Genomic DNA, 216,203 nt, shown 5'->3' with positions numbered 1-216,203 from the left:
AGCAATACAGTTATAGCAATACAGTTGTTAAGTGAATCTACAATGACTTGGCTTGTCAGTGAAAAAAATAATCATATGACCCCATGATACCTCAATCATCATAAATATGAGCTGACTGCCAAGCATCTAAATTTTGAGTATGTGACCATGGAGATGTTGCAAACGTGTGAAAAATTGTCATAAGTCATTTTTTTCAGTGCTGTTGTAACTTCGATCAGTCACGAAATGAATTGTAATAAGTGGAGGACTATGTGATATAGATAATGCCAACCTACTTTGCAAGTCTGTAGTAATTCTCAGATAATCTAAGCTTTGGGTAGCAAGTGCTATCAATGAACACAGAAGCAGTAAGTAAAAATTTAAGCTGCCATTAAAGAAATAGGTATATACTCCTTTCTTTGCAACTTGAATTTAATTGCCTCCTGATTCTATGCAGATTTAAGACTTTTAATTACATTTGATGTACTTTTTAGGAAGAATAACTTAAATTCTGTAATCTAGCATCATAGGTCTAATCTACTGAATTTCAAAACATTTATGTTTCATTCAATGCGCCGCCCCCCTGCTGCCTCTTAGTGCCCCTCTGCTGGCCCCCTTGGGGACGCTAAGGGGGGCATTCGAGTGCCGGTCCTGCAGGTTCATCCATTGACTGTAGCACTGCTCCGGAGCCGGCTTCTCCAATGCGGAAGCGGTGGCACGTTATGTGCCGCTGCAGCAGTGTTCAATGCACCGTCCCCTGCCACCTCTTAGTGTCCCCAAGGGGGTCGGCAGAGGGGCGCTAAGAGGCGGCAGGGAGGCGGCACGTTGAACGTGGTGGCCGTGGCGGCATGTAATGTGCCACCGCTTCCACAATGGAGGCACCGGCTCCGGAGCAGTGCTAGTCAATGGGTGAATCTGCAGGGCCGGCTGGTGCCTCAAACACCCCCCTGCTGCCTCTTAGCCCCCCCTCTGCCAGCCCCCTTGGGGACGCTAAGAGGAGGCGGGGGGGGTGTTTGAGGCACCGGCCCTGTAGGTTCACCCATTGACTGTAGTAATGCTCCAGAACCAGTGCCTCAAATGCAGCAACACATTGGGAAAAGCCACTGCCACTGCTTTCCCAAAGTGCCGCCACTGTTGCATTCTGTCTGTCTGTCTGTCCATCTGTCCATCCAAAAGGTCTGTCTGTTTGCCTGCCTGCCTGCCTGCCTGCCTGTCTGTCTCTCTCTCTCTCTCTCTCCCTCTCTCTCTCTCTCTCTCTCTCTCCATCCATCCATCCATCCATGTTCGAAGCGCCGGCCCTGCAGGCACATCGGGAAAGTAGAGCAAAGCCAGTCTGAGAGGGAGGGAGGGAAGGGGGGAGGGAGGGAGGGGGGAGGGAGAGAGAGAGGGAGGGGGAGAGAAAGAGAAAGAGAGAGACCTGATGCATCAGATTGAATGAGGCCTAGTTTAGACTGAGGCCCATTTCCACATTGAAACATTTTGGCTTCTATTAATTAAAGGTTTTGTGGATCAAACATGGTCAAAACTATCAGGAAGCTCTCACATTTTGTTGAGTCTTTAAACAGGATCCGTTGGACCAGATCTCCACCTCAGGGACCACCAAACTCATAATTTTAAATCCCAGAGACCACTAATATGAATTTTGACTGATGGTGGCTTTCTGGGGTTGGTGGGAGATAGAGAGAGAGAGATCTGATCCAACCTCTCTCTCTCCCTCTCTCTCACACACAGAGGCAGGGGTGGGATTTAGACCCCTGATCTAAAGCTGTCAAAACTCCAAAAACTGGTCAAGTAGCTCTGGGGAGGCCAGTCATAAATTAGAACACTTGCTAAACAACCGGTCATTAAGTGAGGACCACTTGTATTTGGTTTGCCAGTCACCTGGCCATGCCCACCCAGTCACATGACCAGCAAGCCATGCCCAACCAGTCATGTGACCAGCAAACCACACCATCAAATTAGGCCACACCCACAGAAATTTGAATCCCACCCCTGCGTGGGGGGCACCAAGGATGAGTTTGTAGCACCAAGGGGGCAGTGGCCCGAAAATGTTTGGGAACCACTGGTATAAGGGACAGTGAATAATGTTTAGAAACAGTTCTATTTCCTTTAAAATAGTATTATTTAACGTCCATCTAGATCTTCTTTTTTGTCCTTTCCATTTAATTGTCATTGGATTGTGATCTGCCCCAGTACTTGTTTCAATGTTTATTTCTTGAATGTTAGTTATTAACTCTGTTGACATCCATATCATATCTATTCTGGACCATGATAAGTGTCTATTTGAATAGAAGGTGTATTGTTTAGTTTTAGCATTTCTTTCTCTCCATGTATCTTTTAAATTTATTTCATCTACCATTTTAAAAAAAGATTTAGGGAGAGTCTTTCTGTTTTGTTTTATAGTTTTCTGTGCTGTATAGTCCAATTTATTGTCTACAATTCCATTAAAATCTCCCATCATAACTATATTAGCATAGTCCAGTTTGATTATTTTCATATGTAATTTTTTGTAGAATTCTTCTTGTTTATCATTCGGAGCATAAATTGCAATCAGGAGTGTTTTTATATTATTGTCCATTATTTCCACCATTAGTATTCTTCCATCATCATCGCTATAGATCAACTTTGCTGGGGTGGTCTCTTTAATATATAAAACCACTCCTCTTTTCTTACATTGTGTCAAGGAAGTAAATATTTTCCCTAATTTTGGCTGTACCAACAATTGCTCATATTGTTTTTTAATATGTACTTCTTGTAGACAAATATATCAAATTTAAATTTCTCTAATTTATGAAATGTTTTCCTTCTTTTAATGGCTGGATTAAGTCCATTTATATTAATTGTAATCATTTTTTTCTCTTCCATGGTTATATTTTATAGTTAGGTTAGCAGCTCTCGTAGATTTTAGTTCACGTTATTCTTTGGCTTCCACCTTTCCACCGACTGCTCCTTCTTCTTTTTCAGTCACCATTTGGCAGTCCTCTTGGAATTCAATTAGTGAGATCTCTTTTTCCACCTCTTCCTCTTTCCTTCCAAAAAATTCTGTATAAAATAATTCCACTTTCTCAATTGAGTGAATTCTATGTCTCTGTTCTTGTCATGTGAACATTAAACCTTCTGGAATCAGCCATCTATAATTCACCTCTTTTTTAAGTAGCATTTTAGTCAGGAATCGGTATTCTCTTCTCATCTCTCTCACTTTTCTGGGTATTTGTTTCAAGACCACAATCTCCTTGTCTTTGTATTTCAATGTTTTCTCTTTTGCCACTTACAATATTTGCATTTTAATGGCTTTCTTTGTAAATCTAATGTGAACTTCTCTTGGTAAGCTATTTCTCATCACATATCTTGTGAAAACTTGATAAACCTCATCTATTCCATCCATCTTCTTCTCTTGAGTTATTTCCAAAGCTTCAGCCAGTATTTCTATCATTATCTCAGCTAGGTTTTGTCCTTTTTTGTCCTCTACATTTTGGAATCTAAGATAGAATTCTGATCTATTCATCTCCCATCTCAACATACCATTTTTATCTTGTTCAACCACCGTTAATCTATTATCAATATCTCCAATCTTCTTGTCTCTTTGTTTATCTTCTTCAATTTTTTGGAATCTCTCATCATACTTCAACATCATTTGTTGGATGTTCTCCACTTTTTCATCGGTTTTCCCTGTTCTTTGTTCAATGTTCTCTGTTCTTTGTTCAATATTCTCTGTTCTTTGTTCAATGTTCTCTGTTCTTTGTTCGATGTTCTCTATTCTCTTTTCAATATTCTCTGATCTTGCTTGAATATTTTGAATTCCTTGCATAATCATCTGCAGAGTCACTTTTTCTTGTTCTTTTTCTTGCTTCAACATTGTCTGTATTGAGCGTTGTCCTCCAGATGGTGGAGAGGAAGAAGTAGAAGTTGAAGAACCAGGAGCTGTAAATTTCCTACTCATTTTAAGCAATTCAAAATCTTCAGGTTCTTCTAAACCTTAATCCAATTATGAAGTCTTGTATACCTTAATCCAATCAATAGTTAGATGAAGAAAAGGACTTAAGAGAAAAAGAAAAAAAGGAAAAGGAAAAATTCTTCAGGTTCTTCAACACCTTAATCCAATTGAAAGGTCTCAAATAGAAAAAAGTGCATAAGAATAAACCAGAAAGGTAGATGAAAAAACAAAAATACCAGGAAAGGAACAAAAAAGGCTTTTAAGGCTTTCCCTTTAAAATAAAAGGCAAACATAGAGATTGGACTTCCAAAGAAAAAAAGAAAAACAAAGACAAGCTCCAACAAAGCCAAAAACCCATATAGTTATTACAAAAAAAGATAAAAAGAAATACAATAAAGCTGGTGAGGAGGGATAGCACAACTTAGAAAAAGTAAAAAGGGCACACTGCACTTTAATTATCCAAGGCTCTTATTATAACTCTCTTCTCCAAAAACTTATCACTCTTTTCCCCCCTACGTTTCAACACCATACTCCAGCTGTTGATAGAAACCCAGAAGAGCACCTGCAATAATACTCTCCCATGCTCTTTCCTCTATCTTATCAAATAACAATGTCCTTGAAAAAGAGTCTCAGTTCTTTCTTTCTCAGCTTTGTCTGGTCACAGGGAAATAGAATATTTTCAAGTCTCTAATTGGCAGTGTTACAAAGTTTCTTTGCTCTCACTTTCCCCCTCCTTTTCCGAGCAGGATATAATAAGAATTAATAAAAAAGAAAGAAAAAGATATTTTTTTAAAATGAAATAACTAAAGGGAGCCTCTAGCCTAAAATATTACAAAATCAAAAAGGAGAAGAAAAAAATAGATATAAATGAAAAAACCAGTCCAGTTTCAAAATACAACATCATATATAGAAAATCCAGCAATGAAAAAAAAAAACATTACTTTCACATTCCTGTTTAAAATCACCACTTAATCACTTCTGTCAAAACTTTTACAAATTATTTCTTTTCCTTAGGGTGTCCTTTCAGATCTTAGAATAAAAAAATGTTCTCACCAAACTGGCACACTCTCTCTTTCTGCTCTCTTCCGTTTCGGAGCTGTCTCAACTTCAGCAGCTTTAATGGCTGCTTCTTTGCCCCTGGCAAGAAGAGCTTCTCCTGGATCTACCAGGGACTTTGCAGTATCCCTGGGATTGACAGGATGCGCTCTTCACTTTCGCCGTCTCTTCAGGACAGTTTAGATCCAATAGGACTGTCCAGGAGCAAAGATATTGGCAGCGATCTCAGGCCTCCAAGATCGCATGCTGTATCGTCACAACGCCAGCTCCGCCCCCAAAGATTTCACACAGTGGATGGAGAAAATTTGGCTTTTTTCTTTAGAGAAAACAAAAAAGAAGATACAGCAATTCAGAATGTATGGGATACAATGAAGGCATATGTTAGAGGCTTGATAATAGACTATACAAGGAAAAGGAATACTATGAAAAGACTAGCCTCCAAGGTCCTAGAGGATGAGCATAAAAGACTTGAAAAAGAGATACAGAAAATGCCACAGAAAAAGGACATCAAGCTAAAAATAGATATAATTAAACACAAAATGGGTCAAATAGAAAAAAAAGAATTAGCATAGAAAATTAGAGGTGCTAAACAGAACTACTTTGAAAACGCAAACAAACCAGGTAGATGGTTAGCATACAAATTGAGAAAGGAGAAAGAATCAAGGAAAATATTGCAATTAATAGATGACCAAGGCCAAGTTTGCCATGGTAGCAAAGAGAAGAAGGAAATCATTCGAGACTTCTAAGGGAAATCATTTTTCCAAGAGAATATTGATGAGGAAAGAGTTAAACAGTACTTACAGAATGCTAATTTACCTCAGATACCTAAAGAGACTGAAAAAATGTTAGAAAGCAATATAACAATGATGGAGTTAACTGAAGCACTCAAGAAGCAAAATAATGGAAAGGCACCAGGCCCAGATGAACTTCCGGCAGAATTTTATAAAACATTACAAGAATCGTTGAATCTCCCATTGCTAGAAGTTATGAATGAAGTTATGCTAAAGAAGAAGATACCGAAATCATGGTCAGAAGCCGATATTACACTTATTCCAAAAGAGGAGGCCGACCCATTACAAATTAAGAACTATAAACCCATTTCTCTACTAAATGCAGATTATAAAATCTTTGCTTCAATATTGGCAGAAAGACTTAAAAAATATTTAAATAATTTTATCCATCCTGATCAAAATGGATTTCTGCCAAAGAGACAAATTAAAGACAATATAAGAGTAATCTTGGACACCTTGGAATACTACGAGGCACATCCTGAAAAACAAATGACTCTAATATTTCTAGATGCACAGAAGGCATTTGATAATGTGAATTGGCGATTCATGTTATTACTGTTGGAACAGATGGGTTTTGCTAGAAAATGTATTCAAGCAATAGAAGCTATATACTATAAGCAAACAGCAAAAGTAATGATAGAGGGAGAACTGACAGACTCTATCAATATAAGAAAAGGAACAAGACAAGGGTGCCCACTATCACCTTTGTTGTTTGTGTTAACTTTGGAAGTGCTAAACAGAAATATTAGAGATGAAAATAATATAAAAGGAATGAAGATCAAAAAGGAAGAATTTAAGCTGCAAGCATTTGCGGATGATCTGGTTTTCATCTTAGAAGACCCTTTAGAAACAGCATCAAAATTGATAGGAAAGATAGAGACATATGGAAAGGTGGCTGGTTTGAAAATAAATAAAGATAAGACAAAGATCTTGACAAAGAATATGCTATTAAGACAAAAGGAGAACTGGCAGACCTATTGAAAATTCAGGTCACGAATAAGATTAAGTACTTGGAGATATATCTGATAGCAAGATGTAGTACATTAAAAGAGAATAATTATATTAAACTTAAACAGCAGATAGTGCTAGATTTGGCGAAATGGGAAAATTTACAACTGTCATTAACAACCAGGATGAATATATTACCCAGAATTTTATATTTGTTTCAAACAATTCCAATTAGGCTTGGAAAAGACTACTTTGAAGATTTAAATAAAATTGTGTTGAAATACATATGGCAAGGTAAGAAAGCAAGAATAAAGTTAAAACTTTTTACCATGCTAGAATTAGAGGAGGATTTGGTTTGCCTAATTGGGAGTTGTACTACCAATCTACAAATCTGATGTGGGTTAAGGAATGGATAACACTAAGAAATACTAGATTGTTGACATTAGAAGGACATGATTTGTTGTTGGGGTGGCATGCTTTTTTATGGTATAAAGGAACTAAAACACAGGGGTATTTTAGAAAACATTATATATGGGAGTCTCTGTGGTTAAACTGGGAGAAGATTAAAAGACAATGTTATTTGAAAATTCCAGTCTGGCTATCGACTATTGAAGCATTTTCTTATCCCATAATATACAAAAAAGAACAAACAGTTAGATATGGTGAAATATTGAATGAAAAGGGTGAACTTAAATCTATGCAAAAACTAGAGGAACAAGGTATAAAGATGAATTGGTTTTCATATGCGCAAATACATTCAAGGTATGATAAAGATTCTAAAACAAGGTTTCTATGATAAATTGACTGACTTAGATAAGATTTTGACAGGTACTGATGAAAAGGTGATTAAAAAATTATATGGATATTTATTAGAAATTAAACTAGAAGAAGAACAAGTTAAAGAAACTATGATTGCTTGGGGGAAGAATTTTGGATATGGGATTGATTTAGAGAAATGGCAAAAATTGTGGTCTCAAAATTATAAAATGACAATGTCAACAGTATATAAAGAAAATTTGTATAAGATGTTTTACAGGTGGCATTCCCCCCTCCCCCCAAGAATAGCAAGAATGTTCAAGAATAAATCCGAAAAATGTTGGAAATGTCATCAGACACCTGGCTCATATTACCATATGTGGTGGACTTGTGCGGATGCTAAAAAATACTGGACTAAAATCCACATGTGGTTGGAAAAAATGACAAAAGAACATATAGACTTGAAACCAGAGATATTTTTATTGGGAATTTTACCTGAAATATATAGTAAAGACTTGAAATACCTGTTTGTAAATGTATTAACAGCGCCTAAGATTGTATTTGCTAAAAACTGGAAAAATGAGAAAATGCCATCACAGGAGGAAATCATTAAGAAAATATTGGAATGTGCTGAAATGAGTAGATTGACATTTGAAATTAGAGAACAAGAGGATAAACAATTTTATAAAATTTGGGATCTTTTCTATCAATGGTTAGACAATAAAATACAGTAATGAAATATGTAGACTTTTAGAAAATAATATATAAAGATGTACTTCTTTCTTATTATATCTACAAAATGATTTTAGGATAGATTTGGGATGATAATATGAACTGTTACAAAATAAACTAAGTAAATTATGATTATCTTATAAAACATGAATGAATAAAAGTATAGTCAAATGATTAATAATGATACTAAGGTGTTTAATTTTTGATTGACAATATGAGATTATATGCAAGGGAATTGTAATTGAAGACTACGAAATGGAAGCACAAAACAATTTGTAAACCAACCAGCACGCTGTATGTACAGCTATGGAAGAAAGCTTGATGTTTTTATGTTTTGTTTGTTTATGTTTGTTTTTAAAAACCAATAAAATTTATTTTTAAAAAAAGAAACCGTTCTATTTGAAACCAGAGTCTGGTGATAACCGTTATAAAATGGGCAAACATCTAAATCAATTTCAGTCAATTGCAGGTGTATTTGTTTGTACCTAACAATGGACGTATTCTGCGGTGTTGAGTTAGCGAAGAAGAGCGTAGACAGCTTAACGGGTCCTTCCTCGCTTCACTTGGTTTCCTTGTAGCAACAACTCACTCGCTTGATTCCTACGGTGTTCATAAAACACTACATCTCCCAGCAAACACTGCTTCTTGGTGGGTAATCATAGAGTTATATTACAGATTGACGCAGCAAAGTCGAAGGGGAGGAAGTGAGACAAGCAGTTTCCAGTGGAAATAAGGCCCTGTGATTCCGGCCGGCGTGAGTGAGCGGGTTTGGATTTTAAGATGGCGGCTGCGGCGGGATTGGAGTTCCAGCGCGCCCAGTCTTTACTGAGCACCGACCGCGAGGCCTCCATCGGCATTCTGCACTCCATAGGTGAGTTGGGCCGGCCGAAAAGGGGAAAACCGGCAGGTAAATCTGGCTGCCGATGGTGGAAAGGGATAGATGATGGGCCTGGACGGGTTAGGCTGGAACCGCTGCTGACTCACTGTGTGCAACTCCGAAGGAAATCGGCAGCACCGGGGAAGGAGGAATTCGGAAATGGGAACGCTTAGTAGGAAAGGCCTCTATATTCAGCATCGCTTCTGTAGGGAAACGGAGAAAGCAAGTGGGGATTGGAAAACGGGAAACGCGGGGGATTGAGCCGAGGCAAAGGTTGAGGCTGGCAGGTGGCTTCAGAGCACCAGGCGGACTCTCTGACTTGTCGCCTTGGCTTTTATTCAGAAGAGGCGACTTAAAAGTTAGAAGGTAAACCTGGCGGATTTGCCCTCCAGGAATGGGTTCTGCTGCCGCTTTTCAAATACTTTGTAGCCCTTGCCCTGACTGCTTTGTAACTTCCTAAGAGGGCAGTCGGACCTGCTTCATTCATCCCATGTCACTTTTTCGGATCTCCGTTCGAAGGCCTTTTTCTCTGGCGCTAAAAGGTAAATGAGTGGGTGACAGTATACAGAGCCACTTGGAAAGAAACATGTACGAGCTTCTGAAATATAGGTTGATTTTCTGATATGAGTGGAAAGTGGATACTTGGTCACAGTTAATACCTAAAGGGCTACATTGCACTTGCTTTACTAGTGGTTTAATATGTTCATCATTCAATATTTATATCACTAGTTTTGACAAGCAGATGGAGTACATGATAATACATTTTATACGCTGTGAAAAATTTCACTTGTTGGTTGTAGAAAGTCAAGACACTATTGGTAAGTGTAAAATAATATACTCTGAATGTTTTATTGATTCACTTTTAGTTGGGATTTTCTTGTTAGGTAAATAGTTTGCTTAATAGGATTGTCCTGTTACAGAAAGGAAAAGGGGAAGCATGCTCTTAAGTGAAACTGAAGTGACTTTTTAAGGAGATGGGATGTTATATGGTCCAGGGATGGCATTAAGAAGGGTAATGTGAAGAGTAAGAATGACGGGTCTAAAAAGGGCTAAATTGGATATATATATAAAAAAAGACAAAGCAACATGAGTAAAGCTTTTGGTGTAGTACATTTTAAATGTTACTGATTTTCCTGTAAAGGTATTTCCAGTTACAGTTTGTCATGTTCCAGAAGTCCACATGGATAAATACAGGTAGTCCTCAACTTACAGCCACAAAAGAGCTGTAATTTTTGTTGCTAAAGTGAGAAATTTGTTAAGTGAATCCTTGCAGTTGTTAGTAACATGGTTAAGTGAATCTGGTTTCCCCATTGACTTTGCTTGTCAGAAGATCGGAAAAGGGGATTACCTGGGATACTGCTAGGTAATAAATATGAGTCAGTTGTGAAGCATCCAAATGTAAATCATGTGACCATGGGGATGCTACAACAGTCTTAAGTGAGAAAAATGGTCATAAGTTCCTTTTTTCTGTGCCATTGTAACTTTGAATGGTCACTAAATAAGCTGTTGTAAGTTGAGGATTATCTGTATATGGTGTGAAAATATCAGCTGCTGTTATTAGGCAAGATAGCAACTATCCTTATGTCCATTGAAGGCTTTGTAAGAGTGGTTAACTACTAAATTATATTAGTTTTTCTGATTTTAGAAGATTGTCCTAATTATTACCTTTATTGTCAGAGTACAACATGTGTACAGTGAGATTGGCTAAGCTTCTCTTCATGCACTCCCCCCAACACAACTCACAGTGAGGACAGAGGTCCCTAACCCAGTCCCAATCTTATTACGCTATGTGACCTTGTTTCAAAAGGCGCCAGCCCTGAAAGTCTATCATACTATGTTGACATGAAGTTATTTTCCATTCAGAAGTCTGACAGCCCACGGGTAGAAACTGTTATTCACCCTGTGGCGTGGCTGGCTATGCTTCTGTATCTCCTCCTAGTGCTGACCAGAGTGTGAGTCGTTCCTGAGAATTTTCCTCATTCTTCTAAGGCAGCGAGCCCTAGCGATGTCATCTAGTGATATCAGGGAACAGCCCATGATGCTTTGTGCTGTGCTCACTACCTTCTGTAATGTCTTTCTATCCCCGGCTATCAAGCCAGCATACCACACCATAATGCAATATGTGAGGACGCTTTATTGTGGACTGGTAAAAGGAAGTAATCAGTCATTCCACTTTATTCTTTCGCAAGACCCTAAGGAATGGAGTCTCTGTTGGGCCTTTCTGGCCACCTGGGTTGTGTTGATTTTCCAGGTAAGATCTTCGCTGAGGTAAATTCCCAGGAATTTAAAGGAGGAAACTCTCTCCACACAGCCCCCCCTCAATGTAAAGAGGGGTGGGTTTCTCTTCTTCTGGAAGTCTAACACCATCTCCTTTGTCTTGCTGATGTTTAGGTGCAGGTTGTTTTCTAACTCAAGATTTAAATCATAATTTTCCTTATAACATTCTTATGTAAAAAGAATTTGGTGAATTAATTATATAATTCTAAACACATTTCAGAAAGATCTGTGACAATTGACCATTGACTAAGTCAAGTTGCCATAGAGAACTTGCCTCAGCCAGTGCGCTGCAGGACAACTCACTGCAGGACAAGAGTTACACTAATGTTAAAGATAGTAGAATAGAATAATTAAAGGATGCAAAAGGAAGGGCGGAATGAAATTTGAATGGAAAAATTAAAATATTTTATTTATTTTAAATAATTAAATAGAATTGTTAAATTGTTCTGCAGTGAGTTTTCCCACTGTGTGTTGGCCATGGTGAGTTGTCCAGCAGCAAGGTGACCATGGCAAGTTGTTCCATTTTGTTCCAGAAAAGATAGGTTTTCGAAATCTGATAGTAGGAGAAAATCCAATTTGCTGTAACAAAGGTTATCTATGAGAATTACCCTTTTTTCTTCAGTGCAGATTCTTTTATACGTCTATCTGAATACTCTAGTGATCTTCAACCTGTGGTCTGCGGACCACTGGGAGGCCGCAGTGTTATCACGGGGGGATCTGCGAAGGCTTGAAGAAATGTTATGATTTAAATCTTGAGTTAAGTCTTGTGGGGGGAAGTCTGTGCCCATGGTCTATAGCCACAAAAGGTATTTAAAGAAGGTCCGTAGTGAAGAAATGTCCTGCTGTACTCCATTTTATTTCACATTTAAGTTGATTTTCTGTAGAACATGTTTCTTGGTAACACAGACAGCATTACTTCCTCTCTCAGACAAAATAAATTTGAGTGAGGACACCTGCTGTAGAGGATTTTTACTTTTATGACCTTGCCTGCAGAGAAGAGATGAGGGAGATGAGTACATCCAGAGGGCAAACTGCTGCCATCTTTGTTGTACACCAAAGGTTCCTGGTCTTGTAGTGCTTACTGAATCCTGGTAGTAAGTCACTGGAACTTATAAAGAGAAGGCTGATTTAAGGAATTGTTTCCTATGCATTTTCACTGTGCTTGACAATGAATATTTAGCCTAGGACAAAATAAATTTTATGAGATTCTGATTTTTCTGGGGAAAAAATTCTCAAAAATTGGTATTAATTTGGCTATAACTTTGCTATTGGGAACTGTTGTGTCCTGAGAACAGCTCCTGTTGTCAGTAAGTTTATTTTAAGTCACCTTCACAGCATTTTTTTTTCTATAGTGTCATAATTTTAAGTGCAATTCATTATAGGTGCCAGTACTGCTATTCTTTCCATTTCCAGTTGTCCTAGGGTGAAAAGAAGATAAATTGAAATGGGATGACTAATTTTGTCAATGAACCTTTGTAAGCAATAGTAGATTATAGCGGAGAGATGTGTTCTTTTGTTTGTGTGTTTGTTTCAAGACTATGTCATTCACTATCAGTATTGCTAAAGAGGATGATTTCTCAAGCAAGAAGTTTGTATGCCTTCATACATAAATATTGTCTTCATCCCTTAAATATTGGATGTTGCACTGTGCAGGTACTCTAAGAAACAAGCCTACTGTATTGGCTTCTCTGAATAATAATGGTTTTGTGTCTATTCATTCATGCAAATATATTAGCGCTGGTGACATGTTTTTCATGTTGAATATCTTTGCGTGCATTTTCAATATCTAGTAACACATTCAAGAGTGTCGGGGATTCATTTCATAGTTGTGGCCATATTTATGCTGATTCAAGTGTTAATATCAAATGGGGTGACATCAAGTCCTGTATATTCTATGTTATGAGCTGTTTCATTGTGCAAATCTTTCTGCTCCTTTCCAAGACTGAACAATTTGTCAGGCATATGTTTTTGGCTTATAAGAAGCAAATTTAAAATAGAAGTTTGGGATACTTGTAAACTCTCCTTGATTTGACATATACCACTTCTTTCATCAAAACATTTTATTTTCCCAGTGAAACGTGATGTTCAAGAGAATGATGACGAAGCGGTCCAGGTCAAAGAACAGAGCATTCTGGAACTTGGGAGTCTCTTGGCCAAGACAGGACAAGCAGAAGGTGAATCCTATGTTTAAAGCAATTTAATGGTCACATTACCAGCAGTTTTTCTAAAATTAACATAAATGCTAGAATAGGAGATTTTTCTCCTTTCCTTTCCTTGGTTTTCATCAAAACATCATACAGTTTAAAGATTCTTTCTTTCTTATCACCATTTCTCTATGTTAAATTATGATTTAATCATGGCTAGTTTCACACATTTCATAAAGCCATAAACTAAAAAGACTGCCTAGGTGCAAATAACAATTATGCAAAGTGACATTTCAATTACAGATGGAGAAAGACCCCATAGTAAAACTGAAATAGAAATCAGAAGTAGTTTAAATGAATATGCCTTTTCTGTCTGAGATAATTGACTGCTAAAATTTAGGTGTGGTCACTTTTTTCTAGAATATGAACATAAACCTTTTATAATGTATTCTGATACAATTTTAGATCCTGAGCTATATTGCTACTTGATTATTTTATTGTTAATATAGAGCTTGGAGGACTTCTGAAGTATGTGCGTCCTTTCTTGAACTCCATTAGTAAGGCAAAGGCAGCCCGTTTGGTTCGGTCCCTGTTAGATCTATTCCTAGATATGGAAGCTGCAACAGGACAAGAGGTGAGACAATTGAAATTCAGGCACATCTCTGCAAATGTTCAGAGACAGTTTATGTAGAAAATGATATCATGACAGCAGTGATGGTGCAAATAGTGGAAAAATAATTGAATAAATGTATTTATTTTAGGTTGACCTATGTCTTGAATGCATTGAATGGGCCAAATCGGAGAAGAGGACATTCCTGCGCCAAGCTCTGGAGGTAGGATGGAACATATGCCCATTGTAATTAATGCACAGTATTCTTTCCCTTGCTATTTGGGTATGGAACCTTACATCATATATGCCAATATATTATACTCAAACATTTGTCATTATTTTTTTCTCTAGGTTATTGACGGCATATCCTCAAGTAGTAATTTGGAGCATGATAAGCTTCCAAACTGACTCGCATATATTACAGGCAATTTTTCCTGCAGCTTATAATTGCAAATGTATTTTGCTTCTTAAAAAGCTTTCTCAGATATAATTGACTTATTTATTTAAAATCTTCATAAGATTTTATTTATGTAAATGCATTAATAACATGGTGTTCCTACCTGAAAGTGTTAATACATTCAATTCCACATAGGCCTTTAGTCCAAGTTTCTATCCTTGAAACAGTCGTTTCAAAAGCATTACGTCTGCTGATTTCTTTCACATTACTGTGGTTGTGCTTCATGGTATGGATTTCTTTCTGTATTTTCTTGCCACTTCTGAAACATTTTTCCAAGAGCCTTGTCTGGTTCATATTTTACACATTTTAGCTCTTAGATCAGTATCTGATCACCATAAGTTTTCACAATAATTATTTATTTTTCTCTCTCTAGGCAAGGTTGGTTTCTTTGTATTTTGACACAAAAAGGTATCAAGAAGCATTGCAGTTAGGTAAGTTGACTTCTGTAATCATCCCTAGACTGACCCCAACAATTAATTATAATTATTCTAGGAATGTATACAATGGTGAATGTATGGAACAGCTAGTTTTAGTTTCTACATGAACTGAGAAAATGTTTGGCCTCTACAAGGAATGAAGCAGCACTGTTTTTGATCTGGAAGCAGTTTGAAACATTTGCTACAAGCTGAAGTGTTTTCAGATAGGATGTAAGAAAGAAGAAAGTAAAAATCAATTGGGAATGGTAGAGGTTATGGGGAGAAGGGACGATGCGGATGAGCAGGAGAGAGGGATACATTGCACTGGAAGTTGCTTAGGGAAGAAAAAAGGTGATCTGCTCCTGCTTTGCCCTACTTATCCCATAAAATCACCCCTACAGAATATCGTACTAGCTAAAACCCAGAACAAAGTATTCCTCTTTACTTTTTCTGCTGAACTATAGCCAATCAAAGATGGTTTGGTAAAATGTCCAGAACCCAGTGTGTTTGTTTTGAAACAAAATCTATGTTCTTAATTTTTTTTTAGTTAAGCAACTGTCAACTGCTGGGTTCTCCATGTTATCAAGAATAGTAAAATATCTTATTAATGGCTACCATTAATTAGGCAGCATAATGTATTTGGAGGCTTTGGGAATGTCATACTGATATTGAGAAAGAGAAATGTTGGGTTTTGCATTTAGTGTATTAGCTTTGTATGTGCTGTTTTCACTTTTCTTATATTTTGATCAGAATAATGTTTTACATTTTTATTTTTCTGATCAAATTAAAGAATTCGGAAGAAGGTCTTTAATATGGTATAAATGCCACCATCCACATTGTTTTTATCAGGCTCACAGCTTTTGCGGGAGTTGAAGAAGATGGATGACAAGGCCTTGTTGGTGGAAGTGCAACTATTAGAGAGCAAAACTTACCATGCTTTGAGCAACCTGCCAAAAGCCAGAGCAGCATTAACCTCTGCCCGAACCACAGCCAATGCAATCTATTGTCCGCCCAAGTTGCAGGCGGCACTGGATATGCAATCAGGTAGGGCCTTACACTTTTTTGTATTGTGAATGTCTTGATCTTGGGTCATCAGTACTTGCAAATCTGAGAAATAAAATCCAGCGTTTTCAAGTCTTGAATGACCAGATTATTTTAATCTGCAATATATCCCCAGCCACCTTTCCTAGCTGAACAGAACCATAAGAATTCTTGCATTCTTATAACAACCAGAACACAAAATGGCTTATAATGTCATGCAGAACAAACTAGGTCCTAGGAAAAAGAAAGAGAACCAGTTTGGTATAGTGGTTAAGGTGCTGGCCTAGAAACCATGAGGGAGGGAGTTCTCTAAGCATGAAAGTTGGCTGGATAACTTTGGGCTAGTCACTCTGCCTCAGTGTTTTACCCACCTGTTAGGCATGTTCGCCACCTTGAGTTATATATAAAAACAGGATAAAAATATAATAACAATATTGCAAAAATGTTTATAAGACAGAATCACACTAAAGCAGTCTGTCTGGGAAAATTATCTTCCAAAGATTATTGTATGAAGTATGAATAGATCATTTTCAAAGTTTATTGTAGGCTGAGAATATCTGCTTTGCATGGTGCAGTTAGTCCTCAAGTTACAATGGCAGTTGAGACAGAGATTGCCATTGCCAAGTAGCATGATATTGTATGATTGTATTGCTAAGTGACAGCAGCCATTACTAAGTAAGGAACTCATGTGACTATGAATTTTGTGAAGATTAGAAATTTTTTAGCTATATGCATAAACTGAATTTTCCTTGCTCTACCTCACAACGGGGTAGATAAGAAAGTTCAGGAATTTTCTGGCTTGGAGAAATAAATAGGATTTGGTAGCAATGTTTTCCCTTATCTTTTCTCCAGGTAACCTCTGTTATATTCAGAGCTCTTTTTTATTTCCCTTTTGTTAGGTATTATCCATGCAGCAGAAGAAAAGGACTGGAAGACAGCATATTCTTACTTCTATGAGGCATTCGAAGGTTACGATTCTATTGACAGCCCCAAAGCTATCACTGCATTGAAGTATATGCTGCTGTGCAAGATCATGTTAAACTCGTATGTGATTTTATTGCATCACATAGGGAATGCAACGTGTACTTGTTTCCTTTTTTACATCTGCACAGAGGACAGTTGATCTTATCATACTACAGGCTGCAGTTTGTTAAAGTCTTGTATGAATAAATTTATTTTCAAATCCTGATGGTGACTGAAAAGATATGAACACTAAGGAGGAAAACAGAAAAAAATAAAAGCTAGGAAAGGGCAGAATGTTTGCCTTTGTATCCCACTGGCAGAATATTACCTTTTTCAGCTCTTCTCTAAGAAACCTAGGCTGTGTTAGAATAGAAGCAAACCCTTAAGAGTGAAAAGGCCACTATATTTGAGTTCCTTGCCATATAACAGAATTGAGTGTCTTATAGCAAGCTTTCCTAGTCGAAATATGATTTGGTCTGAGGAGGCTCATTTGACTATTGGGATAGCTGGAGATTCTTGAAATATAACTGTTTACTTTTCATTTCTGACTGCTAAGAGAAAGCAAAGGTTCTTTTGGTTTTTCTTCCACGTGATGAATGGCATTTGAAAAAGGAAACTCTAGAAACATTTTGTCTAATCCCTTATATCAATGCTGTTATTTTGTTCTTGATGTCAGAACATCTGGTTTGTAGCCTCGTGTATATTTCTTGATCTTTTTATTATAACTCTGGCATTTCCAGTGGCTACAAGCAAAAGTTATTCTTTATATCTGGAGCCAAAATATTCAAATACCGTGTTTCTCATAAAATAAGGCTGGGTCTTATATTTTTTTGAGCCCCGAAAAAACGGCTAGGCTGTCTTTTTGGGGGTGACTTAATTCCCCCCCCCCTTGCATCCTCATCTAGAGTGCCCCGCGGGCAGCCTCACCACCAGCCGCTCCTAACGGGTAATCATGGCGAAGCGCAGAGAGCTCCCTACTCCCACCGAACACCTTTGCTGCAGACCCAAGACCTTTGGCACCCGCCGCTGTTGCTTTCCCTTCTGCCCATTCCGCCACCACGTTTGGAGCTGCCGCTTCCGTGTTTGGAGTGCCACTGCCATTTGGAGTGCTGCCGCCATTTGGAGCACCGCCGTCACGTTTGGAGCTGCCATTTCCGTGTTTGGAGTGGCGGCGGTGCTCCAAATGGCAGTGGTGCTCCAAACAGCGGCAGTGCTCCAAATGCGGAAGCGGCAGCTGCAGATGTGGACATGGCAACTCCAAACAGCAGCAGTGCTCCAAACAGCGGCAGTGCTCCAAGCAGCGGTGGTCCAAACACAGAAGCAGCAGCTCCAAACGCAACAGCAGCTCCAAATGCAGAAGTGGCAGCTCCAAATGGCAGCGGTGTTCCAAATGTGGATGTGGCAGCTCCAAACACGGCGGTGGCATGGGCAGAAGAGAAATCAACAGCGGCGGGCGCTGAAGGTCTGCTGCAAAGGTACTTGGCAGGAGTAGGGAGCTCTCCGCGCTCTGCCATGATCGCCCATTAGGAGCAGCTGGTTGTGAGGAATTGCTGCCCGCGGGGCGCTCCTAATGGCAAGTCCCTTCCCTCCATTTTGCATGTTTAAAATATGCCTAAATTTGGGGGGAGGGGCTTAATTTCATTTTATGCCTAGAAAACATGCTGGGTCTTCCTATTGGGGGAGGTTGTATTGTTGGAGAAACACGGTAGATGGTTTCATTTTCTCTTGACTATCCATAAAACATTTTAAATATATTAACATAAAATCGATAGTAGAATGCAGGTTTTCTGGAAAGCAATTATTATATGGTGAGGTACTTCTGTAGTCTGAATTCAGGGACTCAATAAATCAATATCTCTGCTTTTTTTTACAGACCTGAGGATGTGCAGGCACTGGTGAGTGGGAAGCTTGCATTGCGATATGCAGGCAGACAGGTATAAAAATCCTGAACTATTTTTTGTTCCTGAAAAGTTTTCCAATCCTATCTGATTCCTGTTTAAAAAGTTTCTAAATACTGCTCAAAACAGCTAGCTACTAATTTCTACTCCCAGCAGTTTTTTATGATATGTCTTTTACGCATCCTGATTGATTTGGGAGCCAGTCAGTTGGCATGTGTTCGCACCTGAATGCCGAAAGATGGTCCAGCAGCATTAATGATGTGATTCATTGAAATGGGGTTTGTTAACAAGCAGCATCCCTGATCTTATGTCATTGGATTACTTTCTTTGAGTCCAATTGAACTGATAGGCCAGGGCCCTTGACTATATGTGGTGTTTTGATGCATCAGTTTCCTTTTGTCCCCTTTCCTGGTCTGAGTCAGATAAATCAAGAAGGATCAGATCTCTGGCATGTAGAGATTGGAAAGATTAAGGCAAACTAGCCTGCTTTGGACTTGCTAAAGTGTGAAGTATTTCTCTGCTTTGATGAGGGAGTTAAATTGTAGGGCTCTTAAGATTTATAAAGGCTTTTTGCGTTGTTAAATTCAAGGATATCAAGTCAGTGTTTTGGCTGCTGCACACATTATTTCTACCTTTTAAATTCATTGTATTCTCAGTATTCTTGCTCACAATTGGTCCAAAAGGTTAATTGTTATACTTTCTATGGCCTCATCTGTAAAATGTGTTTTTGGCATTATTTTAGGAGTATTATTTCAATTTTGCCTTAACAAGAATGCTGGTTGCCATAATTTTTATAATTTGGCATGTTAGCCTTGGCATTGGGCAAGACAATTTCTGTTCAGGGTAATGGATTGAATGCACTCACTTTTTCATCCTGAAAAACACATAGTGAATATATTTGAAAAATGCCCCTCAAAGTGCCCAAAACATTGTAATTGGTTAAATGACAAAAAAATTTTTTGATATCCTGCCACAGTTAGATACTTTGAACAGCAAACAGCACTTTGAAAGACAGTGGCTAAATGCTACAATTCATTAATATATTTTCTAGTAAACTAGCACCTATTGTTAACTAAGTGTAACTTAAATAGCTTGTTTCATTTGAATTGTACAAAACTGTGTTTAGATTTCTTTTTTTGTGTAATGTTATGCTATATGATCTTGCTTTATTTGACTACTATTATTAGTCTTAACTTGGCTTCTCCAAATGTTTCCTTTAATGACTAGTTATGAGCTGTCCACTGCTAAGGGGCAGTCTTTTAGGCTTCTGTGAAAAATGCTAAATTATCTGCAAGTTTTGCAGAGTTTCAAAAGCTGTTTTTTAAGGAGTCCACATTCTTGTTTATAGATGGTTAATATTCGAAGATAGAAATTACTGTTTGTGCAGTCAGTCGGCATCATCTGGCAACAAGGTCTGTTCCAATTCCTTGGAAGGTTGTTTAACTTTCTCCTCCCTCATTGTGGATGTATGAATTGTTGCTTCAAGATGAAAGCTAAGGAAGCATTCTGATCACCTGTTTCCTTGTTTATAAGAGGAAAATAGCTCTAGAAATGCTTGTCTTTCGAGTTCTATTTCCAAATCCCAATTCAGATGGTCATATATATTTGAGGTGTGAATAAAGTAAGTAGATTTGTTTGAGAGCTTGTTTACAGTTTTCTTGTCCATCATAATAATTTTGTCTTCTTGGTGATTTAGGTAAAATCTGGACTTGTTCTGTTGCATAGGGGAAGGGATTTTGTCTTTTATATTGAGAGGTTAAACTGGATTAAGTTCAGTATTTCAGGATATTACCGTTATCTATCTTCAAGGGATAGTTAACATTGAATAGCAGAAAAAATAGGGATAATACAGATAAAATGAAAAAAAGCACCAAGCAAATAGATTGTCCTGTCAGCTCGCTAGAGCTAGTTTCCTACTTCCAGTCCTAGTTTGCACTTCTGTATGTTATTGAGTTTAGTTCCACATGGATGGATTTGAGTTGCATTGACTACTTGGATGCTTTCAAGAACTTCATTATAACTGCCTAAATCTCTGCTTTCATGTTTGTAGTTATTTTGTCTGAATAGTGTTTTTCGAAAATATACCTGAATGCTTCTGTGATTTAGCAACTGTGTGAGTTAAATGAGAGTAGAAGAATTAAAGCAGTCTTAGTATTTTGATCAAGTAATCTTCCTGAATTACATTCTATCCAATTAAATCAATTATCTCATGTGAGAACAATACAAGCACTATTACTGTCTAATGGTTCAGAAGAATGTTACCATTGGCTCTACTATGTTTTACAGACCGAAGCACTGAAATGTGTAGCTCAAGCCAGTAAGAATCGATCGCTGGATGATTTCAAAAAGGTAAGCAGCTATAATAAGGAAAACAGGTTGAATATCTTTGGATTAGGTTAATTCTTAGAAAAGGGGCTTCTACACTGAAAAGAAAAAAAGGAGGAGAAATATCTTCACTATAATCACCCTTTGGGTCTTCAAGATACACTTGCTGAAGTAACTTGAGAATAACCTTAGATAAGATCAGGGATGTCAAACTTAAGGCCCACGGGCCAGATGCAGCCTAGAAATATCAAGGGACTGGCCCGCGGTGCCTTTGGCAGCTAAAAAAGGCCACATGCACCCCCCCCCATCTCATTTTTACCCTCCATGGCCTCCTACAGCACTCTGCCAGCTGAAGCCAGGCTGAAAAACGGGTTCAAACAGGCCAAAAAATGGGCTGAAAACAGACCAAAAAATCAGGCTGAAAATGGACCTCGCAGCCCGTTTTCAGCTGGCAGTGCTGCAGGAGGCATGATATCTTGGGAGAACACTGAATAACTTGATTTGTACAACTAATCAGAATGAGAACTTATCTACAAAATTAAGTTTTAGTTTGATTAAGGCTACTTCTGTATGAGAAGCTATTTGGATCCAAAGTGGCAATGATGCTTTTAAGAAAAATGTGGGAATGCTTGTTATCCCTCTTGAATCTCGATAAAGAGGCAGCAACAGATTCAGTGAGCATACCTACGCTCCCTCCAAAGCACTATTTTTGCTTCATATCTGAACAAAATTGCATCACTAGGAATACCATATGGTTGCTGCAAGAAACCAAAAGACCACGTGCCTAATGGATGCTCATAGGACTGTGTATTTTTAGTGAATGTTATTTTCATTAGTCAGATAATAATTTTGGTCCTATATGTAATTATTTTAATGAACTTTTTAAATCATATCAGATATTATTCTAAAAATAGCCATGAATGATATGCAGGATCCAATCTGGGCCAGTCACTGGGACCAGAGGTTTAGTCTTCCTGTCTTTTGGACTCTGGGTCAGTTACTGGGGCCAGAAGTTTAATCTTCTGAGCTTTTAGACTTGTCTTGGAAGCCATCCTCAGGGAACTTCTCTCTACCAGGAGAAAACAATACATTCCAGTAGAAAGAAGTTCCCTGAGGATGAGCTCCAGGACAAGTCCAAAAGCTCAGAAGATTAAACTTCTGGCCCCAGTGACTGACCCATATTGGATTTGCAACATTATCCATATCCATATCCACTATTTGCCCTTGTTCATGAATGGTCTGCAATAACGTCAGGTAACCTAGTCAGAATGGTAGTGAGATAGCCCCCTGCATTCAGTAATGATTGAACTTGATCTGCTACAGGCACTGAAAGATTATAAAATGGAACTCAGGGATGACCCTATCATCAGCACGCATTTGGGCAAACTGTACGATAACTTATTGGAACAAAACCTCATCCGGGTTATTGAGCCTTTCTCCAGAGTGCAGGTAAAATGTTTCTGCAGAGCTACTTGTGCCATTTTTGTGTGTCTATTAAATCATGGTTTTGTCTTAAATTTCCCATCAAATTGGGTATGAAGAGCTTATTTTAAAACATTGGCATTTTCACATAAAAGTAATCCAAGATTTCTTTAAATCTTTTAAACCTCTTTAAATTTCTGTCTTGCTGAACAAGTTTGAGTCTCTGTGTCTTATTTTGCCAATTCTGATTTGCCTTTCTTTTGCTTCTTTTGGAAGAGTACAAAACCAAACTGGGACTAAACTATTATTATTATGGCCTCAAACATAATGGCAAGCCCTGTTTAAAACAAGGAAGGATTTATAAACTTAAGAGCATTATATTGTGATTTATTGTATTGAAAAAAAAATCAGTCATGGTTTTTTTTCTTATATTGTATTTGTATTTATTTGATTGATTTGATCATCATACTAAACATAGGTATGACATTGTATTTTAGTATAAAATCTATATATGCACAAATAAAATAAATAATAAAATAATGTTGTCTAAACCAGGACATTTTGAAATTTTCTGTACATAATTTAGGACAAGAGTAGTACAGAAGGAATTACAGGGTAGATTGAATTGAAGTGAGATTGTTTCAAATGTTGAACAGAAGCTTTGAATGTCAGATCAATGCATGGATTTAGTTTTTTGTTGTGCATCTCTGGACTTGCTCAATCTTATCAAAATCTTTTTTTAAGTGAAGTTTCCAGAACTGGATACAGTATTTCAAGTGGATAATTGATCACACAGCTGATAATATTATTTCAAGATAGGGAGGTGGTGTTTTTTTTAGAGAATTGTGGTATGGGTGGAAAGTCTTAATATTTTTCTATTAAATTAATAAAAATGTAATTGCCAAAATGACCTTGTGTTTCATTATGGAGAAAAAATTATGTCAAGTATGAATCAAAGAATTGGAAGAGCAAACATCAAAGTTAAAATTATACAGAGCGTAAGGAAGGTAAACTTGACAGATCCATTGTAATATCTATCAGCAAAGTGACAAGGGGAAAACATTAAATCTAACAACTTGCAGAAATTATGCGGAAGAAATTCAAATATCTCCCTAATTCACATGAATATAAAAAGGCAAGGAGGTATAGCACAATCAAATGTGTAGGATTCTGTTATTATAGCCACACTCAACAAAAGTTGTTGTAGCCATCCTGTAGAGTAGATTCTTGGCCCGGTCTGTCCGGTAAGGCTGATAATTTCACACAATCAGTCATGTGAATGCAGTGATAGAGGCAAATAGTGTGAAGATTAACAGATAATTATTCCAAATTGACAGTTTCTTTCAGAAAAATAGCACTTCCTCATTGTGGCCCCATCTTATTTTCTTTTGCAGATCGACCACATATCTAGCCTTATCAAGTTATCAAAGGTAAGAGCTTAAATGTAGTTGCCTCCATAATGCTATTTTCGGTCTTCTTTTTTTGTTACAATGTCAATTACAGTTGTGAAAAAAAATCGCATTTTCTTCAGCAACAGAAGTGATCTAGTAAGAAATTCCAAATTCAATTTCAACTCTTTTAAAAAGACATAAGTAATTCTCATAGAATTTAAATGAAAATAAAATATAAGAAATAAACTGTATTGCTAAGCAGATATCCATGCGTTGAACTGGCAGCTGTTTCTTTGAAATAAATAAGTAGTGGAAGATAGTTTTTCAAGGGTAAATGGGAAACATTGTGCAAGGAGCATTCTCTCATTTGAATGTTTCCTGGTTCAATTTTAGGCAGATGTGGAAAGAAAGCTCTCTCAGATGATCCTGGACAAAAAATTCCATGGTGAGTCAATTCTGAACCCTTTCTAATATTTGATGGTATTTCTTTCTGAACAAAAGTGATGTACCTCAACAAGTATTAACAAAATAATATAGATTGAATTATATTGAGGAATTCCCACAACTTGTAGGGTTTTTCCTTTAACTTTATATTTAAAAGTTCTGCATTTGGAATCTATATAATTGGGGTATAATTTTTATTTATTAATACATAATCCAAGTTATTCTACTTGCTTTTCTACTTTGAAGTCTTTCAAAATTAAAGTGGAACATTCCGTATTGGAAATATAAGTTATCCAACAATCTTAATTGAAACTTTTCTCTCATTAGGGATTCTTGACCAAGGTGAAGGTGTCCTGATTATTTTTGATGAACCACCTGTAGACAAAACATACGAAGCTGCTCTGGAGACCATTCAGAATATGAGTAAAGTAGTGGATTCATTATACAACAAAGCCAAGAAGCTAACATAGGTGAGGGGGTTCTTACAGCCCATGGTTAAAGCTGTAATAGATTTTACAGAAGGATTGTACTGTTGAGTGATATGCCTCCATCTTTTTTGTTCCCCTTGCAGAGTTGAAAACTGTTGGCTGTTTGGAGCATTGGTGCGTGAAACCTTTGGGGGGGGGGTGGAACAAAAGGCTTAGAAAATGGTGGGGGTTTTTTGGGTTCCCCACGCCCCTTTTGCTCTCCTTCTCACTCAAGAACTTTAAGACAGCCTTTCCCAACCAGGTAGCCTCCAGATGTGTTGGAGCTAGAGATCTTTGAATTTCGAAATCAACATGGCCAGGGATTCTAGGATTTATAGTCCCAATATATCTAGAGGCCACCAGGATAGGGAAGGCTATTTTAAGACTTCCTCATCTGATCCATCTTGTCTATACAATTGTGTGTTCCAGTTTCCACGTAACCTTTTATCTGCTGAACTTTTTACTGGGATGGGGAAATAATGTTTTAAAAAGGAAAAAAAGAAATGTTTGGGGGTGGGGGGGAAAGGAAGCAATGGCAGCATTCTAAATAAAAGGACTGAGGCATATGCTACCTTTAAAAATGAATAAACTTGCTTTTCATTTTCTTGAAGGTGGCAAAGGGATAAGCCAAGATGTCTTGTAAGTTACAAGAACCCAGCCACACAAAATTCCTGCATAGAAGTTATTTCTTGTGTGCATTGCGTCCAACATGATTGTCCACAGGTGTACAAGAACTGGGTAATCAAGGTTGATTACTGCTTCTAAGCATGTGCCCAGGTAGCAAATGTCCATGAGTGCATGTTGGTTTCCCACAAACTCCCTCCATAGCATTGTGTTCTATGTAGGAATTTTGTCATCTGTAAAGGGTAAATTAGAAATTGAGAGCTATATTGTGTTCAGAATTCAGGGGTCAGAGTGGCTAAGCCACATCAATCTTCACATTTACTGAATAATTAGTAAAAGAATATTACAGGCTTCTGTCATCCTTAAGTGCCCCATCTACAATTCTAAGGACTTATCACATGGGGCCTGCTTAAAATACGGTTTTCCATAACAGTAAAAATGCAGAAAATAGCCACTCTTGAACAGTGGTACTCAAGGTTTCCTGGTTCTGTACTGCATGCTTTTTTTTTTCTTTTAAAGGCTAGAATGTACTTGCCTTTTAATTTTGCAAGATATGCCATTGAAAGTACAATTGAGCTTCTGTCCCTAATTGTTGATTTCTTTTAAAAATGGTAGATGGGTTTCTGTTGACGGAAGGCGGGTTTGGGCCATCCAGAGGTATTTTTAACCTTTGTTCCATTCCCTGAGCATCAAGAATAAAGCCGCTCTTTGAGGGTGAGGACATGGCTGCATATTACACTACCCATGTGGCTGCTATCTGAAACTGCATTCTTCTGTTACTGTGCCAGATTTACCTAAGGGGATTTACTGCAGAATAGATTTCCTAAAGTTTACTATGCTGTCATTTTCAGCAGTGAATTTCTTCATACTCTATGTTAAGGATCAAGCAACTAGTTGCTCCAATACCAAATTAATCTACTAGATATAATGGTGGAGCAAGTAACAATTATTTAATTTTCTGACAGCCTGTCTTTTGCAGTGGTAGGAGGGATCCCTGCCTGATCCATTATTACTTTCAGAAAACAATTATTGGCCGTAAACATTTCATCAGGGAGAGGGGAGAACTTTTCAGAGGCAACCCTGCAGCAAAAGTAAAGCAGCCTTCCAACTCCTGGTGCCCACAGATTATCTTGGATTTCAGCTCCAGTAATTCCAAGTTGGGATGGTCTGAGGAGCCTTTGGGGGGAGGGGAGGGGGATCGTAGAATGAAGGAGACTGCTGTAAATGATTGCCTCTTAAAACTGTCTTTGTTCAAATCTAAAAGAACTTTAGAGTGGTGGTTTTGTGTAGGAGAGACAGCACTCTTCACCCTGGTGTTGTTATTGAATAATGGAATTATATTTAAAGTATTGCTTGACATATGAGTAGTGTAACCTTTCACATCATTGCCCTCATCTTCCACTTTCTTTATCTGCTTTCTCATAATTATTTTGTAAACTTGCTTCTCCTACGCCACAAAACATTTTTGCATACGCATGACATCTCTTAACTGGCTGTATCTACCCCTTTTTTTCCCATGCTGCATTTCTCTTCTTTGTTTTGTGTACTTAGCATTTTTAAAGTTTCTCTCTATGTCAGCCAGTTCAAATGTTCTGGGGAGAGATGGTTTTAGGGTTTTGTTTTTGTTTTTTGGTCTTGGGGGAGGGTTTGGCACCATGAATTTCAAAATGTACAAATGGTTCACGCTAACACACACCAGGTATATCTGATGTTCAGATGGCATACAAATAAAAAATATTCTTTTTCAAAAAGAACTTGTTTGTTGTCATTGCCTACAGAGGCATAAATGTAATCTCTTGGGAATATCAGTGGCATGGTCGCTCAGTCTCTATAATTGTTAATTTCTAATACAAGTCTCTACAATAGTCATTGCTAAAATCAGTCAATCAGATTGATGCCATCCTACTTCATGTGATCTCACTGGCTTTTGTTGTCTGAACATGGAAGCATTTTATTGCACCTTGTCAACAATAGGACAATCTTCTGGAGAAAACTTACCAAGTATCTGACTACATTAACAAGTGAGCTTTTTGAGCTATAAAGTCTTAATCAGCAACACCAGTCATGTACTTGGCAAGTAGCCACTTTGGACCTCTAATCTTATACAAATTCAGTAGATAGACATAGGTTAGCATTTGTCCTTACATTCTACCTCCCTCTGTATAGTATCTGTAAATAATTGTTGATTGCATATAAAGTGCAATATAATTGAAGGAACTGTATCAGAACTAAGCATTAATTCCATAACATTGTTTAGCTGAAGATAGCTAAAGGGAGGATGCTATCGATGTTGTGGAAAACTTAAATGGCTTCTCTGGAATTCATCAAATGTGTAGCCTGTGGGGCTGATCCAAGTGCAGAGTTGAATCAGGGATTATTTTTTTAAAAAAGGAAAGCCCTCTGTGAAATTCTTTAGGTTATAGAAATATAGTTTTACTTACATGCTTTGTCTTTATATGTTTTATTTCAGAAGAAAGCTTTAACATCAATCTGTAATTCTTAAAAGTGACTTATTTACATTTTGAGATTTTTATTATCTCTGTGATTTCATGTTGAGGTACTTCAGAAATGAGCTAGCTATAATTCAAATATTTATAATTATAAATAATTAAATGTATATATAGCATCATAGCCTGTGCTTGCTGTCTTAATATCAGTGCCAGTTGTACATATCAACTATGTATTAAGCTATGACAGTTGTATCTACATTCTACTACTCCACCTGAAAATACGCATCTTCTTATCCTACTGCTATATAAATAGGAATGATCAATGTATATAATAGGCATGTATATAAAAATAGAAGGGGAATTGCAAAAAAGCAGCTTTACTCGGAACAGCTTATGACCAGCGGCGATGACTCTAACACCATCAAATATCCAATCTGTCTATCCCAGGTCCTTGGGAAAGACTCAATAGGTGGACAGAAATGCCAAATCCAGCCTGAACATTTGGCTGACTGTGCAACGAACCATAATAGAAGGGATATCTACATTGATAGGCTTATATCAGTTATTGTAGGTTTATCAGATAATGACCTATATTGAGCTAAATACACTGCTTAAAAAAATAAAGGGAACACTTAAATAACACAATGTAACTCCAAGTCAATCACACTTCTGTGAAATCAAACTGTCCACTTAGGTAGCAACACTGATTGACAATCAGTTTCACATGCTGTTGTGCAAATGGAATAGACAACAGGTGGAAAGCCTAGGCAGTTAGCAAGACATCCCCAATAAAGGAGTGGTTCTGCAGGTGGTGACCACAGACTACTTCTCAGTTCTTATGCTTTCTGGCTGATGGTTTGGTCACTTTTGAATGCTGCTGGTGCTTTCACTCTAGTGGTAGCATAAGACAGAGTCTACAACCCACACAAATGACTCAGTAGTGCAGCTCATCCAGGATGGCACATCAACGCAAGCTGTGGCAAGAAGGTTTGCTGTGTCTGTCTGTAGTGTCCAGAGCATGGAGGCGCTACCAGGAGATAGGCCAGTACATCAGGAGATGTGGAGGAGGCTGTAGGAGGGCAACAACCCACCATCAGGACCGCTACCTCTGCCTTTGTGCAAGGAGGGACAGGAGGAGCACTGCCAGAACCCTGCGAAATGGCCTCCAGCGGGCCACAAATGTGCATGTGGCTGCTCAAATGGTCAGAAACAGACTCCATGAGGGTGGTATGAGGGCCCGACATCCACAGGTGGGGGTTGTGCTTACAGCCCAACACCATGCAGGACATTTGGCATTTGCCAGAGAACACCAAGATTGGCAAATTCGCCACTGGCACCCTGTGTTCTTCACAGATGAAAGCAGGTTCACACTGAGCACATGTGACAGACGTGACAGGGTCTGGAGACGCCGTGGAGAACGTTCTGCTGCCTGCAACATCCTCCAGCATGACCGGTTTGGCAGTGGGTCAGTAATGGTGTGGGGTGGAATTTCTTTAGGGGGCTGCACAGCCCTCCATGTGCTTGCCAGAGGTAGCTTGACTGCCATTAGGTACCGAGATGAGATCCTCAGACCCCTTGTGAGACCATATGCTGGTGTGGTTGGCCCTGGGTTCCTCCTAATGCAAGACAATGCTAGACCTCATGTGGCTGGAGTGTGTCAGCAGTTCCTGCAAGACGAAGGCATTGATGCTATGGACTGGCCCGCCCGTTCCCCAGACCTGAATCCAATTGAGCACATCTGGGATATCATATCTCACTCCATCTACCAATGCCACGTTGCACCACAGACTGTCCAGGAGTTGGGGGATGCTTTAGTCCAGGTGTGGGAGGAGATCCCTCAGGAGACCATCCACCACCTCATCAGGAGAATGCCTAGGCGTTGTAGGGAGGTCATACAGGCACGTGGAGGCCACACACACTACTGAGCCTCATTTTGACTTGTTTTAAGGACATTACATCGAAGTTGGATCAGCCTGTAGTGATTTTTTCTACTTTAATTTTGAGTGTAACTCCAAATCCAGACCTCCATGGGTTGCTAAATTTGATTTCCATTGATAATTTTTTTGTGATTTTGTTGTCAGCACATTCATCTATGTAATGAACAAAGTATTTAATAAGGATATTTCATTCATTCAGATCTAGGATGTCTTATTTTTGTGTTCCCTTTATTTTTTTTGAGCAGTGTATATTTCATTTGCTGGTTACTTATAAGTCATCTGGAATTTACCATCTGGTAAGCTTCACATTTGCTTTTGAAGAACAAGTCTATGTGTATGGTACGTGTCTCCTTCAACACAAATGCAGAAATTAATAGAGAAAAAAGATGGTTGTACTGTGGGGTCCTTGGTGCTCTCTGAACATGTTTCCTAGCAGACGGTTCATTGTTAAACTAGATAACATCTTTAGCCTGAAAATAATTCAACCCTTAGCTACAAATACTCTCTTCTATTGATGCTTGTATTTGAAGTACAACTGAGGTGTATATAGAAAGAGGGCTAAATTTAATATTGGCTCTTTTTCAGGAAATCTTGCCCAACTTCCCCATTTTTCCTATATCACCTGTTTTATTTTTTCCTGTTTCCATAAATAACTATAATGAGCCCTTTCCCCAGATTTAAATCCTGTATTTAAAAGTCTTGATTCAGTAGTTAAGACATCAGATTATTTTGTTAAAAGTTCAGAAAAAGTAATGTAGAATATTATTTATGCAACGTAAGCAAACTTGTTTACAGCCTTTGTGGGGCTCAGTTGTGTATTATTGGCTGCAATATCTGAAGATTTTTATCTATTTACATCCCATCTTAATTTATGAATAACTCAAGGTGCCGGACATATCCAACACACCTTCCTCCTATTTTAACTAAAGCAGCAGGCCCTATATCATGGTAGTTTCCATGGCTGAGGCAGGACTAGAACTCAGAGTATCCCGCTTTCTAGGCTAGTGCCTTAACCACTAGATCAAAGTGGTTCCCATATATTTTGTGAGGAAGGATGAATTATTTGGGCTTCTAGTTTATCAAGATTAGAGCAAAGGTGAAGAGTATCTTATTGAAAATAACCATTTTCATGATAGGAAAAAATTCTTCCACTACTATTGGAATCTATGTCAATTTCATATTATAAAGATTTTGTTACAGCTTGCTTCTTTTAAATGTTAGCAGTGTTCAGAAATCCCCCAAGACAATTCTGTGAAGAATTCTGCAGATAAAAATGCCTGGGTCTGTTCTAATGTGGGTTAGGCTCAATGGTGGTTCTGGAGAACACTGTGCTTTGTCTTGGTAGTCTATGTTGAATATCTTTCATTTTGTATGTACTGATAATTGGACAGGATTCATGGAGAAACACATTTTCAGGAGCTCTGAACTGAGAGAAGTTCTTTCACATGGATCTTTCCTAGCCTTAGGAAGTATTGACCAAAAAAAAAAAGACTGAAAAGACTTGCTTAAGTTTTGAATAGTGTAGCTACTGAAATACATGCATTTTTCAAAAGTGTATTTTTACAAATACACATCCATATATGGTACTTTATAAAATTAAGAGATAAAAGTCCTTGTCCTAGGGGGTTCACAAGCATTGGGATGAAGCAGGGAGAGAAGTGAAATAAAACGAAACATACCAGAATAAACACAATGAGTTGTTTTACAACTGGACAGACTTGTCCATCAATTTTGTTAAGAGTGGCTTCCTGAAACTGAAAGAAAAGTCATTTTCCTATTTTCTGCCAGCTGATGCTTGCCATTAAGAATATTAAGTAACTCCACGAACCTTTCATGTTCTGTTTTATCATAAGCTACCACAGTACAAGATAGGCGTAAAAGCAGTTCAGCATTCATAAGTTTAATTAGGGTTGGAATATAATACTCTTAATATAGGAAAACTATATTGCAGGATGGAATTGGGAAGGAGTACTGGCCAGATTTTTTTAAGGAAGTTTCCTCAAAGGGTTAGTTTAAGAACAATTGGAGAATAAGAAACCTTACCCATTGTGGACAATACGGTAGTAAATCACAGTTCTGCAGTATGGCTATTGATTTTTACTGCTGTATATGGTGTTTAACATTAGAATCTCAATGGCAGCTGCTTTTGACCAATAATGGGAGTATGATCGTACTATTGAGCTTTTCAAAGATTGACTATTATGAGAGCAAAAGATTACGTTAGAAGAGTTCTAATTTAATGGTAATTGCTCAGATTTTAAGAAGCAAAACCAGAATCACAAGTACTATGAATCTTGCCAAGTTTGTTTAGCAGTAGCCTCTCCCATTTTTGCTTGCCTTCCTTGGGCTATTGTGATTTTGTTACTGCATCTTGATAATTCATGAGCTAAATCTGCTCTGGCAGAATGTTGTAGTGGAAGTAAAAATTGTAATAAAAATCTAGAAAACTTAACTCTGCCTTTGCCTGTTTTAGTGCCCTCCACTTCTTTCCTGTTAGGAATCTAAGCAGGTCTAATCAATAGTCAGGCTAATTAGGGCTTACTCTATCAGAAGGCTACTGGGATCTTTTAACACCCGACAGTTTTTGGATGTGAAGGAAGATATCAGTTGGCTCCCATTAAAAGTTTGCTGAGGAGAGTCATTTTAACCATCTGCCGCTAGAGGGAGAATTTTCGGGTGTACTTTGATGGAACGCGTCTCTACCATGGCTGCTTCGAAAGAGACTGGAGGATGCTGATGTCCTTTAATGCAAATTGGTTTAGCGACGTGGGTTTATAGAAATTATAATGCATGTTGTTCGTCCGGCGTTGCACCTTTCTGCCTCCATTGTTGGGAAGATTAACTGGGCCGTGTGAGACGAGGTTATCCAGCAATTTTGCGGGATGTGTCTTGAAAGGATGATGGCGCGGGCGCAGGATGCGTGCACTTAGCGTCAAAATGACGTCTATTTCCTCCCTTCAAAAGGTGGCGAAGATTTGAGGAACCTAAAGCCCCTCCATCCTTGGCACGTGATTCCTCCGCCCTCCTCTCCCTTTTCTAATGTTATATGTATAGATGTACCCTACATCCTAAAATAGATATTGATGGATGTGATATATCCTACTTCGGGCCACCACTGCCCATTTCCTCTTCTCTTGTCCCAGGGTAGGGCTCAATTTTGTCTTCCCACTCTCAGAGACAGCCTTCCTCCACCTGTGCGCCCCCCACCCTCACTTTTGCCGACTGAGGATAATAGGAGTTGTAGTCCAGCACATCTGGAAGGCGCCGACTAGGGTAAAGAGCCTGGCTTTCAAAACCTGCAGTCCTAACAAAAATTCTGAATCTTGTCCTACCCAATTTGAAAAGGAATTAAGAAGAAGCTAATAATACTCTCCGAACGGGAATCCATGGGCTTTGAGACCCAGGGAGCTCTCCTCCCGTCCCTTGTCTCGATTGCTATTGCTGCCGGAGACCCTCATTCCACTAGCAGGTGACTCTGCTATTTCGTCACCGTCCTTTTTCTCCCAGGCGTCTCCTTTTCCCTTCCAGGCCAAGGCTCCTGCCTGGGGGGGAATGGGCAAGCTGCGTCGACCCTCTCGGCTCTCTTCCCTTGCTTTCCCCATCTACCCATCCCTGTCTTTGCAAAATCCGCGCGCTCCCTCTGCGGCTGCTTTCTGCCTTTCAGCCCAACGCGGACCTTCAGTGCCAATGGACGAAGCCACCGGAGGAGAGATTTAACGTTTTCGCCTGCGACCTCTAGAGAAGAGGACCTGCAGCGCAGCGGTGTAGAAAAAGTTGCCGCTAGCTTATTCTCGGTGCACTATTATTCCAAGCCAAACACCTGCACTGTGACTTCCTGTGCTCTCGTTTTCGGTCCTTCCTCTTTTGGGGGTGGAGGCGAGGGGGAAGTTAAGCTCGTCACTTCTCGCCTTCTCAAGAGCGACCACGCGCTGTCTCTCTCCGCCGCTTGCAGCGGATCAGAGGATGCACCTCCTTTTTCTGAAAAAAGTTGCATTGCTACCTTCGCGTGGAAATTGAACCCATCAGTTTGAATGTAGGAAAGCGCGAGGCAGCGCTCTCCTGCCTGGTGGTGGCCCCAAAGGAGCAGAGCTCAGCGGTCACCTCGTTGGGCGACGTTGCCTCTAATCCGCCGCGGCCGTTATTTCTCCTGTTTCCGGTAACTCCAAACGCCAGAGCAAAGTCATGGACAACCATCACGGCTCCTTTTTGCCTTTGAAGATTTTTTAAGCACGTGTAGGGAGTTTCTGGAACACCGGCCACCTTTTTCCCGCCTGTTTTTTATGGGTGTGATTTTTCTTATAGGAAATTCTTCCTCCCCTTGAACTGTTTTCTGCTTCAGGGGAAAACCGGGGGAATTTTCAACTCGCAAGCTTTTTCCAAATTGTATTTTGTAACCTTAAAAATCTGAGAATGGGCAATGCAGCCAGCAGCATGGAAATGTCTCCAGCGAAGGAGATTAAAACCCAACCTACTGCTTCTTCGCCTCTACCTCCCAAACAGCCTGCACCCCCCAAACTACCTATGCCCAACGCTGAGGAATTGGAAGAACGATTCGGACTTGTTCTGGTAAGTCTCTCGGAAGCCCGGCTCAACCTTCTACCGAGGCAAAAGCCAATTTTTAACTTCACCTTCCTTTCCCCTTCATCATTGTGTTAGATTGGACGGGGGTCTTTAACATCAAACGGATATCGACGGCGAGGTAGCCTAACAAGGGGAAAAGGTATTTTGTGCAGAACAGGGAGATAGTCGATGTAGACCGCTTTGAAGTATCCATGACTTGTAATGTGATAATGTTTGAGACTTCTGTGGGTGGGTTATATGTTATCATTAACACTTCTTGTGCCACATTTCTCTCTGATTAAAACGACATGAAATGCTGTTCTCGTGCTGAAAATCTGTGACGGGAATAAAATAGTCGAATGAATAGGAACAGAATTCAACAGACCCATATTCTGTCTTGTTAGAATCCCTATCTAAGTTAGAGGGAGGATGTGACTATGAAGGGAGGAGAGAGAAGTGAGAACAGCTCCCGTAGTTCATTTATCTGGAGAGGTGTGTGTTCTTACGTTGCCTCCAGTTCCCCATGGAGCTTAAATCTTTCCTAATGTTTCCAGAAATATATGTCTGTTGTAGACCACAGACCCGCTTCATGAAAAGATAGCTCTTCCCTTTTTTCCTGTTTTCTTAATTGATGTTAGTGTAAAACAGCCGGTTCCCCACTGCCCTTTTGTAACCTTGAGTGCCTAAATGAAGTTGAACTACATTACCCATTGTCACCACCACCCAGTTCTGGGAATAATGTCCTCCCCCCTCCCTCCCTCCCCCAAGAGGTTACCCTGTCCAAATTCTACAGAGCAGCGCTTCATCTCGGATGCTGCTGTCACAGCTATGTTCCTAAAGCAGCCTTCTTGGCTCATCTGGCTGTCTTGAGACTGCATAGTCGTTCTCTGCCTTCATCATGGTGGCTGAGATTTCAAGGGAATTGTAATCCCAACACAATGGAGAAAACTGGATTGAAAAAGCCTGGCCATATTTGAAAGGGGTGGTGGTGTCTGGATTTGGTATTTTCAGGTTCTTGTTGGATTTTGTCTCTAAGGAGACAGCATTCTGAGCACTTAAGTTTAGATGTGACAAAACAAATCCTTGGCAAGCCACATTAAAAACATAGAAAATAAACTCCTTTGAGAACCACAACTGAACTTTGTACCGGATAGCTTCACGGTTTTTTTTTAATCAACTACTAACTTACTCTTATCCTATTAGTTTGCTCCAAAGCTTTACAATAATCATGTGCCTGCCACCAGAAAGAAGTTTGCTTTATTTTAAGTATCCTGAAATGAATGATCAGCTCTCTAGTATAGAAGATGGTGGCAGAGCAATGTATGATCTATAGTTCTCTATTTGAAGCTGGAGAATAGCTCCTGCTCTTTTGTGTGTCATTTTGTGTAAATTCATAGATATGTGGGTATTACCTTTTTAGGATCAACCAGAAATGGTACTTGCTCTATTATAATCAATAATTTAAATACTTATTGTGCCAGTTTGCTTGAACATTATTTTGAATAACAAAAGATATCTTTGGAGAGATGATGCCTGGATTGTAAAAAAGGATTAATTTGAAAAGCAGGAGATATGGGTATTGTCAGCAAAGAGCATAGAGTTGAATGAGCTTTTTTTTTTCATTTGTAGATGTTGAGAAATGTATGTTCATAAATCACTAAAAGCAGATTATTCTCCCTTATTTTAATAATTCTTGTAGAATCATTAAAAAGTCAATGTTCATTTTCATATCCATAATTACAGGCAGTCCTCGACTTACAACAGTTCATTTAGTTATGATTCAAAGTTACAGGAGCGCTGAAAAAAAGACTTACGACTGTTTTTCACACTTATGACCATTGCAGCACCCCCATGGTCACGTGACTTGGATGCTTGACAACCAATTCACATTTATGATGGTTGCAATGTCCTGGAGTCATGTGACCCCATTGTGCAACCTTCTGACAAGCAAAGTCAATGACAAACCAGATTCACTTAACAACAAACCAGATTCATTTAACCATTATTAATTTAAGAATTGCAACTTAACAAATGTGGCAAAAAAGGCCTAACATGGGGCAAAACTCAACATATTTCTCACTTTACAACAAAAATTCATCATAAGTTGAGGACAACCCTATATTAACAAAATCTTCTTGTAAAACCAAAAACTGGGTTTGTGTATAATAGCATAAGTTAGGCTGCAACAATTAGGAATGCAACTTTCAATCTGTTTTCTATACATAGTGAACATTAGTTCAACTCTCCTGAATTCTTTCAAAAGCTATTATCCAAGTTCTGAGAATGATTGAACTTTTGGTTGAAATTGCTGCATAGCAATTTCATGTTCATGTTCCTGGAATATGTTCCTTTAAAAAATGTGCATTGACTAAGCAAGGAAGCTTTGAAATTTGCAGTTCACAGACCCTCAATTCTCAATGGGGTTTTATGCAGAGCAAAAGATTGGTTGTAAATTATCCTTTCCTGAATGTGTAAAACTGATTGTCAGAAATTTGAAGAAGAAAAGAATAACTGTTTTTCTGAAAAATTGATTGTTGAGCCAATCAGCAAGTTATCAGAATCTGTGTAATTGACACAGTTGCTCAGAAACAATCAGGTGTAAAGGATAGTTAAATTCAACTTTTCTGGCCCAAGGTCATGTCACTTTTCTCAAAGTGGGACAATTGAGGTAATCAGCAATCATAAGCCAAACCTGTTATTACTTTGCTGCAGCGCTCCCTCTCAATCTCCCTCACCTGCCCATTTCAACATATTATTTTACACAGAACAAAAAGTTTTCAACTTTGCCCCCCCCTTTTTTTTTTTAACATGAATGCCACAACACTGCCACTTACAGCATTTAAGAAAAACAGACTGGGACTATAGTTCTATGGAGATGCCCTTATATATGGTCCAGCGATTCCCATTTTTAGCTGCCATGAATGAAAACAAAGCACTTCTCCCTCTACATCATTCAAAGGCATTTTTTTTCCTCCGAGGCAAAAATCTGTGTGATGAATATGGAGTAACTTAATTTGCTGTCCTGCTAGCAATAGAGCAGCCCTCTGAATAATCACATCCCTACAACTTGGGATTGCAACTTTCAGCATTTTCAGCCAATATGCTAATAGAATTTCTGGGAATTATAGTCTAATACTTCTGCAAAGCAAAAGGATAGAGGATAGAAATGCTAAATTAGAAAATAGTATCTGTAATTAAAATATAGGGGAAATTACTTTTTAACTGCTTGGGATGGGAACCCAATAATGTGATGTACTCTCTCCAAATACAGATCTACCTAAGCAATGATAGTCAAACATCCTGGTTAATACTTCTTTTCACATTCGTTGCCAATCCATGGAGAGGGAAAGATTGTTTTGCTGTTGAACTTGTCAGCAATCTGATTTTGAGATAGGAGTATTTCAATTTCTCAGAACAAAATAGCCTTTGGGAAAACTAGTAGTTGACTTGATTGTAGAGGGTCCTTTTATAAGTGTTGAAATTCATATTAAAACCTGTTGTCACTGAAAAAGAATGCTTGGTGCTACATTTTGTTTAAACTCCTGGAATTCAGAAAAGAATAGTTAGTGGGCTTTATAGGGTATTTCCACCAACAAAATAAATCTTCACCCATAACATATTATGGAAGAACAGGTATGACATCTGGATAGCTCTAAACAATTGAGTGATAATTACAGCACTGAGATAAGACAAACCTGATTCCTAAGATTCAGAAAGCACTCTCAGTTCATCTGTTAATGCAAAAAAAAAAAAACACAGCAGGAAACCAAGTTATGGAAAAACTACAGGGAAGCTGCATATGTTTGGAACAAAGGGGGCTGTATTTTTATACTATCTGAATGGATGGTGTATGCAAACCAAACTATAAGTGTAATCCAGAAAGCACTGGATAAGGAGATGGCTACTTTCCCAAAGTGGCCAATTAGCTAGGAATCACCCAAGAATGAGAGCAACCATCTTTTCTCCTAGAACAGTGATGGCTAACCTTTTTGGTACTGAATGCTCAAAGCGTGCACAGACGTGCCTTCCCAAAATGCAATATGCTCGCATCCCCCGTGCATGTGCCCCATCCCCTGTGCATTAATGTCAGAGACCCAAAGACCAGCTGGCTGGTGGGATCCACGTGCGCATGCATGGCAGCTAGGGCGATGGCTCGCGTACCATCTCTGGCCCAGGTGTCATAGGTCGCCATCACAGTCCTAGAAGTTGTTATTCAAAGATTCCCTGCTTATGTTCTTAGAAAAACCATATAGATGTTCACATAATTTTAACCCTGGCTAAAAGCTCCTGGGGTTCAAATCTGATACCCATGTCTCTTCCTTCTATGGAGCGTTAACAGTAATTGGAGGGGCCTGAGAACGTTTGCTGGGGACTCTTCAATCCTAGCATATTACCCCCAATTAGTTTATAATCTTGGTATTTGTGAATCTGCCTAGTTTGCTGTTAAGGATATCCAAGCTGGTAGCCATTATTATATATTAATTAAATGAATTCTAACTCGAATCATGTGTTCTGTGCTACTTTTGTTTGACTTGCCATTCATGTTCATTAAATGTTACTATTCTAGTATTATTAGAGATGAGGGGAAAGATCCATTTTCTTGACTCCATGTGTAATTTTATGTACATTTATCATCCTTCCTGCTATTTATCCTCAAGGATCCATCATTTTCCAGCCGGGGTCATGGGATGCCTCCAGAAGTTAAGTAAACAGGGCATTTTTCTCTGTAGTTTCTATCCAGGACCAGGAATCAAATGGGTTGAATATAGAATTCCTTTGACTCTCATAGAATGGTTGTGCATGACTCTAATAGTAATTCTTTCATAAGAACCACTCTAGACCAGAGAACAACTTGATTGAATTTTTGGAGATAATTTATACAAGCACATTTTAATTTTTTAAGAAAAAAACACTTTATAAACAATATTATTTAGTAAATTAAGTGCAATTGGAGGCTTACTTTTGTTCCAGAAATACATACACACTTGAAAAAGTTTGGGTATTATAAATAAATGAAATTGATCGCTTGCTCCACCCTTAGACTACTTCACTGATTCCACTGGTCTGCAAAGTAATATGTGAGGATCAATGTCATGGCTGTCATTCAGGATCAAAGGTTTATGCGCACTATTAATATTAAAGGAGAAAAAGTAACAAAAAATATATTTCTGTGCCACTTTTTATTTCCATTGCTGCAGGGATTTCTTCAACTAGCCAGATCACACAGGATAGATGAGAACAGAGTTGTCTTGAGATACTTTAATGCAGGGGTGTCCAACCTTGGCAACTTTAAAACTTGTGAAGTTGCCAAGGTTGGACACCCCTGCTTTAATGCCTCAGAGGGGAAAAAAAAAGCCCAAGTTTGGGGGAAATTGAAGTGCCCCCATTTTTCCTTGCTGTGTTTTCCTTATCTTATTTTACAGAATTGCAATTAGGGCTATAAAACGCTTTGGGTCTGATTCCAGAAAGATACTTTGGAGTGTGCAGAATTGTTGATTTGTAGCATTGGTCTCAAATTTGTAAAATTAACTGTAACTTTTCTCAAAATCTCAGGCTGCCCTCTAAAGCTGCCATACCATCATTGCCAGACAAGTGCTGCTATAGGTAATCCTGGCTTACGACCACAGTTGGACCCAAAATTTATGTTGCTAAGTTGTTAAGTGAGTTTTCCCCCATGATTTTTCTGGCCACAGTTGTTAATCACTGCAGCTGTTAAGTTAGCACTATGGTTAAGTGAATCTGATTTCCCCATAGAGAGTCACAAAAGGTGATCACATGACCTTGGGAACTATAACAGTCATAAATCTGAGTCAATTTCCAAGGGTCTGAATTTTGATCATATAACCATGGGGGTGCAGCAACAATTGTAAGACATAAGATACAATTCATTATTGGCCAAGTGTGATTGGATACACAAGGAATTTGTCTTGGTGCAAATGCTCTCAGTGTACATAAAAGAAAATATACACTTGTCAAGAATCATAAGGTACAATACTTAATAATAGTCATAGGTTACAATAAGCAATCAAATCATACTAGGAAACAGTCAATATAAATCGTAAGGATACAAGCGACAAAGTTACAGCCATACCGTCACATGTGAAAAACTGTGAAAAGCAGTGATTTGTTCACTTTGTTCAGTGCCGTTGTAACTTTGAACTATCACTAAATGAACTGTTGCAAATTGAGGATTGCACTCACACATGAAATAAAATATCATTTCGAAATTTAAAGAATTGCTAAGCATTAATAACATCAATATATTTAATAATCAAAAGCTGATTATTTTCTTTGTCACCTCTTTCCTTCCTCTTTGTATTTGCACCAAGGGAAGATTTATAGAGATAGTAAGACTCTTGAACCTGTTTCCAGGAATGAATGGATAGATACTCCATTAACACTGTGTGCCTTTTACTCTGAAGCCCAATTAATAGATTCTCCCGTTGTAATCTCCTGGATAATAATGTGACCTAGCAGGATTGTTATAAGATTACAGTTTGATAATGCAAGTGAAACACTGAACACTTGAAAACTCTATGCAAATATATTTTATGTAAGAAATGCAAATACTTGTTTGCAAAAAAAAGAATTCATGCAAAATCTAAGGACTTTTTAAAGGAATTCAGGGTATTCGTCAGACACAATTAGGAAAGGTTGCTTAACATTAGGCAATAGTTTATTTTGAAGAGTGTGCTTTATGATTTATTTATTTTATTAGGTTTATATGCTGCTTCAATCAATACCATTTCTAAGTGGCCTACCTATCTAAATATATAATAAGATATTATGGTTTGTTCCCTTACAAACATTACAGCTTTCTAGAATATAAATGTAATATCGTTCAGACACTCTGCCTCCCACTGACAGTCTACTGAAGTCCAGCATGAATCCTATCAGACTACATCAACTTCAATCAGGTTTGCATTGAAGTTTTTATTGGTGTTTAATACTCTTTACAATGTCATAACTAGCTTACCTGGAAATCAAACACTGTTACTGGCATATCTAGGTAAATGAACAAAGGCTTGCCTGGATTAATAGGAATTCCATAGGAAGACAATACATGGAAGATGCTGACTTGAAAGATACCTTAACTTTTCCGTTCTGGTTGCTGAAATTCCCTTGTGTACAGGTGTCATCTTAATTATTGACGGAAATCTCTAATTGCTGCCGAGAGTGCTTAGAACAACTTTTCTCATCTTCAGAACATAGCCATCATCTCTAGTGGGGTATTCTAACCTATATAGAAAGCATTAGTTGGAAAAGCTGGCACAGATCTCTGGATAAATTGCTGCTGGCAAACTAAAGCAATTACTGGTACAAAGATGGGAATCCTTGCACCTCATATGGCTTTGAAACCATTTTATATAATTTCTGTAGTCCTCAAAAGTTTGCCCTGTTAACATTTGTGGGCAAATTACCCCAAAATTGGAAAAAAGATTTCCAATTGCTCCCCATGGAAAATGAACTAAATAAAAATCTGCTAATTTTAGTTTATTTAAATCAGGGGGAAAAATAACACTTCCAACTCTAAACACTGTCAAGTAATTATTTTGGAAAAATGATTCTCCCTGCTTAATTGCAGGAATGCTAATACCATTGCTACTACAACTATTAATAATAATAAATATAATGGGCCACCATATCTATCTCTTTGCTATAACTGTATACCTGCTAGTCCTGTAGAGCTATCTAAGATAAAACATGACTACAGTTCAACTACTCTCTATGTTTTTCTTCAGCCACATTGTTACTCAAGAGGAAGATTGGTCTTGTTACTGCATGCAAATCATAACTTATTAGAAATTTTGATTTTTAATTAAAATAGAAATGATATTAATATTAATAACAATATCTCCCGTTGGAGTCATCCTGGTTTCTGAAAAGCTATGAAAAATAATTTTCAATAGCTGTAAAATGTTCTTTTTGATGAAAAACTAAAATTTTAAAATGTAAGGTGAATACCTTCAGTTTGATGCTAAGAAAAAAAAGGATAGTTATGTGATGGGCTCTAGAAAGCCTGTGTATCTCTGTGTAGCTACTAATTGTAAGAAAAGGTCAAGAATCTAGGGGCTATCAGAATTTTATTGAGTTATTTAATCAACTTATATGGTCACCTGTTTCACAAATTGCAACTTGGTGGCCTTATGTACATATTATCAAAGCAGAAGATAGCTTAAAAAACCAAAAACAAGACACAGGTAAGGCAAACCAAGCTCATATAATCCACCATTACAAAATGATGGAAAGCTAATGCCCAAGAGAAACCATTCGCTTTCCATCAGGTGGAACCTTTGTCCCAATAGACCATTAAAATACATATTTGAGACCAAGTCATCCTTTTCGTTTTGTATAAGGCTGGTTAGGAATTGCCCTTTGCATAGGAAAGCTGCAGAAGAACTCTGGCTTTCTGGAACATTTCTCTTTTGCCAGGTGTTCACAAACATCCCATTTGTGGCTGCAGCTTTTCATCAAAATCCCTGGGGATTTCTCTATTATTTACTTTCTCAACTGCATGTGAAATTGTCCCACCTTTTATTTCTCATGATTTATTTCTCGTGAGTTTATCAAGGGCAAAACCAACACTGCTTGGTCTACACAACAGTAGCTTTTTTCTGCCTATCCTTGAAGTTGCTTTGATTTTCCCGAGGTAACGTTATCAGACAGCTGTCTTGTCGTCCCTTCTCTCAATATTTTGTCTCTGAAAAGAGGAGGAAAACTGCAGGTGGGGAAGAAACCTGCTAGCCACTGATTCTTAAAGGTGGAGAAGCTCAAACCTATTATCCAGGTAAAGAGGTTTTCAAGTTATAAATCTCTCACCAAGCTATTAGTACAATCCTATATATTTTTACTCCAAAGTAAACCTTACTGTTAAATGGAGCTTGTTCCTCCATAAACATTAGCACTGAAATCCATTATTTATGTATTTTAAAAGGCTGCATCTTTAATCGAAAAGTTTACCTGCTGCCATTCAGTAGAGCTTCTAGGCCATTCCATAAAAAAACAAGGTAGAATTTATAAATAAAATATATTAAGTTGAAGGAAAAATACACACAGTATGGTATCCTCGGAATTCCCAATGGGACCCTGGCTGGGAATTCCAAGAGTTGTATTTCCAATACATTAGGGCAGGGGTCTTCAAACTTGACAGCTTTAAGACTTATGGACTTGAACTCCCAGAATTCCTCCTCCAGTCATGTTAGCTAAGGAATTCTGGGAGTTCAAGTCCATAAGTCTTAACTTGCCAAGTTTGAAGACCCTTGCATTAGGGGGATGCCAAACTGGGGAAGATCCATTGAATCCATTGAAAAGTCTAGCAGAGAAAAACAATCTTTCCTGTGCCAGAAGATACTGATTACGTACCACTGTGTTGGTGTCTTGGCAACCACATAGATAGATTTTCTGCATGCCAGTCTATTCCTAACTTGCTCTTTCAGATCTTCCAACCTCTAATTGCCACTTTAACTGGGTCCAGCCTCTCCTCTTCTACTTATAGAAGGAAATATAAGACCCCCATTATAAACTTTGATCTTTACATAATGTGTTCCAAAGAATCTGAGAATCTGAGCTTGGTCATTTGTGAGAACTCTGTGCCAAAAGATAGCAATAGTGTTAATAGGTAGGTTTCTCTGGATGGTTTTCTCTTTTTCTGCTGTTTTACTTTGAATGGTGGGAGCTGCCTGGAGGAAAGACCTCTCCTCACTTAAACAAGTGAGCCAGTTGGTATGGGAGTACAGTCAGTCCTCAGTTTAAAACCACAATTGAACCCAAAATTTTTGTTGCTAAGTGAGACATTTGTTAAGTGAGTTTTGCCCCATTTTATGGCCTTTGTGATAGGAAGTTGTTAAGTGAATCATTGCAGTTGTTAAATTAGTAATGTAATGTGAATCTGGCTTCCCCATTGACTTAGCTTGTCATAAAGTCATAAAAGCTGATCACATAACCCCAGGACACTGCAACCATCAGAAATATGAACCCGTTGCCAAGCATCCAAATTTTGGTCATGTGACCATAGTTAGGCTGAAATGGTCATAATTGTGAAAAATGGTTATAAGTCACTTTGTTCAGTACTGTTGTAACTATGAACAGTCACAAACAAACTGTTGTATGTTGAGGACTACCTGTAGATGGTTTTTCCAATATCTGCATCCTTAGCCATGTAGAATTTTAAACTGACTTTGAACCAGTTTGGGAAATACTTGTTTAATACCTTTAAATATATTCTCATTTAACGGCTAAGGAACTCTATTTTATATTAAATTTTCTAAACAAAGTCATCTCCAGATTGTACACCTAATGGTAGTCAATCTTAACATTACTGCAATATTGTAGTCCACATATTAACCAGCCCAACTGTTACAGTTTGTTACAGACACTATTGGAATCTCCAGAGACCGGACATTATTGGGATCAAGGTTCAGAATAATCTGAGTATGAAAAATTGATTCTTTAGAGACAGAGATGACCACTGAGATTTTGATGAAATTCTATCATTCTCCAGATTTACTGTTCTCATCGGGATTGTTGGGAACTATACATATAGTACGTAAGAGCTGAAGGTTCTCAGTCTCCCTATTCCTGCCGTTATAATCTGGAACAGGTCGATTGCTCATTCAGCAAGAGGTGAAAGAAATTGAAACCTGTCCTTTCCTTTGCCACGTGACTTGGATGTCAGTGTGCTACAAGTTCAGGTACCTGATGAATGAACAAGCTTGGGCAACTGAGCCAAATCCTACAAAATTAGAAAACTTAAAAAGAACCAGACTCCCCAAGAGATTCTTATTCATCTGTCTTTGAGCCAGTTTAGTAACTGATTAAATTTAAACGTATCACTAAAAATGGAAGACCACTGCCTTTTTGTGATAATGAAGGAAGTGTGAAAGAATGCCTAGTTTTAAGAGATTATTACTGTCCATTATTAAGGAAAAGGTATTTTATATTTTGTATTATATTCCCACAGCAATAATATAAGCAATGTAGCTTAAAAAACGAAGTTGCCTTTAAGCCACATTTTCTGATTTAAAGTTGGTGCTTTAATCATTTCAAGCTTCAGAAATAAAACAGCCCTCAAAACAAGAAGTTCATTAAACTAGGTCAAATCTGAAAAGGTCCCTGCAGGTTATATTTTTAAAAAACCCACCCTGATAATAAAACACTCAAAATTAGGTGTGAAATAGGCGCCTGCACACTCGTATTGGATAAACTGCTTTCTTGGGTTCTGTTTACAGTTTCAAACCTGCACTGAGATTGCAAAGGAATTATTTTTGCAATGATTAAATTATTGCATGTCATAAAGGAACAGAGCAAACAAAAGGACTGCTTCTAAACACACAGCTTTTAGTAGGCAGGCAGGAATGAAGGAAAAGGAAAAGAAAGGAGAAAGTTATTCTGGGATTTCTTTTCAGTGGTAAAGAAAAGACACAGAAAGTGATGGAAAATATGGGTGGGCTACAAGTGTCTTCTCCCCTTCCCCAAATTTTGAATCAGAAAGGTGCTACAGAGTGAAGCACTTCAGACAAGAGCCCTTAGCTATGGAGGTGCTAATGTGCCCATCTGGAATTTTGAGAACAGGTCATGGATATTCCCATACATTGGTTGCCACAGTAACCATGGCCATCAACAAGACATTCATGCAAGCAGGTAGTCCTTGACTTACAACCATTAATTGAGTGACTGTTAAAAGTTACAACAGCACTGAAAAAAATGATTTATGGCCATTTTTTAGACAACCATTCCAACATCCCCATGTTCACATGATTAAAATTGAGGCATTGGCAACTGGCATGTATTTATAAAGGTTGCAGTGTCCCAGGGTCATGGGATCACCTTTTACAACCTTCTGACAAGCAAAGTCAATGGGGGAAGCCAGATGTGTTACTACTTAACAACTGCAGTGAATCACTTAACAACTGTGGTTGGAAAGGTTATACAATGGAGCAAAACTCACTGAATGGTCTCGCATACCAACATAAACTTTGGACTCAGTTGTGGTCATAGGTTGAGGACTACTTGTTCCAGGAGGCAAGCAAAATACTTGGCTTCAGTCATTCTCTCATTTCTGAACTGCATCAGGGATCTAAACGGCATCAGTTGAGGCTCAGAAGCCTTGCTACACATATAGGATATTCTTGAGGCTGATGCACTGAAACATATTCTGTCAACTAATCATTTTCTAATTATAAGAATCTTATTATAATTTATCACTTTGATGGCTTAAGTCCTATGTCTTCTGTCACATCCTGTGAAAGGGCGAGATATTGGGAACAACATAAGTAAAGAATGATAGGAGGAATAACAACATAATTTCTTCCCTTACTGAGATCAGAGCCAATATGAGTTGAAGCCAAGAAGCTGTTTAACCTGGGTCTCTCCCTGGAAGACAGGTCCTGAAGAAGAGCAGGAGATGAATAAGAGTGAAGTGAAAGAACAGTATGTCAGCTTGGAGTAACAATGTAATGCTAGATGTAGCTAGGGTTCCATCTAATAAGTTTTCAAACTTCAGTTGCTTATGTTAACCCACATACTCTTCGTGAACAGGAAGTGGATTTGTGCAAGACATTTCCGTCTTTTGAGAGCTCAGCTCTTGCAAAAGCATATGGACCGTTTGTCAATAACTTTAAGGAAATGTGGTGAAGAGTAAACGGTTAAGATGAAACTGATCACTGCCAAAGACAAATGTAGTATGCCAGCAGCTGTCCAAATTTTTTGAAAGAACTACAGAGGAATTTTATATGGTTTTTATAATCTAATTTTGTAGTTCAAATCAGCATGTTTATATAAATAAAAGCTTTCTTTCCCTTTTTGGTTGTGATGCTGGTCCACTTTTTATGCAACAACAGTAACTATGGGCAAGTCCCCAGGTGCAAAGATGCAACTTGGATATAATGATATTGATTAGAAATGTGAATGGATTCTCTTCAGTAGCACTGTGCATGACTTGAACTGGGGAGAAGGTAGTTGCCAAGTACAATCTCTACAATGCCAAAGTTCCCATGCTCAATCCCTGCCATATCTGGAATAGAAAATTGGAGAGCTAGGATAGAAAACAAACCATGAAGAGATTCTGGCAATCAAAGTAGCTAATGCAGAACTGGATAATCCAATGATCTGATCTGACATAAAGCATTTCAACTATGCAGGCTAATTTGCAAAGCTATTAACTAGGAATGTTTGTATGTTATGTGTCACATATAACACCAGATGATTACTGCATCAGTATGTTCAAAACAGAAATCTTCTAGTGGTGTATGTAGGTATAAGCTGTGCTTTAAGCAATCAATGCCTTATGTGCTAGATCTGGCTTCCAGGCTTTTAAAAACTAGTCTGTTAACCATATCCAATCTTCTTATGAAGAGAGAATTATGAAGTTGGAGCTTTCTAGTTGGTTGATTGGTTGGGAGCTATCAATGTGCTGTTAACATCCACATAAATGGACCCTTTTTAGAACTATCTGTTCGGAACTTAGTTTTTCAGGGTTTCAAATGTATAATCACTACAACAATCGAGTTAATCAACCTTGTGGCTTTCCCCCTTTTTAAAATTTCCTTCTGCGTTTTCTAGATTATGACTCCCCAAAGGAGTTGGATATTTGCACAATATTTCTAAAATGGGATAATTTGAGGTTAATCATTTACACCTAAGTGAGAACTCTGGATTGATTTGTTCTATAATCCTATTTTCTTTGCTTTCTTGGCTACCCATAGTATTCTCAGGAATCTTCTCCAATGCTAACATTCAAAAAGCAACAAAACTCTTCCTAATTTGCTTCTTCAAAGTCTAACTTACACTTCCATAGACCGTCACAGGAAAACCACTTCCTGCAATGTTCTAATCCTCGTCATATACAGACACCAATATGATAGCTGAATATCTGTCCCACGCCCTCTGTTGTTCCTTTACCAAATGCTAGGCTGCAGTGTGTTTTTCCTAAATTGCTGGTTCCTTTCTCATTAAAGGTCAACCTTAAAAATCAAAAATTACCCATCACTTCAATATCTCCATTGTCAATTCTGGTTGCCATGTCTATTTGGCTTTATTTATAGTTAATTACAGTCCTGCTTCCTCATTATGCTACTTGACTTTTGTGATTGGAGAATATATATCACTTGCATTTTCAGCTAATGGAGCCGGTGGTTTCCTTAATAGTTCTAAAAGCCAAGACATTAAGCAAAAAAGGTACTATTCTGCTCATTTCATTTTAAGAGCCTCTTTCCCATTACCTCTTTCTTATATTTTTGCTAATGAAAGAAGGCACAGCAGAAGAAATAGTCTGATTTTTTTTTTTCACAATAAGATATAGTATTTTTTTAAACAATATTTTATTATTGCTCTGCGAGGAAAAAATCAGAATCTGGTCATGTATTTTAAATAAAACAAAAGAACAAAGGCAAGAATTTGCAATATTTCTGGCTGTTGAACTTTTTAGTGATATTTTTCTGACTATTGAAACATAAAAATAATCCTGCCAATGTACGCAGGTGAAGTCCACCATTATTATATACACATTGCAGGAGGCTGAAAACTATTGTGCTGACATCGCAAGATTGCCCAGTTTGCTGTGCCTGTTTTTTTAAGGAAGGGAATGAGACTTGTGAATGGGAACCGTTCAATATAGTTCAATACTGCTGACTGTTCTCCAGGTGATTTTGTTTTGGGAGATTCAGGGGAATGCTCTGAAGATGCATTTGAAGTTAATTTAATTAATATTACTGGTACTATTTGTAATATTATATTATTGTAATATTGAATATAAGGCAGAGTAACCAATATCAGTTTCTTGTTCCATATGGTTTGAGTTGCTTCTATTCTCTTGAGGAAGAGAAATCTTTAAATCTTTTCACGTGAAATCTTTAAAAACAGAGGCAACCAGAGAATAGATCTGTGGATCTGCTAGATATATCTAACAACTAAGTACCAGTGTAGTAAGTCTATCAGGATATATATCACCTTATGCCGGGTATTATCTCTTGTTTCCAGGACTAGCTCTTGCTCTTAACTTGTATACCTGTTGAATGGAGGGATCACAAATAGTACAGGAGCAAGTATGTAGTCCATAATAGGATGACTTTATATGCATAAAATGTTATGGGGGGCAGGTTGCACCTCTGTCCCATTTTAATTAAGATTTGGTATATGGTCTAATAACAATATTTAACTTCCTCACTTTAACTGAAACACAGTTGAAAAGATCCCAGTGATGGACTGTAGTATTGTAATATAGTAGAGTATAACAATATGTGCTATATAATATATAAACTAGAAATATATATTACAGTACAGTACAATATATGTAATGGCAATATTTATAGGTATAGGTATAGTAGTATTAATACTTAAAATCATAGTTTTGTATAGTAATAGTAATACTTTATACTATAGTATAATATAACAATTTCTCTAAGTTCCTATCTAGCTTGATAGATAAAATCAGTGCATTTTTGTCCAAATTGTCTACTACTAGTAGTACTATTACTACTATTACTATTACTACTTTTCATCAGAAATGTACTATTACTACAGTTCATCAGAAATGGCAGAAATTGTACGCCTTTTCTCTAATACTGCTGTTAGTTTAAAATTATTATTAAACATGCAATTAAGCACAAATTATGTAGTTCCAGAAGCAAAAAGGCCAAAAGTGGTAAGTTAGCTGCTGGATATAGTGGGTGATTAGCACTACAAAAGTAAAGCAGATCCAAGCCCCTGCTAAGGTCACCCATTTCTTCCTATATTAAATCATTAAATCACTTTTACAATATTTTCTCGGAATGATTTTCAAAACATTTCTTATCCACAGTTAGTGAGTCTGGAGTATTATGGAGTAGGTGGTTGCCTGTTTGAACTCTAATGTCCTAGACCTAGAGCACTGTAGCCTCTTCATTTTCTATTACAGGTAGTCCTCAACTTACAACCATTATTGAGCCAAGAAGTAAGTTATTACAATTGTACATTGAGGAATCCATATGACTGGACATAATTTTCCAGCCTTTTTCAGGGTGATTGTTAAGTGAATGTCACTGTTGTTAAGGGAATGGTTTTGTGTGAATGGGTGTTCTTCCCTGGAAACTCGGAAAAACATCATGAATCAAAGTCATGGGACCATGGAGTGCCCCAATGAGTTGTAAAGCTGGTTCATCTGACATGCAGTCACATGACAGTTAGGGGGAGGCAGCATGGCAATTTACAGCAACCAGGGATGCTTTACAGCTCATAAAGCACCTGTTACATGGCTGTCCTAAGTTTGAAAGGTTGTAAGATGATTGGTTGTTGCCTACAGACAAATGCAGATATTCCAACGTATCATTTCTGGTACCTTGGCCTGCCGTTGCTTTGTAGACATTCTGTGCAATCTTCTTGTAGGAGCTAACTTCAAAGACGGCATTTGCTAACTGTTGTCACATTCTCAATTTTGGCCTAATAGGCATTTGTGCAGCCAGAATTTAGCCCTTTCTTTAATTTCTTTCTCTTCCTCCTCTTCATCATCATCATCATAATTATTACATGTTAGCCACATGTTCACACTGTGTTTGGCATTTTTGTCTACCTATTGAGTCCTTACCAAGGATCTCGGATAGGCAAATCTGGATTTTTGACTGTTACGGATATCATTGTCTTCTACTACTGCTACTGCTACTATTATTAATTTAATCTTCAATTTGATTCACAGTCTGGGACTGGTAAAAACTTAACAGTTCAAGTCCTAAGAGCTGTTCAAATAATGTCTGAGTATATAGGCAATTCCAAGTGAGGTAGTTTTTTGTTGTTATGTCTCTTATTCTTTAAACATGACACTCACTTAACTGAACATTTTAAAATGCACCCCAGATATCATTGACTGGTTTAATGGTTAATACGGGTTGCTGCCAGCATCCTAGATATCGACCTATTATTATTGTTATTGTTCACACAGTCAGCCAGATGTTCAGACTGGGTTGGGCATTTTTGTCTAACTATTGAATCCTTACCAAAGACCCGGGATAGGCAAATTTGGATGTTTGGTGGTATTACAGATATTGCCAGAGGATGGAAGCTGTTCCAAGTAAAGCTGCCTTCTGCAATTGACTGATGGCAAATTTGTCAATGCCTATGGTGTTCAAGTGGTGCTCTAGCTGTTTTGGGACTGCATCCAAGGTGCCTATTACTATTGGTACTACCCTTGCTTGCCATTGCCATAGTTGCTCTATTTCTATTTGTAGATCTTTGTATTTTGTTATCTTCTCCAGTTCTTTCTTCTTCTTCTTCTTCTTCTTCTTCTTCTTCTTCTTCTTCTTCTTCTTCTTCTTCTTCTTCTTCTTCTTCTTCTTCTTCTTCTTCTTCTTCTTCTTCTTCTTCTTCTTCTTCTTCTTCTTCTTCTTCTTCTTCTTCTTATTATTATTATTATTATTATTATCATCATCATCATCATCATTATCATTATACATGTTGGTTAAACCTGTTTGTAGTTCGTATACTAGTTTGATATGGATAAAAACATTCCTAGAAAATCAGTTCATTAACAATAATTTGTCGTATTTGTAAAGTGGAAATAATGAGTTCAGAGGCAAATGTACCTCTTAATTTTACAATTTGGGGGCTGTAGGCTAGGAAGCCACATTTTTTTTTTCAAAACAGTACCCACTTCCTGTTGATGTCTTCTCACACTGCCCAAGTGCTACATACAATATATGCCCACACCCAAAACTCTATTTTCATTTCAGTGTAGTGCAGAAAGGAAGTACTTCTTACAGAAGGCCTCAAGATCCAGCAACTTTTTTGTATGAAGTGCCCAGCAGGGCTGTCCTATTCAACAGGTAGTCTTTTGTTCTATCAAATCCATCAATTGTAATCTGAGTACAAAAGGCAGAAACTGAGAACTAAGGAATTGAGTGCCTCAAAACATTTTTGGAGACAATATATTTCACCTGCGCCTTTGGTGAAGGAGAGTGAGATCCCTCACTTCCTTGTACTTAGCATCTTTTATCTTTACTTTTTATTGATTTTATTGACATTTCTTTGATTGTCTTGAACTTATCAGAGACCTTAATAATAGGTTAAGGTGTAATAAATAATATACATGTGGAAAGGGAACTTCACGAAGACAGTGGTGTCACACAAACAGGAAAATCCCAAGGGGAACATCAGGCCAGCCATAAAACAAACTTACATAGGAAAAGGAATCAAATAAAAAAGGTATTAAAGAATCCCTATAGACCAAAGCCTAAGTAATTAAGAAAACTAGACAAATAAGAAAAGGAAACCCTTACAAACACAGGACATACCAAATAAGTGAAACAAACAGACAAAAGACACAAAATATAAATTAAAAAAGGGACAGACAGGAGATTGCCACAGAACAAATATGAAAAAACCATCATAAAGCTAAAAGAGATTAGATAAAACCAATAATACAATCTAGCCACCCTGCGAGGAAGAGCCCGAAAGCACCAGCTGAGGCTTCCGTGCAGGGAGGGGGCGCTGGGGAAGACCTGGAGGGGAGGTGGGGGGGGAGAGGAAAGAGAGAAAGGGGGGGTGTTAGTTGAGGTCAGGTCAGGGAGCTGATTGGATGCTTAGTGGGTGCTTAGGCAACCCCTGCACCCCTGGCTACTTTTCAGATTTTTTTTTCAGAGGGGAATATCATGCCTGTTTCAACGAGAAAGCGCTTCCGGGTGAGCTTTTCTGGTTGGAAAGCGGCGTTTGGTTCCTGAAGGATTCCTCGCGCCTTAGTTTCATCGAAGGCGGTGGTGGGTTCGAACGAAGAGCTGTCCTGATGGCGGAGGAGATTAAGAAAGCACAAAAAAGCACAAAAAAGGTACAAAGGAGGAATTGAAGGTGGCGGGGAGAAGCGGGGGACAGCTGGCTGGCTGGTCGCTTGGCTCGCCTTGCCTTGTCATCTGTGCTGATGCTGGTACCAGGCCGCGGATCATTTTGTGATGCCGGTACCGGGCCGTGGCACAAAAAAGGTTGGGGGCCATTGGCCTAACCCATCAACTATAATCACCAAAGTGCCAGCCTCAGCCACCTATTTTTCTGTCATAGATTTGTGCTTTGCTTTTTTTAGCATTCCGGTGACCCAACATCCCAATATCTATTTGCCTTTACTTGGCAAGACCAACGATATACCTGGACTCGATTGCCACAAGGCTACACTGAGTCCCCTACCCTCTTCTCACAAATATTAAGGGCAGACCTCTCCTCCATTTCCCTACCACAGCAGTCTACTTTGATCTAATATGTTGATGATTTACTGCTAGCATCTCAGACCAAGCTAGCATGTAAAACAGACACCCTATACTTACTCGAAACCCCAGCAGAAAGAGGGCACAAAGCCCCCCCTTCCAAATTACAATATTTAGAACAAGAAATAACATGTCTGGGCTACATTATTGCACCAGGAATTAGAAAATTGGCACCTAGCCGAGTAGAGACCATTTTAGCCATGAAACCACCCCAGACAAAACGACAAGTAAGAGCCTTACTGGGAGTACTGGGCTTCTGCTGCCCATGGATCCCCTCGTTTGGGGATTTAGCCTGACCATTCATTCAATTAACAGGCAAAAACATGCCTGACCCCATTGAATGGACCAGACCTTTGGACAAAACATTTCAGACCATGAAACAAACCCTGGCATCAGCCCCAGCACTTGGGCTACCTGACTATAGGAAATCTTTCACCTTATTCATCCATGAAAAATTAGGTGTTGCTTCTGGCGTTCTGACACAGCCTTTTAGACACACACATCGACCAGTCGCTTACTACTCTGTAACCCTATATCCAGTAGCTCAAGGGGCTGTCCCCTGCTTAAGAGCCGTGGCGGCTACAGTCGAACTTGTGAAACGATCTAAGGATTTAGTCCTAGGACATCCACTATTGCTGAAAGTTTCCCATGAAGTTTTTGCGATTTTCTTAAAGAGCCAGACACAAGCCTTCACTCAGCAGCATTTGGCTCAATATGAAGCTGAACTTTTTGCCTCTGATCACATTACGTTTGAGAGATGTAATACTCTAAACCCAGCTACCTTGCTCCCCACAGAACAGGAGGAAGGTAATCCCCATGATTGCCTCCATGCAGTGCTTGACGCTGAACTACCCCACTCCGATTTAACAGATACCCCGCTACAAAACCCCGATATTGAACTCTTCACAGATGGTTCCTCCTACATGCATCAGAACAAAAGAGTAAGAGGAGCAGCTGTAGTCTCCCTACAAGAAATCAACTGGGCTTCCCCCCTTCCCTCCTCCCACAGTGCCCAAGCAGCTGAACTTATAGCTTTAACTAAAGCTTGCAAAGCTGCAAGGAACCAATCTACTAACATCTATACAGATTCGAAATATGCTTTTGGTGTCTGCCATGCAACAGGAGCTCTATGGAAACAATGGGGTTTTTTAACTTCAGCGGGACAACAGATACTACATGCACCATTAGTAGTCAAACTATTAGAAGCCATCCAATTACCACAAGTGCTAGCAGTCCTCCATTGTAAAGCCCACCAAACAGATGACTCTACAATAACAAAAGGAAACCAATATGCAGATGCAACAGCCAAATGGGTGGCAACCAAACCTCTACCTCACACCATCATGACACCAGCCTTAACAACGAAACCAGGACTACCATACAAACAATTTCTAGATAAAGGGGAATCTGAACAATGGGGGAAAAATTTTTCAGCAGTTTTTGAGCAAGGATTTTGGAGAGTCCCAGATGGCAGACCCATAGCCCCATGATGTCTCCTTAGGTTAATTTGCCAAAGACTACATACAAAGGGACATTATGGCACACAAGCTATGGTAGATGCCATCAGGAGGGTATGGTATGCACCTGGAGCCTATAGTGTGGCTACAAGAATAGCCACGACATGCCAAACCTGCCAAGCAAATGATACCACCTCCAGAAAAACAATTCATGAAGGAGGAAGACCCTGGATGCAGAAACCATTTGAAAAGATCAAAATGGATTATATACAGCTACCTAAGGCAAATGGGTATCAGTATGCTCTTGTCTGCAAGGACCAACTAACCCACTGGGTAGAGGCCTTCCCATGCCGCCATGCTACTGCCCTAGAAACAGCCAAGGACATTGTGCCTAGGTTTGGGGTCCCCACCATTCTGAACATGGATAGGGGAAAACACTTCATAGCACAAGTCCTCACACATATATTTCAGGCCCAGGGCATTACCCAAAACCTCCATGTGACCTATTTTCCGACATCATCAGGAGCTGTGGAGAGAGCAAACAAAGAGGTGAAGACCTTACTGGGCAAACTCTGTCAGGAGACACACCTCTCCTGGCCACAAGTGCTCCCAATTGCCCTCTTTTATATCAGAACTAGACCAAGACAAGATATAGGTATTTCCCACTTTGAGATCCTTTTTGGTTGGCCCCCCGATACCCTACAAGGCCTAGATCCTCATTCCCTTTGCTTAGATAGGGGGGATATGGTTCTCTCTTCTTATCTTACAGCCCTGCAAAAGAGACTACAGACCCTCTGGACCCAGAGTGCGCTGACACAGACCTTACCCCTGCATCCAGATGAGCTGGGAGAGTGGGTGTGGATCAAGTTCTTCACCAGAACCTCAACAACCCAGGACCTTTACAACCCAGGTGGAAAGGACCCTACCAAGTCTTACTAACTACACACACCGCCATAAAGGTTGCAGAACAAGACTCTTGGATACATTGGACACATGCAAAGCCAGCAGTCATAGACCATAGCCAAACTCCACCACAATCAATCCCATCCATCAAACTCAAGAAAAATCTGGACACAGATCAATGGACGCTTGCAGCATTCTTCAACACCACTGAACCACACAACTGTGAGGAACCAAGTGCAAACGTTGAATTACACAAAACTGGACTCCCAGGTGCTGAGTTATAAAACTCTATTTTTATTTTTTTTAAATTGTTTTATTTTTTTAATTTTTCTCTCACCTTCTCCATTTTTTTTCTTTTTTTCCCTTTTTTAACAAGGAAGAGACTTTAGCCATACCTCTTAGTAATTTTTGAGACTTGATCTATACCTTTTTTTACATTTTATTTTGTACAAAAAAAGAGGGGGGAGGGAAGAAAAGGAATCTAGCAATGGGAAACCTGAAATGCAATATATACTATGTATTATTATCTGTAACAATTGTAACACTTGTAACACAAGTAAACTGGGTTCCTGGAACCAAAGCTTTTCCCAGAGAAAGGAAACGTATGGGAATATTTAGCAAGGGAAATACTCAACACCACTAACTTTTGCTTAGCAGGAGGGAAATCAGTCAAGGACATCTTAACCACATGCCTAATGGGAGTGGCAACTAGGCCACATAACATAATTAACTACACCACATTTAGAAACCTTCCTGACTCCTACCAAAGCATTTTTAGCTGGGCCCACAGTACAAAAACCAAAGACCACACCATGTACACCCTACACATTGCTGCAGTAACCACCTTTGAGGGATGCTTTAATGTCACTGGGTGCAGCACACCTAGGGTCACAGAATGCACCAGCCTTAACAACACAGAATTAAAATGCAACTACACAAAGACCATATCGTTCTCATATAGTTACCTGAAGCTCCCACCAGGGTGGTTTTTCCTTTGTGGCTTAAAAGCCTACTCATATCTTCCTGAAAATGCCACCAATGGCCCCTGCACCTTGGGAAGGTTAACCATGCTTATGCCATCCTTACAGAGACGGCACAGGAGAGCCTTCCAAACCCTAGACTCAGACTGTGACTCCAAAGTCTCCCTTCTCACCAAAACAGAATATGTCTCATTGGCAATATCCTTAGTAGGGGTACCTGGATTGGCAGTGTGAAATTCTAGAAATTTGAATAGCCTAGCAAAAGGCTTGAATTCAACCTCCCATGCCCTGGATGCCCTTAACAGAGAACTAAGGGAGGTCAGAGAAGCCACCCTGGAGAATAGGGCAGCAATAGACTTCCTCCTTTTAAAGCATAATTATGGCTGCGAAACATTCCATGGGATGTGTTGCTTCAATCTAGACTAAACCTCAGGACTCGTAGGGAGGGACATCCACCACCTGAAAGAGCTAGCTCAAAATATTGGTCATGAGCAATCTTTCCTAGACTTTTCATGGCTCTTCTCATGGATACCAGATTTCCATTGGCTCAAAATCCTTACAACAACCATAGTCACTATTTGTGTCTTTGGAGCCTTCATGTGTTGCCTCTGTTGATGCATACCACCCTGCCTTAGCTGCCTAAAGGCCTGTATCCCCTCTCAGAAGAGAAAATTGAACAGGAGACAGGCGGCCATGATGATGATCCAGATTGATCATGAATACCAAGTATACCCAGACACTCAATCAGAGACCGCCCTCTTAAAAAAAAAATGAAGGATTGTAGAAAGGGAACTACACAAAGACAGTAGTGTCACACAAACAGGAAAAGCCCAAGGGGAACATCAGGCCAGTCATAAAACAAACTTACATAGGAAAAGGAATCAAATAAAAGGTATTAAAGAATCCCTATAGACAAAAGCCTAAGTAATTAAGAAAACTAGATAAATAAGAAAAGGAAACCCTTACAAACACAGGACATACCAAATAAGCAAAACAAACAGACAAAAGACACAAAATATAAATTACAAAAGGGACAGAAAGGAGATTGTCACAGAACAAATATGAAAAAACCATCATAAAGCTAAAAGAGATTAGAAAAAACCAATAATACAATCTAGCCACTCCCGAGTTTGCCTTCCCTCACCCATGGAGTTTGCCCTCAGCGGAATAAAGACAAACTCAAATAGGATTTGAAACATTAAGCACAAATACAAACATTCACACGAAATGAACTCACAAAAGGAGAAAAGGGTATAAAAAACCTGGAACTTACCATAAGAAGCTAGCTAGCCCAGGAACGCAGACTTCTCACTGACCCCCGCCTTCCTGAAAAATAAAAAGATCCAGCTTTCAAGCAGTTGTCCATATCCTTGTGCCGGAGCTCTCCGAGCGGGAAAATCAAATCCTCGAAAGAAAGGCATTTTGACACCTTTCAATATACAGGTGTAATAAATAAATAATTTTTAAGAATATTTCTATCCTGCCTTTATTATTTTTATGAATAGCGTAAGTGTGCAAACATATCTAATATTCTTTCCTTCTTGTATTTTTCTTGCAATAATGAACCTGTGATATGGATTGGATTGAGAGTGACTGGCCTAAAGTTCCCCAACTGGCTTTCATGCCTTAAGGTGGGACTAGAAATCACTGACTCCTGGTTTCTAGCCTGATGCCTTAACTATTGGACCAAACTGGTGTTTTCATTCTAATCTAATACTAAATTATCAGTATTAGCAGTAAGTATTACAATTACTGGGCCAAAATCCTCCAAAAGGGGTTGGAGTGAGAGGGTCTTTAAAAAAAATGGAATTCAGAAACCTTTGCAGAACTACCAGAAGTCATCTGAAAAATCTATCTGTATTTATTATATGTAATTAAGTCTAAAATTTTCTGCCATTTTACATGTCTACCAAGCGTGATAAAATGTCCCTTCTTGTTGGTAACATTTCCAGCATAAATTTGAAGAACCGTTATACAGTCTAGTCAGTTTTTTCAGTGACATGTCAATGATGTATCATTTTATAAAAATTATCTTTTAAGACTATAACATAACGTAACTTTCAGACCTTTCACCACATATTCTCCTATTGATCCATAGGTATATTATGACCATTTTTACCCCATTTCATCCTACATTCGTTTACATGTTATTTGTTTTGTATTTCAATAAAAGTTTATACATTTAGTAATAATATAATCATCATTTGTACCGAATTCCATTTTGAAGTCAATCTTATGTTATTGAAAACCATGCACTGTTTTAACCACTTTAAATCTTTTTAACAAATTATACATGCATGTCTATGGAGATTCTCAGTGATCCAGGTCATGTTGTCCCAAAGGTACTTTATTTTCTTTTTTTAAAGGCAACTGGACTTTCTTTTTTTCTTGAAGATGTTTCACTTCTTAAGTAAGAAGCAAAATTTCTTCAAGGAAATCAAAGTCCAGTTGTCTTTAAAAAACAAAAAGCACCTTTGGGACAATTATACATAAAGATACCATTAACATATATCTCTACCATTAGTTCTTCTTGGTTTTTATTCTACATTCTTCCTGATAAAATTCTAATATATCAGAATTAATCAACCATTTGTATTCAGTAATAATTTCTGTAAAATATTTTCTGTGCTGAGAGTCAAGGTATTTTCAGGCATAGCCTAGATTTATATCTGTTATGGCATATGAAACAAAACCATTTTTAAAGCTACATTAACCCCAGCTTTATTATACATAGATATTTGTACCACCCAAATCTTAAATCATGCCCTTCTAACTCCAAAAGCTTCCTGTTTCTTAGCAACATCCATTATTTCATCAGACCAAACAGTAGGCTGCAAAATATAATTTCAAATCGGGTAAGCCCAATTCTCCTTTTTCCTCTGCCTCTTGCAATATCTATTATTTCAATTGTTTTTCCCTTGCTATTCAATGCAATGCAATATAAATTTAGTTATGTCTTTTTTGACATTATTTAAATTTTACATCAAATGTCAAAATTGGTATTGTCTAAAATAAAAGACACATTTTAAGCAAGACATTCATATCAATCACAGAAATTCTTCCCAACAATGAATGTTGCAGTTTCATCTATCTTAATATTTGTTTATTGCAATCCAAGTCTTAACATAATTATTTCAAAAGCAACATATAGACCATATTTATCATACTCAAATTAATATTATTAATACTCAAATATTTCATCTTCTCAACCTTAAAATCCATGTTATTCACCAATTCTATTTGATCAGGATATTCATATTTTCTATTAACATCTTTATCTTTTGTTTATTGATCTTAAAACCTGCAAATGCATCAAATTCTTTTAATTTTCCCATTAAAGTTTCAATTTTATTTAAAGGGTCCTCTAAGATAAGAACCAGATCACCTACAAAGGCTCTATGTATAAGGATTTTTTTTTTTACAAAATTATATCCTTAATCTTCTCCTCTTGTCTTCTGTTTCTGCTTAATATTTCTAAAGCTGAAATAAATAAAAGATTGGACAATGGGCAATCTGCCTTGTTCCTTTTTGTATTGCACAGAATCTTTGCTATATGAGCCTTATGAAGTATAATACAACTTTTTAAATTTTATAAAATTCTTCCCAAGGTTCATCCTGTCAAAATTTTAAATAAGTCCAGTTCAAATTGTGAAAACATTTCCTGCATAAAAATAATGCAAGTTATTTTTCATTGTGCTGTTCAAAATATTAAACGTCCAACACTGTTATAATATTTAATTGTCTTTTCGATAAAAACTCAGCTTGATCTTCATGAATAAGTTGTAATATTATTTTCAATCTATTAGCTATGATCATTGTGAACAGTTTATAATAAGTAGTGATATTAAACTATAATTTCTTGTGATAGTCAAATCTTTCTTTGAGTTCTAATGTTATATATGTACCTTTCCATGTCTCAGGCAACTTTCTTGTCTGTAAGATAAAATCCATCACAGACAGTATCCCAAAGATTGTTAAACTTTCTAAATATTTTCCGATCCTTTTTATATTCAGTCACAAAGGTACTCCCTGGGAAATTTAATTCTTAAAGTCCAAATGATCCCTTGAGGACTTTCTAATTTGTATTACTATGATGAGATTCGACTAAAGTTCTTTAGTACCAGATGTATGCAAGTGCCCAGGCCTGGTCTAGAAAAGTGATTGTGATTTGTTGTAATATCAAATAAAGGCAGGTCTGTAAGGGACAAATCATTTACTTTCATAAGAAAAAAACTGGAAATCAAGAGAAAATAATGAAAACTGTTCTTTTTTTCTCCTTCTGAACAGTTAATTTAAGAATGGTGCTGTCACTGCAGAATCGAGATGGCTGAGTCCATCAATAATCCTAGGTGGCTGGAAACTGGGATGTTAGCCCAGAAACTGTCATTCAGAATTTCATTTAAGATTTTATGACTTTGGGCAAGCAAAATCTATAAAACAAGTAGAATTGAGTAGGTTTTTACTGACTGTCGATAGATCCATGCAAATTTTGAGACCATAAATTAGTTTTGGCTATATAAACATTTGTTAATATGTTACAGTACAATAGTTCAATCTTTTGAAGGCTAGAGGTCATCATCAGCTTTTCACAGCTTACCATACTTTAAAAGTTGAACATGGCCAGGATAAGGAAATAGGTGGGATCCAAAAAAGTACTTGATAGAGAGCCAGTATGGTATACTGTTAAGGCACCAAGCTAGAAACGGGGAAGCCATGAATTACAGTTCTTGTCTTAAGCACCATAGTTTTCCATGTTTCACCATATGCTCTTTGTTGCAGCATAATATCATGCCAGCCAAATGACCCTGGAAATGTTTCGACAATACTGGTTCTTTGGCTGAAGAAACAGAGATGAGTACTGCCCCTTAAAGTTGGTCACAGCTCAACTTTTTGCAGGCCAACTCAACATCACTCACATTGAGGAATGCATCTCCTCACCTGGCCTCTCATGACTGTGGGGATGCTGCATAAGTGTGAAAAATGGTCATAAGTCACTTTTTTCAGTGCCATTGAAACTTTGAATGGTCACTCCACACAAGCAAAGTACCAGCAAAAGAGGGGGAAAAAACTCCAGAGATGTTCCTGAGACAGGAAGTCTAGTCCTGCCAAGAATGTAATAAGGGTTAACGGAGAGGCAGTTTCTGTAAGCAACACCAGAATGCTTCCTTCCTGCCTTCCTTACAGGATTAGGCCAGTAATTTCTTCTAACAACCGGTTCTCTGAACTGCTTAGAATGTTAACAACCAATTCTAGCTAATAGGCGCAAACTAGTAGAATCCCACCCCTGGACACAAACACAAACCAAAACATTAACTAATATGTTAATAAAGTTCCCCTATCTAAAACATATGATATCGCTGAAAATTTTCAGAGATTCTGGGGAACTTGTGGCCATCTCTCTTGCCCAGATTCACCTTTTGATACATTTCCCTTAGTCTTAAAACATGCAAGCCTTCAGCCCAAGACTGGCTCCTTCAATAATGCTGAAGTTGCAACTCCTCAAATTCCTAGCTAATGTATTTAATGGTAGATGAAAATTCCAGGATGGGGAATGTTGATGTAAATAAGCAAGAGGCTAAAATGAATTATCCTTAAGGGAATTTTTAACCTAAAGAAAGTACAAGCCAGACTTCTTCAAACCACTCAATGACAGTAGGAATCCCACATTTCTCCCCCTCAACATGATTTATAAATATACAGTAGTTTAAAAAGCAGGTAAACAAGTCTGATATTAAAAAAAAACCCTGAAGGACAAATGGAAAAAGGTTGGATCCATTAAGCTCATTGTAAAAACACTTAACTGATGATTTCAAGTTGGCAAATGGCTTTAAATAAGTACCTTTACAGGGAGAAGGCTGTGGGGTACTAAAGAGATTCTTAATGGAGAGATAGAAATAGGCCCACAAATATTTGAAGCAGTAATTGGCAGGGTGCTTTAAAATCAAATTGTGGGGTTCAAAACAATACAAAAATGTTTTTCTGTTCCATAAGTTATTTTAATTTATTGCAGGCCTCATTGACAGAAAATTGATCTTTCAAAATATATCAGATCATCATGCAGCATACATTTTAAAACCCATCACAAGAAATATATAAGTAGTCCTTGGCTTGCAATGATTTGTTCAGTGACCATTTGAAGTTACTATGGCACAGGGGTGAAATTCAACCACCTCAACCCACCTTGGGAGAGGTGGAAGGGACTGTTTGAATCGGTAAAATTTCACCAATGGTTACTACTGCTATTATACCAAGAATACCAAACCATGCCCACAGCCACACCCACAGAGCCAGTAGGGGTAAAAATTTGAATTTCACCCCTTCTACGACACTGGAAAAAATTACATAAACGTGTTTCACATCACCACAGTCACATGATCAAAATTCAGACACTTCACTGCGGGGACGGCCACAGTATCCCAGGGCCCTGTGATCAGCTTTTGGTTCCTTCTGATAAGCAAAGTCAAAGGGGAAGCTAGATTCATTTAATATCCGTTTTACTAATTTAACAATTGCAGTCATTCATTTAAAAAAGTATGACAGGAAAGGTCGTAAAAAGAAGCAAAACTCAGTTAACAACTGTCTCACTTAACAATGGCAATTCTGGGCTCAATTGTGGTTGTAAGTTAAGGACTACTTATATTAGCATTGTTCTGGAGAGTAGCTCTGATACCTGGAGTTGTGTTCAGGCTGTGTAGCTGTCCATCTCAACAAGTGACTTTGTACATCATAAAACATATTAAATGATTAAAACAAAGCAAAAGAAATACATATGGGCACCAGGTAAAGGTGTTACTATGGAGGTTATAGCCAGGAAATGGGGCCCTTAGCACACTCAGGGATTTGTTTAAGAATCTCTAAAAAATAAAGTAGCAGTTTGTTCTAAACTTATGTCATCAAGAAGTCTTTCCTAATGTTCACGCCACATCCTTTATCTTATTTTTGGAAACATTTGATTCAGTCTCTGCCCTTGGAGTATGGGGTAGAGAAGAATTCAATGGCATTGCTCTAGAAGGATGATATTGTTTTTATTTCTTAATGTTCTGATCCTGAGAAGTGCTGACAAGAGTAATGAAAGCAAATCATGCATCAGTGATTGTGGAACAGGATTTATTTTCAAGCATTAAAAGTCAAAGTGAACAGATCCTCAAAGAAATCAATGGCAGAGGGGAATAAGAATGGTTAACTGCAGTGGTTTGGTGTGGCTAATTTGAAATTTAGGAGGTTATGTTGGTTCTTTTAGAAGGAGTGCTCTGTTCTATGATGCTTTAAAAGAGCATTTTGAAAAAATAGCCAGGTACTTATCTTAATAGTGAAGTAATTTCCTAAACAATATGCTGCAGTAGATTTGTTAGAGGCTCAGGAAACGGGTATCTTACTTTCAAGTAACTTTCCCTGCCTTCTTCTAATTTTCCAGTGGGACATCCTGTCAAAGATTCCTCTCCTTAGACTGGGTTCACCGTATGTGGCCTAGTACTATACAGATAGTCCTCGACTTAGGACTACAATTGACCCCCAATTTTTTGTTGCTAAGTGAGACATTTGTTAAACGAGTTCTGCCTCATTTTATGGCCTTTCTTGCCACAGTGATTAAGTGAATTGTTACAGCTGTGAAGTTAGTAACAAATTTGTAAAGTAAGTTTACAAAGTTTGTAAAGTTGAATTTGCTTGTCAAAAGGTTGTAGAAGGAGATCACATGACCTTCAGGACACTACAACAGTCATAAACATGAAACAGTTGCCAAGTATCCGAATTTTGATTATATGACTAAGGTGCTGCCAGGAAATCTTACATTTTAATAGATGTAGAAGACAATCCAATATTGGTAAGTATGGCAATACTTGGGAGGCCTACATATGTCTGTATCAGTGTTTCTCAATCTAGGTAACTTTAAGATGAGAGGACTTTAATTCTCAGAATACCCCAGCTAGCCATGTTGGCTGACAAATACTGGGAGTTGAATTCCCCACATCTTCAAGTTGCCAGGGTTGAAAAACACTAGTTTATATCATAGTGCAATCTATTCCCCTCTAGATGTCTTGCACTATAGACCTAACTGGTATGGCCTAGAGTAAGCACTTAGTCCAAGGGTATTTGCCTCACTAGAATTCTCCAGCCATACAATACCATTTGTATATTTCTTCCAGTGAAGATAACTGGCTTTAGGGGTTCCAGGCGAGGTACAGTGTTAGAGCACATGTATATGAGGATCTCCTGGAATTGGATGTGGCCCATAAATGGACTATTCACTTGAACAAAAGTCAATGATAAATATCTGTGTCATTCATTATCTTAAGAAACCATTATTTACTTAATAGCTTTCTCTAGAAGCTATCTCACAAAAATCCTAATCATTCCTAAACTGGAAACTTTATCAATCATTAACCCTTTTAAAAACTAAATTGCAAAATTATTCACATTTCTTTTTAGTAATCATCACCCAAATGAGGTAATGGAATGGTATAATAAGGCTAAAAAGTGTGAGTTTTATTGTCTAGGCTAGGGCACACAGCAGAAAATATCAGAAAATCAATGAATAAATTGTTATAAGCAAAGTCAAACACCAATTAATAATACTGTCACAAAGCTTTTGATCATCTGGAGAAAGTCTTTCTTAACTTCTGCTGGATAGAAATTTTGGCAGGAACTTACTCTTGGCAATTGTGATATTTTTATAATATTTTATCAGCTCACATCAAAATTGACAAATTTAAGTCTGATTGCTTTTGGATACATTCACAGGTGAGTTAGACTGCCCTGCCATTTGGTATATCAACTGACCCATTTACAAAAGCCATTTGTGGTAGGACCTCTTATTTCATACCACTTGTATAAATTTTGAATGAGATTTCGTTTGATGGACATGTTTTAAAAGATGCAGTGTAGCAAAATAAAAACCAGATCTACAAACTAGCTCCCAAGCAGAAGTTGCTATGTTTGTGATGCTTAGTTACCTACATGGTTTCCAGTAACCAACACCATGTATAAATTACAGTGATCCTTGTGTCTTCACTACTGCAGTGCATTAAGCTATCTTTGAAGATGACTTGGAAGCTGTAACTGGTCCATAATATAGCACTTATTCTGAAGTCACTGTACTGGATGCTAGTAGAGTTCTGATAATGACCTACGAATTTGTGCATGGCACAGTACTAAGCTGAATAAGATACAATTTTATTCTGAATTGTTCTGTCAATTCTGCTAAGGTCATTTAAAGAGGATCTGGTTAGGACCCTATATTCTTGAAACGTAAAGGGATGTGGCTCTGAGGTCTCATGGAAAAGATTGTTCCAAAGATGGCTTGCTCCCCTCAATTCTGATGTTCTGTCACTAGATTAGGATTGCAGCTTGAGCCAGATTTGAACTTCCAGGCCTCCTATATCAGTGAACCTTGTATCACCTTATCATCTAATCATGCAATGATGCCATGGAAGCAGGCGAATGCCATAGAGCTGAACTGCGAGTCAGCTATATGAGCTATATGAGCTCTACAAACATCAACATGATGATGATGATGCATTATATGTTTTCTTGTTATGAGTTTCCTCTGAAAGAGCTGGAATTCTTCCTTTTCATTTCAGATGGCGAAGATCTATTGATTTCTATATTATGACAGTTTTTGTGATAGCCTGGTAATTTGAATGCCAGCAGCTTCTTTCAGTATGGCTGCTATTAATAGTAACTAAGATGGAAATTCCTGTAGTCTCAAAATCACATATTCCTAATATTCAAGAGATCTATGAGGCCATTATAGAGCATTCCCCGATATGAATAAAGCACAAGTCACCTAACAACGGTGTTGCTTAGCAATGGAAATTTTGAGCTCTGTTGTGATCATAAATTGAGGAATAGTTGTAGTTCTCTGAAGTTGACGTGTCTTAAAGTTGCTGAGATTGAAAAATGCTGCTGTAAAGAGGAGATCTGGTCAAGATGCTCAAGTGGATATTGACTGATTTTTAAGCATTTTAAAGAAAGTTGTTTTTTTTATATGTTCACTTCTACTGCTTTTAAGTTGGTTTTCAAGTCAAAATGAACTTGGTCCTTCAACGGGATGACTTTTGCCAAGGGAGATGGAATGCTGCTCTGGGAGACGTCATCAGCATTCCATCCCAACAATCACAGTGCCTTCATTCGAATTGGGCATTGGTGGCAATGCCTTTCTCCAACTTGGATTACCGTTTCCAAGAATTAACACTTGGGGAGAGAACGGGGAAAGGAGAAATTGATCATTGGACAGAGTTTATAATGGGAAAGGAAGAGGAGGAGGAGGAGGAATTAACCGTTGGAGATTTTTGATGACATACTTATTTTTGCTATATGTTCATGTCACAGTTACATACAGTTTTAATTGTTTATCATCAGCTGATCCTTTAGATGGATGAAAGATAACATATTTCTCCCACTCCCCCCAGGCATACACATCTCTACCAAGAAAAGTACTAATAAGAAATTAGATAATATATAGATATTTATCCTTTTGGTGTAGGAACAGCAAAACGTTAAACTGTCTAAGAAACTATGCCACTTCTTACCAAATAAGCCTAATTTCATTTTACTATAGTACTATTTCTCTGACATTACTTTTTTCACATTCATGAAATGATATACAGGTATTCCTCAACTTATAATCACTGTTGGGATCAGAAATTCTGTTGCTAAGTGAGGTAGTTAAGTGAGCCGTGCCTGATGTTATGAATTTTTTTTTTTGCGAGTGTTAAGCAAATCACTATTAAGTGAAGCATATGTTCATTAGGCGAATTAAAATTGGCAAACCTAGATAAAGGATTCATTTTTGAACACCGGCTAGCTGCTTTAAGAAATTTGGATATCTTTCAGTCTTTTTTTCCTTGATAGTTCATTTTACTTGCAGACTATATTAAGGCAATCTCAAATCAAACTAAAGGGTTAAGATAAAGGCTTAAACTAGGAACTTAATTAATTATGATTTGAGATAATTTCAACTCAGAGTAGATGATTTGGTAAATCTGTATTGGAAGCCAAGAAAACCTTTTCACATGGATCAAGGAAAGTTTTTATTTAATTTAGTGTTTTTGGGGGGAGTGGTCTTCTGTGCTCTGTGAGCCTGATTGCTTTCTTACAGGTGTTTCATTAACCTAACAAATTAACATAATCAGTTACTAGCACAAGCTCAGAGAGCATCAAGGACCCCTAATTTCAACCCCCACCTAAGTGCCTACCGTCCCTCTCCTATTGTTTCTTTTATTTTTCTTATATGTACTCATTTCTTGTATCCATAACTAAGTTTATCCTTATACCTATTATCTTGTAAGCGATTGACGGATCAAATCAATCAATCAATCAATCAAATAAATATTCACCTTTATTTGTGTTTTCTGTTGTTAAGGAAACTGGCACATCACCAGTCAGTTTTGACCAATGGTCTGTTTTTCCATCCTGCGTGGAATGGTTCAATCAGCAAGTTGTTAGGGAAATGAGAACAGGTTGGGTTGAGAAAGAATGGTTGCAAGAACCAAACACCCAGCCAGCCTGCAACTTCCTGCCACTGAGATAATCTCCTCAAAATACATGCTGATTTCATTCAAGCATAATCACAAGGAGTCAAAGACTTCTTTTTTTGTTGTTGTTCTTTATGTTGAAGCAAAAGAGGAACACACCAGTCCATGAATATGAGCATTATTTGGCTTTATACAATGAGCTAGTCCTTTTGAGTAGCATGCGACTATTGGTAGACTTAATTTAGCAGGTCATCCCAAGGAAAGTTTAATTTCCATTTAATGGAATTTCCATACTGCAGTGCAGATATTCTCCTACCTTAAGTGGAAGGTGGAGAACAGCATATAACTGCTGTCCCTATTATGGACTCTGGGAAGCTCAAATAAAAATGGAAAATGTACACTCAAATCATACAATTTAGAGGAGCCAGATTTTTAAAATTGCTCTTAAGATGATCCCTGGAAATGATTCCCCACCCTCTGCATTTATATTATTCCTTTTTCCTCATCAATTAACCACTAGCCCCACTTGCTATCTGTTGCCGTCCCTGTACAGAACTGATTTTTCCCCCTATAGTGGATGTTTAGGTACGAGCCTCTTATAATAAGCCAAAATGGCATCATCCATACAGAAGAGGAAAATACCAATTCTAACAACTTTCAGAAGTACAAAAAAAATCCTTAGAGGAAATAACCATAAGAGGGGAATTCCCTCCATCCCACCCCCAAGTATCAGATGCTGCTGACACAGAACAAAGAATCTCTGCAGAAGATCTCCTAGCATGGAATATATTTGTATCTGCATTAAGATTGTCTGGTAAAAATAAAGAAAATGGATTAAGTATAGTTTCATAGAAAACTTGGATGAAAAGGTTGTGGGAGCAACTCACTATAAATGGGTCAAATAAATCCCTCGTACAACTTAAAGCAGAGACATTTGGAGACAAAAAATAAACCCCTCAAGATGAAAGTTATGATTGCACAGCTGAAGCCTTCTCTGTGTACCCTCAAATTGCTCTCCTGTTGCCTTGCCTATTTTCTCCAGCATTACAGATTCTCCTCAACTTATAACCATTTATTTAGTGACCGTTCAAAGTTACGGTGGCACTGAAAAAAGTGATCGTTTTTTTTTTACACATGACCATTGCAAGACTCCCATGATCACATGATCAAAATCCAGATGCTTGGCACCTGGCTCATATTTATGACAGTTATAATCTCCCAGGATCATTTGTTTACTTTTTGCAACCTTCCAACAAGGCCATTCACTTAATGCCCATGTTACTAACTTAACAGCTGTAGTGATTCACTTAACAACTGTGGCAAAAAAGGTTGTAAGATGGAACAAAACTCACTTAACAAATGTCTCTCTTAGCAACATAAATTTCGGGCTAAACTGTGCTCATAAGCCGAGGACTTCCTGCATGAAAAACTTTTACGTGGTTGATCATATCGCAATTCTTGTTATGCAATTATTCTGTATAAACAATAAACTTTCTCTTCTTCCCCCCCCCTTTTTTTTTTTTTTTTTTTAGAATTCTATGAATCTGCCACCAGACAAAATGAGGCTTCTGGGCCAGTATGACAATGAAAAGAAATGGGAATTAATATGTGACCAGGTAAGAGATGGACTGCTCTATTTAAAGTAGCTATATGAATCATAATTTAAAATAGCCTCCAAGGTGGTTTAATTGTCAAAGCTCCTGATACACTTGAGAATTTGGGAGTCGTCGTATCTGTGGCTGGTGATCATTTCTGATTTTTTGATAGAATAGAATAGGGTGCAACACTTAGTGATAGTCATAGGCTACAATAAGCAATCAAATCATACTAGGAAACAGTCAATATAAATCGTAAGGATACAAGCGATAAAGTTACAGTCATACAGTCACAAGTGGGAGGGGATGGGTGATAAGGAGTGATGAGAAGATGCGATGACAAGCAATCAATCTTCTAAAGTATTCTGTGGCTATTATAAAGGGAAGAACCAATAGCAAAATGCTTAGAAAAATGTTAAATGTGTTTCTTGAAGTTGCCTTTAGGCATTTCTCGCCCCCTCTAAATTTACCTTTGAGGGTGCTATTTTCTTAATAGGTAAAGATGTGTTTCCAAACAAAGGATTATATGAAAGTCTGTAGCTTTGGTTTGCAACTTGATACCTACCTATTATTTTATTTTTAAAAGAAAGGGTCTAAAACATAGGTTTGGGCAGAGAACTTACAAGCAGTGAAGGATATTCCACAAGCATTTTGGTGTTTGTGAATAGTATTATAGTCATGCTTGTTTTAGCTCTTACCTAACATGATAAATGTCAAGGATCCATGATAGGACACCTGTGGCAGTTCAGTATAATTAGAGGTCTAGTGTGGTTTGTCCTTCAGAAGACTGGATAAACAAGGCTATTTCTATCTTTACTTTCCCACAGGAAACTGTTAGAGGAAAATAAAATACCTTAAGTAGATCTGTCAAGGATCACAGGCATCAGAGTTCAGAGTTGATGTCCTAATACAAGTAGCTTAGCCTTTGAGAAGACCAATTTATGAGGTTCTGGTTGCATTCACCATGTACACTTATCTTGCTCTTTACAACCATCTAATTTTCTATGGATACCAATTTGTCCTTCAGGTGTTAACAGAAATTTATTTTGGATAGAAGCAATAAGCATAATTTTATCCCTGGTCACATGCTTTCATTAGCTATTTGAATAAGGCCAAAAGTATAAATTCAGAAGATCTGCTAGGCAGATTTCAACCTCTCAGTCAAATCTCACTGCATTGCATTTGGGTTAAAAGGAAGTACACCAGTTTGTCAGAGCACTAAATCAGATTTTCTACATTAAATCAGATTTACTTTCATTAAGAATTTCATTTACAACACAACAGCAGAATTAACTAGGTTTCTTGGGGGCAGTATGCTTTAGGTCTGTTTGTACCTATCCAGGTGAACCAAAAGTGGCATCAAAAGAAGCATTTTTCACTGGACTCATATTTAATATTAAATTGGTTTTTTGTCTAAACCATTGTTTGTGAGGTTCACACTTTCTGCTAAGCCAAAATTAAAGTAGCCACACCGTGATACAAATCTAAGCAGAAAGAAAGAAAAGAAAGAAAGAAAGAAAGAAAGAAATCAATCCACTATCACCTTGGTTGAAACATTTCAGAATCCTGCCAAAGCTAAATGGGTACATATGAAAGTGGCTGTGTCAAAACAAACAGCTGTTCCTTCTTTTGAGTTGCCATCATCAGTTTAGTAGTGATGAAGAAATGATGTTTCTCCATTCTGAGTTAAACAAGGAAGGTGGTTACTTAAGGGTCCCTTGTGAAAACAAGCTGTTGGCAGAGACACATGGGGGAAATGGCACCTGTTCATGCTGTGAAACTATATATTCCTCAGTTTAATAAAGATACAGGCTTGCGAATGATGCTGAAGAGAAAAAGAGAAGAATGACTCATTCTGGGCTATGCGAATGTCTCTGTGATCCAGTTCTTCAAAGATCTGCTAAAACAGCTCTGGCACAGGGTGATTTCCTAATGACCTTTAATTCAGAGAGTTATCTTAAGGTGTTCATTGGGTGGGCAGTTAGGAATCAAGAAAATGCCTCACTCACTGTTCTGTGATTGAATGATCTCAGGTCACAGGATCCTTGTGAAGTAGAACTTATTCGTGTCTGCTTTAGCTCACAGCTGAGTGAGTGATGGACCCCACGAAAAAAGCTTGGTCTTCACTTAGCATGAATCATATAGGAAGTGGCAGTGTGGATAGTATAGATGTTCCTGTTGATCTTTGATTGGGAGGACATAAATGGCCCCTGTATAGCTATCTTCACCCAGAACATTTAACTCAGTCACTTGTTGCTAAGTGAAAACATATTGACTCCTAATTAGATTAGCAAGTGGTGAGTTCACAGATCATTTAAACCAAGGCTGTCAAACTCCCGGGCCAGAGGCGTCATGTGCTGGCCATGCCCACGCCTGATTTAGAGAAAGGGAAAAAAGTGCTGATAAGTCATGTGATGCTGTTGTGACAATGCGAGTTTGACACTCCTGAATTAAACCATTAAATAAATAACGCCTGTGTCCTGCTTCAAATTAAGCTTAGTATCTGGCATTCATTGATGCAATGAACATGAATTGGGGAGGACAGAGGAGCCTGGCGTGCTTTGGTCCATGGGATTGTGAAAAGTTGGGCACAACTTAGTGACTGAACAAAATCAATGTGCTAAGCATACTGCCCCCAGGAAGCCTAGTTAATTCTGCTGTTGTGTTGTAAATGAAATTCTTAATGAAAAATGCCAAGGGATACAGAATGTAGCTCACAGAAAAATGGAACAAATAAACAAAGAGGGAGCAGCCCTGCCATGAGTCAAACCATTTACCTCAATAGTTATGTAAAACAATGTTGAAGATGCATGAACAGCTTCTAATTACAGGTCATCCTCGACTTATGACCACAATTGAACCCAAAATTTCCGTTGCTAAGCAAGACAGTTGTTACGTTTGGCCCAATTTTACACACATTCTTGCCACAGATGTTAAGGGAATCCCTGCAGTTTTAAAGTTTAGTAACATGGTTGTTAGTTGAATCTGGTTTCCCCATTGACTTTGCTTGTCAGGAGGTTGCAAAAGGGTCACATGATCACGTGATCCTGGGACACTGCAACTATTGTGAATACATGGCTGTTGTCAAGTTTCTGAGTTTTGATCACATGGGGAAGTTGCAATGGTTGTAAGTGCAAAAAATGGTCACAAGTCACTTTTTAAAGTGCTATTGCAACTTTGATCAGTCTCTAAACAAATGATTGTAAGCTGATGTCTGCCCGTATCCACCACAAAGATTATTTTCTGCCCTACCATTGGCATCTCGGGGTCATCCACTTGTAAAGAAAGGGGTTCTTTTATGGATCTGAAAGGCATGCTGGAAGCAGCACCCTCACTTTTGCAGATGGGAGCAGCTGAGTTTTTGAATTTTTCATATCTCTTAGACCTCAGGCTACAAAAGACAAGATGAATGCTTCTGATCATTCAGATTTTTTGCAGGCCAATGTTTTAAACATACACTCTGCAAAACTATCATAAATATGTAGAATTAAAAATTCTTTCCCAAGCACATAATTCAAGAAAGCATTAGCCAACAGGCATACAAAGAACAATTCCTTTTTTTAAACATGTATGTACACATACACATCACTTTGTCAACTGTCTCATTTTTTCATGAACTGCTCCGGGGATGTCTGCAGGGAGTGGTTAAAAAAAAAACACCAAAATGGTGAGAGCTAAAATAAAGTAGAAGCTTTTACCATAGTCTGAGGACGTTCCTGCCTTACTCTATTTCCTAGACACTTTAATTCAATCACACGTCCAAGTTTTAAACTTGTACAATGTTAACAATTTATCCTCTTTAATTATTGCATAATCTTTTGAAGCAAATGCTTCAGCACTTGTGCTTCAGAAAATAAGAACAGGAGGCAGCACACAATCACTCTTGTGAAACATTGTGTCATATTGTGGTGATGCAATGCAGTTATTATGGGGGGGAAAAAGCAGGGAGGACTTAAACGGGACTAAATGATTTGAATTTTATATTTAAACCGTGTGTATGGAAGGGATTATCTGCAACCTCTTTTTACAGATCCACTGATTCTAGAAAGTTTACAGTTTGCAATGACCAGAGTTGGGTGAAAACCATAGAACTTTGAAAGCACATTCCAAAGTGTACACTTTGCAGGCTAAGGGTGTTTTAAGAGATGGGTATTGTTATGATCGAAACTGGTGGGGAACAGGTGGTCCTCAACTTACAACAGTTTGTTTAGTGACTGTTCAAAATCTCAGTAACTCACTGAAAAAGGTGAGTTATGACCATTTTTTAGATTTATGACTTTTGCAGCAACTCCATGGTCAATCAAAATTCAGCTACTTGGCAACTGACTCATATTCATGAGGTTGTAGTGTCCCATGGTCATCTGATCATCTTTTGCGACCTTCTTACAAGCAAACCCAAACCTGCAATATGTCTATGTTTAACAATAGTGTCCTCAGCATCTGCTACCAAAAGATAAAAAGCGATACCTAACTTGCCTGTCCTCATAACATGTTTGCCTTTTCAGAACCCTCTGTATTCCTCATGGATTTAATGAAAATAAGTGTTGTTTCTCTTCTTCCATCCTATCTTTGCCTATCTGTAGGAACGATTCCAGGTCAAAAACCCGCCATCTGCCTATATCCAGAAACTGAAGAGCTATTTAGACACAGGTGGATTCAGTGGAAAGGTAACTTGTAGCTAATCTATATATGTCTAAAATATTCATTCCCATAACCTTTAATTAGGCAAAATACAGCATCATAGAGCAATAATTTTGGAACCAATATACCTCAAGTGGATTAATTTACAGAACGTGTCCAAAATCTTGGACCAGTGACTCCTGTAGATTTCAAATGTGGCAAACTTTATAAAACATTTTATGACATAAAAATAATCATAAAATGCTTTATGACATAATACAAAATAGAATAAGACATTTCCTGTGCTGATGTTTGACTGTGCTATACAATTCAACATGGACTATTTTCAGGCAGATATATATCTGAATGTATTCCAGCTTTTTCCAGTGAAAGCACTAATTAGACATTCTATCACAGTTGAGGAATCTAGTAAGGAAATATCTCTGAAAAGATGACCTTATCAGACCCAGGCTGTCTACTTTTACATACAGTAAAAGTCAGAAAGATGTCCTTTTGCTGAAAAACCACTAGCAGCCATTTGTCATAGTTTTCTTCCCTAAAACTGCTTTTACTTTTAGGAAAAACAGAACAAAAAACAACCAAACAAAAATCTTCAGCAGGCAAATAAAGCTGATCTTTTTTTAAAGTAACTTTTTGATTTCCTGAATGAGTAGAAATTGCTATTCTGCACGCAGTTACAAATTTATTTATTATTTATTTATTGCAGCTATTTGTATTTCAGAGAAACAATCCTTCACTAGCTTGCAAACAATGAAAGCAATTGTAGATAAAATACAATGAGCATTATTGAAAAAGAAATGAAGTCACAGGATCCTTTACACAGAGCAAGTGATGATACAGGCCTGACAGGGGATGTGGGGCAGGGGGGATGGGAAGCACATTTACATTTTCTAAATTGTCTATAGCAACACCTGTGCATCTAACACAAAAGACATGCACAATATTTCTTTCTGGATCTGGCCAGAAACATGGAAGTATAATTTGCAGGAATCATTGTGCTATGAGTAAAATAGGACATGCTCAGACAGCCTTAGGTTGAGGAGATGCATTGGAATCACTCTCTTAATTGATATCACACACCTGCATTTTCTATCAAAAAGCTTGACTCTTAAAGATCCACATTTTAGTAATAAAAATTTATCAGTTTTGAATGATTTGTATGCTTTGATATACCTGCCAGAAACTCACAGTTCCTATAGTCTTAGTGATTTAAATTTTGAATAACTAAGACTATTGAACAAATGTGAAAAATATTGGAACATATCTCTTTATTAGGGTACTTTCATCATTTGCTCTGTGGCTGTATGATTTTTCTTTGCTCATAACCATAGTCTTCCTGCAATCAATATAAAAATGCAATCAGTAAAAAAACATAGTGTTGTAATTCAGTATTGATTGCAAGACATATTCACAGTCTGAAATTCCTAATGCTACCTATATTATTTCCCATTGATGTGTAGATACTTTTTCAAACCCAGGACATTATATAATGCATATATAGCTAGATAAATATATGCCAGATTTGTAATTTATATGGGTTTTTAATTTTATATGCTTTCTTTACCCAGTTTAAGAGACGAGTTCAAGAATCTACCCAGGTTCTTCGGGAATTAGAGATATCCTTGAGGACAAACCACATTGGGTGAGTATCAGTGAAAACAAATTCATTGATTATTCACTTACTTATTGTGCACTCTCCAACTCATTCAGAGTCATTGACTGAGGTAGGCAGCTATAGAAATTGAATGAACAAATCAACAAATGAACGAATGAATTCTCAAAATAGTTTTATATTTTACAAAAATTGTACTCTGTTTGCTTTCTACAGTTAGAAATAATACTTTTTAAAACAAATGCTCCAAAGAATGCTGTGCCTATTGGAGACAGAAGACGTTATGTTTGGGCAAGAATACAGAGCATTTCCGATTGTGCTCAATGGGTAAAAATCCAAATGGCCTGAGTAGGGTTAAACCTAAACTTGTTAACTCCCCTCCTACATCCTAACAGTCTCCAGGTACTGGGATAGAACATTGATAATGTTGCTTGGATGGCCAGGGATTAAGATGTACAAAATATACAAATGTACAAATCAGCATACTGATAATACCTGATTCCATGCCATTGGATAACCTCCCCCAACAATCTCTGGTAGATGTTAAATAAGAATAGGTTAAATAGATTAAATAGGAATAAGAGATCCAAACCATGAAATTCTATCTCTCCCTTTCTACAAGGAAAGGTGGAATTAGTCCCAAAATGGAACTACTGAATGGAGTTATCCCAAAGAAAGCAGAATAACAGAGTTGGAAGGGACCTTTGAGATCTTCTAGTCCAACCTCCTGCTCAACCAGGACTGGTCCGCGGTATACCAAAAACCTGGCTGTGCAAACAATCGAAGCCCCATCCATGGGATGCAGACAGACTTTCTACTATTGACCTCACCCCTTTCCTAAGAGGTCTGTAGGGGGCGTGCATAAGCGCACCAATGTGCCTACCGCCCCTGTCCTATTGTTTCTTTTATTTTTCTTATATGTATCCATGTATTCATAACTATTCATGTTTTTACACAAAACCACACCCACTCCAGTCTGCAGAAAAAACTCTCTCCACAGAACCGGTCCCTGGTGCCCAAGTGTTGAGGGCCACTGCCCTATACCATTTCAGACAAATGGTTATCCAATTTCTTCTTAAAAACTTCCATAGATAGCACCCACAACTTCTGAAGGCAAGCAATTGATTAATTGTTCCATTAGGAAATTTCTCCTTATTTCTGGTTGATTCTCTCCTTGATTAGTTTCCATTCATTGCTTCTTCTCCTGCCTTCAGGTGATTTGGAGAACAGATTGACACCCCCCACTTCTTTATGGCAGCCCCTCAAATATTGGAACACAGTTATCATGTTACTCTTTGTTCTTCTTTTCATTAAACTAGATATTCCCAATTTCTGCAACAGTTCTTCGTATGTTTTAGCCTTCAGTTCCCTAATCATATCTGTTACTCTTCACTGCACTCTTTCTAGAATCTCAACATCTTTTTTTAATATTGTGGTGAGCAAAACTGGATGCAATGTTCCAATGTGGTCTTACCAAGGCATTATAAAGTACTACAGATACCTCATATGATCTTGAGTCTGTCTGTTGATTCAGTTTAGGACTGTGTAAGCTTTTCTGTTGGTTGCCATACATTGCTGGCTCAGGTTTAAGTGATTGTTTGTTAGGACTCCCAAGATCCCTCTCACAGTTACTACTACTGAGCCAGATACTAGCCATTCTATATCTGTGCATTTGGTTTTTCTTGCCTAAGTGTGTACTTTTACTTTTCTCATCACTGAATTTCATTTTGTTTGATACAGCTCAGTCAGTGTTTAAGTCTGTCAAAATCCATCTGTATCTTGAGCCTATGCTCTGGAGTGTTGTCTATTCCTGCCAGCTCATTTGCAAATTTGATGACTTCCTCTTCTATCCCCTCATTTAAATCATTTATGAAGATACTGAAGTCTACTGGGCCTAAAACAGAGCCTTGAAATAGCCCACTGCATACTTCCTTTCATGTAGATGCAGTTCCATTAAGGACTAATCTTAAGCGTGATTGGTTAACCAATTACTCATTCATCTGATGATGGTACTGTCTAATCCACATTTTTTTCTATCTTATCAACATATCAGTGTATCAAGATTTCAACTGGTTAGATTATCAAGAAGTACTACTATAAATTAGTGCCCCCTACTCCCAAAGCTAGTCCAAGTGTTGCTATGATAAATGGTATCAAAAGCCACATCAAGATCAAGGACGAGCAGGAGAATTACATCATCCCCAGCCCACCAGAGATCATCCACTAAGTTATCTCAGCACTATTCTCCAGTCTGAATCCTTACTGAGAAGCATCCCATACTCCACAATCTCCTTAATCCAAGGTTCCCTGGAACTGCAGCCCATTCTCTTTGATTCCGCCCCTCAAGGGAGTTTGGAGAAAAAATATCTAGCGTAATTGGGTCCAGTGACAAGGAAGGGGGATATCACTGCTTCTTTCAAAGATAAATTCATTGCCACCTGGACCTAACCATGTGTCCTCTCCCAGATGGCTTTGATTAATCACAAGAAACATGGATCTAAAGGGTCTGGATTTGGCCTTCAAAAAGAAAAAGGGAACAATGAATCACTGACGGAAAAACAAAAGATAACTCAGCCCCAAGAAAGTGAAAAGAAACTCAAAATATCCCTACCTTGATCTTGTTTGGAAAGAGAAAGAGCTCTGACAGGCTTTCAGGATTCTATTCTGCTACCTTATAGCAATAAAATGCGTGCTTGGAATCCTTGCTGTTTCTATTTCCTGATCTTACCTACTTTGAATGATTGACTTTGAATGACTTTCACTCACAGCTCAGAAAACCCTATGCAATTCTTCAAGACTGATAGGCTCAACTCCTCCCAGATAATAGAGCTTAACCCACTTCAGTGGGATTCTCCTAGTCAGAAATAATAACCAGCATGATTGTACCTATCAGAAACCTAGTGCGGCCCTCACATCATCTCTAAGATATTCATCAGGACATTCGCTTTCTAAAAAAGTACAGCTTACCATGAATATGGTCACTTGGGTGGCACGTATGCTAAGAGTGAAAAAAAATCATGTTTTATTGCTCTTACTGACATAAGATACTCCTTAATCTAAAGTCTTCTACCTGTCTAATCAGAGTTGCTCCCAGTTTTTCTCCAACAGTGCCATAGATGTTTCTCCTGTTGCTTCATTTCCTAGAACTTCTCAGTAAACCAAGAGGCATTTAGGATTGCTAGACAGAGAGATGCTGCTTAAGAGCAATCCAATGAAAGGCTGTCATCCTCCATTCATTCAAAGTATTGACTAAAATCTCAGTTTAACAGCTCAACACAATCTCAGGAAACTCCCCATTCTATGTAAAGTACCAGGATCCAGAAGGCTCCTGGACAAACTGATCCAACAGACCTCACCTTCCTGATGGACCAATCCAGGAACCAAAGATGTGAACACAAGGAATAGAGGATGGTGCCCCTTGGTCTGAAATAGATTGGATGTTCTTCCGGAGAGTATGTCAACTGCAGATACAGTTGGGAGGATGGAGAGTGCTTAGAATCTGTGTGATTGTTTTAATATTTCTTTCCTTCATTCCATTTTTGGCCTGCTAACTTTCCTTAGGGCTGAATAAGAATAACAGCTTAAATTAATGTATTGCATATATTTAAATAGAAATTGAAATTGCAGTTACATTCTGTAATATACGGTATGTCAACAGTTCAAAGCCATGAGATAAGGCCCTTGTTTGTTAAATAGCTATTTATAATCTTTTTTTCAAACACTCAAATTTCTGATGAGTTTCTGGATAGGAAGAAAATTCCATAGTTATAGAACAGTCAGGAAAAACTATTTCATGCCATTTGTTCTCCAGGTTTGACGTGCAAATTGATTAATCAAGAAGGTATCCTCAGGGCTTACACAGAAAGTCTATTTTTAGTTTTGCAAACAGTGGCAGTCCTGTTCTGACCTTACTTACATAGCAAAGACATTGTAGGGTCCAAATAAAATTATGGGTTCTAATATTGTATCTTGCAAACTTCCCACATCTCATCAATAAAGTATATGCTCTGGGATCACTGGCTTTTTAAATGATATCTGGCAGCTACCAGACTGAGTGGTTAATGTTGGTACTGGCTATTCTGGACTTATTGATTTACTTGTTGAGTCAATTGCATTGCTTGCAGTTTGAAGGCTCTGGTGCTGATTTGTTTTTACTATTGCTTTTTGTTTCGTGTTTCACCTGTTAACTTCCCTGAGTTGCAAGTCAGGCAGTATACAAATATAATCAATAAATAATAAAGTGAAGCTTTAAATGATACAAGAACAGTAATGTTTTAATTTGTTCATTCTGTATAGCCACCCATCTCACCAAGTGATTCTCGACACCCAAAAAAATTTTTTTTAAATAAAACAAAATTGTTAGTGATTGGGGGCAAACCCCCAAACAGAATGTGCAGCAGCAGTCAAGCCAGGCAGCCAAATGAGAGAGGAAGGGCCCTAGAGTTTAACACACTGATGACAAACACTGTTTTTTTAGTTTAAATAGTTGTTTAATCCAATTAGAGTTTAAACATTGTCAATCAGTCCATATGTCATTCACAAATATATCCATTCAGTAACTCAGTCCATTCACTAGTCAGTTCTATATCCTTATCTGCTTGTAAAGATATCTTCTCCTTTGATACCTTTCCTTTTGAAGACAACGCTGAGTATTCACAGGATATCAGCACATCAATGAAATAGTCCTTTCGTTCAGGTATTCAAACAGTTGTAGCAAACAGTAGCAAACAAACAGTAGCAAGCAGATAAAACAAGCAGAGAGAGGTTACGTTTCTCTTACTGCCTTTTATTGCCGTTTGTAACCGCACCCTTAATTAGTTAATTACAAGCAGTTTGGTGCTTAAAGCTACAAGTTACAAACACCCAAACCTTGGTTTTATATATTTATTCACCCAAACTTAGTTGGTGTATCAATGTTATACCCAACATTCTCCCCTTTTGGGTGATATAAATATACAATACCCTTACAATCTAAAACCATACTTTACACAACTCTCTTGGTGCTTAATGGCACCTTGGGCTTTAGTAAAGTTATCAGCTATATTGTCCTCCGACATGCAGTACTCCAGCTGTATCATTTTACTCTTTACAGATTGTCTAATGTTTAAGTACCTTAAATCTGTATGCTTGCTCCTAGTTTTTACTGCAATATTTGTGGCCATTTGAATTGCTGCCTGATTATCTTCATGTACAATTATAGGATAATTTACAGTTAATCCCATGTCATTCATCATCTGCTTATACATGATTAATTCAGTACATAATAATGACAAACAGGAGAATTCTGCTTCCATAGTAGACAAACTTATATGCTGTTGTCTTATTGACTTCCAACCTATTAATGTCTTACCCAGCATTATGGCTGTTCCTGAAGTCGACTTTCTTGTGTCTCTTTCTGATGCAAAACTAGCATCTGCATAAGCACTCAGTATTAGATCACCTTTTGGTTCTAGATACAGTGCATGGTGTAATGTTCCTTTAAGATACCTTAAAATTCTCTTTAATGCCTTCCAATGACATTGAAGTGGATCATTATTATGTCGTGCCAGTTGATTAACACCATAAGCAATATCTGGCCTTGACCAATTGCTAATGTATGATAAGCTACCAATCAAAGATTGATATATTACCTTATCAAACTTGGGACTTTGAGTATCCATTTTGCAAATATCCTGACTCATTGGAGTCTTTTCAGTCTTACAAAGTTCCATCTTATAATCTATTAGCAATTTAGATATCTTATCCTCCTGAGATATCTTAAAACCTTTCTGTGTTTTCAGTATATTCACACCTAGATATTTCTTTATCTCACCTAATTGCTTGATTTTTATTTTCTTAGCTAATGATGCTATTATTTTATTGGCTTCATCATTAGTTTCTGTAATCAAAGCAATATCATCTGTGAATAATAATAATGATGATATTTTCCCATTTGTCTCCCTTTTAAATAGACATGGATCGGCTAAACCAGCTTTAAACCCTATATTGTTTAGTTTCTTTACAATATACTGGTTCCATTCATAGCCTGATTGTTTAAGACCATAGAGGCTCTTTTTTAACAACCAATAATCATTATTATTTTCACCTTTAAATCCAATAGGTTTTTTCATGTATACAGTATGTCTTAGTGGAGCGTGCAAGTAAGCAGTTTCTACATCTAGATGGTTGACTATATATTTCTTACTTGCTGCCCACACTAAAGCTGCCCTTAATGTTGCTGCTTTAAGGCTAGGTGCAAATACCTCATCATAGTCATTGGCATCTTGTCTAAAACCTTGAGCTACTAATCGTGCCTTATGGATTATATTACCATCTTTTTCAGTTTTTATCTTAAAAATCCATTTGCAGCCAATGGGTTTTATATCAACAGGTAATCTCGCATTTTCATATACTTTCATATCCTTTAGGATTTCAATTCCTTATTCATTGCTGCATACCAACTTTCCTTATCTTTAGTAGGATACATGTTTATTTCATCTACAGTATATGGAACTTTATTAATCTGGCACACTGTGTTAGCCTGGTATCTATCAGGCGGTCTAGATATTCGTGTAGTTCTTCTGGGAATTGCTGGGCTTGTATGAGGACTTTTTTGAATTACTACCTGTTCATGTTCCTCAGCTTGCTCAGCTATTGGTACTATTTCTTCCTTTATGGGCTCTATCTCTGCCTGTATTTGTCTCTTTACTTTATTCTTAAAGTTACAGGGATAATTAATGGGATTTCTATAGGATTCAATAATTACTTCTTTATTGTTATCCTGTTCTAACTTATCCCATCCTACGTGCTCTAGAAATTGGGCATTGGCACTACATAACACCTTAGATGTGCCTTTCTCCCAAAATCTATATGCCCTATGGTTTGCTTGGTAACCAACGAAGAATAATTGTTTAGCTCTGTGTTGCCCTTTACGCCTGAGTTATGTAGGGATATGCACCCATGCTGGTGCACCAAATGTGTGCAGGTAACTCAGATCAGGCTTCCTGCCATGCCACATGGTGAATGGTATTTCACCAGTAGTTGTATTAACAACGTTGTTTAATATGTTATTAGCACACATTGTGGCCTCCCCCCACAAAGAATCAGGTAATCCAGAATCAGTTAACATTGTTCTAACCATTGCCTGTAGTGTTTGGCCTCTTCTCTCAATAAATGCATTGTGTTGTGGTCTGTATGGTGCAGATTTCTTGTGCTCTATTCCAGCTACCTTTAATCTATTCTGGAATTTGCTGTTAACAAATTCCGTACCATTATCTGTCACCAGGGTTATCAGTTGCCATTTAGTCTTTCTTTCTGCAAATTTTAACCAGTTGAAGAAATGTTGATGTGTTTCAGTTTTGCTTTTCATTAGGTAGCAAAACCCATATCTAGAATAATGGTCCATAATGCTCAGTATATATTGAGCACCCCCATACTGGGTTTCTTTGGACCTATAATGTCTGCAAATACTACTTCTAAAGGTTCTTTAGTTTTGAAACCATTTAGCCTATTTGCAGGCAATATTTTACTCTTATCTTCACAGCAGACATTACAACGCAAATATTTATCACACGGTTTTAACCTTATTCCATCAGATAACTCTACTGTACGTTTTAGCATTTTAAAATTTACATGCCCCAAACGCCTATGCAATAAATGGATACATTCATTATGAGGCTTTATATTGTTAAATACAGTCTGTGCCTCCCCTTTCTTACTATCATGTAATACATACAGTGTTCCATTTAAAGCTGCAGTTACCCTTTTGTTATCTTTTTCAATTATGCAATTATTATCCTTAAATGTAATTACATAACCTAGTTTGTCTAATACCCTTACAGAAAGCAAGTTCACCTTTAACTGTGGTACATACAACATTTTTATATCCTGGTTTAAGCATGGACAGTATGCAATACCTTCTCCCTTGGCCTTGAGGTTCCAGCCATTAGCAAGTGATATATGTTGAGAGCTTGAAGACAGTTTTATAAATTTTGTCTTATCTCTCGTGATGCAGTGGGATGCACCACTGTCCACCACCCATAAATCATTCTTCACATCACAGTTGCTAAACGTGGCTAGTTCAAAAGATTTCTTTGGCTTTTTTACATTCTGGTTTTTTTCTTTTCTGCAGAATCTTGCCAAATGTCCTCTGCCTCCACAATTAAAACACTTTTTAATTGTGTATGCCGTCGAAGATAAATTCTCTTCTTCCGGGTGCTTTAATTTACTTAGTTGGTTTCTTTCAAGCTTTGAAGATAATTTCTCTTCTTTATTAGGTTTATCTTCTCTCAGCTGGTCACGTTCACACTTCTTCTGGCTTCTTCTAATAGCCTGCCGGTAATCTCGGTTAATGATAAACTATCTTTTGGCAATACTTCTAAAGCAGTCACATAATCATCATAGCTTTGATCTAATGAAGACAGTATGATGTATACTTGTTGCAACTCATTAAATATAAGCTCTTTTTCTTGTAATTCCTGAAAAATGCTCTTCATACAATTTAAATGAGTTAACATGTCTCCATTCTTCTGAAGATGTGTTCAAATAGTTTGCGTGTAAGATATATATGAGCTCCTACACTGTCCCGAACATATATCTTCCTGAGGTTCTCCCAGCAGTTTGCAGCATTTTCCTCTCCACGGATATGGATAAGTTGCTGGTCAGAGAGAGACAGTCCTATGATGCATAAAGCCTGCTCATTCTTTCGTTTATAGTCTTGTATCTTTTGTCATCCTCTTCAACATTAGGATCTAAGTTAGTCACATCTGGTGGGTTTGTTATTATGTCCCACAAACCTTCTCTTCGTAGAAGTAAACTACATTTCATTGACCATGAAACATAGTTCGTTCCATCTAGTCTGGATATCATGGACAGATTTGGCAAATTTACTTGTGCCATTGCTCTTCAGATATGTAGCTATTTAAAAACTACTGGAAAAAAAAACAGTTTGTTTTTACAGTAATGTGCAACTCACACCAACTCTCACTGCTATATCCTCGTTAGTTAGACTGTGCGCACTGGGCCCATAACCAATGTTAGTGATTGGGGGCAAACCCCCAAACAGAATGTGCAGCAGCAGTCAAGCCAGGCAGCCAAATGAGAGAGGAAGGGCCCTAGAGTTTACACACACTGATGACAAACACTGTTTTTTTAGTTTAAATAGTTGTTTAATCCAATTAGAGTTTAAACATTGTCAATCAGTCCATATGTCATTCACAAATATATCCATTCAGTAACTCAGTCCATTCACTAGTCAGTTCTATATCCTTATCTGCTTGTAAAGATATCTTCTCCTTTGATACCTTTCCTTTTGAAGACAACGCTGAGTATTCACAGGATATCAGCACATCAATGAAATAGTCCTTTCGTTCAGGTATTCAAACAGTTGTAGCAAACAGTAGCAAACAAACAGTAGCAAGCAGATAAAACAAGCAGAGAGAGGTTACGTTTCTCTTACTGCCTTTTATTGCCGTTTGTAACCGCACCCTTAATTAGTTAATTACAAGCAGTTTGGTGCTTAAAGCTACAAGTTACAAACACCCAAACCTTGGTGTTATATATTTATTCACCCAAACTTAGTTGGTGTATCAATGTAATTATAATTATTTTTCTATTTTTTTGTTGGATTAACTTTAAAGCTCAATTTTATATGCTTTTGCTCACAATAGTCTGATAGCTAGCTATCACTGTCTCCAGATTTTTTGGTAGTTCTCCCCCAACCCACTGGCCGCCTCCGCTGAAACTCTGGCAAGCTTTTAATTCTTAGTTTGGTTTTGTGTTTGTAAACTTCAGCATAAGTAATTTTTTAATAAGTAAATGGCCCAGTCCTCATATTCTGAACAGTTTGAATAAGGCTACCTGAATAACTAGACAACTTGGTTATACATATCCAATATCCATTTGCTTGTCAAATCAGATCAAACAGAGTCAACTCCCTTCAGAATCAACTTATATATCATCTGATGGGATCTAGGAAAAAAGTATTTCCAGTCACTGCCCCAGCTTATGGAATTATTTCCATATGGAGGTTCCTTCCTGAGTTGTAGCTGAGCAGTTAAGAACTGGCCTTTTCAGCTAGCTCAGGAGGAAGAAATGCTTTGAATTCAGAATGCATACACATGACTTTGCATATCTATTTTTAATCTTTTATGATGCTGTTGAGATTTCTAATGGGGGGGGTATCGTTTTTTATTGAAGACTTTTTAACATGAAGCTTCTCACTGTTGGCCACTGATATCCTCTGGGGCTGAGGAACATAACAATTTAAGGAATGAATAAATAAAGTTTCCTTTATAGTATATCTGAAATGCTGAACTAAATGAAACTAAACTGATTATAACACTGCTGGAGTGCACATATTACACATAATGTGCCTTTATTGGTTTCCAGGTTTAGAATGCAGTTTGTGAGCCCATCACTAGAAGTTTAATGTTATTTGTGACTTAATCAAGAAACTATGGCTTGGTATAATTTATGATAACTTCTCCTTGCTATGCTGCTGATGACTTCATATGCATTGAACCTCAAGCTCATTAAATGTTATCTCTGGTTTTTGTAAGAACTATTTCATAAAATCTGTTTTGACCTAGAAAGTGCTTGTGAAGTGGGGAAGTAATGAAAGGAGATAATTCCAGGCTTGATCCTCTCTTTCTCAGCCTTGAAATAGATAAGAATACATAGGGATTCTCTATCTGTGTTTGGAATGAGCAATTAGGTATAATGAGGGGCAGGGTGTGCTAAAACTATTGGTCTGGCTTAAAGTAGGATAGACTGATGATTTCTTTGCTTGTGATTTTATTGACTGGGAAGAAGGTAAATACAGTACATAATATCAATAGGATCTTCTGAATCAGGGCCAAGCTGGGAACTTAGAGGGAAGCTAAAATGATTTCATTGACTGCAGTCCCATGTCTCATGGTTCAGTCTTCAATTTTCTTTCCCAGTGCTTTAACTAGTAATTCTAAACCAACTTAGTGTCCTCCTTTAGTGTCTTATTTTTTGAATGAATAAACTAATGACTGAAGAGAAGAAACCAAGACAAAGGATAAAAGAATAAATTCATTTCTCATTTGTGTGCCTTCTGCTGAAGCCCCAGAGGAATGAAAAATGTGTTAAGGATGGTCTGGGTGATGTTACATTTTAATTGTTAAAATGAACATCAGCCTCAATGGAGGTTAATCTGGTTGACTAATTTCATTTCCCAGTAACTAAGCTAAGAACTCCATCCCACTCTTTTTCCTATTTCTATGAGTCCTTTGAGGTTTGCAGCAAAGGCCTTGGCCCTCTGTAGAGAAGGTGACCCCAGCATGTTAGAGGCAGCAGCCAACACCATTAAGGACAGTGATGTATGCAGGATAATTAACAGCTTGAATGAGACAGCGTTTATCTCTCTGGACCAATTGCCTGCCAAGCAGTGAAGAGATAAAAGGAAAGCCAACAAGCCCAAGTTTTGTCAGCACTTTGTGATCAAAGATACTGTCAAGCCCAAGACACTGTAAAAGACAAAACAAATTGCACATTAGAATGAAATATAGGACCTGGGTACCAGGAGAGGCAACGCAGCCCAGCAGGAATGGTACCGAATAATTTTCTCATGACATAGTGGAATTCACTGAGAGTTTATGCACTGGAGACAAATTCCTTGGATGTCCAATCACACTTGGCCGATAAGGAATTCCATCCTCCTCCTGCTGCTGCAGGTGCATTATATTTGCAATTTGTTGTACATTACCTACCTACATTAACCAGGTGCTATATGACTGCACTGAGCACCTTCTCCCCTTTGATTCCAAAATGATGCATAGTGCTAATTGGTACTACCTTGGATCAGATTAGAAAAGACTAATAAAACACTATGTATAATTAGAATTGCACAGATACAAAAGTAGGATGTAGGCATATATGCATACTTGCACACATTTCATTGGAATGGCAAGCTATCCTTCAATACTTTGCTATGCACCATCTCAGTTTAGATTCCCCTTGTGTTTGCACTGTGAAAAATAACTCCCATTTTCTGCATGGAAGACTCATTGAGTGGTGGGGAATGAAATCCAGCATGAGAAGTAAGAGCTTAATGGCAGCTATTAATGACTTCCATCTGTCACAGTAGGGTACCATTCTGCTTTTGCATTTCAAGAAGCCATCCACACAATAGCTAATTGTATGAGTAGTGCCATATTTAGTTTTGCTATTTAGCTACTACTAATTTAAAAACACATCCCAAAAATAAACTGTATAACACAAAAGTTTGGAAAATAAAAATGTAAGAAATAATTAAGCAGAATTTTTGGATGGAGATGGACAGAACAGGTTTTTATGGGTGTAAAATCTCAAGTTCCATCATTTTAGAATTTCAGAAATGTATTTTAATCCTCCACCTCTTTATTTTTCTGTGCAAAGGAGAAATTCAGGCTTTCAGCCTTAATGTTCATAGTATAAGTCAGTGTTAATTCACCATGTTGGCTGAGGAAATCATCCTAAAGTTGCCAGATTTGAAAACATTGGTATAAATAAATACTTTCAATGGAGGAAAGTATTTTGAGTAACACCGAGTATGACAGAAAATGAGGGTGATCTGGGAATAGGATGGGGATAGGTAGGAGAGAAGGCATGCCAACATAACTGAATGTGTCCTTCCCAATACTTGATATTCTGGGAATGGACATTGCTTGCCCGAGTGTTTGTTCCACAATTTTAGTGATTTATGTGAATGTAAATTTCAGTTCATGCTCGAAAATGTTAGTGAAATGAGTAACATGTGAACTTGGAAGTTGAATTCCAAAATCTATCCTCAGTTTATAAGTTCATTGATCATCTTTATTAGTGCTGAATATTTATTAAGAGAAGTTAGGAATTCTTGCAAATAATTCAATACAATCTATCTATCATAGTTTTTACTAGTTTATTTCTTCATATGTCCTTAAATAAGATTTTTTCTTGTAGAACATTGCCAATTTAAAAGTGTGAAATGTTTCAAGTTTGCTTCTAAATAACAAAAAAATAATAATCTTAAAGGCAATTTAGTTCTCCCTAGGCAGTGATGAAATGACTAATTACAAGCTAAAAATGTGCCAGTATGTCTGATGTTTTATGCAGCTTCAAAGCTAGAATATCAAGGAAAGATATCTAGTTTTTCCATGACGTGGGTGCAATCCCTCTTAGACCATGTAGGAAGAGATTACAGAATATCTGATTCCTTCATGTTTAACCTAAAGTGATACCATCTAGGATAATTGCCTTTGAACCTATCCTATACATACCAATGCATGTTAATTAACAGTGAAAACATTTAAAGATGAATGCTAGTACTAGGCTTTCTCAAATTTCTGTCCTTTAAATATTGGCAAAGAATTATGATAGTTACAACATGACATATTTGAAGAATCTTTGATTTAGTAAAAAAAATAATTATATGGAAACAAGTATTCTCCACTGTAGAGTCTTTGGTTCTTTCTGAGCTTGACTGCTTTCTTGCAGACATTTCATTACTGATTAGGTAACATCTTCAGTGCTAGAAGAGAGCGGTGTTCAAAAAGACCTCTTTCACTACTCAATACCCAGATAAGCAGGGGTTTGCACTACTAGACAAACAAGCAATAAATATCCTAGTCAAGGAGCTACCAACTTAGAGAAACAATCAAAGAGTAAGCTACAGCCTAATCAAGGAACTATTAAGGATAAAACAATGCTCCTATCAAGTTATTGTATGTAAACAGAGAACGAATCCTTTCTAGCATTGAAGATGTTACCTGGCCAAAACATTTGCAAGAAAAGAAAAAAGCTCAAACAGCACCAAGAACTCTATAATTCAGACCTGAGCTTCATGTATCCTTTTCTATTAGAAGCAAGTGTCCTGGAGAAGTTCCAGGCTGAAGCAAATGTGCTACCTTCCACATCTTTCATTCAAGGGAGAGTAAATTCATGTGTGTTTTCTCTTCTCCACAGTTGGGTGCAGGAGTTCCTAAATGAAGAGAATAGAGGTCTTGATGTGTTGGTGGATTATCTCGCTTTTGCACAGTGCTCTGTCACGTAAGTTCACTAAAAGTAATAATAAGGAACAAAGCAGAATTGTGATGAAGCTTCTCTTATAAACATAGCTTTAAAATTGGGAATTGCTTGGTCCAATTGTTCGGGGAATACAAGCCTGGGCAACCAATAATGTAAGCATGCCAGTAGCTGCTTTATCTCAGTAGTGTCACTCTCTAGCTAGGTTTGATATTGGCTAGAGATAATTAAATTAATTAAATTCCTTATTTAATTATAAACTGCTTGAAATACCAAAGGAATTTTGAGGTTATGTTCAGGAGAAGCCTGCTATCCTGTTTAATGGGGAAAGAGTCTAACAAATGCTTGATCTCACAGAAATAATTTCCATGATCTTTTGAGAATTCGACATATATTTTGTCTGTATATACATATGCATGAATTTGGGTATCTGATTATATGTCCAAGATCAGAAACCTATCCAAGATTATATATTGATTCAACTCTTGTCTCATCTCTGTGAAATAATTCTAGGATACCTAATCTAAGACAGGAATTAACTTTCCAATGAATCAATTGGCACAAAATAATTACAATATATATTAAACCTCAAATAAAATAGCTTGTAAATTTGTTGATAACAAGAAAGATGATAGTAACTGTTTATGCACAAATCAGGTTTGAGGCAGGAAAACAAGATTTCCCATCACATAGATTTCTTTTAGTTTTAATATTGAAATCGCACAGCAACAATTGGAAAACTTTTCCAAGGAAGGTTAATATCAGTCAGTTCCAACAGTGTCAAGAAAGAACCAGCAAGAGAAATATAATGTTATACTATTAAGAGTGTTTGCTGTTTTTGCTAAAATTGTGCTTCCAACTTAGGATGGATGAGTCATATAGGAGCATAAGACTTCCCCCCTTCTACTTCCTGGTACAGGAAACTAGAGGTGGCAAACTTGTAATTCTTTGCCTGGTTTTACAAACTTTAACTTAATTTCAGGAGACTTCTGCATGGTATCAGTTCTGAAAAAGTTATTTTTTATATTAAAGAAGCCAGTAAGAAAAAGAAAGTATGAGATTCTGCTAATAGACTAGCATTGGTCTTACTAAAATGAGCACTCTGTAAATTATTTTAAAGGAAACATAATACTTTGTAGAAAAAAACCCCTTTTCTATTAAATATATTTTAATCATATACAACTTCACTGCAGAGTAATTCCCCAATAACATGAAAAGTTTAAAGCCATAGTGATATCAGTGGTTGCTTCTCTGACAATGACTGTCAGTCTAACACAAGCTTACTACCAATTCATTTCTTCAAGGCCAAGTATTATTATTATTATTATTATTTATTAAATGTTTATGCCACCTATTTCCCAAGAAGGTGACTTTAGACAGCTTACAAGTTATAAAAGAATAGAAAAATAATTAAAATATTAAAACATTAAAACTACACAGATTAAGACCACAGAAGGTATATTGTAATCAGAACTAAGAGATGGACAGGATGGGGAATGAGGTCTTCTTACTCTCTCAACCACCTCCAGCAATGAGTAGCCTGTTCAGAACCCCAGGCCAACTAGCAAAGCCAAAAGGTTAGGAGCAATTCTCAAGCATAGGGCCACTGTGGAAAACATTCTTCTCCTTGAACCTGCATGCTGGAATTCCTTAGCAGAAAGGATCTCCAGCAGGCTGTTGTTGATGGCCCAAACTTGTCCCATCATGGAGAGACGGCTCCTCAGATGCCCTGGAACCAAGCCATGTAGGTCTTTAAAAATAACAACCTACACCTTGAATTGGACCTGGAAGCAAACTGGTAATCAATGCAGCTCATGAAGTAGTGGTTTTACATGTGTAGTCCTGGGATTCCCAAGGTTGTCTGCACCACTGCATTCTGTACCAGCTGTAGCTTGCAAATATCCTTCAAAGACAGCCCCATGTAGAATCTGTTGAAGTAATACATCTGTGAGATGATTAGGGCATGAGTTACCATGCTCAGTACCTCATGATCAGGTAAGGCTGCCATTGGGGCATAGCGTGAGGCCCTCCTAGCCCAACTGTCACCTGCTCTTGTTCAGGAGTCATGAGCATAGGAGAAGTCTTAAGTTGCCCACTGTACTGTCTGGGGTAGTGCAATTCTATCCAGAGTTAACAATGATAAACAATTGGATCCTGAAGTTCCTTGCACCCACAGCCATTCCATCTTGCCTGGGTTAAGCTGAAGCCTGTTGTCCCCTATCCAGATCCCTAGAGCCTCCAGGCACTGAGAAAGTATGGCCACAGTATCATTTGGATTACCAATGGATAGAGTATGTAAAACTATGTGTCATAGAGATGCATATACTGATGATATCTCTTCCTATGGGGTCAGATGATCTTACCCAGTGGTTTCATGTAAATGTTAAAAAGGAATGAAGAAAGTACCAAATACCTTCTGCTCCCTGTTAACATCTATTGGGACTGCCATTGGAGGAAGGAGCTGAACCAGTGCAATACAGTGCCAATCAGCCCCACAGCCCATAGCTGGCCAAAAGGACACTATGGTTAGTGGTATTGAAATCTGTAGAATAACCAACTCCCATCCTGCTCTTACCTGAGATCATCCACAAATGCAACCAATGCCATTTCCATCCCATAACCCAACCTAAAATCTGACTGAAAAGGATCCAGATAAACCATTTCATCCAGGACCCTCTGGAGCTGCAAGGCAACTACCTTTTCCATCAAGGGGAGAATCTGGATGAAAATCATCCAAAGAACCTGGATTCAATTATAGTTTCTTGAGGAGGTGGCATACCAAGGCCTCCTTAAATGGTGCTGGAAACACTTTCCCTTGCATTGATATGTTAATTCCACATGGACCCATTTGCAGGTCACCATCCTGAAGGTTTTCACCAAGCAGGAGAGATAAGAATCTATTAAGTGAGTACTTGCCTTAACAGCTCCTAAGATCCTGTCGACTTCCTCAAGTCCAATAGGATCAAACCATTCCAGATAATCTGGAAAGTTCATTTCCCAGGCATCTCCAATAGATATGCTCAACATTTGGATTCAAACTGAGAATGGACCTGAGTGATTTTATTCATTACGTGTTCAACAAATTCCTCTGCATGTCCCTGTAAATGAATATCAAAGCCCCACTCTTACTGCCATGAGGTGGGCCTTAATTGTGGCTCTGATCTGGGTCCAGCCAGCTTGATGACAATATTTCATTGATTTTAAATATTAATTATGACAATAAAACAACTGGCAGTTTATTTAAAAAATATTCCTAATCTGAAGTAATGTAGATATAGATTTGTATTTATGTGGAAGCCAACTTCCATGTAAAGTATAATGACTCCGCCTCCTAAGCCATCATTTCCCATGTTATTTTCACTTATTTCACCTAGAACATTGTTTCCTGAATCCAGCTAGTGAACCTCAGGAACCTAGTTAAAAAGAGAGAGAGAGAGAGAGAGAGAGAGAGAGACAACCCTGGAACCTGTAAGTCTGTACATACCGAAGTGAAAGACACAAAGACAGTTTGCTCAGGACCTTGGATAGCTCTGAGGCTGCCAAAGCAAAAATGGATCCTAAGCCATGTTTATTTCAGCACCGAGTTGAGAATTTCTACAAAGAGGAAAATTTATCGAAGCGTATACAATGGTCATGTCCTGAAAAACAGTTCTCCTTTCTCCTTCTATTTCATTGCCAAAGCCTCAATAAACCCCACCCGCCCACCTGTTGACGCACATTTGTGTTTGTGTGGCTCCAGGTTTGATATGGACAGCACTGACAATGGGAGCCCTGGGTCGGACAAGGGAAAGGCCCTGGACAGATCTGTAGAGGACCTCAGCAGAAGCAATTGCTCTCCCACACAGGGTTCCATCAAAACAAGGCACTTGACTGTCAGGTAACCAAATGAAATTCGGGTAGGTTTTCTTCAACGACTTTCCCACTTCTGAGATGAAGCATATGGGACAGGAAGAGAAGCAGTCCCATTTTATATTCTCCCTACACAACAAACTGCTCTAGAAAATCAAATGCAAAAATTATGCAAAAGCCAGCAAGATAAGTCTTCAACTGCGCCCCCCCACCAACCTTTTGGGCACCGTGGAGAGAGGATTTTCCATGGACTGCAAAGGTGTGGTTTCATGTGTTGCCTGTATCCCACGTATGGGGCTTCACTTGTTTGCATGGCCCGGTTTCTGGCATGCTGCAGACTGGTGCCAGTGCATGGACCAGGGATTGCGACCCCTGTCTTAAGTTTTGGCACATGTTAAAAAGCCTTTGCTTTAAAGTACCATTGACTATAATATAAGCACTGTGGAAATCAGAGGCCATCTCAGTTAGTACAAGTCACAAATTCTTACTCTTTTAAAACATGCCAGAATGATGCCAGATGAAAGAATTGAGTGACAGAGGATGGCAGGCTGATTAGGTGTAGGTTGTTTATTTATTTGTCTACGTATATACAAATATATATACTGGATGAATCTCAGAACCTTCATCTAAAACAATCAGAAATATTTTTAATTTAAGCTAGCTCCAAGTTTAAATGGAATAATGAGATTAATTGCCGTTTAAATTGAGCTCACTAGGAAGCAGTATTAAGAAATGCCGTACTCAGATTGTTTTCAGTTTTTTTTTAATTACTGTAGACCCTCTTAGTATTCAAACTGAAAGCTCTGATCCAATCAGATTTCTTAATATATATAAAAAAAACCTTTTCAAGAGATTACTCATTTTTCAATTTCTAGTTTTGAAATTAAAAGTCTAATTCTCCAGCAATGCAAAGGACATAGTATGCACTGTTCTTTCTCCAGAAAACAATGTCTAGAAAAAGAGCCAGGTTATAATTAGAAAGTTTTTAAACATTTTCTTGCACCTAGGGTTACTATATTAAGTAAACCAACCTAAAATAATACTATAGAGTCATGCATAATCTAGTTTCTAAACTTTTCACATCTATGATCACCTCAAAAGTAGTGCTTTAAATGACAAACCTAAGAAGATGGGGGCCTGTTCGTGTTAACTGCTAACTTTCCAACAAACTTGCAAAATTGGTTCTTCTTTTTCTCTTCTTTCTCTCATCTCTGTCCTAACTCCTTTTCTTTCTCCTTATTCTAACCTCACACTTCTTTTGCATGCTTTCATTGGGGAAATGCCTCATGGTAGGTACCCAGATGTTGTCTTCCTGGATAGGTGAAAAATAGTTGATGTAGTTTGCGGTAATCAGCTCCAGAGAGATTCAATACTATGATCTATTGGATCATGGTGTATAAAAAATATGTATGCCTTTTCTCTTTCGCATTTGTTTTTGAGAGGCAAAATCATACATTAAGACATTAATCGAGATGTGGCCTAGCATCTCTTAGGAGTGCACCAAAGAGCCCTTCAATGCTTTGTTAATGTGATTTCCTATGCAACTTTAGAAGCCTTTCTCTCTACTTACATTTCAGAAGTGAACTTAAAAACCAATACAATACTTTCCTTCAAGACTGGAGGGGCTGGGCCTTGTGATTCAATGGGCTAAATGCTATAACCGAGTTCTTAGGCTAACCAGCCTTTTTGTTACATTAAGGGCCTGATGGTGTTGACCTTGGAGAATGACTGACTTAACTGACCCAAGGTGGACTCCCAGTCTTGCTGGCAAATTTTTTCTCTCTCCAAACTTGGGATATACAGTGCTAAAAACTGTCACTGGGAGGGACAGGGAGGCGTCCACCTGAAGCATCCTATTTTTCCCTCCTGTCCTGCAGGGTTGCATTCTTCCACCTCCTTCAGGTGTTGCCATTTGAACCAGCAGATCCAAACATTCTTTCAACACCCCAGCATCCCCTCCTCCAGCGCCCCTGGCACCGAGCAGGACTGTAAGCCCAGGCCACCTGTCAACTCTTACTCACCCCGGTGAGCCTCTCCCAGACTTCATGAGATGAGAACCCTCTCCCCCACCAATGCAACCAAAGGGTGTAGGAGTGGCTGGGCAAGGACACGCTCACCCGTCTTGCACTTTTGTGTTCATGCACAGGCACGCCAGATACTGAACATTGGGTGCCTTGAGGGCTGGAAGTTTTTGCTAGTTTAAATATCCCAAATAAGGCAACCCATCTCCAAAAGTTCAGTCACTTGAAAAATCTGCATGCTTAGATTTTCATTGTTTTCATAGTCATCCCAAGGGGTTTTTGGTTTATTCGTATTGGCTTTAGTTTTTTTGTTGCTACTATCATGAGGCTTAGGGAACTGGCTGAGATGTACAGAGGTTGTGAAAAGGGAATGTTGAGTCATCAAATGAGCCTGAAATTTTGCAAAAATAATGTAGTTTCATCTTGCTTGTCTTCAGTCATGACATCTAGGAACCTTTTATAAGGCTGATGCCAAAGCCACCAGTTTTTCAGAATCTGAAGAACTGTTACCAAGATCCCTCCTCTTTATTGCCCTTCAAAAATATCCATGTGAAAGGCTTTTCTGTAGTCTATCAGCTCCGTTCTTGAGTTTTTTTTTCCAGACTTAATCATATGGAAGCAGCAATGCCCTAGAAACTGAACTGGAAGTCTTCACTGGTGACAATATCCTCTAGGCCAGAATTGTTGCCTTCCATATATGTTGGACTTTCACTTCTATAATATCCAGTCAGTCACAGCTAGAGATTATTGGGACTAAAGTGTAACACAGCTGCAGGACAACAGATAAGGTTATTCCTAGAAGCTATTTGTATTGGAAACTTAGAAGGAAAGGAACATTTAAACTACTAACCTGCTACTAATGCTGACTCTGCTGCTCTCCTTCAAATTCTTCTCCTATGCTATTCTTTATATTTTTGGACTGTTGTACGAGATTGACATCCACTGTCATTGAGCTGTTTCTCCCCCTCCCCCTCTCCCACTTTAAATTTATTTCTACCCCAGACTCAATCCGGCACACAGCAGGAAGGCATTACGGAACTCACGCATTGTCAGCCAGAAGGATGATGTTCACGTGTGCATTATGTGTCTCCGTGCCATTATGAATTATCAGGTAATTGAAGAAGAGGATAAGAAAGATGAAAGTTTCCATGTGTAGGAAATAGATGTCTTGGGAAACACATATATAACATTGGGAAGGGATTTTGAAACTTATCTAGATTTCAGAATTTATGAAGGAGGAAAAGAAAACCAGGAAACCTGTACCATACAAGAAAACCCATCCCCAATATTTCCAGGTAGGGCTGGAAAGTTTCCCATTTGAAGAGATAGTCTGAATAAACCAATGTCCAATATTGGGCAGTTTTCTAATATGTCATCTCAAATGACCCATAAATCAGGTGTTAGGAGTAATATGGCTATAAGCATTCTTAGAAAAATCCTAATGTTTTAACTTTAGAATATTGGGTTTCATTGTTTTGCAGTTCTCTGAGATCATGAGTTGTGAAATACAGAAGATACAATCTAGTGTTTTCTAAAATTGTTGGACTCTGTTATCTGTAATTAGGAAATGACCTGCTTGCATGGAGCTTTTAGTCATCAACATGTAACAGACATTTGGTTTTTGGCCACAGTATACAAATTGAAAAGCCCTTAAAGTCGTCAGTGGTGCTTGTTGCAAACCAATGTTAGATTTGATGAACCACCATTTTATTTATTTGTTTTTTAAAATATTTATGCAACTGCTCATCTTACATCAAACTCGGTAGCTCACAATCAAAAATTAAAACAACATAAACTCCATATTAAAATTTTTAAAAGCAAACATATTATAAATTTAAACACTAGAGTTTTCCTTACAATACAGGCAGATTTGTACAACCTGCCTGTAATGACTTCTGATAGGTAGGTAGGTATGCCTATGAAGCAATTTTATGTGATATTTTGCACTATTATTTTTGAAAGGAAGATGTTACCCAGTAGTGCTAGTCCCAGCAGACATGGCTGTGGGAATTGGTGGAATGCTGTCAGTTTATATATCCCAATATTTCAGCAACTATCAAATGTTTGGGGAGGCTCTGCTGTCTTAAGGAGTTTGGCTTTCTAAACTTTTATATATTATTGTTAAATGACATCACACAAAATTTAAAATATGAAAGTGTGTGTGATTTTAAAGCTCTTTATGCAAAGAAAAGTTAGGTTCATAATTATTACTTGAAAATGAGTAACCAGCAGTTTGGCTTGCCACAACCAATCATGTCCACGTGACCTTAGCTTACTAAAAAAGTATGTTCTTTGAATCTCTCTGTAATTAAAGAGCCATGCCTGTGTGTGTTTTCACTTTCAGTCATCTAGATTCACTTCAACTGCTAATTTGAGCTGCTAACTTTCTCACTTCTCCCTTAGTCTGGATTCAGCCTTGTGATGAACCATCCAGCCTGTGTAAATGAGATCACACTGAGCCTCAACAATAAGAATCCCAGGTAGGAATTCTGTCCTCCTTTATGGTTATCCTTCTCAGTCTGAATGATTATGTTAGCCAGTTGCTATCCCTGTCAGTGTCAGATATGAATTCATATATCATTTCTGCATTAAATTCTATTTTTATTTTAAAATATAATATCAAATGAGAGTTTTCTAGAATACATTACTTTTCAATATATTTTCTAAAAATGTGCAGTCTGTGGCACTTTGGCATGTATTTTGAGTTGAGAATGTAAGTGTCACATGGCACAAATGTTTGAGAGGCATGGAGCAGGTTGCTTCACTTCACAGTGCTGATTGCAATACAAACCAAACAAAATCCAGAAGCATCCTCACTTGTTCTCAGTATTCATTCATTTAGTTTTATGGAGTAAGTTACTAGAACTCGGGATTGCTTAAATGTCATAGTATGCTGAATAATAGTTCATATTAGCGCAAAGAATGCAATATTGGTATACTAGTAGTAAGGAATATGGAATATACCTTCGTTCAACAGAGAGATTCACACATTGCTTAAAATTGTAATGTAGTTTAGCTGTCTTTGCCTTAATGTGTTATGCAAGTCTAATCATCCACCTGCCTGTCTGTCTGTCTGTCTATCATTGGCCTCACTCTCTTCCAAGTCTGCCTATTCCATTCTTAGACTCTATTTTCTTTGGAAAAATGTAAAATCTTCTCATTGTCTTCCACAATTCAGAACTAAAGCTCTTGTCCTTGAGCTGTTGGCTGCTGTTTGTTTGGTCCGAGGAGGTCACGACATTATTCTGGCTGCCTTTGACAACTTCAAAGAGGTTTGTGAGTTCTATCTACTTGTTTTGTCACGGGTGTTTATTTATTTCCTTCAAATGGCAGTAAATTAGTCTTGATATTTCTTTTTTCTATCGAGTGGACCCCTTCTCAAAATATCTATCAGGACTAGTGCCAAAATATACTCTAGAACACGGGTGTCAAACTCACGGTGTCACGTTGCCATCACATGATGTTTCGTGACATTTTTCCCATTTGTGGAGCTGGGGTGATGTGGCCTGCATGTGACACATACGGCCCAGGGGCTACCAGTTTGACACCCCTGCTTTAGAAGATTATGCGTTAATTGGCCGCATTGCTTAATGTTCAGACTCTTTTATCTTTTCAAAATTGCTCCAGTGCAAATTATTCAATTTTGCTGTGAGTTTGTTTGAAACTGATTGGTACATTTCATTGCTACCTTACACAAAGTTCCAGCAGGATAGCAGAGGAGGAGGCATAGCACAGAGGAAGCATTCCCAGGACAGTTACTATGTGGAATAACAGATCCTGACCTTCTGTAGAAGCAGATCAATAATTATTTGTTTCTCAGAAGAAACTTTTCAACTGTAAGAGTGTAACATACTTTCGGATTTAAATCTGTGTGAGCAGAAGGCGATGTGCAGAGGCTGTGAAATGGGATAAATGTGAGGCCACAGCCATAGAAACTAATTCCTTATATTCTATTCTTGGATAGCTTTGCTGTTACTGCCTGAACATTATTCAGCCCTTGCCCAAGTGAACTGAAGTGCTAAGAGCTGAAGAATGAAAGCAGAGGTTTTAAAAGCTTCCACATTTTTTGTTGAAATTACGTTTCCAATGGCTTTTAAAAATGAAAGCAGAAGGAATACAAGAAGATATGTCTTCTCACTATAATGTAGTATGTACATATGAATAGTGAAAATGAATATAGTATCCATATATATGATTTAAAAATAATTTTGTATTTTGCACTGTTCCTTTTAAAATGCAAATTGAATCACTTGGGAGACAGAGTGGGAATTAATGAAATCACAGCAAGTCTTTCTGCCCTGCCATCCAGAAAAAAAAATATTTTTCATTTCAAGCTTGTGATTGCATCAGGAGGAAATTACCCATTTTTGCTTAACTTGGTTTTTAAGATATTCCTTGGGAATCGCTGGAGATGTTACAAAAGCCTCCGGAATACACTAAACAAACAAACAAATAAATAGAAATAGACGGGAAAGTTGGATTTTCATACTGCTCTCTGTAAATTGACCCATTGATATCTGACAAGAGACGACTTAAATTACCCAGGATGGTAGGCAGTAGAACAGGTGGTTTGCACTAAAAGTTTTTTAGAAGTGGGGAATTCTACTTACTGACAGAAAGATGCAAACTGATCCTATTCCTAAGATGGCTGAACAGTCTACAGTTGGCCCATAAAGTGGCTCATGAGAATCAGGCTTTAAAACAAGATTATTGAAATAAACTCAGAATACCAGTTAATTTAGCAGATATTAAAATAATGACCATCCTTAGAGAGCAAATGCATTAACTCAAAATCTGTTTAGGTCACTGAGCTTACTGGAATGAATACTAAATACTGTAATCTTCCGGTACCTATCAGGCTGCCAAGTATTCTGTTGTTCTAGAAGCAAATTCTTATAAATAAGTAATTATGAAACATTTATCACCACTGAGAGTGTGGCGACCATTGAGGGCTTTTGTCAGCCCTATCAGGTGGACCGGTTAGGAAACACAGCAAATAAGTTAATTATACATTACTGTAAAGCTACACTCACAGAATCTTGCAAATCCCATCATCTCCTTTATAGCCTGAGAAATTAGAGAGGGTCTCTTCTAAGCTCATTGCACTGTCCGTTATCTAGCTGCAGGCTATGATGTCTCTTATCTGGTTATTCTCTAGGCAGCATCTTTGCCTTATCTCCCAAGGTTTTTCCCACATGCCATCACAGTTTTATATTTACAGCCATCTGAAATGGACTGAGTCTATATAAGGGTATTTGGCTCTTTTGTGGGTTCAAAATACTTTCTGGAAAAGGTTTCTCCATTTAGAGATGGAAAGCAGTGCATCTGAGCATTTCGAGCATCTTAAATTACAAGACCAGGGCTGCAAAAATTTGGGTGGCCAATAGAAAATGTAACACGCTGCTGCTCTCTAATAATCATCTGGATTTTTGTAATCAGATCTCTTAGCTTATCTATATTATAAGTGGTAATTGGGCAAAAGAGGGGTAACAGCCTCCCAAGGAAGCACACTTTTTCCCCACATCTCTTATCAGCCACTACCCCTAAATCAACATCAAACATAGGTAGAGGAGCTGGCTGCATTGGTAATACTTGGAGCAGTAATACAATTTAAACTACATAACTAGTTAATTGTCACTTTTAGTAAGACAAATCAAATGGTAGTACCGTTACAAACATCTCATTTCAGAATTGTGCTAAAATTGTCGTGATTTCCTGTCTAAAACTATCATGGCTCCCATTCCAAGGAAATACGGGAAAGGGGTTTTCGACTATTCCCCCACGGAAGTCATTTTTCAGGACATAGGAACTAGGATTGGTGGCTTTACACTTTACTGAAAGAGTAAAGTAAGTGAGAGAAGATAGGAAACATGTGACATGGCAAAAGTTGGGCCAGCCAGCTGATAAGCAATGAAACACATAGTCAAATAGCATTACTATAACTGCTGAAGCTTACTAATCAGGATAGCGCTATAGCGGTGTATACAAACTGAGACTCAAAGCCATGTGTGTCCACAAACCTTCTCTCGGGAGAACGGTCTGCCAAACTACAATTTCAAATGTGACAAAAGGGGCAAAAACAAATATTAAACTATACACTATACATACACTATAATGGGGGGGGGGGGGCTGGTCCCACCTATTTTATCTTGATCTCACTAATTCTTTGGAATGCCACTAACAACATGTAACAAAGGCTAAACCATTATTGTTCTCTCAAAAGGCTTGCTAAAATCCTTTGGACTTGTCATCTAATCCTCCACAAACTAATTAAAACAAAAATGTTTTAAGCTGTGAGTGGTTCTATTTTTGTTGTCTGCTATGAAAGCACAGAGAATAAAATACTTGGGTTTGGTTGCTAGAAGCTACTAATATGTATATAAACAGTTTAAACTCTCTATTGCCATGGCAGGTAGGCAGTGTCCATCAAACAGAATATCTCCCCTTTCTCTCCTTAAAGGTTTGTGGTGAGAAGAACCATTTTGAAAAGCTGATGGATTATTTCCGAAATGAAGACAGCAACATAGATTTCATGGTAAGAAAAGGCAGCAGAGGGGCTGGTTGCTTGGTCGCCCATAAGACTTCCTCCAATACTCTTCTCAAACAGGCACACTCTGCCGGGAGATTAGTTGCTGTTCATGCCATGTTTCCTATTTGTAATTAACAAAGAATTAGGTACATGATTTACATTTATGCAGTAATTCATGCTTCGGGGTCAGAAAAGCAACCCTCAAAAACAACGTATCAGCCCTTATGAAGGCCCAGGTTGGAGAAATCTTGCAGAAACTGACAGTATGACAAACAATATCTCTACCTGTATTGGGCTTAGGTAAAATCTTTAGCATGCCTTCTGAATCATTTTCAAAGCATGTTCCGTCTTAGTAAGAGCTCAATAAAGCATCATTACAATTATCAATAATAAGCGGCTTAAAATTAAATCAACTATGTAATGATATTTCCCATAATTAAAAAAAAAAACCTCACTGAAACTCTCAGTATCAGTAAACACTTTTTCTAATTTTCAAAAAAGCCCAAAGTTATTGTGTATGTGTGTATGCGTGCGTGCGTGCGCGCACTCGCGCCTTCAAATCCATGTTGACTCCTTATGGCTGCTCAGGCAAGTCCTGCAGTTTTCTTCACAAGGTTTGGAACTGGCTTGCCATTGCCTGTTTCCTAAAGCTGAGAGAAAGTGATTGGCTCCATGTCACCCAGTTGGCTTTATACCTATTTTAGGAATAGAAGTCACAGTCTCTTAGTTTCTATTCTGACTAAAAATAGGATTTAGTCAAAATCCTGCAAGGTAGAATTTATTTATTTGGGCATTTCTCTGTCTCTGTCCCACCCTCCCTCCTCTCTCTCACCATCTCTCACCTTTTACCCTGGTCTATTAACCACTACACTAAACAGGTTCACCCAAAGTTAATATCTAATTATTTAAAAAATATAACTGATGTATATGTATGTAGGGATGTAATAAGCAAAAAGTATGAAAACCAAGTAACAAAAGTGTACAAGCCAAGACAGTCTTGATCCACCAAAATCCCAGCTCTTCAAAATTATAAGTCCTCTAGAAAGCTCACTTTTTCTTCTCCATTCCCAAACATCTAGGTGGCTTGTATGCAGTTCATCAATATTGTGGTTCATTCTGTGGAGAACATGAACTTTCGTGCCTTCTTACAATATCAGTTCACACAGTTGGGACTTGATGAGTACCTGCAGGTATGTGGTTATATTTTAATGGTTCTTAATTTCACCTTAATTGTTCTTCATTGGAAAAGTGCTTAGAAATTCTGAAATGTATACCACTGCTTGAAACAAGCAATAGACATTAGTTAACACAGCAAAAATGTCTTATTACTCAGAATAAGAAATAGTAATGGGATATTTGTGTGCTTCTCTACCTAATTTGTTGATGTTGTTTTATTACTTTTGGAAATTGTTCTCTATATGTTGATAGAACTTAGAATAAATGCCCTCATAGCTTTATTTGCCTTTTTATTTACTTTCTTTATAAACAGCACATTTCAATCTAATTAAGCATTCATTTTAAAACTGAAGCATTAATCTATATTATATACTATTTGAATGAATAAAAAATTATGCAATAAATTTGGAGGTGATAAGAGCATTTTCCAAAAATGTTTTGGGAAAATTTTCTGCCCTGGTTCTTTTAGCGAGCTTATTTGGGTTTTGTGTCATAAAACAACAACAAAAAATAATGCCTATATACATTTTATTTAAAAAAAAAAACAGAAGAAAAAGAAACATGTTCGGATGGATCATGTACTGATATTTATAATCCAAAAAGTTTATATTGTAAAGCAGGGGTTTCAAACTGGCAGCCTGTGGGCTGGATGTGTCATGTGCAGGCGACGCCCACCCCAGCTCCTCGAAGGGAAAAAACGTCGCGAAACATCACGTGACGGCAGCGCTGCGAGTTTGACACCCTTGCTTTAAAGAATGATCATCCTGGCCCAACTTTTAAATCAAGGTTTCCTTCCTGTGGTTTTAACAGAAGCTGCGTTGTACGGAAAGTGATAAACTGCAAGTGCAGATCCAAGCCTACCTGGATAATATCTTCGATGTTGGTGCCTTGCTGGAGGAAACCGAGACCAAAAATGCCATTCTGGAACACATAGAGGATTTGCAAGAGGAAGTTGGTCAGGTAGGGAGGGGGCTGACTGAACAAATCCTGTGGACAATGCACATCTTAAGATGGTCAAGAAGCAGCAATTCAGGAGGGTGAGGAGGTTGGTGACAACCAGGTCACTAGGAGAATGTATTCCATTCCTGCACGTGAAGTTCATATGCACAAAGTTCATCCTTGCTTGAGTACATAGGGTATTTGTTGACTCTGCTTTACAGTTGTGTCCCTCCCAAAACATATTCTCAATACATTGATTCTTTTCACAGCTCACTGAGAAACTCCAGGATGCAGAAAATGAATCTGAGGCCAAAATTGCTGAGCTAGAGAAACAGCTGTATCAGTCACGCAGTGAGTTGGAGATCCTGAAAGCAAGAACAAGTGATGAGCCGGTACGGAAAAGTGTTAGGAGAACTTTTGATCAGAATGGATTTCAAAATAAGATTAGGGAAAGAAATTACATTCTTTGTTATCAGCATACCACATTTCAGGTTGTTGCACTCAAACCCTAGTTGATATTGACACTGTGTGTTTCAATTTTTTAAAAAAATCTACGTCTACTGCATACATTTTAAAACTATCACATGGAACTCATGTACATGCAGCCTCTTGCATCACCATCTCATTAGAAGTGGGAAAAGAAATGCAAAGCATTTCAAGCTAAAACATTCTGGATCTGAAACATCCCCTTCCAACTTTATAAAGGCTGATCTTACAAGAAGAATTCAGGCTCACCTCAACCTTATTTGAACAGATCTAACCTCAAAATAGATTGTTCCAGCTGTGCAACTAAAACCAGATTCAGAAATTCTGGTAAGCTCAGAATCTTTGAAATAAATTGCATACGTAATTAGGAGATCTGCTGCATCAGGCCAAGTATCCACTTAACATAGTCGCCCCTCCACAGAGCTCGCAAGCTGCCCATGGGCATATATGTAAAATTAATTGGAGGTGATGGATGATGAAGGTCTTCTAAATAGTGGAATAATATTAATGTGCTCAACATAATTACTATGTACACATGAAAGGGCTGATCTGATTATTCACTCTTTCTCTCACCTTTTTTTCTCCGCAACAATCAGTCTGGAGATGGCTAGTTAGTGATTGGTCAACTGATTAGCCATCCCAGTTTAATTCTCCTAGCTGTCACAAAAATTAGTTGGAAATTTGTATCCTTTCTACCCTCAATTCCTGGCTTTTAAATGTATTTATTTATTTGCTTGTTTGTTTTATTTCCTAAAGTTTAAAAAAATGTGGTGCAGGTAGCTCTATAACAGCCAGTCATGTGGCTAGTTTCCTCACTCTTCATTTCTTTCTTTCTTTCTTTCTTTCTTTCTTTCTTTCTTTCTTTCTTTCTTTCTTTCTTTCTTTCTTTCTTTCTTTCTTTACTTCCTCCCTCCCCCCTCCCTCCCTCCCTCCCTCCCTCCCTCCCTCTTTCTTTCTTTCTTTCTTTCTTTCTTTCTTTCTTTCTTTCTTTCTTTCTTTCTTTCTTTCTTTCTTTCTTTCTTTCTTTCTTTCTTTCTTTCTTTTGCTGTATTTCATCCCCCAGGAAGCAAAAGGGCATAGGAAAACCAGTAGAGGAAAAGTGAATAGAAAGGCTTCATTTTTGTGGAAGACATTAAGCCCATTTGAACAAAAGAAAGTTAATTTAGTCCCAAATTTCTTTTGGAGCAAAAATTAAATCTCTCAAGATTACTTGAGTGGATTGATTGAATGGGTTATATTGTTTGCCCAACATATTAATCTTCCCTGTGTCATGATCAATCATGAAAATAGGGATATTTGAAATTCAGAACCTGTCACATTGATATGGGCTACGTTAATCTCTTAGGCGTATCTATATCCTTCTATATTTTTCCCTCTGATATGTTTAACTGATATGAGCTAGTGAGCTGTATAAAATGCATTTTTAAAAAATTCTAATAAGCCCAGAATATTTTTCTTAAAAAATAGGAAAATAAATATCAAGTTCATACCATAGCAGTATATTCAAGATCTTAGAAAATAAACCCCACTCAAATTCAGAATAATAGAATAAATTTGTTAGGTTTTTTATTCAAAACTCTCTAAACTTTTTCTCACAGAAGCTGGATCAAGTCAGCAAAGTTAACAAACCAGGAAGTCCTTCTTGGTCCCCAATGCAGCTTCCACAAGAATCAAAAATACCTCCGCAATACTTTGCCTTGGAGCAAAACCTGGAAGAACTAGAAGACAGAGGTTTTATCAGGATTCAGCGGGGCCCTGACAGTGACATCATCATTGGCATTGAGGTCATTCCTGTTGTTACTATTGAAGCATCTTCATCAACTAGCACAGGTACACCCTAATGGGACAAGCAAGGTGAAGCCTTACTTGGAGCATTTTGCAATATAAACAAAGAATTAACATATTTTAGAATGTATTTTCTGCTGTTGGGTATTGTTTATGATTGCAATTCTTTGGTACACCCAATATAGTAATTTTTGGTCTGACCTCTCATTACACAAAATATTACCTAGGACAAGAAATATAGTGCTTAGTTCTACAAATTAAATGTTAATCTACATATGAAGCAAATGAGTTAAAGAACCTTAAACTTTGTATACAAAGAGGATAAAAATACTGAACTTTATTCATACATATATTTCTTTAGTGACTCCAAAGAATTTGAATTTCTATTCTGCTGGCAGAAATTCCAGAGGGAAACAAGTATTTCTGACAGAAGCCAAACATTACGTTTATCAGTAGTGTTTATCAATCAATTGGATAGTTGGGCATTTTTTACAAGTTCTTTTTTTATAGCCACCACTCTAGTGGGCAACCATAATAAGTAAATAAATAGACAGGTGTGAGTTGTGCTGTGCAGCAAATAGATTTTTTTGCCATTTTAATTGTGTTAAATTTCCCATCTATTTAATACATTAAAAAGTGTAACCCCCAAATTTCCAAAGTGCCCCTGATAGTTCATCATTCACAACTTTGAGAAACCATTTATGAATACATCCATATACGCAACTAGCAGGTTAAGGACAAGAATGGTTTAGAACTTTTTCCTCCTCAGTTATGTATATAATAGAAGATTTGTTTGTTTGTTTGTTTTGCATCATTTTGTCTTAATGCATCATTTTGTCTTCCTACCATTCAGGTAGGAAACACTCCAATTTGAATTGCTCCAACCCATCGACATTTGTCCTATATGGTCTCCCAAATGGCCCATTTCCTGGAGACCACTCTGTGATATGCAGTAGCTAAGAAATCATCATTTATCACACAGGAAGAAATATTTTAATACGGTTGTCTCATATATTTTCTCTTTCCCAACAGATTTAGGCAGGATTATTTTCCAATGGACAGGAAGGCATTTCTCACATCTGTTCTGTTTTCTTTCAGATTATCCCTCCCTATCTACATCTCCTGTCCCTACTCTTGCTCCAGAAATACCACCTCCACCACCTCTACCTTCCATGAAAGGCAGTGATTCTGTGGCTTTCCATTCTTCTCAAGAGGAGGAGCTATCACCTATTCCAACTCCCCTTCTGCCACCGCCACCACCACCCTTACCAGGGATCATTGAGCCTCCACCTGCCCCATCACTGCCTGGGGTTGTAACTACACCTCAAGCTCTATCAACACCTCCTCCACCACCTCCTCCACTACCATCCCTCTTAACATTTGGTGGCCCAGTTGGTGCTCCTCCTCCTCCTCCTCCACCACTTTCTCCCATGATTGATGGAGCAACTTTGCCAGCAAGTACAATAACTACAGGTAACTTGTATACATTATAGTAGATCTTTCTTAAACAGCCATTCCATTGGCATAGTACAATATATATTTATTTACTTCTCTCTTGAGATCAGAAGCTCACAAAAGAATTGTGAATTTAATCATGTATAAATTTTTCATCAGTCAATAAATCAATGAATCTGCATGGAAATAAAACTAGAAATCTCATACATTGTTCTGTTCCTAATACAAGAAAAACATTCTTTGAATTTAAAAATACTGACGTATATGGTTCCTTGGGTATCTTATTGTATATAGCAGAAAAATAAAATTTAAATATTTAAAATAACTATATATAAATAATATATCCATGTATTTTGGAGCTGAGTTACTTCTTCCGAGCTGGTATTTTCATTCTGCACTTTTATAAACATTTCCATTTAAATCATAATATGTAATTATGAAGAAATGGATTTTTAAAGTTAATCTAAAGCGTCATTTATAGGTTCATGCATTTAATTAATTAATAGGACAATTCTAAACTGGACATGTCTACTCAGAACCCCAATGAGCTCAGTAAAACTCACTGAACCTAACAGATTTTCAGCTTAACATTCCTAACATCTTCTTTTTTCAATTTCTCTTTCTTAAAATATCTTATGACCATATTTTATGATCATACAATATTACCAAGCTTTTCCTCAATAACAGAGGCAGCAACCTTTTAAAGAAATTAAAGTTGAGATCTTTCATCTCCAAATTCTAGCTTTTAGCCTGAAGAATATTCAAAGCTAGAATTAGGAAGTGAGTAGAATTTATATTCTAGGATGAGAATTGGCTTACCTCTATTTAGTTATTGCATTTATTTCTTGCTTTTCCTTATAATGGCATTCATTAAAAAAAAAGAATTATGCTGAAAGACAATGATTGGGTTCAAATGTTGTGCTAAACAGATGTATGTATGTATGTATGTATGTATGTATGTATGTATGTATGGTATTCAACTTTGTTCAGGTATTTTCCCACGTCATTATAGTTGTGCTTTTAAAGTTGTAGCAACGTTTCAGCAGAATCTCATCTGCCATCATCAGGCTTCTGTATTGTGTTCGACAAACCGCTACCTCAACCCCCACTCCCACCATCTCAACACCAACCGCTACCTCAACACCCAATCCCACCACCACCCAGCACAGATAAACTCCATGGCCACAACACTAATCGCCAGAACCAAATGCCTGGCAGACAAGACACACATAAAGACTGAACTATGCACCCTGACTAAAGTACTGACAGCTAACGGCTTCCACAAAAGCAAAATCACCGGCTTGATCCACAAAAACACACTGAAACATGAGGAAGACCTAGAAAATGAACAGACCTATGGAACAGCTGTCCTGCCCTACATAAGAGGTACTACAGACAAAATCAGTAAGATACTATACAGGCATCACATCAAGACTGCCTTCAAAACAGACAGAAAAATAGCAGCCATCCTAAGAAACCCCAAAGATAAAATTGACCTGGAAAACCAAGGCGTATATGAAGTCCCCTATGCATCATGCCCTGCCACATACATTGGACAGACCAATAGAAGAATAAGTACCCACCTGGATGAACACAAAAATGCAGTAAAAAAGCTGGAACACACTTCCTCACTAGTCCAACACATGAAAGCAACAGGTCATAGCATTGACTTCAATGGTACCAAAACCCTAGCCACTATAGAAAACCCCAGCCACAGAATTATCAGAGAAGCCATAGAGATTGAAAAAAGACCTGAAAGCATGAATAGAAGAGATGATTCCACCTGACTGTCAATTATTTGGAAGCCTGCACTCACAAACAAAAAAATCTCCACACCACAAGCCAGGCAAACACCTGGGCACAAACAGACTCCCCCTGATACCTCCAGCTCAAACACACCCCAACCAGGCACTCAGATGAAACCTAGCTTCCTAATAAATGATAGCTGTCCATTTACTTGGAGCCAAGCTGCACTAAAAGCCTCCAATGCAGGAACACAATGTTGCCAGCCAATCAAGACACAAAAAAAAAAGCCACAAAACAGACAGAAGATATTAGAAACACCAAGCAGAACACAGCAAACTCCAAGACCAATAAACACAGGCCAAGACTCCCTACCAATCAGGATGAAGAAAAAAACATTCTGGCACAGCAGTAGGGTAGCCCCAAATTTAAAACTGAAACAGCTATGAAAGTCTGACTCACAGACGAACACAATACAGAAGCCTGATGATGGCAGATGAAATTCTGCTGAAACATTGCTACAACTTTAAAAGCACAACTATAATGATGTGGGAAAATACCCGAACAAAGCTGAATACCATAGATAGATAGATAGATAGATAGATAGATAGATAGATAGATAGATAGATAGATAGATAGATAGATATGGATGTAGATGTAGATGTAGATATATAGATATAGATATATAGATATTCATAGATTTTCACGGGTACAGGTATGCAGGTCTTGGCGTATTCGGATCTTTTCCCGTGTAAGATTGAGAGTATCTTGGCAATGTTTCGATGAGGTCTCACTCACCATCTTTAGGCTGGTGCTTTCAGCTTCATGCTTGTGCGAGCAAAGCGTGATCGGAGCTGCTGTCTCCATATATATACTGGTGGGGAGGTTGGCTGTGTTGTCATTTCTTGATTGGTTGATGGAGTTGATATTTGCAGATTGGCTGGCTTTTTTGTAAGAACATGTGTGGCTGAGGTATTGGCTGTGTGTCTATCAGCCTCCTGTGTTGTAACGACCTGGGTAATGGGCTGTGTGATGACCTTCTGAGTTCTATTGTTTTGACATCCTGGGTCTTGTGCTGTAATCTCCTGGGTTGTTGGCTGTGTTGCAACATCCTAAGGTTTTGTGGTGTATATATAAAACACCTTGAATTATTGTGTGGCCCACATATGGCAGAGATCACACATTACTGCTAAATCATAAACTATACTTCATATATTTTAATTACATATTGGTAAGATAAAATCAGATTTGTGGAACAGTGAGTTTTTGGAGATCCAGGCCTTTTGTAGGGCTTTTCTCCCAGGTGTTCAAGTCTGGAGGTTAGGTTAGCCCTGTTGCTAATGCAGTTTTATGATTAGAAAATGTCATTTATCCAGGATGCCATGGTTTATTGTCTTAAGTGGTGGGTTTTAATTTTTTTGTGTTATGCCAAAGGCCCCTATTGTGAAATGTATTTCCAAATAAATAAGCAACCTTATGGCTTAATATGTTTTGGGAATCAGCCAGCTTCTGCCTTTAGACATTCATGAAATTACATAAAGTGTATAAATTTGAACCTAGGTGTTCTCAATCCAATATTTTATCAATGATTGCTCAACATTCCTACTGGTTTAGAAAGATTTAACCACATCCAGTTTATCACAGATGGGAGTTTCTCTTTCATTTTATGCCCAATCTGTAAGAACACCCTTGCTGAAAAATAAAATTGGAAAGTGACAAATCTCTGAGATGGCAGAGATTTATAAAGTGCTTACAAACTTTTTTATTCATTGGAAGCTGTCAAGATCAAGAAGCCTATACAGACCAAATTCCGTATGCCTGTCTTCAATTGGGTTGCTTTGAAGCCTAACCAGATCAACGGGACCATCTTCAATGAACTCAATGATGAAAAAGTCCTTCAGGTGGGTGCCCCTTTACCTTTTTCCTTTTCCTTTCCTCTTCCGTGCCCACCCAATACATATCACTTTGTTTATTTTGGCTTCTACTTGGTGCAGGAACTTGACATGAGTGACTTTGAAGAACAATTCAAAACCAAAGCTCAGGGTCCAAACAAAGAATTCAGTTCCACAAAGGCAAAGACTTTGCAGAAAGCTCCCGCTAAGGTTTCACTGATTGAATGCAACCGGGCCAAGAACCTGGCCATCACCCTCCGTAAAGGTGGGCTTGATGTCGACAGCATTTGTAAAGCCATTCAGACGTAAGTATGTCCAAATTTTCTCATCTATTTCACCTGCCATTCAAAAGGGAAGATAGAATTGAACACATATGTGTATGCTCATGATGTCCACATCAGATATGCAAAATGGTTAATTTTGTGATGGGAAGCTATTTACTGTAATGACTGTCATTTAGAAAAACCCTTTAGGCATCTCCTACTTAACCAGTTACTTCTGGCCTACTTTATTCTTGTTTAGATATGATTTACAGACTCTCAATCTGGATTTTCTGGAGTTATTGATGCGCTTCATCCCAACGGAATATGAGATGACACTAATCCGCAAATATGAAAAAGAGCAACGTCCACTGGATGAGCTTTCAGATGAGGACCAATTCATGATCAAATTGAGCAAAATTCCCCGCCTAGCAGAACGCATGAACATCATGACATTCTTAGGCAGTTTTGCAGATACTGTACAACTCCTTCTGCCAGTAAGGAACAAAGCAGGCAACTGATAATAACCAAGAAGTAGTGTCAATCAATAATATATTGGTTTAATATTAGTTGGAAGAGTCTGAAAGCGGTTATAAAAGTATCTTGACTAATGATTCTTCTAAAATAGTATTTTTCTTCTTTTTCCGTCTTCTTATTTATTCCAGGTGGCAGAAAAAAAGGCATGATTTGCTGAATGGCTTAATAAAAGCAGCAGAATGTAAATTGCAACTTTGCATAGGAAGTAGATCTGGGCTAAATGTAGCGAAGCATTTTCAAGTATCCAATATTGTTGGGGGAGAGAGAGAGAACAACAAATCTGGCACATAAGACATCAAATAGCAGCAGGCAGCAAATCCTTTTTTCATTTTATTTTAATCTTTTACCAACTTGTGCTGATTGTGGAAGCAATTCTACTGTGGCTTTTTCAGGATTTGTCACTGAATTCCCAAGCCATGTTAAATTACCTCAGCAAAAAGGTTGCAATTATCTAAAAAGATCCAGGTTTACGCTGTGCATGATAAGCTAGGATTATTAAGTATTTTATCAGCATCTGGCAGTGCTAGCTAAAATGGTGTTTAAAAATTGTTTTTTTTTTTCCTGTTCTGATTGTATTCAAAATATTCCTTCCTAATTTCATGATTTTTTTAAAAAAAAATCAAAAGTGTTAAGAAATATTTGTGGAATAAAGTCACAAAACAGGAAAATATAAATTTTGGAAGTCTGATAACTGAGCTTAAATGTCCACATTTACACTTAGTTCCAATAAGTAATATCAGCTAAGGTAGGTAGGAAATTAGAGTCAAAAGTTGTCAAACCAAGTAGGAAATCTGATTATGTCATTCTCACATTTCATTTGCAGCAACTAAATTTTGTGATTGTTGCTTCAATGTCAGTCAAGTCATCTACCAAACTGCGTCAGATTTTAGAGGTGAGGTTCCTTAAAGATAAGGTCTCCACAATCATTTAAGTTGAAGGACATTTCTTCTTTGGTCTTGGGTAGTAGTTAAGTTGGCTCCCAGAATTTTGACAACTGAGTTGCACACTGTTGTCTACATATTCTTAAACATTAGAATAATTTTGTTTAATTGTTTTTACATATTTGTTAGATGTCTATACCACATTTTCCTCCAGGAAATCAGTGGCATGTATTGTATCTAATCCTGCCCCCTCCCCCGCCCCCCACACATATACAACAATCCCATTAAACTGAAAATTGGACTGTTTCAAAGTTATTTAGTATGCCACACTGGCATGAATGTTTAATAACATTAAGCAACAAAAGTCTACCTAGTTCACTTCTTTGTGAATTTGTGGTGTGGGTGTGGGTATGGATGGGGGAAGGATGGAGGGAGTGAGGGAGAAAGGAAGGAAGGAAGGAAAGGAAAGGAAAGGAAAGGAATGAAAGGAAGGAAGGAAGGAAAGGAAGGAAGGAAGGAAGGAAGGAAGGAAGGAAGGAAGGAAGGAAGGAAGGAAGGAAGGAAGGAAGGAAGGAAGGAAAGATTTATTCTTGTAGTTTGACAGAATCTGCTATGTGGGCCCTTTGATTTATTAACTTATTGGATTATGTGACACAACCAATTTATTGCCATAATAGAATTCTACTCTATTATGCATGTCTGGAAATATTATGCTATAAAGATATCAGAGCCATTGTAGACATTTATTTCCCAAGCCTAAAGGTGGAACTTGAGGTTTCACCCACTTTTTCCCAGGATAACTGGGAATCAAAGACATAATAAAATCAATATTATAATTATTATTATTAATAACCATTCATGTGCTTTTTCATGAATATATATATAGTCTTTCAAAGTCCGCATTGATGTCTCCATATCCACACACCCCCCTCCCGGTAGCTGGCCATTTATATGAAATAAAATAAAATGATATCCTTTTGTCTTCCACCCCCTATCTTGGCCTATCAATGCTTTTAGATTTAGCTAAGAGATTTCAGTCAAATATGACTCATTTTGATTGCTTGTCTGCCTCTCCATAGATTGTCCTGGCATTTGGGAATTATTTGAACAGCAGCAAACGGGGAGCAGCTTATGGATTCCGGTTGCAGAGTCTTGATGCGGTAGGTGGAGAGAAGGCACAGAACGTTAGGATCTGCTTCTAGAAGGAAAACATGGCCAAATAGTAGGGTGTGAACTTGATAGTTGGTTACGGCCACAAATCAGGAGCGAACTAAGGCTGACAGTAACGTGCAAGATACAGAGCTCCAATTATGCATCAGCCACAGGGGAAAAAACACACACACACAATACACGACCCAATATGTGTCCTTGAGCATTTCAAACCGATTTTCATAATAGCAGTAGGTTGTCCTTTCCAGTAATCTTTCCCAAGCTCCTAGCATTTCCTTACCTTGGATTCCCTGATGCTGTTCAGCTTATCAGGAATGGTAATACTGCACTCCAAGGACATGTCTTCACAATATCAGAGGTATGTTTATACAATACATCACCTAAACCTATGGGAATTAAGAAGAGGTTGGAAGAAATTTGCAGCAACAAAAAGGGCAGATGTTCAGTAATGGCTCGATATCTTAGTTTTTTCCCACACTAATTGCAATTTTTCTCTGTAGCTTCTGGACATGAAATCAACAGACCGGAAACAGACACTACTTCATTATATAGTGCGGGTGATCCAAGAAAAATATCCTGAATTCCTGAACTTTTCCAATGAGCTGCATTTTCTGGACAAAGCAGGGGCAGGTACGGAGTGGTAAATTATGGGCAAGAAAGTCACCTTCCTAATGGAAAATACAGTGGTGCTTTTTCTCTTGGCCTGTGAAAAATATAGGATGGCAACAGACACAAGAGCATCTGTCCTATAAAAATAATGAATTTAAAAGTGAAAGTAAGTGAGATGGAAGTAATCCAGACTGGCTGTTCTTGCTTCATGCTTTCTTTCTTTCCTTCCCACCTTTGTAGTGTCACTGGACAGTGTGCTTCAAGATGTGAGAAGCCTACAGCGGGGCATGGAGCTAGCACGCAAAGAATTCATGCGCCAAGATGACAATGTCATACTCAAGGATTTCCTAAAGACGAACACAGAAATGATGGAAAAGCTTCAGACAGACAGTAAAACTGCACAGGTAAGGAGAAAATAAGCAAAAAGTTGCAATATCTCTTTATTTAAAAGAGGTATTGCAGCAAATGTCTATAGGCTTGGAAGAGAGTTCATCCACATGTTGGGAAATCAGAACTGTATTTCTTTTTCCACAATCCATTTATGAATTCTCATACCATAAATCATGTTTTAAATGGATGTTGTATACTCTATTCACCCATAGATTTAAAAACCAAGCAATGTTGTGTCTGCCCTTTTTCAGTGCCTGGAGGCTATTAGGATAGGGAACAGCAGGATTCAGCAGAACCCAGGCATGATGCTGTGGGTGCAAGAGGATCCGATGGCTTTTCATCATTAATTTTCTGGATGGCTAGGAGGGCCTTTGTGCAACTTTGAGTTATGCACCAGTTGTGCCCTTACCTGGATCGTGAGACCCGGCGCACGGTCCATGGCCACTCATGCCCCAGTTATATCTTGGTTGGATTACTGCAGTGCATCCTACACTGGGCTACTCTTGAAGAGTATTCAAAAGCTGCACTCAGTGCAAAATGCAAAGATGCGCACAGTCCCTAAGGCTCCACTTATGACTGTGCAAGTTGCATTGGCTGCCAGTTTGCTTCCACACTCAATTCAAGATGTTGGTTGTTACCTTTAAAACCCTACATGGCATGGGTCCAGGGTATCTGAGGAGCTGTCTCTCCCTGCTCCATCACTTGTGCCAGTGGAAGACGCCTGCTACAGATCCTGTCTGAGAAGAAATTGAAGCAGGTGGGATCAAGAAGAACAGTCTTTTCCACTGTGGCCCTACCCTGTGAAACATTCTTTCATTGAAGGTGAGAACTGTCTCTTCCTTTTGGCCTTCTGGAACCTGGCTTCGCCGGCTGCCCTGGAGCCCCGAGGAGGCTGCTTACCACTGGAGATGGCTGGCAGGATAAGATCTTATCCCTGTCCTGTCCATCTCTTGGCTCTTGTAGGCATGGTTTTAGTGCAGTTTTCAATAATACTTTACTATTGTTTGTTTTAAACTTTTAGCTTTTTTTTTACTTGTTTCTATAATTTTAAGCCACCTAGAATCATCTTGTAGGTGAGATGGGAAGCATAGAAAGGTAATGATAGATGGTAAATAGATAGATAGTTAGATCTTATAAACCATGTGAGTCAGTTATTGTTTTTGCTTGCTCCATAGGAGGCATATGAGTCAACAGTGGAGTACTTTGGAGAGAATCCCAAGACTACTCCCCCAACGATGTTCTTCCCTATATTCGTGCGCTTTGTTAAAGCATACCAGGTAAAAAAAAAAAACCTGTTTACAGTATGTTGTAGTTTAATGTTGTAGGCTAATGACCCAAGGAGACTATTTGAGTTCATCTCTTGCCTGAATCATGGATTCTCCAAGTGGCTGTTCTCTTCTGTTTTTTTGTGTCACTTTTGCAATATGAAGATTATTGAAGTAGTTTCCTCTACTTAAGTTTTGTAAAGCTTGGTCAGAAGATGGATATAAGGAACCTTACTGGAATATACTAAATCAGTTTTTCTTTAACCTAAAACCTCATTTGTCACCTGGGCTGGGAGTTATGAAATGCACAATTCCATTATACCTGGAGGGTATCACATTGGAGAGGGCTGCACTAAATCAAGGTAAACCTGAGACAATAATCGTGGTGTAGAAATTAAATAATTATGAAAATTGTTCAGGTCTTAGATGATCTCTTCAGGGGGGGTGGTTGACAAGAGTCCACCAGTTCTCTTCCAAATTGTTTAGTTGACTACAATTATTATGCTATTTTCTATTATGGAAATTCTCTCATTTTCATCTCTCATTTTGAAATATCATTCTGTAGATGGCATTTGCTGCTAATTTCTATTGTTTTCATGACAATTATTACTGCAGGGATGCAAAACAACCTTGTGGTAAAGGATTATTGATGATGTTCACAGAAAATTACGTGAATGTAATTGTAGTTCATAAGCAAGAGTGTTACAATAGTTTCTTCCAATAATATCAGCTCATTCTTACATCTTCTAATATTACAAAAGAAACTATTAAAACTGTTTTTTTCTTTCACCTGACCTGTTCTTATATGTAAATTACTAGTGTATTTTTTAATTGTAGCTTTAGCTTGTTGGGATTGATTAATGCCACCCTTACAATTTTGATTTTTGTTTTTGTGGCTTTCATGCAATTAATACATATGCATTCTTATGTAGTGAACAGGGAGAAGAATTGCAATAATATTGATGTCCAAATGTGAGGGGATACTAAACCAGTTGGGAAAAATAGAGAATAATACTGTATTACTTTATTTGTGCTTCTAAGAAGTTGCAGTTTCTTGAAAACAGGAATTAGGGATAAGTCAATGTATGCTATGAACTTAAAAGTTCATTTCCATAGTACATGGGGTTATTTCAAGGAAAGAAAAGCAGAGCTTGCAAAGGAGAAATGGGTCATAATCTTTGTTGAAGGGAAAACATCTCATTGTATAATAAATCAGTGTTTCTCAACCAGGACGATTTTAAGATGTGTGAACTTCAGTGCCCAGAATCCTCACCAGCAAAGTTACTAAGGTTGAAAAACAATGGTCTAGTTGAGATATCCATGTTTGCTTAATGGGATTATTGTTTTTTTTCTCATTCCACTAATATAAAGAAAGCAGAGGAAGATATCAAAGTGTGGAAGAAGCAACAAGCAGCTGCCAAAGAAGAGGAGTCAGTTTCCCCTAGCAAAGAGGAACAGGCAGTATCTAAGGTATGGGTTAAGATTTTCTCATCCTTTCATTGTGTTCCAGAATCTACAGCATATCCTTCTCTATAAGTGGACATTTCCTATAGACCATTGTTGGCTGAGCTGGTTTTACAGACACCTTCAGTTTCATCATGAAACATGGGTAACCATAGCAACAATTTCTCTTCCTTAGCAATCTCCCAGCCATAAGACCAAGCGACAACAGATGGACCTCATAGCTGAGCTGAAGAAAAAGCAGATGGTGAAAGAGCCTCTCATTTATGAAGAAAAAGATGGTGCCATTGAAGACATTATTTCAGGTGAGAAGGGAAACTGGCAGCTTTATCAACAATTTCTGAAATATCTGCAGATCCTCCCTAGAGGCCCAAAGATGAAGTGAGAACTGCTCAGAATCTTATTGACTGGGGAAAGTGATCCTTTGTGATCTACAAATAATTTGTCCTGAATCACCGTTTCTCTTTAGATACCTGGTTCTAGGTGGTAAAGCAAATGAGGTGTAGCAATATTTCATTGCATAAGTACTGTTGAGGACGTTCCTGCACATCTCTGGGTAGCAAGAAGCTGGCATGTGATTTTTACTTCTTTGGGTCCCTGCCACTTTCTTTGAGAAGATATCATTATGTAGCACATTTCTAAGGTCCATTGAAGCTGCACACTTAATTTTCCTTATTGCGGATGTGAACTGTTATTTTTTCTTACAGTTTTATTCTGCCCAATCCACCTAAGGAATATGAAATAGATAATTATTGATAACAAGCCATGCCTTATCAGTGTTTCTTTTTTTGAGGGGGAGGGTAATATGCTCAAAGCACTATCAGAACATTAAACTATTTAAGCCCCATCAATAGAAATGGAAGATACAATCCAGGAAATTATGTACGGATGTACAAATAATATGTTTAGATTTAGATATAGAACTGGATTGATGAAGGCATATTTCCCTTCCAGCACTGAAAAATGCTACAGTATGCAGGAGATTGAAACTTTGTAGAAGAAAATAAGCAGTAGTACAGTGAAAATGGGAAACTCCTGAAGTCATAGGAAATTGAAATGTATGAGCAGAGCTTTGATCATGGAAAGTATCTTGTTTCTGGCTCAGCCTCCCTCTCTTCCCTTCAGCTCCTTGTGTCTTCCATGAAACTCCATGTAGCACTTTCAAAAACCCAGAAAGGCTGTGGAGGGGAAATAATAAGTATCTCTGCTTCTATAACCCTAATTCAGGCCCAAATTTGGATCCAAACCAGTCTGTTTAAATCTTCCCTGGCAAATTTTGTAGATTGGTAGAAGCTGACTATACATGGTCACATGATCTGGAGCTTTATGGGACTTTAAAGGATATTTCTGACACTAGCTGTTCATTTACTTTTGACTTTTTGACTTGCTTCCCTTTTACCCTTCTTTAGCCTTATCACTTCTTTTGGAAGTCGTCTTCATTTGCTTTTACTAACCCCTGCAAGATACCACAGTTGATTTAGAGATATACCTGTATCTTTCTCTGACCTGGATTCTCAACGAATTGCACCCATCTCACAAACAGGGAATTGGGGGATTGTGTCATGCCTCAGCATCTAACCCATGGTGCTAATTTCAGAAACTAAGCTCAGCCTTAGCTGGTTTGTTTGTTATTTATTTGGTTTATATTCCACCTTGTTCAGGAACTCAGGATGGTATCGTAATGCTCCTGCCTCCTACTTTTCTCCACAGCAACAATCTATTAGTATTGGATGGGGAGCACCTGGTAACATGAGGTTGTTGCTAAACTGAGAAACTTGGAAGGGTGGAAATAATTAAGTAATTGCTTAGATATTATTACTAAGGAAACTGCACAGACTCCGCCAATAGCTCAGTCAAGGGCATCTTGACCTTGAATCTGACATGGGGGGTTGTGGATTGGATGGCTCTGGGGAGTCTCTAAGGGAGAGCAAGGAGCCATTCCCTTAATAACTTTTATAACAAGTACAGTAATGCAGCTGTACTATCAAGGTATATTTCTTTGAACAGCCCATTCTTTCACTTGCCTACTGCTTTTCCTTTCTCTTTTCCTTTCTTTGTTTCCTTCCTTCCCTGAACTGTCCTTTTTTAGCTTTGAAAACTATCCCTTTTACTGCTCGGACGGGGAAACGCTCATCTCGCCTCTTCTGTGATGCCAGCTTCAATGAAGAAAGCCCACTGTAGCTTGTGGCTTTAGGTAACATTGGTCAGCAGCAGAACATTATTTGGGGGAAGGAACGAGGCAGTTAGCAACTAGCATGGCAGGTTAACTCTTTCCAACAGCAAGAAAATTTCTCTGAATGTATTTGGAGCTCTTATCCCCATTGAGTCTGGCAAAGTGGACCACAAGACCCTCTTTTTATCCTCAAATTCCCATCCGACAAGAAAATTACACTTGCTAGATGAGCATCATGACTGGATATTTAATCTTGTCTCCCCCATTATATCCATTTTGCTTATATGTAAATACATAGCTATATATTTCCCAAGTAAAGAGCAAAGAACAAGTACGGTACTTTTATGATGCATGCTTATTTTTTAACATGTAGTTGAATTTTATTGTCTGATGCAAAGATTTAGTGTTCTTGGCAACTGCCAAGTTTTAGATACTCTTAATGAAAGTCTCAAGACTGGAATCCCCCCAAATTTTCAAACATACTGAATACTGAGAAGCAGGTAAAATAATTTCTTCCCTATGTATTAAAATGTTCTATATTATTATTATTTTTTGGTTGGGTAAAGAATATGTACCTTCAAAAAATCATAATTGAGTTTTGTTTTCTTTTGTGGCAGGTCTGCGTATCCAGCCATACCGGCGGGGGGACACTGGTCGGCAGAGTGGCAAAAAACGAACCACTGGGCAGACCCTCCAGGCGACCTCCGAGATCTCACTGTGATAGCTTTGAATGAGAACAAGTTAATAAGTTTTCTTGGTTTGCTGGGTGAAGCATGAACTCAGACCAAGAGGCCTGGACCAAAGACTTTTCAGGCCAGGATGACTGTTCCCTCCCCTTCCCCACATACACACTTACTTATAACCTTTGCACATGTAAGTCCTGCTGGCTACATTATCCACTGGATCAACAATATTGCTTCATCTAATAAGCAACAATCATCTTGGCCACGTTTGACTGACCTACCATGGCAGCAGTGGGGCAGGATGGGAAGGCTCAAGTCTCTAATACAGAGACAGTCAATGGTGCTAGAAACCTCCATCAACAAGCAACATCTTCCACCTCCAAAAACCTTTGTGGCTGCTGCTGCCTCTAAAGAAGAAAGCAATTTGATCCAGATCCTTTCCCCCTTCTTTCTTTTCTATCCAGCCCTTTCTGGTTTCTTTATCTAGGCCATTCATTGAATTTTAGTTTTTCAATTCCTCTTCTATCTGAGAGACAAGGTGGGAGAGGATTGTCTTGTTTTATTTCAAGCATCACAAAAATTATGTTTGTCTAAGTACTGATGTGCTTGTAGGCTGATTACTTCCTGGGAAAGTGTAACCTCAGGATCAATTAAGCCATTATAATATAGCAAAAGAGTCTAATTAATTAGTAAATCCAAGTTGTTTCTGAGTGGAGCAAACACTCAGTATACAATAGCACCCTGTTCCAGCATTTTTTAATTTTTTGCAAAGGTGCTACATTAATTTTCATCACTTTAGAATCAAAACCATATTCAACGTTTCAGTTTTCTCATATGGAATGAGTTGGCTTCAGTGGCCTGTAGCCTTTTCTTTCACACAATTTTCTGTTCTGGCCACCTACAGTCCTTCCTTAGAATTATGAATATTAAGGCAAGTTCTTAAGAGTTGTTAAAGGAGAAATGAGAAAAGAACAGGAATCATAGGGTTTTTTTGTCCAGTTTATACATTTCCATACTGTCCCGGTCTGCCCCTTATTGCGACCCCTACTTCACATTCAACTACATGTCAACTGTAACTGCATGATCACAGTTGCATCCAATGTAATTAGAAACCCATTGAAACAACGATGCTCTTCTCCCTCTCTAACAAATAGTTTCCCATGATTATATACCCTTCTAGAATGTTTAATGAATTCAGCATCTTTTTCTAGCACAACAATCAGTCTAGGGAGTTAATCTGGTCAGTTGAACAGCATCTCAGGATTTAGCAAAAGTTTGGCACTTTCAAAAACTACTCATTCTGAGTGTTGATGACAATCACACTGGTTATGGGAATTGCTGTTCTTTTCCTTGCCACATGGTATCATTCTTCTGTGGGCTGAATAATTTTTTCTTCCAGGTTGCTAGCAGTATATATTACATATTACATATATTATCTCCCCACCTCCAATCTTCAGATGTATACTCTTAAGAGCTTTACTACAAGAGACAAAAAATACAGAGTGGAAGTGACAGTAATTAGATAACTCAGGAGATCTTTAATAAAGATTTAATACATCATTGCAATCCATAGTTCTAATTCTATACTGAGATTTATAACTGTTAGTTCATCTGAAGGATACCACATCCTAATCCAAATGCACGTTTCCCCACTTGCTGGATGTCTGGAGAATGGGGTTAACCCATGAAAAATGCTGTTTTTTTTCTTTTTTTCCTTTTTTGTAGTTCCACTGCACAGGCGACAATACATCTTACTCCCAAATCAAGCCAGATTTTTATGGACCCTAGATTTCCCTTCATTTGCAGAGGGAGGACAAATTATAGCTTCTAAAGTATGTAGAGGGGAAGAACAACTTGTTCATGACCCTCTTTTTGGGTGGGTGGCTATGCAGGAGGCATGGGTTAATACCATCATTTTGTATAATCTGTCTCCATCTGGAGCACTTTATGCCTGCAGGGACACTTATGCAAAGTTGCACTTTTGCTTTCCCTCTCAAACTCCGGCATGCAAGCTTCACAGCAATAACTGCCTATTTCAGGAGAGATTAGATATGCATGGACAAATTTGTTCAGTCTCAACTTGGATGAAACAAAATCCTCAACCGCCTTTAGCAATACTATGGCCAGGTTCCTACTGTCCATCCCAAACTTGCTGTAGATTAGATATGCTTAGAAGCCCAGTTTTAGGCTACTACTGCTTTCCCCATAATTTAAGAAAAACTAAAATTATTGCAGCAAATGCTCAGAATAGCACAATTCTTTATGCCATGTCTGGGAGCAAGGGGAACGGTTTGAGGAGGGGTGGTTAATAAAACAATTGAATGTGGAACTTAATTGTTTTCTTAAAATGCCTTGAATCCTGTAGATGAGCCGCAATGCTCTTACATGACTTGTTACTTTGTATACATTATTTTTATATATGGTGTGTGAATTGCATTTAATCCAAAGCAAGTTAACAAAATGAGAGAATATAATACATGTATTATAACAATGAAAATCATGTTTTTAGTGTGTGGGAACTGCGCTCAAATTCTTAAGAACGAAATATTCAAAATTGCACTTGCAAAAAGTCTGTCAAAGAGGAACCAATACATTTACAATAATATCAAGGTGTCCACAGATACATCCTACGATCATAAACTCACGGCAGCTCAGAACTCCGTTCAAGATGTAGGAAAAGCAAAAGTGCTTAGAGACACAACCTTGGTACACTTAAAACTTACTTGCCCTACAAGTAATCACCTTTCTTTCTGGTTCGTAAATAATGGCTCTTCATAACCACAGAAGTCGTCTCAAGCTTCCTACCCTCCAAATGAGAAAAAAAAAAACCTATCAAAGTGAACAGTATAGCAAGTATCTATTTTACCACTAACTGCAAAAACTGGCGCCTCGTGTAGTTTGCCTTTAGGAATGTGTTTTCAACTTCCCAGTTCAGCCAAGGAAATAGAAATATTTTTGTATTGCAAGCATATCTGATAGTTATTAATCCATGATAGATTTAGAATAATTTCCCTCCGAACACTACATGTTGAATAGATAAATTTATTTGATTGCTTTCAGAAATCAAATATTTGAGAGATTAATCTTTGCTGTGATGTTACACCTTTGCTTATATAACTAGTAGACTCTAGTCTCAGACTCCTCTACTATTGTGATTAAAATCTGTACAGTACTTAAATTTTAAGGTTGGGTTTCTACCACATTAATCCAAAATTCTTTGAATGTATATGAACATCCCAACATTTTATTTGATTTATAAACCCATGTTTGTCCAAGATTTAAGGTGACTTTCATGGGATCTCCATTTTATCACCACCACCACCCTGGGCTGGGCTGACAACAAATGGCTGACTTAAAGATACCACTTAAGTATCCGTAGCAAGTATTCAAGTGTCCATAGATGAACTTGGAACTTTAATCTGTTTAAGACCAATCATTCACACAATAATTTAAAGCCCTTCCTGTTACTGCATCATAGGATTTGAATCAGATTGAAGTTTACAATTTTCAATGATCCAAAATGGTGACTATTTGGGTTTTACAAAATTCAGTCTTGCACTTTACGACAGGACCAAGTTACTAAGCTTCAATAATTGTTTTGGATCCAGACAACATAATAGAACCTCGAACTGGATAAAATGCAACACGCAAGGGAATTAAGAAATGCCAGCATTTTATGAGTTGAGATTTTCAGTTGCGGGTAAGATAAGGGTAAAGATTTCTAGTATTGCTTTGGCAAAAGAAAGGCTTACTTCTCAAACTCATTTCACAAAGCCAAATCTTGCAGCTGCCCTCCTGATAATGTCTATTCCCCAGCTTTCCCCATTAACTGGCAAACATTTTATTCTCAGATTTTTATTCCCGAATTATAAATCAATTTTAAGCGGTATGAATTACAATTTAAGATGTGAAGAATGAAACCTTTCTTCAAAAAGATAAAACATGTTGGGTATTAATATTTTTAATGAAGTAATCCCTACTGTAAAGGACAGCAGACAGCCTTGACATCAGTGTAAGTCAGTTTGTAGTCTTCCCACAGAAATCACTGTGGGAGACAGTATGCTGGCTTTGGTTATGTGATGAGACTGTCACATCTGCACCAAAACCACAGAAGTTGTATGTATCTGTTGTAAATCTGTAAACTGCATTTGGTCATTACTGAGTAACCATAAGGTTTTTAAATATTCACCCACCCTAAGCCAAAGAAAAAAGAAGAGAAATAGTAGAAAAATATCTAGCCAAATAGACACCACCAAAATATAAGTTAAAGGCACTGTGATTTAATTTCCTTGATTGAAAAAGGTACATTTACCCTTCTTAGGGTTACAACTTCATTGACAGTTAAAAATAACATTGTCAGTCTTAATTTTCACAGAATTACAGACAATATATATTGTGCTTATATGACATGATTATCCACAATTAATAACATTTACTTTTCTGGACTGAAACAGCACACTGAACCATAAACTAATACAGAACCTTCAGAACGCACTAGATTAAATATTGCTGGTAAGTTTGTGGTTCAGTGCATCACATGAACATAATCAGTGATTTTCTTTTAAAATCTATCTGTATGGTCTTACTTTCCGCTCCCTCCCCAATTAAAAAAATTTTTTAGTTGAAAACAACAAAATGAAAACTCTTAATTGAAGTATTAAGAACACAGTCTGAAAGGATCTTTAGGCCACTCTGGTTACTACCCTGGTTTTGGCAAAAGCAATTCTAATCTAAAGAGCATTTTCAAATGATTCTTTCATTCTATTCATTTTAAAAAGCTTTGTGGCATTTCTGAAGCTGGACTGGAGGGAACAGTAAATAATAGGCTGTAAGGCTGAAGCTTTTTAGTGTTCTATCTCTTAGCTTTTTCAAAACCAATATAACATTGAAAAAATAGACAAACTTCTAAGCTCATTTTTGCAAGCAAATTAGTTATTTAACAGTTTGAACGCTGGAAGCAAGAAAATTAATAAATTCTCCACACAGAAAGCTCACACAGAAAGCTAATATTTTAGCCTAATTCTCTAGAGTTTAAAAAAATGGCTTGGTTCATATAGTGCTCCTAAACACTATGACAAAATTATTTTAATCATTTGTTCAATATGTCATTGTGGTTTGACTTGATGCTACACTAAGTTGATTTATATATCGTAGTAAAAAAAGAACATACACATGCAATGATAGTGAGCTCATATGATCTATGAGCTCACTATCATTACATTATCACAATGCAAATCTGATAAAATAACTTTCTTTACACCAAAAAACAAAACAAATGAGAAAGTATGCATAATGTATATGAATGAAGAAAAAAATATTGTGCTTTTCTGTACATTAATTTAGATCCTTATTTCTTGATTTGGGATCTGCTACTTCCTTTGCAGGAATCAGTATGTTGCCAAGTAGATTAATGTTTTAAGAACTGGAGAAGAAAGACCCTTGAATTACAGCCACAGATACCTAAGACATCAAGATAAACTTTCAGATTTTTCTAAATGTGATGGTAGTTTATTCCCCTAATGCACATAGATACTTCCTATTGCTACATTTTTTTCTTTTGATTGGATCATAAGTCAGTTATTCTTGCAAAGAGTCAAGTGCTTGGAAGAGTGAAGATTTCCACAGGTGATGTTCCTAAAAACATTTATTAGTAACTAGGAGCTGTTTCCTTTCCACAAACAGAATGGATAAGCTGCCCAGCTGAACAATCTATAAAGGGCAATGTGTACTTCTTTTCTAAAAAAAAATGAATAGAATTTAATTTTGCACAGGGACAGCAACAGTTATATGAACTTCAGACAACTGAAATTACATACAATCATAAACACTCAGTGGCCTATTTCAGCTTTCTGTTTTACCAGCTGGGAAGGCATTGCCTCCTAGAGCAAAACTGCGATCAAATTAGCAGGATATCCAAGCAAGATTTCAAATGCAGCAGTACAGCTTCTAATAGACCAGACTACAAAAACCTCTTGTCAATTAAAAAACAACTGATTATTAAGGCACAAATTCAAGCTTCTAGAAAATAATCTACATTTAGAATTACAGTAGATTTAGAAGCCAGTGAAAGTAGCGACAAATTTTATTATCCAATAGTGAAGCCAAGTCAGAAATGAAGATGTTTAATTCTGATGTGAAACAAGACTTTTACAAGAAGAGAGATTGTAGTTTACAGTTGCTATATGGCCAAATTTTTGTAATTTACACATTCACTCCAGCTGCCTAGGAATTAAATTTTAAAGGATGGCTTAAAAAAGATGCTGCCCTCCAGAATGGCCGGTTGTCTTGTAAAGAAGTATGCATGTTTGGGAGAGGAAGTAGCAAATTTTGAAAATGTAGTCAGAATTTAGGCAACTAAATTCAGGCTGGTCTTCGGCCCTCAAATACAAATGTTATTTTCTTTGAGAATGAGGGATGACAATCAGGCACATTTTTAAACCCTCCCCCCCTTTTGTTAATTTATCTTTTCTAGATAATTTCTAAGTTCAACCCAAAACAATTATGGGTGAACACACTCCAGATGTAGCTCAGAACATACCAGATGAGGTTTTGTGAATGAGATATCTTTGTACCTATCAAAAGAGAAGAGGATGGCCATATACCATCTATTTTATTCCTCTTACACCCCTAGTTATTCATTTACATGACCAGAGTTCTTCACACAAAACCTACCAAAGGGTAATAAAATCAATCTGGTCAACTAAAAACAAGACTATAAGGACTTGCCTAAACTATCTCAAGTTTAGAGTTTTGCTTCAAACTTTCCTTGGCATAGATGAAATCTCTCTTGAAAAGTATGATATGTTTAATCTTAAAAAACTACTTGTACTCAGACTGGTAGTTAAAAGTTCTCTTGATAAGCATGTAATTTTAACTCTAAAACAGATGTGTCCAACCTTTTTGCTTGCCTCTGCCGCACTGAATGGAAAAGAATGGTCTTGGATCGCATGTTAAATATACAATATAGTTAATGTATCTAAACAACAAAATTCATTAAATAGGTAGATAGATTACAATCTTGTGAGGCCACAGTACCAGCTATCCAGGGCTACATGTGATCCATGGGCTGTGAATTGAACATGCCTGCTGTAAATTGTACAGAAAGAAAATGAAATAATATATAGTAAAAGAGTTTCTGTATGAATGATGAAGTTACTGCTTCTGCAGAGATATATTGATTATGTACTCATTACACACTAGCTATTATATCTGGAGGTCATACATTCCTCCAAGGAATTCAAAAGCAGTATTCAGTGCTCAGACTGAAAAAAGCCACGTTAAAAGATGATGCAAATCTAAGCACTATTGGGATAGTCCTTGATAGTGGGATTAAGGAAGGATTTATCTGCCTAAACCACAGCAACTTACGTTTCAAGCTACTGAGGTTGATTTTGTTAAATGCAGCCCAACCATTCAACTCTGCGTAGAAGTTTATCCCACAACATCTTCCATAGGCACTGGATGTGACAAAGAAGCAGATAAGGAACCTGTAATCACCTTTGGCAATCAGCTGTCACCAACGAATTCCTGCACTCATTTTTCTGCAGAGTCACATTTGTTTCAATATAAGATGTGAGGAGGAAAAAGACATTAAAGCCGCTTCTCTAACTGACCATATTTGATCCTCCACTTCCAGCCAGAACTGCAGTCAGGAGCCAAAGTGCACTGAAGTTCAATGCCTGAATCAGGGATCACCATATCACAATGAACAGGATCACCTTCTTTTGTGAAGAAGCTGAATGCAGGGGCTGGTATCTAAGAATACAAAATAAAATTTAAAAAAACAGGTAAACTAAACCCATTCTACTATAGGTATGTACTGGCAATCCTAATTAATGCCTGTATAAATCTTCAAATCACCTGTGAACCAATCAGATCCTGTTTTGTGACCCCCTAGACTATTACAAATCTTGGCCCAGGATGGATTTAAGGATGTAATAAATCAGGTACTATGTTTAAATATAGTAGTAAATGATAAAATAGAAAAAAATATGAATAAATTGGCATTTTAAATCAGAGGCATCCTGCCTCTCCCCAAACTAGACTTAATTTCCCCAATTGGGGCAGAGCTATGGCATCCCAAATCCTCAGATTGGACTGGAAACTAGTCCCATCTACTTCAACAATTTCTAAGAGTTAAAAATTATTACTGTGCGCCTTCTGCCATGGAAAAGTTGCTCGCCTTGCAAAATTTAGATTTCCTTCACCAAAAGCTCTATTTTAATACATAGCTAAAAAAGACTGGTTCTTCAGCGCAACACCTACCTGGCTGCTAATTCCAGTGGCAACATCTCCCACCTTAGTTCCATGGAATTCTCTGATGTGGAGGCTTTCCCCACTAAGCAAGCAGATCTCAATTTTCACCCCTGGGAGAAAATAAAAGAGAGAGAAAAAAACAACACCTTTTTGTTCCAATTTTATTGCAAAGAGATCAATAGCTCTCAATCTTCCTTCTATCCATCCCTGGACTAAATTCCTTCCATCACAACATAGGATGCTTCTCAGCCCAGAGAATATTTGTGGTTGAGATTCCAACACTGGTGGCTTTCAAATCACAACATGATAGCTGAGAAATCCTGAAACTTGAAGTCCAAATGTGAAGTTAAGTAAGATTGAGAAATATGGATTTAGACTATGGTTCTCCAATCTTTTGGCTTCTTTGAGCTGTACTTGGTGAAGATGAATTTTTAAGCCACACATAAAATATATAATAGAGTTAAAGTATATAAATAAAAAACTTCCTTCATTTTTTATCATCTTGTGGGCTGCATTACTAGCTGTCTTAATCTGCTGCATGCAGATCATGGGTTGGGCGCACCTGATTCAAACCACCTGGCCCAAACCCTGGTCAGTGTAAGAATCTAAATGAAAGCATCAGGATCTAAAGGAGTCCAAAAATCACAAATATATTTTGAGCATCCAGCATTTCATTAACTTTTGTTGTTGCCATTTTTAAAGTTCAGCTGAACATATAGATTTTACAATCATTTTGAAAATAATGTAACATACACTTAACCAGAATAATCTTTGAAAGCTCATGGCACACTTAAGTTGTCTTTCAAACAGCCAAAGTCTTCACCATTTAACTTTATCAAATAAACATTTTCCAGAAACATAGGTTAGATTGTTACTAGAAAAATCTAGTGAGTAATGGGGAAGAATAATAATCTTCCAGGCTGCTATCCTGTTGTTCTAGCTCATAAATCCATAATTCAAGTAGTAATTAATCTTGATTTTCTTAAAAAAGTAATCTGGGGCTATCATCCTATAACCATGTCTTACCGTTCACATAAGTGGGCATATCTGTATTCCTGCTACGATTCAGCCAGCTGTCCCAGCTGGTGCTCTGGCCATCTACTTGGCTGTTCCAGGAATATACCCCTGAACTCATGGTGTCCTTTAGACTGTAGGACATTTTCAATGAGCCCTAAAGAATCAAAAAGAGGAGGAACTGCATTTTTGGAGAGGCTTGGCTGCCAGATGTATCTTTTTGTTACGTTATTTTTTGCATTCCTTTCTGCAGTCTGTATCCCCCCCCTTCCCCCCCGCAGCTCCAAACACACAGAAATTTCTCAAGAAATGCAAGAGAGTGGAAATCTACATGGCCTTGTATTTGACACTTAGTATATGAAGAAAAAAAAGTAAATGTGAATACTTTCAAGCATGAGAAATAAGGGGTGCATTTTTGCATGCTAACTTTGCTAAAGAAAAACTATATGTGAGAGAAACAGAGACAAGCAGAGAGAAAGAAGACAATTTTATTTCAGTATGCATGTGTGTTTTAGAATGGTTATGGCTAATGGAACGTCTAACCAACTGTTCATGAAGTTGATCGTTTGTCCAAGTGCCATGGCTCAGTACTGAAACTTTCTAAATGGGAAAGACGCACCAGCCAACACAACTGCATAGGCAGAGGAGAAGGGGGACATACGGAGAATAGCTAGCTGGTTTGTAAGATGCTGGGGAAACAGCTCAAAGATTCAGGGATGATGTGATACGAAAGAAAAATGTGAACACTCCCTAGGAATATCTGTAGCCTTTTATTATGTAGGATAATATTTATTATATTTAGTTATATTTAGATTCCACTGATTATGGCAGATCTTTACATTTTGGCTGAGAATGGGTAACTGGCCAAAATCAATCCAGTTGATTCCACAGTTGAATGAGGGTTTGAACCCGATCTCCCTGTTCCAGTCCAACAAAATAAACATTACACGGTACTGCAATTACATGCAATTAAACTGCTGGAAAGCACAAAGCCCTGGGGATGATCTGAAGTGAATGGGAAAGAGACTGGAAATAAATGCTGCACCATAGAGGTAGTCCTTGATTTATGATTATTCATTTGGTGCTCATTTGAAGTTACAACGCTACTGAAAAAAAAACCGACTTATGACTGTTACCTGAAGTTATGGCCATTGCAAGCATCCCATGGTCATGTGATCAGAGTTTGGATTCTTGGCAGCCTGCCCACATTGCCAACCACAGGGGTACTTCAACTTCCCTCTCCTGCTTATCTCTTGCCCATCTATCCTTTTTGGCCACCTTGCAGAGCAGCACCCCGTGGCAGAAGCATCAAAGTAGGGGCTGAAGTAGAGGCCCAGGGCCTTCAGCTAGCCAGCTACTATTATCCTCTAGGCTTTTATTGCAGTCACAGGGCTGCAGCTGCCACTGAGAAATGCTCCCTCAAGCCACAAATCTCAGCTAGCTACCTCAAGACCACAGCACAAAGCACTAATGGCTTTCACTGACCTCCATCCTCCAGGCCCTGCCACACTCAGCTGACCTTTGCCATCTTCCTATTCAAAAGGCATGCCCTGCCTAACCTCTTACAAAGCAGTTGATGGCTACACATGGCATTCTTCCCAAGGTCACTTGTAACATTCTCCAAATAGTGTGCCCAGTGCTTGTAATGCTTCAGAACGTGTTTGGAAATTTTCTGAGGTCTTCCAAAGCATTGCTTGCCTTTCTCCAAATAGGGTGCTCATTCTCAAAGATATGGCGAAGACCTTAGAAAAAGCTTTCTGAAGGCTTTCTGAAACATTGGGAGAGCAGGATGCACTATTTGAAGAGTGGAACACACAATTTGGAGAATGGAGCAAGCAACCTTGGAAAGAAGGTCTGGCATGGTCAGCAGTTGTCTTGTGAAGGTCCAAGGCAGGCACACCTCAGCAGCAGCAGGAGGAAGAAATCAGTGATGGTCAGTAGGATGGTGAAATACAGGGCAGCGAGGGTGGCTGGGCTTAAGTATACTATACCGTACTATTGAGTTACAGTTTTCTACCTCCCTGAGACAGCTGCTTTGTGCTGTGTTGCTACTGAGCAGTTTCTTACACACCAGATGCATGGCATGCCAAGAAAACCCTGAGCTGCACTGTATTATTTCTCTCTCCTCCTTCCTGTCACACTGTATTCTAGCATCCCCACCAACTTGTGTGCGGTCTGCTTCAGGCCTCCCAGGGCCCACCTAACGCCCCTGCATTGCCCCCATTGTCATGCCATAGCACCTAACCTTTATATATTGTTGTTTCAGATCTACGCACATGGTTCATTTTATTGGAAGATAGGTGGGTTTAGCTGCACGTCGAGCTGCACACAGACTAACGTGCAGTCAGGACAGAACACCCATGCTGTTTAGCTGCGCTTACAGTTAAAAGCATAAAAACCACATAAAAATACATCAGTAAATTGGGCGCCAAGCAAAAAGCAAAGATGAAATAAGTTAAAAATTAAAAAGGGGAAGGGAGAACATTCAAAGCAATAACCCTCTCCAGGTTTACATGCCACTCTTGATTCCACACGGATTGGCATAGCAAGGTCTTCATACCCTTTAAAAAAGACCCGGAGAGCGGAGGATTGGCACCTCTTGATAAGGAGAAAATTCCAGAAGGCTGAGGCAACGGCAGAGAAGGCTCCTTTCCTGGACCCTAATAGGTGAAATTCATACTCTTTCTGTCTGACTGATGTTATCGGGGCAGGTGTGTGTGTGTATTTATTTGGGATTCTCTCCACTTCCTGCTTAATTAGGGAGCCTCGGGTGGCGCAGTGGTTAGAGTGCAGTACTGCAAGCTACTCCTACAGCAATCTGACAGATTGAATCCCACCAAACTCAAGGTTGACTCAGCCTTCCATCCTTCCGAGGTGGGTAAAATGAGGACCCAGATTGTTGGGGGAAATAGGCTGACTCTGTAAACCGCTTGGAGAGGGCTGGAAAGCACTATAAAGCAGTATATTGCTATTGCTATTAATCACACACACACACACACACACACATGCACCATATCTGGAATTATAATGGCCACCAGGACTGTGGTTATAAATCAAGGAATACTTGGCTCTGACCCAGAAGATTGGATCAGCAACTTATATTAAGTCAGTCACTTATTTTATTATTTATTTTTTCTATTATTGGGTGGAGGAAACAAATATGCTTTACTCAATAGAATCTAGATTGGGGTTCTAATAAAATAAAATAAAAACCCCACAGTTTTCCTTCATAGCATAGACAGGACACAAACCTGAAGCAGGAATACACAGTGAAAGATATGAATGTACAAGGCATTCAAATATGCTCAAATTCTTCCGAATAACAATTCTGTACAATCCTTCTTGGAATATTCTGGACAATCAGTTACAATTCCAAAACAGCAACTGTCCATCCTCAGGTACGTTACCTTTTCACTAGCATCTGATGCGAGGAAGCTATCCAAGCTGAAGCAAGACAACATTTGTTCCTGTTCTTCCAGTGAAAAGGGTTGAGAGAGGCTGTTCAGAATCAGATCTATGGAAAGAATTGGATTAAAATGAAGACACTGAAGACTGTCTGTCCACTGCCGGCATCCAGGATTACCCTAAACTGATGATAATTTCTGGATTCATTATTAAAACAGACAAGAACTCCGTCATCTCATCATTAACGTTTCAAGATATAATGATTATAGTTTTGATTTGCTTCCAGTGATACATTAAATGGATCTGCTCTTTTTCTAAATGTGTATTGTACTTATACTAATTCATGCTTGCCAGCTATTATATTTGGTTTTTAAAACATTGGCATGTATTTTTCATTCTTACTATTTCAATATTTCCTTCTCTAAAACATAGCTTTCTTTCTTCAAAAGTTCAACCCAGTTAAAGCCTAACTATTTATTTTGTCTTTTGTGTTTCCAAAATAATCTGCCAATAAAGGATTTTTAATTTTTTTTATTTAGTTTATTTGTAAACGGAATATTTGTAACTCTGAAAAAAATTGAACAATGGATATAGCACGTTGCCCACTGGCATATCCTGGAGTAAAATCTGGTTCTTCTAAATCCTGCTAGAACAAATGGTTACAGATGCTGTGTGATAACTAAGAACTTTACCTGCTTCAAAATGATTTGGAAGAAGGGATTTGGAATTCATGCAAGCATGAGCACAGCTCCTTTCAACTATTTATGAAAGGGGCCACATTGAAACTTGACAATAAAAGACATGTTTTAATAAAATATAAAAATATAAAATATATAAAAAATAAAAATGCATACCATCAGAAGGCCCTTGCTACTTTCACACTCCAACATGCTCCATTTCCTTCATGGATGCCTGGCTTTTGGCAGTTTTTTTTTAAATTCTGCTACCATCATTACCCTTTCCTTCTTTTAAACTCACAAGTATTACATGACTGACTTCTTCAATTAACTTAATAACAAGCACGTAGAAATGCTATTTACTGTATAGAATACCATTCAGAAAAATCTTCTATGATGTGGACAGCTGTACAAAAAGCTTGGAGGGGGGGCGGGGAAAGAGGTCAGGTAACTAGATGGCAAGCAAAGAAGCAGCTTTAAATAACAAGAGAGCCAGTTTGGTCTGCTGATTAAAGCATCAGGCTAGAAAGTAGGAGGTTGTGAGTTCTAGTCCCTGTTTAGCCATGAAAGCTGGCTTCGGCTGGTCACTGTGTCTCTCTTTCTTTCCTTCTCCTATTTTGGGGGAAATAGGAGGAGGAAGAAATATTGGATATATTTGCTGCCTTGAGTTATTTATATAAAAACAATAAAGGGAAAGGCATGAAGGAATAACTCAATCAATCAATCCTGATCCGTGATTACCAAACTCCATCTGCTGAAGGTCGTGGTCAATGCTGGGCGTCCTCCATTCTGTCAGGTTGTATTTCCTAGTACTCGCTGGAGCCAGAAAGGAGGGTAGAAGGGAGTCAGATGGTGTCCGTAATTCCTTGCACGTGTCTGGGTGAGTTAACTGCGTTCTCTCAGTCAGATCCTCACATGGCAATGGAGGTCTAGGGCTTCTGGTCAACACCTTTTGGCTATCCACCAGTTTAGGTATGGATAACAATAGTTCTGTGAGAATAGCTTTCTCTGTGGGCTGCAAGCGTCTAGGTTCTCTGTATTCACCATTCCAGGAACTCTTCAGTCCTCCCACTACAAACCAAAAGCACACACAGGAAAATCTAGGATAAAAACACCTCGGGAGCACTGAGATCCCTGTTCAACCACCAGCATGCATTTAACACAAGGTAAGATGCTTCCAAAGTTTCAGATGGTATATCTAGATATTCTTAGTTCTTCTAAGTTTCCTGTAGCAATCCATTATGAAGAGGGAACATATACATTCTAAAACACATATATTTATACAATGATGACTACTCTGACATAGTTTTCAGTTTCTATAGCAGAATAATGTTTTATTATATTTTCAAACAAAACAAAACCAGAAGGCCGTAAATAGTACGTCACTTCTGTCTTATTGTCAAAAGACATAGCATATCAGAAATCACAAGTGAGTTTGTCTATTCATTTCAGTCATGTATCACAAAGCTCAGAAAGACTCCTGGAGCCTACAACAATAAAAGCATACTGCTTTCTAAAATACTACCAAAGTTGTTGCCAATAGGAACAATTGGGAAGGTTGTTCCACAGGTGTAGACCAGCTACCATGTGCTAAATCATTAAGTGCTTTTATCAGGGCAAATGCAGGTCTTTGATTTGTAGCTAGAAGCCTGCTGATAACCAGTCCCATGCTTACAGTACAGGAGTTTCTCAACTATAATGGTTCTCATCTGTCAGCTTGAAGGAGACTTTATCTTGATCTGCTTTATTAACCAGCCACATAGAAGGACTGTTTTTAGCAGTACTCAGTAATACATCATCCTTTCACTAATATGCAACTTCAGAATTTTGCACTCATGGATACGAGACCAGAGAGAACAAAAAAGATTCTGCCCATTTCTTTTTAAGATATCTAACCAAAATGGTGACCTACTAAAAGAATGAAAAGAATATCTGAACTGTCTGGAGAAGTATGTGACCAGTGTATGTGACCAGAAGGATTGGCAGAGCCAGAGCCAGAGGTAAAACAAAGGCTTAGTTTAGAGTCATTATGTAGTTATAAATAAGCTAAGTCCAACCCTCTTTGAATCTTATCTAGTTCTAACCTGGTGCTGATTGTTAGTTGAGAAGATTCCTGTAGATAAGCTTTTAGCAATAAATCAGTAAAATTGAACCTCCACATGTGAACCTGGTTTTCATGCATAACACTAGTGAAGGTAGTCAAATTCATTTACAGGCAATGCCTGTCCTGGGGCATGCTGTGTACTTTTACTTTTTTTCCAATTTATACCACACAAGTAACTAAAAAAAAACCCCGACTTCCATGTTTTCTCTTGCACAATCAAATGTGAAAATAATTCATGGAAGTAACATAAAGAGAAATGTCAGGAACAAATAAAAGAGCAAAGTTTTGTCAGGAGACTGTGTGGACAAATGCAAGAACGGAAGAAATTGTGAGACAGGTGCACGTTCAGACAGACAAAGCAATCTCACTTTGCTTGAGTGCTGTGCAGGTTTTCTTCCTTAGCTCTGCTGCAGAAGCTCGTTTTTTAGGCTCTTTCTCAAGGCCAGAAGTAATGACCTGAACAGTGGATGGGTGACAGGAGGGAGGAATTTCTCTCAGTGGGGGTAGTTCTTTGGCTATCTGCAATGGAGAGATGCAGGAAAATGGATACTGATCAAAAGCAATCGGAAAGCTACAGGCCTACACATAGCAACTATTTAACATACAATGACAACTACTACTGTATATATATGAAATAGAAATCAATTTCTCACTTTTTTGAAAACAAGGCATAGATAATATGTGACAGACAACTGCAATACAGGCAAAACCCCTCAATATTCTAGTACAAAAAATATTAATGCGCACAGAAATTCTACCAAGCACATGCTGTAAACTGACAAGTTGCCTTTAAAGGCAATACTCAAAAGGACAAAATATTGAGAGGCTTGCAAATAGGGCCAGTGCTACCCAAATATAATTTGATGTCCGAGATGGACAGAAATTTTGTTTCCTCACTGGACATTTGCCCAGCTCTTAACTCCAAGCTACTATATTTCACCAGACTGAACTAACTAACAAAAATCAGAATTCTTTTAGGCCCCAGAGAAAAAACAGAATAATTATATTCTTTGAAAAGTTTAAAGGTTTTACACTACATTTCAATTGTTTAGAACATAGAATAGAGTTGGAAGGGACCTCGGAAGTCTTTCTAGTCCAACTTTTTGCTTGAGCAGGAGACCCTATACCATTTTAGATAAATAATTGTACAGTCTCTTTTTGAAAGATTCCAGTGATGGAGCATCTGAAAGCAAGTTGTTCCATTAATTGATTGCTCTCAGCATTAGGAAATTTCTCCTTAATTCTAGGTTGCTTATCTCCTTGATTAGTTTCCATCCTTGTTTCTTGTCTGACCTTTTGGTGCTTTGGAAAACAGTTTGAGCCCCCCTTGCCTTTGTAGGAGCCCCTCAAATATTGGAACAGTGCTACGTGTCCCCTAGTACTCCTTTTCACTAAACTAGACATATCTAATTCCTGTAACCCTACTTCATGTTTTAGCTTCCAGTTCCATAATCATTAAAATAAAGTTCTTTTGCATTTAGAATAGCCAACTGTAACCTAAATAGTGTTTTATGCACCAAAATGTATATAAGCAGTAGATACAACTTGCATCTAGCATCCACACTAAACTTCTCAAATAGAGGTCTTTGTATAGGGGCTAATTCCTGAAGCTACTCTATACTAAAGATTCAAAGAAAACCATCTTGCTTTGCATTTTCTTCATCATACAGCTTCTGAATGATCGTTTCTATATGCATTGAATACTGTGTTATGTTTCAGAACTTAATAAGCTTACTTCATGTTTTGCTTTATCTTCCATTATATATGCAAACTGATTTACAAAAGATCTCATTGTTTTAATTAAAATTCAACTTCAGAATTACACTCTAAATGTCATCATCACCCATCCTTTCTTGCAGGTTCTGTGTAGACTTAAATTGGCACATACTCATTTTCTAACAAATACCTTATTTAAGAGAAAAATGACCCTGAATCTAAAATGTTTCCCTTAGAATAAGGCATCCCATGTACCATTTTCTCTCACAAGCTCCTATAGAGAACTATATACAAAAAATATAAAAAATAAATACAAAAATGAAAGGAAAAATAGAAAACAAGAAGAGAAGCAGATGGAGGTGTGGGAAGGGAAGAGGTAACTAGACAAAAATAGAAGGAAAGAAAAAAGTCCTATTTAAAAATTACAAAAATGTGTCATGGAACAAATGAGAACATTCAATACACCACAGTAAAATAGTATTAAACTACCATGCTACAAAACTAAGTAACTAACATAGCATGATAGTTTGTCACTCGGCAGGGCTGGTACAATCCATGAACAACCTGCCCCATCCACCTATTCTCAAATATAATATGTATATATGTAATATAACAGCTGAAACAATTTTGAGATATTTATAAATTAGTGAAGATATTTACCGTATATACTCGAGTATAAGTCGACCAGAATATAAGCCGAAGCACCTAATTTTGCCACAAAAAACTGGGAAAACTTATTGACTCGAGCATAAGCTGAGTTTTTCAGCACATTTTTTGTGCTGAAAAAAAAACCCTCGGCTTATACTCGAGTGAGATTCCCTCTGAAAAAAAATGGTGTGGAGCTCCGGAGCTGGGCAGCCGCTTCCCTGCTTCCGTGTTTCCTTTGCAACTTGTAAGCATGGGGGTAATCGGAAGCAGAAAAGTTCTTGCATGAGGATATATTGTTTTTTCTTTTTTAACTGTTTTTATGGGGCGGGAAGACCCACCGTCATGTGAGAATGCTCAGACACGAAATCTATCCTCCTGAAAATAAGTGTGTGTGTGGGGGGGGGATTTTAACAGAGGGGAGACTGTTATAGACTGTTGTTCATTTTGAACTTATCGCTATGATAAGGATCTTACCACTTAACAGATATTGCTGATTTATTTTGCTAAAAGGTACGAGCAAATGGCTTTTATCATCAAACAACTAGTCAGAACTCAGATTGCATATTTCGGTATAAACTGCAAATTCTAGAGATCTGAAAAACTGAAGTAATCCTGAGGTGGGATCTATAACTTCTTGAGAGCAACAGTTAATCTAAAATAAGTGCATTGTGTTGAATTGTAAACTTTTTGGGTTTTAAGCTACCCAACAAAAATACATATTTACTAACAAAATATACATTTCTTAGATTGGTTGAGAACACTAAGTATTTCATGCCACAATTATCTATTTTGTCTTTCAGATAAATGAACCAACAATTTACCCATTTACTAATGGGTGACTTACTTTGAGGCACAGAGGATGATTATAGTACTTAATCCAAGGATGGTACCCATTCAGTAGGTGCAGCATCATACAGCAACTACTCCAGATGTCTATCTTGAAATCACAGTGCTTTCCCATTATGATTTCAGGAGCCAAGTGGGTCTCAGTGCCCGGGATATAATCCCCTAAAAGTGGAATAGAGGAAACTGGTTCTTTAGGGTCCTGCTGGGCCCTGTTCCACACAAGCTGCCACACTGAGACATTCTTAAACTAATAAAGACTTGACCAACAGCCCTTCACTGTAGAAGAGCAGATGCCACACACACACACACACACACACACACACACACACAAAGATTGGTATTGGAGTATTACAATTGAGAGGCAAGGCAAGGATTCAGAAATTTTGAGTTCACATTCATGCTGGTTGGAAACACTCTGGAGAGAACTATCACTTGGGAAATGGGGGTACCCAAAATGTTTTGAATTCACAAAGTTTCAAGTCTGAAAGAGGTATTTTAGAGCCGAACAATCAGCCACTTCATTCTCAAAACAATTCTGGAACAGTTGGAACAGCCTCTTCCAAACTTGAAATAGTGCATTTGTAACTTGAACAAATCTGTTACAAATTTCTCTCGGGAAAGTTATACTGTAATCTCTAGAACTATCTTACAATGTGATTGCAATGTATAATAGCTTCAAACAATGGAAGAGCAAAAAATATATGGTGATAAGTACAGGAGAGATATAAAATATATTGTACTTACAACAGACATTAACTTACAGATAAATAGTTTCACCACAAAAAACATAATACTTATATTGTGGACTGAGAGTAACTGGATTAAAGTCACCCAACTGGCTTTTATGTCTAAGCTGGGTCTGGAATTTCCAGGCTCCTGGTTTCTAGCTTAGTGCCTTAAATAGTAAACCACTGTACTGGTAAATATCAAAAGCTAATACTTTCTGCAATTCTTCTACTAAAAAAAATATACAGATAATTCTCGGCAGAATGGAGCCTGTCATTATAGCAGAAGGTTGGGAGAGCGTTAAATGAACCATCTCAGTTAATAAGTCTCCATCCCTGGGAGACCCAACTCATTTGTTAAATGTTGGTTGTTAAGTGGAATAAGGGGTGCCTCAGGAATGGGAAAAATCCTGAGGGCCTAGTGCAGGCACAAGCCGACTTCTCTCCATTCTCTTAAGACCTCACCCACCTCCACGCTGCACTTCCCATCTTTCAGGATCCCCAAAGTTCCTTGGATCTCCTCCCCACCCCACCCCCCTGTCACTGATTGCTCATTTATCTTCTCAAGATCTCCAGAGTTCAAGAGGTTGAGCTAGGGAAGGATGACAGCTCATCCATTGCTGGGTCATGTGGCATAATTCCACAAGCATCAGGATTTTTGTGAGATGCTGGTGAAGCTCTTGACTTTCCTTTCCTTGTTAGCCTTAATCTTCCTTCCCAGGGTATTAGCATATGTTGCTAAACTTTTTGGGGGGTGGGGGAAGAATTCCAGGTCTTTCAAGATAAAATCCTTTTTGCTTTTCCTTCCTCAATAAACTTAGCCTTCGTTCCCAAGGCATGAGCACTATCAAAGCAAAGAGGATTTTATCTCCTAGGAAACTTATAAATAAGTTTATATTACCTAGGACTTTTTGACATAATTTTATTTTTTTCTCCATTTTGAGGCAATTTTCTTTTTTGGTAAAAAACCCATAGTAGCTCAATCTGCATAATATATACCGTTGTTGGGTACAGATAATGGGCAGAAGATAGTTGGCATATGTTATCATATAACATTTTAAAAAATAGATAATGCCCTAAAATTATGCCTAAAATATTGAGTTAGGGTTAAAGATAAATCTTCATATCTGATGCTAGAAGATAGTGAGACAGACACCTCTTAGTTATTTATTTTAAGGACTGAGTTGCATATTTTGAACATAAAGGAAAAAGCAGTCCAATGCTTGTACATCAACAGTCTCTTCAGAACCTGCCATAGGTTACCTGTCATTATATAGTTCTTTATGCCATCTGGATGAAGTTGAACTGCATGACCAAAATCACAGAGAGCAACATGGCTTCTGTCATCAGATAAAAGGACATTGTCAGCTGCCAAAAGAAAAATTGCAAGGTTTTTAGGCCATCGATATCTATATAGAATATTGTCACAAGACCACCTAGTTCTTCTCCTTAGGTGCTCCCCTGACATTTTGACTATTACCGGGCACCAGAAGTGCATATTTACATGATTAAATGTTCCTCCATAGAAATTATAATATGAGATAAATTAACATCTCAGGCAGAAGAGACCCTCTCCCTCATACTTAGTTTTCTATGTGAAAGGAGGCTGCCAGAACATTTACATAATCTTCTATTGAAGTCAAAGAGAAGTTGACTAACTCACATCTCCTCCTATTTTCTGAAACTGCAGCAATTAATGTCATTTTGAGCAAATTCTCTGCTACTTGGAATTGGCTGTTTAATGCTGATCTTACCTTTTACATCTCCATGGAGAATGCTGTGGGCGTGAAGATATTCCAAGGCTTCCAGTGTTTGGCTGAGATAATCAAGAGCTCTGTCCTCAGGTAGGTACCCACACTGCTTAACTAGCTGGCCCAGTGAACCACCTAGAAGGAAAAATTCCCATCACTCTGAGATAATTATTCCTGTTATTAGCCAATAGCCAAGAAGTGCATTAGCTTCTTCAATCTACAGAAAAAATATCATGTGGCTTCATGGTCAAGAAGCCTGCAATTGTGGATCCTAAAGGACAACAGTGTACAAATAAGATATAGTACCAACAAAGTGTGGGGCCAAATGGGGCTCATGAACTGCAATTTAGATACACTAGCTTTAGAGTTTTTCCGTATGTAATCTAATATATATATATTTACAATGGCTAAGCAGATGGCTATGGGGAAGCAAGGAAGACTCTAAAAGGAAGAAGTAAATATTCAGGAGGTTTTTCTTCTTCTGTTCAATCATGTTTGATTCTCAGAGACTACCTGAACAAGTCCCTGCAGTTTTCTTGGCAAGGTTTTCAGAAGTGGTTTGTCATTGACTTCCTTCTGGAGCTGGGAGAAAGCCAGCCGGCTTAGAGTCAAAGGCAAAATTAGAATTCACAGTCTCCCGTTATGAGTTCAACCACTGGACCAACAGGTTCTCACAAATATTTAGTTATCCTCTACTAAAAATAGAAAATACTTATCACAAATTAAAAGAGAAATTAACAGTAAAGTTGGGAAACAGTTGTGATCCTTGGTTTTTAGGAAATAAAATGAAATAAAGTATAAATTGACAGCTAGAGAAAACTAGGCAAGATCAGGTCAGGAAAGAAATCCTGCTTCTCTGCTAAAAATTTTATAGCATTTGATATTCATAGGACCATTAAACCCAGAGTATTAAAATTTCATTATATCTTAACATGATGAACAAGTAAGGTTCAAATAATATTAAAAAAGAAAAAGAAAAAAAGGAAGCAAGTCTAAGATTGGAGGAAGTGGAGGGTCAGAAATAGGGTTTTAAGAAAAGTATTCCATCAAGTTTCAGTTCCATATCCCATGACCACATCAGGCAACATTTAATGTTTAGATGTTGCAGAAGCAATCCCGCCCCCCAAAAAAATTTAAATTGACTAAATTATAATTCTGCTTCACTCCTCGTCACTCAATTTATTTTTGCCCCTGTAATAATCTGCGATTCCTATTGTTCACGATATTGCTAATATCTTTTCTCTGTTCTTGATCACCTACCTTCCATCATTTTCATGAAGATAGTAACCCACTGGCCTTCTTTCACTGCTCCATATAGAGGGAGGACTTTGGCATGTGTCAGTCCAACACATGTTGACAACTCTTCTGCACGAAAGTGTTCAACTTGTATCTAGAAAGAGAAGTATGAGGTAGAAAGGTTTAAACAATATCGGCTTTAAATAGAAAAATAATGGCTTTCATATACAATTAGAATAAACCAAGACTACCTAGTCCAGTATCTTGTTTCTTCAAATGAATTAACTGTGAGTTGAATGGGGAAAGGGCAAGAGAAGTTCAGGGCACATGTGAGAAAGAAGAAGATGAGCATGTTGGGGTATTTAGATTTATTATCTATAAGGAAATTGAGAGGCAAACAGAATGCTTGATAGCCTATACCAACCTTAATTAAAAACGATCATTATTCTCAGCTGCTTAAATGAAAAAGAGATGAGAATGAGAGTCAGAAAAAATTGAAATGGAAGAGACAGATCCTAACAAAATTTTATAAAGAAAATTATGGTAACAAATGAAGCTAAAAGCTAAAAATGGATTAAAAAACAAGACGAGTAAGCAATGAACCAAGAAAACATTCAGGTGCATGATAATTCTAAAGTAACTGAGAAAAAGAACTGTAATCTATTGAGAGAGAAAAAGACTTTGGAAAATGGGAAGTTGAGGAAGAAATTGAATTTCACAAACTCATTGAGATTCCTGAGTCATAAGTATCTACAAAACCCAGTGGGATAAGTTAATTATTGAAACAGGAGCTTGGTTCATACACATTGTTAAAGCAAATTTTCTTTTTGCTATTGTTTAGTGTGGCAAAGCACTCATGGTTTGTCTATCAAATTTCTCACTTAATTTCCGTCTATCTCTTCTAGAATCTGAATATCTCAAATATTTTAGTAAATATTTTAGCAATAATAAAGCAATAATAAAACTTTACTTCCCCATGTTATCAGATAACATTCCACACAAATCGTTTGCACAAACAAGAATCATGAATCTTCTCTGTTATCTTCCACAACTGTTAACACAAACTAAACAAGCTTACTTCTCTTCCTAGACTAACCCTTTGCTGATTTTTTTCCCTTCCACTTAGTTGTAGAGAAAAGCAGTGTACTTAGAAGTGAGTACTACAATGCCAACCATTTCCCTCTGGGTATTCCCATCCTCTAGAACTAGTGTTGTAACAGTACTTAAATATTGCTAGTTGCACTACTTAGATGCTCTTCCCATCTGCTTATTCCCAGTGCTTGACAGTACTGTTGAGAAAAGCCCCAATCCAAATGAAAAAACAAAGAAACAACCAGCCCATGTACTTTATCAAGTTTAGTACATGTATTGCTCAGCTCGTATAGCACATAATACCCGAATTCATAGCATTTTATCAAACAAACAGTAAGTAGCAATTAGAAATAGCAAATAAACTACAGTAGTAAAATAACTGAGGATAGTTATCAGTCTCTTATAATATGTTCGTCCCAAGCTAATTTACTGTCCTGATTTGCAGTAGAGAATGCTGTGCCACCACTAGTACTGAAACCAAACTGATAGACTAGGAAAAGGGGCAATCTTATCCATCATCTGAGTCAACAAGATATATTTTATTGGTGTCAAGATTGAACCCCTTTGCTCTTTTTGAATCTTATCTTTATTCAACTTGCCAAGGGTGGGATGGAGTGTTAAGAATTTGCACACAGACCGTGAAAACTTGGAAACCATCAAAGTCATGACTGCAGGTGCTTGAGAAGGTGGACTGTTCCCATAACAAAAAGCCATCTCATAATTGGACAATGTGATCACCCAGTGGTGGGGAGAAAGGGAAGATATTGTTTAACTAGGCAAGCATTTGTGTGAAAAAAACAGAGCTGGTTTTGATTCTTCAGTACCAAAATGATGTACCCAATAAAGTTTCACTTTTGGAAATTCAAACCTCCAAGAGTGTTTACTTGTTTTGGGCACGTTAGCCGGACACTTGACATTTCATCCCACTGAGGCTGCATTTTCAACATTGAAGTTGCAGAAAGGAGCATAACAAAAAACACAGAGGCCTTGATAAAAGCAGAGGTCTTGATAAAGAAATTGATATAAAAATATGACTAGTGCCAAAAAAAATAAGGAGCAAGGGATTGGGGTGGGGGAAGAGAGCAAACAAGAGCAGTTTAAATTGAAAAGTGTTTATTTTTAATTGCTTTGACCTCACATATCTGTGGCCTGCTGAACAGATAAGACAAACAAGCAAGAACAAACCAATATTGTACTTTGATATAGTATATGTTCTCATTGAAACAAGCTGAAGACACGTTGTGATTTCAATTAAAAAATAAGCTAAATGTATCCTAGTAGTTTTTGTATGAATAAAGCTAAATATTCTTTTTCCAGCTTGTTTTTTTTCAACCCAGACATTAAAATACAGTCTGTCCCTAGTTACAGACAATAGAAAAGCTAAAATGAGAGCTGATTTTATATATAGTCTGGTAAAACAAAAAGTCTATAAAAGAGAATAACTGCTAAAGAGAAGGAAAATACTAGTCATTAACATGCTAGTTGCTGGTAATTGTTGGATCAGAGAATGAAACAAAGAATGGAAATTCAGAGCATAGAGGAAAAAAAGGAATTACAAATAACAAGCCTCAGGATTTTTGCACACAGACACTTCAGATAAAATTTCAGGCATCTGAGCTTCCCAACTTGTTAATTTAGCTCCCCCCTGTGTCTTAAACATAATGCCAGCATTAAACATAAGAATCTAAAATGCATGATGCATTAAAAGGGGAAGTCTAGATAGCTGCTGAAGATTCCACCAAAGGACACTGTGTCACAAAAAGTAGTAGATACCTACAAATCACCTCTAGCTAGTAGTTTAAAGCTACAGCTGTCTAATAAAACTGCAAAGAAGTTGTGACTTAGGCTCTTACACCATACTTCATACTAAAATATAGAGATTGGTGGTATTTTTAAGACTAATACTTTAATTACATCATGAGCAGCTGTGGCTGGAGCCCATTTCATTGGATGAGTAACCCATGACTACATCTATATTGTAAAGGAAGTAAGCAAGACAAATTGCCAGGATTCAGTGATCAGATTAAAGAAACTTATACTATTATTAATATCTGATCTGTTATAAATTCTACAAATGATTTCTGCCATGCAAGAAAGCAGCTAAGATCGCCTCCGCAGGACACTAATTTGGCTGCTATACAAGAGTGATCCTTCCCTGGCAGCCCATTACACCCACAGCCAGCTGGAGATTCCACTGTTTGGTGTCACCATGGCGACGACTTCTGGCTTGACCTTGAGGATACGACAAACAAGTTTCAGCAAAGCATCACTGCTGTGACTGCTCCAGCCTTTAGCAGTTCCACTGAAAAGGGAAGCAACTTTCATTTCCTCTTTTTGGTGCTGCTTTCCCTCCCTTGGAGGCAACAGATTTGCATAATGTACCACTATACCTTTTTGGCTGCACACTGAAAGCCCGTCTGCTTGTCCTCCATTTTATACACTTCTCCAAAAGAGCCCGTGCCAAGCAAACCTTGAGATTTAGTCCAGTGAACCTCTTCTCGGTACTCATAATCGACTGCTTTGAGTTTCTGCAGATTAGCAACCAGGAAACAAAAAAGGAAAAGAGCCCTTGAAAAGAGGATGAATGAATTGACTGTGCCAAAATTATTGTCAAGAACAGGAGAAAGAAAACATTTCAGCGCTTGCCTTTTAAAGCCAAATTATCCTACCATTAGTTCACATTTATTGATTCTTCTCTATCCTTGAGTCCTAGAAATTTACTTTGAACAGAATTCCTTTTGTTTAATTTTTTTTGGAAGACTAGCCCTCCCCAATTCAGTATGTGCTCTCTTTCTCTCTAACTGCAACTCACATAATAACTATTCTAGTTTAAATGCCCAGAATCTGCAGTGAGAAAGTTGGATAGCTTCTGTAGTAATGAATTTATGTAATGCTTTCCAACATTACTGAAACTAGTGATCATTTCCTTTTCTGTTGGCAATAAATTTCATGAAAAAAATAACAAATGCTATATTATGATATACTTCTTCCTGCCTGTCCAGAATCTAGAACCTGTCTATCTACCCAAATGTCCAGCTTTATTATTGGGAGTCAAATATTAAGCCATAGTTTGTTGAATAAAAATGCTCTAGTTCTCACATAAATCTTAAAAACAGCATCTGCAATTCAATAACAAAAATCAAATGAAGTTATTATGGCATGTTGTGTGAATCACCAATGACTGTACACATATAGACTGAGTGAAAGTACACATATAGACTGGGTGAAACCAGGCCTCAATAGCAGTAACTGTGAGAGGGATCTTGGAGTCCTAGTGAACAACCAGCTAAATATGAGCCAGCAGTGTGCAATCATAAATTGTATTAACAGAGGGATACAATCAAGATCAAGGAAAGTACTAATACCACTCTGTAAAGCCTTAGTAAGACCACACCTAGAGTGCTGCGTCCAGTTTTGGTCACCACATTATAAAAAAGAAGTTCAGACTCTAGAAAAAGTACAGAGAAGAGCAACCAGGATGATTAGGGGACTGGAGGCTAAAACGTATGAAGAACGGTTACAGGAACTGGGCTTGGCTAGTCTAGTAAAGAGAAGGACCAGGGGAGACATGATAGCAGTCTTCCAATATTTGAAGGGCTGCCACAGGGGGGAAGGGATCAAGCTATTTTCGAAAGCATCTGTAGGCCAGACAAGGAATAATGGATGGAAACTGAACAAGGAGACATTTAACCTGGAAATAAGGAGAAACTTTCTGACAGTGAGAACAATCAACCAATGGAACAGCTTGCCCTCAAAAGTTGTGGGAGCACCATCACTTGAGACCATCTCTTCTTGGAGATTGGACTGCCATTTGTCAGAAATGGTGTAAGTTCTCCCACTTGGGCAGGGGTTGGACTGGATGACCTATAAGGTCCCTTCCAACTTTGATTATCTGTTATCTGTCTGCATCTACTGAGTAAGCCACAATAGTATGGATTTATATATGCTAAATGATAAACTATGAGTTTATAAAGAACTGCAACTTTGTTCACACATCATACTATGGTAAATGAAAACCAAACACATTAATTAAGGTTTGTCATAAAGTGAACTCAGCAATTTCTTCTGGTAATATTCAAACATGAAAAAGGAGGATGGGATGGATAAAACGTTTCTATTTCAAAACTTCTTCCCTTATGAATTCTTTCATTGAAAATAACTCATTAAATGTACTTTCACTCTAAGATCACAATAGTCATTCCTTGGTTTATACCAGCACAAGGCTTAAGAATAGAGAATTGAATCTGTGCCCATTGTTTGTTAAAAGCTAATTTTCTTTAGAAAACTAGCCTATTGGAGAGGAAAACTGCAGTCTCATCTACTTTCTGGGGCAGATTTTTAGTAGTTTCCCCATTTAAGGAAATATAGAAAGATACAATTTCCCCTGCCCCATGCAGGTTCAAATATTTTAATTCAAATGTCCTCTGTCATGTTAATGCTTTAATGTTTTGTCTTTGACCAAGCTGTTGATAGGAATATGGTTCCGGGTGATGATCTCTATCTTTCCTTTGCATAATACAGCAGGACCTATCAAAAAGCATGCAGTTGGTATCCTGTTAGCAGTTTTCAAAAGCTCACCTCTGTAAGCAACACGCCTTCATTTTCATTAATTTCCTGTAGGCACACTTTTGAACATGATCCATCTTTCCAAGTCTTGGCCAAACAAGCTAGGTTTTTTGGTTCTCCAAGAATAACATTTCCCTTCAATGCATCTACTAGAAATTCATCCATAGAAAAAGTATCTGAAGTGTTTTTTGCAGACTGATGACATTTGGAAAAGCTATGTGTCAGATTCAAGTCTGAAAGGTAACATTCATCATGCACATTTGAAAGATCATCAAAAAGATAAGTCTTCAGAGGGCCAGGTTTCAAAGCAGGAAGCAAATATCTCCGGCCATACAAATAAGGAGGAAATTTGTTTGAAGGACAGGGATGCACAATCTCCAACTGAGAGCCCAAATTGTCCTGTGTATAGGATTTCCAAACATGACTCAAGCACTGAGCAGGGCTGATCAACTTGTGTAATTCTAGCTTTGCTTGGCTCTTTATCATGTGCAACTTGCTAGTAGATAAAACTTGACTTGGTTTCTCAAAGGAACTGAAATCAGAACCAAAATTCTTACATAGTTCTGAATGCCATGAAGTGATTTTGAAGAGGGTGCCCAAATGAGAGTCATCTTCCTGGAAGAAAAATGAACTAGTTAGCTACCCAGCTAACCAATAGGATTGCACTCTAAACCCCACCAATAATTAGGAAAGCTATTTTCTCATTGTCAGATTCCAATTAGTTAAAAGCAAAGTAACTAAAAACTGGGAACCATGGACATGAATTTCTATCATTTCAGAGGAATGATTTTACATGAAATTTATCTATAAATAAATTTGAGCCAATAACCTATACATAATCCTGGACTCATAATTATTCCTTTAATAATAGTTTGATGTTACAATGAGTTTGGAAAAAAGTAACTTATAACGTGTATTTTCACTTATGACAGTTGTATCAACTGATCACAGTTCTTGGCACTTTACCACTTTACCACCACTTGCAGTGTTCTGCAGTGACATGATTGTTAGTATTTTTATCGATTTCTAGCAAAAATACCCACTGGGGAAAGCTGGAGTAACTTAATGACCATGTGATTCACTTAATGACTACTGTAAAAATGATAATAAACTCACATCTGAGTCAATTTATGACTGCAACAATATACAATGGAAATTCCAGTCCCATGTCAAGGACTACCTGTATTTAGAATTATGAATATGTAATCCACTCTATTTTTGAATATTATTATTACAGAGAGTTCCACAATTTCTACCTGGCTTTTATAAGTATAAGCTCTGTTTGACCAACACTAGAACAGTTTTTTGTAAGGCACCCTTCCTGCATTAGGTTTCGTCAATTCTGTATCACTATCAAAAAGTAACCAAGAGACATCTTTGAAACTTTTCTAAATCTGAGGAAAAGAAGGATGGTGGAAAATTGCTGATTTGGGCCTAATTTGCTAAGTTGCTGTCATCATGTGATAGCCAAACATATTTGCTTATTGGACAAGTTTTGGAATTATCTTCAGAACTTAAGAGGCAAGGTAGTTGCTTATCAGATGTAGTAATGGGTACACAATATGCTTCATGACAAGCAAATTTCTGTATTTAATAACTTATTGAATTAGGGAAAAGATTTGAGTGCTTTTGAAATAGAAGAGTGGGATAAAAGTATCATAAATAAAAAAATTTATGTATTTATCCACTCTAGTGTGCTGGATCTCAATTTCAGTATTGTTTGGGATTTATGGAAGTTAAAGTCCTAAATGTTTCAGACATGATAAATTACAAAAAAGTGGTCTAAGATCACACTGCTAAGCTATCATTAGTGATCTCTGTCCTCTTTTCTATTTTTATCATATATGTCATCTAATGTGGATTGTAACTTTAAAAATTTCCCCTCCAAAATTGTTCAGAATCTCCTTGTTTTATAACACATTTTGCAACAGGACAGATTTCATAAAGCTGAAAAATGATATCTGAGCTGTTGCTCATTTGTACATTGTTAATTCAACTACAATCACATATATGCCTGAGAAAGAAAATCGGCACTGCTGTGATTAAGTTCCACTGCGTCCATCATTAAAGCTATATTCAAGCATGATTTGAGGCAATGTAGAATATGCCCTACCTGCACAGGTATGGGTACACAGCTCTCCTGCTCCGGAGTCCTTGGCTTTTGAATTAGGGAGGCTGCTCTTTTTGGCGATTTAAGGGAGGACTTTCTCTTTCGCTGCTTCTTCCGGGATTTGCCATGATGTAAGGCCTTCCAGGAATCTGGAGCCATTTTTCCTTCGGTTGCATGAGCCACATTATTGGGGATTTGATCAAGGCTGCAAGACCGGCTGACAGAAAGTAGTATTACAGATATATTTTAGCTTAACTCACAAAAATCCTAGCCATTTAGCAGATCTGAAAGCTACACACTAAGATCTTGAGAACATTTGGAATAATCATAAGTTCTCAAACTAAAGAATGAATACATTTGTGAAAAATCCTTTTTAATCTTATATCCTTCATCTTCAATTTCCAATAAAATATACCTATAAGTGTGTGAATGTGTATGTATATGTGTATATGTACGTGCACGCGCGCACACACACACACACACACACAGAGTAGTATATCTTTTAATGTGACAACTCTGAAGAAATGACACTTGGCTACAATGTAAAGTGGCAAGTATACAGCTTGTATAACAGTGTAAATGTGCTGCTCCCTCAAAATAAAGCAACACGCAGCCATTAATGTCTAAACCCCTGGCAACAAAAGTGAGTACACCCCTAAGTGTACTAAGCCATCACTCTGCTAAACAAATAATTCCCTCAACACTGTTCAACTATTTACAAAGTGTATACTATTATTACTGTTAATCTTCTCACCACTCCTTCTCACCCATCCCCTCCCACTTGACTGTTTCCTAGTATGATTTAATTGTTGATTGTACCCTATGACTATCATTAAGTGTTGTACGATATGATTCTTGATTCTTAACAAATGTATCTTTTCTTTTATGTATACTGAGAGTATTTACACCAAGACAAATTCCTTGTGTGTCCAATCACACTTGGCCAATAAAGCATTCTATTCTATTCTATTCTATTCTATTCTATTCTATTCTATTCTATTCTATTCTATTCTATTCTATTCTATTCTATTCTAAAAGTGATAATGTCCAAATTGGGCCCAAAATGTCAATATTTTGTGTGGCTGCCATTATTTTCCAGCACTGCCTTAATACTCTTGGGCATACAGTTCTCCAGACCTTCACAGGCTGCCACTGGAAAGCTCTTCCATTTTTCCATGATGACATCATGGAGCTGGTGATTGTTAGAGACCTTGCACACTTCCACTTTCCGTTTCAGGATGCCCGACAGATGCTCAATAGGGTTTAGGTCTGGAGACATGCTTGGCCAGTCTATCAGCAAGGTAGTGGTCGTTTTGGAGGTGTTGTTTGGGGTTGTTATCATGTTGGAATACTGCCCTGCAGCCCACTCTCTGAAGGGAGGGGATCATGCTCTGCTTCTGTATGTCACAGTATATATTGGCATTCATGATTCCCTCAATGAACTGTAGCTCCCCCAGTGTGGCAGCACTCATACAGCCCCAGACCAGGATATTCCCATTACCATGCTTGACTGTAGGCAAGACACACTTGTCTTTGTACTCCTCACCTGGTTGCTGCCACCCACACTTGACATCATCTAAACCAAATAAGTTTATCTTGGTCCCAGCAGACCACAGGACATGGTTCCAGAAATCCACGTCCTTAGTCTGATTGTCTGCAGCAAACCATTTGCAAGCTTTCTTCTGCAACATCTTTAGAAGAGGCTTCCTTCTGGGACGACAGCCCTGCAGACCAATTTGATGCAGCATGCAGCGTATGGTCTGACCCCACCCCCTCCACACCCCTTCAACCTCTGCAGCAATGCTGGCAGCACTCATATGTCTATTTCCCAAAGCCAACCAATGGATATGACACTGAGCATGGGCACTCAACTTCTTTGGTCGACCATGTTGAGGCTTGCTCTGGGTGGAATCTGTCCTGTTAAACCGCTGTATGGTCTTGGCCACTGTGCTGCAACTCAGTTTCAGGGTTTTGGCAATCTTCTTATAGCCTAGGCCATCCTTATGTAGAGCAACAATTCATTTTTTCAGATCCTCAGAGAGTTCATTGCCATGAGGTGCCATGTTGAACTTCCAGTGACCAGTATGAGAGAGTGAGAGCGATAACACCAAATTTAACACACCTGTTCCCCCTTCCCACCTGAGATCTTGTAACACTAACAAGTCACATGACATCAGGGAGGGAAAACAGCCACTTGGGCTAAATTTGGACATTATCAATTAGGGTGTAGTCACTTTTGTTGCCAGCACATAGCTGTGTGTTGCGTTAGTTTGAAGGGACAGCATATTTACACTGTTATACAAGCTGTATAGTCACTACTTTACATTTTATCCAAGTGTCATTTCTTCGGTGTTGTCACATGAAAAGATATACTTAAATATTTACAAAATGTGAGGGGGTGTACTCACTTCTGTGAGATACTCTCTCTCTGTGTGTGTGTGTGTGTGTGTGTGTGTGTGTGTGTAATTTTTAAATCATACATTGAAGCACTGTAGGCAGATATTTTATCAGATGTTTCCTTGTCAACAATATTTTAATATTTTAATATGAGTGTCAAAAGTGAGGCAAAGTATTTAGCCTTATGAGAATGAAAGCAATGCCACGTCATGCTAGGCACAGGATTTATTTGCTCGTAGCAATGCTGAAACATTCATTATATGAACTTTACTGGTTAGACTCCTGAATGATTGATATTTTGGGACGGTGAGGGCAAGAGGCAAACTTAGACATAACAGAAAAGAAAATGACTGAATAACAAGAAACAGAATATATGGGGTGGGGAGCCGTCCTTCAAATATTTTATTCTGTCACCAACAAAATATTTTATTGTTTCAAAATTCAAAACCCAAGAAGGAGTCATGCAATGGCTCCCTTTCATACATAATATTATTTCCTCATCTTTTCCTTCTTTTAAAATATTCATCCTAAGCTTTTATAATCACAGAATAATTTACTTGACTGTTGCTTATAAAATTTACAGCCTTGGCACTCCACCTTTGCTGAAAATCTGCAAGACCACTCTGTAGTTATCTCATAGGAACTGAGACCTTACATAAATCATGCTACATCTGCAATGGTATACAATGTGTCTTACCAGAAATATATACTTGCCAAGTCCTGACAATATCAAAAGAACAATTTAAAAGATAACATTTTAAATAAAATGTTCTGTTATGTAATGCAGAAAGTTCTGAAGTATGAAATTCGGTCATTCTAGCACAACGGTTTGGATACCAGTCTATGATAAAAAGTGGAATTAAGTGGAATACAATGGCTTCTGCTGACTGGGGTGCATGAATCAAAGCAGACAAGATGGCGGTCATCAAAATATGGTTGAAGAGCCCCGCTCTTTGACTATTTTGATGCTCCTCCGGGCCCCCAGTGGATATGGATGTGGAATACTCTTTCCAATATGAAGGTACAACGGATCCTCCTCTTTTTATGCAAGTGAATTGGGGGTAAGGAGCAGGGGAGGGCATTGTGGTTTTGCATTTTATGAAAGAAAACTTACCTATATCGTTTTGTGTGAACAATAAAAGGCCTCTCTGAATAAGTGGGACTGAACTCCTGGCTTATCTCACCTGAAGAAAGTTTTTTTAAAAAGTTCAAATATGCCATAATGAAGCAAAGAAATACCAAAATCACATACATTTACAGAATTCAGTTTCACTAAAGTGTGAAGATAATTACTGTTATTGTGTTCAATTTATATCCATATTTCTTATCAAAGTATAGCAGTATTATGGAGAGAGTGAAAATATCAAGAAAACATAAAGGAAGATTGAAAATATATTTCAGAAGATTGAGAAGGGAAGGTGAGTCAAATATTACATTAAAATAGTCAATCTAGAATCTAAAGAATAGCACAATTTGTTTCAAATATCCAGTGGAAATCTGGACTTATCTATACATGTAATATCACAGTCATGGAGAAAATCTATTTGGTTTCTAGGAGTCAAAAACAAATTGATGGTAAATATCAATCAATTCAGATTACTTCTGAATTTAAGAGCACTGATCAATTGAGCATAGAAGAACACATGAATCTTTTAGACATGCTCAAATTATATTAAAATCTCAGTTTATCAGATCTTAGTATAGTGATGCAAAATCTGTTCAGCATTTTAACATGTAATGCCATGTTATGCATGCATTGAATTTCATTTGACATTGTTACATAACAACATTTTATGTTTGCATATAATGGTTTAACACATGTATACATTCCCTTTCAACATTTCATGAATATTCAAATATATCAGATCCTCCTGTCCCCAGCAGTCTGTTAAGTCAAGGGTTTATTGTCATTTTTACTCTAAGTATTTACTCTATGTCACTTACACTTTCAAAGTTAGAGGTTTCTATCAGAATTAAGACAGGATAACAGAGAGAGATGGAAGTGCCAGGAGAAATGGAAAAGAAAAGTGAATTAAAAGCAGTTAATATTCAGGAAGCACTTCTTCCTTAATCATCATGGCATCATGGTATCTAACTGAATGTCCTTATTAAGACTGAAAATCTATTAGAAGGCTACCAATATCCTTCCAGAACAGAAAGTTATACTTCCATATACATTCTCATTCTCATTCTCTCCCTCCATCCGTCCCTCCACCCCACCTTCACCTCTTCTTCCTTACTTACATTCTGCTTGGGCAATGATGGAGATGGAAGCCAAGCTCCCTTGTCCGCTGTCTTCCTTGGCAGTTCCTTTAGCAATCACATCACTCAGGATCTTCCATGATCCATGGAACATCTTTTTATCTGGTTCCTCTACTTTGCAAACACTGCTTTTCTTTTCACTCACTACTTCTTCGGGCCCTTTGCCCATTAGGAGATCCTTTGGAGATCCAGTAGCTGGATTTGTATTGTCCTGGCAAGCTATTTCCATTACTGCCATCTCTTATTTTTGGTAGGTCACTAAAAGACAAAGCCCAGGGGGGAAAAAAAAATTTAGATTGCAATTTTTAAGCATTTGTTCTGGTAGAGTTTGTGGGTATTGATGTCTACTCTTTCGATACTGGACAATGAAAGGTGTTTTTTCTTGAAGAAAACATATTATCTTGTAGCAGAAAACAAAACACAATATCTAAGTGGCTACTTAGAAATTCCAAATCATCTTTTACAACACCCCACCCCAAATTTTTTTCCTTTAAAAGCATAACCTTACATACACCTATTTTTTGCATCATCGAAAATGTATTTATAAAGCCTGTGTTTCTCATTCATAATTCTAAAGTTGCCCAATTTCTCAAAGATGGACAATGTATAAATTGAAAACTACAGAAAAAGAACAATTACTGGGCAATAGGAAGATGGTTACTTGTGCAGCAGACATAAGAACTTCTAAGAGCCCATAGGCAGCCCAATCCCAAACCTTGGGAAAGAGCTAAACCATATTTAAAGAACAGCGGCCTTGCAATTGTGCTAAAGTTCCCAGAACTGGAAGTCCATATCTACTTTGTCTTGCTAGAGTTGAGCTTCAATCCGTTCTCTCTATCCATTGCCCAACAACCTCCAAGCATTGATTCTTTTATGATATATGTTGGTAGCCCACAGTTCGAGATGCACACGATACAGAGTTATATAATCAGAGACGTCTTCGGACATGGAAACGAGCACTGCCCTCTCGAGCCGGAAACGAATAGCACGTATGTGCAAGGGGAACCTTTACCTTTAAGTGCCCAAGTTCCAATATTTTTGTATGGCAAGGTTCCTCTTTCTGTTTTGCAAAGCTAGAAGCCTAGAAAGGAACTTTGCTTCTCCTTTGATCACAGCATCTCAAAACTTTCTGCAAGCCAGAAACCTTGGACTTTAAACTCTGCTGGGGTGAGGCATGCAAGGTAAAGTTTCCTGCCACTCAAGCGAGGTAGATGAGAAATTGTTTCCTGTACTTGAAGATCTCCAGAAATATTGGCTAGCCAGGAAGGGTGGGGTTGCATGTGAAACTCATTCAAGGGATTTGAAAGCCCAGCATACATGCTTCGATCCTTTCTGCTTTCCTCCATGAGTCTCCCCACCCTCCCAAAATACCCCTCTTTTATTTGTTTTAGGCTATTGTCCCTAAAGGCGTTTGTTTTTAAGTATATGTTACACCACTACATATAAATCTTGAGTCTTTTCCAAGCACTCACATATTTTATGTGGTCCTCCTTCTGTCAATACAGCTGCCCACGCAGAGGGAAGGGCCTATCATTAAAAGATATGATAACCACAGTCTCAATTGTTTATTACTGGTCTGAGAATAGCGGGCAAAATGAGCACATACTCCATTTGTAGAAGAAAATATTGCTGAATTGATCTAAGCATATGAGAAGAACCAATCTGGTGTAGTAATTAAAGGCACCCAACTAGAAATTGGGAGACTGTGAATTCTAGACCTGCCTTAGTCGTGACTAAAGTGAGTTTCTGGGTGAATTTGGGCCAAGCGTTCTGTTCAGCCCTAGAAAGAAAGCAATGGCAAACAACAAACAATGGCCAACCCCTTTCTTGTAAAGAACGCCCATGTCCTGGATCCCATACAAACAATGCTCTCTCAGTAGGTTAAGTGGCTTCTCTCTCCTCCAGCTTCAGCTGCTGCTTAGAAAGCCTTTTTAACATTTCAGAAGCCACAATTTCCAGTCACACCTTGCAGATACATTTTCTTCTTAAAGAACAAGAGGATGTTGCATCTCAAAAGCAAAACCAATTTGCGATATTGTTCCCCGTTAGGCTCATGATCTCAAGGGATTTGCTTCAATTAGGCAAGCAATGCTCATTTTCCAGAAGAAAACAGGGAGGAGAAAATGATTTTTAACTGAATTTGTTTATGGAAGAGCCACTAACGGTGAGCTGTCTTGATTTTCACAGACCCAAAGCTGGTACCTGGGGATGCCAGGCCTTCCTGATTTTCTTGATTTTATGAATCATTTGAACATTTTGAAGTCCTCTATAAGCATCATCTTTGTTCCCTGAGAGAAATATATGCTCCATGTTTGCTTGGCATTACTATAATTCCAATCACAGATATGCTGCGCTTATAATGGATGGCACTCTCCATCGTGCCTTTCTAATTAGCTCAAACTGAAGACAGAATATCTGCCTGTATCAGGAATAAGCAGGCTGGGTCCATTCTGTTTCTAATATAGCTTAAAGATCTACCATAAAAGTGTTTAGATCAGTCCAAATATAGTTCATGGCAGTGTCACATACACTATGTTGCATCATACTATATGAATCCTTCTTTAAAGTATTATGTATTTAATTCTTAAATTACCTTAAGATTAGCTTTAAAAACACAACTTCTGCAATATGCATTTTTGTTCATTTTATTTTTGTACTATTTTTTTGAAGTGATAAAGATATAACACAATCAGATTATTAGTGCTTTTTTAAACATCAAATAATCCCCTAGCACAGAGGTCTCCAAACTTGGCAACTTTAAGACTTGTGGACTTCAACTCCCAGAATTCTCCAGCCAGCATAGCTGGCTTAATTAAAGTCAACCAAGTTTGGGGATCCCTGCCCTAGCAGATCATCCCATTATCATGTTAAAAATAATAAATGGCAGGTATAGTACCTTTCAGTTCTTAAGTATTGATCCAAAATAATTAGGAACCAGGATATACATACTTAGAATTAAGGAATAAAATGTCTTTCAGCAACATCAAAAATAACAGCAAATTGGTTACAATTTTACATGCCTAAATCCTTCATATGAAAATACAAGCACGATTTACCTTTCTAAGCCTCTTTTCATGTTTAAGTTTTAAGAAGTCTACTTACAGTTGCTAATGTTTAAAACGTGAGTCAATCTAGTATGATTAAATAGTACATTTTTGCAATGTCCCCAAGTTGTTATGTTTTGGGAAGAAATAATTAGGTATCTTAATTTGATTGGGATAATATTCCATATTTTCAAATATTGTTTTGAACCGTACACACTTGTGTACATCGAAACTGATAACTGGACAATGCCGGTGTATTCTTTAGGCCATTCTTATAGCAATGGTAACAGATAAATCCTTCAATACTATAAATATAAATTTATGAACCCATTTATTCAATGTTACCAATGTTTTTTCCTTACGGAAAAATCAAATAAAGCTTCAAGGATTCTGGGGAAAGTAAGGCCTAATGCTGCTTCCTGCAATGCAAAGACTCTAAGCTTGGCCTCACTCTTAACACCTCTCACTAGCTGGAGACTCCACTATACCTGTGACTTACAAAAAATGCTTATAGACATGGAAAATGTATGGACAAGTACAATGAAATATGTTCATCCTTTATTAATATTTATTGAGATCACCCAACATCATGGGTTGAGGTATCTGCACTTGGCCCTGGTGAGACAGGTCATGTAGTTACTACCTTCTTGCAGTGCCTGAAGACTGTGGTGGCCTGAATGGGGCATGATAGGCTTCAGTTTAACCCTTGGCAAGACCAAGTGATTCTGAATGCATGGAGCCCCAAAATCCAGGACTTCGACATATTTAATGCTGGATGGAATGGCACTACCCCAGATGGATCCAACTTGACTCCTGACTCCTGCTCAAAGAGCAGGTGGCAGTCATGGCAAGAGAGCCTTTGCACAACTTCATGTTGTGCATCAGTTGTGGCCACTCCTGCATTAGGACTCCTTGGGCTCACGCATTCAAGCCCAGTCATTTCATGGTTGGACTATTGCAATGCGCTCTACATGGAGTGACCCTTGAAGAGTCTTTACAAAGTGCAGAATGTAGTGGCATGGGTAGTACTTGGGATCCCAAGAATGGCCATGTAACATCACTGCTCTGTGAGTTGCATTGGCTGCCAGTTTATTTCTGGGTACAATTCAAGGTGTAAAGGCAGAGAAAGCATGTTGCACGCTCCATTGGTATTCCAGTTGGGAGTACTCCAGCTGGTAGAAAAAAGCCTTTTCCGTTGTCACTTCTGGAACTTCTTGGCCCCTCCCCCATACAGTGTTCTATTCCTTAATTCTACGCATATGTACTTTGATTCCAAACTATTTTGTATCAGCCTTAAGTGTTCTACAGGATTGCAAAATCAATAGTCTTAGATTCTGTCTACTGTGCCTATGTTTATGTAGACAACCATACTAGCAAAGCAGATTTAAAACAAAATCTTCAGAAACCTTTTAAAGCAAACTCTGCCCTATACAGTGAATTGGTAATCTAGTTAACCTAAAAGCTAAACACTTCAGAAAGTATTTTTAAGACCAGTGAAAAAAATTCTTTTGAATTCAGTTTTGAAGTAGGTGAAAAAATATGCTTAAAAAGAATTGTTTAAAAAATGCTGATGCTGTTGCCAGGACTCTTTGATTATATTAATGAGAAAAATACATTATGTGCCATGGAGAGCTGAGACTATTCAAGAAACCACTGCAGAGAAGCCAGCCCAACTTAAGAGGTGCCCAAAGAAGTTGATCCTCAGCTAAATGTATCCTATGACTCCACAGTCGCAAATATGCTGTATAAAGATCCTCATGGAACTTGGCAAGCCACTGAGCCAGACAGGATGAATCACCAGAGATGATTAGATATCTGAACTTTAAAATGCAGCATGCACTGCCTTGCAGCAAATGCTACAGGTCAGTTTTCAACAGAGTTTAGTGCTTCCTCTGCACCCACGCTTTGAAACACAGCCTTCTCCAACTCCTGCTGCTATTTAAATGTAACTTGAAAGGGAAAAATGTGAGCAATTAATGACTCATCCGACTTATAGCATATAGCTTGTAGCATACAACATTCTACACCAAAAACATATATTGCTCTGCTGCTATGTCAAGGACTGGGAATGACTGTTGAACCTTATAAATGGGGAAAACAGCCTTTTAATTTCTACAAACAAAATTAAAATCTCAATAACAAAATCTTGTCCAAGTTGCAAACACCGCTATGGAAGTATAATACTGGGTATGCTTTCAATACAAAATTGCCTTTTATACAGAAATGTCAGCTAGTGTGATATTGATTCAACTTGTGCCACTAAATGGCTTTTACATATATTCTTTTGCTCTGACATTGGATACTTTTTCATTTTTAGATTTACATTTAAATATGCCAATGAAGAGTTCTGCAAAAGCCAGGAATTCACAGGGCAGAGCTGTCAGGTACATAGACAATAAATTTTGCTGAAACATATGGGGAGAAAAGACAACGGTTTTGCAGTAACCTGAGTAAAAGAGGAAATTTGCAACCCCAACAAAGACAGAAGCAATTAACTTTGTATGTCTTTATTGCCTTAGTATTCAACAAAAAAGTAGTTCTCTATTTGGGACGAGTGTCTGAGTGTTTCTAAGCAAGTGGAAGTCAAACTGAGGTTTTGTCAAGGAGCTTAACATTAAGTTTCAGAATTGTGAATGGTATGAGACCATTTACTTGATTACATTTTTATGAACTTGCCTAAGCTTTATAAGCCCCAAAGGCTAATCTTTCTACTAGCCCACTAGTCACTGATCACATTAGAATCCATTAATCACAAATCACATGTTGATGGAATCCAAATTAAATAACTGGGAAAATTTATTTCATCAAATGTTATGTTGCTGGGGACTCTGTGCTTCAGGATGTAATCTATTCCAAGCCAGCCCAATTTTCTCATTCCTCTCAATCTATCCTTTCTTCACATCTTAGTTTGCAATTCAATATATAAAATATTTATTTCGCAAATCTTTGTTTTGTAATTTTATTCAGATTCCATTTGTTTCTGACCCTCTCTCTTCTTCATACTTCATAACTTAATCTTGGCACATTTAATCAAATGTTGTATTTCTTCTGACATACATATATCATTATATATTGCTATGGTGACAATAGGGGGGAAAAGGAACACCTATTAGGTTCACCACCTAGAGTTATGTATAAAAATAATAAAGGCTAGATAAAAATTAATTAATAAATAATCATAATTCTCAGTTCACCTCTTATGTGGCAAAAGTAGGGAATTAATACTACATAAAATTATGGATTTGTTAGGACATACTTCTGTTAATAGACATAGTTTTTTCCTAAAATTAAGATGAAGATGCACCGTTGCAATATCTCACATCTATTGATCTTCTTCAGAAAATAAAACAAATTACGGTCTTTATTTACTGTAAATCTTTCTCATGTATTTCTATTACCAGTACAACGTTTGATTCATGACTAACTAAAAAGTCATAATTGCTTTCTGAAGAATAGATTATGTTTCAGAATCAATTGGAAGATCCAATCATGTTCAAAAAGGCCTGCACTAGATTACTTGTTTTCAGGATGTTACATCATGTGGCATGTGATAACCTCTGACTTGTTTACTTCTTCAAGAATACCCATTTCACTCACTATCATCTGAGAATTAGTAAAAAAAAAAAATGGCTTTCGGTATAGGATTCAAGAGATCATTCTCTTTTCATTCTGATTTTGCCATATTTCCTACAGATATGGATATCACCCTTAATTATTCCTAATTTCTATTTCAAAGAATCCATTTCATATAGTATTCTCCTTTTAGCCAAATTAGGCAGTTGCAAAAAGGTTCAAAATTCTGATCCTGAATTTCTCTGTTATTATTTAATAAACAAATTATTCCTTTGGCTGAGAACTATATTATATGAACAATGCCTGATGGAAATCAGAAAAGGTACTGAGGATATCCTGTGGGTTAAAAGGAACCTTTTTTTTGCTGTAAACTCTGCAACAGATACAGTTATAAAAAGCACTATAGAAAAGTTTCTAAATAATCGCGCAGGATAATACAGGTAGTCCTCAACTTAAACATGCAGGATAATTGAGCCCAAGATTTCTGTGGCTAGGTGAGAGTTGTTAACTGAATTTTGTGCAGGATGGATTTGATTTAAATCAAGTCAATTTAAATCATATTTTTTAAAGAGCAACTGTCATCTCTGTCCTGCAGCGGCTCCTCCTCTGACCCACTGTTGACTCACCAACAGTCCCATTCACTTTAATGGGACAGCTGGTGATGTGGCAGTGACACAACCAGGTGAGGGACATGGCAGGCAGCAGATGAGTGGATGCCCACTAACAAGCGCTTCCATGATGGATCCGATATAACAGGTGCTCTTTAATATTATATTTATAAGTGGCTTAGAAGGTTTCACTTTCATTTTTACTGCTTGCCCTTCCTCACACTTAGAGGCTGGCAGTATAGATGCATTTCTCTTCAAACAATCATACAGTGTACATAGACTTGCAAAACAATGGGATAAAGGAATATTCCTGAACTTTGTTTTATGATTTATCTCATGGTTACTGTGAAATTGTGTGAATATATCAATGCACTGCATGTTATCTCAGCTTGCAGAGCTTGGATTCACTGAATGAGTTTACTAAAAATGCAAATACTGCAGAATACACAGCCTCATGCTACATAACTAAGCTCCACTTCATGCTGAATAAACTAAATTATTAATGTATCTTAAATAGAAAACTATCTTTAGAAAGATTTTTACTCCGAAAGCATTTTATTAAAATAAATTTGATAAAAATAAAAAAATCCAATTTAAATTAAAATATATCCAATTTTTTAAATTTATTTTTTTTAAATCAACGATTTTTATCCACTCTGATTTTGTTCCATTTTACAACCTTTCTTGACACAGTTGTCATGTGAATCACTGCAGTTATTAAATTAGCAGCACAGATGTTAAGTGAATCTGGTTTCCCCTCTAACTTCGCTTGTCCCAAGGTTGCAAAAGAGGATCATGTGACTGTGGGACCCTGCAACCTGTCTTGAATATGAGTTAGATGCCAAGCGTCCGATTTTTGACCATATGACCATGTGAATGCTGCAACGGTCATAAATGTGAAAAAGATCAAAGGTAACTTTTTATAATGCCATTGTAACTTTGAATGGTCACTAAATCAAGTGTTGTAAGTCAAGGGCAACCTGTACTACAAGGCAAAATGTTTAATAAAGGCTAGTCTTGCTTCAGTATAACTCTGAGGAATCATAAAACCATAACTTCTATTGTTAAAAAAAAAAATTAATATAACAGGATGAGATAAGTCTGCCACAGCAAACAGGAAAGGCGGATCTTTGATTAAACTGAGGAAAAGCCCAATTACCACAAAGGAAGAGGAGAATGTAATGGATGTCTCTTCTAGTCATAAAGTGGTTTAATCCAACATGTTTAAAATATTTTGAATCTCTTAACATCAGCTCACAGATATGTACTGAATTGCAAGTCCAATTGGGGAGTAGGAAATCCCTGTTTTATTTAACATATATAAAATCATATAAAATATAAAAAAGAAAACTGAATGGGCAGGTAGAACTATACTAATAGCAGCCAAGAAATTGTCAGAAACTCCACAGACATCCTAACCTCAGACATAGGAACAAAGCCAGCCATTCATTGTTTATTTAAAGCTTTGTTTAGCTGCCCATCTTAAACAACTCTGGGTGGCTCAGGAAAACCTTAATACCAGTAACTATTAAACAAATGAACAAACAAACAAAAACCCCAAGCCTTAATCATCCTGTTAGGATGCCTTGTCTCAAGCCCCAATTACCTTCCTTCTATTTCTTCTACTTTAGTCTATCTTCCCAAAGGCTAAAAAGGGCGATGGTCTTGCCAAATTGCTGGAAGGAAATATTCCATGAGTTCTTAGAGGTTTATGAATTATATGAAGGGAGAGAACTATAGTTATTTTGGGAGGAAAAGTATGCTTTTCACAGGCCAGATACCGTATCAGAGAATATATGACCCCTTGGACAATGGATGTTGTTCATTAATGACAATATTTAATATAAGGAACCCAGATCATATCCACTTTGCTTGATTTTACTGGATGAGTGGAAACTATTAGAGACAGATACTCCCTCAAATAATCAGATCTCTCCAGGAAGGGCTTTATAGGTAACAACCAGCATCTTGAATTCTTCCTGGAAGTCAGCTAGCAACCAATGCTATTCACAAAGCAGTGATAACATATGGACATTAACATGAAATAGTCATTACTGTCTGCATCCCTGCATTTATGTAGTTGCAAGAAGTTGAATTTAAGAATCCTCTATATAAGAGGAAGATATTTTGTCACCTATAAAAGATGAGGTGCACTTTGTTTTACAATAAAAAGATTCAGGCTTATTTGGCTCTAGTTTCTGTTAACTAAATACACACTCCTCCTTTTACACAACTCTAATGTTGTTTTCCAGCTATCTGGGCTGATCGTTTTATGTTTTTTCTTCCTTTCCTATCCTATACACCTGCCTTTGTTTCCTTCACCTATGAGAAGGTAAGGTGGGATGGGATAAGAGTAGCTGGTCTTGGAAATATGGTAAGAGAAACGAGGTGTCCAAGTAATGAAAGCAATTGTTAGTCAAGATCACCAACTGCTGGAGGCTATAATCAACTTTGTAACCATTAACAGCCAATTTTTCTTGTTGTCATTCAGGCTGCAGACATCAGTTTGCTTTGGATAATAGCTAAGAACTAAGATTTTTCTTCATCTCTATAGCACAAAGTAAATGCTTATCCAGTAAACTCTGTCAGTAAATTATATACAGGCAATCCTCAACTTATGACCACAATTGAACCCAAAATTTATGTTACTAAGACAGAAAATTGCTAAGTGAGTTTTGACCTATTTTACAACTTCTTACATTTGTTAAGTGAATGAATTGCTGCAGTTGTTAAATTAGTAACATGGTTGTTAAGTGAATTTGGTTTCCCCATTGACTTTGCTCATCAGGTCACAAAAGGGGACCACATGTCTCTGGGACAGTGCAACCGTCATAAATATGAGTCAGTTGCCAAGCGTCTGAATTATGATCATATGACTACGGAGATGCTGCAATGACCATAAGTGTGAAAAGCGATCCTAAGTCACTTTTTCAATGCCACTGTGACTAAATGAACTGTTGTAAGTTAAGAGCTATTTGTATTTACTCAAAAATAAGTCAGATTATATTCAGGGAATTTCAGATATATGTACATAGAATCATAGTCATTACCATTGAATTAACATTACAACTGCACTTATATTGTACTAAACCATTGTTTACTGAATAAGCCACAACTGGTAGAATTTCAACAACACACTGAGCCCAAATCAAATGAATATTATAGTTTGCCATGCTCTGTGAACTAGGCCTGAATGCCCATGTGATGCCAATTAAAATATCATTTTTTGTTCCAATTCTGAAGCTGGAAAGAGAGACCAAGATTCTGTTATGGCTGCCTTCTACTGGCCAGCCAGTTTCAGCTTTTCACTTTAAACATGAACCTACAAGAATGAAATGAACATAAATTATCTTTTTCATTCACAAATGTTCTCAGCAGGTAAGGAATATCCTTACCCATTTTTCAACTCTAGCTTGTGAAGATTTTTTTTGCCCAAGAATAAAGTATTTGTCACCATTAGCAGAAATGTGGAAATCTGACCTAAGAAATCCATTTTTCTTCTTTTCAATTCATTTGTACATAAACTGAAGACACGCTCTTGATAGGCTTTTCTATATTTCAGAATTTTTTTAACAATTACTTTCAAGAGATCTTAATTAATGGCTTTTCCTGTGGTACATTACTCAGATAGAACTCTTGTGAATAAAACTAGAGTCTGAGGTATAAATGTCTTTATAAATATTAAATCTCTGGACCTGGAGATAAATATGTTTATTATCTGAAAGCTTATAAGAAATTATTGGATCAAGGCAGATCATGGAGGAAGATAGAAAGAATTAACAAACTAGTCAAGATATATTAGAGGAATCTGGGAATGCACTATAAATTCAGTAAATAAATATGGTGCCTCTGAAGTTTCAAGACAGGAATAATCTACCACTGAATAGAAGTGTGTGTTTGTCTGATATGGTTCCTTTTATGCTATAGCTGTTGATTTCGTAGCCTGACTTTATTTATAATTCAATTAGAACACAACAGAATAAAAGAGTTGGAAGAGACTCTGGAGATCTAGTCGAACTCCCTGATCAAGCAGGAATCCAACACCATTTCAGACAAATGATCGTCCAATCTCTTCATACTCCCCACTCCCTATACAATATTGTATTCTTTTAACACATACAAGTAGTTCTCGATTTACAACAGTTTGTTTAGTGACCATTCCAAGTTACAACTGCACTGAAAAAAGTGACTTATGACCATTTTTCAAACTTATGACCACTGCAGCATTCTTATGGTCATCTGATTTACATTCAGATGCTTAACAACTGATTCACATTTATGACGGTTGCAATGTCCTGGAGTCATATGTGAGCACCTTCTGAAAAGCAAAGTCAATGGGGATTCACTTAAACCAAATTCACTTAACAACCGTGTTACTAATTTAACAACTGCAGTGATTAACAAATGTGGCAAGAAAAGTTGTAAAATGGGGCAAAACTCACATAGCAAATTTTTCACTTAGCAACATAAACTTTGGGCTCAATTGTGGTCGTTAAATTGAGGCTCAGAGATTGCAAGATTCAAGAGCCTGAGCCCAGACTAAGGCTAGGTGAGAATCTGAATTTAAATGCCAACACTTTAGCCAATCCATCATTTGTAGCAGAAAACACACAGCAACGTTGAGGAAGCTCAGTTCTTCGCTGGCTCCGCCAAAATGAGACAGAAAACATTCCGAGAGACCTTCTTCAAGTCGGTAGTGCGACCACCAAAAAGGCCACTGCGCACATATAAAATGATTTCGCTGTATAAGACGGAAGGAGAAGCAATGGGAAAATGAAAGTGTTACGAATGAAATACGATTTTTAGAACTCCCATACAATGTCATGAACAGTTGTTCTTTTTTTTTTTTTTGTTTCGCGGGGAGGAACTTGCTAACGAAGATCAGACACAATTCAATACAGAAAACTTGCGGGGGCGGAAGGCGGGCTACGGCATCGGGTTGCAGCAATTGCAACGTCTGGGAGTTTGAGAAAAGACGACCGAGAAAAGAAAAGAAAAAAGCAAAACCCCTCGAAACAAGCAGAAAGCGGGCCGATTCTCGGACACTGTTCACTTCCTTCGTATTTTAAACTCCTCCTCCTGGGGCGCTCAGTCGCGGGAGGCGAATTAGTAACGCAAGAAGCGGTCCGGCATTCCGGACCGAAGTTAAACCGGACAGTGGAAAAGAAACTCTATGGACAGTTAAGCGAGGCAGAGGACAAACCGGGAGGCTGAAATAAATAAATAAAAATAAAAAGGATTGTCTGAAGAAGCCGCGGCGCTCCTCTCTCTCCACTCAAGAGCCATCTCTGACAGCAGAAACAGAGATCCGCCATAATCAAAGCGTTTTGAAAGGCGAGCGGGGGCGGCGCAGAGCAGAAACCCACCTGTCGGGGGGACGGGGGAAAGAGAAGGAGAACCCGGGCGACCACCTGCAGCCTTCTCCGCAGTTCAGCCTGAGCCTATGAAGAAAGTGAACGCTACGGAAAGGGGAAGAAGGCAACCGGTTACAGCCCCGCCTCGCCCGCCGCGCAATCACATCCTCCCATTTAGCGTGAAATCCCGCCTCTTACGGCTGCTCCCGCGCGGGGGAAGCTGAAGAAGAAAGGCCTTTAATAGACCAATCGCCAAATCTTCTCCAGGAAGCCGGGCGGCCATTCGCTTCTAAGAGTACTTACATCACTGGCGTAGAACCGCCTTGGCGTGGTCTTCCAATCCCGCCTCTTTTCAGATCGGTGGCTGGCAGTGCTCGTGATTTCTTTTAAGTCATTCGGGATAGAGAGAAATGCTAGCCTGTCTCCTGGTTTTCTTTTTTGTACATTTTGGTCTTCCTCCTCCTCTTTCATACACGGAAGTGAAAACTGATAGTACACATTTAATGGAGAATATTAAGAGGGCATGGCGTGTCTATAATATCTATGTTAGAAACATTCACGCAATGATTTTCTGTGTCATAGACCCTGAAAGAGAAAGCTAAAAGAAACAAAATAAGAGTATTGACACTTTGGGAATGTAATATTGGAAAAAACTAAAAATATCAAGGGTAAGTAAACAAATAGATCATGTAACCAATCGATTCAGAGTTCTCACCTGATGATCAGGCACAGATTATATGTTGGACACATTACATGAAGACTTTACTTTCTTGAGAAGTCCATTATGCTAGGAGCAAAGGAAAGAAAAGAATAAGACAATCAGAAGTGAAAGTCAATTACAGCAATGATAGGTGTGTTGTTAGAAGGTCTGAAGGGGCAAATTAGGGGCCGATTCAGGCTGTCTACCTGTGAGGTTGCTAAAAGTCGATGCAGACTTGATAGGAAATAATCAAGAGTTTGCCAAGTTGTGATCTGTCAATGTGCTCCTACTACAAAGTATCCTATAAAGAAAACCACTCTTCTCCACATTGGTAACTGGTGTTAAAAACATCAACGAATTATAGAACTGCAGCAGGAATGTTTATTGTCATTGCACATCATACAACAAAATTAAATACCATCTTCAGTGTACGTTATGACTGAAAATAAACACAAACACACATCCTTCACATTCTATACATTGAATTGAAAACCCATGATATTGCATTAATATTGCACTATACAGTAGAATTCAATAGAGTTACTGCCCTGGGATAGAAGCTGTTTTTCAGCCTATTTGTCCTTGTTTTTATTATCTTGTACGTCTGCCAGATGATAATAGTTCAAAAAACAAAAGGGTGCTCAGGATGAGATGGATCTTTGAGAGTGTTTTGAATGGAGCAATTCTGTTTGAAAGACTCAAGTCTATCATCATTCATCTGCTTCCTATGCCCCAAGCTGTCATAACTTCTAAGATTTTTTTTCAAGATACTGTAATGAAAATCTCTCTGATGAATTTCATGTATCTGTGGATAGCATTCACTTATTTTGGCTATCTCACATTTTTCTTAGAAAAATGTTAGAATTAAGATTAAGGTTATTGATTGATTAAGATTAAGGTTATTGATTGATTGATGATTGGTAATGATCTCTGCAAATTGTACCCACAACTTTTCTAGCGCATAAAACATAGAAAATAGAATATTAGAGTTCAAAGGGACTTTGGAGGTCTTCTAGTCCATCCCCCTGCTCAAGCAGAAGAACCTAAATAATTTCAGATAAATGGTTGTCTAGTCTCTTTTTGAAAGCCTCTAGTGATGTACCCATAACTTCTGAAGCTATTCCATTGATTGATTGCTTTCATTGTTAGGAAATTTCTCATTAGTTCTAGGTTGCCTCTCTCCTTGGTAATTTTCATCCATTGTTTCTCATCCTGCTTCCAAGTGACCTTGGAAAATAGTTTGACCCCCCACATCTTTGTAGGAGTCCCTCAAATATTGGAACACTGGTATTATGTCTTCCCTGGTTCTTCTTTTAATTAGACTACCGAATTTCTACAACCATTCTTTGTAAGTTTGGCTTCCAGCCCCCTTATCATTTTTGTTGCTCTTCTCTGCACTCTCCAGAGTCTCAAAATCTTTTTTTTTTAAATCATGGTGACCAGAATTGAATGCAGTATTCCAAGTAAGGTCTTATTATGGTTTTGTAAAGTACTAGAATGTCATGTGATCTTCATTTTATCCCTCTTAGATAGAATCCAATGAAGCCTAAAATTGCATTGACTTTTTTGGTTGCTACCCGCACTGTTGGCTCATATTTAAGTGACTATTCATTAGGACTCCAAGATTCCTCTCAGAATTACTGGCATTAAGCCAGTAGTATTTGTTCCTTCATTCCATTGTTTTATTACTTCAGCCTTGCACTAACTAGTGGTTCTCAAACATCTTGATCTTAGGACTCCTTTGCATTCATAAGAATGGTTGTGGACTTCAAGAGCTTGGGTTATGTAATACAGCATATCATACATGGACTTGCATCATACATTAACCTCTTAGCTAGATTAGTAAAACATGGTAAAATATAAATGTTAAAAAAGATCTATGTTCAAATATCAATATCTTGGCCATCTAACCATGGAAGCACAGCATTGTTTATATTTAAAAAAATCAGATATTGGTCCAGTATATGCTTCAACTTACAGCCGGTCACAATGTGATCTGCAGTTTGATGTGGGACCCAGCAATCACACTAAGGGGATAATACTATGCCCCATTTATACAGAGTCCTGGCAGATACCATGTGAGGTGAAAAATCTATTCAGGATTGTCCATTACTAACATGGTATTTCAAAGCTGAGTACCTTTTTTGTGGGGTCATTTGTATGTCTGCCTATGTGTGCCCATTCAGCAACCATTTGGCTTTCCTTTGGGAATCTGTTAAAATTGTTGATGTTGTGCAAGTGCCAGTAAGTTCTTCCATTTGAGTCTTCTAGCAAATAAATGAGGGGATTGGCATGAATTGGTAGAAATGAATTTTTCATAATTTTTCTGTATTCTCTCACTAGTGCATCTTGCCTTTGTAAAGCTTGTGTGCTATATGGCTCAGAAAAGGAAGCCAGCAAGTTGAGTGGTTTTAATATATCCACTTATAATCTCAAGGTGTCATTGAGTCCGTCGTCTACCTTACTAGTATGGCAGCTATTGAGCCACATAGGGACACAGTATTCTGTTGTGGAGTAGACTAATCCTTGTAGGGATTATCCTTGAGGGTAGCAGTTGAAGTTCCTCATTTAGTTCCACAAAATTGTTGTATGTTGTTCCTAGTATTTATTTTAGCTGTCCTATTCTCTAGATGTAACTTATAGGAAAGAATCCAGTCAATGTTTCTCCAAGGTACCTTGAATGGGGATTATAGGAGAATGAGATGTTGTTTAAATAGACCTTCAGGGCTTCATATGCTAGTTTGTTGTTAAAGTGGAAGCATGTCATCATTTTGCTGGTGCTAGGAGTAAGCCTCCAGTCAGTGAATAATTTTCCTTTTTTTTTTCTTGTATTGCTATGGCCAAAGCATCATTTGAGGCCACTTGTCACCAGCATATCTGATATGTGTTAAGTTGAATACTGTAGGTGCCACTAAAAAGCCTTTGGGGAGACCATTGTTTAATCACCTTATCTTACTTAATGTTGTCCCCCATTATCTGAAAGGATTTATCACTCATCGTATTATTAGTTAGTCACCAGAGATTTTTGCAGGGGATAATATGGCAGTTTGTATATCAACCTGTCCTTCCAAACTAAGTCATCTGCCTCAATTAGGTCTATGAATATAGCCATGATTTTGTGACCTCATTGGAATCCTGCTTCAATATAGCCTGTTACGCTTAGCACCTGGTCTACACAGCTCCTGTATTGTCGGAAGCCAGTTTCTTCCACAGGCAGATGTTCATCTATTATGGGACCTATCCTGTTTATAATGAATCTTCAGAAGTTTGTAGCAGGAGTTCAAAAGAGTGATTGGGTGGTAACTTCCAATTCTGTTTTGTGGTTTGCCAGGTTTTAGAAATGATGTCATTTTACCTTTTTGGAATTCTGGTTGGGAGGCAGCTATTGAAAACTACATCTGAGAGAAATTTGCCAATCCACCTCTGAGTTTATCAGGATTTCTGCATGAATGCCACCGACGTCTGGTGCTTTACCACATTTCCGACTACCAAAGGCAGTGTCAATTTCCTTTATAGAGAAGGGACAAAATGAAAAGCTGAAAGTGCTTACTTGATGAGAGTGGGGTATATCTTCACCCTTGGAGCTTTAGAGAGAGGTGCAACTCAAGAAGCTATTTAGACAGAAGTTATATTGGGTGTTGTCTTGCTTCACCCAATTTCCTGAATAGGCTTCAAGCTTTCTTGCTAGATTTGAAATTTAGTGATTCTGTGTATTGTTCCCATTTCTTATGTCGATCTACGTTCAAGCTGTGTAAGAGATCATTGGCGATTTCCAGGTCACCACTCTGTAGGAAGGTCTGGTAGAGTCTTTCAGTTTCTTCATTCCAACCTTGGATGTACTCTTTTATGAATCCTTACGGTCTATGTCTTTTTGCTGAGGTTATTATTGCTTTCACAAATCTATGATAGTGCTGACTACTTGGTGGAATCCGCTGTATAGTTCTATCAAGATTTTCAGCAAATTCAGACCAACTGACGTTTAAAAAAGTTCTATCTGGGTGTATGGGTAGAGTGAATTAGGGGAATTTGGAGTACAACTTCTAACAAGATAGGCTCTGTGGGAATATATCATTACTTTCTTTTTTATGGGGACTGGCTGAAAGTTTGGGCCTTCTATGATGAAGCACAAGTCTGGATTGTTTTTGTAATTCCATGTTACCTATTTAAATGTGTTTTAGGATTGAAAATCAGCTGGACTTTGTTTGCTGCAGTTTGGGCCTTCTTGTTGGGCAATAGTTCATAACTGTTGTCATCAGTAGAACAGTATTTCCAATTAACATGATGGCTATTGAAGTTGCTTGCATAGATTGTTGAATGTGGCTTGATGTTCAGGACATGCTATGGCCATGTTGCTAGAGGTGGTTTATAGATATTCACTATTGTTAGATCACATAGTTTGGAAATTACTTTATGTGCATTGTTTATAGAGACTGACAACAAGGAAGCATTTTCTTGTAGCGGCACCATAGCTGTGGTGGTAGGTGGCTCCCAACAGGTCATAATCATGAATCTTGCCTCTGCAGAGTTGCTGTTCTTTATTTTGTATGCACATTTCTTGGAAGATAGCCATATGTTACTGTCCAATAAAAGTTTGGAAACATATTGGCTCTTGGATTCTTGCTGAATCCCTCAACATTGATTTAGCAAATTCAAATAATATTCCCAATCTCTTGTCATTTGGGCCTGAAAAGGTTGGGGTTTTTTGTACTCATTTTTGTTGCCATGTATTTTGAGAGCCAGGAAAGTTTATAGCATAGTCTGGCTATCAGCAAATGAACAGCACATGTTATCTAGTTCTTTAAGAAGACAATTTCAGAATGAAGACAAACAAGACTGAGAAAAAGTAGTGGAAGAATAGCCCCATATCTCCCAGAAGTAGCCAATAAGCACCAGAATTTCCTAAAGGATATGGAGAAGCATAAGAGATTTACTATCCATGACTGTGATTAGATGTTGATTTGAGAGGGAAAAACTACTTTAAAATCAGTACAACCAGGGACAACCTAAACCTGTTTCAGTCAAGACCTACAGATAAGATTAAGACCATACAAGACTTGGCAACATCAGTAGGGAAAAAAAAGAGATGCTGCTAAGGCTTTGATGTAGTGTGACAATTTAATGATCAGTTCACAAGCTGATAAAGAATCAGATTGTAGGGTAAACAGCTGCAAAATTTTCCATTCTGGTATCTGCAAAAAAGGTGTGCCTCCACTGCAGTTCACAGAGAAGTCATTGAGTAACTTACTCCCCTAAGATATTTTAGAGAATAAATTAATTCTGCATGAGTAATAAATCAGTTGCTAAAATTCCTGTAAACCTGTTGCTTCCTGCTTAATAAATCATGCTCTATAAGAAACCTGCTCGAAAGAGTTACTTTCAGTTTGAAACAGTTGACAGAAGCTTAACAGGTTAGAGGCAAGTGGGGAAAGGCCAATTGAGAATAAGAATACAAAAACATACATACATACAAACAAAACCACTATTCAATTCTTTCAAATAAGTCAAGGACATTAGGATACAGAACCAATCTTACACCAGCCAAAGCATTATTATGGAGCCTTCCCCTTTGATGGGCATCTGATGGGCAGCTACCTTCTTTTGTCAGCATTGCATTACAACTCTACCTGTTTTATGCATATATACAATGTTCTGTACAGACATCTGCATACTCGAAATCCGGCAGCCCGGATTGGCTAAAGCGCACGGCCACCGGATTGGCTGAGTGCGCGGCACTGATTGGTCGTTCGGAATCGACCGCGATTGGCTGAACCGATCGCGGGCGATTCAAAACGACCCGATTGGCCGCAGCACTCGGCAGAAAGCCTTTTTAAGCCGCGCTTTTTCCCCACTCTCCCCACTTGTGTTTTTACCCCAATAAATGAGCTGAACCAAGTCACTGACTCGCGTCCTTTGTTCGTATGAGATATACGACACTGGCGACGAGGATGGGATTCTAACAAAATTCCACATCGCACGTGGCCCACGGAACCGCAACCGGCAACATGGCCAGCGGCAACGTGCCACCCGCTCCTTTCAACGCGGCTACCGAGGACTGGGAATCTTACATCGACAGATTCCTCATGTTCTTAGAGAGTAGCAATCTCAAGGACGCAAATGGGCAGAGGAAACGAGCCGTTTTCTCACACACTGCGGCCCGCTGTCTTCAAAATGGCAAAAGCCCTTGCCAAGCCGATCGATGTGAAGATCATGGACTGGGCCGATCTCGAACCTCTGCTGAGGAACCACTACGCGCCCGCTGTGCCCACCCTCATTCGGCGGCACGAATTCTATCGCCGCGACCAGAAGCCGGGTGAGAGCGTCAGCAAATTTGTGGCTGAACTCAGGGACCTCGGAGGGCTGTGCGGGTTTACCGACTTAGACGAGGCTCTACGGGACGCGTCGTCCTCGGCCTCCGGGACACCGTCCTGCAAAGCCGGATCATGGCGAAAGCGACATCGCCCTCGCCGATGCCCCTTGCAGAAGCCACAGCGGCGGAAGCAACCCGGAGATCAGCGGCCCAGCTGAAGCAAACCGGCACGCGAACGGGCCGCGCGCAGCCGCGACACCCGAAAACCGGACCGGCGACAACTACCGGGCGGCCACATCCACGCACCACGGCGACCTCGAGTCCCCCTCCGGATCGGAAGACGACGAGAAGACGTCCATCGCCTGCAGACGGGGACGAGACAGGCGCGAACCACGGAACCGAAAATCGAAGTTCCAGTGTGCCGCTGCGGGGAGCACCCAAGGTCAGAATGCCGTTTTTCGACGCGATCTGCCGCCATTGCGACAAACGGGGACACATCGCAAAGGTCTGCCGTTTCAAGAGGAACCACAGCCCCCGCCACCGAGACACCACCCCCCGGAGGCGCGAAAGTGCCAGGCGCAACAACACCCCGCCGAGGAACCGCGATCGGGACGGTGAGAGCCGCTGGAGCCGGAATCGAGGAGCCGCCGTTTCACGAAGGCCGCCAGCGCGAGGAAACCCACCAAACGGTCATCGCCGGCCATTCCTCCAACTGGGACGGCCGGAAAGTCCACGTGGAGGTCGAAATCGAGGACCGCCCCTGCAAAATGGAGGTCGACTCCGGATCGTACCTGTCCATGGTCGCGTGGCGGGAAATTAAGCGACTGGTACCTTCCATGAAGCGGCACGAGCTGGAGAACCAGACGCTCATCCTTAAAGATTACCAGGGGAATCGCATTCCCGTGGTAGGGACCGGGCACTTCAAGGTTACCTTCAAAGGGCGCACCGAGATACTTCCGCTAACCGTCGTCGAACGAGACCGCCCCAGCCTCTTGGGACTGCAATGGCTTGCGCCGCTGGGACTAGAAGTGACCGGCACCAACCACGTCGCCGAGGCGGACTGGGAGGAACAGCTCGTGCGCGAGTTCCAGGAGGTCTTCAACGGAAATCTAGGCAAGTACCGGGGCCCCCAATATCCTTCAGCCTAGACCCCACCATTGCTCCCATCCGCCTCAAACCCCGGCGAGTGCCTTTCGCTCTCCGGCCCAAAATCGATGAACAATTAAACAAGCTCATCGAACAAGGAGTCCTCGAAGCCACAGACCATGCCCGATGGGAGACCCCTATAGTCACCCCGATAAAGCCAGACGGGTCTGTGAGAATCTGCGGGGACTATAAGGCAACCCTGAACCGCGCGCTACAACAAAGCGCCTACCCGTCCCAGTAGTACAACACCTCTTGCACTCGCTGGGAGGGGGCAGGGTTTTCGCCAAACTCGACCTGGCCCAAGCCTATCAGCAATTGCCGGTCGACGAGGAAACCGCCGAGGCGCAGACAATAGTTACCCACCGGGGGGCTTTCCGTTGCAAGAGGCCCCAATTCGGAGTCAGCGTAGCCCCGGGAGTATTTCAAAGCCTCATGGAAAGACTCCTCCGGGGCATAAAAGGGGTAGTGCCTTACTTCGACGATGTGTTGGTAGCCGGGGCTGACCAGAAACAATTAGAGGACCGCCTACGGGAAGTACTGAGGAGATTCCAAAGTGCGGGGCTCAAGGTTAAGAGAGAGAAGTGCCAACTGCACACGGCACGGGTCGAGTTCCTGGGGGTACTTACTAGATCGGCATGGAATCCACCCCACCGAGGGCAAAATAAAAGCCGTTAAAGAAGCCCCAAAGCCCCGAAACAAAACGGAATTACAAGCGTTCCTGGGGTTGATTAATTTCTACAATGTTTTCCTGCCCCAAAAGGCGACCGTGGCAGAGCCGTTGCATAGGCTGCTCGACAAGGCAGCCACCTGGACGTGGGGGAGACGAGAAGAGGACGCCTTCAACAGAACCAAGGACCTTCTCACATCAGATGCTGTCCTCATCCAGTACAGCGAGACACTCCCCATCACGGTAACGTGCGACGCATCCCCTTTCGGAGTAGGAGCTGTCCTCAGCCATACCCTCGCCGACAGAAAAGAAGCACCCATCGCCTTTTTCTCGAGGACCCTTTCAAAACCCGAACGAAACTACAGCCAATTGGATAAAGAGGCTCTAGCCATCGTCGCGGCCGTAAAGAAATTCCACGAATACCTTTACGGCAGGACCTTCACCATAATCACGGACCACAAACCGCTGCTGGGAATACTGGCAGGAGACCGGGCCACCCCAATCATCCTCTCTCCAAGGATGACAAGGTGGTCCGAATTTCTCGCCGCCTATAATTACCGGCTAATCCACCGCCCGGTAAGACAATTCCGCACGCAGACGCCCTCAGCCGCACACCGCTGCCAACCCTGGACGCTGACCCAGCACCAACCACGTCAACCCTGAGCATCGAGACCTTACCCAACCTACCCCTGACCGCGTCAGACATTGCCCTAGCAACCAATAAAGACAAACGTCTGGCGCAGGTCCTGAGATGGGTGGGGAAAGGCTGGCCGGAAAAAGATGGGGACAGCGAGTTCAAAGCTTACCGGAACCGACAAACAGAACTGTCAATACAAAAAGGTTGTTTACTGTGGGGGGACAGGGTCGTAATTCCGGAAAAGTTACAAAAAAGAGTCCTGAGCATGCTGCACGAAGGGCACCCCGGCATCGTCAGGACAAAAGCCCTGGCCAGAAGCCACGCCTGGTGGCCAGGGATGGACAAGGAGATCGAAGCCTGGGTAGCCTCCTGCAAGCAGTGCCAGGAATCAAGACCAAACCCCCAGCCGCCCCAATCCGGGAGTGGGAAACCCCCAGGGGCCATGGTCCCGAATCCACGTGAGACTTCGCGGGACCAACCAGAGGACACACCTTCCTGGTAACCGTGAGACGCTTACTCCAACTGGCTGGAGGTAAGCAACATGAAGACGACCACCACAGACTCCGTCATCAGACAACTCAGCAAACTCTTCGCAACCCACGGCCTCCCAGATGTCATCGTATCAGACAATGGGCCCCAGTTCACCGCACTACCGTCGAGAAATTCTTAGCAGAACGAGGGATCCGCACGCACTAACGGCACCGGCGCACCCGGCGAACGGTAGAGCGGAGAAAATGGTTCAATTTACAAAAAGACCATTCAAAAGATCGAAACCGGGGACATACAGGACAAGATTAATCGGATGCTCCTAATTCAACACATAACCCGAGTACCACAACGAACAAAAGCCCAGCGGAGCTACTAATGGGAAGAAAACTGCGATCCCCGCTCGACCGCCTGCACCCCACATACAACCCGGAAAGACCCCCTGACTCTACCAGCAAATACAGAACATTCTCACCAGGAGACAAGGTCTACGCAAGAAACCTCACCGGAGACCCCCTCTGGGTACCGGCGACGATCACCCAAGCAACAGGCCCACTCTCGCACCGCCTCCAAACAGCTGACGGACGAGCGTGGAAACGCCACATCGACCAACTGAGATCAAGAGCCACCGCGGGAAACACAACTGACACGCAGACACCAGGTACAGAAGGGAACTGGCAAGACACCAACCAAGAGGGGAGGGAAGCCCCCAAAGAACAAAAAGAACAAACCCACCCAAAAAGGAACCAGCAGTACTCACCATCTGAAGAACCGGAGAGCGACCCACTCGAAGCCTCACCTGGAAGGAGCAGCCGAGCCAGCTCAACCGACCCCGGAAGCCCGAGCGGGAGCAGCCAAGCCAGCTCAACCAGCCCGGAAAAGCCGAGCGGGAGCAGCGAAGCCAGCAGCTCGACCGACCCGGGAAGACCAGGAGGGAGCCGCGGCGAGAGGCCTGACTCACCCTTCCAGGCGGTTCCATCAACGAGGCGGAGAGCGACAGGAGTCCCACCGAACCGGCCGACAACCAGGAGACAACTGACCAGCGCAAGTCAAGTCGGAAAATACGGAGCCCGCCTACTTCACGGGACTACGTCACGTGAGGACCAAACCAAGAGGAGGGGTGTTCTGTACAGACATCTGCATACTCGAAATCCGGCAGCCCGGATTGGCTAAAGCGCACGGCCACCGGATTGGCTGAGTGCGCGGCACTGATTGGTCGTCGAATCGACCGCGATTGGCTAAACCGATCGCGGGCGATTCAAAACGACCGATTGGCCGCAGCACTCGGCAGAAAGCCTTTTAAGCCGCGCTTTTCCCCACTCTCCCCACTTGTGTTTTTACCCCAATAAATGAGCTGAACCAAGTCACTGACTCGCGTCCTTTGTTCGTATGAGATATACGACATACAACATTTTGATGCACACACAAAGGAGGTAGGCTTACATGTGATGCTACATCATTATTCTAGACATTCTGCCCACGCGCCTACCACCAAGATGCTGCAATCTGGTCTACCTGCAGGCTCCCTGGAGCTCTCAGCTAACACATTTCAGACCTAGACTGTTTCTCAACAGATTTTCTTATTTCAGTTGTTATAATAATACATTAAGACAACCAAGTGTTTGCAGAATGTCACACAATAATGCATCAGTTATTAGACATAAGAACAAAGAAAAATGAAGACCCTTGCTCTTAGGGGGAAAAGTGAAACTTTTAAGCCTGTTAAGCTTCTGTCAACTGTTTCAAACTGAAAGTAACTCTTTCGAGCAAGTTTCTTATAGAGCATGATTTATTAAGCAGGAAGCAACAGGTTTACAGGAATTTTAGCAACTGATTTATTACTCATGCAGAATTAATTTATTCTCTAAAATATCTTAGGGGGGTAAGTTACTCAATGACTTCTCTGTGAACTGCAGTGGAGGCACACCTTTTTTGCAGATATGCAAATCTGTTAAGTATATGCAAATCTGCATGAATAACACATATACACATTCATTGAATCTAGCTGCAACTTCCCCTAGCCTTCATTTTAGGAAAGGTTAAAAGTAATCTACAATGACGCTGTATAGTTTGTAACTCAGACTGTTATATGAACCCAGGCAATTGAGATAATTTAGTAAACAGTTCATTAACTATGAGCTAATGTACTATAGAAAGATAGTAATAAAGTTCTAAAGATACAATCTCCTGGGTTGAACTTGACTCTCGTTGACTCAGTTTTCTTGACAATAATACAAAAGTACTTTGCCATTGCCTTCTTCCAGCATCTTTTTCAACTTTCCAAGCTATCCTATAATCCTAGGCTTCCCTGCAGGAATCATTCAAGCACCAATGTCTATGGAGTGTTTCAGTCATCCAGATCGTGGTTGTCCCAAATATTATTTTTTCAAGAGGCACCTGGACTTTCTGATTTTTCTTTGAAGACATTTCGCTTCTCATGCAAGAAGTTTCTTCAGCTCTAACTGGATGATGGGGAATGGAAGGATTCCTAGACTCCTTCACAGGAATTCCACTGGTTCACTGGTATAGGTATATGGACGATTATTGGTCAAGATCAAAACACAGAAATTGGAAGCATTCATCAAACATATCAACTCTGTAGACAGATATTCAAATTCACATGGAAAGATGTTTTTTTTTTCATGTTTTATTTATTTGTATAACATTTAAAAATTCAGTTTCAATCAAACAATGTGTTGTCTGGGTACAATTGTTTTTAGGCAATCATAATCAAAATGTTTACAATAGCATTCATCACAGTAACATTGATACTATAATAACAATAATATTTAGTTTGTCTATTTTAACAAATTTCCATTTTAACATTTATCCTTTTTATGTCCCTACATTTCTAACTTCTGTTTTTATTGTCTAACCATTGATAAAATAAATCCCATGTCAAAAAGTATTCAATTTCTTATTTGTCCTTGATAGTGTTAGTCTATCCATTTCTGCACATTCTAATATTTTCTTAATTACACTGTCATCTGTCGGGATCTCGTCATATTTCCATTGTTGAGCATATACAATTCTAGCTACAGTTAATAAATGTAAAATCAAGTATATAGTCTGTTTATCATATTTTTCTGGCAGAATGCCCAATAAAAATATTTCTGGTTTCATATCTATATGCTGTTTTATCATTTTTTCCAACCAAGTATGTATTTTTGTCCAATATTTTTTGGCTTTTGGACATGTCCACCACATATGGTAATATGAACTAGGCATTTGATGCATTTCCAACATTTAGCAGATCTATCCTTATACATTTTTGCCAGTCTCGTTGGTCCAAAATGCCGTCTATAGAACATTTTGTACAAATTTTCTTTATGTGCAGTTGACAGTCAATTTAACATTTCTATCCCACAATTTCTGCCATTTGTCTAATTCTATTTCATATAAACAGCGGTGTCCCCCAAGGGAGCATTTTAGGACCCACACTCTTTACACTCTATATAAATGACCTTTGTGATCACCTTATAAGTAACTGCGTCCTCTTCGCTGATGATGTAAAACTATTCAACACCACCGACAATGCTACCGTCCTTCAAAGCGTCCTTGATTATGTGTCTGAATGGTCAAACATTTGGCAACTCCAAATCTTGACCAACAAACGCTCTGTCCTACACATTGGTAAAAAAATATCAATATACCAAATACAAGCTAGGTGGATATGACCTCATTGACAACCCTCACTCAAAGACGTTGGAGTTCTCATATTGAATGACCTGAGTGCCAGAGATCACTGCAACAACATTGCAAAAAAGGCTTTAAGAGTTGTAAATCTGATCTTACGAAGCTATTCCTTTGGTAATACTGATTTGCAAACTAGGGCATACATAACCTTTTCTAGACCAATACTTGAATACAGCTCCACTGTCTAAGCCTAGAATCTCAAGTCTGGTGGTGTAGGGTATTCTGTTGCGAACAGAGGTGTGTAGTAGCTTCTTGTAAAATGCTTCTGGACTCGTTCAATTATATTTATGTCTGATACGCAGACATAAATATAATTGAACGAGTCCAGAAGTATTTTACAAGAAGCATACTACACACCTCTGTTCGCAACAGAATACCCTACACCACCAGACTTGAGATTCTAGGCTTAGACAATCTTGAACTACGCCGGCCAAAGTTGGACTTAAGCATAGTACATAAAATCATATGTTACAATGTCTTACCAGTTAATGAATATTTCAGCTTTAACCACAATAACACAAGAGCACACAACAGATATAAACAAAATGTAAAGCAATCCAAACTTGATTGCAGGAAGTATGATTTCAGCAGCAGAGTGGTCAGTGTCTGGAACTCACTATCTGATTCTGTTGTCACATGCTCAAACTCCCACTTCTTTACCTTCAAACTAACCTCTATCGACCTCACCCCATTCTTAAGAGGTCTGTTAGGGGCGTGCATAAGCGCACAATCGTGCCTACTGTTCCTGGCCTATTGTTCCCAATTATTAGTTCCTATTTCATGTATTTAAACTTATGCTTATTTCTATTTCTATTATATTGTAAGCGTTTGACAAAATATATAAATGAATAAATAACATATCCAAAATTTTAACCAAAACAATCATTGTCTCCTTTACTTGTTCACTTTCAAGTTTAATACTTAATAAGTAACAATATATTTTCTTTCTCAGTTTTTCATCTACTCCAGTTAATGTCTGGTCCAATTCTGTTAATTCTTTATTAAAACCATACATTTGAGCATCTTTCTCATATTGAGATTATATCTGCATATCCATTCCTTGACTACTAAGTTGCTGCTTGGTTTTTAATTCCCCCTTTTCATTCAAAATATCTTTATATCTTACAATTGTTTCCATATTAATAAAATTAGGATGTATCAATGCTTCCATTCTGGAAAGCCAGACTGGTATTTTCAAGTAGTGTTTTCAAGTAGTGTTTTCAAGTAGTGTTTTTTCTTTAATTTTAAGCTATACTGATAACAATGCATTTCTTTGAAAGTAACTATGTATTTTATTCTTCCCATACCATAAAAAGGCATGCTAATTGAATGTCATGTCCTTCTAAAGTTAATAGTCTTTTATGCCTCAAATTGATCCATTCTTTCACCCACAAGTACCGAGCCTTGGTAGTACAATTCCCAATCTGGCAGTCCAAAGCCCCTTATTTTTTTTTTAGTCTTGCAGCATTTTCAAACCTATTATTGCTTTTTTCCGTAACCAAATATATCTTAATATGTTTTATTTAGTTCTTCAAAATATTTTTCCCCAATTTTATTGGAATTGTTTGGAATAAATATAATAGTCTTGGTAAAATATTCATTTTTATAGTTGCTATAGTTGCCTGTCAATGACAATTGCTGATATTTCCATTTCTCCAAATCTAGTTTAATTTGTTGCATCAGTTTCATATAATTGTGCTCTTTAATTGTTGCACATTTTGCTATTAATTGTACTCCTAGGTACTTCACTTTTTTGACTATCTTTATATCAATGATTTCTATCAATACTCTTTTTTGTATCTCTGTGAGATTTTTAACTAAAAACTTTGTCTTGTCTTTGTTTATTTTCAATCCACAACTTCCCCATGTTCTTCTATCTTTCTAATTAACTTTGGTCCAGTTTTTAATGGGTCTTCTAATATAAAGACCAAGTCATCTGCAAACACCTGTAGCTTATATTCTCTTTTTTATTTCCATTCCTTTTATTTCTTCATCTTGTTGAATATTTCTGGCTAACAATTCCAGAGTCAGTATAAATAGCAGCGGGGACAATGGACATCCCTGTCTAGTGCCTTTTTTATATCAAATTTCTCCATCATATTCCCATTTACAATCAGCTTAGCTGATTTTTTTTATATATATTGCTTTAATCATACTAATAAATCTCTCTCCAAAGTCCATATATTTTAATCATAATAACATACATTGCCAATTCATGTTGTCAAATGCTTTCTGCGCATCTAGGAAAATCAACGCCCTTTGTTTTCCAGGATGTGTTTCATAATATTCCAATGTATTCAGTGGTTCATCTGCATTTAAAAGCAAATGCCACTCTTCTGAATACAGCAAAGTCCACATTTTGGATAGAGATGACTGGTTTGAAAGAGTGGTCAATGAGACCATCTGTCAAAATTGAACAGTTCTCTCTCAACAGAGGAGAAGGAATACAACATCATCTATCTCTAGTCTACAACACAGTCCTTTCAACCATTCCAAGAATAGCTATTTGCCCCACTCAGGTGACTCTAATGACACAGATAAACCTCCAGGTGGCCTCAACAACTTGATAAAGGAATGCAAATGACCAGGTGTCTTGCAAAGAGTATAAAGAAGCATCAGAACTGAAGACACTTCTTTGAGGAGTAGCAAAATTTCTTCAAAGAAAAACCAAAAAGTCCAGATACCTCTTAAACAAAAAGCACATTTGAGACATTCAAGCACACAGTGGACCTGACCACCTTCAGTTATTGAGATGAGCTAAGGTAAATGGAATGCTCCCACCTAGCTGGAACATAGACAGGAATGGGAATAGAATTGAATGTGAAACTGTTTTTTCTGCCTACCCAGAAATGGAACAATATTGATGCTGGCTTGTTATTGTATTGGGCAAGAAATTATTGTCTTTCAACAATTCTAATTATTTGTTTGGAGAAATCAGTTGATCAGCAATATTAATGTCATATCATTACACTATATATTATGTTATATATAATATGTTATTATCATAGTATTACATTTGTAACTAGCCAGATTATTATAAGAAGAAATGATGAAACGCCCACAGTAGAAGATTGCATAGTAAAAATTACAGAACTTGAAGAAATGACAAAGCCAACCAATTTAGTCAGAGAAAAAGCAATAAAGACATTTTTAAAAGACAGGAAGCCTTATATGGATTTTTTGTTGAAAGAAGAAAAGACTGAATTGAAATGTATGCATTGGGGATTTAAAAGATCAAAGAGGAAGGGAAAAGAATAAGATGACGATTACCTGATAGAAGGGCAAAAGTAATTAATTTATTTTTATTTTCCTTTTTTCTTTTCTTTTTCTTATTCTCTATATTTTAGAAAAACAAGATTTAAAAAAAATATCTTAATTTTCTTATTTTTGTATGTGTTGTATTGAAGAATTCTAATAAAAATGATATGTTTTACAATACTAATATTTTTTTTAAATAAATGGTCAGTCCCCATAGTTCTTAAGAGCTATTATAAATAGATCATATATTATATAAAATAAAATATCTAAAATAATTAAACAAATTACACATTTAAATAAAAAGGTTCTGGTCTACACCAACACATGCTGGAGTCATTTTTATTGCCAGCTCAATGTGTAACCTATGTTCAGTGGACCTACTACTAGTGAGTATTTTGAAATTGCAGCCTGTGTTCTAGGTATGCTGGAGGCTTTGGTAACAGACAAACTAGTAGTAAAAATCTTTCCTCAGTGGTTGAAAACTTATTTAAGAAAAATACATTCCAGTCTATATTTGTTGTTAGCTCATTTGGGTGTCTTTTTAGCCTTTATAGAATTCATTCATGTTTGATTAAAAAAATCTTTATAAATATATTCCCTGGAATATATCACTTCCAAAGAAACTGCATTAATTCTACTTCAGAAAAGTAATTGGAACACAAGATGACTGAGTCATCTCCCAACAGACTACAAGCATGAAAGCAATTTAAAGTTGTAGTGCTTGCCAAATATCAGGAAATGACTGTCCCAACATAAGATGGAAAACTTGATTTCTTTCCAATACTGGCACAGTCGCTTTCAATTAATTTAACTTTAATTTAAATGTATTTTAAGAAAAATAAAAGCTAATTTTGCATGCCTCTGAAAAAAGAGGGAAAGGGAATAATAACAGATAAAATTATTGGTGAGGTAAAATTAATATAGTGAAACAATGCTGGAATGACTGCTTTGCTTTTATTAAGGAGCCTGCATGTATTCCAGAAAGTTTATGCATCAAGATATTTATGGAGATGATTGCCGATACGTGTTACCCATTTCACATGTTCTCCCTTTAGGAGATCATATAATGACTTTTGGGCACAAGTCAGGTTGAAGTATTATCCACCAGTTCTTGGGTTGGCAGGAAAATATGATAGCATAAAATTTGTGGCATCAATTAAAAAATTCTATCCTGCTATATTGATGAGGCTGGCCTTCACTGTTTTAATAAGGGGAAACTTAAGAAAAGCAATTAGTGATAGCATGTTAATGTATCTGTCAGCAAGTTTTAGGAAATATTGCATATCTGTAATCTGTCAATGTGGGTGTCTCTGAACATGGGTTTAATGCTCTTCTACAACAACACAATTTTTTTGGAATAGATGGCACGCATGGTAAAGGGACATAGAATTAAACTGAGAGAGAATAATACAGGTAGTCCTCAAGTTATGACCAGGATTGAGCCCAACATTTCTGTTAGACGTTTGTTAAGTGAGTTTTGCCCCATTTTACAACCTTTCTTGCCACAGTTGTTAGTGATTCACTGCAATTGATAAGTTAGTAATAATTGTTGTTAAGTGAATCTGGCTTCCCCATTGACTTCGCTTGTCAGAAGTTTGCAAAAGGGGATCACATTATCTTGGGATGCAGCCATGCTCATAAATGTGAACCAGATGCCAAGCATCTGAATTTTAATCACATGACCATGGGGGTGCTACAAAAGTTGTAACTGTGAAAAATACTCATAAGTCAGTTTTTTCAGTGCCATTGCAATTTTGAATAGTCATTAAATGAACTGTTGTAAATTGAGGTCTACCTGTGAAGAGAGGACTAGAACTGTTTTACACAGATCTAATACTGTTTCAAAAAAGGATTTAGATAGTTTAGAAATTGCCTACATAAGTTTTGATAAGATGTCTAGTCTTTCCTATGATTCAAAATAGTTATGAATGTCAACCTGAGGAGATAGACTAAAGATCTGCAGTAGACTTGAGTGGACAGATCCTACCTCTGGCCATATAATTGATTGATAAATTGTTTTTATAGAAAAACAGTGTCAAGGGAAGACAGAAAATGTTATAACTGGAATGGCTAAAGACAACTTTAGGCTGATAGCTATAGGATGGGTGGTTCAACAAAATGTTGTGCATATGGCAGATATAGTGCTTATAAAGGGAATTTGTACCATATTAGTCTATAGCCATTTTCTGGAATAAAACATGATTGGTTACTTATTCATTAATAATCTAGTGCATTATGCAAAACCCAGGCAATTTAGCTGATGAATCATGTTTCATTTAATACATGTAAATTATATGCTAGCATGTTATGCAAATGCTGCCCACCTGCTTGTGAGAAATGATAAAGGAACTTTGATTCCTTTTTATAGAAAACAGAAGAGCGAAAGGCAGAAATCAGCTGAAGTCTGAAACCAAATCTCATATGAGATAATCTTGTTTATGTCAAACGAGAGGCTTTTTTTCAAAATGAAAAATAATCCTGGAACCCTATACAGTTGGTGCCATCCTTTTTCTTTCTGTATATCTGAATATGTCTGATTTTTTCATAGATCTGCATTATTTTTTAAAAAGCAATAAAAGTTTTTCATATATGCAGGACTATAGATTTGCATGGCTTATTCTTTGGGTTGGGCAATGACATCTTTTTATTCTAACCAAGGAAGCTGGGCTGAAAAAAAAAGAGTCCTTGGCTCTCTTTTCCAGTTGCTTCTTGGATTAGAAAAAACTAGGACACCAGAGACACAATAAAATTGATGGACATTTGATTACATCAGGAGTCCCCAAATTTGGCAGCTTTAAGACTTGCGGACTTGAAGTCCACAAGTCTTAAAGTTGCCAAGTTTGAAGTCCTCTGTATTATAATTTGCTTCTTGGGGGACTTTTGGAAAAAAAGACTTTTGGGGGACTTTTGGAAAACCACTCTATCCTGTCAGAATCTTCACCCTGACTCTTCACTTCCTGAAGTAGAAACTCCAGGAACATATATAGATTAAATTCAATCTTCAAATTAGTAGAAGTAATTTAGGAGCTTTGCATGAAAGCCAGAAAGGCATCTTATTCTGGCTTCAGCAGCAAGACAAAATTCCAAAGTCCAAGATAGGCAAGATACATTAATCCTATAAGGTCCCTTCCAACTCTGATTATCTGTTATCTGATATCTGTTTATCTGTATACTTTCTATTCTTTTGTATGTCTTTTAACAGTTGGGATTGAAAGGTTAGCTCTGCTTTTTTATTTTTGAAACGAAGACAAACCTCTCTTAATTGGCACTCGGTTCTTGATGACATCATGGACATGTGCATACACTCGCAAACTAAAAGTCCTCAAAAATTAATTGAGACAAACTAACTCATACAATAAGACTATTCAATGCCTTAGTTGGCTGTTGATAAATTGAGTTCTAATGTCAACAAAGCACTCTTATCTAGAGTCAATAAAACTTCTTGTTAGGAAAATGAAATCATCTTCCCAATTAAAGATGTGTGCTGCAGTTTGGATATCTGTTATTTTTTAATGACTATTGCTAAGCTTTAATCTCAGAATTTATCACTTGAGAAAAAATGATGCTAGTAGCTTATATCTTACTGGATTTACCCTTGAAACGGTTGGCTGTAAACTCCCCAACTAAGCAATTTTTGCTTAGTAAAGTTACGGTAAAAAAAACACCCCTCCACTATTCCTGCTTTCTCTGGGTTATACTGATGCTCAGGAACTTTTCACTCTGGATCTATTTTCAATTGTAAGGAAATATCAGGCCTATAGTTAGGGGCTAGTGGATTCCCCCCCACCCCCCCGCCATGTTTCCCTCATGTTCTCAGTTTAAAACCCAACTGGGCATAAACAAAGCAATTCCCCACCTTTGCAGACTTTTCTCCATGTTGATTTTTGGGCTTTTTACAGGCCTGGGGAAGATAAATATAATGTTACAGCATCCCTAATCCTAATGCAAATGTTGGGCATTGGCCTTGGTGCTCTCTGAACTTGGTTGGTTTCTTGCAGACATTTTATTACCCAAACTAGGTTACATCATTGATAATGGCTTTTGAAAGACTAACTGGGGCTGATGCTAGGATTGATTTTTGTCTTTCCAGCATTACACTGGCTTATTATCCTATATGCCTGTTAAGCACCATTTCTTACTTTGACATAATTAGGAAACAGTAGAGTGTGTCAGTGGTTTTAAATTTATCAGGAATGAAAGTTTGACTTTTTCCTGTTCTAACTCCCAGCTTCATCATCACTACCTTTCAATCTGCTTCCCCTGTATAACTTTGGAAATACATTTAAAAATACACAGGAGAAAAATAAAATGCACAGGAGAAGAATAATGCTTTCCTTTCCCAGTTGTAGATCATTTTAGCCTAAATGTAATAGAACTTGTTGAGAAATAATTGGATTCTTGTTCTTGCTATTCTTCGGGATAATGGTGGAATAATATAAGTGAAGGGATTTTTAACGTTAAAAAGAATATAGTATAGAATAATTAAGTAGCATCAAGTTTTATTTGAGAAAAAATGTTGCAGATACAGTGTATTTGTCTTGGACGCAAATTATAGGATTAGCTCAGCTATCAAGGAATGTCAACATTCATTATATTTGAGATAAAAAGTAGATTTATTTAAAAGCACAACAAAAGGAAGAGAACAGGAAAGGATTACAGGAAAGCACCTAATTTCTTAAACACAAAGACTCGTTTTTCTAATAATATACCAGAGACAGACACAGAGAAGGTATAAAACACTGATTAAGTGCTGTTGGCTTGTTTTTATCTTTGGTGACTTCTTCAACTTTCTCTCAATTGACCCCAACCTCGTTTTTTAGGTTGAAAACCTCTCTGTTGGATTCATTTCTATTCTAATGCACTATGCTTTAAAAGTTGTAGATTACTTGCATTTGCATTCTCTCAGAATTAAATAATGTCATCAGCATAGCACAAAGCTTTTCCCTTCATTTTGAAAACCATGTTAATCTTTTTTCCAGTGCATCTTTTCACACAGTGGTTGAATAAATAACAGGAGAGTCCTCAGCCTGTCAGTACTCTGTGTCGCTATGTTCTGCCTGTGGCTTCCTGTCTCTGTATAGGTTTTGCATGTGGACAATAAAATATTATGGGATTCCCATTTTGTTAAGCACAGACCCCAGCTTTATTTTGGCCTTTCTGTATAAAACCCTTTATGTAGTCAATGAAACAAACAATTGACTTAACTTTTTTAGTATTCCCTGGTTTTCTCAATTATCTAGACATACCTCTTTTTTTTTTGAAAATATAAAACTTCTTTTTGGAAAGCGGCTTAGTCCCGGGTTACATCTTTTTGTACAGACATAAATTCGAATTCATGCTCACTTTATATACCATTTCATATCTTATTTACCATTGTTGAAAGGCTTGGAAAATGCCTTTCTTCTGAGGATTCATTTTCCTGCTGGGAGAGCTCCGGTGCAAGGATACAGACAACTGCTTGGAAGCTGGTTCTTTTTATTTTTCAGGAAGGCAAGAGATAGCAAGAAGTCTGCATTCCTGAGGCCCCCCAATTTTTATACTTTTTTCTCCTTTTGTGTGTGAGTGCTTGTGTTGGTATTTCTTAATGTTTTAAATCCTGTCAGGGGTTGTGTTGTAGAGCGATGGTAAGGAAGAGGCAAGAGCCAGAGCGTACAACGAACAAGGCTTTATTGCAGAGAATAAAGGGTTGTCGCGCCTGCTTGCTAACCAGCAGACTAGCTGGCGCACAACGGGCTGGTTTCTGCTCAACAGCCGGCTTTTATAGCCGACTGTCAAACGGAGCCAGCCAATGGGAGCGCTGGTGCTCCGCTCAAACAGCGGACCTGGTTGGGAACTCCAACCAGTTCCAAAGACATAACACTCCTTTCCCCCAGCTGGGAACATGCGTAGTCCTGTAGATAAGTTGGTTGTCTGCGCGGCGACCCAACGTCGCAGCCCGGGTAAACTGTTGGCTGGTGTCAAGTCCAGGCCCTCGGGACGCGCCGATGGTCGCTGGGGATGGGCTTGACCTGGCGTAGTGTTCTGAGAGAGTTCGCGATTCCCCTGTTCGGGCTGACCTGAGCGAGTCGCTAGGTCCGGTTGGCAAACTGGCTCGCCGGCTGTTGGTTTGGTGACTCTAGCCGAAACTCGGGTCCTCCAGCAAACTCTCCTGATCGACGGGAAAACCGGGTCCTGCAGGGAGCTCCGCCTGGCACCGGCAGGGAGACTTTGGCGCTGGCAGGTTGGGTTGGGTCGGTATCAGCCGCACTTCTCTGCCGCCTTCTGAGTTGGTCCACGTGTCTCCGCCACAAGCGTCCATCTTCCAGGAGGACCCTGTAGGATCTTGGACCTGTGACTGACACGACTTGACCTGGTACCCACAAAGGATCCCCCGCATAGTTCCTGGCGTACACCAGGTCATGCAAGGCAAAGTCTCTGACCAGACTGTCAGACCCTAAAGAGGTGTCTGGGCAGTAGTGGGGGTGTAACCTGTCCAGGGTGGTCCTAAGGCATCTCCCCATCAAGAGTTCGGCAGGGGATTTGTTAGTAGTGGTGCAAGGCATCGTATGTTGGCTGAGAAGGTAACGAGACAGTTTAGAGTGCCAGTTTTCCTGGCCAAACCTGGCGAGTGCCTCCTTGGCTGACCTGACTGCTCTCTCAGCCATCCCGTTGCTAGCGGGTGAAAGGGAGCTGTAAGGATGTGTCTGATGCCCAAGTTAGCAACGTACATACTGAACTCACATGATGTGAACTGCGGCCATTGTCAGACACCAGCGTGTCAGGGAGTCCATGGGTGGCAAATAAACGGGTCAGGGCTTTAACTATTGCTTGGGTGGTGGTCGTGGAAGCAGGGCCAAGTCTATCCACTTGGAGTAGGAGTCCACGACCACCAAGAAGGTCCTGCCATGCACCGGTCCAGCCAGGTCGATGTGCAGGCGAGACCAAGGGGCACTAGCACTTTCCCACCTGGTGGGCGTGGCAGATGGTGGGGCAGCCCTTGTTTCTTGGCAAGGTTGGCATGAGCTTACCCAGCTGGCGATTTGGGCATCCATGCCGGGCCACCAAACGTAGCTGCGGCCAAAGCCTTCATCCTTACGATGCCTGGGTGGCCCTCGTGAAGCACCTTCAGGATGGGTACACTAAGGGTGGCTGGAATGACTACTCTTGTACCCCACAATAGACATCCCTGTAGCTTCGAAGCAGTTCCTGCTGACGGGTTTTAAAAGGAGCAAAGTCAACTGTACATTGAGTTTCCGCCACCCCTTCCCACCCAGTCCAGAACCTGGGCAATTATCTTGTCTTTTTGAGTGCGCAGCAATGTCCTCGGCTGTCACTGGCAGTTTAAGTTCGTTGACCTCAAAATGGCGTGAATCGGTGCTGGGTCTCGACTGGGACTGGTAGGGGCAGCGACTATGGCATCGGGCGTGACTCAAGTTCTTGCCAGGTCGATGCACCAACTTGAATGAGTAAGCGCCAGAAACAAAGTCCATCTGGTCATTCTGGGTGAAAGTACCTGCGGGGTTTGCTTATCTCCAGATAAGAGTCCCAGGAGAGGTTTATGGTCAGTTACAAGTTCAAAATGGTGCCCAAACAAAAATTCATGGAACTTTTAACTGCAGCAACCGCAGCCAGGGCCTCTTTATCTATTTGACTGTAGTTCCTTTCTGCCGTAGAGAAGGTCCTAGAGAAGAAGGCAATTGGTGCCTCGGAGCCGTTGGGAAGTCTGTGGCTTAGGACAGCCCCAATCCCAAAAGGGGATGCGTCAGCAGCTAGGACCAGGGGAAGTCGTTGATCAAACTGAATTAAGACTGCCTCCGATGTGAGTAAGGATTTGACTGACTTGAAAGCATGGGTTTTTTGGGTCCCCAATGCCAGGGTGAGTCTTTATCTAACAGTCTATGTAAGGGTTCAGCCACAGATGCTTTGTGCGGAGAAATGAGGCGTAAAGTTTAGTAGCCCCAGAAAAGTTTGGAGCTCTGTCTTGTTAGTTGGTGTGGGTGCCTCATGGATGGCCTTTACCTTGGACTCAATTGGGTGGATGCCGGAGGCGTCTATCCTATAACCCAGAAAGTCCACTTGCCTAGTGGCGATGGCGCACTTCTCCCTTTTTAAGTTTGAGGCCATGCTGCCTAAACTTCTCTAGAACCACCCTGACCCTCTGTATGAGTTGAGGTCTGCCAATGGCTGAGACTAAGATGTCATCGAAATAAGGAACAACCCTGGGAGACCTTGGAGAATCCTTTCCATGAGTGATTGGAATATACCCGGGCCACACTTACACCGAATTGGAGGCATGCTTACATTTGAATGCCCCTCTATGAGTGACTGTGGTTTGTAATTCAGCTGTCTGATCATCAACAGGGAACTGTTGGTATGCCTGGGACATATCTAACTTGGCTAAAATGGTGCCGGGTTCAAGGTGTGTAACAGGTGCTGAATAACAGGGACAGGGTATGCGCTGACCTGTAGGTAACGGTTGAGGGTGGTTTTGTAGTCTGTGCAGATTCTTAAACTGCCATCCTTCTTGAGTGGGGTGACTATGGGGGTCTCCCATTTGGCAAAATCAGTAGGTTCCAACACCCCTTGCTTAAGTAGCTTATCTAATTCTGCGTCCAATTTGGGACGGATGGCGAAAGGCACCCTGCGTGGCTTTAGGCGAAGAGGGATTGCCTGGGGTCTACAGAGAAAGAGATGGGGTGCCAGAATAGCAACCCAGCTCGCTGCTAAACACATCAGAATAATCTGAAAATAATGCATCTACGCTGAAGTTGAGACAGCATGGATCCCAGTTACACTAAGACCGAGGAGGGAAACCAATCTAGCCCCAACAGGCTGGGAGGGCACCATTAACAACCACTAAAGGCAAATGGCCTTTAAAGGCTTGGAATTGAACGAAAACTTGCCTTTCCCAAGGACAGGGATGTTCTTGCCCTGGTAGTCCCGCAGTGTCAGGTGGCATCTTTGTAGCTGCTTCTTTGACAGTCTGGGCTGGATCTTCTTCAGGGTTTCCCAGGAGATGATTGAGAGCGCAGATCCCATGTCTACCTCCATCCTGCAGGGTTTACCTTCTAGGAAAACAGAAATTTTGATTTTATCAGGGGTTTGGGAAGTATGGTTAGCCTGGTAGCAGGTATAGCAGTCCTCCACTTGCCTTTGGGAATTAGAAGGTGGTGGAGGTCTTTGAGGCAAAGTGCGCCTGCTTGGCAGACTCTAGCGAGGTGACCCTTCTTTGGCAATTCAGGCAGATGGCGTTTCTAAACCTGCAGGATGCCCTAGAGTGGGAGCCTCCACAGGTTAGGCAAATGGGAGGTTGTTTGGGGGCGAAGTTGTTTCTTTGTCCCGCTCCTACCTGTGAAGGCTTCTGATGCTTAAGGCGGTTAATGTCTGATGAGTCTGTGGGGTCTTCTTCACTGAGCACTTCTTCTGAATGGATGGTGGAACTGCTGGGCTTTAATGGAGTGCCTTGAATCTCAGCTGCTGATTGGGCAGAGAGCTCAGCAGCTAGGGCTTCCTCCATGGCTAGGGATAGATTCAAGTCCTTTTTTGCCAGCAAACGTCTTTGGAGTCTCAGGTCTCTAACCCCACAGACGATCTGGTCCAACAACATGTCTTCTAAATAGTCTTTGAACCCGCACTGCAAGGCAGCTGTCCTCAGGGCTGCCATATACTCGTTGATTGACTCCCACTCTGCCTGTTTTCTAATTCTGAAGGCATACCTCCTGGCTATCTGGGATGGTTTTGGCGAGTAGTGGTTGGAGAGGAGTAGTGGCTGGCTAGCCTTCGACCGTATCCCATCCTCGTCGCCAGTGTTGTAGAGCGATGGTAAGGAAGAGGCAAGAGCCAGAGCGCATAAACTAACAAGGCTTTATTGCAGAGAATAAAGGGTTGTCGCGCCTGCTTGCTAACTAGCAGACTAGCTGGCGACAACGGGCTGGAGCTCTGCTTTCGACAGCCGGCTTTTATAGCCGACTGTCAAACGGAGCCAGCCAATGGGAGCGGCTGGTGCTCCCGCTCAAACAGCGGACCTGGTTGGGAACTCCAACCAGTTCCAAAGACATAACAGGTTGTCTTCATTTCCGCTGGAGGGTAAACTCTGCGAGGTGGTTTGATTGGATTATCAGTTTCATCCTAATGTTTTCTTATATTTGTTTTGTGGCAATCTCCTGTCTGCTATGGAATTTATTTCGTGTCTTTTGTCTATTTGTTGTGCTGATTTGGCATGACCTGTTGTTTGTAAGGGATTTCTTTTTCTTGTTTCCCTAGCTTTCTTAATTACTTGGCTTTTGTCTAGGGGGCTTCTTTCAATACCTTTTATTAAATCTCTTTTCCTATGCAAGTTTGTTTTATGGCTGGCCTGATGTTCCCTTTGGGCTTTTCCTGCTTGGGTGTCACCACTGTCCTCATGAAGTTCCCTTTCCACACCATTCTACATTTTCTATATAGCTTCTCCCCTCTTTTCACTCTCTTAATTCTGTTTTATTTATTTCATCTCAATTTAAATCATTATGCTTATATCTTTTGTCTGTTCTGTTTCAATTATTTATTATCTTTTCTCATTAACACAAAATTTCTCCTGTAATCACTGATTGAAGTATGACGCCTTTATATCTTTCCCCTAAATTTAACACTTAAAATAATATATAATTTTCATTCTGATTCTGCTTAGTACATTCCAGAGCTATGTACTATATTTTGAAAAAGAAAGAATAATAAGTTTATAATATAATTAAAACAATAATCCATAGCAAATTAAACTCTATTGTTAAGTCTTAAGCATTTTACACATTCCTTTTAATATTTTATCCCATTTTATAATCATATAATGTTCCAGTTTTCTAACATTATTTCAAATATAAATACAACAATACAGTCTCATGTACTTTTGTAGAATCTCTTTTTTAATTATATTTTTACCCATTACCCATTATCTCTGAATAAATTCTGTTTCTTTACATCTTGTTTCAAACCTTTGTAACTTCTCTTCCCTTTTTCCCTTCCTTTCTTCTCCAATCTAGTCTTTTTACCCCCTTGTCTCTTAGTCTCCACCCTCTTAATCTCCACCCTCTTCTGTATTCCTCTTTTCTGTTGCTTTCTGACATTGTATCAATTTTTCACCTTATTTTCCCCTTTTTTATTGTTTTTTTAAGTCTTAAATTCTCCATTTTCTTTCCCCCTCTTTCCCTTTTCTTCCCCAACTAGAGTTGCTTGTTCATTAAAGATGGCTTCTTCTTCATCCCAATCTTCTTGTTCTTGTAGTTTCTGATAGGTAGAAATCGCCATTTCTAAAAAATGGAAAACAGATCCAGAAGAGCCCTTCCCTTCTTGTTCCTCTTCTTTTAGCTTTTTAAATTCCATTTTCAGTTCATCAACAAGTAATGCCATTGTGAAAAAATTTTTAAACAACCCAAATGTCTTTAGTCTTTCAAATAATAATTTCAAAAAGTCCCGAAGTCACCAAGCAATCCAAATACACACAGACTGTTTCATTTAGCACTTTCTTCTTTTTATACTTTCTCTTCCTGAGGTTACAGTTCAGTTGCAAAGTTCCATTTAAAATATATCTTTTAGAAGTCTTGTTACAATTTAGTCTTATAAATTCCAAGCAGCCTCCTCCAGTAAGATCTTAATATTAATTCTTTTCCTCTCCCTTCCCACTTATAGTAAAAAAAGGTGATTTTTTTTCCCATGTAAAATTAAAAATATTGTGCAATAGTTTGTATAATATGTTCAGCCTCTTTTCTTTGATATTGTTGACTAGTGTATCATTCTTCAGTTTTTCTAGCATTGTTACATTAGAATCTCTATTGATTCTTCTATATTTCTTTAGAAATTCCAATTCCCATAGCCTTCTGATTTGGTAATGGCCTGAATGCAAATCTAACTTCTTCTTTATATTTGCATTTCAATATACACCATCCACTCTGATTCTTTCTGAATCAGTTCCTAGCTATCCATCCTGTAACTGTGAAACATACCAATTTGAGGTTAGAACATACTTTTGTGTTAGAGATTTTTATAGTTTACTTTTTCTGTTTTTTTCCCTCCCAGTGACTGTTTCCTTCCTCAATTCTTTACAGATAGCAATAGCAGTAGCACTTAGACTTATATACCACTTCACATGTTTTACAGCCTTCTCTAAGCGGTTTACAGAGTCAGCATATTGCCCCCAACAATCTGGGTTCACCTCAGAAGGATGGAAGGCTGAATCAATCTTGAGCTAGTAAGACTTGAACTGCCAAACTGGAGGCAGTCAGCAGTCAGCAGAACTAGCCTACAGTACTGCAGTCTAACTACTGCACCATCATGGCTCATGCTATAATACTGTTAATATTACTACGGAATACTAATACTACAATACTGTTTCTGTGCTGATAAATCTGCAATAATGTTAACTAAGTATAATACTATTCCCTGTCCCTTTTAATAACCTTCTGAAATGCTTTGTGAAATTCCCTTCTGAAATGTTTGTCTTTCTTGATTGTGGCTTATCTTCTTTTCTTGGCAATTTTCTCAGTTGATTCTAACATGCAATTTGCTTTTTTCTGTTTCTTGATCTTGAATAGTCTCTTTTCACATTCCCCCACAGCAATCTCAATTTATTTTCATTGCATAACTACTTTGGGTCTATCAATGAGATTCAGGATTGTTAGAATAGCTACAAATCACTCTGCCTGCAGCATTACTTTCTTCCTATAAAAATAAAACCAAATCCATCACAGTTCTGTAGGAGGGTCAAATACGGAGGTGGTATTCAGCAGGTTCTGACCAGTTCTGGAGAACCAGTAGTGGAAATTTTGAGTTGTTCAGAGAACCAGCAAATGCCACCTCTGACTGGCCCCGCCCCCATCTATTCTCTGCCTCCCGAATCCCAGCTGATTGGCTGGGTCTCATTTGGTTGCCCTACACAGGAGAACGTAGCTGGAAAGCTGGTTAGTGGGGTGTAGAGGGAATGGGGATTTTGAAGTAACCTTCACCTGCCACGCCCACCAAGCCATGCCCATAGAACCGGTAGTAAAAAAAATTTGAATCCCACCACTCGTCAAATCAGTGATCAAATCCCCAATCAATGATCAGTTTCCAATTTTTTATGAATTTGAACTTTAAATTAAAAAGTAACAGTAAGTGCTAACAAGTCAAGCATTACAAAAATGTTTCACCTATGGGTCCAAATACCTGTTATCCATAGTTTGGAACAAATATAATTAATCATGAAATCATACTTGCAGCACTTTATTATAACTTTTATTGTGGGACTGGCTCCCTCTTGAGGAAGAACGATGAAGCATTCTATGAACCATGAAAAATCAGTTGCCAAAAGAAATAGTAGCTTCATTTTATTCATGATACAGAATATAGCCTAGTACAAATCATAGATAAGTCGATTAGCGGGGCTGATGTAATAATGGGGTTGTGTGTATTTATTTATGCATTATTATATATCTGGGATCCTGTTTGTTTTCTTTGTATTTTTAATCTGGACTGTATTTTTGATGTTTTATCTGTTTTGATGAATTGTATACTTTTTCTACCATTGGAGCTGGGCAGCTAATACATTTGAATGAATGAATGATGTATTCTAGGGGCAAACATTTCTTAAATCCAATGGTTAGAGGGCAATAATCTGGGAAGCCATTTGTGCACTAACTGACTGGCAGTTCTTCCCCCTTAATAAACAGCAAACCAGAATCCAAAGTAACTTATCAGAGCAGAAATGAGAAATTCAACACCACTGAACTGGGAAAGATCAAGAAAGCACATTAGAAATATTTTTTTACTTCTACTCTTATTTTAGTGTCTGTATATGTTTTTATTCAAACTGTATCTTTTAGTGTGGTTTGTCACTGTTATCTGGAAGATAAGCAAAGACCACAATAAATTGCCTGTTGAGAGTGGGGGGACCCATGCACTCCCACCAGGTTTTTGGAGGTTCCTGGTGGAACTGTCTCACCAACTGTGCAACCTTCACCTCCCAGTTATTCATCCAAGATGCCTCTGACAGGGAATACCCCTTCCATTGTATCAGTATTGTAGGGCCCCCCTATGAATGCAAGAATCTAGGATCCGCTCAACCTCATAGTGAGGCTCCGTCCCACTTGAATGGCCCCAAGTTCATGCTTCGGGGGACCTTGTACCTCCAAGGCCTCTACATGCCTCAACAGACTACTGTGGAATACCAGGTGTATTCTCCCCAATAGACAAGGGAGATTCAGTTCTACTGTAACTGGGTTGATTACATGGACTATGGGAAATGGACCCAGGAATTTAGGGGCTAGTTTATGGCAGGGCACCTTTAGACATAGGTATTTGTGGAGAGGTACACCTTCTCACCAATCCGGAATGGGATCTGGGACTTCTTGTTGGCCTGGACCTTTTGGATCTCTGCCACCTTCCTTAATGCTACTCTCATCTTCTCACATACCTTTGCATGTTGTTCACCCATTCAGTCAGGCTAACAGATGAGGGGGACTCCTGAGGGTACTTGGGAATGGGGACAAACTCTATCCCATTGGCCACTTTGAAGAGGGTGAACCCTGTGCTGCTGTGCACTTTGTTGTTGTATGCTACTTCTGCGAAGGGTAGGAGGTCAGTCCAATTGGTCTGTTGGTAGTTTATGTAGCATCTGATGTATTGCTCAATCCTCAAGTACCAACCTCTGCCTTCCCACCAAATAGTTGGACCCCCCCGCTTGTCCAACCACGGTAATCCCAATATCACCAATTCAGTCGTTCTCGGGACAATGATGAATTGGATGAGTTCCCAACATTCCCATTATCTTTCTGTTCTGACCCAAGCAGAACAGAATCATGAAATAAGACTCCTTGTCCCATCCACCCCCTTTTTATTTGGTTAATGTGAATTCATATCCAAAAAAGTCCTGGTAATAATCCTTCCCAGACTTTATCAGTCCTTGGATAGTTGCCAGGCCAAGAATTTCCAGTCACAATGCTGTAAAAGGAAATACTTGGCAAGGAGACATGAACTCAGATAAACAAATTTTCACAATAATAAATGAACTAATTGTCTCCTGCAAACACCCCTCACCTTTTGCTCCTATTTATTTCCTACGGGAGGGGCCATTCAGCATTCACTTGTGCCTTTTCTTCCAAGTTGATCCTTGTTAGTTAGTTGTTCCCTTCTCCTTACAGCTCTGCACATATGTGCATCTGGAACAGGCTCCAGTTGTTCTTCTTCCCCACCTATCTCTGACTCCGAAGGCATCTGATAAATGTTGGATGGCCTTGGCCCCATCTCTGTCTCCGACACAGAGCACCCATCAGAGCCTTCCCCAGACTCCAGGACTGGGCCAAGTTCCCCTGCAACCTTCTCACTGTCTGAGTCTGCCACCAGCTCTGCTGGCAGCTGGCAGGTTACAACACCTTCCCCCCAAATGGCAACCCTGACAAAGTCCACTGGAGGCTCGCCGTTTTAAGGGTTGACAGTATCACACATTAAACAGGTGAATTGTAGTTTGTTTGTTTATTTATAATATTTAAGTACTGCTCATCTCCTTCCCAGAGAGGGTGATTATACAGTCAAATATTAAAAGCATAAAATATATAAAATTTAAGAGACATGAGGAATGTTAAAAATTAATTAAGAACAGAGGGGGACTTTTCAGGGCACTAACCAGCCTGCGTGCTATTTTGCATACCCAAGCAAGGTTGCAAAAACCATATTTGTATCTTTTACAAAAGGCCAAGAGAGCAGGGAGTCCGCTTCAGCTCTGGGGAAGTGTCCCACAGGGTGGGGTAACAGTAGAGAAGGCTCCTTTTCTGGGCCCCAATAATTGGAATTCGTTGGCCAAATGGGTCTGCAACATCTTCCCTGTCTGTTTGGCTGGGATGGACTGATCTAAAGGGATGCAGACAGTTCTATAGGTAACCTGGCCCCATGCCATGTAGAGCTTTAAAAGTCATAATCAACACCTTGAAGTGGATCTGGAAGCAGATTGGGATCCAGCGCAGTTCATGCAGAAGATTACATGTACCAAAGTTTCCTGTGCATGCATTCGGTACCAGCTGAAGCTTCCGGATACTTTTTAAGGACAGCCCCACATAGAATGCATTGTGACAGTCCAAAAAGGAGATGGCTAGGGTGTGAATGACCAGATAGACAACCTCCCTACTCAGGATACAGCGTAACTAGTGCACAACATATAATTGAGCATGTCTCATCTGCCACCTGTTCTTCAAATAGGAGTTGTAATTCTAACAAGACCTCCAGGTTTGACTGGATTGGTTTTCCCTATCCAAGACTAAAGATGAAAAGCTCCCAGATGCAGAGGTATGCCCTATTCACAATCACTACATCTTACCAGGTTTCTATTGTTCTCCACTTAGGCCCTCACATCCACACAAAAAACGATTGGGTCCATCAGTCACAAAGGATGGACCAATCCGATGTGTCCAGCTTCTCTGTGTGTGTATGCGTGAGAGAGAGAGAGGGTATAGCAAAAGAGATCATCAAGGTCACCCAGGCGTGATCTGACCATAAAAGAGGAGCTAAGAAAACTCTCTCTCAGATGACATTGCCATTACTCCAAGAAAACCAAGGCTGGAATGACATCACTTTCTGATTTGGGATGACTTGGGAGAGACCCATGGCCACCCAAGCCCTTTGGAAGTCTGAACCAGAGACTGAAATTTGAGATCTCCCCAAATCATAAATCTGGGAACTCCACAGCCAACCCAGTTCAGGCAGGGAACTTTGCTATGCAGCTGGGAAGATGGCACAAGAGCAACAAACCCAACTGCACCCATGAACCTAACTTCAAAAATAGGGTATTACAACTGGCAACTTGTAGAGCAGCACCCCTGACAACTGCCAGAAAGTCCTGGATAACAACTCCTATCTCTCCTCCCCTTTCCTGGAACCTTGGCTGGTGACAAACCTGGTCGAGTATATATCAGAAAGGGCAACCTCCCAAGTCCAACCAGCTCTCGTAACACATAGAAGCAATAAAGAAATTTCACAGGCTGTCAAAGTTCCTTTTTCTTCTTACCCTTGAATGTATAACCCTGATGACTCTTCTTCTATTATTCACACATATCAACTAGGCAATATAATAAGTCTTCTTAATATTTTATTGATAGGGAAAGAACAATTTAAAATAGCATATATATAGTACAAAGAACATACAGTATTTTAAAAAGATAAAAATTGCTGCATAGTTTAATAGCAACAGCACTTAGGCTTATATACGACTTATATACAACTTCACAGTGCTTTTACAGCCCTTTCTAAGCAGTTTACAGAGTCAGCATTTTGCCCGCATTTTACAGTCCTCATTTTACCGACCTCGGAAGAATGGAAGGTTGAGTCAACCTTGAGCCTGGTGAGATTCGATCTGTCAAATTGCAGGCAGCCAGCAATCAGCAAAAGTAGCTTACAGTACTGCATTCTAACCACTGCACCACTGCGGCTCATAGTAAGTATAGTTTTCAATTTTTAAAATGTTACAAATATATGCATTGCAAATAGATTTTGTAGAAGTGGTTCCCACGTAATTCTTTAAAAGTACATGAAATATCCACATTCCTGTTTATGAAAAAAAGAATTATGTTTTAGGAAAGAAAATATGAAAAGAAAGAAACGGAGGGTAATAATATAGTATTTTATATTCAGAAGAGACAACGAACAAACTAAAAGACCACAATGCCTCCTTGCCAGCAATTAACATTCAGATTAATACTGCAGAGTTGTAATTGCAGGAATGTTCTTATCTTGGATGGCAAACCTCAGAGAAAGAATGTTTCCAAGCAAATACAACTCAGGCAAACAAAGTCACTCATCTAAAGGAGGATTAGAGAGAGGAAGTAAATATATGTTGGACTTTGACTAGAGATCATTAACTGTGTTAGTTACTATGCTGAACAGTAACAAAAGTTAAGCAGAAACCAAAGTTAACCAATGTTGGAAGATTACTGAAAATGTGTATAAATGCAAGACTAGACTCCAATAAAGTTCATCATGATTCAGTTGATCATGATCAAACACCTTGACTGCCTCGTCATTACAACATAATACCAAGATTAATATTAGACCAACAATCAAGCAGTAAACAATATCCCAATCAAAGAATTACTGCTTAGACAAACAGTAAAAAATAGCCTAATAAAAAAAAACACCAAGAACACTCCCACTAACGCTGAAAAGGGCAAACTATATGTATGTAAAAAGACTCCATTCCCCTCTAGGATTGATGATGTTACCCTAGCTAGATAATGAAATGTCTGCAAAAAAGCAAGCAAGCTGAGAGGGCACCAAGGACCCCACAGTCAATCATACATCTCTAGCTATTTAACAAAGAGTAAGCTTCACTAAATTCATTGAGAATAAATTCTGCATAAATGCATAAAGGATTGTTAGTTTCTTCTACAGCAATGTTTCCCAAATATATTTTTCATGGAATATTTTTTTTAATTATTTCAAATATGTTGACAGAATATATAATTCAGAAAAGGAAGGTTTTGTAATGAAAATTTGATATATTTTCTTCACAAATCTGCTTTTCGAATATTATATTTAAAAAAGCAGGGGTTGTAGTCCATAATGAGATCAGAACTTCCTATCTTAACAGAGGGAAATCAAAATGGCTGCTGCTTTCACATCTTCTGCTTTTTGAAGCTAAAAACAAGGGGGGGACAAGGAAATATGAATTCTCCTCAGCCGAGTATCCAATCACAAGTTATCATTTACAATTTAATCAAGAAATGAATTAACATTTTCAGTGGAATACTGAAGCTACACTTGCAACTTCTTCTCATGGAAAGATGTGCTTTTTTCATTAGCATTCTTGAAAGCATTTAACTTTACCCACTTAAACAGTGCTAGAACAGGCAACACAATTTCAGACACAATATTTTCAAAAAAAAAAATAGATTCACCAAAGGATTTATTAGCTTGTATCTTACAAGGAAATCCATTAGGGGAGATAACTTCAGAAAATTTAACATCTAGAACAGCCATGTTAAATTGCAATGCAAATTCCGCCTCCTTTTTCAGCTTTTGTGAATTAGTAAAATCTCTTTTATCCTGCAGAATTGCGAGAATACGATAATCTGAGTCATCTGGAAATCTGAATTGTAATACATCCACAGCTATGAAGCAGGGGTATTCTCGATGCTCATGAATGCCAATGTAATTGAAAGAGATTTTTCCCCTGTATTTTTCTTTTTCATACCAGTTCTCAAAGGCCATTCTTGAATCTTCATCCAGCCAATGTTCTTCTATCACATTATTATCTTCATTACCAGATTTATGTTCCATTGGATGAATTGGAATTATTTTTTCATTTTCAGTTCCAAATGTAGTTTTATCATCCAGACAATGTTCTTCTATCACATTATTATCTTCATTACCAGATTTATGTTCCATTGGATGAATTGGGATTATTTTTTCATTTTCAGTTCCAAATGTAGTTTTATCATCCAGACAATGTTCTTCTATCACATTATTATCTTCATTTCCAGATTTATGTTCCATTGGATGAATTGGGATTATTTTTTCTTCTTGCTTCTTTTTCAAATTGTTGCCTTCTCCCTGCATTTGTTCCTGGGCCTTTCTTTTACGGTTGTTTTTTTTCTTAGAGAACAGAATTTCAAGAAGTTTCATAGGTATTTTTTTTGGTTTACCATTATTTTTCAAAAATTCTTTCACTTCACTGTTTCTAAACAATTCATAATATTTCTGAGCAGTAAATGAAAAATCCTTATTCAGCACTCTACAAATCAGCTCTTTTTTCAGCGCATTAAATTGGTCAGGTTCCAGGATGTTTTGTAGGTGCATTATTAGTTGGTCTTGATTCTTTGTTGCATAGTCTTGCAGATCAATAAGTGTATATTTACCTACAGGTGGGGAAAACATGAATGAATGACAGCTTTAAAGTGTTGCAATAAAATTCTAGTTGTCATGAAAATCAAGCCTTACAGATTGGCTAATGTGTTGAACATCAGGGTTTATTTCATGTATTTAGAGGCAGGTTAATAATAATTAAAATTATTTGTTATTAAAATTATTTAGTTAATAATCAGCAGCAACATTGCATAAACAGAAAATATACTTTGTTTCTGTTTAAAGAGGTGAATGACACTTCTATTTTCCATGCTTATTAATATTTGATTAGCAATAGGTATCATAATATCTTTTTGTGTTCGTTTTATAGTATGTATGTATATGTTTTTGTGTGTCTGTATGTATCTGTGTCATTTTTTGTTTTCCTCTTTTTTCTGAACCTATCAACTTTCTCTCTCTTATCCTACATCTTTCTTCCCGGGTACTTTGACTGTAAGGCTGCCTTTTGAAAAGTGGCCAATTAACCCTTTATTTGCATTAAGAGGAAACATAGAATGCTGTTTCACTACAGTTAGAAATGAGTAGTACTATGTGTACTAAACCATAGTAAACATGGAAATTTACACTTTAAATTTACTGTAGATTTTTTAAAAAATAATTTAATTTCTTACTATGCAAAAGGATTGTCCAATTAAAATCCTCCAGTAAATGTTTTTCAGCACTGAGCATAATTAGGCTGCTGGTTTAATTTTTAACACATATTATTGTTTAAAATAATGCTAATAATTAATTGAAGGTATTTTTATTCTCCATTAGTAAAGTTTTGCCTATATTTCCAAATTAGTCATATCAGCTAGACATTATAAAAATCTATTATAAAATAATTGGTATGAATGATTTTATGTACTAACACAAAGGAATAATATAAACATATTTGCATCTGATTTTCATGATCTGGAGATATATACACGGCAATGGTCTCAATCAGCTCTAACATAGATCTTGGGATTTTTCTAGGTTTTAAATACATTTTATTGAATAATTCTGTTATATTATTAATCTTGCATTTTTATACATACCATGCATTGCTGTTACTATTATAACCGTGTTAAGAATGTTTGGGAGAGACAGGAGCAAAAAACAAACCGAAAGTATCACTGGTTAATAAAGGTATGTTTCAAGATCACTTGTTAATAAAGGTATGTTTCACAACAGGCAAAGTTTCTATATATATCTTATTTTTGCCCGAAAATAAGACTGGGTCTTATATTTTGGGGGCCACCAAAAAAGGCACCAGGTCTAATTTCTGGAAGGTCTTATTTTTTTTCATGAAAAGTTGGAAGATCTGAATTATTTTTTTTACTGTAGTCCCACAGATGAAAGCTGGTTAGTGAAGGAATGTGGCTGCCTGGGTATGGGGTGAGGGGCCTCTGTTTGTGCGTGTGTGTGAGAGAGAGAGGGAGGGGGAGAGAGAGATCATCCAACCTCAGAGTTATCCAGGGCTGGCAGTGATGTACTCTCTCTTTCACACACAGACACACACACAGGCTCCTCATCCAATAGCCAACCCCAAGGTAGCCACATCCCCTGATCTCAAGAAAATGGAAGGTTTAACTATTTTTTTTACCATAGTCCTGCACACGGCGGTGGAGAATGGAGCTGGAAAGCAGATTAATGAAGAGATGTGGTTGCCCTGGGGCGGTGTGTCTTTTCACTAAGTGTAAACGTTTGTGTGTTTTTGTGCGTGTGTGGTGGGGAGCATAGCTCTTCCTGAGTCTTCTCACTGCCTTGAAAATATGCAGCGATCACTGTATCTTTCACTGGTTGTATATATATATTTGCTGACAACCCTTCAAATTGTACTTTTCTCCCACTCACACACACACACACGTTTACACTGAGTGAAAAGTGGAAAGACATGGAAAAGGACAGGAACCAAGAGGATTTCTCTCTCTCTCTCTCTCTTCAGTATTAATGGTATCTGCCCCAGACATGCTTACCGCCTCTTGTGCTGGCCATGCCCATCCTCCCGGCTTATTTTCAGGGTGGATCTTATTTTTGTGGAAATACAGTAGGTAGGGTAAGCAAATCTTTGAAAACCTGTTAATTCATAGAATTCAATACCATACCATTTGGATTTCAGTGAGCTATTGATACACAAAAAGGAAGTATATGTTTTAAATACAAATTTATGAACACACATCACTTCTAACTATCTGGGGAGTCCACAATGAGAATTGTTCAATATGTCAGCAAAACAATAATTTTAAACTGAAAATAAGATGCCAATAAATCTGAGTTATTTTAAAAATGGCAAAAATGTGCATAGCTTCACTTCATTTGCACTACTTACCCCCCTGGACATATTTTATAGTAAATGTTAGTAAGCTATTTTGAATTAACAATTACATACCAGTATATAGTGGACGGTCATTGCTTCCTGAACAGGATTTTATTAATGCAAACTTCTCATTATTTTGAGCTTCATGTTCCTTCTCATCTATGTTTTACAAGAAAGTATAATGCTTCAATGTAAATATTTTCATTAATGCAAAATATAAAACAAATAACACTGGATATAACTAAATATCCAGGTCACGGTTGTCCCAAAAGTGCTTTTCCAAAAGGCAACTGGACTTTCTTGTTTTTTCCTTCTTCTTTGAAAACATTTTGCTTCTCATCCAAGAAGCTCCTTCAGTTCTGTAGAACTGGACTGAAGAAACTTCTTGGGTGAGAAGCGAAATGTTTTCAAAGAAAAGAAAACGGGAAAGTCAGTTGTCTTTTGGAAAGCACTTTTGAGAAAACTTTGGATATACAAAAATTGTATATAATATATAATAATATACGTATTTCTTGTTTGTTTGGGAAGTTAATAGAATTCTCTTCAAACAGTTAAAAAACAATTCTCTTAACCAATACCTTTGTTTTACATCACTTTTTAATGTTGCTAATCAAACTATCTGCCAAACGTGTATGTATATAATGCTGTATCATTGTTCAATAATCATCACATGTACAACTGATAATGCTTCAATGCCTTAGACTCTAATGCATAAAAAGTAAGTATTTAGAATTGTACACAGTAGCTGGAGTAGAGCTGTTCATAATGTTATACTTATTGCTATTTTTATTTGTCTATACTAAAATTGACATATCAAAATTATTTTTGTTTTAATATCTTTTATGAATGCGAATTGTCATGAGCATTTATTAAATAAATTGTTCCAAAATGTCATGCAGTTTTTAGAATTATTCAATCTCATATTTTGATAGACAAATAGTTAGTCAGCTGGAATACGCAGCTATTTTGTTGCTTCCTTGTCAAGTTCATGCAGATTTTCAGAAGTTGTTTGCCATTTCCTTGTTCCTGGAACGAAAGCCACTGGTCCAAAGTCACCCAACCTGCCTTTTACTTAAGGTTCATTGTCTCCTGATGGCCCGATTCCATTAACCATTATATTAATTTGCCTTTCAATATCTATATAATCTTTGTTAAAAGGAATTGTGCTGTCCAGACAGTTTAGAGTTAATGGGATTTGGGATAGTTAGGATTTGAGAGCTGTCCCCTTAAGGGAATGCATTATGGTAAATGCCAATAAGGTATCCTGGGAAATGTAGTTCATGTTATGTGGCTACATCTGTAATACTGATTAGTCACTAAATTGACCCTTGTGGGTTTGGAGAGTCTCCCTCCCTCTTGCCTGAATCCACCATACCATGCAGCCGCTTCAATCATCATGGGGATGAGACTTTAGTATCTTTCTACACCGCAATTCAGATATGCAAAGGATTGGACATTAAGAAAAACCTTGTCATAAATGTGAGTTGATAGGATGCCTGATGAACCAATAAAAAAGACTTTGTATGGATGCTTTGTGGAGTTGCTCTGCCTGCTTTATACCCATCCAGAGCGTAACAAGCAGTAGAAAGATAATAAATCTTGATTCCTGGAAGTAGAGTGAAGCAAAAGTAATTTGAATTTTGTGATAAAGACAAAGATATTTTAAAGCCAGGAGTAAATATGCACGCTATTCCTTTGTACCTCTAACCTGATCGTGGATGCAGGAAGGGGCAAATCCCCCCTCCCCTCTTTTCATCAAGAGAAGCTTCTCTGTCTCAGGTTACACCTCTGCTAACTTAAAAGGACGTCATAGAGGACGTCATACAAAGAGATGACCTGCCCTCAGAGAGAAGTAACAGAGAACCGTCACTAAGGTGTGGAAGGTTAGACTTAGCAGCTAGTGGTGTGTAGAAATTCAATGACAAGCCAGGCAGAGAATACCTACTGTGGAAAAACATTTTCACAAGTACCATTCAACGTGAACAGCTGCTTTCTGGTGAAGATCTTAAATTTCTGTTGGCATGGCTAAAACCATGGTCTAGTTACATAGTGAAAGACATTTACACAGGCATACTTAACGACACAGGCATACAAACGAACGTGGGATGCTTTGGACCAGAAATATGGTGAGGACACATTGATGGAATACTCGCTCCTAGAACGACTTAACAGTTTCCCATGTATCGCCATCCACGAAACCCGAAGACTAGAGAACTTTTCCAACATCCTTATGGAGCTGCAAACAGCCAAAGAATGTTCTGATTTACCAGGACTGGCTTGCCTTGATCTCTTCATAATGCAAGAAGCAATCATCGCTGAACTCCCAAAAGAAATATTAGAATGATGGATTGTTTTGCCTGATGCCTTTCTGGCCGCAAACCGCAAATGAGAACCACCTTTTGCCCTTCTCCAAGAATTTGTTGTCCGGCAAACAGAGTCCTGCAACAGCTTCAGAAACCTCCGCCTCAGACGCAGATTCTTCCCAGCTAACAAAGAACACAACCAAAACTTTGCACCTCTCCAGAATGTGCTGCAGATTGCTACAGATCAGAACCACAATAACACACATGACACAGAAGTCGCAACCTCCTCCATAAACAGTTCGGGAGAGGACTCATCAGATACAACCCAATTTAGATCTCCGACTCCAAAGAGAAGCCAGTTTTGTCCTTTGCAACACACTCGACACTCGCTGAACAATTGCCAGGGGTTCGCAGTGAAATCCCTGACCAAAAGGAAAGAGTTGATAAAAGAGCTCCAATTCTGCAACAAGTGTTGCAAATTCAAACACTTGCCCAAATACTGCACAGCCAAAGTGCAATGTCATATCTGCAAAAGTGACATGCATCCGACTGCACTGCATCCAGATGCTGATCCACCACTGCAGACATCTCGTAGCCCTCCTTTGAACAAGGAGCCTCAACGTGCTATAGAAGCACACCCAGAGCCAGTGGTGAGTGTCAATTACATAGCGATGTGCGATGGCACACCAGCCCCTCGCTCGTGTCGTCAGATCTGCTTTGCCAAAGTCTACCCAGATGGACGCCAGAAGAAGCAGTGAAGATGAATGTAATACTGGATCCTCAGAGTGATCGCTCACTAGCCAGGTCCGCATTCTTTGACCTCTTTGATGTTCAGAAAGAAGAAGTGCCCTTCACGATATCAACATGCACCTCACCAAGATGCACGGCGGGGAGGGAAGCTACTGGACTCTGTATAGAGTCATTAGATGGAAGTTCCCAGTTCCTACTGCTGCCTGTGTTGGAATGGAATAGGATACCAATGACTGCAGCCAGCAAAATACGTCACATGAAGCATATGGCTCATCTATTTCCCGCCCTAGATCCTGAAGCCAAGATTTTGCTCTTGTTGGGATTCGATGCCCCTGACGCCTTTGCACACACTGAAGTAGTCAGAGGCCTGAGATACTTACCCTTTGCCTTCAAGACAGACCTGGGTTGGGGAATCTCAGGACTTGTCAGTGTAGATCAAATGCAGGCCCCAACCCAGGCAGATGCCTTAGCACCATCCATTCCGACAGTCTTCCGATGCCTTTTAACACCATCGAAAACAAGAATGCCGTTCCATCCTAAAAGGCCACCGGCGACCAGTACACTTTTGCTAGGACACCCCAAACAGCCTCCAGCAACCACCAGACTTCCACTAAGACTCTCTACACAAGCATATACCTCCGCAACACCCTATCCAACAGCTTCCCGACACCGTGGAAGCAAGAGTACCGCTCCAACCCTAAAAGGCCGCCAGAAGCGACCACCAGACTTTCATCATTGGCACCAACAGTACCTGTCCACCCTAAAAGGCTTCCAGAGGTGACCAGCACACTTGCAGCAAGAAGCTCTACACGTGACAGGTCACCGACCTAGTGTTGCTACGGAGAAAAGCTGAACTTGAAGATTGAATCTCAAGCTTTGCATGCGTTGCTTTGTTTGATGCTTTATTGCTATTTACTGTTTCCTTTAGTTATATAGCTGTTTATTTTAGTTACATAGTTATCTGCTATTCAGTTAGCATTCACTCTTAACTGTTTATGTTAGTTAATTGCTCTTTACTTAGTTAGTGGAATTTACAATTCCAGGCGGGGTGTGTGCTGTCCAGACAGTTTAGAGTTAATGGGATTTGGGATAGTTAGTTAGGATTTGAGAGCTGTCCCCTTAAGGGAATGCATCATGGTAAATGTAGTTGAGGTATCCTGGGAAATGTAGTTCATGTCATGTGGCCACATCTGTAATCCTGATTGGTCACTAAATTGACCCTTGTTGGGTTGGGGGAGGCTCCCTCCCTCTTGCCTGATTCCACCAAACCATGCAGCTGCTTCAATCATCATGGAGATGAGACTTTATTTTTTTACACCACAATTCAGATATGCAAAGGATTGGACATTAAGAAGAACCTCATCATAAATGTGAATTGATAGGATATCTGATGACCCAATAAAAAAGACTCTGAATGGATGCTTTGTGGAGTTGCTCTCTCTGCTTTATACCCATCCAGAGCGTAATAAGCAGAACAAGAATCATGTAACTTATAGTCCTTGGCAAAATTCAGACCTTGAGCCCTTAGCTAGACATCAGGGATATATACGTGTACACACACACACACAGAAAAGCACATAATTACAACCTCACTCATTGGTTATCTAACATGTCCTGGGAATGCTGATTATGCACAGACTCACATGTGCTCCAAAATACTCTTTGCATGATTTCTAAGTTGCTCATTTAAATACAAGGATTGAGTTTTTAGTGTATTATTGATGGACTTTTGTTCATTTCTGGACCCCTGCCCTGTACGCTAAAATCAGTTAAATTACCTCTAAGTAACGGCCCACTTGCAACAGAATTTTTAGACCGCATCCTGTCATCAAACTTCCTCTAAGTGGTCTCTTTACCTTCAGTTCTTTCTAGCAAGTAACAAAGCTGATTCTCATCTGTGGTTTATTTCTGGCAAGCTTCCATTTATCTGTTGCAAAAAGCTTCCATTTAAATAATAATAATGCAATTTACTTGAGACTCCTTTGTAAGTTAATATTAAAGTACCTAACCTTCCCTTACTAGGCCTTCACTGGACCAAGATTAAGCAACCTATGCCTTCAGAATTGCAGTTGTTGCCCTAACCACTTATTTGTGGAAAGGTTGTTATTTCTAAAAGTAGGTGTCTGTGAAATCTGCTGCGTAACAACTGAGAGCATTTAACAGTTTGACTTCTGCTCTGAGAGGACTTTGAGAGAAACAACTCATCTTGCAAAATAACTGCATCATTGATAAAATTTTGTAATGTAAAATATTTGGTTTGAATAATAATATAATAAATTCTACTCTCAGGATCATAAACTTTTATAGAGATTTAGAAATAAACCAATTATGGAGTATCACGTGCTTTAGACACTTCATCTACTATCTTCTATGTACTACACATCATTTCCATCATAGCTAGTCATTATAAGAGTATATAAAACATTAAGAATTGGTGCCTATTGTTTTCATAATCTCTTCCCACCCTATCATTCCTTCACTGTGTTGTCATTTTAAATAGTAAGCATTAGGACTATGCAACTATCTGAATCCAAAGGGGAAAAGGTGGGAGCTCACATATTGCAACTCCCTAAAAAATTTACACATAATCCGAGGAAAAATGCGTTTTAGGAGGTGCAAATTGTTGTGATGTACACACCAATGCATGCTATCAATCACCTTTCCCCCCCACATCTTATGAATACAGATAGCCACAAAGTCCTTATGACTGTGAAAATAGAGACTTCTCATTATTCTATAAATTACTCTTTAAGTCTTTCTGGATGAAAAATAGAGCATGGACATTAAATAAATGAAGAAGCCGTGAAAACAATGTGCAATTCTCTTATCTGATCACTTACATAGTAAGTAGAAATAACACTGTACAAATTTATGACTATATGCTTTTGCTATCTTGTGCCATCTTTTGTTCATTATCTTTTTATCATTGTACACAGCAGTTTTAGTGTTCTGTGTGTGTGGATCTGTGCACTGCATAGGATCACTAAAGAATCATGAAGTGTAAAAATTCAATAAATTAATGTGGGTTACTCTTATTTGAAAATACACAAACATCACTCAACTTACCAGTTTCAATTTTAGCACGGATCTTTAAAACAAGATCTTTTCTAGGAATATAACAGAGGCTCTCCATAAGTGCTTTTAGAGGTTCTTCATAATAGGACATAAATAATTGTGTTGCCTTTTTTGCTTCAAGATTCTCTAGCCTATTTGAGGGGATTTCAACCTCTTCTATTTTTTTGCTGTTCAGTATTGTTCCTAATTTGCTCATGTCATCCTTTGTCAGGTCTTCAAGGATATTCAACATGAATTCTTTAAGCTCTTCTTCCATGTTTCTTAAAATTCTATATGGTGTTTGTAGACAGATCTGGAGAAGAATTTGAGGAATGGGGCAAAGAGAATAATGCTGTCACTACTAACAGTTAATTGAGTTCAAATTCACCTAGAATGCACAACTTTTTCAAAGTTTTTGACTGAAGTAGCACTTATAAATATTCGATAAGACTAAATTTTATTTAGTCTATATATATAGCTTACTTAAAGTTAACACAACTCTTTAATATTCAATACTTCTATTTAATCACATTAAAAATACAATTTGGCAGTAACTCTGGAAGATTCTAAAAAAAAATACTAGCTATGCTGGTTGGAGAATTTTGGGAGTTGAAGTCTACAAGTCTTAAATTTACCAAGTTTGGGGACCCCTGCTGTATAGCACTTGCCCAACATATCCTTTACGTTTTATGAATTAAGTACTGTTTTCAAACCAGCTGTGGACATTATTTATACTACCAAGGCCATAATTGATTGGATTGGCTATCAGATTTCATGGAATGCTCATTTGAAATACTCAATAATGCCTCCAGCATTTGTAGCATTTAGTAACAAATTAATTTAAAAAGTTAAATAACCTGGAACAATTTGTTGTTGAAAATTTTAAGTTTGCATATAGGTTTCAAGATTTTTAGAGATTACTTTATGATATGTCCATGCTATATAATTACTTATTAATTTTCCTAACGTTCCTTTTTACTTTAAGCTCTAGATCATGTTTATCCTTCTTCACTCACTAACTTTTCATCTGTAAGGGCTTAGACAACAACCATTTGTTTTCAGGCAAAAATAGCAGTTACATACTATATAATAATCACATTATAAGATCATCAAATGCACAGCAAGAACTCATTAATTTTTGGAAAGATAAAACAATGAATGCCCTGATTCACGAGACCCCTGGGGAAAAAAAGCAGTTATGTTGGCAGAAAAAGGTTTTTAATTATCCATTGTACTGCACAAAAATAAAAGTTTGGAGAAAATGTTCCCAAATGCAACATTTCACCAAATAAGAGTCATTATCAAGAACATCTGTGACAAGAGTCCGGTTTCCATGGCTTCGACGGCAGGCAGGAATCCGCGATCATGCACGGTTTCTGCCTGGGCTCGCCGCTGGAGCGTCCTGAGCTAGTCTGGCTTCGGGTAAGCCACCCCATAGAGGTGGCAAAGAGGGGGGAGATCCCAGCAGGGTCGAGGGAAGCCACATCTTCCCTCCCTAGCTGGCTAAACTCTCTTTCCCAAAGGCAAACGAGCGGTGGTCAGAAATGGCCGCCTCAAAAAAGCACTCATCCGGAAAAGAAAGTGCAGGAGGAAGTTAAGAAGTGAAAGTTTTGGCTGACCGGGATAAGAAGCAACAATCAAGGTATCTTGGAATTTAAATTTTAAAAAGATACATCGCTCCCAAAGAAGATTTGGAAGCAGTGAATGAAAGTGAAAAGGGAAATTTTCTTTCACTATCCTTCCTTACGTTGATAGTGAACAGAGATGAATGAGAAATTGGAAAAACCCGCTTTGGCATCAAGAGGTAATTAAACTGGATAATTAAATATCAAGGGGACAATAAGGATTTCTGAACATTTAAAAAAAAATTTTTTTGCTGTAAGTGGGAAGGGAGAGGAAAAAAATAAGAGGAGGATTTGGAAAGAGGAGACTGCCTGGAATTTAAAAGAATCTGATTAAATTCTAACAAGACTTCTAAAAGATACATCTTAACTGGAACTTTGTAACTAAATAGTAAGCCCAGGAAGAGAAAGTGA

At 38.4% G+C, this 216,203-nt stretch overlaps 4 protein-coding genes across 13 annotated transcripts in view; 2 read left to right on the top strand and 2 right to left on the bottom strand.

Moving 5' to 3' along the window:
• The first annotated feature begins 8,937 nt into the window (after positions 1-8,937).
• LOC113447814 (26S proteasome non-ATPase regulatory subunit 11) lies at positions 8,938-27,303 on the top strand. Of its 2 annotated transcripts, none has more exons than XM_087915546.1 (14): positions 8,938-9,067; positions 13,423-13,524; positions 14,004-14,128; positions 14,256-14,327; positions 14,935-14,992; positions 15,827-16,021; positions 16,918-17,062; positions 18,855-18,876; positions 21,166-21,228; positions 22,528-22,653; positions 24,021-24,056; positions 24,411-24,462; positions 24,789-24,931; positions 25,033-27,303. In XM_087915546.1, exons 1-13 carry the CDS (start codon positions 8,977-8,979, stop codon positions 24,929-24,931), a joined length of 1,230 nt encoding a protein of 409 aa, XP_087771672.1. In that variant the 5' UTR covers positions 8,938-8,976; the 3' UTR covers positions 25,033-27,303. The 2 variants fall into 2 exon arrangements, with proteins under 2 accessions (XP_087771672.1, XP_026574005.1); XM_026718220.2 differs by having other exon boundaries at positions 18,855-18,915.
• Positions 27,304-32,646: 5,343 nt separating this feature from the next.
• FMNL1 (formin like 1) lies at positions 32,647-124,162 on the top strand. 3 transcript variants are annotated; one of them, XM_087917469.1, is made up of 27 exons: positions 32,647-34,505; positions 70,060-70,143; positions 74,706-74,789; positions 76,332-76,405; positions 90,302-90,385; positions 94,101-94,238; positions 96,113-96,235; positions 97,234-97,342; positions 98,635-98,711; positions 99,410-99,503; positions 102,692-102,766; positions 103,840-103,950; positions 104,747-104,896; positions 105,145-105,267; positions 106,960-107,191; positions 108,245-108,619; positions 112,121-112,245; positions 112,339-112,541; positions 112,759-112,993; positions 113,857-113,925; positions 114,994-115,074; positions 115,585-115,714; positions 115,934-116,097; positions 117,259-117,360; positions 118,720-118,818; positions 118,988-119,114; positions 121,600-124,162. In XM_087917469.1, exons 1-27 carry the CDS (start codon positions 34,350-34,352, stop codon positions 121,701-121,703), a joined length of 3,528 nt encoding a protein of 1,175 aa, XP_087773595.1. In that variant the 5' UTR covers positions 32,647-34,349; the 3' UTR covers positions 121,704-124,162. The 3 variants fall into 3 exon arrangements, with proteins under 3 accessions (XP_087773595.1, XP_087773593.1, XP_087773594.1); XM_087917467.1 differs by lacking the exon at positions 96,113-96,235 and having other exon boundaries at positions 32,653-34,505; XM_087917468.1 differs by lacking the exons at positions 96,113-96,235; positions 113,857-113,925 and having other exon boundaries at positions 32,653-34,505.
• Positions 124,163-125,925: 1,763 nt separating this feature from the next.
• On the bottom strand, positions 125,926-169,250 carry MAP3K14 (mitogen-activated protein kinase kinase kinase 14). Of its 3 annotated transcripts, XR_015740288.1 has the most exons (17): positions 169,062-169,250; positions 156,453-156,728; positions 155,323-155,392; positions 151,815-152,028; positions 149,714-150,316; positions 147,526-147,663; positions 144,068-144,197; positions 142,811-142,942; positions 142,320-142,424; positions 140,330-140,493; positions 137,490-137,640; positions 135,759-136,088; positions 134,343-134,449; positions 130,948-131,092; positions 129,931-130,031; positions 126,203-129,420; positions 125,926-126,123 (listed from the first exon to the last, which is right to left on the bottom strand). XR_015740288.1 is itself a non-coding variant. In XM_026718272.2 (16 exons), the coding sequence occupies exons 2-16, from the start codon at positions 156,706-156,708 to the stop codon at positions 129,256-129,258; spliced, it is 2,811 nt and encodes a 936-aa protein (XP_026574057.1). In that variant the 5' UTR covers positions 156,709-156,728; positions 169,062-169,250; the 3' UTR covers positions 125,926-129,255. The 3 variants fall into 3 exon arrangements, 2 of the variants coding, with proteins under 2 accessions (XP_026574057.1, XP_087773596.1); XM_026718272.2 differs by having other exon boundaries at positions 125,926-129,420; XM_087917470.1 differs by having other exon boundaries at positions 125,926-129,420; positions 169,058-169,232.
• A 33,738-nt stretch (positions 169,251-202,988) lies between these two features.
• The window catches only part of LOC113447850 (uncharacterized), a 15,539-nt gene continuing 2,324 nt past the window's right edge, over positions 202,989-216,203 (bottom strand). For 3 of the 5 annotated variants that reach the window (XM_087918091.1, XM_087918092.1, XM_087918093.1), the window contains exons 2-4: positions 214,180-214,480; positions 208,133-208,219; positions 202,989-205,772 (exon numbers count right to left, since the gene is read on the bottom strand). In XM_087918091.1, the coding sequence (XP_087774217.1) occupies positions 204,670-205,772; positions 208,133-208,219; positions 214,180-214,444 (1,455 nt within the window). In that variant the 5' untranslated portion in view covers positions 214,445-214,480 and the 3' untranslated portion in view covers positions 202,989-204,669. Of the gene's footprint in view, positions 205,773-207,719; positions 207,820-208,132; positions 208,220-214,179; positions 214,481-216,203 lie in introns of all 5 variants that reach the window. The other 2 variants (XM_087918095.1, XM_087918094.1) reach the window with 2 other exon arrangements.

This window comes from Pseudonaja textilis, chromosome Z (assembly GCF_049901715.1).
Source record: "Pseudonaja textilis isolate UNSWEBS1 chromosome Z, rPseTex1.2, whole genome shotgun sequence".
NCBI classification, from domain to species: Eukaryota; Metazoa; Chordata; class Lepidosauria; order Squamata; family Elapidae; genus Pseudonaja; species Pseudonaja textilis.
Note: the sequence above shows the minus strand (reverse complement) of the source record. Positions and strands in the feature narration are given on the sequence as shown.

Bases quoted from the DNA above. Each gene is read 5' to 3' on its own strand.
- FMNL1 (XM_087917469.1), top strand. From the start codon at position 34,350: ATGGGCAATGCAGCCAGCAGCATGGAAATGTCTCCAGCGAAGGAGATT. The intron at 107,192-108,244 runs GTACACCCTAAT...GTTTTCTTTCAG, and splicing joins ATCTTCATCAACTAGCACAG to ATTATCCCTCCCTATCTACA. The intron at 112,994-113,856 runs GTAAGGAACAAA...TTTCATTTGCAG, and splicing joins CTGTACAACTCCTTCTGCCA to CAACTAAATTTTGTGATTGT.
- LOC113447814 (XM_026718220.2), top strand. From the start codon at position 8,977: ATGGCGGCTGCGGCGGGATTGGAGTTCCAGCGCGCCCAGTCTTTACTG. The intron at 14,328-14,934 runs GTAGGATGGAAC...TTCTCTCTCTAG, and splicing joins TCCTGCGCCAAGCTCTGGAG to GCAAGGTTGGTTTCTTTGTA. The intron at 22,654-24,020 runs GTAAAATGTTTC...TTTCTTTTGCAG, and splicing joins AGCCTTTCTCCAGAGTGCAG to ATCGACCACATATCTAGCCT.
- MAP3K14 (XM_026718272.2), bottom strand. From the start codon at position 156,708: ATGGCAGTAATGGAAATAGCTTGCCAGGACAATACAAATCCAGCTACT. The intron at 142,943-144,067 runs GTAGGTGATCAA...TTTTCCTTCTAG, and splicing joins CTTCATGAAAATGATGGAAG to GTGGTTCACTGGGCCAGCTA. The intron at 137,641-140,329 runs GTAAGTCACCCA...TCTCCATTGCAG, and splicing joins ATCATCCTCTGTGCCTCAAA to ATAGCCAAAGAACTACCCCC.